The 288,358-nt window shown below is 44.1% G+C and overlaps 2 protein-coding genes and 1 pseudogene across 6 annotated transcripts; 2 read left to right on the plus strand and 1 right to left on the minus strand.

The window, feature by feature from the left end:
* The first annotated feature begins 7,193 nt into the window (after positions 1-7,193).
* Positions 7,194-192,263, plus strand: LOC147464547 (serine/threonine protein phosphatase 2A 55 kDa regulatory subunit B beta isoform-like). Of its 5 annotated transcripts, none has more exons than XM_086515490.1 (14): positions 7,194-8,032; positions 59,675-59,778; positions 59,870-59,977; positions 60,188-60,307; positions 60,399-60,605; positions 60,713-60,804; positions 106,145-106,263; positions 147,511-147,634; positions 147,719-147,836; positions 147,912-147,980; positions 148,707-148,798; positions 191,011-191,088; positions 191,292-191,365; positions 191,440-192,263. In XM_086515490.1, exons 1-14 carry the CDS (start codon positions 7,897-7,899, stop codon positions 191,562-191,564), a joined length of 1,566 nt encoding a protein of 521 aa, XP_086371616.1. In that variant the 5' UTR covers positions 7,194-7,896; the 3' UTR covers positions 191,565-192,263. The 5 variants fall into 5 exon arrangements, with proteins under 5 accessions (XP_086371616.1, XP_086371611.1, XP_086371620.1 ...); XM_086515485.1 differs by having other exon boundaries at positions 7,195-8,032; positions 60,399-60,608; XM_086515494.1 differs by having other exon boundaries at positions 7,195-8,032; positions 59,882-59,977; positions 60,399-60,608.
* LOC147464548 (uncharacterized) lies at positions 68,826-69,989 on the minus strand (annotated as a pseudogene).
* A 59,579-nt stretch (positions 192,264-251,842) lies between the features above and the next one.
* On the plus strand, positions 251,843-257,057 carry LOC147464549 (receptor protein kinase-like protein ZAR1). The gene is made up of 2 exons (XM_086515507.1): positions 251,843-253,883; positions 256,024-257,057. The coding sequence occupies exons 1-2, from the start codon at positions 252,242-252,244 to the stop codon at positions 256,668-256,670; spliced, it is 2,289 nt and encodes a 762-aa protein (XP_086371633.1). The 5' UTR covers positions 251,843-252,241; the 3' UTR covers positions 256,671-257,057.
* Positions 257,058-288,358: the final 31,301 nt, after the last annotated feature.

Below are 288,358 nucleotides of genomic sequence, written 5' to 3' on the forward strand. Positions count from 1 at the left end.
CCATCACAAGGCTGTCCCAACTATCCAGTAGAGATGATAGTATAAGGAGAGCTGGCACTTCGTCATCGAAATTGATTTTCACTGATCGAAGTTGACTTATGTTTGTGTTAAAGTCATTTAGGTGTTCTGCAACTGAACCATTCTCTGCCATCTTTAGATTGAACAAGCGCTTCATAAGAAATACCTTATTGGATGCCGATGGTTTCTCGTAGAAGTCGTCAAGTGACTTCATGAAGTCCTCCGTGGTCTTCATCTCCGAAACATTGAAGGCCACCGTTGACGCCAAGCTTAACCGGATTGTTCCCAGTGTCTTTCGATCAAGGACAATCCATGCTTCATCTGCCATTGTTGCGGGCTTCTTCGCAAGAGTGCCTAGTGGCAAATAGAGGTCCTTCTGGTAGAGATAGTCTTCAATCTGCATCTTCCAATGTTGGTAGTTTTTGCCGTTGAACTTCTCAATCTTGAGCTTCCCTTCCTCCGCCATAACTCCCACTCAATTCAAGGAATCCTTTCCTTGAGATAATTTAGCTACGAGCAAACCTTGCTCTGATACCATTTGTTAGGAAATAAGACGTAGCTAAATAGATAATTGAGTAGATTACTTAATGGAGAGAGACAGATTTATATACACGAGATTATAGAGTAGAGAGAGAGAGAGAGAGAGAGTACACACAATATACGTGGTTCACCCAATGTGGGCTACGTCCACGGGAAAGCAGCCACTCAATGGCTTTAGTACTTCAAAACAAGAAGTAGTTTACAAAGGGATTATACCCTTAATGGAGCTCCCGCCTTGCTTCACTCTCACCACCTCACACTCACCTTGTTGCATCAACTTCACACTATGAAATGTGTGTAGAAATGGCCTCCTTTTATAGGCCAAAAGGGTTGCCCTCTCTTATGAGAGACAACCATGTGTAGCCGCCCTTGTGCGAATAAGTCCAAATCGGACCCTCCAATCCGCCCATGTGTGGCCGCCCTTGAGAAGACAAGTCCTCTTTTGAATTCGGCCACCGGCCATTGACTTCCGACCACCGGCCATCGGCCATTGACTACCGGCCACCGGCCAACCGACCGGTTGTTTTCCGACCACTTTCCGGCCGCCGTCCGGCCATAATATTCCGGTGAAAAAAAAGTCTCCGAGGCCTTTAAAGTTTCCCCTGATTCTTGTCCATGAAAATTTTGGTTTCCGGTGAGTGATTTTTCTTCACGCACGATGGCTTCTCCTCATTATGGGGGCCTTACAAATGTGCGCTTTTACCACAGAAAATTACAAGGGTAAATCAGGCTCCATACTTAACAATAACTATGCTCAGGAGGATACAACTTGCTCTAATACCAATTGTTGTAAATAGGGTTGCATGGAAACACACACAATTTAGAGAAGATTAAGAAGCTTAAGGCACACAACAGAGAGTCTATTGCTTAGTGCACAATGGGAATATTCATTATCCCTAGAATGCATATATGCAATGCACGGGGGAAAAAACTTCCTAGTGAGGGGAACATAACACTCAATCTTGGCATGGGGAACATAACACTCAATCCTAGCATGTTTCCAATAAATGGTGCACTTCTATTCACACTACTGGTGAAGAACACACTATATCCAGTTTGGCACTTGTATCCATTTGCTTTAGGGAATGTATTTGTGAATTTTGAATTGAGTTCCACGCACTTTACTTTACATTTTCTAAATGCTTGGGGGGAAAAAAGGGCGGTGTCTTGTGGTCTATCATGGTGTATATGTGTACCTTGGAGTAGACTCCAGGCACTATACTTTGCATCATGGTATTCTATGAGCACTATACTCCAGGCACTACACTTTGCATCATGGTATTCTATGAGCATTGAGGTTTTTTGAACAAGGGATTTATGGAAATCGGGTCAAAAGTTTTTGTTGGCAAATTTTTTAAACCAGTGGGCTATGCCAGGTGTTAAAACCAAAGTGAAATAGTTTTGTATTTTCAGTTTAGTGTTTGTAGTTTTTTAGTAGATGGTCAGTAATTGTAATGTGAAAAGAGACAAACCTCTTCATATCAAAAAATGGGGCTAATCCTTGATGTTTGTAACATTTTGAATGTGGTGAATGAAGAAGAAGGAGAGGATTGACGCCGTGTGTAGTGTCTGATTCCTGTTTTTTTGCGTAATCAGTTTTCAGGGAGATTTAAAAATGTAGTCATCTGACTGATTCTTGATTCTGTTTATGTATCGACTGCTGTTTGTAAAGGGATTCTGTGAATTAATGGAAGTAAAGACTGTTTTTCCTCATTCTTATCTTCATGTTATGGTTCCCCATAACAATCAACTTGGGGAGTTGAACTTGTCCACTACCCCTCGACAGATTGAGGACTTCTTTCCTTAAGTACAATTGTGAAGAGGTCAATTTGTGACTCCCAACCATATGGAGTGATTTTTCATTTACTGGGTCATACCCATGAAAATGCCACTTCTCTAGGCACAATCAGTGCCATAAATGAAACATGGTATCCTCTCAATTGGAATCATATTCACACCTCGATCAAGTTGAATAGTGGATTCTCTCAAGGTGGAATCATATTCTTAATGGATCTTTAAAAAATCTTATCTCCCATGGAAAGACAAAAAAAGATCCCAATACAAAAAAGAAGTTAGTCGTACTAGATTTTCTTGGGTATTCAAACAAGGGATTACTTGCTTTGAGGCTCTCTTAGTCTACTCGTATATATATATATACGAGTAGAGAGAGAGAGAGAGAGAGAGATTGAGCAATTAAGAAAAAAAACTCGCTCCAAAAATCAAATCGAGCTTTTTTAAAAAAAAATTCCTAGTTGAGAAAAAATATGAAAAATCCTCCCTCCATTCCCATCCCAAGAATTAGTTGCTTAATAGCAAGGCCATGCCTTCTTGCTATCCCCAGAAAGCATCATATGTATTGGGTGCACCTTGTGCATATGGCCAATGTTTTAAAGTGCCTGTCGTTATAGTCATATAAAGTGATCACAAGGAAATATACATGCCTCAACTGTTATTGAACAAAAGGTTGCAACTATGAGAAACCCTTGCAACAACATAATCACAAGAAGCATTGAGAAAAAACATAAAAAACAAATAGGGTATTACCTCATCTTAAAAATCATGTGAGTCCAGTCATCCGGACATCACAACTAGTGGAATCCACCATGATGATGAGGCGGTTAAGATTTTCCTTAGCAAAGTAGCAGATGCTATAGCAAAAGCATAAACAATGATTCAGTGTAAGAAAGCCCACCATATTGGCACACCATGCATGCATATAAGAAAAATATAGGGATAAGCCCTTGTCTTCAATGACGGTTTCAATAGTTTGAGTAGATGTCATACGTGCCTTTCACAATTTGTATTGGCATGGATACATCACAGGTCGTCATTGCCAAACATAGATTGTGAGCTTATGTCCTCTTATTGCCAATGCCCCAAATGTGTCCACCATTGCTCTTGATCCGAAGGCAATGAGCAGTACTTCGACATGGGGAAAGAAGCCTTGCTTCTCATGATGATCGTCGAAGCACTTTGCTTTGCAAAATATAAGATCTTGTCCAAAGTAAACATTAAAGCACAACAAAACAAGAACAAATTGAAATTTTCTAACAAGTTCGCCCCTCTCAGGTGGTTGCCTTTACTTGAATTTAGCTCATAGCCATGTATGCTTATAAATTTAGAGTAGTGGGATGTACCTTTCATGACCTCATGGCTTGGTTCATACCAACCTCCAATGAAAATCAGGCAAACATGTTGCAAAATTTTCCCAAGTTTGTATGCTCGTAGCATATAACAAACTTTGGAAACTATTATGCAATACGCCCAAAATCGAAGCCTTGCTTCACATAAATACATCAAAAAGAGAAGACAGGATGGAGTCGTTGTGCTCATAGCCAACGGGTACCCCTCTCAATATTCATATATCATGGCAAAATAAAATCAACCTTGTCCATCGTTCACAAATTATTGACCTTATCGAATTGTACCTCTTATTGAGCAACATACAAGTACCTTAGATTGCCCAATTGTGTTAGTAGACAGCTCAGGAAATGTAGCTATCCAACTTCATCTAACTGCCAAATTTTGCTTGACTAAAGCAACCTTTGCTTGGCAAGTTGGCATTATAGAAAATGCTGCAAGATCAAATAAGAGCAAAATTTGAAACTAAAATTTAACGCATTTATCGATTTTCTTCAATAACTATCCTTGGCATTGAAATCATATCATGAAAATTGATCAAATCAATTGCAATTTTTCCTTGCCTAGGAACCATGCCCGAGCAAATATTCATACTCCACAACTCAAAGATGAAGAAAGAGAGACTCTTGCCAGTTTTGTGAGCTGAAAAAATGGCTCGTCCACGGCGAGCATGTTTGTCTCCTTTGTCAAGCATAAGCATGACAGAGAGAGCTCTGTCTGACTAGCAAAGAGCCAGCCATGCCGAGCATGTTTGCCTCGTTTTCTATTCTAGCAACATGCCTTGCCTTTGCATCCATTGGAGGCCTCTTGCAATACACAATCATATATGTAGTCAATAAAAATCACATAATCATAAAATTGCCAACCTTATGGTCCTTGCTCATTAATTTGTTTTGCATGATGCCTTGCATGTGTCATAGCTTCCCAAATATGGAAAACCCTCTCCGAACATTTTGGGTGCCTACGGTATTCAACACAATTGGATTGTTTACCAGCTTTTGAGGAGAAAGAGCCTAAAGCTCTGCTAAAAATATCATGAAGCTTGGCTAGTCGTCCTTTCCCTTTGCATGATACAACTCATAATAAACCTCAATGTCTCACGAGGTTTTGAACCATGCTTGAATCCCATATTGTGTCGTCTCATAGCCTTGGCGATTCCCATTGTGATATTTTCTCATACCATAGGGAATTCCCCACATACAAATATTTGTTGATTCCTTGCTGATGGTTGCAAATAGTGTGTAGCTTGCTCATAGCCTTGAATCCCTCATGCTACCATCATGCCGACAATCACGAGTCCATCTGCATCAAAACGTGTCGAGGCTATTTCCTATGAGAGCTAACCCCTAAGGGTTTTTGGACACTCAATGGCTCAAACTGGGGATGCCCACTGTGAAACAAAAGCTCTATTCATGGGGTCTTCAATGAATAGTCTGCGCGCTTCCTATCGTTGGTCACCATAGGGGCTACGAGCAACTGCACCATGTGTTCAAGAAGCAAAAAACTCCATAATTGACAGGACGATTCCATCAAGCCACATCCCATACAATTTTGTGCAGATCAAACACATATGTGTGTGCGCGCGCTAGAGATCGTTCTCGTTGCCTTCGTCTACCGACCCTTCCTCCTTGATCCAAGGGGCCATGCCCACACTACGACATCAAGATGAGGATATCCACCTTAGGTAGCTTGTCCTGCGAGAGAGATCATGTGGCCTCCTTCCATGCCATGGTGCACGAGAGAACGAGAGAGAGAGAGAGAGAGAGAGAGAGAGAGAGAGAGAGAGAGAGAGAGAGAGAGAGAGAGAGAGAGAGAGAGAGAGAGAGAGAGAGAGAGAGAGAGAGAGAGAGAGAGAGAGAGAAGCAACGAGAAGACAAGCATCTCTGCATGCTTCTCCCCCTCCTCCATGGCTGCCCTGGTTCTGATACCAATTAAAGAGTTTGGGGGCTAGCACATGCAACTCTACACCCAACCATGTTTGATATAGGCCCTTGGGTTGCTAAATATGGGCTCCTTTGTATCGCATGTGTATCCTAGCCCGTCTTACCCTAGGCCTAACACCTCCTCACTATAGCACCAATTGCTTCTTACTCTCTTTCCCTCTCTAGCCACCACATGCTCAAAATTCTCTCTTTAGTTGGCCTTCCCTCAGGCAAGCCATGATTCCCCTCACTCTGGCCTTCATTCACACCGTCTTTGTCTTTAACAAACAACATTTCCTTGCACATGGCTTCCATTCACATAAGTCATAGACGAGAAAAGAGAGAGAGAGAGAGAGAGAGAGAGAGAGAGAGAGAGAGAGAGAGAGAGAGAGAGAGAATCTTGGGGGTGTGCCATTGTAAGTCAATGGCTTTGGTTGCCATGTATGTCATATGTGTTGTATTTGTGGAAGCACAAGTCTTTGATGATCTTCTTGTCCGCGATGTCAACTCATGAAACATATACATTGTTGGAGGATGGGTGACTAGAAAAGACTTTATTTTCAGATTTTGAACTGCTTGACAAGCCCACTTGTACAAGAAGTGAGCAGCAAATGCAAAACAAGGAAGTGTCTCCAAATATAATTCCCTCTACTTGATGCTTGAAGCCATAGGGGGGCATTATGTGAGGGTTGAGATGATGTCATAAAATAAATAAATCATGAAAAACTTGTTAATCAATGGCTTTGGTTGCCAATGTACATAAGGTGCGAATTATTCACAAAATTACAAGTCCTTATGCCTTCTTGAAACGTACTCATTGCATTAGAGTGTATATTCGTAGAGATGAGCATATTATAGAGTCCACAATGTGATCATTTCATGTACAAGTACTCCTCCTAGTCTGTAAACAAATAATCATCACCTTGTTTCCAACATTGGAAGCCCAAACCCGACTCCTACCACTAGGAGTCCCCCGTGCCAAGAAAGGAAGGCACGTCTTTTCATGATTATTTCAATAGGGGAGAATAACGCCACCTCCCCTCGGCACACTCCTCTAATGATCCTGTGTGTGTTGTGTGTCTATACTTACTTGTAGTGTAGAACATGCACAAAATGATTAGTATTAAGTACGTGCAATCGCGTTGGTATCAAAAAATTGTCGCTATTAAACGATTCTTATGTGTTTGCAAGGAGAGGACTGAAGAATTAAAGGACCATATATCCACTTGGTTGTGCAGATTTTGCAATCTTCATTAAGTCTGTTTGAATTAGAAGGATATTTTCGTGCAAAAGAGAAGCCACCTCTACGCATGTATAATTACAGTAGCGCTTCTTGTGCACTACGAGCTAGAAAGATGCATCATTCTGGATGCACAACGAAGGGCTCAGTTCATTACCCCTCATAATCAACGTGGCAAATGCAGGATTGGGCTCACACTGTATCACTTAATTCTCATAGGGGCAATTGAATTAGATCCTCGATTACATTTTTGCCTTATTAGTTTATACATGGGAGAAGAATCTTAAGGGCCCCCCCTTGGAAATTATATAATTTCTGATGGTGTTTTACCCCTGCTGTCCTTCAGCACTTAGAGGAGGAGAGAAGAGAAGGAAGGAGAGGAAACAGAAAACTAACGACGGGCTATTCTTCTTCTCTCTTCGTGCATGCGCGTCTCTCTGCCCCCCACCCCTCTCTTCCTAACTTTTCTCTCCCCTCGCTCGTCTCGCTCTCTACCGCTGCATTTGCGTTTCTCTAGACACGAACATCCCTTTAACATCGACCTCCAGGAGGATTGGATCATAAGGTACTTAGCAAAGCTCAGATCGCCCAGCAGGTACCCAAGGAAAGAGGAGAAACAGGTTACGGTGTATTTCTTTCCACAGCTGATAGCTGTATCAGCGGAATTACAAGGAAGAGGAGATTTTCTGACAATAGCAACGCGTCTGTATAGGTGGAAACTTTAGCACTAGTGAATGTGTGAGAACTCGCCCCTCCCTATTTGCTGCTCTTATGTGACATAGAGGTGCCTTTGGTTCATTTTGAGATGAGCTCTTGCTCGTTTGGGTCAGTGAACCTGGTTCCACGAGTTGGGCTCTTTCTTGCGATGCCAGTATGCTAAGTCCAGCTGCGTACCCCCAATTTTGTCTTTTACTCCCGGAGGATCAGAGCAGAAGTCTGAAAACACAGATGCCTTCATTAATGTGCCTATTTAGGCTGTGAAGAACTGTTTCATGGTTTCCCTATTTAATTCAAAACATTGTGTTGAAGTTCGCGATGGTCCCCAGCGATGGTAATGCTGGCAGGGAAGAGCCTTTGCTTCCATCAGAGGATGCTCTTGCATTGCAGCCATTGGAATGGAAGTTTTCTCAAGTTTTCGGAGAGTGTGCTGCTGGTGAGGAGGTTCAAGAAGGTATGGACTATCACAGCTGTCAAGGGGTGTAATGCTGTTGAATAAGTTCTTTTTGTATAGTAAATGGTTATGCACTTTGTGAGAGAGCATTTCTACATGTGACTCCCACAATTGTCCCTTTTTACGTGTGCATTTTCCTGATCCCACTCTTCGTGTCAGGAGGTCAGTATATTACTCGCAATCATGTAACACTGTATGCGATTGAAGAACAATGAGTGTATTGGGATGGTAACGTTTTTGGGTTAAGATAAGTAATGAACTTAAAACAGAAGACAACTGTTTTGTGCAAGTAAACTCTTAGGAGTAGTGAAGAGAAGAGATTTCTTGAGAGTGGATATTTCTTGTCATGGGTGCACACATTCTTTTGTCTGCTAATGAGTTTTGTAGGCTTGTCAGAAATATTGAAATATTGGTGCATGTTGATGTCTTCAATACTAGCAGTTTTGAGTTCCAATTTGTACAGCCTTTTAAGATGAGGTTTGGCCAAGTCCTTGTACTTATTGCGCTGAGGTGGTTGTCCTTGTTGTGGCAAGCAAACTATGACAGGATGCTATATCTAGTCATGCTTATGGTGATTCGTACTTCATGCATAATAAAAATAGACTCAATAATGTGCACCTTGATTTTCAAATGTGCTGAGTTAGCTATGTTCGATAGAATTAGAGACCTCAAACTTTGGTCTACTCGTAAGTGATGCTAGTTGTGGTGAAAGGAGGATGGTACCTACACAAGAGTCAATTTATGTTCTACTTCATGCGTCTTGTGTTGATGCGCTTTATGCCTCTTGTGATGCTGCTGGTGTGATGCAAGTGATGGTTGGTAGTGCAGTCTCAGCTCAACACATGGAAGAAGAAGCTCCATACTCTGACACGTGCATGTGGTGGAAGTATTCCTTATTTGGTGCTCCTCCTGAGGCTCCAAAGAGAGGTTAATTTCCTAAGCACACAATAGTTCTAAAAGAAGACTTGAGGCCCAGGATGGCAGATATTTATTTACTTTCATATTGCAAATGAAATGCATTGAATACTTCGTCTCTTGGAAAGGGACACAAGCATCTCAAGCAGCGTGGGGATTTACGACGACCTCTGGTCAAGGTTGACCTTGACACGCACGAGGTTCTCATTACTCTGGAAATGAACATGCATTGTGGAGAGATGAATTGCAAGAGAGCTCTTGGAGGTTGAAGGGCCAATTGTATATGACATTGGTGATGAATGTGATTCGAATGTATGCACATATGTCGGTTAACAAAACATACTATCCTGTTGCTAGAGTGGTTGGACCATTTTTATGCTTGAGCTAGCAACAATGAGAGATTTCTTGATCACTGTTAGGCAACGAGCTTTTAGTCCATGCCCGATTCTCCTTGTGCGTTCACTTTTATTTCCCCATTATGCAACATGGTAGTTCCAAGATCCTTGCCTCTGTTTACTTATTCTGATAAGCAACTCAAAGAGAACATTTGTGATATATTGTGTCAAACACTTTTTAGGATCCTAAGTGGAGGCTTGCTACATGCATTGATGCTTCTAGTCAACATGCTGCTATGTTGCCTCTTTGCGAGGACAAGCTTTGCAAAGTGAGGACCAAGGATTCCATGCCACTCTTGGCTGTATTCGGAGGCTGATAGAGCAGTTCCTCATCATGAGTACTTGGGGTAATGGTAGACGGAGGCTCGGGAGGGGAGGTCGAGAGAGAGCCATTTTGTAGAAATTCGTGATAAGATTGGCAGACGCAAACTAGATGCCCTACGGGCCCGATGATCTTAGCACAATAGACCCACCAAAGTTCTCATCGGCAGGACATTGTAGGCAAGCAAGACAAAGATCAAAGGGGTTAGTGTAAATAGGAGAGACAAAGACAGATACAAAGACAAAGGGTTTGAGGCAACATGTCCTTGTTTACAGACGGGTAGTGAGACAACATGTGGAGGATGCAACAACCTTTGGATGGACCTCCTAATGAGAGGTTACCAAACCAGGAGCTAGAGATTCTGCCAGAGCAGTTGGACCAGCAGGCAAGGTCGAGGATCGACGAGTCCATTAGATAAGGTTTTCTAGTTTTGGAACCTCTCATAAATTGATTGTACAAGCATTTTGACCGGCATCTGACATGATGTGCATGTAGTTTTAGCGAGCCAAGCAGGACTGGGAGTGGGCGAGGAGGGGGCAGGGCAGCAAGAGGGCGGGCAGGTTGGGGGGCGGGGGGGGGACGGGCTAGAGAAGGGGGGAGCGCGATGGCGAGCAAGGAGGCGGGGGGAAGAGCAACAACAACGAGTGCAATTCGACTTGAGGTTATTTGTTATAATTCATATTCGAAACACCTGAAGAATTACCGATTGATGAGATTTACCCGAGATAGCGTGAGGCCATTGATTCTCCTCTCAAGTCAGGCGTAAAGCTGACAGGACAGACAAGTGCAGAAAAGCGAAACCTCTACTTGCAGAATGAGCTGGACAGAACCCTTGAAAAGAAGATGAACCAGAGGATCACCAGAAGATAAGCCAACGAGAGTTACAGAGCAGGATTGGTACCAAATTTTGTGGGGACTGCTGACCCTAACCAGATGAATGAAAGTACCGAACTTTGCAGAGCATAGGGCAAAGTGCGAGACCAGGAAGCCCTTATCTTCTTTGATGGAGGAGCCAAGGCCAACTTCAACCGAATTGGCGGCTAGACTTGGAATTACGCCCGAGGAAATGGGGCCACTGGCTGAGGCTGTTCTAATAACGGCATTTGGATGGGATATTGCCATTACACCTGTCATTGGCAAACTACGTTTGCATTGTTAGGGGTATTTAGGGCGCGAGGACTTTTACATCATGCCTTTGGAAGGATGTGACGTCCTTCTAGGAATCCCTTGCTTCCACAAGAACAGCGTCGTGGTCGATTATAGGGCAAGGAAGACCATCTTGAAGAATGAGAAGGGCAAAGAGGTTGTACTTGATGTAAAACTGAAAGGCGAGTCCGTCCCACTTGATGAAATCCTGTCTTTTTGTTTATTGGATCTTCTTGAAAGAACTGAATGATGATCAAAGGTCAAATATGTATGACCTCGACAAGGAACGACAATAATTTCTACAAGCTAAGGCCGATTGTTTCTGTGAAGGCTTACTAGGACAACATACTATTGATTTGATTCCTTGTAGAACACCACCAAACCGGCCACCTTAGTCGAGCCCAAAATGAAGAAAAAATGAACCAAAACAGATTCCCCATTCCGTGGATCGATGATAAACTTGACAGACTTCATGGTTCTACTTGCTTTAGCCGAATTGATCCGAAGAGTGGTTATCGTCAAATCCGAATTGCTCCTAGAGACGTGTACAAGACAACTTTCAAGACGACTTTTGAGTTTATATAAATATTTGGTGATGCCATTTGGCCATACAAATGCTCTGGCTACATTCAACCGCATGATGGATAGGATTTTCAGACAGTACCGATCATTTGTGAGCACTTCCTTTGACGACATCGTCGTCTTCTCGAAGAGGGAAGTAGAGCACAAACACCGTCTGTTACAAGTTTTCTAGACACTGTGGCAACATAAATTGGTTGTAAATGCGAAAAAAGCGAGTTTTTCTTGCGAGATACACGTTTTGGGACACATCGTCTCAACTGAAGGTGTAAAGGTGGACCTGGCCAAAATTGAGACTATTGGTGATTGGCCTGATTTGAAGAATGCTCATGAGGTTCAAAGCTTTTTGGGCTTGTGCTCATATTATCGACGGTTCATTCGGAAATTTTTAGAGATAGCTTCTCCTTTGCATGTATTGACATAGAAAGGGGTACCTTTTACTTGGGGCCTGACAGAGATTGCAACCTTTCAGACTCAAAGAAAAGTTGACTACGGGACGAGTGTTGGCCTTGCCAAACTTGCAAAATCCATTCGAAGTTTACTGTGATGCTTGTGGTCGTAGTCTGGGAGCAATCTTGATGCAAGAAGGCCATGTCATTGCTTACGAGAGCAGGATGTTTTCACGTCCTGAAACGGGTTGCATAGATTTATAAGAAAGAGCTTTGGCAATTATCCATGCTCTTACGCAGTGGCGACATTTTCTACTCGAAGCCGACTTTACAGTCTTCATAGACCATCAGAGTTTACGCTACTTCTTGTCATAGAAGCAGCTTTCGGAAAAGCAGATGAGGTGGGCTAACATCCTGTCACAATTTCATTTCCACATAGTACATGTTCAGGGACAAAAGAATTTAGTGGTAGATGCGTTGTCTAGAAGGCCCTTGGTTCTGGCTATTTCCGCGATACATCATCGAAGCTTCGAGGATATGGTAGATCAGTACACCACAGATCTTGATTTTGCAGATATCTTTTACCGGATACAGAGTGGAGAGACAGTTGCAAGAATTTGACAGAGCAGTCAAGATTTTGTTTGTCAAAGGATCTTCGTGTCCTTGCCCTGGACTTACTAGCCACTCCCATCTTTAGGCCATCGCGCATCGGATGCGCTCTTGTCTTCATTGCTCTGTCTTAAGGCCGTCTTCATCGCTCTGTCTTAAGGGCCATTAAGCCATGAAAGAACCACAGAGGGGGGCCCACCCTCAATGTCACAGGCTTGGACACCCCAAGTCGAGAATCCGACACGACACACGAGAGAATCACTTAAAATACTGCACAGCTTTAAAATTTAAGTCCACACGACCCGACGTAGTTTCGTGCCCAGAGGTGTTGGCCCCAAAACATGGCGCCCCTTTCGATATTTCTTTATTTTATTGAGGCTTGAGCAAAATTACAACACCGGAGGGGTCCTCTGTTGCAACCGGCCTGTACTTTCAAAAAGGGCGATAGACTTTAGACTTAAACCTTATTTGCTTTCACCCATTTAATTTGTCGCCCACTTCACCTGTACTTTCAAGACACAACAAAGGGGAAAGGGATACTGGCTGCTAGATTGCACTTGTATGAGAAGACCGACACCAGATTGGCCCCTAACTTAAGGCGCCCCTTTCGGTATTTCTTTATTGTTTAAAAGAGGGAATGAACGCTGTGGTTCCCTACAAGCTGCCCCGCACAAGCTTGGCTGAACTTCAACTATTCCGGCCCGATTTCGGCAGCATAACTGTACTAGGACCAGTATTCCCACGCATTGAATGACTCTCCCGACACATATGGGCACTTTGCAAAACCTGGCGAGAATCTGCAGCACGCTGAATTCTGTGTTTTCAGCCCCGAAAATGTGCCAGATCACTTGTACAGCGGTCCCCTCGCGTCCCCGAACCTCCTGGGGGTATTAGGGTCCGTTTAGGGCCAAAACCCTAAACCTGCAAAAATACACAGCAGGCTGTAATTTACTGTTTCGGGCTCCGTTTCGCGTGCTGGTCGCATCTGTAGCAATTCCTCGAGCTCCCGCACCTGTAGGGCTACTTGCCCTTCGAATCGGACGAGATTTCGGACGTGAAACCTCTCCAAATCACCTGTACCTGCGGGGGATTAGCCGCTAGCTAATCCAGTACCTGTGCAAGAGGCTCTTGCCTCGGCAATCGCGCATGAACCCACACAACTGTACATTGGTCAATTGAAAAGCCCACTAGAGGGGCATAACATACTGCCATAGGGGAGAGAGAGGGCAGTGCGTAGCGTGCAGGGCATCACTCCTGGCACCGCACTACACATAAGAGGGAAAGGAAGCACTCCATAGCTCTTAACCTGTGACAAAAAGTGCAAATCAGCCTCCTCTCTCATTTTAGGCGCCCCCTTCTCTGGCCAGGAGTAGCAGAAATGCTCACAGAGTGACACCTCGCCCAATTTTCGATTTTGGCCAACTGGGCTAAAAATATCTCAGCTGGTGCGTCAGTTGACTTGGCAACAGAGCAATAAAATGTTCCTCTTGTCATTCCGGAGGTAATGACGCGAACACATTTTGAGGTCCCAAAATAGCAGTTCCCTAAATTTTAGGAGATGTTGCCATTGTATGTTTCTAGGTCATCTGACCCTCTTTGTACACTGCAGCCACACCAAGAACTGAAATGTAGCTCTTGTAGCAAAGGATTCCACTTTGGCTAGTCAATGACCCCCCTTTGGCTAACCATAGTCCTTGTCCAACCTTAGTGCTCTCTTGCCCTCAGGCTTGGATTCCCTCTGAACAGTTCCACACTAGCTATGCAATGCAGGGCAGTTAGATTTCCCGAGGGGTGCTTCCAAAAAGTGAAAATGAATAAATAATAAGAAAGAAATCAACAAAAAGGATAGATAGTAGTCACACGCTGGTGACATACCCCCCTCTTGAAATCTCAAACGTCCTCGTTTGCATCTATGTCGTACATGCTCACAGTCAACGTTGAAGTATTCAACACCTGTCGACACATGTATGACACATACATGCTCATTGTCAACCCTGGTGTATTCAACACCTCGTCGACACATGTATTGCCTGCGCGTGAACCCTGTTCCAATGACATAGTGGTAGCTTCGCACTCTGCCATTGCTTTGAGTCACTAACTTTCTAATGACAAAATGGTAGCTACACATTTTGCCACTATCTTATAGTACACGTTGGACCCAGTAACACTTTCGAGCATACCAAAACCGACAGTTTAAGAATGTAGTTACACATGTACCCTTTAATAGAAGCAATTACTGTATCCTTGACAAACTGACAAGAAATACTCACTTCTATAGCACTAACCAAACTTTTGGACATTCCATAAGAGCAATTGTCAAACTGACAATCTGTACAGCTCTAAGATTCATGTAACAGGTATTTCATTTGAGCTCACTTTAAATACCATGTACATCATTTCTTTCAGAAGCCATTGTCACACTGACAATCCATGTAGCTTTGAAACTCAAGGGGTCAAGGTAGGTTGCAAATTGAAGGCTTTAAGGTAAAGTGATAACACAGTTGGTGACTCTGCAAGTTCACCTTCTTCCATCCACTTAGCATCCATTGGTGGATAGTTTTTGAACTTTACCAAGTAATGCCTAGCAACCTTGCCTTTCACTTTTCTTTCTTTATGTGCCAAAATTTGTTCGGGGACCAAGATCTCGTCAAGTTCCTCGACTTCTGGCTGATCTTCAGTTGGCTGGCATATGCTCTGGCACATCACCCACATAGGGTCTGAGAAGATTCACATGAAACGCATTGTGAATCTTCCAATTGTCAGGCAATTTCAGCCTATATGCAACATCACTGATTATGTCGCACACTTGAAAAGGCCCATAGTAACGCATGTTGAGCTTTGGAAACAGTCTTTCCTTGCCCTTCATCTTCTTTAACCTTGCCTTTTCAAAGCGTAGAAGCACCCAATCACCAAGTGAAAATACCACTTCACGACGGTGACATCAACTGCTTTCTTTTGCTTTGCCCGAGTCTTTTCTAAGGCCACTTTGACCTTCTTGTACATTTCATCCATGTCCTGAACATACTTGTCTGCTTCAAATATCTTGTCCTTTGTATGCAGTATGGGAGGAACTTTCTTGCCACCTTCAACTATCTCAAAAGGTGCCTTGCCAGTTGATGAATGCACTGTATTATTGTATGCATACTCCACCAATGGCAAATACTGCTCCCACTTTCCTTTATGCTCTGACACATAGCACTTCAGCAGATCTAGGACAGTAGAATTTGCCTCGTCTGACTGCCCATCTGTTTGAGGATGAAATGATGAAGAGAATTTGAGCGTTGTGCCCATATTCTCAAACAAGCCTCTCTAGAACAAACTTGCCATGCGTGGATCACGGTTGCTAACAATCGAATGTGGCATGCCATGATACTTGAAAATATTGCTCATAAACAAGCGTGCCATCTGATCTGGCTTTATCTTCTTCCTGACAGGAATAAAATGAGCCTGCTTGCTGAATCTGCAAATGATGGTCCAAATACCATCCTTTCCTGTCTGCGTTCTTGGAAGATCAAAGATAAAATCCGTAGCAATACTTTCCCATGGTTTATCTGGAATAGGTAGTGGTTGCAATAACCCTGGTGCCTTTTGCCTGTCAAACTTGACCTTCTGGCAAATTAGGCATTCTCGCACAAAGGCATCCACATCTCTTCTCAATGTAGGCCAGTAGAAGAATGTCTCAACCGCTTTAACTGTAGCATCCATACCACGATGCCCTGCATACGGTGGGACATGACTCTCTTCCATAACTTTGCGTCGCAATGGCTTTGTGACACACAATCTGCCATGCATCATCATGAACCCATCTTTGAGAAGATAGTGTTCATGACGTTGTCCATCCATTAGCTGCTCGAAGACCCTTGCAAAATCTTCATCATTTGTATACTGTTCCCTCATATCATCAAGTTCATGATGATAAGGAATTGACACAGTTGAAATTTGTGGCTTCCTTGACAAGGCATCAGCCACAACGTTCTTCTTGCCTTCCACATGCACAATCTGAAAGTTGAACATGGACAAGATATTTGCCCATTGCATATGCTTCTCAGATAACTTTGCCTGTGTTAAGAAGTATCGCAAGGTCTGGTGATCCGTTTGGACAACGAAATCTGCACCTAGCAGGTAATGTTTCCAACTTAAGAGCGCATGAATATTGGCCTGCAGTTCTTTTTCATAGACTTGCATAGTCTTTTCTGGCCCTTGCAAGATTCTACTCTCATAGGCTACTACCTTGCCATCTTGCATTAGCACTGCACCAATGCTACTACCACAGGCGTCACACTGGACCACAAATGACTTCCTAAGATCTGGCAACACAATGACTGGATCTGAAGTCATCTTTTCCTTTAAGAGATTAAAAGCTGAAATCTCTTTTTGTGTCCATCTAAAGGTGACTGCCTTCTTTTGAAGAGCATGTAAAGGTGAAGCAATCTTAGCGAAATTTCGGATAAACCTTCTGTAATAGGAGCATAGTCCCAAGAAGCTTCGGACATCGTGCACCGTCTTCAAATCTGGCCATGACTTGATCGCTTCAACTTTAGCAGGATCCATCTGACACCATCCTTTGAGACAATGTGTTCGAGAAAATGAATCTCTTCCAGAAAAAATTCACTTTTCTTTGCATTGATGAGCAACCTATGGCTGCGTAGCTCTTTGAACACAATGGCCAAGTGATGCCTATGCTCCTCTTCATTCTTTGAGTAGACTATCATGTCATAAAAGAATGTACCAACAAACTGCTGGTGTGGACGGAAAATCTTGTCCATCATCCTATTGAACGTAGCAGGAGCATTTGTGAGACCAAAGGGCATCACTAGAAATTCGTAAAGGCCAAACGTTGTTCTAAAAGCAGTCTTGTGCACATTCTCTGATCTAATGCGGATCTGATGGTACCCACTCTTTAGATCTATCCTGCTAAACATAGCTGCTACTCCTAATTTGTCCAGAATATCATCAATTCTAGGTATAGGGAATCTATTCTTGATGGTATTCTTGTTCAGTGCACGGTAGTCGATGCACATACGCCATGAGCCATCCTTTTTCTGCACCAACAACAATGGAGAACAGAATGGAGATGAACTGGGCTGAATCAACCCCTTTTCTAACAGCTCCTGTACTTGGCTCATTATCTCTTTCTGCTGAGCCGCACTAACCCTGTACGGAGGCTTATTTGGTGGGCTACCGCCTGGCACCAAATCTATCGCATGGTCCTCGGGTCTCTCTGGCGGTAATTGAGACGTTAATGAATCGGAAAAATAGTCACTATACTGTTGTAAAAACATTGACCTTTCTTTATCTAACACAGATAAATTTGATTCATCACAATCTGACACTTCACGTGTAAAAACCAAGTACGCAGAAAGATGCTTTTTCATTACAGAAGTAATAGCAGAAGCTGATACAGTGGAAATAGACTCCCCTTTAAGCTTTACATCCAGAATGTGAGTCTTTCCCCTGCTCTATACAGTGATCTTTTTGTTGTAGGCATCCATGCTTCCCTGTACACGAAACAACCAAGGAATACCTAGCAACACATCACATCCGTCCAGTGGCATGATATAAAATTCTTCAGCATCTACATAGGACTGGATATGTAGGCGCAACTTTCCGATGATGGGTGTCACAGCCTTTGTATGGCCAGGACATGCCAAACCTGCCTCTGTTGTATACCCCATCTCTTCAGGTCTGATTCCCAACTTTGAAGCCAATTCTAGGGAAATGAAGTTGGCTTTGGCACCTGGATCAAAGAAGATAAGGACTGTTTGATCCCTGACCTTTCCCCATGCTCTGCAAAGCTCACTTGCATCTGAATTTGGCTTGTCGCCCACCATATCTGGCACTAGACCAGCCATGGGCTTCTTTCCTTTCTTGTCTTCCTCGTCTTCAGAATCAACTGGCCTTTTCTTTTGAGGACAATTGTAAGCAATGTGGCCAGGCTGCTCACAGATAAAGCATTTGTTCTCTGACCTCAGGACCTTCTTTTGCTCTTCCGACTTGCGAGGAAAACGTCTTTTCCATTTCTTTGCTGGTCCCTTTTCTGATTCAGCCGTAGCTTTGCCTTTCCTTGCGTTGGTTGGCTCCTGAGTCCCTTTAGGAACCTCATTGGGAACGTGCTTCTTCGCTGAATTTTTCTTGGCTGATCCTTCCTTGACGCCAGTATTAAATTCATAATCTTTTCCCTTGAGCAAACCATTGCCAGTGTTTGCTACCTCGATGAGCTGCGTCAAAGTAGTGACTTTGGTCTTCGTGCAGTACTTTCTCAATCCTTTGGGTAGGCCACAAGAGTATTTTTCAATCTGTTCTGTCAATGGCACAAACCTATAGGAAGTTATTGGAAGTAGAGCTTTCCAAAACTTCCGATTGTAGTCATCCAGATTCTTGCAAGTAGCAGCTTTAAGTTGGTGCCATTCTGTCATGACATCTGCTTCAAAGTCATCAGATAACCATGCTGTTGCAAAAATCTGCTTGAAGTAAATGCATGTGGACGGAGCTTGCCCTTGCAGCAATAAAGTTATCCACCATTGTCTCGCATTTCCTGTGAAGAAAGTGGTTGCCTTGCGGACCTTTGAAGCCTCTGTAAAGTTTCCCCCGGCATAGGCCTTGTCAAACTGCTGGAGGAATGAGAGAGCCTTCTTCCTGTCATCAAACCTTGTAAAGGTCGTGAATGTCACACCTTTGCCACCTTCTTTGTACGGAGTTGGCTTCTCCAGCGGCGTTAAGTTGTCATATTGAAGTGACTGAAACATGGGAACACTGTTAGGGTTCATCTGTGTTCCTTGGCCGCTATTAAGTTGACATATTTGGCTGTTGATTGGTAATTCCAGCCATACCAAAATGTGCCTGTGGCATCCCAAATTGGCCCTGAGTGCCTTGAAACCTTGGTTGCATGCCAATGACACCATTCATGGGGTTAGGCATCATCGTTTGAGCACCCCCAAACACTGTTCCTGGCGTGTAAAACTGATTTCCAAGTGCATGACCAGCCATGCTCTGGAATACCGATCCACCTCCAAAATAGCCAGGGTGTACTGAAGGTAGTGGGAAGACTTGTTGCATAGCCTGTAGGTTGCTTCCCTGCCTATTAGAACCAGCTGTAGGCTGTCGAAAGGTGGCTGGCTGAACTAGTACAACTTGAAAGACTGGCATTTCAGCCACCTGTTCTTGCACCTTAGGCACAGGTTGTGGAGAGTGCATGTTCTCCGTCAAGTGTACAGGTGTTTCCATTGACTGTGCAGTATGAATCACCTGTGCTTGAGCCTTAACAGGCTTTTGAATATGATCAAGTGACCCAACTTGCTGAGATGGAAGAGGAGGTTGCAGAAAGGCTAAAAACCTCGGGTTCTGCATTACTTGTGTGAACATAGCCACAGGGTCCTGAATATATCATCATCCGTCTGTGGTGGTCTTGAAGACTCACCCACTTCATGTGCCTGTTGACCGTGCGAAGAGGAAACCTCTTCAGTCACATCATCTGGTCTGTCAACCATAATTGCAATTTCCTGTGTCTGGTCTATGATCCCCTGTGTCTTCAAGCCCAAATTGACCAAGGCTCACTTCTATGGGAAAAAGTGATTTAATCCCAGCGATGGAACCATGCAACCGGCCTGTACTTTCAAAAAGGGCGGTAGATTTTAGACTTAAACCTTATTTGCTTTCACCCATTTAATTTGTCGCCCACTTTACCTGTACTTTCAAGACACAACAAAGGGGAAAGGGATACATGCTGCTAGATTGCACCTGTATGAGAAGACCGACACCAGATTGGCCCCTAACTTAAGGCGCCCCTTTCGGTATTTCTTTATTGTTTAAAAGAGGGAATAAACGCTGTGGTTCCCTACAAGCTGCCCCGCACAAGCTTGGCTGAACTTCAACTATTCCGGCCCGATTTCGGCAGCATAACTGTACTAGGACCAGTATTCCCACGCATTGAATGACTCTCCCGACGCATACGGGCACTTTGCAAAACCTGGCGAGAATCTGCAGCACGCTGAATTCTGTGTTTTCAGCCCCGAAAATGTGCCAGATCACTTGTACAGCGGTCCCCTCGCGTCCCCGAACCTCCTGGGGGTATTAGGGTCCGTTTAGGGCCAAAACCCTAAACCTGCAAAAATACACAGCAGGCTGTAATTTACTGTTTCGGGCTCTGTTTCGCGTGCTGGTCGCATCTGTAGCAATTCCTCGAGCTCCCGCACCTGTAGGGCTACTTGCCCTTTGAATCGGACGAGATTTCGGACGTGAAACCTCTCCAAATCACCTGTACCTGCGGGGGATTAGCCGCTAGCTAATCCAGTACCTGTGCAAGAGGCTCTTGCCTCGGCAATCGCGCATGAACCCACACAACTGTACATTGGTCAATTGAAAAGCCCACTAGAGGGGCATAACATACTGCCATAGGGGAGAGAGAGGGCAGTGCGTAGCGTGCAGGGCATCACTCCTGGCACCGCACTACACATAAGAGGGAAAGGAAGCACTCCATAGCTCTTAACCTGTGACAAAAAGTGCAAATCAGCCTCCTCTCTCATTTTAGGCGCCCCCTTCTCTGGCCAGGAGTAGCAGAAATGCTCACAGAGTGACACCTCGCCCAATTTTCGATTTTGGCCAACTGGGCTAAAAATATCTCAGCTGGTGCGTCAGTTGACTTGGCAACAGAGCAATAAAATGTTCCTCTTGTCATTCCGGAGGTAATGACGCGAACACATTTTGAGGTCCCAAAATAGCAGTTCCCTAAATTTTAGGAGATGTTGCCATTGTATGTTTCTAGGTCATCTGACCCTCTTTGTACACTGCAGCCACACCAAGAACTGAAATGTAGCTCTTGTAGCAAAGGATTCCACTTTGGCTAGTCAATGACCCCCCTTTGGCTAACCATAGTCCTTGTCCAACCTTAGTGCTCTCTTGCCCTCAGGCTTGGATTCCCTCTGAACAGTTCCACACTAGCTATGCAATGCAGGGCAGTTAGATTTCCCGAGGGGTGCTTCCAAAAAGTGAAAATGAATAAATAATAAGAAAGAAATCAACAAAAAGGATAGATAGTAGTCACACGTTGGTGACATCTCATCTCAGACTCTGCGTCAAGATGCTCTGAAGAGTGAGGCCCCAATGGGTTTATTTATTCTTACAAGGGATGCTGTCACAAACTGGTGATGTGGCAGCAGGTCCCCGGACATACACTGCTGATGTGGCAGCAGACCCCGGATATTGCGCCGACAGGTTGACGTGGCAGCTTGAAAATCGCGGCGAAAATTACGTTGCTGACAAGGCAAGGCATACGGAATTGCGCAATCTACGATGGTTGATTTTTATGACAGCTTTTGGGACAAATGCTTTTGAGAATTAAAAGCTTTTGAGTTTAATGCTTTTGGGGCTCTGCTTTTTGGGCATCCCTTGTACCTTTAAATAAGTGGGCAAGGCCTCACTTCTCAAAGCATCTGGATGCAGAGTCTGAGAGTGAGCACCTGCCTACTCTCTTGTACTTTGAACACAGATTAATAAAAAAAAACCCGAAAGGGGGCGCTAGTCTTTGGGACCAATACCTCTGGGCACGGAACTACGCCGGGCCGCATCAATTTTGTGAACTGTTTTGAAGTGAATCTCTGTTGTGTCGCGGTAGAATCTTGACGTGGGGTGTCCAAGTTTGTTACAGTGGTATCAGAGCGCGACCGATTTCTCTTCTATCGAAAAAACCGATCCTTTTCTCGCGGCTCTTATGGATTCCAACAAGAAACAGTCGACTTCTTCTGCATCTGCGATTGCGGGAGGAGATCACGAAGAAGCAAATAGAGGAAGAGTACGGCCCACCTCGGCCTACTCAGTTCGAGATTGAAGAGATGGAACGTCGACAACTGGTTAACGTGTCAACAAAGCAAATGATTAAAATTGCAAAGCATCCAAAATTTGCTAAATTTGTCTCAGAAATCCATCGCAGAAGTGCACACCCAGTTGGCAGAAAGCCACATAACCACCTATCAAACTAGCAATCAAGAAACTGAAGGAGTACGAGCGGAAGTGCGACGCGAGAGAGAGTGCGAGAAGAAGAGCACGACGATATGGTGAACTCGCTCTACTGTAATGTGTAGAGCATAGTGAGTTCTTATTAGGTTTTACAAAAGAATATGTGTACATACCTTGCCTGCCCACTTACCTGGGCGACCACATTGGGCTTTATACCCCAACAACCTCCCACTTAAAGTCCAATGTGGTACTTTAAGTGTGAGAGAAGCTACTATACAAGCTAATATACAAGAGATGTAGAGAAGTGATGTACTACCCTACACCTAAGTGCTTGCGAAAATGCGCAAAGCTCTCTGAGGGAAGTCCTTTTGTAAGTAGATCAGCAGGATTTTCTGTGGTGTGAACTTTGACAAGCTGAAGTTGCTTATCCTCGAGCATTTCCCTAATGAAATGATACTTCACCTCCACATGCTTTGTCTTTGAGTGATAAACTGGATTGCGAGCCAATTGTATAGCACTTTGACTATCACAATATAACACAGGCATCTCTTCTTTGATTCCCAAATATGTTACTAGTCGATTAAGCCAAATTGATTCTTTGCATGCCTCTGATGCTGCAACATATTCAGCCTCTGTAGTAGACTGAGTAACACAATCTTGTAATCTAGAACGCCATGATACTGCTCCACCAGCCAATGTAAAGACATACCCTGACGTAGACCTTCGGTTGTCTAAGTCACCTGCATAATCTGAGTCTGTAAAACCCTTTACACTTAGCTCCTGACTCCCATAGCATATACGCATACTCTTTGTAGCTTTCAGGTATCTCAATATTCTTTTCACTGCCTCCCAATGTTTCTTGCCTGGGTTTGACATGTATCGACTTACTACTCCCACTGCAAATGCAATGTCTGGGCGAGTAGCAATCATTGCATACATCAAACTACCCACTGCAGACGCATATGGAATCTTATCCATTTCTGCCTGTTCTTCCTCAGACACAGGACAATCTTGTTTGCTAAGTTTCACATATGGTGGCAATGGAACACTCAGTGCCTTTCCCTTCTCCATATTGAAACGTTGCAAAACCTTGTCAATATACTCTGTTTGAGATAACCAAATCAACTTCTTTGATCTGTCTCTCCCAATGCGCATACCAAGTATATGACTTGCCTCACCCATGTCTTTCATGTCAAACGATTTTGCCATCTTTGACTTCAAAGCTGAAATTTCTTCCAAGTGCTTGCCAGCAATCAACATGTCATCCACATACAAAATAAGGATCAGCCAACTACCATCCTTAGCCTTCTTTGTATATAGACAGTGATCGAACTCACTACGTTTGTAGCCTTGAGAAAGCATAAACTTGTGGAATTTATGGTACCATGCCCTCGGTGATTGTTTTAAGCCATAAAGACTCTTTTAACAACTGGCATACCCAATCTTCCTTGCCTTTCTCAACAAACCCTTCTGGCTGCTGCATGTAAATTTCCACATCTAAATCACCATGCAAGAACGCTGTCTTGACATCCATTTGGTGCAACACCAAATCTAATATGGCAACCAATGCAAGAAAGCATCTCAATGTAGTCATCTTGACCACCGGAGAGAAGTCTTCATCAAAGTCAATGCCTTGTTCTTGCTTAAAACCCTTGGCAACAAGCCTTGCTTTGTACTTTGGCTGACTATCATGAGCGGTGATCTTATACCTGTAAACCCATTTACAGGGTAGAGCCTTTTTGCCCCGTGGTAATTTAACTAGCTTCCATGTCTAGTTTTTATGCGGAGCTGTCATCTCTGACTGCTTGGCCAATTGCCAATTCCCGGAGTCCTTCATTTGCACTGCTTCCTTGTAACATGAAGGCTCATTGCAATCAGTCAACATGACATAGTTCATAGATGGAACAAACCTATCAGGAGGTAGTGTGACACGTCCAGATCTACGCACAATAGGTGGCTCAGGCTCAGCCACAACCTGTGGTTCCACTCTATCCTGTCCTTGATCCTCTTGAGCTCTGACATTTTGTCTTGCACGTGTAGGTCCATCTTCTTGGAAGACAACTCTTCTAATCTCCTCAACCCTCTCTGGTTTAGAATGATATTTGGATTCATTAAAGTGAACATCATTGCTGCGGACAACCTTTCTGGATTCGGGATCCCAAAGTCTGTACCCCATCTCACCAGAATTACCATAGCCTTGAAAGATGCACTTTCTACTCTTTGGCTCAAGTTTGTTCCTAAATTCCTTTGGAACGTGAGTATATGCCTCAGAGCCAAAGACTCTGAGATGCTTGTATGAGGGCATTTTGCCTGACCATACCATCTGCAAAACCTTGCTAGGAGATCTATTTACAAGATGAACAGCTGTTGATACAGCTTCAGCCCAAAACCCATTTGGCAGCTGAGCATTAGACAACATACTTCTGACCTTCTCTTGTATGGTCCTATTCATCCTCTCAGCAAGACCATTTTGAGGAGGATTGTAAGGAGCAGTAAGTTCACGTTTTATACCTTTTAACTCACAAAAGTCCTGAAAGGCCTTTGAAACATACTCTCCACCATTGTCAGTGCGTAAGCATTTAAGCTTCTTGCCACTCTGATTCACTCTGATTCTCCACAAGTGTCACAAACGTTTTGAAAACACTAAATGCTTCATCCTTGTGCTTGAGAAAGTAAACCCATACTTTCCTCGAGTAATCATCTATAAATGTCATAAAGTAAGAAGCTCCCCCTAGAGATAGGTTAGGCATAGATCCACACAAATCACTATGAACAAGTGCCAACTGTGTATCTCTTCTACTGCTTCTATGCTTATGTGGCTGCTGTGTTTGCTTACCATACAGACAATGTTCACAGAATTCAAAATCATTAAATGAAAAGCCAGGCAAATAACCAGAACAAGACAAGATTTCCATTCCCTTCTTGGACATATGTCCTAACCGGCTATGCCACAAAGAAACGTTCGGCTGCTCGGTTACATTGATTACATTTTTAGAGACATTTGATACATAAATCATGTAAAGTTCTCCAGACTTTACTCCATGTGCTACTGTCATAGAACCTTTGGATATCTTCCACATGTTCTGTCCAAAGGTGGTGACGTAGCCAGCATCATCAAGTAAGCCTGTGCTGATCAAGCTCCTTGTAATTGCGGGAACATGTCTCACATTCTTCAGCGTGAAAGAAGAGCCATTCTGAAACTTCAATTGAATATCTCCAACACCTAAGATCTCACATGTCTGCCCATTGCCTAGCCGAACATGATCTTTAGTGGTCACATAAGAAGTAAACCACTCCTTGTTTGGAGACACATGAAGTGATGCCCCTGAGTCTATAATCCAGTCACTCAGTGCATTTCCATTAGATGCTGGAAGAAGAGCTGAGTCCATTGTATTCTTCAAGAAGTAGATGTCTCCTGACACTAGACTGTCATCCTCTGCAACAGTGTTTGTCACATTTATTTCTTGAATCTTCACTGAGGACTTGTTCTTCTCACCATGGTCTTCAGCTTTCTCTTTGCCTTTTTCTGCTTTCCATTCTCTGCAGTCTCTTTTCATGTGACCCTTCTTTCCACAATGGTAGCATTCTATGTCACTCTTGCCTTTAGCACTGCGAGACTTGCTACGAGACTGATACCTCTTTCCACCTTTGTACTTTTCTTTGGTCCTTCCCCTGACAACTAAGGCTGTTCCTTTGCCTTTGTCCATTGTCTTTCTATTGGTTTCTTCAGTAAGCAGACTTCCTTCTACACCTGCTATGTTCAAACCATCTGGAGGTGTAGAATTACTCAGAGCTGTGCGAAAAGTGTCCCAACTTTCCGGCAATGTGATCAACAGGAACATAGCTCTAACAGGTTCATCAAACTTGACACCTTGAGCTGACAACTGACTATAGATCGTGTTGAATTCATTTAAATGATTGGACATAGGTGTCCCTTCTTTCATCTTCAAGTCAACAAGATTCTTAAGCCAATATACCTGTGAAGCTGCACTCTGCTTCTCATAAAGATCACTCAGCTTTAACCATGCTTGATAAGCCGACATCTCGTCTGCTACATTGAAGTAAACGCTTTCTGCGAAAGTCAGCATAATGGTAGAAAGTGCCAATTCATCCGTTTCGCTCCATTCATCTTCGTGCATATCTTCTGGTTTTATCCCCTTGAGCTTTATAGGTTTTATCTGCTTCTTTTGTACCAACACGTGCCAAATCTGCTTCTTCCACAATGGGAAATTGGTTCCATCCAGCTTCTTGATATTGTAAAGAGCAGTGTCCTGTGATCAAGCCATAGCTACGCTTCACAGTGGTTTACTTTCCTGGAAAAAATTCGGCAGAGTTTCCCCTGTAAACTGACCTCTGAACCAATATCAACCTGTCAAATGAACCAAGAAAGCTTCAGATTCTGCAGAAATTTTGACAGAGTCTCCTTTGTCAAATGGCTTTGCTGTACTAAAAAAACAGACCAAAAAACAGCTCAAAAACACTGTCTCTCTGACACTGTAAGCTGCGGGTAAACCTATCCTGCACCTGTACTGTCTCTGACTGTCCTGTCACTGTCCTGTACGCATAGACTGCGACAATGCCTCAACGGCAGTAAAGCAAAGATGCAATCCCAACTGTCTAACTCACAGTCAATACATCCTAGCTGCCTATCTAAGGGTGCTCGAGGGATCGCTCCAAGACCTGTATCACCGAAAGGATCTCAACATTCGAGAATCCCCCAGCTCAATAAAACCTCACTCGACCCTCAACAAAGGCTACAGTAAATCTGACAGTACATAGACTTCCCACAAAGTTATACATCCGCAAATTTCCCACTGTATGCTGTAACCGCTGCGGCGGTTGTTTGCTGCGTGACTCACAGCCAGCAAACCCTCAACAAACATACATCATCTCTGACAATACATCCCATGTGGAAGTACCTGCAATGTCAGGATGAAATCTGGAATATCAAGCAGCAAACACAAGCTACCTGATGAACTAGTGGATGTCGCCTACAGTCTGTGTGTAGATGCGCCTGTGTCGTATGTGACACGCCTCCAAGAACTGTGAGCCGTCCTTTGATGTGTAGACAGCCACAAATCAACACTCTGGGAGTGTCGATATCCTCAGCACCTGCAGTCGTAGGCCGAAAACCCCAAATTTGCAGAGTCGGATCTGCACCCGTCGAGACCACGTAGTCGAAAATGGCCTGCGCAGACCTTTGTCGAAGCCGAACGGTGGCGGAGATTGGGGCCGTGTCTTCGCCTGTCGAATTTCACTCCATTCTGAGTTGGTGACTCTAGCCTCCTGCAGTGCTGCCCCGAGCCTCGATCTGAGCTCTGATACCAGTTGAAGAAGTACGAGCGGAAGTGCGACGCGAGAGAGTGCGAGAAGAAGAGCACGACGATATGGTGAACTCGCTCTACTGTAATGCGTAGAGCATAGTGAGTTCTTATTAGGTTTTACAAAAGAATATGTGTACATACCTGGCGGCCCGCCCACTTACGTGGGTGACCACATTGGGCTTTATACCAAATCACTGAATTCGTTTGGTGATTTCCCGACGTTACCCTCGGGTGGCGTGATTAACAAGGGAACATGGACTGACTAACATGGCATGAAAAGACTTTTTACTCCCCCGAGGGGGAAACCTGCTTCCATTCCCCGTTGACATGCCACGATACGGCATGGAGGCGCTTTTCCCCTTGTCGGCAAGTCCGCAAGATAACTTGTCTTTGACTCGTTTGCGTGCACGCGAAGCAAAGGCAGTTCCTTGCTGGCTTGCCGGCTCTAGCCCAAAAAAGTAAAAAAGTAAAAAGTAAAATTGGGCTTTATACCCCAACAGAAACCTCCTCCTCTGAGGATGTTTATAGAGGAAGAATTACAAGAGGTGGTTCAGACACAGATTAGCCGGCTTTTGGACGCAAACAACAAATCCAAAAAGCTTGAGAAAAAGCACAAGAAAGGAACCGATTTCCTTTGTTATTTGGGTCGTCAATCTTCTTTTGGCTCGGCAAGAAAGCAGAAGAAGCGTGTACGATTTGAAGCACTACCCATTTCTTCTTCTTCTTCTGACAGTTCTGCTAGCTCTGCTGACTCGAGCGAAGAAGATAGAAATGGCAAAAAGCGAAGCAAAAAGAAAAGCTTCGGAAAGGGCAAGAAACATGCAAAGAAGCCTAGATTTCGCCCAGTTTCTGACAGTTCTACAGAGGAGTCATTCTTAGATAGTTCGGACTCCGATGATCACATGTTTTATGCAAAGAAGAAGCATTTTTATAAAGCCAACCAATATGACTTGCTCGAAGATAAAAGCAAGAAAGTAAAACAAGTCAAAGAAGGTGGACTGTCGATTAAGTTTGACTCTTTTTTTGGATTTAGAGATGCTCTGAGGGCTTTGGCCTTCATTCAGCAGGTTGACATAGCTTTCTTTGGAGGGCATTACTCAGAGCACTCCAAGATTAGAAGGGCTACATCTTACTTCAAGGGAAATGCTCGAACATGGTGGTCCACTCTTCTTCTGAGGAAGGAAGCTCCAATTAAATGGTTGATATTCAAAAGGGTTTTTATTTCTTCTTGGTTGACTCGGGAGTACGAATGAGATACACGAACTGCTTGGAATCATCTTCGGATGACCAAGGGAGATTCTTTGGACGCTTATTGCGAGAGATTTTGGAACTCTTTTCTACCAGCCTCTTCATTTAAGGTGGTCTCGTTTAAAGAACAGATTGAGCCGTTTTGTTCCGGACTTTCTATAGAGATCCCAAACTACTACTTGGAACAAAAGTCAAATTCTATTCAAGAATTGATGAGTCATGCGAAAAGGGATTTGCGATACATTCGGGAAATTTGACTTACCCCACTGATGAGATCTTGACTCAGAGAACCCAACATAATTCTAACAATGAAAATAGAGTTCCAAGAAAAGAAAGACAAGGATACACGACCCCGGATCACTCTTCGAGAGAGGGCCAGTTACATCAAAGAAGGGAAGTGTTTTGGATGAGGAGAACATGGGCACGTGTCCGCGAAGTGCCCTAAAAAGGCACAACAAGAACAAAATGAAGACATGCCAGAGAGTTCGAGAGAAGTTGAGGAACGTGGCAGAAATGGCAAGATGAAAGCAGGACTGGTTCCAGTCTCCAGATTGCATGGGTACTGACCCAAGCACGATTGATGAAAGTATAGAACTTTGTCGAGCTTGGGGCATAGTGAAAGATCAAGAAGCCCTGATTTTCTTTGATGGAGGAGCCAAGGCCAACGTCATTTCACCTGAATTGGCTACGCGGCTCGAGATTACACCCGATCGGATAGGACCACAAGCAGAGGCCACGGCCAACTTCATTTCACCTGAATTGGCGGCGCGGCTTGAGATTACACCCAATCGGATAGAACCACAAGCAGAGGCAGTTCTAGCGGCACCCGGATGAGACATAGCCATTACACCCGTCATTAGCAAACTTCGATGGCATTGTCAGGGGTATTTGGGGCACGAGGACTTTTACATAATGCCCTTGGAAGGTTGTGATGTCCTCCTTGGAGTCCCTTGGTACCATAAGAACAACGCCGTGGTCGATTATTGGGCGAAGAAAGCGACATTGACAAATGAAAAGGGCCGAAAAATTGTACTTGATGTGAAACTAAAGGGCAAGTCTGTTTCTATTGTATCAGCTTCGGCCGTTTCCAAATTAATGAAATCCAGTCTGTTTGTTTAGTCGATCTATTTGAAAGAGTTAAATGATGAACACGTGATAAATATGTTAGAGCTTCCACAGTCATGCCGATTGCTTTTCTGAGGGACTGCCAGGCGAGTTGCCACCATCTCGTCCTGAGGATCATACTATTGATCTGATACGTGGAAGCACTCCACCGAATCGGCCACCTTATTGTATGAGCCGAGCCCAGAATGAAGAGATTATGAACCAAGTGAAAGACATCTTGGAAAAGAGTCTTATCCAGCCGAGTACTTCACCCTATTGCTCTCTGGTGTTGTTGGTTTTAAAGAAAGGCGGATCTTGGAGAATGTGTAATGATATAGAGCTCTCAATAAAATCACCATCAAGAACAGATTTCCGATTCCGAGGATCGATGATATTCTTGACCGACTACATGCATCCTCTTGTTCCAGCAGGATCGATTTGAAAAGTGGACATCACCAGATCCGAATCGTGCTGAGAGATGTCTACAAGGACAACTTTTTGGACGAGCTTCGGTTTATATGAATTTTTGGTGATGCCTTTTGGCCTTACCAATGCTCCAACGACTTTCAACTGAATGATGGATAGGATTTTTAGAGAGTACAAATCTTTTGTTGGCACTTTCTTTGATGACATTATAGTCTTCTCCAAGGATGAGGCAGAACATAGACACCATTTGCTCTACAGGTCTTTCAGGCATTGCGAGATCACAAGTTAGTAATCAATGCCAAGAAGAGTGAATTTTTCTTACCGGAAATACACTTTTTGGGACACATCGTCTCAGAAGCAGGAGTACAAATGGACCCGGCCAAGATCGACTCTCTACGTGATTGGCCCGATTTGAAGAATGGTTCATAAAGTTAGAAACTTCTTGGGCTTATGTTCTTACTACCGACGGTTCATTAGAAAATCTGCAGAGGTTGCTTCTCCTTTGCATATTTTGACACGGAAAGATATATTGACTATTGGACTAGTTTTGACTTTGTCAGATTTGCAAAAGTCATTTGAAGTATATTGTGATGCTTGTGGTCGTAGTCTGGGTGCGGTCTTCTTAATGCAAGAAGGCCATGTCATTGCCTATGAGAGTCGATTGTTTTCAAGGCCGGAACTGACAGCACAGATTTATGAGAAAGATCTTTTGGCGGTTATCCATGCTCTTATTACTGGCGACATTACCTACTCGGAGCCGATTTTATGGTCTTTACTGATCATCAGAGTTTACGCTACTTCTTGTCACAGAAGCAGCTTTCGGAAAAGAAGATGCGGTGGGCTAACATCTTGTCACAATTTCACTTCCAGATTGTTCATGTACAGGGACAGAAGAACTTGGTGGGAGATGCTTTGTCCTGGAAGTCGTTAGTCTTGACTATTTCCGCGATTCACCATAGAAACTTCGAGGACAAGGTCGATCAGTACGCCATAGATCCAGATTTTTCGGATGTATTCACATGAATACAGAATGGGGAGGTAGTAGCGGGATATTTCATACGAGATGGCTACTTGATAAAGAAAACGATGTTGTGCGTTATACAGTTGTTGAGGGAAAAGGTTCTAGTTGAATGCCACTGTCCACCATTTATGGGTCACCGCGGCATTGATACCACCTTGAAAGGTGTGGAGCGTTACTTCTTTTGGCCGAGACTCAAGAAGGATGTGGACGACTTTGTACGTAGTTGCTTGGTATGCTAGAAGGTCAAGTTTGACAGGCATAAAGCACAGGGATTGTTACAACCTTTATCCATTTCCACCCGCCCCTGGGAAATTTTGATCTCCCGAAGACACAGAGTGGGCACGATGGTATCTGGACTGTTATTGACAGATTTAGCAAGCAAGCTCATTTTATTCCAGTGAAGAAAATAGTCAAGCCAGATCACTTAGTGAGATTGTTCGTTGCCCAGATATTCAGATTACATGGCATGCCTGAGACAATTGTTTCTGACAGAGATCCCCGATTCACGAGTTTGTTTTGGAAGGCTATTTGGGAGAACATTGGCACACGGTTGCAGTTCTCGTCATCTTTCCACCCGCAGATTGATGGGCAATCTGAGATTGCAAATTCAGTCGTACTGGATTTATTGAAGTCTTACATTTTGGATCAGAAGACTCAATGGGAAATGTAACAAACTGCTGACGTGTCAAAGCCTAAAGAATGGAGCCAAGTTACAGATGCCGGCCGACAGGCCTAAACCCTAAGAAGAACAAGTAACAGAAGAAGAAGTCCTACCAACTTATGTGTTAGGTGCAGCGGAATGAATGAACTTTGCTCAAGATGAGTGCTCCGAACTGTGCTCAAGGTTCCTTTTGTTCTTATGGAAGGGAGAGCCTTCCGTTCTTAATGAGAGAGTGCAATGGACACAAACAAAGTGGTGAACATTGTGAATGAAGGTGTTGAGACTAAGAGATAGAGAGAGAAGAGAATTTGACACCAGAATGTTGTCAAACCCTCCTCCGAAGGCCCCGCTCTCAATGGCGAGAGCGGTCTACTTATGATTGCACAAATCTCTACAATGCTTGGACTTGTTGACGATGTCGACGACAATGAGGACGACGACGAGACGGGCTGAAATCTGAGAATGCTAATGGCTGAAATCTGCAAATCTTTATCTGCTGAATTCTGACTCTATGTCGGTGACAATGTCGACGACGACGACGCGTTGAAAACGCAGATGCTGAAATCTGCGTTTTCCGGGCTGAAACTGTAAACCTTGCGGAAACTGACCGTGCGGCGAGGAAATGCTGCGGGAAGGTGAGATCTCCGAGGTTCGGGACTTGATCTGCAGTGTCTAAACGCTGAAAACTGAGAACGCTGATGGTTCTTGATGTTCCGTCATGGTGAATTTGCAAAACGCCGGGGCTGATCTGCAAACCAAAAACGCTAGGGCTGAAAACTGATCTGCTATCGTTGGATGTCCTGCAAATGCAAAACAGTAGGCTGATCTGTGGTTCTGTTGTCGCCGGGAATATGCAAATGCAAAAATGCTGGCTGATCTGGGGTCTTGATGCAAAACGCTAGCCTCTCTGCTGTGTAGCAAAAAACGCTAGGCCTTGCTGGGGGTTCCTGCTGAGAAGGTGCCTGTTGAGCGGTGCTCCTGCTGCCTCTTCTGCCAGAAAGTGCTAACTCTGGTTTGCTTATATATTAACTAAGCAAAATTGCCCTACCTACTTTCCAACAGAAGTCACTTACAAATAATAAGTGAAAAATGTCAAAAATAGGGAAAATAGGCTAAATGCACTGGAAAATTCCCCTGAAGGATTCTGATAGGAATGCTTATGATCATGTTGTGTGCAACCAGAGGATATGCATCTACACTAAGTGTCTGGACATGCACGGTCTGCGAACAGACTCACAAAAGTGCCAGAACACTTGCTAATCTAGACCAATTGGACTGACTGAACCCTTGTCATGTTGTAGCTTGTCCACGGACACATAGGGTTGGATGTGTCACGTGACATTATGGGGACCCCGTCCGATGGATCCCAAGTGACACAAAGAATTAAAATAAAGCAGGACCCGCACACACACAAAAATTGATGACGTGGCAGATCTTCGAAAATTGCGTTGGCATGATGACGTGGCATGCTGTTCGGAATTCCGCGTTTTGCGCTGACGGATGACGTGGCAGGCTGTACGGATTTTGTAAATTACGCTGGCAGCTTTTGACATTGCTTTTTGGACCAGAAGCTTTTGAGTTTTGAAGGCTTTTCACTATAACTACTTTTCAAGCCAAGGGCCTTTAAATATGAGATTAGGGCTCATTCTCTGGCATGCTTCCTGGAGAAGGTGTAAGAGTTTGGAGTACTGGCTTGTACTGAGTTGATGCAATATAAAGAAATATCGAAAGGGGCGCCAAGGTTTGGGGCCAATACTCTCTGGGTGGAATTCCACTCCGTGTCGCGTGTCGTCTCTCTCTCTCTCTCTCTCTCTCTCTCTCTCAGTTCAATTGTCATTGAAGTGCTAAAAGTCTGTTCAGTCTTTTCTTTTCTATTGGCACGTGGTGCCCGCCTTGTGACAGTGGTATCAGAGCTTCAGGCGTGTGCTTTTGTGAAAGCATACCGGTCCTATAAAAGAGAAGACAAATTTTTATTTGAGGTATCTTCGCCCTCCAACCCGAACTTATTAGCCACTCCCACTCTTACTTCATCGCGCATTGCGCGCTCCCGTCTTCACCGCTCATGTCTTACAGGGCATAAGCCATTAAGATCACTTGCAAAAGAAGGATCCTAGATTTGTTTCGAGTCACTGTTTTTCTCAGAGGCAGTGCCATGCAAACGTTTATAGCTACCAAGCAGCATACTCCAAGTACTTGACAAGCTTTCAAGAAAAATTTTGCCCGAAGTTATAGGGTTTCTGACATCTTCCTTTGGAGTGAAACTTCTAGCAGAGTGGGGTATCTTGAAATGCTTGCCATGGAAACCCTAGCAGATTATAACATGAAATTTCTCGACATCTCTCAGTAGATGTCTCTTCACGAGCAGATGACCTTGGAGGTCCAGTGCGATTGCTATTTTGGGACTACCATCGCCGCCAAAGAATAGACTCTTTGTCCAAGAGCTGATGGACCATGCTGTGCTCGGCTACGACCTCATGGAAAAAACCTAACCCTAATTTTTTGGTGCAGGTTTCAAGATGGAAAGTCAGTCGACTTTTCGAGCTCGATTGATGTCGAGATTGCTTTTTAAGTTTGAGTTCTGTTTGATCTTGTTTGGTGATCCTGTTTGGAATTTGTTTGAAATGGATGGTATCTGTTTTGAACTTGTTTTGGTGCCGGTTTGAATTGTTTGACTTTGGTTTGATACTCGTTTCAATGATTGGTGATTTTACTCCCGGGTGGAGAAGTGAGAAATACTGTTTTGGTATTGTTTGAACCTCGGAACGACGCAGGCCGATGCTTAGGGAGCGTTTCGTTGTATGTTTGAAAACCTCGGAACGACGCAGGCCGATGCCTGGGGAGCGTTCCGTTGTATGCTAGAAAACCTCCGAACGACGCAGGCCGATGCCTGGGGAGCGTTTGGTTGTATGCTTGAACTCCAAGCGACGCAGACTGCGGTCTAGGGAGGGTTTGGTTGTACAGTTTTCTGAGCTCATGGCTCGGACCTTTTTAGGTTATTTGCGGGGGGAGTGACGAGGTAGTCGTTGAGTAGCTTCATACTGCAGACCGTTTGTCTCAAGGGAGTGCTCAACGACGCTGTTTGTTGTGTCTTGTAACATGCATATGTAAGCATTTGTGTTGCATTGTGATGTGCCAATTACTGAATATTCCTAATTGGATGAGACTGCCTAGGTATGTAATTTTAGTGCATCGAGACACCCGTGGAAGATCAGTACGGTCTGGGTGTGATGGCTAATTTTACTACGTCGGAATATCAAGAGTTCCGATCTGGACGAAAGGAGAAGCTAACTCCTTGATCAAAAGAGTAGAAAGGAGAAGCTAACTCCTTGATCAAAACAACCGAAAGGAGAAACTAACTCCTTGATCAAAAGAGTAGAAAGGAGAAGCTAACTCCTTAATAAAAAGAGCACATTGATTGTCCCTCGGGATGTCCCTCGGAATTTTTTTTGAGCTAACTTGAGTTGTTTTGCAGATATGCTGTAATCGTGGAAGATTACTCTCTTTCAAGAAGGGGAGATGTAACAAAAACTGCTTACGTGTCAAAGCCTAAAGAATGGAGCCTAGTTACAGATGCCGGCCGAGGGGCCTAAACCCTAAGAAGAACAAGTAACAGAAAAAGAAGTCCTACCAACTTATGGGGACCCCGTCTGATGGGGCCCCAAGTGACACAAAGAATTAAAATAAAGCAGGACCCGCACACACACAAAAACTGATGATGTGGCAGATTTTCAAAAATTGCGTTGGCATGATGACGTGGCATGCTGTACTGAATTCCGCGTTTTGCGTTGGCGGATGACGTGGCAGGCTGTACGGATTTTCGTAAATTATGTTGGCAGCTTTTGGCAATGCTTTTTGGACCAGAAGCTTTTGAGTTTTGAAGGCTTTTCACTATAACTGCTTTTCAAGCCAAGGGCCTTTAAATATGAGGTTAGGGCTCTTTCTCTGGCATGCTTCCTGGAGAAGGTGCAGAGTCTGGAGTACCGGCTTGTACTGAGTTGATGCAATATAAAGAAATACCGAAAGGGGTGCCAAGGTTTGGGGCCAATACTCTCTGGGGTGGAATTCTGCCACTCCGTGTCGCGTGTCGTCTCTCTCTCTCTCTCTCTCTCTCTCTCTCTCTCTCTCTCTCTCTCTCTCAGTTCAATTGTTATTGTAGTGCTAAAAGTCTGTTCAGTCTGTTCATTTCTAATGGCACGTGGTGCCCGCCTTGTGACAGGAAAAGTATTTGCCCTTGGTGGAATTTGCCTACAATAACATGATTCACTCTTCGACGGGAAAGGCGCCATTTGAGATTATTGAAGGTGCTCCGAAGGTTCCACCCTTCTTAAGCACGAAAGATAAGATTTTTGAAGCTGACCAGTACACGAGGGACTTGGACATTGCTTTTGCCAAGCTCCGGGAGGCTTTACAGAAATCTTAGGAAAGACACAAAAAGGTAGCAGATCGATTAAAGGAAGACGATGGGTGCTCTTACGTTTTGAGAAGGCACGCCTGAGAAAGAAAAAGGGAAAGGAGCGGTTTTTCCCAAAGCTTAGCATGAGATACTATGGACCTTTCCAGATAAAAGAAAAGATAAATGACGTCTCCTTTAGACTGAAGCTGCTCAATACTTGGAGAATTCACAATGCTTTTTATGCGAGTCTCTTGAAGCCTTTTATAGGCGATGTGTCTGATGATGGGGAGCCAGATGAGCAACCAGTAGTAGAGGAAAGCGAGGAGATACTCGTTCTAGAACAGATATTGGCACACAAGGATAGAAAGATTAAAGGTAAAGCGATTAGGCGGTTCTTGGTTATATTAAAGAACTATCCTGCATTGGATGCAAAGTGGATGGAGGAGGAGGACCTAACAGATACTCCTCAGATTTTGGAACTTTACCTTGAAGCATCAGTTTAGCATAGCCTACTCTGATAGAACCCCGATTTCAACATGGGTGAATCTAGTGCAATGGGCTTGCACAAGAGGGGAGTCACTCCGCTCCTTGTCAACAAATTACCTTGATTTTCGATATAGAGTCACTGATGTCCCTTTGGGTTTCAGGGATACTGCTAGGTTGAAAGTATTCTGCTGTATGACTTTATGAACTGGAACTCCCGAAAATGAAAATGATACTGATTGATTTGTACTTCACTTGTTTGAGTGCAGCGCAATTTGCGAAAATCCGTACAGGCTGCCACGTCAGCACATGTCAATGCAAATTCAGGAAATCTGTACTGTTTGTCCACATTAGCACTCAGTGCAAATGTCACATACTGGTGATGTGGCAACCATAGAAGTTGTCCCAACTTATGGCTAGTGACGAGGGGACCTCGGGGACACAAGGAAATAAGAGAAATAAAGGAAAGACTGGCTGTCGTACGGATATCCGCAATTCACGTAGCTGCCGTAGCTGCCGTAGCTGCCGTATGGAACCTCCGCAAATTGCGGCGCAAAAAGCGCTAACCAGGCTGTAAGTATTTCTTCCAAGAGCGTTGGCTGCTTTTGGGCTCTCTGCTTTTGAGGGAGAAGCTTTTAAATTAATGCTTTTGGGGCTCTGCTTTTTGGGCATCCCTTGTAACAATAATTAGGTCCACGGGCTCTCACTTCTCAGCATCTGGACGTAGAGTCTGAGAGTGAGACCTATGGGCCCTCTTTGTACTTTGGACACAGATCAATATAAGAAGAAATGTCGAAAGAGGCGCCAGTCTTTGGAGCCAATACCTGTGGGCACGGAACTACGCCGGGCCGTGTCATCTTTGTGAACTGTTTTGAAGCGAATCTTTGTTGTGTCGCGGTAGAATCTTGACTTGGGGTGTCCAAGTTTGTTACAGTGGTATCAGAGCGCGATCGATTTCTCTTCTACCAGGAAATCCGATCCTTTTCTCACAACACTTATGGATTTCAACAAGAAACAGTCGACGTATTCTGTATTTGCGAATGCGGGAGGAGATCACGAAGAAGATTCTCATAATCAAACGGAGGAAGAGTACGACCAACCTCGGCCTACTCAGTTCGAGATAGAAGAGATGGAACGTCGACAACTAGTTAACAAGTTAACAAAGCAAATGATTAAAATTGCGAAGGATCCGAAATTTGCAAAATTTTGTCTCAGCAATCCATTGCAGAAGTGCATACCCAATGGCAGAAAGCCACAGAACCACCCATCAAACTGGCAATCAAGAAACCTCCTTCTACGAGGATGTTTATAGAGCAAGAATTACAAGAGGTGGTTCAGACACAGATCAGTTGGCTTTTGGACGCAAATAACAAATCCAAAAACACGAGAAAAAGCACAAGAAAGAAGCTGACTTCCCGGGTTATTTAAGTCATCAATCTTCTTTTGCATCGACAAGGAAGCAAAAGAAGCGTGTACGATTTGAAGGACTACCCAGTTCTTCTTCTTCTTCTTCTTCTGATAGCTCTTCTAGCTCTTCTGACTCGAGCAAAGAAGACAGAAAAGGCAAAAAGCGAAGCAAAAAACAAAGCTTGAGAAAGGGCAAGAAAAAGGGAAAGAAGCCTAGATTTCGCCCAGTTTCTGACAGTTCTACAGAGGAGTCATCCTCAGATAGTTCGGAATCCCATGATCACATGTATTATGCAAAGAAGAAGCATTTTTACAAAGCCAACCAATATGACTTCCTCGAAGATAAAAGCAAGAAAGTAAAAGAATTCAAAAAAGGTGGACAATGATTAAGTTTGACTCTTTTTTGGATTCAGAGATGCTCTGAAGGCTTTGGCCTTCATTCAACAGTTTGATATAGCTTTCTTTGGAGGGCATTACTCAGAGCACTCCAAGATTAGAAGGGCTACAACTTTCTTCAAGGGAAATGCTCGAACATGGTGGTCCACTCTTCTTATGAGGAAGGAAGCTCCAGTTAAACGGTTGAAATTCAAAAGGCTTTTTATTTCTTCTTGGTTGACTCGGGAGTACGAATGAGATGTACGAACTGCTTGGAATCATCTTCAGATGACCAAGGGAGATTCTCTGGATGCTTATTGTGAGAGATTTTGGAACTCTTTCTACCAGCCTCTTCATTTAAGAAGGTCTCGTTTAAAGAACAGATTGAGCGATTTTGTTGTTGACTTTCTGTCACCAGCGTGTGACTACTATCTATCCTTTTTGTTGATTTCTTTCTTATTATTTATTTACTTTCACTTTTTGGAAACACCCCTCGGGAAATCTAACCGCCCTGCATTGCATAGCTAGTGTGGAATTGTCCAGAGGGAGTCCAGGCCTGAGGGCAAGAGAGCACTAAGGTTGGGCAAAGACTATGGTTAGCCAAAGTGGGGTCATTGACTAGCCAAAGTGGAATCCTTTGCTACATAGGCTACATTTCAGTTTTTGATGTGGTTGGAGTGTACAAAGAGGGTCGGATGACCTAGAAAGATACAATGGCAGCATCTCCTAAAATTTAGGGAACTGCTATTTTGGGACCTGAAAATGTGTTTGCGTCATTACCTCCGGAATGACAAGGAGAACATTTTCTTACTCTGCCGTGAAGTCAACTGGGCAACCGGTTGGGAGATTTTTAGGCGGCAACCCCGAAACGGGAAAATGCTTGTAAATGTGCCAAGTGGCACCTTCTGGTGCACTTTCCTCATGCAACAAGAAGTGGCGCTGAATTTGAAGCTGGGAGAGGCTCATTTTCAGATTTTGTCACAGGATAAGAGCTATGGAGTGCTTGCTTTCCCTCCTATGTACAGTGCGGTGCCAGGAGTGATGCGCTGCACGCTACGCACTGCCCTCTCTCTCCCCTGTGGCAGTATGTTATGCCCCTCTAGTGGGCTTTTCAATTGACCAACGTACAGTTGTGTGGGTTCATGCGCGATTGCCGAGGCAAGAGCCTCTTGCACAGGTACTGGATTAGCTAGCGGCTAATCCCCCGCAGGTACAGGTGAATTTGGAGAGGTTTCACGCCAGAAATCTCGTCCGATTCAAAGGGCAAGTAGCCCTACAGGTGTAGGAACTCGAGGACTTGGTACGGATGCGACCGGCACGCGAAACGGAGCCCGAAACAGTAAATTACAGCCTGCTGTGTATTTTTGCAGGTTTAGGGTTTTGGCCCTAAACGGTCCCTAATACCCCCAGGAGGTTCGGGGACGCGAGGGGACCGCTGTGCAAGTGATCTGGCGCATTTTCGGGGCTGAAAACAGAGAATTCAGCATGCTGCAGATTCTTGCCAGGTTTTGCAAAGTGCTCGTATGCGTCGGGAAAGTCATTCAATGCGTGGGAATACTCACTGTGAAGGATCCTAGTATAGTTATGCTGCCGAAATCGGGCTAGAACAGTTGAAATTCAGCCGAGCTTGTGTGGGGCAGCTTGTAGGGAACCACAACGTTTATTCCCTCTGTTAAACAATAAAGAAATACCGAAAGAGGCGCCTAAGTTAGGGGCCAATCTGGTGTCGGTCTTCTCATACAGGTGCATTCTAGCAGCCTGTATCCCTTTCCCCCGTGTTGTGTCTTGAAAGTACAGGTAGAATAGACGACTAATAATGGGTGAAAGCTAAATCAAGGTTTGAAGTAAAGTCTACCACCCTTTTGGATTGAACAGGCCGGTTTCACTTTCTATAGAGATCCGAGACTATTGGCTGGAACAAAGGTCTAATTCTATTCAAGAATTGATGGGTCATGGGAAACGGGGTTTTGCGATACATTCGGGAAATTTGACTTACCCCATTGATGAGATCTTGACTCAGAGAACCCAACAGACTTCTAACAATGAAAGTAGAAAGAGAAAGAGTTCCCAAGAAAAGAAAGACAAGGATACACGACACTGGCTCACTCTTCGAGAGAGGGCCAATTACATCAAAGAAGGGAAGTGTTTTGGATGCGAGGAACATGGGCATGTGTTTGCGAAGTGCCCTAACAAGGCAAAGAAAGAACAACATGAAGACAAGCCATAGAGTTCGAGAGCAGCTGAGGAACGTGGCAGAAAAGGCAAGATGAAAGTAGGACTGGTTCCAGATTGCATGGGTACTGACCCAAGCACGATCAATGAAAGTACCGAACTTTGTCAAGCTTGGGGCAAATCCAAGAAATCCGTACTGCTGCTTGTCCGTAAAGTTTTTTGCCACGTCGTCAACTCTGTCCACGGGTGGTCATGCCAGGTCGTAAGCTCTGTCCGCGGGTGGTCATGCCACGTGACTATTTTGTGACACTGAAATGCGAGCCATGGACAAATTCCCCGGGGGGGGGGGGGGGGGGGGGGGGGGGGGGAGTTTGAGAGAGCAGAGTACAAATGTCAACTGCAGGTTGACACGTGTGGGAAAAAATTAATGAAGTACTCCTAGAATCTAAAATATGTGAATTATTTGAAGACTTACCTGATGGATGAGATTCACATGAGATGGTGAGAGGCCATTGATTCTCCTTTGAAGAAAGTTAAGAGGACAGATGAGTGCAGAAAAGCAGAAACTGTACTCGTAGAAAGAGCTGGATAGAGCTTGACAAGAAGATGAACCAGATAAAGAAAACCTTGAAGCACTCTCAGAAGAAGAGGATCGGAAATCCCAAGAGGAAATCGGCGGATTTCCTAGGTTATTCGGACCAAAAGTCGACTTTCGAGGTGGCAAGTAGATCTAAGAAGCATGTTCATTTCAAGGATGACCTAGATTTTTCTTCGTCTTCAAAGAGTTCCAACAATTTGTCGTCCTCTTGTTTTAGTGAGGATGAGAAAAGGTGGAAGAAGTGGAGAAAAAGCAAGAAAAGCAGATTTTTGAACAAGTCTAGAAGGCATGGGAGGCCATCTAGTAGGTCAGAGGAGGAGAGCTCGTCCTCTTTTGACAGTGAGCAGATGAGCAAGAAAACCAGGAGTGCAAGGAAGGGGGTCCGGCCGTCAAGTTTGAGATGTTTTCAGGCTGCCTGAACACCCATCGAGCCCTTGAGTTTATACAGGAGTTCGACGGTGCTTTCTCTAGAGGTTGATTCATGGAACACGCCAAGGTGCGAAGCGCGGCATCTTAATTGAAAGGAACTGCACATACACAACGGTCTACTCTGTTGTTACGCAGAGAAGTTACTGTGACGTGGGTAAAATTTAAGAAAATTTTCACGTCAACTTGGATATCAGATGAATATGAAATAGATGTCATCACGGCTTGGCATCATTTGAGAATGACTAAGAAAGATACATTGGATCCCAGAGGTTTTGGGATACTTATTTGCCAATCTTTGTTTTGGAAGATAAAGTTACTTTGAGGGACTAAATTGAGTGGTTTACCAGAAGAGACTTTAGAGTATTGTGTAGAATAGAAGTCTGACTCTATGCAGAGACTTATGGGACATCTTAAGCAAGGATTTGGGATGCATTGTGGCTCATTGACTTATCCTATGGACAAGATAGTATCCACCGCAATAGGGCAAGAGTCTTCTAGTGAAGGGAATGAATTGGGGGAAGCGGAAAACAGCTCATCACAGGATTTCAACGCCGTAAGCGAATCAGACTGTAGTGCATCCTAGGGTTCCGACGAACTAAGGGAACCAAATGCAAGTTCATCAGAGGATTCCGGAGAAGAACAGGGATCAAATGATAGTGCGTCTCAGGGTTTTGTAGTTCCTACACGCGAGGATCTAGTATGCAAACTGAAAAGAGCTCTGTATGGTTTGAGACAATCATCACGGCAGTGGTATAAGAAGTTTGACACTTTTATGTTGTCTCAAGGCTTTAAACGCAGCCATGCAGATCATTGTTTGTATATGAAAAGAGATGAAGATGGTAGTCCCATCATACTTGTTCTCTATGTTGATGACATGCTGCTTGCCGGGAGACATAAAACTAGTCTCGATGCTTTGAAGGGTAAGCTAAATTCAGCTTTTGCTATGAAGGATTTGGGTGATGCAGAACATATTTTGGGCATGCGTATTAAAAGAGATAGAAAGCTGAAATTGCTGTTTTTATGTACATTGCAAAAGTACTTGACAGATTTAATATGGCTACCTTTACCTCCCTACACTAAGCTTAGCAAAGCAGATTCCCCAAAGCATGAGGTGGCATTGAAAGCAATGAAGGGAATCCCTTATGCATCAACTTGTGGTTCTCTTATGTATGCTATGGTTGCCACTCGTCCCGACATTGCTTATGCAGTGGGAGTTGTTAGTGGATACATGTCGAATCCTGGCAAAGCGCATTGGGAAGCTGTCAAATGCATTCTGAGATATTTGCAAGGTACACAATCAAAGTGTATTTGTTATGGCAAAAGTGACTTAAAGTTGCAAGGCTATTGTGATGCAGACATGGCTGCTGACATGGATACCAGGAAATCTACCATTGGATATGTATTTGCTATTGCTGGTGGTGCAGTCTCATGGTGTTCTTGGTTGCAGAAAATTGTGGCACTGAGTACTACTGAGGTTGAATACATTTCAGCCACTGAGGCTTCAAAGGAGGCCATTTGGTTGGGTAGACTTGCAAAAGAACTTGGCATGCCTGCTCATACTCTTTTTTCCCAATGGTGCGAGCTCTCTGTCTCTCTTTGCTTTCGATCTGTAGCGCTTCCGCTCTCCTGCACTCACGCTTGGCTACACCCGGCCCAGACCTGCACTCCACCTCGCGCATCTCCCGGTAGCGTGTCCTTCGCGCTTTCAAACATGTGCTCTTTCATGTGTGTATTGTTAGAGACATGTAGAGAAAGATGAAATGTCTGCAGCATTTTGTTTGATGAATGCTTTGAACTTAGTGCATCTATACATCTGTTAGAGATCAGCGAGCTTTGGATGTGATGGCTAACTGCACATAATGAAATTCTAGTCCATCAAGAGTTTCGGAAGGATTAGATGCCTGCACAGTGATCTGGGTGCATCAAGAGGTTTGGATGGAATGGGATGGCTAGATTGAATGATTGGAAATACGGTACTTAGTGTGAATTGCATGCTATGTGGATGTACTGTCTTGTGAGGATAGTCATGGGCATGGTTTGCTTGATTAACATGTGAAATGAAAGGATTTAAATCTGATAGTAACAAGATTTAGTATATGAAGACATCCGGGGAAAGATCGATGCGGTCTGGATGTGGTTTCTAAATTGTTACAATGATCAAGATTTGTATCTGAGACCCTCGACAAAAATGTGATTGATTAGTGGCTGATGTCTTTGTAGAAGTTGTGGATTGGTGGAGTCTGGTGCATGAGTACATAGAGTCAGTGTCTATTGAAGGAAGATTCTCTCCTTTGGCTGTTTTTGCAAGTGTAATCGAAGGTGATTACAATTTTTTCAAGAGGTACGAATGTGACAAAGCGATGACGTGGCATGCCTAACTCGAAGAGAGATGGCCGAGTGGACAAGAGAAACGGAATCCAAAGAACTAAGGAAGTTCTGAACCGAGGAAGCACCGACCGAGGGGTTTAAAACCCTAACAAAGTCAAAAGCTTCAAATCTGGACAAGTTTTCCTACAACGCGTTGACAGTGCCACTTGGTAGCTTGTACGGATTTCCGCGTTTTGCGTTGCTTAGTTTTTCATGGGCTTTTGAGTAAAGTGCTTTTCGTTAGTGTGCTTTTGAACCTGATGCTTTTGGGGCTCTGCTTTCGGGCATGCCTTGTAATGTTTATAAGGACCCTTGGAGCCTCACTCTGCAAAGCATCTGGACGTAGAGTCTGATAGCAGATCTTCGGTAGTTGCACTGTTGCGTGTATAATAATAAAGAAATACCAAAAGGGCTCTAGTCTTTGGGGCCAGTGCATCTGGGTGCGGAACTCCGCCGTGCCGTGTCGACTCTCTCTCTCTCATCAAGTTCAATGAATTTGCAGTTTCTGTTCGTGTGTTCCAAGTTTGTAACAGGGTGATTGGGTGTTTTTAAGGATCATGAAGCAGCATCTTAAGCAAGTTGGTAAGAGGTGTCCTAAATTCTCATTTCGTATGTATGGTCCGTTTCCGATCGACCAAAAGGTAAATGATGTTTCCATGCAGTTACATGTTCCACATTTTTGGACATGTTTTCCATGTTTCTTGGCTTAAATTATTTCAGGGTGAACCTCCAAGGAGCATCCCATACGAGGAGCAACTAGAGATAATTGATGAAGTCGAAGTTATGGAGCCAGAAATGTTCCTTTTGCATCCATTCAAGCACGGAACAAAGGGAAGTAAGCAAGGCAGTACTTCCTGAAGTTCAAGAATCAGAAACCCATGAAGCTGCTTGGGTGGATGAGGAATTAACTATCCAAATTTGCTAGCCTCATACAAGGAGGCCATGCAGATTGGTGCCCGTACCTCACCTTAAGCAAGAGGGGATGTCACGTGTGTGCCACATGGACATGCTTCATTGACTTCCAGAGCCAGTTTTCCCCTTGTTCCTAGATAGGAGTGTCTAGAATCCTAGGAGGATTAGTATTGGCAATTTTGTGAGCTTGTTCACAGGACCTACATGTCTGGACGAGTCCATTAGATTAGGTTTTCCAGTTTTGGAACCCTCTTGCATAAATGGTTTGTACACGCGTTTTGACAGATGTTATTACACTACGGTGGGCATCTGGCATGACATGCATATAGTTCTAGGTTAGAGGAATCCAACGAGCCATTCCCCACATCTAGCGAGTTCCCGGGTAGCAGATGTGTGACAGTTTCACCCAGAAACTGACCCCCTGGCCAAACTTATCAATAAATCATTAAATAATGATTTATTTTGTTGGGTGTGGTGGACAGTTTGCCCTACCTAAGCCTAAGGAGATTTATAACCCACAATTCAGCCCTATAAAGGGAGCACTTAGCCTAGCACTTTCAGGCAGATTGGTCTAGCGCTGGAAGAAGAGAGCAGACAACCTGACATTTTTCAGCAGATCCCCTAGCGTTTTCAGCCAGCAGCTAGCCTCATCAGCGTTTTGGCAAGCCGTTGACAAATCAGCCGTAGCGCCACCCAAGCTGCTACCGTCTTTCAGATTTGCAGCCCAAGCGCTCGCAAATTTCAGCAGAACAGCCACCGTTTTCATTTTCAGCCCCCTCCGTCGTCGGAGTGTGCGAGATCTGCCAACGCTAGCCTCTCCTAGATGAGGTCCGGTACTTCGGCAACCCAATGAGCCTCCCCTTGGCCGTTCCCTCACCGGCATCGAGTGCTCCATTGCTGTCCATCATCGTTTTCAGCCCTTCATTCCTCTCACATCGAGAGTGCAAATCAGCCCGAGATCTACCCCTTGGTGGCCATCTGAAATGTCACATCGAGAAAGATACAAAGGTGTATCAAATGAGCCCCGGACGTGCCTCGTCTTGAGGAGTTAACGAGGCGACATTCTCCATTTGAGTTAGTAGAGTCTGAACTAAGGTATTGCATGTGTGTACATTCCATTTATGAAATCAAAAGCAAATACCAAATCGGCAATGGTGTGGGGGGCCCTTGAGAGAGGGTTGGTTGGGAGCCCATTGGGTGTCACAAAATGGTGACGTGGCATGACCACCTGCTATCGTGGATAGACAATACGGAGAGATGACGTGGCAGTTATAGGACGCTCAAAACTCGCGTTGACATGCCATGTGGACCAACAATACGGATTTTCGCTTTTCGCATTGACATGATGACGTGGCATACTGTACGGAATTCCGAAAATCACGTTGAGTGCTTTTTTTTCGGCAGTTAATGAGGACCACTTGTTTTTTTTTGTGCAGCTTGCTTTTGAGTTTATTTCTTTTTGGGCTTTGCTTTTGACATCCCTTGTAAGAATAAAAAGGGCCCAAGGGCCTCACTCTTCAAGGCATCTGGACGCAGAGTCTAAGAGCCGAGGACCAACGGGAATTGTATTTTGATCAAGCATTAATATAAAAGAAATACCGAAAGGGGTGCCAGTCTTTGGGGCCAATCTCTTTGGGCATAGAACTACGCCAGGCCGTGTCGACCAAATTGAACTGTGATTCTAAAGTTGTGAAGTATCTTAAGGGATTCTCTCGTGTGTCGTGCCCGATTCCCGACTTGGGGTGCCCAAGCTTGTGACATTGGTATCAGAGCATGAGGCGTGTGCTTTTCTCAAAGCATATCGGTCCTATCAAAGAGCAAACAGGGCACTTTTGGAAATTTCTTTTTTAAGAATCCGTGTCCCGATCTCAGACTTATTAGGCACTCCCACCCTTACTTCATCGCGCATCGAGTGCGCTCCCGTCTTCATTGCTCTGGCTTACATGTCATTAGCCATAAAGAATCCCAGATTACACATGGGTTCTCGTGGAGAATCTGACAGAGATAACACCTCTCAGTGGGAAGGCAAAGAAAACTTGAAATGTGGTGCGGGAATTGAAGAAAAGAATGAAGATTTGGGCAAATTTTTTCAACAGAGAAGTTTGCTAGAGCGAAGTACAAGCGTCAATTGTAGGTTGACATGCGTGTGAAAAGGTTGATCAAGTACCCCAAAAACCCGAGATTTGCGAAACACCTGAAGGATTACCTGATTGACGAGATTCACTCGAGATGGCGTGAGGCCATTGATTCTCCTCTCAAGACGGGATGAAAGCTGAAAGGACTGACGAGTGCAGAAAAGCGAAAGCTTTACTTGCAGAAGAGCCGGGATAGAATTGTTGACCAGTAGATGAACTAGATACTGGAAAGAACACTGCAAGGGATATTGATGTACTGACAATTTGGTTGTTTGTGACAAAGAACGAGAAATAGGAGCGAGGAACTCGCGTCTGTATGGATTGGGAAGCATGGAGCTGGACATCCACTCTTTGCAACAAGGTGAGCCATCTTCTTGCTTGTTTTGCAGGTGAAATCGAGGATGAGATGGTGAGATCGGGAGCGACGGAAGCTAAAGAATGGATCCGTCAATTCAAGATAAGAATGATGAATTTGAATGAATGGATGATAACGCATGTTGAATGATTCTAGTGCATCAAGATTCCCATATGAATGAGATGACTAGATACTGTGGTGAGCATATCAAGAGTTCTTGCGGGATGAAATGGCCACTCAAAGATCTAGGTGCATCAAGCCTTCTGGACGGATGAGATGACTAGTTGATGGAAACATTGTTTTTAGTATGAATTAAGTGTAGAACTTTGAAATAGGAATTTTTGAAGATGATTTTGATTTATGTATCAGATTAATGCTCTCTGGAAGAAGTTGCTAGATGTGTGCAAATAACGAGTGAAATCGATGATAATGGATGATGAATTCGGAGCAATGACAGCTCCAGAATTAACTCGATAAATATCATGAATTTTGAATAAAACTAATGAAAGAACCCACTATTTGTGAATAGATAACAGGATTAAGAATGAGATATGATGATTTTGGAGCAATGATAGCTTCTGAATGAACCTGAAGTCGAAGAGAACGGATACTGGAAAGAAAAGAGAAAGGTAAAGTGAATAGTGGTTCTTAGTTAAGAACCATTTGGCATTGAATGCGAAATGGATGGAGGAGGAGGACCTAGCAAATACTCCTCAGATTTGGAACTTTACCTTGACGCTTTTGGGTCTAGCATTGGCTATTCAAAGAGTTCCCGGAAGCCAGCGGGTTGAATCTGGTGCATGTGGGAGTGTAGAAGAGGGGAGTTACTTCGCTCCTTTGTCACAGATTACCTGGATGGAATAAAGTCACTAATAAAGTCATTGATTTCCCTTTGGACTTCAGGGATACTGATGTGCTAACAATATTCTGCTAGATGGCTTTATGAAAGAAGTACTTGGAAATGGGATTCTTGGAAATGATTACTCGCACACGACAGTGCTTGAGTGGAAGGATTGACGAAATGACTGCATCATTTCAGTCTTCAAAATCTCTATAGGCATGATCGTAAGAAGGATTAGTTAATTCAACATTAGTGAGGTCCCGAATGGATCTAGATGCGATTACTAAATACGTTGCTTGACAGTCACGGTCCGAGATTTGGAATGAAGTTTTTTGTGATTGATTTGATCTGTCATGTGATGTATGTGACGTGACTGTCATCTTTGGACAAGTGCTGGATTTGTGTCGTTTAGTGGTCGGTAGTTAAGAGTCAGTGTCTATGAATTGGTTTATGGCTTATGTCCGATTTTGCAGGCGTAACTGAGGGTGATTACAATTCTTTCAAGCGGGGGGTATGTCACAAAATGGTGACGTGGCATGACCACCTGCTACTATGGACAGACAATACGGGTAGATGATGTGGCAGCTGTAATCATTAGCCCAAAAAGCCTCTACGCTACCGCCATCCTCTCATTCCACATCTTCCTAAAATTCTCTCCAAGTAGACAATTCTCTCTCTATCTAGCATTGCTGATTTTTAGGGCAACAAACCGGCAAGTCAGAAAATTCAGCTCTTCTCCTGAAACTTCAAGCTCTTTCTCTCGCCATGAATGCAATCAAGAAGATGGACTATTGCTCTATCCCAAGAAGCACTTGAATTTTCTTAGTATTGGAATCTGTCTCTTTCTAGTGTTGTGATTCATATTTTGTTAAGTTCTTTTAGTATTGAACCACGAATAAGAACTCTTTTAGTCGCACAGGGTGCTTACACTCTCCACAAGTAGAGCTCAATTATTTGCACATTATGTTCGTGTATTGCTATTGATTTTTCGCTTCAAGTGTCCAAGCTTGTAACACTGGTATCAAAGCTCAAACGATTCTTTTTCTATGAAAGATTCGATCCTTTTCTGCGGCACACATGGGTTCTAGCAATGAATACGATAGAGACGACACCCCTCCGACTACTCGTCCATAGGGCGATGAAGAAAACCCTAACCCCAACCGAGGAACAAAAGAAACCAACGAGAGACTGTCAGGTGCAACGGAATTGAATTTGGTGAAGATCTAGGTTTTACACTTCCACGATCCTTTACTTCTTTTCCTTGCGTTAGTGATTCCTTTACTTTTCCTTGAAGAAAGGGAATGAGAGTGTGTTGTAGAGATGTGCTGAGGGAGAGGGAACGAGAGTGAATAGGATAATGACACCCAATGTCATAGGCTTGGGCACCCCAGGTCGAGAATCGTGCACGACACACGAGAGAATCACTTAAGATACTTCACAACTTTAGAATCGCAGTGCAATTTGGTCCACACGGCCCGACGTAGTTCCGTGCCCAAAGAAATTGGCCCCAAAGACTCGCGCCCTTGTCGGTATTTCTTTTATATTAATGCTTGATCAAAATACAACTCCCACAGGTCCTCGGCTCTCAAACTCTATGTCCAGATGCCTTGAAGAGTGAGGCCCTTGGGCCCTTTTTATTCTTACAAGGGATGCCAAAAGCAGAGCCCCAAAAGCCATAAGCTAAAAAAGCAAACTGCCCAAAAAAACCATTCAGCAAGTAGATGATGCTCCAATGGGGGTGGAAGAGATTGAATTTAAGGTGGAGTTGCTTTATGAACAAAAAGGATAAGCCACATGTTTAAAAGATTGATGCATGTATGACAAGTGTCCAAGCTTTTGAAAAGCTTTACAACAAGTGCCCTTTCAACGGTCAAAAAGAGTGGACTAGTGTCACAAGACAGGCACACGTGCCAATTGAAAAGAACAGACTGAACAGACTTTTAGCACTTCAATAATAACTGAACTGAAAGAGAGAGGCGACACGCGACACGGAGTGGCGGAATTCCACCCTAGAGATTGTTGGCCTCAAACCTTGGCGCCCCTTTTGGTATTTCTTTATATTACTTGAACTCTGTACAATGCCGGTACTTGCGCTCTGCACCTTCTTCCTGAAGCGTGCCAGAGACTGAGCCCTCTGCACTTATTTAAAGGCCCTCGGCCTCTGAAAAGCAGCTTACATGAAAAGTATTCAAACTCAAAAGCAACTTGTCCAAAAAGTTCTAGTGCCAAAATCTGCCAGCGCGTTTTGCGAAAATCCATACAACTGCCACGTGAGCAATGTCAGCACGTTTTGCGGAATCTACCACATCAACACTGTTAGCGAAAAATCCGGGCACTGTCAGCCAAAAATCTGGGCTGTCCATACAGCTACCACGTCATCAATTTCTGCGCAAGTCTTTTGTGTGTGTGTGTGAGGGTCCAGCTTTATTTTAATTCCTTTGTCACTTGGGCCCCATCGAACGGGGTCCCATAAGTTGGTAGGACTTCTTCTTCTGCTGTTGCTTATTCTTCTTAGGATGTAGGCCCTCGGCCGTGATCTACACATTGGCTCCGTTCTTCAGTGACTCGACACGTCAGCAGTCTGTGACAACTAGTGTCCCAACTTCGGGAAGCTTTGTAACAAGTGTCCTTCCACTTGTCCTTCTCGAATTCTCCTAGAATCTCCTAGAAAGCTTCTAGAATCTTTCTTCTTTGACAAACTGCTAACAAAAAGAAATATTAATATGGATATCAAATGAAAGCTCTTTTCGTGTAGCTTTAAAGCATAAATCCAAGATGCTTGTGAAAACATAGAAGCTTTTAAAACATTCAACCCACATATGCACAATGAGCAATCTTTCATGATCATGCCATTTTATTGGTTGTAACAGTTGTTTCTGGTGGATCGAACCTACAATCCAAGGCATTAATCCTTTCTGTGCGCTTGTATGACCCTGATATGCAAGCCACATGTGCCCCGTTTCGGCTAGCTAGGTGGGAGTGTGCATTATCTATGTTCTAACCCACTGCGTGGGTGTGACCACTCATCAGTGGCCCACTCAAATGTACTATTCAAGATAGCTTTCAAAGAGAAAAATAGTTTGCAAATGCAAAAATAAGCATTATTACAAAAAGGATACAGGATCTTTGTCTACAGAGTTGTGACACACACACACACACACACACACACACACACACACACACACACACACACACACACACACACACACACACACACACACACACACACACACACACAGAGCACGGAACGACGGAGTTCCATTCCTAGATGCACTGGCCCCAAAGACTTGCGTTCCTTCTAGTATTTCTTTATTGATTGCCGATCACAAAGGTACATGTCCTGAGGGTATAACTCTTTGAGACTCCGCGTCCAGATGATCTGGAGAGAGTGGCCCCCAGAGACTCTTATAAACTATACAAGGGATGCCCAAAAGCAAAGCCCCAAAAGCTTCTCTTTCAAAAGCAGTGATCCTCAAAAATTGTGACCCCAAAAGATTAGCGCAAATTTGCCTTGCCACGTCAACAAACTTCTGCGTTTTGCGGGTTGATAGCCACGACATAAACTTCGCTTTTTTCGGCCCAGCCTGCCAATGCAAATTTGTCCTTTGGGTCTGCTATGATTTTGGGCCACTCGCTTAAGCTCTTCAAGTTGTTGTGGGTTAGAGTTTTTAAACTACCCTATGGTCCTCTTGGCCAATCTTTTTAAGTTGGGCATGCCACGTCATGAACATGTGACATATATAGGATTTCCAAGAGGGGTCTAGCAGTTATTAGTTTTTCACGACTCCACATGAAAAATGTCAATCATTAATAAGGTCACTTATCATTAAGAGGTGCTTCACATGCTCTAACTACCTAGGCTCAATTCTAAAGACCGGAGTCCTAAAATGTGGACAGTTTTGATGCCCATTGCCCGCATGACACTTGCTAATGCCCTGTGCAATTAGAGGGTATGGAACCAACTAAACAAGAGTCCAGGATAAGCCCAGATTCACCCTTGAAGGAAAGTGCAAGGTTGATACAAGGTAGTCACCCACAAGACAATATAACCATCAGCTCCATCATGCAGTATTGACTAAATACCACGACATCCCCACTAATGTCGTCATTGCCCAATAGTGGGTGTAGATCTAGGTACTAACATATGCTCCCTACACAACACACACCACATGCACACACACATGAGCATACATTAACACAAAGTTTAGCGTAGTGAGTTTTTGTCATGACTCTGGAGATCAAGGGCAGACTCAGCCATAATGAAGCCTAGCACTAAAAGAAGCATTAAATCAAAAAAATTAGCACAAAAATGAGGTATATATGTAGGTCCTTTGAGAGGTTGACAAGGTTGCTAGAACACTTCCTAGGCTGTCCTAAACCCTAGAAGTAGGAGTTACAGCTTGTCCACACGCACATAGGGTTAGATTTGCATGTGACATGATAAGGATTCTAGGTACACATAGGATTTGCGCGGGGGTTTTTTTTTTTCGTGGATTTTTTGTGTTGGGTACTTTTAGAGGTTTTACCCGACCAAGAGTTGCTCACTATACCAGTGCAGCCCGTGTCCACTCTCTAGTCATCTTGTATCATTTCGCCTCTGGAGTTATTGATTTGCCAGCTTCATCTCTCTCTCTCTTTCTCTCTCTCTCTCTCTCTCTCTCTCTCTCTCTCTCTCTCTCTCTGCTCCCTGCGCGTGGCTCCCTCCTGCGCGCTGCCTCCCCTGCGCGCTGCTCACTGCGCGCTGCTCCCTGCTGCGCGCTGCCTCCTCTGCGCGCTGCCCCACCCCTGCACGCTACCCCTGTGTGCTGCTCCCTCCTGCGCGCTGCGCTGCTCCCTGCACGTCAAGTGAAAACACACACCCCATCCCCATCCCCTGCCCGCTGCCCCCTGCATACACACAAGCTGAGTGTTCTCTTCCCCTCTTCTTCACAATATGAAGAGACGATAGCTACGAAGCCAACCATGTCTTCCCCCATCATCAAGACGCCGACACCGACAAAGAAGACAACGTCCTTCATGCTCACGAATAAGAGGCTTGCACAATTGGAGAAGGACATGAAGGAATGGCGGATGGAGAGAGAAATATGGAAGGAGGAGAAAGCCAACTTCATCAAGCTATGGAACGAAGAGAAGGAGGACATGAGAGCGGAAATCCAAAATCTCAAAGAGGAGAAGGAGAGAAGGGAACGGGAGAACGAGAAGGAGAGGGAGAGATGGAGGAAAGAGCAAGAAGAGATGAAGGCACAAATCGATCTCCTTCATGCTTCCCTCACATCCCTCACCCCCGAGGAAGGAGAGATTAAAGGGGAGGCTAAGGAAGCCCTCAAGGAGGAGATCACCAAAGCCCTCACCGCAAGCATTGAGGACAAATTAGAGGCCACCAAAGAAGGATGGGTCGAAGTAGTCAAAAAGAACATCAAGAAGGTAGCAAGAGAGGAAGCCCAAAAAGATGAAGTACTCATCGTACACACAACCATCGAAGAGGAGAAGATGCGACAAGCTCGCCGTCTCAATGTGCGAGTGACCGGCATCAAAGAAGAAGAAGGGTCTACACCCGAAAGCGATGGGAAAGCTTTATGCAAGAAAGTGGGATACAAGGAAGAAGAGATCCCTTTCTCCAAAGTTTGGAGAGCCGGCAAAGATCCAAAGAAAAGAGCTCTCATCCTCCAATTCGCCTCCGAGGAGTCTCGAACTTCCTTCCTCCGAAAGAGGGTCATCCTGAGAGGGATCGACGGCCCACCGATTTATCTAGATGATGACCTCACAAAGATGCAACAAGATCACCGTCGCGCGTGCATGCCTCGAGTCCACCAAGCCCGCAAAGAAGGGAAGAAGGCAGTATATCGGGATGGTAGGGTTATCATTGATGGCAAGACCATCGCATAGGGACTCGCGGCCTGTGGGACACACGAGGAGATTCATGTCACGGTTTGGAATTGCAATGGAGACTTATGGACACACCCAGAGAGACTTGAGGAGGTGATGAGAGGTCGAGACATCATTCTACTTACAGAGACACACGAGAGCTCGGAGAGAGGGTTACCACGGATACATGGATTTCAGTGGGAGTCTCTACATCGAGGATGTATGCGCCAGCACACCACTCGCGGCTCAGGAGGAGTGGCCATACTCTTTAGACAGGGGCTTCACAGCAGACTACAGATTGTTGCCCGGGACCCACAGGCCCGCTACATGTGGATTCGCCTCGAGCTCTCACGAGACAGGATCGTCTACATTGCCCTTTGCTATTTTGCTCCCACAGGCTCCAGATTCGCCCCTATTGAGCAGGAGTCACCGTACGCATGCCTCACGGAGGAGATTATGGAGTACTCCACACTGGGTGAAGTCTTCCTTATGGGAGACTTCAATGCTCGTACACGCAGTGAGCAGTGTGAGACATATGACCATGAGGACCCAGAGACACTACACACTCTAGATGAGGAGGCTACTAGGAGAGACACAGCAGACAGAGCTCCAGTCACAGCTTATGGACGACATCTACTTCGACTTGGCTCCCAGCACCGTCTCGTTATTTATAACGGGATGGTCCAGTGGCCCACCTCAGGGGGCCTGACTTGTATGCCACATGGAGTTGCAGAAGGAGGGGGGAGTACAGTCGACTATATTCTGGGACCCAGGGAGGCTACACACCTTATCATATCCTTCACCATTCCACCCATACCCATCGGAGCCGACCACACATACCTCTCTTTCTCTATCACCGGAGATACCATCACACACAGCTCCACAACACGCACTCCACACACCACCATCCATTTCACACATGAGTTAGCCTCTATTTACTCGGCCAAGGTCGAACATGGCCTATGTCTCCTCCACCCATCCACACCACTCTCAGTTCTCACATCACATATCTCTTCCGTTCTCCACACTTCAGCTATTAGCTCTTTTCCACACACCACTCACACAGGACGCACTCCCCCCTCGGGGCTATGCCTCAGAACCGCTGGTATGATGATGAGTGCAGAGAGCTATACCGACGCCTCCAGGCACGACGAGCCTTAGGAGAGATCACAGAGAGAGAGGCCAGACGGCATATGAAGACGCTGACACGCCAAAAGCGGCGAGCATTCGAAGAGGCACATGAGCTTGAGCTATACCGCCTATTCATGAGCATGGATAGCGCGACGGCATGGCGCACCCTACGCGAGCCACGTCCGACTACAGCTATTGAGGATCCACAGATATGGCATGATTATGCAGAGCGACTTTATGAAGTGCCAGGGCAGCCTCCTATTCCACAACCACACGAGCCTCGCCCCACGTGCTCCTCCTTCTTTACGGCAGAGATGGTAGAGAGGGCCATACGCCGCATGCAGCACAGACGATCAGCTGACCATACTGGATTACAGAGTGAGCACATCATTTATGCGGCCTCCACTATAGCCCCGTTGATTGCACATGTCTTCAACCGGGCTATAGGGGAGGGCTTCCCAGAGGAGTGGACACAGCACACCATAGTGCCTATCCACAAATCTGGCGACACCCTGGACCCAGGGAACTACAGGACTATCATGATTGGCCACACGATGGCCAAGCTATATGGAGCAGTACTTGAGGCACAGCTCAGTTGCTACGCAGAGATCGAGGGTTTACGAGCTCCAGGCCAAGCAGGTTTCAGACGAGCTTTCTCCACCATTGACCACATCTTCGTTCTGCGCTGCCTCATTGATGGGGCAAAGGCGCGGAAGAAGAGGCTTTACTGCTGCTTTGTGGACTTCCGCAAGGCCTTTGACACAGTCCCACGCGAGAGACTCTTCCAGCGCCTTCACAGCATTGGGGTACCAACAGAGATGATTTGGGCCATATATGCTCTATATGAGAGGGTGACGGGTCGGGTTCGTTGCCCAGGCGGTTTTTCAGAGACCATTGCTAGCACCATTGGTGTTAAGCAAGGATGCCCACTCTCCCCGACACTCTTTGGGCTATACATCAACGAGATCTCCGACTACATACTACGAGCAGGGGGAGAGGGGAGCGACTTGGCAGGTACTCCGGTCCACATCATGTTATATGCTGATGATATTGTGTTGATTTCAGAGTCACCCGAGGGCTTGCAACGCCATCTTGAGGCCTTGGACGAATTCAGCACACACAGGGGGTTGACTGTGAACCTTGGCAAAACCAAGGTTATGATCTTTCACACATCCAGTGCAGTGAGGAGCGCCGCCACCTTCACAGCAGCAGGAGGACAGGTTGATGTAGTCACCTCCTATGTCTACCTTGGCATCACATTCACCAGCCTACCAGGACCCTTCACTATGAGGCAGGCTGCTGTTGACAGGCTCACCCGAGGATATGCAGCTCTGGCCATGCTAGAGCGGAGGTGCCACCAGGCACACTTTCAGGAGCCCCGCACGAAGGGGTGGCTTTTCGACACCTTAGTCACCCCGGCCTTGATGTACTCGGCGGCAGTATGGGCACCAGGATTGACAGCTGACCAGTGGACACAACTTGAGAGACCACAGGTATATATGATCTCACGCTTGCTCCGCAGCAAGAAGACAGTGCCACACGACATTATTAGAGCCGAGCTCGCCACACCACCTATGGTTGTAGAGGCACTATTCGAGACAGTTTGCTTCATCCAGAGGATGAGAGAGCTACCTCCTGACAGACTTACCCGTAGAGCATTTGAGGCAGCTATACAGCTATCAGAGAGTGGACATGAGAGAGCATGGTACTCACAGGTCAGAGCATGGTTTGAGGGACACGGTCTTGACATGGAGAGCCTACCACCATTCCAGTACGACCCCCACTCACCATATGTTCACCTCTCTCGCAGTGAGAGGAACTTGGTATTGAGACAGGATCTGTGGCAGCTATACAGTAGGAGAGTCTGGGCGGCACCTAGCTTGGGGACGAGGATGTCAGATTACAGAGACCAGTTTCTCACCATATTGTCTGGGGGGTTCATACAGAGACCACGCTACATGGACACATATATGCCACATAGCTCACGGGTGGCGATTGGTCAGCTGAGAGTGGCTTCACACAGGTTAGAGATTGAGATCGGGAGACATACTGGTGTTCCGAGGGGGGAGCGAATCTGCAGAGCCTGCACAGAGGAGGTGGAGAGTGAGGAGCACTTTGTATGTAGATGCAGAGCATACACTGAGATCAGAGGCAGGTATGAGGCCCTATTTAGAGGACAGCCCACTCTCCGAGAGATCATGGAATCTCGAGATCAGAGACAGCTCGGACGTTTCTTACTAGAGATACAGAGCCATCGGGACACACTACTACAGCCACACACAGCTACACAGACAGAGGGGAGACAGTCGCAGCTCACAGACTTCTTTCAGAGGATTTCCGCCCCCCCCTCACCAGACACTCAGAGGGGAGTGACACTCCCACAGGCGGAGGTGAACCGAGCTAGACGACGACCACGAGTCACAGGCTACAGGGGCGCGAGCTCCCACCACCGACAGATCGAGGAGGTCCGAGCCCGGGAGCGCCGTGCCACTGAGGAGCGAGTGGCTCAGATGAGGGCTGACCCGACAGCTTTCATCCGGGTAGCCTTGGCACCAGACCCACCCATGTACCACATCTTACACCCCCCCATTAGTACAGGATGGAGCTAGATAGCTTGATGCATTCTCATGATTGTACTACCTTGAGCATATAGACATGCATATACCCCTAGAGATAGAGCTCCATCCCTCCTCAGATACTCCACTACCTACTTTCAGCTCAGTTTTGTATCAATTTTGTTTCATTTGTCTTTCCGATAGACGGATGACATACACACAATGTACATTTGATTTGTCTCATAGGCCGATTTCGGCCTGACATAGACGTTAAAAATCTTTCTTTCTTTCTTTCTTTCTTCTCTCTCTCTCTCTCTCTCTCTCTCTCTCTCTCTCTCACACACACACACACACACACACACACATTTTTCTTCTATTGCTCACTTTTAGAAAAACGGCACGTACTGTCGATCGATTCTTGGATTCTTTGCATTTGGCCCATGTTCCTCCACATTTTCTGGACATTACACTTCCACATACGCAAACTTTCTATGGCTAGCATAGCGCTGAATTTCTTCTTTCCATAGTGCTGAATTTCTTCTTTCTTGATACAAGAATTAGAGCGCACTCTCCCCCCTCTCCCCCCCTCCTTGGCTTTACACTATTTGGTGTAAAAGCCGCACAAATTCATGATTAGAAATATGATTCTTGGATTCTTTGCATTTAGCCCAGGTTCCTCCACATTTTCTGGACATTACACTTCCACATACGCAAACTTTCTATGGCTAGCATAGCGCTGAATCTTTCCATAGTGCTGAATTTCTTCTCTCTCCCCCCCCCCCCCCCCCCCCCCCCCCTCCCCCGCTTTACACTATTTGGTGTAAAAGCCGCACAAATTCGTGATCAGAAATATGATTCTTGGATTCTTTGCATTTAGCCCAGGTTCCTCCACATCTTCTGGACATTACGCTTCGAACTTTCTATGGCTTGCATAGTGTTGAATTTTGTGCCTTGCAAACTATTGAAATTCTCTCTTCTTGAAGTAGCCTCCCGTTTTTCATAATAGTCATCGTTTCTCGGTGCACATCCAACCAGCGTCTCTTTTCTGGGCAATTTTTATCAACATTTTTTCTCAGTGACATGCATCACATCATTGAACAAATTCTTTTGCATCGGGTGGTCCGGCTTGTGCAGAAATTGGTTGCCCAGCTGGATCTAGAACGTTTCTCCACAGAGAGTTTCTTAACAGTCAGATTTAGATCAGGTTTTCAAGGTGGTAGCTTGGGAGGATTATGAAAGTGATACTAGATTCAATAATGATGGAACAAGTAACTGCTACTTTTCCAAGACAACAAAGGTGTCAAATTGTATTTTTATATAAGAAGGATGGTTTCTATTGTGTTTCTTCCCATTAATGCTTGATTCTCCATGTCATAATTGCGTTTCAGCTGTTACTGTGTAAATGCTAATTTGGATCGTAATCATGACTCAAATAGGCGTATGAGGGGGAACACCAGGTCATTTTTTAAGACATTTGATTTTGTGCCTGTGCTGCCACCATCTTACTTCTCTTGTTCCATTAAAACTGGTGCAGTGGACATCATTTCTGCTATTGAGTTTGACAAGTCTGGTGAACATCTAGCAACAGGGGATAGAGGTGGCCGTCTTGTTTTGTTTGAGAGGGCAGATGGTAAAGATGTAAGTTTGTGCAAGCTGTCTTTTCGTTATTAGTCAGGGTTTAATAATTTGTACACTGTACAAGGTGGTTGTACCTACTGCATAAGCATAGCTTGTTTTGCAGTGTCGCACTCGCAAAGAATTAGAGAGGACAGATACCTCAGTATCAAAACATCCTGAGTACCGATATAAGACTGAATTCCAAAGTCACGAGCCTGAGGTGTAAACTTTGCTGCAAGTTCAAACCCTTTCATCCTGAATAAGTCCTCAATGTGTAATTTCTTGCTTTGAGATATGGACACAACTTGACTGGTGCTATGCATAAGGGCTTTGCAATTATCTTCCTTAGGCTATGTTTGTAGGAGGACACACTATTGCCGAATGTTCAAATTATTTTTTAGTGTTTATCGATTGTTATGTTTGTTTGCAGTTTGATTATTTGAAAAGTCTTGAAATTGAAGAGAAAATTAATAAGATAAGGTGGTGTGAAAGTGCCAATCGTGCTCTCTTCCTTCTGTCAACAAATGACAAGACAATAAAGCTATGGAAGGTATTTTGTTGCTTTTTAGTTTGCAGGTGGAGGGGATTTAGCTGTTTTGAACGTCGCATTTTGTATGTTTTGGTTTGTCTATATTTTGCAGGTTTCAGAAAGGAAGGTAAAGAAAGTCATCGAAATGAATGTGGACTCAACGTATCATTTATCAAATGGGAACTCGCCAGGACAGCCTCAAATTTTGAGAGTTGCAGGCAGTGTGGCAAATGGAAGCACGTCTAATTGGGTGGGATCAATTTTAGATGGTAAAAATTTGCTCCCATCAGCTGGCATTTCCTCGCTTCATCTGCCCACGGTAGTTGTGCCCACTCTTTTTGTCCGTTCAACTGTACTATACGCTATTTTCGGTACACCATTCTATGTTCGATTCACATTGTCATCAACAATTGTTTACTGGTATAGGTCTGCAGCAACGAAGTAACTCATATAGCAAGGTGTAGACGGATTTACACCCATGCACATGACTATCACATCAACTCGATTTCTAATAATAGGTATGTGGAAATCCCTATTGATTATGTTCTACACTTTCAACGCACAGCTTTTATCTATTTTTTCAGTTTTTCTCTAACTCATGCCAAACAAACTGTGTTTGTCTCAACCTTCAGTAACTGAAGTTCTATTTGAACAGTGCCTTAGGCGGCAAGTAATAATTAAAACATCATAGTGACGCACAAGTGGCCAATGAGGCAAAACTTTGACCTTCAGCATGGCCATGGCATATGGGCAAAATTGTCACCTTTTGGTCGCTTAAATGGAAATTATGGTCCAAGTGTTATGCTTGCATTGAGGAAAATAAATGATATTACCCCATGGATTAACACCTGTTTCTCAATGTTCTCAGATTGGGTCTTGAACTTGGAGTTCATGCATGGAACGATGGACTTGGCTTTTTGCTCGGACTTGTGTTCACATGCACATGCCCGTAAATGCATTGTGCATGAACTTTCTGCAGGGTTTGGTACGATCTTGTACTTGCGTTGGAACGTCCTCTAGTCATTGGCTCATGAACGGGGACCCTCCATGTCGGTGTTGCATTGCATAGCATATTTATGTGCTTGCGTGCTCAATTTTTTTGCATGCTACCTTCTTGCATGAACGTTGTGAATAGTTTTGGGAAATGGGGATGCTCCCCCAAAACTGTGCGTATGTTGTTTGCTGACACATTTTGTGGCTTGTGAACAACCCCTTTTTCGGGATTAGTTTTCCTAGGATTAGAGCCTTGGGCAACCTAAAAGTCGCTCAAAACATTAATAAATGTGTGTTCACACACAATTTTAATCTTTAAGTGGACATAAAGGACTGAAATTAAATCCCTTTGACCATTTGGAGAATTTTGACAAGTGGCAAGTCTAAAAAGATTTACTTGTAAGAGAATTTGCGAGTTTGAGCTTCTAGGGCATTTTTGGGGGCTTGCCTTTGATGCATTTTTTTGCACTTTGAAGCTTTCCATAGCCATATCTACCTTGGGGGAGTTTCTTTTTATCATCCTATGCCACTAATCTATATATGGAGGTGTTTTTCATCAAAACAGTCCATCATATTGCCGAATTCTTTGTTTTTTAGCACCTATGCAAAAACGCTGATGATGCTGAGGTGTTGGCAATGGAAACTTTAGGTCTTGAGGTGATGTGGGCACTGGGCATTGGAATCTGATATCCCAAAATTGAAGTCAAGGTGATTCTTTTGTAGTTTTTTAGCCAATTGGCCTACCTAATTTTTATAAATGTATTGTCAAAGTCACTTATTAATAAATGACTTAAGTGACCGTTCATATGCTTATATGCTTAAGTGATTGTACTGTGCAAGTAAGGGTATGCACCTGTGATTTGCCTGATCATGGATGTCCTTCTAGAGGTTCACAAAGTGCTAGGCTAGATCCTAAGCTATTTTAACTAAGACGGATGCGGACCAGTAATAGTAGCTTGTCCATGTGGCTCAAGTGCTATGTGCACGTTACTTCTGATGCTGAATGCTTGTGGATGCATAAACCAACAAAAACTCCTCCAAACTTACAGATACTGCGGATGTAGGTACTGTTGCAATGTAAACACTGACCATAGAAGCTACTAGTCAGCATTACTATTGTCACAGAATGTCAACCTTGATGTTGACTCTGCCTTGTGAGCAAGTACTTCCACCCGAATAGTCCTATCATGAAAACATTGCGGGCGAAGATGGAAAGTAAGGGTACTTGGGAGGTATTTCCAAATTTCCAATGGTTCCATGTTGACAGAAGTGGATGCACGCTACGTGCGAATGCGAATGCGAATGCAAAAGAGGGTCAGGGATTCTTCCTCTAACTCCTGCCATACCCGCATACGAGGCAAGCAGATCTTGGTACTCAAGATCTAGATCTTCATGTATCCGATGCCGATCTTCTATCATGATGATGAGGTTATGCCTTAAGGGTAACCAAGACATAGGGATGCCCGAGCTAGGCTTCATTATGGCTAAGTCTGCCCTTGATCTCCAGAGTCATGACAGAAACTCAGTGCGTTGAACTTTGTGTTGATGTATGCTCATGTGTGTGCACGTGTGGTGTGTGTTTTGTTGGGGAGCATATGTTAGTACCTAGCTCTACACCCACTATTGGGCACTGACGAGGTTAGTGGGGATGTCATGGTATTTAGTCAATACTATGCATGATGGAACTGATGGTTATATTGTCTTGTGGGTGACTACCATGGGTCCATACCTTGCACTTTCCTTCAAGGGTTATCCTGGATTCATCTAGGTATATAGGGATGCCCGAACTAAGGGTGGGAGGCTAATATCTGTAGGCAACAGTTATTAGTGCGGGACAAGAACACGAAACTATTTGAGAGAGATTCCTTGGGTTCTTGTTTCTTCTTGGGTTCTTGATGTTTCCTTAAATTTGTGAAGCCAAAGCACGACTAGAGCTCTAATACCAATGTAATGTGTAGCGGAAGTGATACGGTGAATGCTTAAGATAAGTGCTCAGTCCCACATTTGCTTCATGCATATTTGGATGCTTCTCATTTGCGGACAACTGTTTAGAAGCGGGAGGGAGTGTCACCTTTTGGTCGCTTAAATGGAAATTGTGGGCCAAATGTTATACTTGCATTGAGGAAAATAAATGATATCACCCCATGGATGGACACCTCTTTCTAATTGTTCTTAGATCTTATGTTCCATTGAGTCTTGAACTTTGAGTTCATGTGCAAAACGGTGGACTTGGCTTTCTGTTGGAACTTGTGCTCACATGCACATGCCCAGAAATACCTTGTGCACGAACTTTCCTCAAGGTCTGCTCCAATTGTGTACTAGCACGTTCTCTAGTCATAGGCTCATGAAAGAGGACCATCCATACTGATGTTGCATTGCATAGCATATTTATGTACTTGTTCGCTTAATTGTTGCTATAACGGGTGTTGCTAATTGGACTATTTTCTTATTTTTAATGATTAATCTCTTTTTTAGGATATTTTATTATGTGCACTAGGAACTGTTAAAAGATTGTAGCTACAGGAACTGCCATCAAGAACGGACAAACTCTGATGTGTCATTTGATGGGTGACGGTAAACATCGCGAAGGAGTTTCCGTAAGCTCGGTGGAAAGGGCCGGGTTACGAGTGCCCTTGATGCGTCACATGATGGGTGACGGGTGCATCAGTAAGGGGGCATCCCGTAGGCTAAGGAGGAAATCCGAACTGAGTAAGAAAATACGCGTAAGAACGCAAGCACAAGAATAAAGATGGGTTCAATGAAGCTTTTTACGAAAAGCAGGAACATTCGCGGGAGGGCAGATGTTTTCCCGCGAGGAGTCTGTGTCTGCATTGCATCTGTGTCGTGTCCTGCACCCGGGGACGCCTGGAATGTGTTCGTGTAGCATTGTTTTCACTAACTGAGTGAGTTTTTAAAATTTGAACAGGTTCACACTTTATTTTATAAAGTGGCCGGTCACTTTTAAGTGACCAACCCTTTTATTAATAAAATAAAGCAACCAAGGCTCTTAAAAAAAAAAGCTAGCGCTAAAAGCTAACGTAGGGGGCTGAAATTGCGATCTCGCTCTCTCCTCTCTCTAGGAGCGCCAGGCTGTGCTTTTTGGGCCTCTATTCCCACCGGGTGCCAGACCCTATAAAAGGGTAAGCCAGCGTTCTAGTTTTCAGCAAGCCGGAAGCAGCAGAGAGTGCTAGCGCTGGGATTCTGGAGTAGAGGCTGGCGACGGAACTTGCAAGTGTTCGCGTGACGACTGAGTATGGAGGTCGATTCTCCGAGCAAGGAGCGACAGGTATAAGGTGTTGATACGCATTGAGAATTGTTGCTTTGTGTGGTTTGTTTTGCAGGAATCTCCCGTCTTACGGGAAGGCCCTTCACGGGAAGTACGGCTTCACGTCTAAGTCCCTTACGGGAAAGTACGGCTTCACGCCTAAGTCCCTTACGGGAAAGTACGGCTTTGTGCCTAAGTCCCTTACGAGAAGGAACGGCCTTGTGCCCAAGCCCTTTACGGGAAAGCATGACCTTCGGGTCTAAGATTACAGAACGGAGGGGTTTCCTCGGGTTCTCGTGCTTGTATAAGAATTCTCCCTGAATAAAAGAATACTCTTGAGGGGGGGGGGACCAGCCCATCTTCTGGTCCCCAATACTGTGTCGATCTTCTCCCTTCTCTCATGTTTGCAAAGTATTATAATTTTCAGATTTTCTAAGTGCTCGTGTACGCTCCCGTATTATGACAACGAGAACGTGCACCACGTGCTAACAGAAAAGAACAAACTGAACAACTTTAAGCACTTCAAATAACAACTGAACTTGAAAGAGATGCACGACGCACAAGATTGGGAGTGACGGAACTCCACCCCAAGAGAACACTGGCCCCAAACCTTGGCCCCCCTTTCGATATTTCTTTATATTGCTTCAACATGGTACAACTCCCATGGCTTTGCTCTGCTTCTGCCGCGGGTAGAGTGCCAGAGTGAGAGCCCATGGGTCATTTTAAAGGCCCCTTGCCTCTAAAAGTATACATGCAAAGCATTCAAGTTCTAAAGTATCTGGCCTCCCAAAAGCAGCCAACGCAAAAGTAGGAAAATCTGTACACTGTTGCGATAAAACGTGGAATTGTCGGTAGAGGCCTGTCATGTCAGCATATCAACGGAATTTTTAAAAATCTGCCACGTCAACACTGTCAACGTAAAATCGGGGTTGTCTGTACAATAGTGCCACATCATCAGTTGATTGCAAGTTCTATTTGTGAGAGTAGATTCTACTTTATTCTATTATGGGCCCCATCGGACGGGAACCTCATAAGTTGGTTCAGACTTCTTTTGCTGCTGCTTCTCTTAGGGTTTAGGCCCCTTGACTGAGATCTGCAGGTTGGCTCCGTTCTTTAGTGGCTTGACACGTCAGCAGCTTGTGACATCCCCCCTTTTTGATGAAGAGTAATCGTCTAGGATTACCGTATATCTGCAAAACAACTTAAGCTAGCTAAAAAATTTCCGAGGGTCATTCTGAGGGACAATCAGTTTTCTCATTCCAGATTGGTGCTCTTGATATCTTGAGTCATTGACTTCTCAGAAAATCTCATCCACTAATGAGTATAGTCTCATTCCATATTGGAGCTCTTGATATTCCGACGTAGCAAAATCAACCATCACACCAAGACCGCGCTGATCTGTAATGGGTGTCTTGATGCACTAATAATTACAAACCCATGCAATCTCATCCAATTAGGAATATTCAGTGGTTGGCACATCACAATGTGACAGAAGTGCTCACATATGTATGTTACAAGACGTAGAAACATATAGTCGTTGATGAACACTCCTCCCCGCAAATAACCATCCCGGTCCGGGGCATGAGTTGTTTAACTACATGCTCAACACTCCTCTCGTAAATAACCTAAAAAGGTCCGGGCCATGAGATATAGAGGCCTTTTACAACCAAACGCCCCCCCCCCCCCCCCCCCCCCCCCCCCCCCCCCCCCCCCCCCCCCCCCCCCCCCCCCCCCCCCCCCCCCCCCCCCGAGACCGCAACCCACGTCGTTGGAGGTGTTGAGAGGAATCACTGCTTAGACTTCTTAATATCCCTTCGTAAATAACCATCCAGATCCGGCCATGAGTAACAAACAACAATACTCCCCCCGTAAATAACTATCCAGGTTCGGTCATGAGTAGCAATAATACTTCCCCCGTAAATAACCACGAGGGTCCGGGCCATGAGTAAAAACAACACTTTTCAAACATTCAATACTCCCCCCGCCATGAGTATGTGCAAGCATTCTCAAACATCAATTCTCTTCAGTACTCCACTCAAGAGAAAATCGCCAAGCATTGAAACCACCATTAAAACCAGAGTCAAAAAATTCACATCAGCAGCAAGACAGGTTTAAAATAGACACCATCAAGATAATGGAGGTTCTATGTTCTGAAACAAGTTGCAATAAGTAGTTGCTTAATGAAGAGTACTGTCAGTAAATCAGTACCCCAAAATATGAGAGACAAAAATGGTTTATTCTATCTCAATTCTACTATTTTGTCGAATAATTCATGAAAGTTATAGTGCTCCCTCATATCATCAAAGTCATGTTGAAACCCTACTCTGATCATGGATATTTGTGGCTTGCGAGATAGTGCATTTGCAACCACATTTTTCTTGTCCTTGAAGTACACAATTTGAATGTGAATGTAGCGGAACGTGTCAGGTGCACATCTAACCCTATGTGGATGTGGACAAGCTAACTCCTACTTCTAGGGTTTATGAGGGCCTAGGAAGTGTTCCGGCACCCATAGGATTTGCATGTCCAGACACTTTAGTGTAGTTGTATACCCTCTGATTGCACATGAGCACAACCAATGTTTGCTAGGTGTAGGCATTGGGGAGTGTTCCTAGGCAGTAGCATCAGTACCAAGCCCTAGGTAGTATACGCGTACAAAGCATCTCTTATTTAATAATGAGGACATTATTAATAAGTGACATTCTAGCAACATTTATAAAAGTCACGGGGTCTTCTTTGTGCTCTGCTCGACATAGACTTTCGGGCATATATAATTGACCATAGGGGTCACTTCTCAAAGCATATTTAGCACTTGCAATACAGTACCCAACACAAGCATGCCTCGGCGTTTTTGCGATAGCTCAGCACCGTGGCGTTTTGTCCTCAGCATCCATCCACCCACTTAAGCGTTTTCAGCTCTAAAGCCTCTGTCAGTACATGCAGAACCAGATCAGCCCAAGGGCTAACAGTTTTCAGCCATCAGCATCAATGTTTTGTACCAGATCAGCCCATCGCCTGCAAATTGCAGCCCCATCCATCAGATCAGCCAGCGTTTTCAGCATTCAGCCCATTTCTGCCATCGCCAGCCCATAGCCTCGTCAAGTTGCAGATCCCTAGGGTTTTGCATTTTCAGCCCTTAGTTTTGCAGCTCCAAGCACCTACACCAAGATCCCATCTCAGCATTGTCTTCCGCCAGTTAATCAATGCTCATGATTCGCAAGAGAACACCTCAAGAGACTGCTGACATTTGTGCAAATTGGCCTCTTGGCCCTCCAAATACATGCTTGAGTCATCGGCAAACTCATCGTCCATAAGATATCTCTCTGAATAGGTAGCTGTAATCTACGCAAACCAACCTCCCGTGAAGTCAAAAATCTACTCATCATCTCAGCATAGAAAAGGAACAGAAATGGGGCAAGAGGGCAGGCCTGTCGTACTGACCATGTGAGCATTAACCGTTTCCCCTGTCTCCTTTCAACAACACCTAATTGTGTGCGCGTCTGTAAAGGGCTAACACCCCAAATATGAGAGAGGAGGCTGTGTTTCAGTTTGGTGGGTGGATTTTCAGGTTTGAAGCTTTTATGGAGAGCTGTGATTTCAGCCCTTGACAGGTTTGGACAGCTTGGATCTAAGTATTCGGATCGTCTATTTTCAATTGAATAAAGATATACTGAAAGGGGTGCAAATCTTTGGGGCCTACAGGGTGTCGGTCTTCGTGTGCGCAATGACGATCTAGTCGTTGGACGCATCTGTCAATGTTGCTAGGTCCATATATGAAACTTACGTAGGTATGAAATGGGTTTCAAATATCTTTTGAAACTTAAGAAACACGGTATTTTAAAAACTTAAAAATTTAATCATATTCAATTAATCCGTTGAAAATTACCATAAATATGGTTGAAAACACTCAACCTTATAGACACAATTACCCAAAAAAAGCTATAAATAACCCGTCATGTGATTAATCTCACTGGCAACTGCTATCAATCTAGTAAAATTTCAAGGTTCAAACAAACACATGTTTACAGCGAGAGCATGCCACAAACTACAATCTCCACCTTTCTCAAATAATAGTTTGATACAACATAGAAAAAAAGATATCTAAGCCATTACTCAATGAGCATTGAAATGCTCAAAACAAGAACAATACATAACTCTAGCCAATAGGGAAGATGCGGTTACAAATAAATAAAAGAAGAGTCTAAAATCAAAATCAAGGCTCAAGCCTCAACTTCGTCCTGATCCTCCTCGTCGTCTGTAGCATCCTCAAGCTCTCCAGAGTCATTGTTCATGTGCATCACACTCCTCAAGTAAGGCCTCGTCCCTTGTTGTAGCTGCAACAATAGTGCTGGCCTGTGTCTGAGAGCGTGTCCTTTGAGTTGCAGCTATCATCTCCTCATAGAGCATGGCATATATGTCTCCTCGTTAGGAATATATGGAATCTCATTGCACTTGTTGATGTCTACCTTGTTAGGATCAACTCCATTAAGCTCTAGCAACCGCAGATTACAATGAAAATAAACAAGTCTCTCCAACTCTGCAGTGGAGAGCTTGTCCCTCTTTTTGGTATGAAAAAGAGCCCATGTGCTCCAATTCCTCTCGGCTGGTCCAGAGCTACAATCTTGGGAGAGCACCCTTATTGCAATCCTTCTTTGTACAAGAGGAATATTGTAGTGTTAGTAGTTATTTTCATAGTAACAGGAGACGCCCTTTTTCGGGCTTCCTGCCCCTACTTTTCCGTCCCCACTTGCCGTCCCGCCCTCTTTTTTACACTAAAATCCATTTGAGCCCCGTCCCTCGTCACCCGTTCCCCGTCCCGGAATGCGTCCCTTGTGACTATGGTTATTTTAAGATTTCTCACAAGAATCAAGAATAATGAATGCGTAAGAGTAGGTTGGGATTTAGGAACGTACTAACTCAGGCGTGCCAATACCATACTTCTCCCACCATGACACTGGTTGTAGTTGAGCTTCCCTATGTAATGCAGTGGACTTTCCAAAATGATTACTACTACCATTATGGTAGAGAAGTAATTGATCTTCAAGCTTACTCATAAGCTCGACACAAGATGCCCAATGTAAGTACTCCACCCATCCTCCAACTCAGTATTCACAAATTGATCTTCACTCCTCCAAAGAGGGTGGAGAATGTGTGCCACTGGGCGATGGAACCAATCCCAACGATCTTGCCAAACGTCTGTAATGTCTTGTACTCTATGATAGAAGAACAAACTTGCCAAAATATATTACTAGTTATGACACAATGTACGCTTGCAAGACATAATCATAAATAGAATATTCAACAAGTACACTTACCTCTGCTGTGATAGACTAGTGCACACATTTAGTGCCTCCTCAATTTTGTTCATAAACTCATAGAGAAGGCCCATGGTACTCCCCTCGATATCTGTAAGCCGAAGAACATTGTATATGGGATTTGTGCTTTCACCAACCACCAATTCTCATTCATGACTAAATGAGAAAATGCCTTGGACCGTGGCTCATCCTTCTCATCCCATGCTGCTACTCCCAAGTCAAGAATCAATCACCATAGCACCAAATAACCACTTCAAAACAATTCACAGATCACAATAGATGTGCACTGGCCCAGCGGAGTTCCGTGCCTAGAGATATTGGCCCCAAAGACTCGCGCCCCTTTCGGTATTTCTTTATGTATTAAAATCAATGTCAGAGTACAAAGAGCGGTTAGGGTTCACTCTCAGACTCTGCGTCCAGATGCTCTGCAGAGTGAGCCCCTCACCACGTATTTAAAGATTACAAAGGATGCCCAAAAGCAGAGCCCCAAAAGCTTTCAAAAAATAAAAGCAAAGTTTCCCTCTCTCTCTCTCTCTCTCTCTCTCTCTCTCTCTCTCAAGAGAGTAAAAATAAAGCAGTTAATTTTCTCTCTCTTGGCGAAATTGCGTCGCCCATGGGGCTGCTTTTCAACTCCGCAAAATCCGGAAATCCGTACGCTGGCCACGTGGCAACTTTTAGGGTTTCAGCCAGAAATTAGGGTTAAGGTTTCCAGAAATTAGGGTTTCTGCAGATTAGTGTTTCTGGCAGAAATTAGGTTTTCTTCTGTCGGTAGCCATGTCATCACTTTGTGACAGTGCAACCATACTTGGACCATGTGGCCTCGAGTCCGCCTGACAACTTGCTTTCTTCTTGCGCAATTGTTTAGTGCGCAAGGTCTCATACGATGGCCCCTCCCACTCAAACCCAAGGCGAGAAATGGCACGTATTGCCTTCTTCCACCTAGGAGTGCGGGCAACATGGAAGGCTAGCCCACACTGAATAAAAAGCTTCATGATTTTGCGTGTCGCTTCCTTGATTTGCTGTTTTTGTATGGTTGATTTTATGCTCCCCGCCTTGAAACCATCAAGGGGTGTCCGTTTTGCACGAGGACCATCATCTTCAACATCCTCATCATCCTCGCAAGGCCTTTTATCTGCCTGACCTTTGATTTGTTGTGGTTGTCCTAAGTCAGCCACATTCTTCATAGGAATGCATAATTGTACAGCCTTCCAAGCTTTGAGACCATTATAAACCTCCACAGACTCAGAATCACACGGTCCTATCCCGTGGCTAAAGTGTGCCTTCACTCGTGTGAGCCCCCAGTGAGTGTCCTAATGCAAAATTTGCACTACCATTGCTTTGAACTGAACCCATATATGTATTGACCTTGTCAACGTTGCACCAGAAAGCTCCTACTTTCCGAGACATGCTGACAGGGTAGTAATATCTGGAGTCTGCATTGCATAAAGCAAAGTTTCCAAGGCATTTAGAAGGAGAATTTCATTAGAACTCTGAAAATGTGATCAAAACACTGATTTTCAGAAATTTTCACAGCATTTTTTGATTTTGATCATGCTCACAAATAAAAGAAAACAATACAGAGGAAAAGCAGCCAAAAACAAGACAAAAACCAGCAATAAAACAGAGAAAAAACCGAGAAATAATCATATGTAGCATAAACAGAGAAATCTTGGAAAAGAGAGAGAGAGAGAGAGAGAATGGAAGGAAAAAGGAACGGGTAGGCTGAGAGCGACTGCCTATTAAAGAGGGAACACAACTTGTCTTGTGATGCATAAGGCAGAGCTGCAACCGCAATGGCCCTTCTGAGTCACCGCACATCTCAGCCCGATGAGTGCCCCAGGAAAGAGGGCAAGAGCTGAGAAAACTGCGTGGGACGTAAGTATGAGCTGCTGAGGGAGGGCGAGGACCAGAAGGTGGAGGGGGGAGGGTAAGGGCGAGAGGAAGAGGAGGAGAAGGGAGAGGTAGTAGCGGTGAATGATCCATCTCCATGGGAATAGGGGCCTCGGGAAGAGGGGAGGGAGCGGGCGGGGGAACTGCAGGTGGAGGAGGAGCTGGTAGAAGAGGTAAGTGATCCTGTGCCGAAGAAGAAGAATGACGAGGAGAAGCAGGGAGTAAGGGGGTGGTGGAAACTTGAGAGGAAGCAGGAGAGGTAACACTGGGGGCTGCATGCGTTGTTGGTTGCTGACGAGGACGGAAGGAATGGTTACGACCCACTGTCTGCCATGCTGCCTCAGTGGGAGCTGAAGCGGAGGGAGGAACATGGAGGGTCGGAGCTCGAGGAGCACGTGTAGGCTGCTGAGGTGCTCGAGGAGTAGTAGGAGGAACGGGTTGTTGACGTTGACCACGTGGCTGAGCATGAGTGCCACGAGCCGGCTGTTGTTGCCGCCGATGGCGTGGCAGGGTCGGGCAATCTCGTGCCAAGTGTCCCATCTCGTGACAGCGTAAGCACTGTCCTAGGCGGCCAGTGACTACCTTTTGGAGAGAGTAGTCTCGATCGCGCACAGCCACAGTAACTGTATCTGGTAATGAAGTATCCCCAAACACCAAGACCTGAATGCGAGGTGGGCCAGATGAGAAGATGCAGGATCCTGGAACTACTGTGCCAAAATGAGCAGCAATCATCTGGAGGAGATGCTCATCAATAAAATGGAGAGGCGTATCCGGGAAGGAGAGCGTCAGAGGGAATGTGGGAATAAGGTGTCGACTGTCAAACTCCTCAGTAGTAAACTCGGGATACCACCTCGTCAAGTATATCATCCTGCGATTAGAGAGTATCGGAGAGAGAGCCAGGAGAGCTGAGGTAGTGGCGGGATCTGAAAGACTTACCATGAATATGCCCCTGCCAAGGAATGTAAGCTCCGAGATCCGTCCCTGAGTAGTGCCCAATGCACTCTGACACCAATCACCTATAGAAGATCGAGGTGGAGACTGTCCAATCATCCGGCCAACCAAGGCATGCTGAGCCAAGTGTTGTACTTTGGAGTCAATGCGTGTCAACAGGACGCCAGTGCAGTCCACGCGACAGGCAAGTGGTGATTGAGCGCCATGTGTAGCACTCGAGACAGGCAAAGCCGCCATGAAGAATGGGCGAGACAGGCAAACGGTAAAAGCAAGACCCGAAGTGAAGCTTGGACTCTTTCGCTCTCTCATGATTGTATTTACCCCAGCATATAGGACTGCATCTCTCTCCCAGTTTTTGGAGCTCCACCCCCACCCTCTTTGTATCACCTCCCCCCAGACATTACGCAAGATAGTTTACTTTTACTTTTGTACCCTTTTATCCTTTATGGATACACAGAGGATACCCACCTCATGTACTTTGATTTGTCTCATAGGCCGATTTCGGCCTCTTTATAGACGTTAAAAAATCTTTCTTTCTTTCTTTCTCTCTCTCTCTCTCTATCTCTCTCTCTCTCTCTCTCTCTCTCTCTCTCTCTCTCTCTCTCTCTCTCTTGCAGGCAGTAGAAAGATGCGAGTAGAGCACAATTAGGGATTCTCACAGTTAGGGTTTCGGGCAGTTAGGGTTTTCGGGCTGTTAGGGTTTCGCAGCGTTCATTTTTCAGGCTGTTAGGGTTTCGCACGGCAGCAGCAGGTACGCGTAGGCTGCAGAAGGTACGCACAGGCTGCTGTCGTCTTTTAGGGTTAGCGATGCAGCGCAGACAGGCAGGTACACACAGGCAGCATCGGTAATGCAATGTAAACAAGCTGAGGTCCGCAGTTGGTGCAATCAGACACCATATCTTAGAGAGGGCTTGCGGGTTGCTTTCCTACCGCCTGAAGCTCACCCCTTGGATGGCCCTGCTGCCTCCAAGAAGATGCGCAGTTAGTCAGATGCTCTACAAATTCTTTCATGCAGTCTATGGTTTTAAATGTAGTTTCTTGGAATGCTAATGGTTTACAGACTTCTCGGGTAAGAGGTTCCCGTAAGCTTTTACTTTGTAGAGATTTACACGCTCATGTAGTGGACACTGTGGATATATTACTAGTACAAGAGCATAAGATTGCCACTCCCTTTGGCAATCTCATGCCCCCATGCGCCCGCACTTTTTGGGAGCCTGCTCTTGGCCTTCATGGACAGAGTTGCGGTGTATGCATCTCAATGCGGCCATGTTACTTGGCCTCAGTTCAGCGGCATGGTACCCTTGTCGCTGGCAGAGCAATCTATGTTTCTATTCGGATTTGGGAATCTATCATTGGTTTTATGTCAGTCTATGCACCCACTGCTCCTCAGGAGAGGGCTACTTTTTGGTCCTCCTTGGCTGCTGTTCTACCTGCTGTAGACTCTTGGGTTGTTGGAGGCGACTTCAACAACGTTGAGAGCGACTCTGATTGGCGAGCCATCACACCTCCAGTTCTATCATCCATTGCTCCCGATGAGCAGCCAGCTTGGGATCGATTTCTTCTAGCTATTCAAGGTGTTGACGCCTGGCACACACCCTGCTACACTTCATTACTCGTGGGGGTTTCACAGACAGCAGGGGAGATTATTAGAGCGACTTGATCGTTTTTACATTGGCCCTTGGGCAGCAGCTCTAGGTGGATTTACCACTATTTGGAGAGGGACCAGCCTCTCAGATCATTTACCCATCTCATTGTTTATCTCCTTCACTAGATCCTCTACACAGAGACGAGGCTGCCGCATCCCTGACAGTATTCTCACCACTCAAGTTTTGCAGCAGCAGATTCGTGACTTATGGTCCACGGGTGCTTCTTATTGTGGTCCCCCTGGAGAGTTTCTTACTCATTGCATTACTCAGTCTAGTATTTACTGCCGTGATCAGACTGCTATTATTCATCGTCAGTTGAGAGTACGCAAGTCTGATCTTCACATTCCTCTTGGTTCCACTGAGCGCTTGCTTGAGGAGTGGCCTCAAGATGCTTATCTAGATGCTAGACAGACAGAGCTCACAGAGGAGATTCGTCGCGTACAGGAGGCTAGGTCCGAGTTCACTCATCATGCTTCAGTATCTCATTGGATTGCTAAAGCTGATCGAATGAATAAAGACTTCTTCGCTGCGCATAAAGAGCGCCCTCCTGGCACCACCCTACGGACTTTGTGTGATGCTCAGGGGACACTACATATGCATCCTGATGTTATTCTTGATATGTGTGCAGATTATTTTGAGACATTGTTCACTGCTGATGTATGCACTACTGAGGTTTTACTTGGCCGTGAGCAGATCTGGCATCACACTCGACACCGTTGTACAGACACTATGGCAGAGATCTTGTTGGCACCCTTCAGTCTTGCAGAGCTCCATGCTGCTATCGAGAGTCTTGATCCATCCTCCTGTCGAGGAGAGGATGGCCTCACTACGAGCTTTCTTTTTGACATATTGGGATGTATTGCATAGACCACTGCTTCGCGGTTTTCACGACATCTTTGCATCAGGATATATACATCCGGATCTTTGTTCAGGTCTCATATCTCTTATTCCGAAGGGGGGTGACACCACTCAGCTCCGACAGTGGAGACCTATTACCCTACTCCCTTCGGTATATAAGATATTAGCGTTACTGATTAGCCATTGCTTGCGATCGTTCTTACCAGATATTATTCATACTTCTCAGACAGGCTTTGTCATGGATCGATGCATCCTGGATAATATCTTCACTTTTTATGAGGCAGTAGAGTGGGCCACATCTTGTTCTGAACCTCTCGCTTTTTTCATCCTTGACTTCGAGAAAGCATACGATCGTGTTGAGTGCGACTTTCTCGAAGGATCATTAGCGAGGATGGGTTCCCCTTTGAGATGGATCTCAGGCATTTCCGCTCTCCTCAGGACTGCCAAGAGTGCTATTACTATTGGTGGCCGTGTCAGTCGCAGTTTTGAGCTTTTTCGTTCTGTCTGTCAGGGATGTCCTTTAGGAGCATATCTGTATCTGTTTGTAGGAGAGACTATGTTCGACTTTCTTCGTGCTCAGAGTCATGCATTTCGTGGGTTGACCATGCCAGTACCTACAGCTCCGGACCTTATTGATCGAGAGTTTGCTGATGATACTATGCTGAGGCTGCGCTATTGCTAGCTGCTCTTTATGCCATGCGGGAGGCCCTAGAGGTTTTTTGCATTGCGAGTGGTGCACGCATTAACTGGCATAAATCCTATGGGTTACTGGTTGGCAGTGATGACATACCTACTTGGGGGGTAGCTGATGGTTTCACATGGCTGCAGCCGGGTCTGACATGCAGATATCTGGGCTTTCAGGTTGGATTTGATGTTTCCTCACAGCAGCAGTTTGCACCCGTAATACAGTCTATTCGCAAGAAGCTATGTCATTGGTCTTCACGTCATCTGTCGTTGGCTGGCCGTGCATTGGTCGCCAACCAGGTCATTCTGGCTATAGTATGGTATACGGCCTCTTGTTGGATGCTACATTCTGGTGTGATAGCTCAGCTCCGCCGACTAGTGCGGAACTTTTTATGGAGTGGCACAGATGGGACTACTGATACTCGTGCTCGAGTTCGCTGGTCCACGATTATTCGTCCTAGGTCAGAGGGAGGCCTTGGCATTATTGATCCAGAATTATAGAGCTGCGCCCTTCTTACCAAGCTTATTGTTCGGGGTCTTTTTCCCGCCAAGAACCTTGGAAGATGCTTCTTTAGGCCGCTCTTTGCACAGTGACTCCACGCATGGGCACTAGAGATGGTTATACTTGGCATACAGGGTATCGTTTTCTCTATATGGATGCCCCCTTGTCCACCACCACCCTCTCACCCTTGATCCGATCATACGGTTTCCATGCGACGGGCTATCATACGCTCACCTCCCTCATGTCGTGAGGAGATTGAGTGCCAGCCTCTCATTTGGAATGATGCAGTTCTTGATTCTTCGGTTAATCCACCTCGTCAGCTTGGAGAGAGGACTCACATTGATTGGGCTGCTTGGGACACTGGCCCTGCTGCCTCTATGCGGTTGTTTCACGAGACACGTATGCTGGATGCAGATTTTGTGACAGAGCATTATGACATTGGTCGCGGGGTGACAAACAGACTGCTTGAGATTGATTCGGCCGTTCCTTCACAGTGGGATGCAGTCATGCGAGGCATGGTTCAGATGCCTCCCCATTGTGGCTGGGAAGGCCTCTTTGCTCAGAGCACTCTCTTATTAGTTCGTTTAGACACCATGCTGTTCACAGTTGATACTTACTACTCTCAGGGGCTTCATGCTAGATTGACATATGATGCCACCTCTCCGCACCTTGCCTCCCCCGGCGCTCGATGGGAGGCCATACGAGTAGTTGGCTCCCGCGGGAAGCGTCGTTGTGTTGACCCCCGTTCCGCTTCTGTTGATGCTGCACTTTGGAGGCTCTGGGTGTGGGAGGGTCGTGCCCTATCTCAGCTTTATTGGGACCCAGGAGAGTGGCATTGGCCTCACTCTGATCCCACTGGAGCACCTGTATGATTCTTTGAGTACACTGTCAGGATTGGAAGGTTAGCATTGATGAGACAGCAAATAGAGCAGCCCACTCCTATGCGTTTCTGGTTACATTCAGGTCTCTCCCATGCCTATCTACAACATTTTTGGTCAGCCATCTTGGATTTACATGCGGCTCGTCGTATTTCTTTTTTCATATGGATGATTACACATGCAGGACTTCCAGTTGGGACTTGGCTAGCTACTATGGGTAATGATCTGTTATGTACTCGCTGTCCTTTGCGACTACTTGAGTCACCTGCACACTGTCTTTGGTCATGCTCAACTTCTGATGTAGTGTGGCTTGCAGTTTGCTTTTTACTTAGCAGAGCGTGTGTTTAGCATGGATTTCTCACTTGGGGATCTGTCTCATGGTTGATGCCGATGCCCGGCCCGCATCTTTTCTACGAGGGCTCAGACACAGATCCAGCCTTTATGCTTACCTCGACTGGTTATCGGCGAGGGACTTTGGCTATGCTACCACAGATTGCTTGGCAGGGGGATCCTCAGACACGTGATGAAGTTTTTTCAGTCATCACTAGCATTACACTATGGAATGTTTGGAGAGCTCGTTGTCTTCACATTCTCAGTGCGGCTCCACAGCTCCTTCAGGATACCCTCACTGCCATTTGGCTGGACATCATTCACACCCTGATTTGGCAGTGGGATTCTTCCTCAGGTACATCTTGAGCAGCCGAGGCTCGTAGATTTGCCTTCCTTCGGCGTTGGGCCCGATCCCCACTCTTCTTCACACCTACAGGTGGCCAGATTACATGGCATTATGTCCCTCCTCGGTGGTTTCTCCTCCACTCATCACATCGACCACCATGACATTGTTGTAGTTGAGTTGTCACTATAGTGGCTCTCATCCTTACATTCAACTTGTACACCCCACGTGATAGGCTATTTTGGCATCCGCTGGGGATTATATCGTACTCAGTAATATACAGCCCTGACTTTTCCCGAGAGAGAGAGAGAGAGAGAGAGAGAGAGAGAGAGAGAGAGAGAGAGAGAGAGAGAGAGAGAGAGAGAGAGAGAGAGAGAGAGAGAGAGAGAGAGAGAGAGAGAGAGAGAGAGAGAGAGAGAGATGAAATGAAATGATATATTAATGTCTTCAAAAGCCAAAATGACCTATCAAACCAATCGGTTACAAACTTGTGAATCTGGCACCGTGTTTTGAGTACAAAAAAAGAAATATTAAAAAGTGCCACTAGCTTGAATTGTGTGGGTATGTGTGATCACTGATACAATGTGTGCCAATACAAGAGAAAGATACAATATATGATGGATTCATCCATTGTATGATAAGGATGGATACATCCAATACAAGAGAAAGATACAATGATGAGGATGGATGTTGGATCCATCCTCATCTGCTCTCTACATGTTGAGAGAGTATGGCTCGAATCCTCTGTTGTAGTCTCCGTCGATGCTGTGAAGCTCCTCTCCTCAGTTGTGGGCGTCTCGATCTCCCTAGTTCCAATGCTCGGTCAATGAGAGTGCGGGTGTGAATAAGAGCTGAGCTTTGCAGTGGTGGCTGTTCCTCTATTTGTCTAGTGTTTGGTGTGAAGAAATCAGTAATTTGTCTCTAGGATTGTCTCTCTCTAGATCTCCTTAGTAAACTATCTCTGTGTCTGTGTAACTCAAGTAGATACAGACCAACACATCTTTGGTCGTGATAGCTCATGACTCTCGAGAAGGGTCCAAAGCCTTCTCTGAATAGACAGTGGAAGCGACCCCGTATCTCGTAATACACTGTTTACTGACAAATATAATGTGTCTCCATCTTTGGCTCTGTATGGCATAGGCGGCATATCCTACTAGCTATTGGTATCCCTGTGAATCTACTAGTCTCAATCTCAAGCTGGTGGGAAGATGTCCGTATTTGACGAATGGCACACCGTAACCCATGAGATAGATGTGTATCCACATAGCTCGGACGAATCACAAACCCCATCCTTGTGAGTTGAAGAAGATGCTCACTATAGAAAGCTATCTTCGTGCCCAACTCTCGTGTCGGCTCTATCCATGTCCTTTTGGTGTCCAACTAGGTCAAGTCCTCGCAGGTGAGTCTAGTAATCTCCACCCATGTAAGAGACAACGATGGTGCATCAAGGGAGTACTGGAAGGGAGGCAAGCCGTCCATGTTGAAGCCATGTATCTGGAACCATGATGACATCTGTGCATACCAGCATGATGTGTCCCCCTGTAAAGCTAATTGTCTGGAGGACTCAAGGGCCAATCTGGAATATGTGTCTTTGGTAGTATCCCATAAGCTGTGCATAAGGGAGATTGATCTGTAAGTGCCTCTATCTCCATAGGGAGGGCCGCTAATTGTGCTCTAATGATCTCGTGTGGCACGGAGGCCTTGGCTCTAATCAGCCGAGAGATCATAGATACCAAGGGCCTCTCCATACCTCTCCACCCATCCCGACCCACAGAGCGTTCCCAAACTTGAACCCCATAGAGCATAGGAGAAGCTACCAAGGTATCAAAGAGCCAGAGCTTTGTTCAGGGTTCTTGGAATTGAACTTGCAAACACATCCTCTCCAATCCTCCCAAGGCCGCATAGGCTTTGGTCAGTCTAGTCTCTGCTGTTCTCTTCAAAGAAAACTTTGGCCCAGTGAAGACTACGTGTATGCATCTGTGTACTCCACAGTCTCCTGACCATAAGTGAATGTAGCTGTTGATCTCCTGATCCACTGCGGTGTGGTGCTAAACACCATAACCTTGGTTTACCAAGGTTTACACACAATCCACTATCCTCCGCAAAGCTATGTAATGCATCCAAGTGTTGTTGCATACCCTCCGGTGAGTCAGAGATCAACACAATATCATCAACATATAACAACAATGGAATCCATGTCCCTGCCAGCTGGGCACCTCTATCACCCTCTTTGTCAATGTAATCAGAAACCTCATCTATTTATATACCAAATAGAGTAGAAGACAACGGACAGCCTTGTTTCACTCTAATAGTGGAGTGAACTAAGTTAGTATGCCCTCTGGAGTGTGTACATGTCCCACCAGTGCACCACTGATCTGTATAGAGCCATGATTCCCCAAATCAACTCAATGGGCACTCCCATCTCCTGTAGTCTGTGCATCAATCTGGCTCTGGGCACCATGTCAAATGCTTTGTAGAATTCCACAAAGCTAGAATAAATCTATCTCCCATGTGCCCTACCCTCCTCAATGATGGCTCCGAGTGTTAGAATATCGTCAAGAGTAGAGAAGCCTCTCCTAAAACTGGCCTGTCCTGCTGCTCGCATGCCCTCACTCTCTGTTCATCTGCTCAACTACTGCTCAAGGATTGATGGATACAATCGTGCCAGTGTGTGTCCAATCATAATAGTACGGTAGTTTCCAGGCTCCGTAGGATCACCTCCTGCCTTGAACATAGGCACAATAGTGGACAGTCTCAAAGTCTCAGGTAGACCCTCACACATGACACGATTGAAGTGAACTGCAAGAACCTTTGCCAACATAGCTCTAGCATGTATAAAGTGCTCTGCTACTAGACCATCATGATCATATGCCCTCTTGGTCCTCATCGTGTCAATGGCCGTCTTGACCATCTCAGTGGTAAAGAAGGTACTCGTAGATGGGCATGGCTTAGGAGGATCTAGAAGGGGTGTTTGTCCAGGAACCGTATATAAGGATGTTGCATAGTGACCCCACACGGGAGAAAAAGCTAGAATATTGGTTAAGCTAGCAGACTGGCCACAATAATGATCTAAAGGAGGGAAAATAGGGATCCAAAAGGGGGGCCATCTGCAAAAGAGCAATGTGCACCAATGGGCTTAAAAGACCCTAAGGTTCAGCCCATTAAGACTTCCGAAATGCTAAGGTTCCAAAATTCAAAGACCGTGTCCAAAGGTCAAAGCTTAGGAAATTTGGATGCTTTGTGTGTGTCACAAAAAGTTTTCACAAGTCCCTACATAGGAGGGGGCGAGCCTTGCAAGTAGGGGATGAGAGAGAAACTCACACACACACACACACTCACAAGCTTCATTTGTACTCAAGGGGAAAGAGGGACACATGTCAGCTCCCTAGCCCAGATGCCCACAAGGTGTACTCAAATCCTATTGGATGGCCTTGGAGGTGGACCAATGAGAATTAGGCTAGAGTAAATCTAGTTTAATTATTTAAAAACACTTAATAAAAGAACCAAGAGGAATTAAGCTCTCTAGAAGACTATTGGACAGTCTCCCAAGGGGACCAATGAGCATTCAACAACCCAATGGCTTGCTTGATTCTTATTGGCCAGGAGGCAAAGGGGTCCAATGAGAGTTTAGTTGAATTAAATAATTACCTAAAGCTCTCACAAAAGGGGAAAGGGGGACACATGTCAGAAGGCTATCACTTATGCTACTTAAATTCCATTGGCTGAGGCTGGGGAGGTCCAATAGGGTTGTAGCATGAGTAATTAGCAAGGGGGGTCGACCAAGAGAGGGAGGGGGCTGAATTTTGCAAGGCATTATCACACACACACTCACACAATCTCATGTGTGAAGCAAAGAAGACTCTCTCTCTCCTTCTCAAGCTTTCATGGAAAGCTTACCACCTACTCCAAGCTTGTGAGAAGGGAGGCCTACACCAACAGCTCTTGGCTTTGTGATGCAAATCCGACCAAGAGCCAAGCTCTACCATGCTAATTACTAAGCTAAGCTATGCTAATATGAGGATTATGTGAGGAGATGTACATCTTTCTCGTAAGAATACTCCTTCTTCCTCTCAATCTACTCTTATACCCCGCTAGCTCTCACCGTCTTCGAAGGTGTGTGAGGTCTTGGGTCTGAGACCGTGAGGGAATTGATGTTGTGTTTGTTAAGTGTTTTGCTTAGGGCAATGAAGTTTCCATCTTCATTGCACTAGCTAGTATTGAAGGAACACAAAGAATTGTATTGTAAAATGTCTCTCTTGATGGGAGAAACCATAATACAAAGCCTTTTGGAGGGGGGACGGGCTCCATGCAAATCCAGTCCTCAACTGTTGTCAATTGCTTAATTTCTCTCTCTTTTGAAGTATTGTTCATGTTATCTAACTAGGTGTTATACTCTTTGTTGCTCTCTCCATCCAAGCACTCTTGTTAATCTCATTAGGAATCTATTCTAATGAAATGCTCACTATGTTCATGCTATTTTCCGCTACACACAAGTTACTAGGCCATTAAATACTACATTGGTATCAGAGCACAAGGTTTCTCTTTTCTTGCTCAAGAAGGGAGGTTCTCAAGCTAGCTATAAATGGTTGGTACTATTAATTGCATGTGAGTAAGTAGAATAGGGATTTTTCAGCCTTGCAGTGTGTCTGCCTTTGTGCAGTTTACGGGGCATCACCGTCGAGAGCTATGGTCTTAATAGTGGAGTCCTACGGGGCTTGTCTACGGCTTAACCACTATTGAGCTATTAGAAGCTTGACAGGAGCCGGTGCTGTTTTGGTGTTGAACGACCCTCTCTTCTATTCCTTGCAATTAATGGTATTCGAGCCACGAGTATAGTAGCTTGAGTGCTTTTTTTAAAGGGGTAAAGAGGAGTAGCAACTAGGGCTTGAAGTGCCAAAGTACACCTAAAAAGTTTACACCTAAAAGTTGTTAGAATGGCTGACAATAGTAAAGAGAGTGAAATTAACGTTGATAACTTTGATTTTGCTAATGAGCAAGCTACTAATGATGCCCCGATGCTTGTTAACTATCTTGTTTCTAGGCTTCAACAAGCCATGGGCAATCCATCCCTTTAAAGTGAAGTGCAACGGCAGCTTCGTGCTCATGGGATTCTTCAAGTTCCCCACCATGACGAGAGAACACCTAGTAAGTCTCCTTGCGAGACTTCCAAAAGAGGTCTCTCTCCGATTCGGGAAGAAGAAGAGGATGCCTATGAAGGGCTCAGAAATTGCTCCTTGATGACGCATCTCCTTCTCAAAGGAGAACTCAAGAGCCTCCACCGAAGGAATGAGAAAGAAGTGAGTCTCCCGTCACCTCGGTGGAGATGGCTCCACGAAGACGGCGGGCTAAATGCTCTTCATCGCCTCCAAAACGAAGAAGACCATCGCATACTTCTCCACACCATACTTTAAAGAGAGATGAAAAAAAGCAAGAGAAGAAAAAGGCGAGAAAGAGGACACCCTCTTCTCCATCTTCTTCATCCTCTTCCTCTTATGAAAGTGATGGTGAAGACAACGAAAATCAAGGCAAGAAAAAGGCGAGAAAGAGGTCACCCTCTTCTCCATCTTCCTCAAATTCTTCATCTTCTGAAGAAAGTGATGGTGCAACCTTCGAACCATCAAAAAGAATAGGCCATAGGAAATCCTATGCCGCGTGGAAGAGGTCATCCAAGCTCAAGACGTTCAAAGAGGGAGGGAAGAGCAGCTCTTTTCTTACCTACGATGGCGCTTTTGGTGCTACGGACAAAGTCTTGGCTTTTATCCAACAATTCGATGCGGCGTTTGGAGATGAGGGCTTCACGGAATCCTCTAAGCTAGGCCATGTAGCTATGCACTCTCAAAAGTTCGCCAGGCAATGGTGGTCTAGCCTACGGGCCAACGGTGAAGCTCCACGAACATGGAAAGCTTTAAGAGCTTCCATTATGAAGCAGTTTTTGGCCACCTATGCCAAAGACAAAGTACTCACCGAATGGCGAAGCTTGAAGCTCTTTCCCTACGAATCCATTCACAAATATGTAGACAAGTTTTGGGATTTACAACTCAAAGCTATTGTCTTCAAGAAGTTGGATTTTGTATAGCGAAAGCAACAATTTTGTGCGGGCTTAACTGAAGAAATGGCGGAGTATGTCAACTCCCAAAGGCCACGCCGCCATATCGGCGGTTATACACCATAGTATGGTGGCCTCTCGAATCAATTTCCAAAGGGGGCTAAAAGAAATTCTAAGCCCACGGAAAACAAGGGTTCCAATGAGCCTAAGGGGAAGAACAATGTCCAAAAGTCTCCTAAGGGCAACTCCAACAAAGCTAAAGAGAAGGGAGTTTATAAAGGCAAAAATAAAGTCTCTCCTAAAGAGCTTGAACGTTATCGCAAGGATAATCGCTGCTTCAAGTGCGGTGAGCAAGGGCATGCGTACCGCGCTTATCCCGAAAGAACACCCGCCATGAACCTCCTAGAGCTACCTTGGTCGAACTCGAAGAGGAGGAAATTTGCCACAAAGGATCTCCTCTATGTCATGGTTGGGGAAAGGTAAGAGAACATGATGCTTTTATTCTCTTTGACCTTGGTTCTATTCACAATTTTATATCTAGAGAGTTGGCCACCAAGCTAGGCATACAAGCCTACAAGATGGGAGATGTCCTACCCGCAGAAGGTGTTTTCAAGGGGCAAGAAGCTTCAGTCACTCCCTTGATCGGGAAATTGAGGCTCCATGTCCAAAGGTATGTGGACAAAGAGGACTTCTTTATCTCTCCTCTCAAGCATGAGAATGTAATCCTAGGGGCACCATGGTTTGATCGCATGGCTGCCAATGTTAAATTCCCTGAAAGGAGAATCTCCTTTAAGTTCAGGGAAAAAGATATATATATATAGATGCTAAGGAAATGGGTAACACTATACCCATTGTACATACACAAGCTTTCAACAAGTCAATAAAGAGCTCTATTTCCGTGTACATGATTTTTGTTAAAGATTCTCAAAATTAACCTAATGTTTTAGCAAAAGAAAATATACACAATCAAAAGGATTTAGAGTTATCCAATTTTCTGAAGGGGTTTCAAGATGTCTTTATTGACGACATCCCTTGTGAGCTACCTCCTAAACGAGGCAATGATCACCATGCAATTGAACTTCTTCCAGGAAGTTCACCGCCTCACAAACCTCCTTAAAGAGTTTCTCAAGCTCAACAAGAGGAGATTATGTGGCAAGTGCATGAGTTAGTTGAGAAGGGCATGGTTAGGCCTAGCTCATCTGCATTTTGTTCTCCTGTGCTACTAGTGCAAAAGAAAGACGACATATATCGTATGTGTGTCGACTATAGAGCACTAAATAGGATCACTATCAAGAATAGGTTTCTCGTTCCACGGGTAGGAGACCTATTTGATAAGCTAGAAGGGTCCACCTACTTCAGTAGGATTGACCTAAAAAGTGGCTATCATCAATTAAGGATAGTTGATCAAGACATTGTAAAGACCGCATTTCGCACTACGTTTGGTCTTTACGAATACATTTTCATGCCTTTTGGCTTGACCAATGTACTAGCCACATTCAACCGCTTGATGGAGAAGCTATTCAGGCCTCACCGAACCTTTATTGGAGTGTTCTTTGATGATATCATCGTCTACTCTAATTCAATAGACGAACACAAGCCCCCCCCCCCCCTCTTCTCTCTCTCATGCAATTAAGGTGGTATGGATTCTTTGATCGACTCTCAAAACTTGTGGAACAAGGTCAGATTCAATCGATACAACCAATGGATCACCTGTTGTAAGGTGCAGCGGAATGAATGTTTGCGCTTTGCTCAAGATGAGTGCTCCAAACTGTGCTCAAGGTTCCTTTTGATTCTTATGGAAGGGAGAGCCTTCCGTTCTTAATGAGAGAATGCTATGATCACAAACAAAGTGAATGGACACTGTGCGTGCAAGTGTATGAGACTGAGAGATAGAGAGAGAAGAGAAATACGACACCAGTGACGTTGTAAAACCCTCCTCCGAAGGCCCCACTCTCGTCGACGAGAGTAGTCTACTTATGATTGCACAAAGTGGAACAAACTGAATGCATGTGACTGATTCAAGTGTAGGCTATGTCGACGACGACGACGGGGATGACGAGGCCGACACTAGGGCTGAAATTTGCAATCTTTCTACTGCTGTCCAAAAACGCTATGGACTGAAATCTGCGACTAGTCCAAAAACGCTGATTTGGGGGTTCCTTGATGCTGAAAATTTGCAGTTTAATGGCTGAAAACTGAGGTCTTTCTGGGGCTGAAGCTGCTACTTCTTCATGGGTTGAATCTGCTACCTTTAGGGGCTGAATCTGCTACTGTTGTAGGGTTGGTACTTGCAGGTTTTCCATGCTGAAAAACGCTGCTGATGCAGGTCAAAAACGCTAGCTAGCTGGTTTCCCAAAAACGCTAGCTTGCTGCCTGAATCTTTTGGCGATCCCTGCTGATGCAAAACGCTAGGCAAGGGGTTACTGATGTGGTGATGCTGATGCAAAACGCTGGTGTCTGTTCTTGCTGGCGATGGTGTAGATGTTGAACACGCCAGAGAATATTTGATGCAGAAAACGCTAGCATGGGGGTTCTTACTTGGAGGGAGTACCGCCAAGGGTCTTGTTGAGAAGCTCCTGCTGAGCTTGGCTCTTGTTGCCTCTTCTGCCATTTTGTGCTAACTTTGGTTTGCTTATATATTTTCTTAGCAAAATTGCCCTACCTACTTTTATTGGAAAGTCACTTAAATTAATAAATGCCAAAAATAGGTAAAATAGGCTAAATGCATTGGAAAAATCCCCTAACTGATTCTAATGGATTCTGATGCGAATACTGATGATCATGCTGTGTGCAACCAGAGGATATGCATCTATACTAAGTGATTGGGCATGCACGGTCTACGAATAGACTCACAAAAAGTGCCAGATCACTTGTAATCCAGACTGACTGGACTGACGGAACCCTGGTCATGCTGTAGCTTGTCCATGGACACATAGGGTTGGATGTGTCACGTGACATCTCTTCCTTTTGAAAGTGAGGTACTGGTACCGAACTGTATGGCGTCGAGGGAGATCGCGAATAGCATCCGGGATCCTGGAAGGGACTCTTCGCCGGTCCACTCTGAGGTGTGGTGTTGCTAAATTGGCTTTATCTTACAGAAAAATAATTCTAAATGAATTATTGGATTTATAAGTGAGAGGGTTTTCTCGCTTGGAATACCAAGGAAAAATAATTCTAAATGAATTATTGGAATTTTAAGTGAGAGGGCTTTTCTCACTGGAGACATCCGAGTACAGAGTATTCCTAGTGCGTCATTTAAAGTAATGACGGGAACATTGAGAACGGGAATATCTGTAAGGCCACCAGGAACGGGTACTTTTGATGCGTCACATCGGATGGGTGATAGGGAGGATCGGAAAGAAGTATCCGACCATCCAGGAACGGACATCTTTGATGCGTCATAGGATGGGTGACATAGAGCATCGTGAAGGAGATTGTACCGTAAGTTCGGTAGGAAAGGACTAGGTAATGGGTATTCCTGATGCATCACAAGGTGGGTGACCGGTGCATCGGAAAGGGAATATCCATAGTCGAGAGGAAATTCCGAACTGTGTTAGAATTGTGCATAAGGAAAAAGCAAGCACTTGAATGAAGATGGGTTCAGAGGAAACTTTGAGGAAAAACAGATGCTTTTTGAGAAAGCGGGATTGCCTTTCGGGAAAGCAAATGCTTTCTCGCGAGGAAGTCTATGTCTGCATTGCAACTGTGCATGTGATTGCATCCAGGCACGCCTGGGAAGTGCTGTGAAAGCATTGTTTTTAACTTATAAGGTTTTATTCAGTTTTTGGACAGATTCATACCATTTTAAAGGTGACCGACCGCCCACTTAATTAGTGGGCAGCCATCTGATAAATAAGGCAACAGTTAAGCCAACGTTTTCTCTCTCTCTCTTTTTCTGGCAGAGCAGCGAAAAAAAAAACGATTTTTTTTTTTGAAAAAAAAAAAAAAACGTCCACGATCTCTACATGAGCAGCTATTCGTGCCCGTGGCTAGGAGCTATAAAAGCATCACATGCCTTTACTCAGAGAGGAAGACCAATCTTTGCAAGGAGGAGATGTTGCTGCAGATTTCAGCCGTAAAGAAGACGTTGCAGGTGATGCCCATGGCTGTCCCAAGTGGCTGTCCCAAGTGTACCAGATGTCGCCAAGACCCAGTGCGCGAGTTCCCTCGCGAAGAAGTGCCTACGGAGCGTGTTTCCATCGCGACAAGCTGCTGTTTTTCTCTGATTTCAGCCCCTAAACGTCGTAGACGGGGCTGATTTATGAGAAGGAACCTAAGAATACACCTCTTTCGTGTGTAGGATTGGAAGAGAGTATTTTCTATGGAGAGATCTCTTTCGAGGAATTGCTTTTCGAGAACGGAGTTGCGTTTCGAGCGTCGAGACTTTGAAGGTAACGATTTTCATGTTATGAACTCTGAGTATTTGTTTGCAGGTGTACTTCCTCTTAGTGAGGGAGTAGGAGCAGAGGAAGGTACGAGCCTCTGCAAGAGAAAAACGCTCTGAGGAACTAGAGCCAGATCAGCCTAGGGGTTTCGTACCCGAGTTTGGGAAGTAGATCCACGGATCAGAGAGAGGTAGTCTCTCAAGTTGCGATCCGGAAGTTGGGATTCCCAAGTAAGGACTTCGTGTCCGGGAAAGCATAGTTGTTCTGCGGGAAGAGGACTCTGGAAATAGAATTCTAAAAGAGAGTTGCAGGGATGTCATGCCCTGAGTCTGGAAGGTGAGATCCAGAGACGAGAACCTTGATTCTTGAGGAATTGGAATAAGGAACGGAAGTTCTTTGGAATAGGGTTTTGCCCTAGGAATCGGAAGCTGAGGCTTCCGGGAACCATCAAGTCTTATTCTAGAACGAACGTGGTAATACGTTCGGTTCAAGTGCTTGTATAGACTTCTCCTCAGTAATAAAGATACTATTACGGAGGGGGACCAGCCCATCTTCTGGTCCAGTACTGTGTCGATCTTCTCACTCTCTCTCTCTCTCTCTCTCTATCTATTTCTCTCTATATCCTCTGGCTTCATTAAAAAATAAGTGATAAAATCTATTTATCCGAATGTATTTTATATTGCTATGCGCTCCCGTTTGTGACATGTGGGTCGTGCGGTACTTGAACTTCGTAAAGGTCTGCAACGCTTGCTTCTTTGGGCCGCGTCGAAAGCGGCACAAAGTCTTCTGAGGCTCCTTCAATGCTTCAACTTCGTCGAGAGTCATGCTTCTTTCTTCTTCAAGAATCTCCATGGCTGAAAATTCCTGAAACCATTTTCAACACAAAAACATGAACATACCCATTCCATGTAAAGTGACTGGAAAAGCTCGTCTTCTCTAAAGACTGTGCATGCAATGTAGATGAACAAATAGACGGAGTGCTACACCGTTCACCACATACACGCAAACAATGAGATCGAATCTTTCTCTTATGATCTAAAGCAATCAACTATGGCAATTCACAATGGAAATGCCCATGCCTGGTGCTCATACTTTCATGTGCTCTTTCTACAAATGTGTCATGCCAAGGAATGGACATGAAATGCGACTTCCTTGAATGCATAATTTTCAGCTTTTCATGAACAATCCGCATACATCCGTGCTCATTCATGAGTGAAACGTGCTCAACGTACAATATGTTATGCCTATGAAAAGGGATCACATAAAGACGCTGACTAAAATACAGGAAACGATCACGAATGAAACACTCGAACAATGCGTGCGTATCAATCATGCGAACACATAATACTTCGCATAATACTTCCTGTGATGGTTCTTTGGACCTAGGCTCGAGAGCCAAGATCGGTTCTTCCCGAGGGGGTTCTTTGGACTTAGGCTCGAGAGCCAAAATCGGTTCCTCGTGATTTATCGAATCTGCAACGAGGTTAGCTTCGCTAGAAAAGGCATCAACTAACACATCATCCTTGTGAACAATCACATCTTCATGCAACTCATCATGCTTGTTTTTATCATCCAAATCATCATGTTGATCATTGTCAATTAAATCATCATGCTGCTCACAATCATGCAAATCCTGTGTGTCATGCTTCGGAGAAGAAGAGACTGAGAGAGTCTCCTTTTCCCGACTCTCTTGCATCTGTGCCTGAGCTTGAGAAACGAGTCACAAGAACTCTTTCATGTGTTGGTCGCTCTTTCGTTTGACGGCGGCTGCAATTCTTTCTTGGTGTCTGCGCTCCATTTCTGCTTTTCTTTCTGCTCTTCTTTCTACATGTCTTGCTTCGCGTTCTAACTTCCTTTCCATAAACATCTGGTCTAAAGCCTCCATAGGAGTTAGTGCTATTCTTGACGTAGATGGGGAAGGGGGAGGGTCGGAAAAACCTCCAGGTGATGACCATTCTGCAATCGTGGGTTCTTAAGTTCACGAGGAACTTGGGTTCTTGAGGTTCTTGGGTTCTTGGGTTCTTGAGGGTCTTGAGGTTCTTGAGATTTTCGTTCACTTGCAAACCGTGTTTGAGAAGGATCTTCTCTTCACCCGAGTTCTACTCCTTTTTGCGGGCGCACCCCTTGGCGGCCTTGCGCTCACACCAAGGTTGCTTTTTCCCACCTCATGTCAATTGGCCGGCCCCTAGGTGCACGATCCGCTCTCAATGAGTGAAATGAGACACAAGGGGAGGTTGGACAAGCCCTTGTTTCTTGGGATTCCTGTCACTCTTCAAAAACACGATTAGCAATCAACACGCCTAAGCGAACTTGGGTTCGTGCGATCGCAACAAGCAACAAATAATTCTTGTGATTCTTGTGGTTCTTTCCTTGAGTGATACAAAACACTGCCAAAGCTCTGATACCAATGTAAGGTGCAACGGAATGAATGTTTGCGCTTTGCTCAAGATGAGTGCTTTGAACTGTGCTCAAGGTTCCTTTTGGTTCTTATGGAAGGGAGAGCCTTCCGTTCTTAATGAGAGAATGCTATTATCACAAACAAAGTGAATGGACACTGTGCTTGTAAGTGTATGAGACTGAGAGATAGAGAGAGAAGAGAAATACGACACCAGTGACGTTGTAAAACCCTCCTCCGAAGGCCCCACTCTCGTCGGCGAGAGTGGTTTACTTATGATTGCACAAACTGGTACAAATTGAATGCATGTGACTGATGCAAGTCTAGGCTATGTCGACGACGACGATGGGGATGACGAGGCCGACACTAGGGCTGAAATTTGCAATCTTTCTACTGCTGTCCAAAAACGCTATGCACTGAAATCTGCGACTAGTCCAAAAACGCTGATTTGGGGGCTGTTTTCGGTGGTTCCTTGATGCTGAAAATCTGCTGTTTAATGGCTGATAACTGAAGTCATTCTGGGGCTGAATCTGCTACTTCTTCATGGGCTGAATCTGCTGCCTTTAGGGGCTGAATCTGATATTGTTCTAGGGTTGTACTTGTAGGTTTTCCATGCTGAAAAACGCTGTTGATGCAGGTCAAAAACGCTAGCTAGCTGGTTTCCCAAAAACGCAAGCTTGTTGGCTGAATCCTCTGGCGATCCTGCTGATGCAAAACGCTAGGCAAGGGGTTACTGATGCGGTGATGCTGATACAAAACGCTGGTGTCTGTTCTTGCTGGCGATGGTGTAGATATTGAAAACGCCAGAGAATGTATGATACAAAAAACGCTAGCATGGGGGTTCTTACTTGGAGGGAGTACCGCCAAGGGTGTTGTTGAGAAGGCATGTTGAGCTTGGCTCCTGTTGCCTCTTCTGCCATTTTGTGCTAACTTTGGTTTGCTTATATATTTTGTTAGCAAAATTGCCCTACCTACTTTTGTTGGAAAGTCACTTAAATTAATAAGTGAAAAATGCCAAAAATAGGTAAAATAGGTTAAATGCACTGGAAATATGCCCTAACTGATTCTAATGGATTCTGATGGGAATACTGATGATCATTCTGTGTGCAACAAGAGGATATGCACTATACTAAGTGACAGGGCATGCACGGCCTACGAATAGACTCACATAAAGTGCCAGATCACTTCTAATCTAGACTAATTGGATTGACGGAACCCTGGTCATGCTGTAGCTTCTCCACGGACACATAGGGTTGAATGTGTCACGTGACACCTGTTGTAGCCGGTTCAAATGGTGCAATTGTAATGTGCGGGTGGTTGGGAGACCCCCCATCAAAAAAGTAGTGGTGACCTAGCTAATGGGCACTTTACCGAGAAATACATACAATATGGGGTGCTATCTACCTGCTTACACAACCCTCCAATAGCATCTTTAAGGGGCCTATAGGGGAGCCCTCGAAGCCTTCCTTCTCTCTTTGCTGGCATGGATATACAAATGGGTACCTTCACACGGGCCCTTCAATCGACCATGAGAGAGAGCGGCAAACACATGATAGATCTCTCTCTGTCCCTATGTCTAGCCCATATGCATCGCAAATCCAAAGGTCTCTTGGGTCTCTCTTTTTAGTCTAATTTGGCAGCACCTCTCTCTCTCTCTCTCTCTCTCTCTCTCTCTCTCACTCACACACACACACACACACACACACACACACACACACACACACACACACACACACACACACAGAGGCATTGGCCTTTCACTTTAATTTTCAGAGGGTAACTATTAAGATACCCTCTAATCAAGCAGCTCAGATAACTTTTGTGACACCTACTTGGAGCTTGAACACGAGTGCAAAGATAATAGAATAACAACATTGATTGATCTTATGGGACAGGTGTGATTTAGTAAGCAAGGTTTTGTCCGCAGAAGACAATGGCTCGATAAAAAAGAGCAGACATCATAGGTCGATAGACGGATTGACACCATTTAGGGGGGAATTGGCTCCAAGCTATGGTGAGGTAATCAAGGGTGCTCGAGCCTTGTTGTGAGGGGGAGGGGCTTTAGGAGTTCCAAACGACGGATTGGGCAGAATAGAGGATGGTTGTCTTTGGAGGTGAAGAGGGGGTGGGTAGGTAGGTGAGGAAGTGCATGCAAGTGAAAGGGGGGTGATGATATTTCTTTCGATATAATAATTACATATTTTACTTTTCTTAGAATTGGGTTGGCTAAAAAAACCTCGTTCAATGTTTTAATTTGCTTGATCTTGCTTAGTTTCTCCTTTGCTCGGTGTATGGGATTCTTCCTCCGTGAGATGTCTCCCATACTCTGTCTGCTCTCTATCTTCTGAATGTCTATCAAGCCCCAAATCTCCTACATCCAATTATCTAAGCATCTGCTCTGAAGTGTCATAGAAGACTGTCTCAGCATTGCCCGTCTGGGCATCGAAGCCCCCTAAGAGGATGATGTCACCATCCCTGGAAAACTCCCATATGTCATTGTCTAGGATTGAGAAACGTGACTGATCTCTAGGCCCATCTTAGACTGATGTACTTGGGGGAAAGTAGCATATGGCAATGTATAAAAATCGGCCCGTGTCCTTAGCCTCACCCGCATATATCTAGCATGATCGTAGAGAGAGAGAGAGAGAGAGAGAGAGAGAGAGAGAGAGAGAGAGAGAGAGAGAGAGAGAGAGAGAGAGAGAGAGAGAGAGAGAGAGAGAGAGAGAGAGAGAGAGAGAGAGAGAGAGAGAGAGAGAGTCCAAGATTCACTTTGGGTCCTGCTTTTATCATTTGCCAGTCTCGCCCATTCTTCATGCGGCTTTGCCGGTCTCGAGTGCTCCTCACGGCGCTCCATCACCACTTGCCTGTCGCGTGGATTGCAGCGGCGACCTATTGACACGCATTGACTCCAAAGTACAACACTTGGCTCAGCATGCCTTAGTTGGCCGGATGATTGGACAGTCTCCACCCCGATCTTCTATACGTGATTGGTGTCAGACTGCATTGGGCACTACTCAGGGACGGATCTTGGAGCTTACACTTCTTGGCAGAGGCATATTCATGGTACGTCTTTCAGATCCCTCCACCGCCTCAGCTCTCCTGGCTCGCTCTCCGATACTCTCTGATCGCAGGATGATATACTTGACGAGGTGGTATCCCGAGTTTTCCACTGAGGAGTTTGACAGTCGACACCTTATTCCCAGATTCCCTTTGACGCTCTCCTTCTTGGATATGCGTCTCCATTTTATCGATGAACATCTCCTCCAGATGATTGCTACTCTTTTTGGCACGGTAGTTCCAGGATCCTGCATCTTCTCATCTGGCCCACTTCGCATTCAGGGCTTGGTGTTTGGGGATACTTCATTACCAGATAGAGTTACTATGGCTATGCGCGATCGAGACTACTCTCTCCGTATGGTAGTCACTGGCCGCCCAAGACTGTGCTTACGCTGTCACGAGATGGGACACTTGGCGTGAGATTGCCCCACCTTGCCACGACATCGGTGGCAACAACAGTCGGCCCGCAGCAGTCATGCTCAGCCACGTGGTCAACGTCAACAGCCGGTTCCTCCTTCTTTCCCATCTACTACCGAAGCACCTCAACAGCCTATAGGCGCTCCTCGAGCTCCTGTCCTCCATGTTCCTCCCTCCGCTTCAGCTCCCACTGAGGCAGCATGGCAGACAGTGGGTCGTAATCATTCCTTCCGTGCTCGTCAGCAACCAACAACGCAGCCAGCTCCCAGTGTTACCTCTCCTGCTCCCTCTCATGTTTCCACCACCCCCTTACCCCCTGCATCTCCCCGCCATTCTTCTTCTTCGCGACAGGATCACTTGCCTTTGCTACTAGCTCCTCCTTCACCTGCAGTTCCCCCGCCCGCTCCTTCCCCTCTTCCCGAGGTCCCTGTTCCCATGCAGATGGATCATTCACCGCTACTACCCCTCCCTTCTCCTCCTCTTCCTCTCGCCCTTACTCTCCCCCCTCCGCCTTCTGGTCCTCCCCCTCCCTCAACAGCTAATACCTACGTCTCACGCAGTTTTCTCAGCTCTTGCCCTCTTTCCTGGGGCACTCATCGGGCTTAGATGTGCGGTGACTCAGAAGGGCCATTGCGGGTGCAGCTCTATCTTATGCATCACAAGACAGGTTGTGTTCCCTCTTTAATAGGCAGTGGCTCTCAGCCTACCCATTCCTTTTTCCTTCCATTCCACGCTGCTCAGGAATGGTCCGAGGATCAGGTTCTACATTTTGTGCACGCACAGACTATGGCTCAACTTCATTTATGGTTGTCTACTTCCGCTCCTGATGTTTTGTCTCCTCACTAGCCGTCATGTATTGGTGCTATGGAGTGGAGTGATGTTTATACCTGCTATTCATTGCCTATGGTCATTCATGTATCCTCAGATGTGGTGCTTCTTATGTCTATGCGCATTTGGGGTGTCGAAGTTGCAGCATCGGTAATGCAATGTTAACAAGCTGAGGTATGTAGTTGGTGCCATGAGACACGATATCTTAGAGAGGGCTTGCGGGTAGCTTTCCTACCGCCTGAAGCTCACCCCTTGGATGGCCCAGCTGCCTCCAAGAAGATGCGCAGTTAGTCAGATGCTATTCAAACTCTTTCATGCAGTCTATGGATTTACATGTAGTTTCTTGGAATGCTAATGGTTTACAGACTTCTCGGGTAAAAGGTTCTCGTAAGTCAGTCTATGCACCAACTACTCCTCGAGAGAGGGCTACATTTTGGTCCTCTTTGGCTGTTGTGCTACCTACTGTAGACTCTTGGGTTGTTGGAGGTGACTTCAACAACGTTGAGAGCGACTCTGATTGGCGAGCCATCACACCTCTAGTTCTATCATCCATCTCTTCCGAAAAGCAGCCAGCTTGGGATCGATTTCTTCTAGCTATTCAAGGTGTTGACGCCTGGCACACACCCTGCTACACTTCATTACTCGTGGGGGTTTCACAGACAGCAGGGGAGATTATTAGAGCGACTTGATCGTTTTTACATTGGCCCTTGGGCAGCAGCTCTAGGTGGATTTACCACTATTTGGAGAGGGACCAGCCTCTCAGATCATTTACCCATCTCATTGTTTATCTCCTTCACTAGATCCTCTACACAGAGACGAGGCTGCCGCATCCCTGACAGTGTTCTCACCACTCAAGTTTTGCAGCAGCAGATTCGTGACTTATGGTCCACGGGTGCTTCTTATTGTGGTCCCCCTGGAGATCTTGCCCATTGCATTACTCAGTCTAGTATTTACTGCCGTGATCAAACTGCTATTATTCATCGTCAGTTGAGAGTACGCGAGTCTGATCTTCACATTCCTCTTGGTTCCACTGAGCGCTTGCTTGAGGAGTGGCCTCAGGATGCTTATCTAGATGCTAGATAGACAGAGCTCACAGAGGAGATTCGTCGCGTACAGGAGGCTAGGTCTGAGTTCACTCATCATGCTTCAGTATCTCATTGGATTGCTAAAGCTGATCGAATGAATAAAGACTTCTTCGCTGCGCATAAAGAGCGCCCTCCTGGCACCACCCTACGGACTTTGTGTGATGCTCAGGGGACACTACATATGCATCCTGATGTTATTCTTGATATGTGTGCAGATTATTTTGAGACATTGTTCACTGCTGATGTATGCACTACTGAGGTTTTACTTGGCCGTGAGCAGATCTGGCATCACACTCGACACCGTTGTACAGACACTATGGCAGAGATCTTGTTGGCACCCTTCAGTCTTGCAGAGCTCCATGCTGCTATCGAGAGTCTTGATCCATCCTCCTGTCGAGGAGAGGATGGCCTCACTACGAGCTTTCTTTTTGACATATTGGGATGTATTGCATAGACCACTGCTTCGCGGTTTTCACGACATCTTTGCATCAGGATATATACATCCGGATCTTTGTTCAGGTCTCATATCTCTTATTCCGAAGGGGGGTGACACCACTCAGCTCCGACAGTGGAGACCTATTACCCTACTCCCTTCGGTATATAAGATATTAGCGTTACTGATTAGCCATTGCTTGCGATCGTTCTTACCAGATATTATTCATACTTCTCAGACAGGCTTTGTCATGGATCGATGCATCCTGGATAATATCTTCACTTTTTATGAGGCAGTAGAGTGGGCCACATCTTGTTGTGAACCTCTCGCTTTTTTCATCCTTGACTTCGAGAAAGCATACGATCGTGTGGAGTGGGACTTTCTGGAAGGAACTTTAGCCAGGATGGGTTTCCCTTCGAGATGGATCTCAGGCATTTCCGCTCTCTTCAGGTCTTCCAGCAGTGCTATTACTATTGGTGGCCATGTGAGTCACAGTTTTGAGCTTTCGCGATCTGTCTGTTAGGGATGTCCTCTAGCAGCATACTCTGTATCTGTTTGTAGGAGAGACTATGTCTGACTTTCTTCGTGCTCAGAGTCATGCATTTCGTGGGTTGACCATGCCAGTACCTACAGCTCCGGACCTTATTGATCAGGAGTTTGCTGATGATACTATGCTGAGGCTGCGCTATTGCTAGCTGCTCTTTATGCCATGCGGGAGGCCCTAGAGGTTTTTTGCATTGCGAGTGGTGCACGCATTAACTGGCATAAATCCTATGGGTTACTGGTTGGCAGTGATGACATACCTACTTGGGGGGTAGCTGATGGTTTCACATGGCTGCAGCCGGGTCTGACATGCAGATATCTGGGCTTTCAGGTTGGATTTGATGTTTCCTCACAGCAGCAGTTTGCACCCGTAATACAGTCTATTCGCAAGAAGCTATGTCATTGGTCTTCACGTCATCTGTCGTTGGCTGGCCGTGCATTGGTCGCCAACCAGGTCATTCTGGCTATAGTATGGTATACGGCCTCTTGTTGGATGCTACATTCTGGTGTGATAGCTCAGCTCCGCCGACTAGTGCGGAACTTTTTATGGAGTGGCACAGATGGGACTACTGATACTCGTGCTCGAGTTCGCTGGTCCACGATTATTCGTCCTAGGTCAGAGGGAGGCCTTGGCATTATTGATCCAGAGCTACAGAGCCGCGCCATTCTTACCAAGCTTATTGTTCGCGGTCTTTTTCCCGGACAAGAACCTTGGAAGATGCTTCTTCGCTGTGACTCCACGACGCGGCACTAGAGATGGTCATACTTGGCAGACAGGGTATCGTTTTCTCTTTACTGATGCCCCCTTGTCCACCGCCTCCCTCTCACCCTTCATCCGATCGCTCCTTCAGATTTTGGTTTCCATGCGACGGGCTATCATACGCTCACCTCCCTCATGTCGTGAGGAGATTGAGCACCAGCCTCTCATTTGGAATGCTGCAGTTCTTGATTCTTCGGTTGATCTACCCCGTCAGCATGCAGAGAGGACTCACATTGATTGGGCTGCGTGGGACACTGGCCCTGCTGCCTCTATGCGGTTATTTCATGAGACACGTATGCTGGATGCTGATTTTGTGGTAGAACATTATGACATTCGTCGCGGGTGACAGACAGATTGCTTGAGATTGATTCCGCCGTTCCTTCACAGTGGGATGCAGTCAGGAGAGGCACGGTCCAGATGCCTCCCCATTGTGGCTGGGAAGGCCTCTTTGCTTAGAGCACTCTCTTATTAGTTCGTTTAGACACCATGCTAATCACAGTTGATACTGACTACTCTCAGGGGCTTCATACTAGATTGATATATGATGCCACCTCTCCGCACCTTGTCTCCCCTGGTGCTCGATGGGAGGCCATACGAGTAGTTGGCTCCCGCGGGAAGCGTCGTTGTGTTGACCCCCGTTTCGCTTCCGCTGATGCTGGACTTTGGAGGCTCTAGGTGTACCTTAGCTTTATTGGGACCCAGGAGAGTGACATTGGCCTCACTCTGACCCCACCGGTGCACTTGTATCATTCTTTGAGTACACTATCAGGATTGGAAGGTTAGCATTGATGAGACAGCAACTAGAGCAGCCCACTTTTATGCGTTTCTGGTTACATTCAGGCCTCTCCCGTGCCTATCTGCAACAGTTTCGGTCCGCCATCTGGGATTTACATGCGGCTCGTCGTATTTCTTTTTTCATGTGGATGATTGCACATGCGGGACTTCCAGTTGGGAGTTTGCTAGCTACTATGGGTCATGATCCGTTATGTACTCGCTGTCCTTTGCGACTGCTTGAGTCACGTGCACACTGTCTTTGGTCATGCTCAGCTTCCCATGTAGTGTGGCTTGCAGTTTGCTTTCTACTTAGCAGAGCGGGTGTTCAGCATGGATTTCTTACTTGGGGATCTGTCTCATGGTTGATGCCGATGCCCGGCCCCCATCTTTTCTACGAGGGCTCAGACACAGATCCAGCCTTTATGCTCACCTCGACTGGTTATCGACGAGGGACTTTGGCTATGCAATCACAGATTGCTTTGCAAGGGGATTCTCAGACACGGGATGAAGTTTTATCAGTCATCACTAGTATTACACTATGGAATGTTTGGAGAGCTCGTTGTCTTCACATTCTAAGTGCGGCTCCACAGCTCCTTCAGGATACCCTCACTGCCATTTAGCTGGACATCATTCACACCCTGATTTGGCAGTGGGGTTCTTCCTCAGGTACATCTCGAGCAGCCGAGGCTTGCCGATTTGCCTTCCTTCGGCGTTGGGCACGATCCCCACTCTTCTTCACACTTACAGGTGGCCAGATTAGGTGGCATTATGCCCCTCCTCGGTGGTTTCTCCTCCACTCGTCACACCGACCACCATGAGATTGTTCTAGTCAAGTTGTCACTATAATGGCTCTCCTCCTTACATTTAGCTTCTACACCCCACCTTGACTTTTTCCAAAAGAAAGAGAGAGAGAGAGAGAGAGAGAGAGAGAGAGAGAGAGAGAGAGAGAGAGAGAGAGAGAGAGAGAGAGAGAGAGAGAGAGGCTTGGGCACCCCAAGTCTAGAATCTGTTGGGACATGAGAGAGAGATTTACTGAAAATAATTCACGACTTTAAATCACAGTTCAATTCAAGATGACACGGCCCGACGTAGTTCCGTGTCGAGCGGTATTGGCCCCAAAACCTGGCGCCCCGTTCTATATTTGTTTATTTTATTTAATCTTGAGCAAAGTACAACTCCCGTCGGGAACCTCCGCTCTCAGACTCTGCGTCTAGATGCTCTGAGAAGTGAGGCCCTTAGGGCTCTTTTATTCTTTCAACGGATGCCAATAGCAGAGCTTAAAAGCAAGTAAACTCAAAAGCAATGAGCACCTCAAAAGCAACTAGGTCCAAAAGATCTGCCAGAAAAAAGCATCAATGCAATTTGCGGAATTCCGTACAGTTATGCCATGTTAGCAATCAGCACAAAAAGCGGGATTCCGTACAGTCTGCCACGTCAGCAGGTAGCACGTTTCAGGGGCGTCCGAACAATTGCCATGTCAGCGTGCCGTATAGCCTGTTAGTGTATATGCGGACGCCCGTATTGTTTGCCACATCATCAAACTGCCGTGTTTGGGCACTTCCATGTCATCAATTTGTGAGAGAGAGAGAGCCTGCCAGAAGCACATGGCCTTGGGCTGCGTATGCACACTCTGACACATACCTGGAGGTTGGGATTGCGCGCAAGCTCTTTTGCAAGCACCACGATGATGATGCCCACGCGTACGAAACGATTTGGCACACACTTTGATGATAGAAACCTCTCAACGAAGTAAAGTAGGATTGGGTTTTAAAAAACACGTTTCGTATGAACGAAATGTTTTGAAACGTATCGTAAGTTTCTAACAGGTATGAAATGCGTTTCTGTGCAACACTGGCATGTGTGCCCTCTTTTTTTCTCAGTGCTCTGTGTAAAGTTAAGAGGTAATTTAAGTAGTACCGCTCTCTATTGTGTACTGGCCGATTATATGGTTCCATCGATGGGACAGCCACCTTTTCTTCAAGAAGTGCAGCGTGGATTCTTGTGGGTGAAAGCAACACAGAGCTTATTGTTATGGAAGAGAAGAGAGACCAAGTATCTGAATAGGGATCTTCTTCACAAGGCAGAAAGAAAGTTCCTTCAATTTTTCAAGAAGAGGATAGGTTGTTCAAAGCTCAATTGCGTAACTGCATGGAAATCTTTCAGCAATCGGCTAAGAACCCAAGGATGCATGAGTTCTTGCATAAATACATAATCGCAAGAGCAAAATATGGGTAAATCTTGCAAAATTTTGACAAATTTTGCGAAAGCCCTAAATTTCTCGGGTTCGTATGTGCACTAACGTCAATGAAATCGACTCAGTTCAGTGAAATTTCATTGATGCATGAAAAGCCCCAAAATTTTCTTTGCAACATATTTAGCAATCACATCCAAACCGTGTTGACTCGACTCGAACGTTTTAATCTACTAAATCTTATCACTATCAGATTCATATCCTTTTTCACATTTCAAGCAAACCATGACCATGACCATCCCCACAAGACAATACATTCATAGAACATGCATTTCACAAATCGCACACTCAGTTCACACTGAACATCGTGTTTCAATTATTCAATCTAGCCATCTCATCTAGTCCAGGACTCTTGAGTCTTAATGCACCTCGATTCGTGTGTAGCCATCTCATCCTTTCGGAACTCTTGATGCACTCATAACAGTATCGAGTCATCTCATCTAGATAGAAATCGTGATGCTTGAGAATCACGTTCACTTAGCCATCACATCTAGATCTTGGTGCTCTCTAACAAATGTCTACATGCACTAAGTTCATTAGATCATTCATCAAACAAAATGTTGCAGACATTTTATCTTTCTTTACATTATTCCAACAATACACACATGTAAGAGCACTTGTTATCTGTTCAATCTAGGAAATTTCCAAGTCGATGTACATATTTTCATAAAGTCATCCCGCAGAATACTGTTAGACAATCAATATCCCTAAAATCTCAAATAGAAATTAGAAACTTTATTCAATCTAGGCAACCTGTGAAAAAAGAGTGGAGTGGCTCCTCTCTTGTGCAGCACACATTGCACCATATTCAACCTGCTTATTTGACGTGCACATAAGGAATAGACACTGCTAAAAATCCAAAAGCATAAAGGTACAAGTCAAAATTGAAGAGAATCTTTGAAGTTCTCCTCCCCCATCCACTTTGCATGGAGAGCCAGAAAAGCCCGCTCTTGGCCAAATTATCGGTGGACCTAGCTTACCCTTCTATTCTTTTTCTTGTGCTTGGCACCTGTGGTTGTTGCTCTTTCCCCGTGGTTGTTGCTCTTTCCCCCTCTCCTCCGGCACATCATTTTGAATCGTCGGAACTCTCCCATGAACTATCATATCGTTCCCTTGGTTCTTTTGTTGAACACTTCATAAAGACGTGCCCCTATTCATCACAAACATAACACTTGCCCTCTTAGAAGTACTCAACATGCTGCTGTTTTGTCAAATTGGGCCGTGTGGATTTCTTTTTTTGATTCTTCTTTTTCTTGGAAGACTCTGGCCCTATTGAGGTGGACACTAACATGTCTGTAATGAGCCGGCATGCATACCAAAACCTTCCTCGGCATGCCTTTGAATGGATTTTGACTTTTGCTTCAGGCAATACCATCGAATCTCTTTTGGTAGTCCGCAATAAAACCACTCAATATGGCCCTTCTGGGTGATTTTCCGAAACGAGGACACTGGCTAAAAGGTATCCCAAAACCTCTAGCAATAGTCAATCAAAGTGTCTCCCTTTTTCATTTTCATATGATACCAAGCCTTGATGACATCTTCTTCATATTCTTCCATTAGCCAAGACAAAGTGCAAAGTGAAAATTCTCTTGAGGTTTATCCACTTCTTAGGTGCTTCTCTGTGCAACAATAGAGTAGACTACCATTTGCAAGCGTTACCTTTTAGATAGGACCCCACCCTTCGTACCTTGGAGGCTTCGGAAAACGTCCTCCTGAAAAAAAGATGTCAAACTGCTGTATGAATGCAAGGGTTAGATGGGTGTCATTGTAGCTCGAAAACATATCAAACATAACTACTTGACCTCCATCTTTATCTCCTTCGTCTTCTTGCTGTTTTTCCCACTATTTGAACGGTTAGAAGAGGACAAGGTCTCCTCCTTTGAACTACTCGATTGCTTCCAATGCTTTCTAGGATTTTCTTTTCTTGCTTTTCTTGGTCTTTCTCCACTTGTTCTGCCTTTTCTCATCCTAATTGGAACTAAAGGAAGAGGAATTGTTGGAATTGTTTGAAGACAAAGAAAAATCGGGGTTATCCTCTAAATGAACACGTTTCTTGGGTTTGCTAGCCACCTTGAAAGTGGATTTCTAGCCCAAATAAGGGGGGTAATCCACTAATTTCTTTTCTTTTGAGAGTGCTTTACGCCTTTTATCAAGTGGTTTGTCTTCTTTTCAAGAGTTTGTCTTACTCTTCTTGCGAGTACAATTTCTGCTTTTTTGCAGTCGGCTTTGCTTTTTGCTTCATTGCCGACTTGAGAATTGCATGGACGGCCTCTCGCCATCGTGAGTGAACCTTGTGAAGGGAATGTTGCTTCGTGTGCTTCAAATACTTTGGGTTCTTCGAGTACTTGATCAGTCCTTTCACATACTTGTCAACCTAAAGTTGATGTATGTTGTCTATCTTGTCGAGATTCTCGTCGGAAGTTTGCTATGCTCTCTCCAATCATCGAAAGAAGCCTTGCTCCCGTTGGAATCTCCTTTGATTTCTTGTGTTCCCCTGCAGGGATTTAGGTTTGCATCTCCCCACAGATGAGTAGCCGCAGGGGTGTCGTCTTCGTCCGATTCACTGCTAGAATCCATGTGTGCTGTAGAAAGGATTAGATCTTCCGTAGAAGAAGAATCCTCTGAGCTCTGTTACCATTGTAATAGACTTTGACACCCCAAGCCAAAGATAAAGAGAAACACATGAACAGAAAAAACACATGAACAGAAACTGCAAATAACTAAATTGAACTTGAACAGAGAGAGAGAGAAAAGAGGAGAGTTGACACGGAACGGTGGATGTCTGAATCGAGTTGCGTTGGCCTCAAAGACTCAAGCCCCTTTCGTTATTCCTTTATTATTCTGCACAACGGTACAACTCCTCGAGGGTCGAGCTCTCCGAGACTCTGCATCCAGATGCTCTCTGAAGATTGGCCCCAAGAGCTCTTATAAACAGTACAAGGGATGCTCAAAAGTAGAGCCCCAAAAAGATTCTCATCCAAAAGCATCTGCTTCCAAAAGCTTGGCAAAAATTTGTCATCTGTACAGCTGTGTTGAATTGCCACCAACGCAAAATGTGGGAGTCCGTACAGTAGTGCGACATGCCAACAAAACTTTTAGGATTTGCCGCCAGCTTGCCAAGTCATCCTCTTGTGCTAAAGTTTTATAGGCTTTAGGCCCCTCAGCGAGTGCTCTATAAGTTCTTTTGGTTTAGAGTTTTTAAACATTAATTCCTTGTCCTCTTGGCCCACAAACTTGTGACATCATATAGAAGAATTTATGATCTCTGATGGGGTTGTTTATTGTCTACTAAATCGCTAGTACCCTTAGCTGTAGCTATATAGTTTGTAGATATTGCAAGGGGCAATATGAGGCCCAAGTTTGGACTAGAAACCAAGCTAGAAAATGGTAAGTTGACCATAACTACTACTTTCCTAATTCGGCATGTGTTTTGCACTCTAGAATTTTTTTCTTTCTAAGTGATCATTGAGGACAATGATCTAGGTTAAGGGGGTGAGAATGTTAGACACCATGTAAATTGTAGTTGATTTGCTAGTTGACAGGGACTCGAAGGCTTTGTAGGGGAACGGGGTCTCTGGACAAGGCCTTGATCCTAAACCATGACCAAGCCCAAGTGTGTAAGTAGGCCGGGTGGCTAAGGCAAGTCGAGTGTGATTGCATCACGAGCAGAAAGGTGCCGAGATTAGCCATGGATTGCGGCAAGTAGCTAGGAATCTAGCCTATGCTTGGGGGTGCTTACAAGAAGGAAAGGTTGCAAACGTGGGATAGAGGGTTAATGAGAATGCCAAGCGGTTAATGGGAGCCTCAAGGGCCGTTTCACATTGGCTGTCATGAAAAGGGCAAGAAATTTGCCTATATAAGCAAACTTCTCTCTCATTTTCTCTATGAGCGAATGGAGTTTGCCGTCGCCGTGAGATAAGCGTCTCACATGTACCTACAAGGTGCTGCTGCATTCATGGTGGCCGTAAAAAATATGATCGGACTCTCCGTAGAAGGAAAGTCTACTGCCTGGTACCAATGTAAGTAGTGAGTCATTGACAGGGTGGCGAAACAATCAATACACCACAAATCGATTTGAAATGGTAACGGTACTTTTTAATTATTGATCCCTGAATAGATACAATTGTCGGGGAGTCATTCTATAATCGTCAACGAGGGAATGATATGCAAAGGGATTCCCAAGCCCTCATATTAAAAGGCATGCACACCCAAAAGCAACTGATACAAAAGCTGGTGCTCCAAAACACTGATATTACAAATTGGTGCCTAAAAATTTAATTGCTATCACTATTCGCCGGAAAGCACCCGCATTCACGTTGCTACATCATCAACATCGTACTGCCACGTCAGCAGCCCGCGATTCACAGCGCGAAGTCGCCAGGCTCAGACTCCGGTCCTTTTCGTTAGAGTTTCATCTTCTGTCTGGCGGTGGCTCCATTATCTCCGAAGAGCAGTTTAGGGAGTGAGGGCGTTTTTAAGGAGCTGTCTTGAACTGCTGCAGTATGTCCTTCACTGTGAGTGTTCTGTTACTTGTTTTATTATTGTCTTAGTAGTGATTGGCACATCTGGTAGCAATGTGCTTTCCCTCATTTCATGACTTTTGAGGTGTTGGGTACCATAATGCTGGATTTTATCATTCTTATTGTCGTCCTCATCACACTTCGTTTCTAAGGGTTTATTACTCGGTAGCAGCAGACTTAGATTGATGCTACCATTGCAAGGTTTTGTCACCAAAATAATTATAAGGGTTGAAGTTTTTTGTACTGATGCTTGAGTATTTTTGGCATAAAAATGATGAGAAAATTTCCTCGAGCTACTCTCTTCTAATGCCTTTCAACTTTTTCTAGGGTCGGAAGCTTGCAACTTCAATATTCTCAATATGGTTGTTGTGCATTTAAGATTCAGAACTGTGAAGTCCTAGTTCTGGAAATGTGCAGGCTTTATCTGTCATGAGAACAGTTTTGTGCCAGCTTTGTGAACGAGTTTTCTGCATTTTTTGGTTGTCAAATCTACAATGTGATTAAAGGATATCAGTAATCTTACCTTGTGTGCATGAGCATTTAGATCAGGTTCTTTATGGTATCACAGAACATTGAGTTCTAGGAAACCTTCCTTTTCTGAGTCTAATTGACATTGAGGCTTTGATTTAGCCTGTTTAAGCTGGAGTATATTGCTACTTTATACAGTTTCAATCTTTTACAATGTGCTCCTGCTTAATTCTTGAAACAGTGATGGGGAAACTTTTATCTCAGCTGATGACTTGCGGATAAATCTCTGGAATCTGGAAGTTAGTGACCAAAGTTTCAACATAGTGGATATCAAGCCTGCAAATATGGAAGATTTAACTGGTACCTTGCTTAACACATATACACGAGTGTGTGCACGCAGGCACACACGCACACACACGCACGCGTGCGCACACCTCTTTTGGCTTTCCATTCTTCTCTTGACCTTGTGTTTCTCTTGGAACTGGGGACATCATAGTGCATTGACTCTTGTAAAGGTTTGATTTTGCTCTAGTATGAGCATGCATATGATTAAGTTTCTGTTGTTTGTTAATTTTCCTCTCCCTTTCCCAGTTTTCTTTCTACCTTGGGTTTTTCTTGGACCTCTCAAAGCATTCCTTCATATGATTCTCTTGATTTTTCTTAATTGTGGGTTACAGATGGATTGATTTGAGTTGTTTGTTTCCCCCCTTTATACACACGCATGCACCCTTTGACATACCTGAATAACGAAGTAAAACCTAAATATACTATGTATGCGTAAGTATATACGTCTTCCCTTTTATACATGTACGAATAGATACATATGTGTGTGCATGTGTATGTGTCTACATATGTATATACGTATGTGTGTACTCACATGCGTATGTGTGTGTGTTCGCGAGAGAGAGAGAGAGAGAGAGAGAGAGAGAGAGAGAGAGAGAGAGAGAGAGAGAGAGAGAGAGAGAGAGAGAGAGAGAGAGAGAGAGAGAGAGAGAGAGAGAGAGAGAGAGAGAGAGAGAGAGAGAGAGAGAGAAATGAAATGAAATGTTATATTAACGTCTTCAAAAGGCCAAAATGACCTATGAGACCAATCAGTTACAAAATAGTGAATCTAATACCATGTCTGGGTACAAAAGAACTAGAAAAGAACTAGAAGTGGAACAAAATACTACTACTACTACTACAATCTAAAACTACGTGGGTGTAGCAGCTGATACAATAGGTACCCGGTAAACTAGATGTAACAATGTGTGAAACAAAGATGGAAGAAATGGTGAGGATCCATCCTCATCTGCACTCTGGATGTCGAGAGAGTATGGCTCGAATCTTCTGTTGTAGTCTCCGTCGATGCTGTGTAGCTCCTCTCCTCAGTCGCGGTCGTCTGTATCTCTGTAGCTCCAATGCTCGGTCGATGAGAGTGCCAGTAGTGGTCGAATGAGTGTGGGACGAGCTCTGCAGTGGTGGCTGCTCCTGAGAGAGAGAGAGAGAGAGAGAGAGAGAGAGAGAGAGAGAGAGAGAGAGAGAGAGAGAGAGAGAGAGAGAGAGAGAGAGAGAGAGAGAGAGAGAGAGAGAGAGTGTTCATTTTTTGCAAAAGGATGGTGGTACTCTTTTGCTTTACGTAATTAAATTACAGGCCTCAAGGCACACAGAACATGACGGATCTAATAGTGAACAAACCCTTGAGCTATTTAAGAACTACAAACCTACTTGGAAAAAACTATAAACTATCAGCGATAAAAAGTTACAAAAGACAGGTGATACTACTCAAAAGTTGGGAGCAGGGGAGTAAGGGAAGAAGACAGTAGAGAGCTGAAGCAGAAATAAGCCACCCAAACTTGTTGAGGTAACGGAAAACTTCACCAAGAATTGCCAAGAGCTAACTGCAAGCCTCCAAGGTTGTAGCCAACGTCACATCTCATCAAAAGGAACATCACCATCAAAGAGCGAGATATTTTATTGTTGTCCTTGGAGGTCAAATATGACCTATGGGATCAAAGATACATGTGATATGCTCATTGCAAATGGTGTATCTTTATGAAGTGGAACCGATGGATCCACATGTAGAAAACACAATGGGGAAAATGTGATTGACTATATGCTACTCTTTGGTTTTGGTTATATTTCGGCTTGCTTGCCCTTGTGGCAAAGCAAGGCAAGCCGGTACCGGTTGAATGCAGCCGTTAGGTGACCTTTGACCAAAAAGTCAACACACGGAGCTCACACGTAGTACTCGAACCCGTGACCTCACAGCCTAGAGGCCCTGCCCTCACCACTGCGCTACGTGCGTGCATCTGCACAAGCTTGGCACATGCTCTACATATTTTCAAAATGTGTGCTACCCCCCCAAAAAGCGACGTGACTGGCTAGGCATGTAGCCTCCACCTACATGTACACAAGCAGGCCGAAATTTATCATGAGCCCTACTCTTTGAAGCCATCATGTATCACATAAAGAGTTTTATGCTTGGCCAATGGAGCGAAGAATCAGACCATTGAATTGTATGTATTAACAACTTTCTCCAAGTTAAGACACAAACACCATATATGCTCCTACTTCTTGAGTCGGGATCTTTACTAATGGGGGTTATAGGCATGGAACTGTTGTGGAGTACATGATAAGATGTGGCAAAACCCATCACATCGACTTCCTACAATTGCATGGAAAGCAAGCAAAATAGTTCAATAGACGCATAAAAGAAAGATCTTGAGCACAAGATGAATGCAAGACATAAAGAAGTGGTTTAGGAGATGGGATGCATTACACTTGGTGCATGATGCCTCAATAGACTCCCAAGTGAATGAAGCTTCTCTACAACGCTTATGTATTAAGGCTTGGGAGGAATCCGGTGTAACAAACTTGGAAACCCCAAGTCTAGATTCTACCGCGACACAGCAGAGATTCACTTTAAAACAGTTCACAAAAGACGACACAGCCCGGCATAGTTCTGTGCCAAGAGGTATTGGCCCCAAAGACTGGCGCCTCTTTTGGTATTTTTTTTTCTATTAATCTGTGTGCAAAGTACAAGGGAGTGTGCGGGAACTCACACTCAGACTCTACGTCCAGATGCTCTGAGTAACAGACTAATTTATTGTTACAAGGAATGCCCAATAGCAGAGCCCCAAGATCTCAAAAGCTTCAACTCAAAAGCATTATGCACAAAAGCTGGCCAGTGTAATTTACAGAGATCTGTACGGACTGTCACGTTAGCAAGTCAGCGTGTTTTACGAAAAACTGCCACGTTAGTAGTTACCGCAATTTGCGGGGGTCCGAACAATCTGCCACGTGTCAGCATGTCGACGCCTTTTATGTGTTGCTGCCACGTCATGTGTCCAAGGACTTGCCGCGTCACCAGTTTGTGACATACTCCCCCCTTGAAAGAATTGTAATCGCCCTCGATTACGCCTGCAAAACAGGCAGAGGCCATAAACTGTCTTAGTAGACACTGACTGTTAGTACCGATGCACTAGACACGACACATCTAGCACTTGTACAAATCGAGAGTCACATTACAGGACATCACTTGACATCACATGACAAATCACATACAAATTCGTTCCAAATCTCACACCATGATTAATCGGCAACGTATTTAGTAATCACAACTAGATTTATTCCGGACCTCACGGATGCCCGATTAACTAATCCTTATTGCAATCATGCCTTTGAGATTTATGAGACCAAAATGCTGCAGTCATTTTGTCTTTCAGTTCCTGCACTCAAACAAGTCAAGTATAAATCAATCATTTGCATTTTCGGGAATTCTTGCTATAAAGTCATACAGTAGAATACTATTCAGCCCTTTAGTATCCCAGAAACCCAAAAGGGACATCAGTGACTCTATTCAAAATCGGGGTAATCCGCTGCAAAGGAGCGGAGTGACTCCCCTCTTGTGCAAACCCGCTGCACTAGATTCACCCTTGCTGAAATCAGGGTTCTATCGGAGTAGACTATGTGTCACGTGACACATCCAACCCTATGTGTGCGTGGACAAGCTACAACATGATCAAGGTTCAGTCAGTCCAGTCAGTCTAGATTAGAAGTGATCTGGCACTTTTGTGAGTCTATTCGTAGACCGTGCATGCCCAGTCACTTAGCATAGATGCATATCCTCTGGTTGCACACATCATGATCATTAGTATTCCCATCTGAATCCATTAGAATCAGTTAGGGGATTTTTCCAATGCATTTAGCCTATTTTTTCTATTTTTGACAATTTTCACTTATTATTTTAAAGCGACTTTCCAACAAAAGTAGGTAGGGCAATTTTGCTAAGTTAATATATAAGCAAACTAGAGCTAGCACTATTTGGCAGAAGAGACAGCAGGAGCACATGCTCAACAGGCACCTTCTCAGCAGGACCCGAAGGACTTCTAGCGTTTTTGCTCCACAGTAACTTGGCTAGCGTTTTTGGACAAGACACCACAGATCAGACAGCGTTTTGCATTTGCAGAGCCACGGCGACAAGACCACAGCAGATCAGCCTAGCGATTTTGCATCTGCAGAATCCCGGCGACAGAAATACCAATTTCAGCCCCTAGCGTTTTTGCATCTGCCAGCAACCTCAGCGTTTTGCAGATCTATCGCGACAGAATCAGCCCTAGGACCAGTGTTTTCAGTTTTCAGCAGTTAGACATCGCAGATCAAGTCCCGAACCTAGCAGATCTCACCTTCCCGTAGCAGTTCCTCGCCGCAAGGTTTACAGTTTCCGCAAGGTTTACAGTTTCAGCCCGGAAAATGCAGATTTCAGCATCTGTGTTTTCAGCGCATCGTCGTCGCATCGTCGCCATCGACATCGTCATCGACAGAGTCAGAATTCAGCAGAGAGAAGATTAGCAGATTTCAGCCCATAGCGTTTTCGGACAGCAGTAGAAAGATTGCAAATTTCAGCCCTTAGGTCGACTTCGTCATCACCGTCGTCATCGTCGACATAGCCTAGACTTGCATCAGTCTCATGCATTCCATTTGTACCAGATTGTGCAATCATAAGTAGACCACTCTCGCCGACGAGAGTGGGGCCTTCGGAGGAGGGTTTTACAACGGCTCTAGTGTCGTATCTCACTTCTCTCTCTATCTCTCAGTCTCATACACTTGCACGCACAGTGTCCATTCACTTTGTTTGTGATCATAGCATTCTCTCGTTAAGAACGGAAGGCTCTGCCTGCCATAAGAACTAAAAGGAACCTTGAGCACAGTTCGGAGCACTCATCTTGAGCAAAGCGCAAACAATCATTCCGCTGCGCCTAACATTGGTATCAGAGCTTTGGTAGTGTTCTGTATCACTCAAGGAAAGAACCACAAGAACCACAAGAATTTTTTTTGCTTGTTGAGATCGCACGAACCCATGCTCGCTTGGGCATGTCGATTTCTAATCGTGTTTTGTTGAAGAGTGACGGGAATCCCAAGAAAGAAGGGCTTGTCCAGCCTCCCCTTGTGTCTCTTTTCACTCATTGAGAGCGGACCGTGCATTTAGCGGCCAGCCAATCGACGTAAGGTGGGAAAAAGCAACCTTGGTGTGAGCGCAAGGCCGCCAAGGGGTGCGCCTACAGAAAAGAGTAGAACTCGGGTGAAGAGAAGATCCTTCTCAAATGCGGTTTGCAAGCGAAAGAAAACCTCAAGAACCTCAAGACCCTCAAGAATTCAAGAACCCAAGACCCCCAAGAACCCAAGTTCCTCGTGAACTTAAGAGCCCAAGAACCCACAAGAACCAACTACTTCAGAATGGTCATCACTCGAAGCGGAATGGATACTTCTGAGCATGAGAGAGACGAAGAAGAATTTTCCTGACCAGGAGGTTTTTCCGACCCTTCCCTATCTACGACAAGGATTGCACTAACTCCTATGGAGGAGTTGAGGCAGTTGTTTAAGGAAAGACAATTAGAACTCGAAGAAAGAAAAGCAGAAAGAGAAGTAGAAAGAAAGGCCTACGAAGAACAAAGGGCAGCCATAGATCGTGAATACAAAGAAGGAATGGCTGCCATAGAGTGTCAGTACGACTTGGAAGCCAAAGCAATACAAGAACAGAGCGATCGACAAAACAAAGAGTTCTTGCGACTCTATTCTCAAGTTTAGGCACAGATGCACGAGATTTGGGGAAAGGAGACTCTCTGAGTCTCTTCTTCTCCCAAGCATGATACACAAGATTTGCATGATTGTGTGAATCATGATGATGATTTGATTGACAATGACTTGCATGATGTTTTGATTGACAATGATAAGCACAATGATTTGAATGATATTGCTAAGCATGATGATTTGGATGCCAATGACAAGCATGATGATTTGCCTGGTCAAGATGTGATTTCTCACAAGCATGATGAGTTGCATAAAGATGATATGATTGTTCACAAGGATGATGTGTTAGTGGATGCTTTTTCTAGCGAAGCTAACCTCATTGTAGATTCGATCAATCACAAAGAACCGATCTTGGCTTTCGAGTCGAGGTCCAAATAACCCCCACAGGACGATTCGATCATTCAGGAAGCACCGATTGAAACCGGCCCGTAGGGTGGTAGGCGTTGGCTTTCACCCGAAATTCTTTACTTTAAACACACACACAGAGCACTTTGCAAAGAGAACCTGCGGCGGAAGTTAACACTTGAATACACACACGGCTCGGAAGCTAGAATGCTCCGAGCAGACGCCGACAACCTGTAGGCCCCAAAATTGGCGCCCCTTTCGGTATTTCTTTATTCTTTAGGAGGGTAAATTACAAGGTAAGGTCCTGGGAATCCTTCACGTGTATCCACCTAGATACCATTTGATTTTGCCAAATTTCGGCAGCATAACAGCCCCAAAACTTGCGCGAAACCAATTCCCCTGCTGGAACTCGCTTGCACTGTCGTATACCCTCTGATTCCTGTCCAAAAACAGTAAATTCAGCACGCTGTATTTACTGGTTTTTGCCCTGTTTTCAGCCCCAAACAGTCCCCTAACTGTCCTTTGCCAGTGGGGCACGATTCCCAATGATCCTGGCGTCCGTACGGCTGAAAAACAGTGAATTTACAGCGCATACACAGCGCTGATTTTGCACCTGTACGGTGAGGTTATGACCCTCACCAGTGCCTGCTTTGGAGCAGCAGTTAGCTACCCCTGTTCCTGCTCAAGGAGGCTCTTGCCTCAGCACAAAAGCATGAACCCACACAACTGTACATCAGTCAAATGAGTAGCCCTCTTGTGGGGCATCACATAATTGCACGTAGGGGAGAGAGAGAGCAGTGTGTAGTGTGCAGGGCATCACTCCTAGCACCACACTGTACATGAGAGGGAAAGAAAGCACTCCATAGCTCTTAACCTGTGACAAAAGCTGAAATGAGGCCTCTCCCTTCTCTAAATTCAGCGCCAATTCTTCTGCAGGAGGAAAGTGCATGAAAAGTTGACACTTGGCGCATTTACAAGCATTTGCCCGTTTCGGGCTCGCCGCTTAAAAATATCCTGACCGGTTGCCCAGTTGACTTCGCGGCAGAGTTGTAAAATGTTCCCCTAGTCATACCGGAGGTAATGACGCGAACACATTTCACGGCCCAAAATAGCAGTTCCCTAAATTTTAGGAGATGCTTCCGTTGGGCTCCCACTGGTCTTCTGACCATCTATCCTCATTGGGACCGCATCCAAAAATGCAATGTGGCCGAACTGTCGGATACTTTTTGTTGGTAGTTCCACCTTGACTTTACGCCTTAATTGAGTTCACTTCCTAGTATCCACCAACTTGCTAAGTGCGACGGGGGGACCTATATGATCTTGCTCTGAGCCTAGACATCCTCTTACCATACGAATTCCAGTGCCGACCACTTGTCGTCTGCGGGTGAATCTACCGTTCACATTGGCCATACAATGTCCGACCGTTTGCTACTTCAAAAAGAGGGTCTCAAAAAAAAAAAAAAAAACCCCATTGGAAAGAAACCAACAACCAAGGTTAGCAGTTGCCACATCTCTGTGACATGGTTAATAACTGCCACGTCCTCGTGACATACCCCCCTCTTGAAATCGCAAACGTCCTCAATTGCATACCATAAATACACGCCACTGATGATCTTGTGCTATTAACACTCTCTTATCATCGCATGTATCCGCAAGAAAGGTCGTAACATACATAGATACAAATGACTTGATGAGGCCTTCATACTTTTGCCATTTCCATCTATGGCACTGGATTCATATGTACATTTGATGTACTAGCTCTATCATTACCCCTCCTTTGCACACGTCGGGTTGGGGCATAAGTAGGCTGTAACCCAAAGGCTTCAAGGTAAAGCTGCAATACATTTGGTGACTCTGACAATTCATGCTCTTCCATCCACTTTGTATCCATAGGCGGATAGTTCTTGAACTTCACCAAATAGCGTCTTGCAACTTGTCCTTTAACTGTTCTGTCCTTATGTGCCAAAACTTGCTCAGGTACCAGGATCTCATCAAGTTCCTCAACTTCTGGCTGATCCTCAACTGGCATATCTTCTGGCACATCACCCACGAAGGGTCTTAGAAGACTCACGTGAAACGCATTATGAATCTTCCACGCATCAGGCAGTTTCAGCCTGTAAGCCACATCGCTTATCTTGTCAAGCACTTGAAAAGGCCCATAGTAACGCATGCTGAGCTTAGGAAACAGCCGTTCCTTGCCCTTCATCTTCTTTAACCTTGCCTTTTCGAACCTTAGCAGAACCCAATCACCAGGTGATAACAACAATTCACGACGGTGACGATCAGCAGCCTTTTTCTGTTTTGCCTGAGTCTTCTCCAAGGCAACTTTAATCTTCTTATACATCTCATCCATGTTCTCAACATATCGATCTGCCTCAAAGATCTTGTCCTTTGTGTGCAAAATGGGAGGAACCTTTTTGCCGCCTTCAACAATTTCAAAAGGTGCTTTGCCAATAGACGAATGAACCGTATTATTGTACGCATACTCAAGCATAGGCAAATACTGTTCCCACTTGCCCTTATTATCTGACACATAGCATTTTAGCAGATCTAAGACAGTAGAATTGGCCTCTTCTGACTGTCCATCAGTTTGTGGATGAAACGAAGACGAGAACTTGAGCGTAGTACCCATGTTCTCAAACAATGCTCTCCAGAACAAACTGGTCATGCGAGGATCACGATCACTGATAATCGATTGTGGCATACCATGGTACTTAAACACATTGTACATGAACAAGCGTGCCATCTGATCAGATTTTATCTTCTTCCTGACAGGGATAAAATGGGCCTGCTTGCTAAACCTGCAGATAATGGTCCATATACCATCATTCCCTGTTGGCGTTCTTGGAAGATCAAAGATAAAGTCCATAGCAATGCTTTCCCATGTGTTATCCGGAATCGGCAGTGGTTGTAACAACCCTGGTGCCTTTTGCCTGTCAAACTTGACCTTTTGGCAAACTATGCATGCTCGCACAAAGGCATCCACATCTCTCCTCAAGGTAGGCCAATAGAAGAACGTGTGGGGGAGCAGGAGAGAGAGCCCACTTGATATCCTATGCAATGAGAGTGAAGGAGAAGAGGAGAGTGGCGCAGAAGAAGCACACGCAGAGAAGAACGTGAGAGAGAGAGAGAGAACGCTCGTCAAAATCTGGGAGAAGTCACGATTATATTTATTTGGGCTTGACCTTTGAGTATATGAGTAAGTGACTAGGGGGCCATTCACACTTGGGCCCCCTCACTTATAAGTCTTTTAACTTATAAGTTAATAAGTACAAGGCACTTAGGCCTTTATTCCCTAACAACCTCCCACCTAAAGGCAATGTACCTTGGGAGATCAAAGAATCAACTAACTATAATACATCAGCTGATCATGCACTTGCTCCTCCAACACCCATCATCTGTCGGCAATATGCAAACCGCTCTGCTGGAAGACTCTTGGTCAAAAGATCTGCAGGATTGTCATCTGTGTGCACCTTGACAAGTGTAATGCTCTTGTCATCAAGCACACTTCTGATAAAATGATACTTCACCTCTATGTGCTTTGTCTTGGCATGAAAAACAGGATTCCTTGCAAGCATAATAGCACTCTGACTATCACAGTGTAGCACAGGAACCGGTGACTTAATGCCAAGCTCTTCTACCAAACGCATGAGCCACAAAGCTTCTTTGCATGCCTCAGTGGCAGCCACATACTCAGCCTCAGTGGTAGACAAAGCAACACATTTTTGCAGTCTAGAAATCCAAGAAACTGCACCTCCTGTGAATGTAAACACATATCCAGAGGTAGACTTCCTGCAATCTGGATGTCCAGCAAAATCTGCATCTGTAAAGCCATGCACAGATGTCTCACTCTTCCCAAGACAAATGCACAAGTCTTTAGTGCCTTTCAAGTATCTCAAGATACACTTCACTGCTTCCCAATGCTTTTTGCCAGGATTGCTCATGTACCTGCTTACCACTCCCACCGCAAATGCAATGTCCGGACGTGTAGCAACCATAGCATACATCAAACTGCCAACGGCTGATGCATAAGGAATCTTGGCCATTTCAGCCCGCATATCATCTGTGTTTGGGCAGTCATGTGCAGTCAGTTTTACATATGGAGGCAGCGGAGTACCAAGTGCCTTTCCCCCATCCATATGAAAACGATGTAGCACCTTATTAACATAATCTCGTTGAGATAGATACAGACGCCTGTTGGGTCTATCTCGAGAGATACGCATGCCCAAAATATGACTAGCATCACCAAGATCCTTCATGTCAAAGCGATTCTTTAAGCTTTGCTGTAATGCATCCAACTCCGTGACATTTTTACCCGCAATAAGCATGTCATCAACATACAAAATCAGCAATAGAAGAGATCCATCACTTGCCGTTTTGATATACAAACAGTGATCAGAATTACTTCTTTTGTATCCTTGAGACCTCATGAATGTATCAAACTTGTGATACCATGCACGGGGAGACTGTTTCAAACCATACAAGCTCTTCAAGAGTCTACATACTTTCTTCTCTTGCCCCTTTGACACAAAACCTTCTGGTTGCATCATATAGATCATCTCAAGCAAATCGCCATGCAAAAACGCTGTTTTGACATCCATTTGCTTTAACTCCATATCTTCAGAAGCTACCAGGCCTAAAACAAGACGTAATGTGGCAAGCTTTACGACAGGAGAAAAAATCTCATCAAAATCCACACCATGCTTTTGCTTGTACCCTTTAGCAACCACACGTGCCTTGTACTTAGAAGAAGCATCAGACGTGACCTTGGTCTTGTAAACCCATTTACATGGCAGAGCCTTATGCCTTTTAGGCAAATCAACCAAGTCCCATGTATGGTTTTTCTCCAAAGACTGCATTTCCGAAACCATTGCTTTGAACCATTTCTTACTGTCTTCCCATTGCATAGCCTCTTTATAGCAAGACGGCTCACCACAATTAGTAAGCATGACATAGTCCAAAGACGGTTCATATCTATCGGGGGGCCTTGTCACCCGAGTAGACCTACGCACCCAATGATCCATAACAGGTGGATTTTCAGCCTGTAAACCATAAAAAACAGCAGGCTGTTCAGCCGGTTGCATCGCAACAACGGGCGGTCTAAGAGCATCAACCTGTTCCCCTACCTGTGGTGCATCAATGGCAACTTGTTGGGGCTGATTTTCAGCAGCTAATGGCTGATTTTCAGCACCATTTTCAGCATGTAAAGGCTGCTGAACATTGGGCCTTCTTGGCTGTCCATATGTAACATCTTCACGAAAAACAACCCGGTGCACTTCCTCGACCTTTGTGGGCTGTTTGTGCATGCAATTCTCATTGAAGATGACATCATTGCTGCGTATGATTTTCCGTAATGCGGGATCCCATAATCTATACCCCATTTCACCATCCTCACCATATCCTAGGAAAATGCATTTATGAGACTTTGGTTCTAGTTTGGTGCGCAGTTCACTCCGGATGTGAACATAGGCCTCACAACCAAACACTCTTAAATGTGCATATGAGGGTGGCTTGCCAGACCACACCTCCTCAGGCACCTTTCCACCCAAAGCCTTGCTAGGTGAGCGATTAATCAAGTGAATAGCTGTTTGCACAGCTTCTGCCCAAAAACCATGAGGTAATGCAGCATGTGACAGCATACTCCGAACTTTCTCTTGGATAGTCCGGTTCAACCTCTCTGCAACTCCATTCTGAGAGGGATTAAAAGGAGCCGTGAGCTCTCTTTTAATACCTTTAGTAGCACAAAAGTCAATAAATGCTTTTGATACATACTCCCCCCCATTGTCTGAGCGCAAAGACTTAAGCTTCTTGTCAGTTTGATTCTCAACAAACGAAAGAAACTTCTTGAAAGTATCCAAAACATCGCTTTTAGCACGTATTGGATACACCCACACCTTACGTGTAGCATCATCGATAAACGAGACAAAATATTTCTTTCCCCCTAAGGACAACTGTGGCATTTCACATACATCGGAATGCACTAAGTCTAACCTGTCAGACTTCAAAGAAAGAGACCTTTTGTGCGGTGTTTGACTGTGCTTACCATAAATACAGTGCTCACAATGAGAAAAATCAGCATATCTCAAACACGGCAAATAACCACAACGATACAGAGTTTCCATTCCTCTTTTACTCATGTGTCCCAACCGGCCATGCCACAAAGAAACACTTGGCTGCCCGGTTACGGCGACATCATGGTCACGCACACTAGATACATGCAAAGGATACAAAGTGTCCGATTTACAACCCTTGGCTATAATCCGGGCCCCTTTACAAATTTTCCACTTGCTATCACCAAAAGTGGTGTGATAGCCTGCATCATCTAGCTGCCCTGTACTAATCAAACTCTTCTTGAGTTGTGGCACATGGCGCACTTTGTGCAAAACAAAAGTCATACCATCAGCAAAGGAAAACTGGACACTGCCAATACCTGCAATGTCACATGCATAGTTGTCTCCCAAATAAACAGTGCCCTGCACCTCACCCGAGTACTGTGTAAACCAATCCCTATGAGGTGTTACATGAAAGGAGGCACCTGAATCAAGAATCCAAGTATGCATGTCCACATCAGAACCCATAGCAAGGGTATGTGCATCCACAGAAGAGGCATTGAGTACATCAGTGCTGCTGTCACTGTCACAACTACTAGCGACATTGATTTCCTCAATCAAAACAGTGCTCTTCTTGGCATTTCCCTTGTCCTTTGCATCAGTTTCAGCACCCTTGTTCTTCTCTTTCTTCCACTCATAGCATTCCCGTTTATAATGCCCTTTCTTTCCACAATGATGACACACAACATCTTTCCTGCGAGATTTGCTGCGTGCCCTGTCCTTACTGTCAGATTTCTCCCTCTGTTGAGACCTGCCTCTCAAGTGCAATGCATTAGAAGACCCACCTGTGGTGTTCTTCCTGTTCATCTCTTCCATCAAGAGAGAACTCTCTACATCTGCATACTTAAGTGATGCACTTGAGTTACTAAGAGCTGTCCGGAATACATCCCAACTCTCAGGCAATGTGCATAGCAGAAAAGTAGCTTTGAACTCCTCATCAATCGTGAATTTCAGCTCTGTCAGTTGGCTGAAAATAGAATTGAATTCATTGAGGTGCACTGACATGTGCGTGCCCTCCTTCATGCGGAGATCCATAAGCTTTTTAAGCCAATACACTTTACTGGCAGCACTCTGCTATGCATACAACTCGTCTAAACGCTTCCACATGCCCCATGCTGTCTGCTCATTCTCTACATTGAAGAGTAAATTGTCAGACACCGAAAGCATGATCGTGGAGCGAGTCAACTCGTCCACTTCTTCCCATTCTTCAACCTCCATATCAACCGGTTTCACACCTTGTAACTTAATAGGTTTCGCCTGTTTTTTCTGCAACATCACATTATAACATTGCTTCTTCCATATAGCAAAGTTATGAGCCCCTTCAAGCTTGCGAATGTGCAACAAATTGCCACTTTCACTGCTAGAAGCCATTCTGAGTGATTGCAAACACTGAAACCCTGTTTTGCCGACCTAAACACGCCCAAATGTGCGCAATCGGGCAAAAAACAGCTTGCTGTTACAGAAAAACAGCGAGCAAATTTCACGCGAAATCACCCCAAAACGGCGTACATTCACTGCCAAACCCTTACCAAAGGTTTCCACAAGGTGTATACATCATTTGCTTGCTGAAATTCCCTGTTTTGGGGCAAAAATCAGACCTGTAAACACCTGTTTTGCTGAATTTTCAGAACCTCGTTGGTGGAAACACCTGTAAAATTGACCTGTGAGACTTGCCCTAATGAAATTGCATCAAATTGACCCCGAAATTGGTCAATTTCAGCAGAAATAGGCTGCTGTTCGCCAGTTTTTGAAACCCTAATTTTGGGGAAACTGTCACCGGAGGTCGATTCTTCACAGTGAGAGGATCCCTACGCGACAGAGTTGATCGAAAACGGTTGAATATCCTTCCCGCAGCGAGCAAGAACAGAATTCTGATCTGTGTTGCGAAAATGGCTCTCATGGAAACCCTAAAGCTCTGATACCATGTGTGGGGGAGCAGGAGAGAGAGCCCACTTGCTATCCTATGCAATGAGAGTGAAGGAGAAGAGGAGAGTGGCGCAGAAGAAGCACACGCAGAGAAGAACGTGAGAGAGAGAGAGAACGCTCGTCAAAATCTGGGAGAAGTCACGATTATATTTATTTGGGCTTGACCTTTGAGTATATGAGTAAGTGACTAGGGGGCCATTCACACTTGGGCCCCCTCACTTATAAGTCTTTTAACTTATAAGTTAATAAGTACAAGGCACTTAGGCCTTTATTCCCTAACAGAACGTCTCTACCGCTTTAACTGTTGCATCAATGCCACGATGCCCTGCATACGGTGGGACATGACTCTCTTCCATGACCTTATGTCGCAGTGGCCTAGTAACACAAAGTCTGCCATGCATCATCATAAAACCATCTCTGAGGAGGTAGTGCTCGTGATGGTTCCCCTCTTGTAACTGTTCAAAGATCCTTGCAAAATCTTCATCAGCAGTATACTGTTCCTTCATGTCATCTAACTCATGATGATAAGGAATTGACACAGCTGAAATTTGTGGCTTTCTTGATAACGCATCAGCCACAACATTCTTCTTGCCTTCCATATGCATAATCTGGAAGTGGAACATGGAAAGAATGTTTGCCCATCGCATATGCTTTTCGGATAACTTTGACTGTGTCAAGAAGTATCGCAAGGTCTGATGATCTGTTTGGACAACAAAATCAGCACCTAAGAGGTAGTGCTTCCAGCTAGAAAGCGCATGAAACACGGCCAAGAGCTCTTTCTCATAGACTTGGTCCATCTGAAAGTGACCTCTTTCTTTTGCAATGCGTGAAGAGGCGATGCTATCTCTGCAAAATTTCTGATAAACCTTCTATAGTAGGAACACAATCCCAAGAAGCTCCTGACATCGTGCACAGTCTTAAAGTCTGGCCATGTCTTGATAGCTTCGACCTTTGCGGGATCCATTCTAACACCATCCTTTGAGAGTATGTGGCCCAGAAAGTGGATCTCTTCAAGAAAGAATTCACTTTTCTTAGGATTGACAAGTAACCTGTGACTGCGCAGCTCTTCGAACACAATGGTCAAGTGACGCCTATGCTCCTCTTCATTCTTCGAATACACTATCATGTCATCGAAGAACGTTCCAACAAACTGTTGATGCGAGCGGAAAATCCGATCCATCATTCTGTTGAACGTGGTAGGAGCATTTGTTAGCCCAAACGGCATCACTAGAAACTCATAAAGACCAAATGTCGTTCTAAACGCAGTCTTGTGCACATCCTCTGGGCTTATACGAATCTGATGGTACCCACTCTTAAGGTCTATCCTGCTGAAAATTGCAGCACCCTCTAAACGATCGAGAATATCATCAATGCGAGGAATAGGAAACCTATTCTTGATGGTATTCTTATTCAACGCACGGTAATCAATGCACATGCGCCATGAGCCATCCTTCTTCTGCACTAGGAGCACTGGGGAGCAAAAGGGTGAAGAACTAGGGTGAATCAGCCCCTTCTCTAATAACTCCTCAACCTGGCCCATAATCTCTTTCTGCTGCGCCGCACTAACCCTGTAGGGAGGTATTTGGTGGGCTACACCTTGGCACCAAATCTATCCAATGGTCCTCAGGTCTCTCTGGCGGCAATTGTGACGGTAATGAATCAGAAAAACAGTCACTAAACTTTTGCAAAAATGCTGACCTTTCTTTATCTAACACAGATAAATTTGACTGATCCCTATCTGAGACATCACGTGCAAAAATCAAGTACACAGAAAGATGATTCTTTATTACAGAAGTGATAGCAGAAGCAGATACAATAGGGACTGACTCTCCTTTAAGCTTTACATCCAAGATGTGAGTTTTGCCCCTATGCTGTACAATGATCTTTTTGTTGTAGGCATCCAAGACTCCATGCACTTGGAACATCCACGGGATCCCCAACAAGGCGTCACAACCTTCCAGCGGCATGATGTAAAACTCTTCAGTGTCCACATACGACTGAATATGCAGACGCAGTTTTCCAACGATGGGAGTAACACACTCTGAGTGGCCAAGACATGCCAACCCTGCCTCTGCGGTGTACCCCATCTGTTCAGCTCTGATGCCCAGCTTCATAGCTAACTTTGGTGAGATAAAGTTGGCTTTGGCACCTGGATCAAAGAAGATGAGTATCGTCTGATCCCTAAATTTACCCCATGCCCTGCATAACTCACTGGCATCTGTGCTGGGCCTGTCACCCACCATGTCTGGCACTAAACCTGCCGTGGGTTTAGGCTTCTTGCCTTTCTGGTCTTCTTTATCCTCTGAGTCAGCTGGCCTTTTCCTTTGTGGACAATTGATAGAAATATGACCAGGCTGCTCGCATATAAAGCATTTGTTCTCAGCCATTAGGACCTTCTTTTCCTCGAGCGACTTGCGCACAAAAGGCTTCCTTTTCTGTTTCTTTGCTTGCGCTCCAGAAGTCCCAGCTGAATCCTTGTCTTTGGTGGCCTGTTCCGTCCCCTGTGACGCATCAGGAGCCGTTTTCACAAAGGGCTTCTTCGCTGAATTTTTCTTTTGCTGCCCTCCTTTATCACTGCTCGGAAATCCATTATCCTCTCCTTTCAACAGGGCAAGACCTGTGTTCGCAACTTCCATAAGCTGAGTAAGGGTAGCCACTCTATTCTTTGTACAGTAATCGCGAAGCCCTTTAGGCAGCCCACAACAATACTTCTCTATCTGCTCTGTCAATGTCACAAATCTGTAGGAGGTCACTGAGAGTAATGCTTTACAAAACCTCCTATTGTACTCCAGCAAGCTCTTGCACGAAGCTGCCGTAAGCTGGTGCCAATGTGTCAGGACATCGGCTTCAAATTCATTTGATAGCCAAGCAGATGCAAACATTTGCTTGAAGTAAACCCAAGTGGCGGGTGCCTGTCCTTGCATTAACAATGTCGTCCACCATGTCAGCGCATTGTCCTTTAAGAAAGTGGCAGCTTTCCTGACCTTCGAGGCCTCTGTAAAATTCCCTCCCGCATAAGCTGTATCAAACTGTTGGAGGAAAGTGAGTGCCTTTGTCTTATCCTCGAAACCACTGAAGGTACTGAACTTTATCGCTGCACCACCTTCTTTGTAAGCCTTCGGCTTCTCTAGTGCCCCCAAGTTGTCATACGGGATGGTCTGCAATATGGGCACTGTACTAGGCATGATCGGCACGTGTTGGCCATTCACATTTTGCGTAAGAGGTGCGATATCTGGCTGCTGTCCAGAAAAACCAGCAATGCCAAAATGACCCTGTGGCACCCCAAACTGGCCCTGGTTGTCGTGGAAACCTTGCTGCATGCCGATAGTACCATACATGGGGTTTGGCATGATGCCTTGCATACCCCCGAACACTGTTCTTGGCATGTATGGCTGACTTCCAGACGCATAACCAGCCATACTTTGGAACACTGATCTACCCCCGAAATACCCAAGATGTACCGTGGGAGGTGGAAAAACTGAGTGCATAGCCTGGTATCCAGCTCCCTGCCCATTCAAGGCAGCATGCTGGCTCTGAAAGGTGGCGGGCTGAACTGGCATAACCTGTGGAATAGGCGTTCTAGCCACCTGTTCAAGCACGGGAGGAACCTGCTTTGGAGCCCCCGACTCCGCAACATGCGAGTGTTCCCTTTCCTCCTGCGCCTCATGAAGTACCTGGGCTTGAGCTTCAACAAGCTCCGTACGCTGCGTAGGTTGCCTATTTTGCTGTTGCACTGGTGGCGCTTGCAAGAATTCCATAAACCTCGGATTCTGCACCAGCTGCGAAAAGACATTCACCGCGGCAACCAACTGAGTGTTAAACGCATCATCGTCAAGTTGCCCTGTCATAAAGCCCTGTACTACTGGAGGGACATTCACGTTGACAGGAGGTACAGACTGACGTGGCCGTGAGCTCTCGCCAATCTCAAAAACCATAGGAATCTCCTGCCTGTCCTTTGGAGAGGAACCCTCTTCCATAATTCCCTTCCCCTTGTCGGTCATAGTGTAATCCCCGTGTTCTTGCACTGTGTGTCTTTACCCTGAACAATCCAGGCTCACTCTTTGAGGAAAAAGTGATTGATATCCCGGCAATGGAACCATGAAACCGGCCCGAAATTCTTTACTTTAAACACACACACAGAGTACTTTGCAAAGAGAACCTGCGACGGAAGTTAACACTTGAATACACACACGGCTCGGAAGCTAGAATGCTCCGAGCAGACGCCGACAACCTGTAGGCCCCAAGATTGGCGCTCCTTTCGGTATTTCTTTATTCTTTAGGAGGGTAAATTACAAGGTAAGGTCCTGGGAATCCTTCACGTGTATCCACCTAGATACCATTTGATTTGGCCAAATTTCGGCAGCATAACAGCCCCAAAACTTGCGAGAAACCAATTCCCCTGCTGGAACTCGCTTGCACTGTCGTATACCCTCTGATTCCTGTCCAAAAACAGTAAATTCAGCACGCTGTATTTACTGGTTTTTGCCCTGTTTTCAGCCCCAAACAGTCCCCTAACTGTCCTTTGCCAGTGGGGCACGATTCCCAATGATCCCGGCGTCCGTACGGCTGAAAAACAGTGAATTTACAGCGCATACACAGCGCTGATTTTGCACCTGTACGGTGAGGTTATGACCCTCACCAGTGCCTGCTTTGGAGCAGCAGTTAGCTACCCCTGTTCCTGCTCAAGGAGGCTCTTGCCTCAGCACAAAAGCATGAACCCACACAACTGTACATCAGTCAAATGAGTAGCCCTCTTGTGGGGCATCACATAATTGCACGTAGGGGAGAGAGAGAGCAGTGTGTAGTGTGCAGGGCATCACTCCTAGCACCACACTGTACATGAGAGGGAAAGAAAGCACTCCATAGCTCTTAACCTGTGACAAAAGCTGAAATGAGGCCTCTCCCTTCTCTAAATTCAGCGCCAATTCTTCTGCAGGAGGAAAGTGCATGAAAAGTTGACACTTGGCGCATTTACAAGCATTTGCCCGTTTCGGGCTCGCCGCTTAAAAATATCCTGACCGGTTGCCCAGTTGACTTCGCGGCAGAGTTGTAAAATGTTCCCCTAGTCATACCGGAGGTAATGACGCGAACACATTTCACGGCCCAAAATAGCAGTTATCTAAAGTTTAGGAGATGCTTCCGTTGGGCTCCCACTGGTCTTCTGACCATCTATCCTCATTGGGACCGCATCCAAAAATGCAATGTGGCCCAACTGTCGGATACTTTTTGTTGGTAGTTCCACCTTGACTTTACGCCTTAATTGAGTTCACTTCCTAGTATCCACCAACTTGCTAAGTGCGACGGGGGGACCTATATGATCTTGCTCTGAGCCTAGACATCCTCTTACCATACGAATTCCAGTGCCGACCACTTGTCGTCTGCGGGTGAATCAACCGTTCACATTGGCCATACAATGTCCGACCGTTTGCTACTTCAAAAAGAGGGTCTCAAAACAAATAAAATAAACCCCATTGGAAAGAAACCAACAACCAAGGTTAGCAGTTGCCACATCTCTGTGACATGGTTAATAACTGCCACGTCCTCGTGACACCGATCTTGGCTCTTGACCCTAGGTCCAAAGAACCCTCAGAGGAAGTATTATGTGTTCGCATGATTGATTCGCATGCATTGTTCGAATGTTTCATTCGTGATCGTTCCTGTATTTAAGTCAGGATCTTTATGTGATCCCTTTTCCTAGGCATGACATATTGTATGTTGAGCACGTTTCTCTCATGGATGAGCACGAATGTATGCAGATTTTTCATGAAAAGCTGAAAAGTAAGCATTCAAGGAAGTCACATTCCATGTCTCTTCCTTGGCATGACACAATTGTAGAAAGAGGACATGAACGTATGAGCACCAAGCATGGGCATTTCCATTGTGAATTGCCACAGTTGATTGCTTTAGATCAGAAGAAAAAGATTCGATCTCATTGTTTGCGTGTGTGTGGTGAACGGTTTGGCACTCCGTCTATTTGTTCATCTACATTGCATGCACAGTCTTTTAGGAAGACGAGATTTTTTCCAATCACTTTACATGGAATGGGTATGTTCATGTTTTTTTATTGGAAGCGGTTTCAGGAATTTTCAGCCTCGGAGATTCTTGAAGAAGGTAGACGCATGAGGATACACGGAGTGGAAGCATCGAAGATGACTTTGTGTCGCTTTCGGCGCGGCCCAAAGAAGCAAGCGTTGCAGACGTTTATGAAGTTCAAGTACCGCTCGACCCACACATCATAGTGGGCCAGCGAAGAGTCCCTCCAGGATTCCGAATGCTATTGGCGATCTCCAGTACCTCACTTTGAAAAGGAGGGGATGTCACGTGACACATCCAACCCTATGTGTCCGTGGACAAGCTACAGCATGATCAGGGTTCAGTCAGTCCAGTCAGTCTAGATTAGAAGTGATCTGGCACTTTTGTGAGTCTATTCATAGACCGTGCATGCCCAGTTACTTAGCATAGATGCATATCCTCTGGTTGCACACAGCATGATCAGCAATATTCCCATCAGAATCCATTAGAATCAATTAGGGGATTTTTCTAGTGCATTTAGCCTATTTTCCCTAATTTTGACATTTTTCACTTATTATTTTTAAGTGACTTTCCAACAAAAGTAGGTAGGGCAATTTTGCTAAGTTAATATATACGCAAACTAGAGCTAGCTCTATTTGGTAGAAGAGGCAGCAGGAGCACATGCTCAACAGGCACCTTCTCAGCAGGACCCCAAGGACTTCTAGCATTTTGCTCTACAGCAACTTGGCTAGCGCTTTTGGAGAAGACACCACAGATCAGCCAGCGTTTTGCATTTGAGGAGCCACAACGAAAAGACCACAACAGATCAGCCTAGCGTTTTTGCATCTGCAGAATCCTGGCGACAGAAATACCAATTTCAGCCCCTAGCGTTTTTGCATCTGCCAGCAACCTCAGCGTTTTGCAGATCTGTCGCGACAGAATCAGCCCTAGGACCAGCGTTTTCAGTTTTCAGCAGTTAGACATCACACATCAAGTTGCGAACCTAGCACATCTCACCTTCCCGCCGCAGTTACACGCCGCACGGTCAGTTTTCGCAAGATTTACAGTTTCAGCCCAGAAAACGCAGATTTCAGCATCTGTGTTTTCAGCACGCCGTCGTCACATCGTCGCCATCGACATCGTCATCGACATAGAGTCAGAATTCAACAGATAGAAGATTAGCAGATTTCAGCCCATAGTGTTTTTGGACAGCAGTAGAAAGATTGCAGATTACAGCCCTTAGGTCGACTTCGTCATCACCGTCGTCATCGTCGACATAGCCTAGACTTGCATCAGTCTCATGCATTCCATTTGTACTAGATTGTGCAATCATAAGTAGACCACCCTCGCCAACGAGAGTGGGGCCTTCGGAGGAGGGTTTTACAACGTCTCTGTTGTCGTATCTCTTTTCTCTCTCTATCTCTCAGTCTCATACACTTGCACGCACCGTGTCCATTCACTTTGTTTGTGATCATAGCATTCTCTCGTTAAGAACGGAAGGCTCTCCCTGCCATAAGAACTAAAAGGAACCTTGAGCACAGTTTGGAGCACTCATCTTGAGCAAAGCGCAAACAATCATTCCGCTGCACCTAACACGATGCTAAACCGAATGCTTCAAGGTAAAGTTCAAAAACCTGAGGAGTATTTGCTAGGTCCTCCTCCTCCGTCCACTTTGCATCCAATGCAGGATAGTTCTTGCACTTAACCAAGAACCGCCTAATCACTTTACCTCTTATCTTTCTGTCCTTGTGCCAATATCTGTTCTAGAACGAGTATCTCCTCGCTTTCCTCCACTTCGGGTTGCTCATCTGGCTCCCCCTATCGGGCACATCGCCTTTAAAAGGCTTTAATAGACTCACATGAAATGCATTATGAATCTTTTAAGTATCGGGCAGCTTCAATCTAAAGGAGGCATCATTTATCTTTTCTTTACTTGGATAGGGCCATAGTACCGCATGCTAAGCTTTCGAAAAAGCTGCTCCCTTCCCTTTTTCTTTCTTAGGCGTGCCTTTTCAAAACGTAAGAGCACCCAATCGTCTTCCTTTAATTTCAAATCGCGACGGTGTTGATATGCTGCCTTCTTGTGTCCTTTCTTAGATTTCGCTAAAGCCTCTTGGACCTTGGCAAAAGCAGTTCCAAGTTCCTCGTGTACTGTTTGTCTTCAAAATTTTTATCTTTGGTGCTAAGGAAGGGTGGAACCTTCGGAGCACCTTCAATGAACTCAAATGGCGCCTTTCCTGTCGAAGAGTGGATCGTGTTATTCTAGGCAAATTGCACCAAGGGTAATTTTTTTTTCCCATTGAGTGTTCTGATCAGAAATGGAAGACTCTAATAAATCCAATACAACTGAATTTGCAATCTCAGATTGCCCATTTGTCTGCGGATGGAATGATGACGAGAACTGCAACCGTGTGCCAATGTTCTCCCAAATAGCCTTCCAAATCAAACTCGTGAATTGGGGATCTCTATCAGAGACGATTGTCTCATGCATGTCATGTAATCTAAAAATCTGAGCAATGAACAATCTTGCTAAATGATCTGCCTTGATTGTTTTCTTCACTGCAATGAAGTGAGCTTGCTTGCAAAATCTGTCGATGACAGTCCGAATGCCATCATGCCTACTCTGTGTCTTCGGGAGACCAACAAATGAAATTCATAGCAATACTTTCCCAGGGGCAGGTGGGAATGGGTAAAGGCTCTAACAATCCTTGTTCTTTATGCCTGTCAAACTTGACCTTTTGGCATACCAAGCAACTAACTGCATACAAAGTTGTCCACATCTTTCTTGAGTCTCGGCCAAAAGAAGTAACGCTCTACACCTTTCAAGGTGGTGTCGATGCTGTAGTGATGCGTAAAAGGTGGACAATGGCACTCGGTTAGAACCTTTTCCCTCTACGGCTGTGTAACACACAACATCGTTTTCTTCATCAAGTAGCCATCCCGTATGGAATATCCCGCTACTACCTTCCCATTGTGTATTCGAGTGAATACATCTAAAAAATCCGGATCTGTGGCGTATTGATCAACCATGTCCTCAAAGCTTCTATGATGAATCGCGGAAATAGCCAAGACTAGCGGCTTCCGAGACAAAGCATCTGCCACCAAGTTCTTCTGTCCCTGAACATGGACAATCTGGAAGTGAAACTGTGACAAGATGTTAGCCCATCGCATCTGCTTTTCTGAAAGCTGCTTCTGTGACAAGAAGTAGCGTAAACTCTGATGATCGGTGAAGACCGTAAAATAGGCTCCGAGTAAGTAATGTTGCCACCGAGTAAGAGCATGGATCACTGCCAAAAGCTCCTTCTCATAGATCCGTGCTGTCAATCCTGGCCTTGAAAACAATCGGCTTTCATAGGCAATCACATGGCCTTCTTGCATTAAGACCGCTCCCTGACTACGACCACAAGCATCACAATATACTTCAAATGACTTTTGCGATTCCGGCAAAGTCAATACTGGTCCAATAGTCAATTTTTCTTTCAGCGTCTGAAAGGAAGTCACCTATGTGGGTCCCCACGAGAAAGAGACTCTTTTCTGTGTCAGAATGTGCAAAGGGGAAGTTGCCTCTGCAAACTTTCGAATTAACCGCCGGTAGTAAGAACACAAGCCCAAGAAGCTTCTAACTTCATGAACATTCTTCAAATCGGGCCAATCACGTACAATCTCAATCTTGGATGGGTCCATCTGTACTCCTGCTGCTGAGGCGATGTGTCCCCAAAAGTGCATCTCCGGTAAGAAAAATTCACTCTTTTTGGCAGTGATAACTAACTTGTGATCTCGCAATGCTTGAAAGACCTGTAGCAGATGGTGTCTATGTTCTGCTTCATCCTTGGAGAAGACTATAATGTCATCAAAGAAAGTACCAACAAATGATCTATATATACTCTTTGAAAATCCTATCCATCATTCGGTTGAAAGTTGTTGGAGCATTGGTAAGGCCAAAAGGCATCACCAAAAAATCATACAAACCAAAGCTCGTCCGAAAGGCTATCTTGTACACATCTCTCGACGCGATTCGGATTTGATGATATCCGCTTTTCAAAACAATCCTGCTGAAACAAGAGGATCCTTGAAGTCGGTCAAGAATGTCATTGATCCTTGGAATTGGAAATTTGTTCTTGATGGTGATTTTATTGAGAGCTCTGTAATCAATGCACATTCTCCAAGATATGTCTTTCTTTAAAACCAACAACACTGGAGAGCAGTAGGGTAAAGTACTCGGTTGGATAAGACCCTTTCCAAAAGGTCTGTTACTTGGTTCATAATCTCTTCATTCTGGGACTGGCTAACAAGGTAAGGTGGCCGGTTCGGTGGTGTGCTTCCAGGTATCAGATCAATGGTATAATCCTCAGGTGGAGATGGGGACAACTAGGCCCTCAGAGAAACAATCGGCATGAGTGTGGGGAAAATCTTGGCGTTCTCTATGAAGTTAAGACATGTTCGTTCTATTTTCATCATTTAACTCTTTCAAGTAGATTGAGTGAACAAAGAGACTGGATTTCATTAATTTGGAAATGGCCAAAGCAGATACAATAGAGACAGACTCGCCCTTCAATTTTACGTCAAGTACAATTTTTCAACCCTTTTCCTTCATCAAAGTTGCTTTCTTTGCCCGATAATCGACCACGGCGTTGTTATGGTCCCAAGGCATTTCTAGGAGGACGTCACAACCTTCCAAGAGCATTATGTAAAAGCCCTCGTGTCCCAAATACCCTTGACAATGCAACCGAAGTTTGCCAATGACAGGTGTAATGGCTATGTCCCGTCCGAGCCGCTAGAACTTCCTATGTTGGTGGTCCCATCCTATCGAGTGTAAGCTCGAGCCGCGCCGCCAATTCGGGTGAAATGAAGTTGGCCTTGGCTCCTCCATCGAAGAAATGCAGGGCTTCTTGATCTATCACTTTGCCCCAAGCTTGACAAAGCTCTGTACTTTCATCAATCAGGCTTGGGTCAGTACCCATGCAATCTGGTACCAGTCTTGCTTTCATCTTGTCTATTCTTCCACGTTCCTCTACTACTCTTGAACTCTCTGGCCTGTCTTCACTTTGTTCTTGCGGCGGAGATGTGCCCATGTTCCCCGCAACCGAAACACTTCCCTTCTTTGATGTAATTGGCCCTCTCTCGAAGAGTGAGCCGGGGTCGTGTATCCTTATCTTTCTTTTCTTGGAAACTCTTTCTCTTTCTACTCTCATTGTTAGAGGTCTGCTGGGTTCTCTGAGTCAAGATCTCATCAGTAGGGTAAGTCAAATCTCCCGAATGTATCACGAAATCCCGTTTCACATGACCCATCAATTCTTGAATAGAATTCGACGTTTGTTCCAAGCAGTAGTCTTGGATTTTCTGTAGGGAGTCTGCAGCAAAACTGCTCAATCTGTTCCTTAAAAGAGACCTTAAATGAAGAGGTTGGTAGAAAAGAGTTCCAAAATCTCTCGCAATAAGCGTCCAAAGAATCTCCCTTTGTCATCCGAAGTTGATTCCAAGCGGTTCGTATATCTCGTTCGTACTCCCGAGTCAGCCAAGAACAAATAAAGAGCCTTTTGAATTTCAACCACTTGACTGGAGCTTCCTTCCTCAAAAGAAGAGTGGATCACCATGTTCGGGCATTTCCTTTGAACAAAGATGTAGCCCTCCTAGTCTTGGAGTGCTCTGAGTAGTGCCCTCCAGAGAAGGCTATGTCAAACTGTTGAATGAAGTCCAAAGCCCTCGGAGCATCTCGGAACCAAGAAAAGGATTCAATTTTAATCGACTGTCTAGACTCCATCTTCTTTGAATTCTTTTACTTTCTTGCTTTTGTCTATAAGGAAGTCATATTGGTTGGCTCTATAAAAATGCTTCTTCTTTGCATAAAACATACGGTCGTCGGAGTCCGAACTGTCAGAAGATGACTCCTCTGTAGAACTGTCAGAAACTTGGCGAAATCTGGGTTTCTTTGCCTTTTGCTTGCCCTTTTAGAAGCTTTGCTTTTTTCCTTCTCTTTCAGACGAAGAAGAAGAAGAAGAAGAAGAAGAAGAACTCGGTAGTCCTTCAAATCGTACTCGCTGCTTCTGCTTTCTTGCAGATGCAAAAAAAGATTGGTGGCTTAAATAACCAGGGTAGTCAGGTTCCTTCTTGCGCTTTTTCACTTCCTTTTTGGATTGATTTTTCACGCCCAAAAGCCGATTGATCTGTGTCTGAACCACCTCTTGTAATTCTTGCTCTCTAAACATCCTCGAAGAAGGAGGTTTCTTGATTGCCGGTTTGATGGGTGGTTCTGTGGCTTTCTGCCACTGGGTGCACTTCTGCAATGGATTGCTAGGACAAAAAGTTTGCAAACTGAGGATCCTTCTCAAATTTCATCATTTGCTTTGTGCACTCGTTAACCTGCTGTTGACGTTCCATCTCTTGAAACTCGTACTGAGTAGGCCGAGGTGGCCCGTACTCTTCCTCTGTTAAGTCATCAAAATCTTCGTCGTCATCTCCTCCCGCATTAGCAGATACAGGAGAAGTCGACTGATTCTTGTTGGAATCCATAAGTGTCGCGAGAAAAGGATTGGATTTCCCGGTAGAAGAGAAATCGGCCGTGCTTTGATACCACCGTAACAAACTTGGACACCCCAAGTCTAGATTCTACCATGACACAGCAGAGATTGACTTTAAAATAGTTCACAAAAGACGACACGGCCCGACGTAGCTCCGTGCCAAGAGGTATTGGCCCCAAAGACTGGCGCCCCTTTTGGTATTTCTTTTTATATTAATCTGGGTGCAAAGTACAAGGTAGTCTGCGGGAACTCACACTCAGACTCTGCGTCTAGATGCTCTGAGTAATGAGGCCCCCACAAACTAATTTATTGTTACAAGGGATGCCCAAAAGGAGAGCCCCAAAATCTCAAACTCAAAAGCTTCAACTCAAAAGCATTATGTCCAAAAGCTGGCCATCGTGTTTTGCGGAGATCCATACAGACTGCCACGTCAGCAAATCAACTCGTTTTACGAAATGCCATGCCAGCAATGAACGCAATTTGCAGGGTTCCATACAATTTGCCACGTGTCAGCTTTTCGGTGCCTTTTATGGGCTGCCGGTACGTCATATGTGTCCGAGGGCCTGCCACGTCACCAGTTTGTGACATTCGGTGAGTGACGCTCCTTACATTACACCACCCATGTCTGTCCCAACGACAAAACCGTGTTCTTTGCTGAAAGAGGAAACCATAACACTCTTTTACCCTTAATCATATCCCTATGTCGGTGATCCAGGTTACCTCCCACTCTTTTCGATGTGAGACGGGGGGTTGGGTCAATGAAGAAGAGTTCCGTTGGCGATGCACATTATGCTTATTGCAAGTCCGAGAGTTACCAATCTCTCTGTGTAAAGATAACTGTCTGGAGGACTCAAGGGCCAATCTAGCATATCTATCTCTGGTAGTATCCCATAAGTTGTGCATGAAGGAAACTAATATGGTAAGCATCTCTAGGGTCCTTCTAACTCCGCTCTAATGATCTCATGTGGCACGGAGGCCTTGGCTCTAATTAGTCGAGAGACCATAAATACCGAGGGACTCTTTTTACCTCTCCACCCTTCCTGACCCTCAGAGGGTTCCGAAACATGAACCCCATAGAGCATAGGTGAAGCTACCAAGGTATCAAAGAGCAAGAGCTTTGTTTGGGGCTCTTGGAACTGAACCTACGAACACATCCTCTCCAATCCTCGCCAGGTCGCATACGCTCTAGTCAGTCTAGTCTTTGCTGGTGAAAACCTTGGCCCAGTAAAGACTTCCCCAAGATAAGTGTATGCATCTGTGTACTCCACAGTCTCCCTGTGACAAGTCAGTGATGTGGTAGCAGCTGGACGGATACGTGCAAATTGCGTTGGTTGATGACATGGTAGATGTACGACGTTTTTTTGCGATTTACGTTGAGCATGACACGTGGCACTAGTGTACGGATTTCCGTACTTTATGTTGTCAACTTTTGACAAGTGCTTTTAGAACTTTTTGGCATCCCTTGTACTCTTTATGAGTACCTAGAGGGCCACTTCTGAGAGGGCATCTCGATGCCGAGTCTCGGAAAGACTCCGACACTCGGGAGTTGTACTTTGTGAGCAATAATAATAAAGAAATACGGAAAGAGGCGCCAGTCTTTGGGGCCAATATGTCTTAGCTCGAAACTCCGTCGCGTGTGTTGTCTCTCTCTCAGTTATTAATGTGCCTTGAAGTACTAAAAGTGTTGTCAAGTGTGCAGATTGCAGCTTGCAGTGGTATCAGAGCACAACTTGCTCCCTTGCCCTCTGCAACCCGGAACACAATCCTGTTGACATGTAGAACCCTTTTTTAGGAGCAAACCGATCCTACGTCAACTTATAGACGAGTGCTATGGAGTGGGATGAAGAAGAAACCAAAGGAGAACCAGGAAAGAAGGCATAGGAGTTCGTTTTTGCCCTAAAAAGCTCTTAAAACATGCTTTCTGACGCTTTTCTATGTTGCAGAGATCTCTAAAAATCTCTCAGCGGTTGAGAATATGGTTATGTAGTAGAAGGCAAAGTTGATCCTCTCAACGAGCCCTACCCATTAACATGAACGGATTTCAATTTTGACACTTTCGAAAAATTAGGGTTTCTGCAAAAAATTTCTGCATGTGTAAAATTAATGTTTTGGAAGCTCTTGTTATTTGTGTACATATAGCAAGTAATAGGAGGGAGGAACATGCATTTGGAAGCATGGAGGTAGACATCCATTCTTTTGCAAGGAGATGAACCTTTGCTTGAAATTTTACCTGTTTTGCAAGTGAAATCAAGGATGACATGGCAAGGAATCCGCACATGAAACCAATTTGGAGTGACGGCAACGCACGAATGAATCCGATAACTTTTCGATTCAAGATAAAAATGATGAATTTTGTTTTGGAATTTAAATGAATGACGGTGATTAATGAGGAATGTTGAATGACGGAATGAGATTCTAGTGCATCAAGATTCCCGTATGAATGAGATGACTAGATAGTGTGGTGAGTGAGATGGTTACACAGGGATCTAGGTGCATCAAGACTTTTGGACGGATAAGATGACTAGACTGAATAATTGAAACGGTGTTCAGTGTGAACTAAGTGTGTGATTTATGAACTGCCTGTTTTGTGGATGTACGTTGTTGTGGACTCTAGTACATGGGTACTTAAGAGTTAGTGTCTATTGAAGAAAGTTTCTGTCCTATAGTTGTTTTGCAGGTGTAATTGAGGACGATTACTCTTCTCTAAGAGGGGGATATGTGACCAGTCAGTGACGGGGCAGCAACTGTACGGGCACCTGCAAATTGCGTTGGCTAATGACGTGGCAGTTGTATGAGCATGACATGTGGCGCTACTGTACGGATTTTCGCACTTTACGTCGGTAACTTTTGACAACTTTTAGCGCTAGCTTTTGGGTGTAGAAGTTTTTAAGATCAAGTGCTTTTAGAACTTATGCTTTTGGGACTCTGCTTTTGGCATCCCTGGTACTCTTAATGAGTGCCTAGAGGGCCACTTCTCAGAGGGCATCTGGACGCAAACTCTTAGAGAGGGTCGGACCCTCGGGAATTGTACTTTGTGAGTAGTAATAATAAAGAAATACAGAAAGAGGCGCTAGTCTTTGGGGCCAATACGTCTTGGCTTGGAACTCCGTCGTGCCATGTCGTCTCTCTCTCAATTATTTAAGTATCCAGAAGTAATAAAAGTGTTGCTAAGTGTGTAGATTGCGGTTATCTTTGTTTTTTCGTCCGATCACTGGTCGGATCCATTGCGGTGTTGTGTTTAACACCATAACCTTGGTTTCACCAAGGTTTACAGATGATCCACTATCCTTTGCAAAGCTACGCAACGCATCCAAATGTCGTTGCATACCCTTCGGTGAGTCAGAGATCAACACAATATCATCAGCATATAACAACAATGGAATCCATGTTCTTGCCAGCCAGACATCTTTGTCACCCTCTCGGTCAATGTAATTAGAAACCTCATCTATATACATACGAAATAGAGTAGGGGACAATGAACAACCTTGTTTCACTCCAATAGTGGAGTGCACTGAATCAAATATACCTTGCCCTTTCCTTCAAGGGTGAATCTGGGCTTATCCTGGGCTCATCTAGGTATATATATATCGCCTTTGGAGTGCGTACATGTCCTACTACTGATGCGTATAGTCCCCCAAATCAACTCGTTGGGCACTCCCATCTCCTGTAGTCTGTGCATCAATCTGGCTCTAGGCACCATGTCAAATGCTTTGCGAAAATCCACAAAGCTACAATAAATATGTCTCCCATGTGCCTACCCTCCTCAACAATGGCTCTGAGTGTTAGAATATGGTCAAGAATGGAGAAGCCTCTCTTGAAACCAGCCTGTCCCGTTGCCCGTACTCAGTTTGTTCCCAACTTGTCAACTTCTACTCAAGGATAGATGCATCCAACCGTGCTAGTGCTTGTCCAATCATAATAGTACAATTGTCACAAGCTGCAGACGTGTGAAGTCAGTGAAAAACTGAGCCAACCTTCAGATTGAGGCCGAGCGGCCCAAACCCTAAGAAGAGCAAGCAACAACAGAACAAGAAGTCCTACCAACTTATGGGACCCCGTCGGATGGGGCCCAAGAGACATAAAGGAATTAAAATAAAGCAAGACCCCCCACACGCACAAAAGGCTTGTGCAACAATTGATGACGTGGTAGTCGTACGTACGCTCTAGATTTTTGTTGACTGATGACGTGGTAGATTGTACGGATTTCCGCGTTTTGTGTTGACTATTGACGCGGCAGGTGACTGATTTCCGTGATTTACGCTGGCAGCTTTTGGGCATTGCTTTTGGACCATATGTTTTTGAGTTTGGAGGCTTTCCATGTAAAACTGCTTTTGGGGCCTAGGGCCTTTAAATATGAGGCCATGGGCTCATTCTTTGGCATGCTTTTGGACAAGGTGCAGAAGATGGAGTACCGGCTTGTACTTTGTTGATGCAATATAAAGAAATACTGAAAGAAGCGCCAAGGTTTGGGGCCAATACTCTCTGGGGTGGAATTCCGCCACTCCGTGCCGCGTGTCGTCTCTCTCTTTCGGTTCAGTTGTTATTGAAGTGCTAAAACTCTGTTCAGTCTGTTCTTTTCTATTGGCACGTGGTGCCTGTCTTGTGGCAATGGTATCAGAGCATTAGGTGTGTGCTTTTCTGAAAGCATACCCGTCCTACCAAAGAGCAAACAGAGCAAGATCGCACTTCCAAAGTTCATTGGAAATTTTAGCTTCGTGCTCCGATCGCGTATTTATTGGCCACTCCTACCCTTACTTCATGGCGCATCGTGCGCGCTCCCGTCTTCACCGCTCATCTCTTACAGGGCATAAGCTTTAGATATCACTTGCAAGAGAAGGATCCGGATTTGTTTCGAGTCACTGTTTTTCTCAGAAGCAGTGTGATGTAGATGTTGATGTCTATAGCTACCAAGGTGCACACTCCAAGGACTTGGCAAGCTTTCAAGAAAATTTTTGCTCAAAGTTATATGGCTTTTGACATCTTCCTTTGGAGTGCAACTTCTGGCAGAGTGGGTTATCCTGAAATGCTTGCCATGGAAACCCTTGCAGATTATATCTTGAAATTTCTCGACATCTCTGAGAAGGTATCTCTTTTCGAGTTAAAAACCTTGCAAATCCAATGTGATTGCCAGGTTTTGGGACTACCATCACCGCCACAGGAACATTGCTTGTCGAGGCTTGTTTCGACTATTCAAGAGTTCTACACCCACTATTGGGCACTGACGACGTTAGTGGGGATGTCGTGGTATTTAGTCAATACTATGCATGATGGAGCTGATGGTTATATCGTCTTGTGGGTGACTACCATGGGTCTATACCTTGCACTTTCCTTCAAGGGTGAATCTGGGCTTATCCTGGATTCATCTAGGAATATTTTTTAGTCGTATAGCGGACATGCAGACTTCACATTGTGAAGTTTTCGTCCGAGTTACGACCAATTGATATTGTGCTAATTCTTTCTATCTTTTATGGTGCGTATGCCCTATCAACTACCTCATTTGTGCCATGCTTCTTTTAGTGCTAGGCTTCATTATGGCTGAGTCTGCCCTTGATCTCCGGAGTCATGAGAGAAACTCAGTACGCTGAACTTTGTGTTGATGTATGCTCATGTGTGTGTGCGTGTGGTGTGTGTTGTGTTGGGGAGCATATGTTAGTACCTAGTTCTACACCCACTACTGGGCACTGACGACGTTAGTGGGGATGTCGTGGTATTTAGTCAATACTATGCATGATGGAGCTGATGGTTATATCGTCTTGTGGGTGACTACCATGGGTCTATACCTTGCACTTTCCTTCAAGGGTGAATCTGGGCTTATCCTGGATTCATCTAGGTATATTCAAGACTTGTGGATCATGCTACGGTCAGCTACGACCTTATGGAAGGAACCTAACCCTATTTTTTTGTGCAGGTTTTAGGATGGAAAGTTAGTCAACTTTTCGAGCTCGACTGATGTCGAGATTGCTTTTTAAGTTTGAAATTTGTTTGAGAACTTGTTGGTGATTGTGTTTGGAATTTGTTTGAAATGGATGGTATCTGTTTTGAACCTGTCTTGCAGCCGATTTGGAATGTTTGACTCTGGTTTTAATATTGGTTTCATTGATTGATGATTTTACTCCCGGGTGGAGAAATGAGAAATACTGTTTTGGTATTGTTTGAAAACCTCTGAACGGTGCAGGCCGATGCTTGGGGAGTATTTCCTTGTATGTTTGAAAACCTTGGAACGACGCAGGTCGATGCCTGGGGAGCGTTTCGTTGTATGTTTGAAAACCTCAGAACGACTCAGGCCGATGTCTGGGGAGCGTTCTGTTGTATGCTAGAAAACCTTCAAACGACGTAGACCGATGTCTGGGGAGCGTTTGGTTGTATGCTTGAACCTCCAAGCGATGCAGACTGCTGTCTGGGGAGTGTTTGGTTGTATAGTCGCTCTGAGCTCATGGCCCGGACCTTTTTAGGTTATTTGGGGGGGGGGGGGGCGGGGGTGACGAGGTAGTCTTTGAGTAGCTTCATACCGCAGACCGTTTGTCTCGGGGGAGTGCTCAGCGGCACTGTATGTTGTGTCTTGTAACATGCATATGTGAGCATTCGTGCTGCATTGTGATGTGCCAACTATTGAATATTCCTAACTGATGAGATTACCTGCTAGGAGAAGATCCCTCTGAGGTTGTGCTCTCATCTCTCTGCACTTCTCATCATACCAACTGTTCTAAGGCATGCGCCTAGGACGGCTTCTCTGATGAGGCTGAGTGTTTGGGTATGCCTGTGTTGTTGCATGATGCAATGTCTCAGTGAGTAATGTGGTGATCTTCTCCATTGAGAGTCAGCCAAGCTGTACATAGACGACCATAGATCTCCTCTGTATAAACATAGTTGGTCTCTGGTGTAAATGTGTAGGGGCTATGTGTCCTCCTTCCTGACACATGAGGTGTATTGAAATGAAAGGAGACTGAAAGTGTCAAAAGAGCATGATCCACTACTACACCTACTGGTCTTGGTTTTATTGTAAAATCCTTAATGCAAGGGACAAAGCTTGGTTGTGCCATGACATAGTCCACTGTGCTGGCCCCATGCCTATGTGGGAAGCAAGTAAACCAAGATGCTACGGGAAATCGCTATAGGCCATTAAGTATGGCCAATCCATGTGAGGCCCCTATTTCCATCAGATTTCTCCTGTACTCAGTGTATTGCTTATCCTCTGAGCATTTATCAAGCCCCAATTACTCGTATCTAGCTCTCTCAGTATTTCATCTGAGGTACAATAAAAAAATGTATGATGATTTCTTGTGTGGGCATTAAAGTCCCCCAAGAGAATGATGTCACCATCTCTGGGAAACTCCCATATGTCCTCGTCTAATGCAGAGAAAGGGAATTGTCCTGTAGGTGCGGCACACACTGATGTGCTGGGGGCAGAGTAACATATAGCAATGTACAAGGATCTGCCTGTCTTAGCTCTAAATCTCACCCACATGTATGTGGCCTGATCATCTCTGCAAACAATGTGCACAAGCGGCTGTAGATCCTCTTTGAACAGGACTGCTACTCCCGGCCCTCTGTCCCTATGCTCTTATCTCATCTCTGCTCGACAAGTTGTCTCCCACCTATATCCAGCTACATGTGGCATAAGCTGTCCCGGTGCCTGGGTTGTCTTTTGAGTAAAAGACGATGTCTCTCCCCATAAAACTGTCCTCAATTGCTTCTACATCAAGACGAAGTGACCCATTACAATTCCATGCTCCCATAGGTCTCGCACCATCATACCGGGCATCGCTCCAATATCACCACCCTTCCATCTCGATAAAAAATCAATCTTACTTTTTTACCGTCGCTCTAATATCCAGCAGTACCTCTTGCATAGGAGTAATCTGCGAGAGCGTGGGGTCATCTCCAAGAAAGATATCCATCTTCTTAAGAGTTGGTCTCTTCTTCAAAAAGTCCTTCGCTTCTATGGAGGGGAAACAAAGGATAGGTGCCCTTTCTTTTGATGTTTCCCCATTGCTTCCACTTTTTTTATTGCGCCACTCTCTAAGCCCTTGTATGGGTTGGCTAATTAACCCCTATCATAGTCATGAGTTCTTTTGCCTCTTCATCAACATTATCTTGGTCTTTGATGGCACAAATCCTCACGTGTAAGGCACGCACATGCCTCTTTTGCTCCTCTTCTAATGTAAAGCTAATTTTGGTGGGTGTGGGGGTTGTTTCCTTGCTTTTTCTTTCTTGACAATCTCGATCCATTTCTCGTTCTCGTCCGCTTTATGTTGGGTCTTTGTAATAACATCCACCCACGAAGTCATCATTTCTTTGTGCTGCTCCTCCCCTTGTTTGATGGCATGCACTGTTATTTATTCGTGTTGAGTTTGTCAACTACTGAAGGTTGAAGCTCTCCCTCTTGGAGTGTGTCGTGATCGCACCTCTACAAGCTCCTTCTTGAGTAACGCGAACTCCTCATCTTGGGCCGTCACACGATCCTCAAGTGTGTTTAGCGTGCTTTCATGGACCGACATGCGTTCTTCGAGTGTCTTTATTGTGCTTAGGAGGTTGCTATTAATCTTGTTAATGGTCTTGCACATTTCTTCTTTGCATTTTTGAATGGCATGCTCCATAGGGTGGTCCTTGCCATTTTGCTTCTTCATGTTTGAGAACCGCAATAGAAGAGGGAGAGGGAGAAAATTCTTGAGAGGGAGAGAGAAATGCACACTATGTAATTAGGTGTTTCCACATTATGCATACATGCTTCTTCCACATTTGTTTACAATCCTTACAATTCTGAACCATACTACGCATATAGGTGTCCCCGCATCATGCAAACATGTTCATTCCACTCCTGTCTACAATCTTTGCAATTTTGAAAACCGTTTCCGAAATAATTCAGCATGGAATCACCGTGCATTTTGCTTCATGCAATCATGGTTTCGGAAACGAGAAACGGTTTTCCTTCCTTCCTCACATAAGCTTGCATGAGAGAGAGAGGTAGCATGTAGGGCTTATGGGAGCGAGAAGTAACATGTACAACTTAATGAAAAGAGGAGCAACATGTATAGGGCAAGAGGTTTCTTGGGTTGATGTTGGGCTAAAAATTCAGTAAGTGGAAAATGGTGTTCAAGTGAAGGGAAAGTGTTGTATTTAGAGGTGAAGTTTGAAATCCAAGGCCCTATTTGAAACTTAAGGCCTCCTACAAAATTTGAGGCCTTCTTTGAAATTTGAGGCCTCATATGAAATCTAAGGCCTTCTTTGAAATTTCAGGCCTCCTTTGCAATCTGAGGGCTTCTTTGAAATTTAAGTCCAACTCCCAGAATCTTCTAGAAGCTTTCAAGCCCTTCCGTCTCTGGAAAGTTGTTAACTATCATGAAATATCAATATGGGTAACAAATGAAAGATCTTTTTGAGCATAATACATAATGCTCAGGCATTTTCAAAGCAGCACTCAATGCAAGTCATCATGCATGTTTTACTGTGTGTGTGTGTGTGTGTGTGTGTGTGTGTGTGTGTGTGTGCGCGCCTTTTGTAGAGTCCATGCATTCCATACACTTATGTCCATGTATATCTCTCTTCCCAAAAAGGTAACCCTCGATCGCTGCCGAATCTCATCAATATCCTCCATGGTCAATACTTTGATTGGTCGTCTTTCATGTCGAGCTAGGATGATTTGGATTCTCTATTGGCATCTCCATCGATGATGTGAGGCCCCCCGTGGTCATGGGTGCGTAGATCTACGTAGCTCAATGGCTCGATCAATCAACGTACCTCCGGTGTGGGTGGGATCTGAGGTTTGCTTTGATGATTGCTCCTCTGGTGTCCCCTGGCTGGTGTAAAGAAGTTTGTGATTTATTGTTGAGATTGGCGCTCCCGTGATGTCCTTAGTAAGCTCTCTCTATGTCTGCACAACTCTAGTAGAAACAATCCAAGACATCTCTGATCCTCGTATCTCATGACTCTAGAAAATCGCCCAAAACCCTCTCTGAATAGACAGTGGAAGCGGCCTCGTATCTCATAGTACACCGGGCAGTGACATGTGTAGTGCAGCTATGTCTCTGGCTCTAGGCAACATACATCCCAGAAAGAGTCGGAGATAGGGGGCATCCGTGCTTCATCCCAATAGTGGAGTGGGCCATGTCAGACATACCATCCGTAGTGCGTACTTGCCCTACCACTGTCCTGTATAAAGCCAAGATCCTTAGTGGCCGTCCTGGCTCGTGGGTGCATAGCTGCCTGTGTATCTCATCCATGTACACGGATCTGTCTCCCTCATGAAGGTATACCGAGTGTGTGTGGAGACCTCTCCTAGTGGAGCTGTGCTAAACTGAAACATGAGAGTGAAAGACAAGATAGCATGATGAATTGCTACTCCAACTGGCCTAGTGCCCACCATGAAATCCTGAAAGAATGGAATGAGACGTGGCTGGGCCATAACATAGTCCACTGTGCTAGCCCCATGTCGGTGTGGAAAACATGTGAAACCTCCTGATGTAGGAAATCTCTGCAGGCCATTCAAAATGGCCAGTCCATGTGCAGTCCCCATATGTATCAAGTATCTGCCATATTCAGTGTGCTCCTCATCGTGTGATAGTCTGAATAAGCCGATCTTTGTAACATCAAGCTCCTCAAGCATCTCCTCTGAAGTATCATAGAGTATTGTCTGATGATGGGCAGTCCTAGCATTGAAGCCCCCGAGTATGATAATGTGACCATCCCTGGAAAACTCCCATATGTCATAATCCAAAATAGAAAAGGGGGATCGTCCTCTAGGTGGTGCATATATTGACGTACTAGGAGGGAAATAACAAATAGCAATGTAGAGATATCTGCCCGTCTCTGCCTTCAGTCTCACCCACCTGTACCTAGCTTGCTCATCCTTGCGTGCTATATGTATCAATAGTTGCAACTCCTCCCTAAATAAAATTGCCGCTCCCCCTGAGCCCCGTCCTCGATGCTCTGACCGGGTCCTCTGTCTGCAAGTTGTCTCCCATCTATATCTGCTCACTTGTGGCATGGACAGCCCAAGAGCCTGATTTGTCTCATAATAGAAAATGATGTCCCTCTCGGTGAAACTATCCTCAAAGGCACCTACATCAAGGTGTAGAGATCCATTACAGTTCTAGGCGGCCACCTTTAATTTAGTCCTATAGGTCCCGCATGGTCATGTGGAGCCTCGCTCCATTATCGCAACCCTCCCATCTCTGTAAAAAGCAGTCTTCCTTTTTCCCTTGCCGCTCTAATCTCTGGCATTACCCCCTTCATATGAGCAATATGCAAGAGTGAGGTCGTCCCCAAGAAAAATACCCGTCTTCTGAAGAGTGGGTCTTTTCTTCAAAAAGTCCTTTGCCTCTAGAGAGGGGAAGCGGAGGATAAGCGCTCTTTCCTTGGAAGTTTCCCCCTTGCTTTCGCTTTTCTTGTTACCTACTCGCCAAGCCTTTGTATGCGTTGGTGCCGTAACCCCCATCATAAACATGAGTTCCTTGACCTCTTCCTCAACATTATCTTGGTCTTTGAGGCCGGTAATCTTCACATGTAAGGAACGCACATTTCTCCTTTGCTCCTCCGCTAGTGTCATGTTAATGATGGTGGGTGTGGGGGTTGATTGTTTGCCTTTGCCTTTTTTGGTGACCTCAATCCATTTCTCGGCCTCATCCGCTTTCTTTTGAGTTTTTTGTAATTATGTCCAGCCAAGAAGTCGTCATTTCTTTATTTTGTTGCTCCTCTTCTTTGATGACCCGCATTTGCTCTTTTATGGTGTTGAGCTCTTCTATTACAGCCGATGGTTGAAGTTCCCCTTCTTCGAGTGCACTTTGTGAGCGCACCTCTTCAAGCTCCTTGAGTCGTGCAATCTCCTCATTGTGGGCCGTCACCCAATTCTCAAGTGTCTTTATCGTGCCTAGGAGGCTACGGTTGATTCTGTTGATTGTTCCTTGCATTTCCACTTTGCATTTTTGGATGGCTCCTCCGAGGGGTCGTCCTTGTCGTTTTGCTTCCTCATGTCCGCTTGTTCTATTTGTCATTTGTTCCACAATTTGTGCAATTCCTTTGCCGCTAAAAAATCCCCCTTAGTTGGCCGAAACCCTAACTGACTTGCCACTGTAGTTGGCCTATTGCTGACAAAACTACTTCACTCAAGATGCTTTGGACAGTCAGCACTGTCTGCTGCCTGCATCACAAACCCTATGCCTGCATTGCAAATCCTAAACTGGCTTGCGCGAACCCTAGAATGACCTGCTGTCTGCAGCGCGAACCCTAAAAACAGGCCTATGTCTGTTGTGTGCACCCTAAAAAACAGGCCTCTGTCTACTGCCCAAACCCTAAAACAGGCCTCTGTCTGCTGTGCGAACCCTAAAAACAGGCCTCTGTCTGTTGTGCAAACTCTAAAAACAGCCTGCTGCGCAAACCCTAAAACCGCTTGATGACTGCAGCGTGAATACACACACACACACACAGAGTCTTAGGAAGTTCTCCGTTTGTAGCCAAGCTTAGGAGACCTTGCTACAAAGACCAATTACAAAGGCATGCTGAACTTTAAGTGAAACCTTATTTTTGTTTCGGCGGTTTCACCTCCTGGCGTTTCAATCATGAGGTGAAACGTTTCAGCCGTTTTGGCCGTTTCGTGTTTTAGGGCCAATGAAACGCATTTCACGGTGATGCTGTTTGGAATTGGTTCGGTGGGTGTGGGTTGGTTGGTGGGTGTGTTGGGCGGTTCCTGCCTTGCCTTCAGATTTGCACTATATACTGCTCGTGCTTGTAGGTTGCAGAATGTCATAGCCCTGTTGGATGGCTAGAGGCTCTCTCTCCGGATTTTTGATGTGTAGTCTTCTTGCGGTCGTGATGTCTCTTCTGCTGGGATGTGCTATTGTATACAACGTTGGAGATCTGGAGTTGGCTATCAGAGATTCCTTGGTGGAGTTTTCAACCTCCTCTTGACGTTAGGGTGGCCTGGTTTTGCTTCAGCTCTTTGCTACTCTCTTTTCTCATTCCCCTGCTTCTAGATTTCGCTGTATTGACCCATCTTTTTGTAACTTTGCATCATTGGTAGTTTTTCCCCTATGGTTTGTAATCATTGAATATCTTAGGAGTTTTTTCACTAACAGATCCGTTATGTGTGTGTGCCTACGGTATGGTGTAATGCCTTTAGGCGTGTAATTTTGATTTCGCAATACAAAAAGGTACCAAGCCACACTTTTTTTTTTGGGGGGGGGGGGGGGGGGGGGGGAGAGAAAGAAAGAAAGAAAGAAAGAAAGATTTTTAACGTCTATGTCAGGCCGAAATCGGCCTATGAGACAAATCAAATGTACATGGTGTGTATGTCATCCGTCTATCGGAAAGACAAATGAAACAAAACTGATACAAAACTGAACTGAATGTAGGTAGGTAGGGGAGTATCTGAGGAGGGATGGAGCTCTATCTCTAGGGGTATATGCATGTCTATATGCTCAAGGTAGTACAATCATGAGAATGAGAATGCATCAAGCTATCTAGCTCCATCCTGTACAAATGGGGGGATGTAAGATGTGGTACATGGGCGGGGCTGGTGCCAAGGCTACCCGGATGAAAGCTGTCGGGTCGGCCCTCATCTGAGCTACTCGCTCCTCAGTGGCACGGCGCTCCCGGGCTTGGATCTCCTCGATCTGTCGGTGGTGGGAGCTCGCGCCCCTGTAGCCTGTGACTCGTGGTTGTCGTCTAGCTCGGCTCACCTCCGCCTGTGGGAGTGTCACTCCCCTCTGAGTGTCTGGTGAGGGAGGGGCGGCAATCCTCTGAAAGAAGTCTGTGAGCTGCGACTGTCTCCCCTCTGTCTGTGTAGCTGTGCGTGGCTGTAGTAGTGTGTCCCGATGGCTCTGTATCTCTAGTAAGAAGCGTCCGAGCTGTCTCTGATCTCGAGAGTCCATGATCTCTCGGAGAGTGGGCTGTCCTCTGAATAAGGCCTCATACCTGCCTCTGGTCTCAGTGTATGCTCTGCATCTACATACAAAGTGCTCCTCACTCTCCACCTCCTCTGTGCAGGCTCTGCAGACTCGCTCCTCCCTGGGAACACCAGTATGTCTCCCGATCTCAATCTCTAACCTGTGTGAAGCCACTCTCAGCTGACCAATCGCCACCCGTGAGCTATGTGGCATATATGTGTCCATATAGCGTGGTCTCTGTATGAACCCCCCATACAGTATGGTGAGAAACTGGTCTCTGTAATTTGACATCCTCGTCCCCAAGCCAGGTGACTCCCAGACTCTCCTGGTGTATAGCTGCCACAGATCCTGTCTCAATACCAAGTTCCTCTCACTGCGAGAGAGGTGAACAGATGGTGAGTGGGGGTCGTACTGGAATGGTGGTAGGCTCTCCATGTCAAGACCGTGTCCCTCAAACCATGCTCTGACCTGTGAGTACCATGCTCTCTCATGCCCACTCTCTGATAGCTGTATAGAGAGAGAGAGAGAGAGAGAGAGAGAGAGAGAGAGAGAGAGAGAGAGAGAGAGAGAGAGAGAGAGAGAGAGAGAGAGAGAGAGAGAGAGAGAGAGAGAGAGAGAGAGAGAGAGAGAGAGAGAGAGAGAAATGAGGGGGGGGGGGGGGGGGGGGGGGGGGCGCAGGGAGGGTGCCTTACAATGTTGGATGGATTGTTTTCCTCAACTAATTAGTTGTGTGTTTTATACTAGAGGTAATCACATCTGCCGAGTTCCATCCCACCCATTGCAACATTCTAGCTTATAGCAGCTCGAAAGGCACCATCCGTCTGGTAGATATGCGGCAATCTGCATTATGTGATCGACATACAAAATTGTATGTGGTTTGCTTATGAAAGTTATCTTCTATTTGATGGAAATATTTATTAGGTCAGCTGACAGCCAAGTGTCAATTTGACAGATTCGAGGAGCAAGAAGTGCCAAGGTCTTTTTTTACAGAAATCATTGCCTCAATTTCGGATCTGAAGTTTGCTAGGGATGGGCGCTACATGGTCAGCAGGGACTACATGACAGTCAAGGTCTTTTCAGAATCCTTCTTTTGAGGCTGTGTAGCACATTTTTTTTGAAACATCTAATTGTATATCACAATGCAGCTTTGGGATGTAAACATGGGATCTGCACCTGTGGCAACATTCAAGGTTCATGAATATTTGCGTCCAAAGGTATAGCCTCTTGGCAATGTGTTTTCTTTGATTCTTGGGTGCCTTTAAACTTTGCACCTTATAGCAATTATTTCTGTCTGAACCGGGGTGCTTCATCTATACACACCTGAGCCCTTTTCTCTAGCTGTAGAGAAAAGTTCTGTGGTTCTTCTGATGGATCACAGTAACCAGCCTTTCGTAAGGGGGTAACTTTATGTACCATAGCATATTCAATCTGTCGATTTTCTAACATGCTATTCCGTTCATAAATGAATTGAGGATTTCGAAAGTCATTCAGGTATATGTAAATTAAAGTGAAGATTAATGCAACAATGAAATGTGCTAAGTAATTATATGTCAACTTTCTGTTCTTTATTGTTAGTTTTTTCTTTAAACGTGCAAGTTACATATGTGCAAACATTTATTTATACTTAATTTTATTTATTTTAGACAGACATAAATACATTCCTATGAATTATTAAGTAGTTAAATAAGGATCTACATTTAGAACCTTAATGCAGTTCAATTACATCCTTATTTGTAGTTATGGGGGGCTGGTAAGGCTGCAATGCCTTTTGAATCGTTTGAGAAATCCAATGTCAGAGCGAACAACATTATTGTGAAAGAGGTCCAAAATAATCTGGCTCCTCCTGATGATGAAAATTTGGACATCTAATTCTGCTAGGTGAATTCCCGGTGTTTTGTTCAAATGCAGTCAAGTGTACTAACAGGTTTCTTTTTTGGCAGTTGTGTGATCTGTATGAGAATGATTCAATCTTTGATAAGTTCGAGTGCTGCTTGAGTGGAGATGGTAGTAGGGCTGCAACAGGCTCTTACAGGTACATTGAGAAGCTTTTAGGGATAAATAAGTGCTTGAGACAAGCTGCCTGCACGAATGCGTGTCAAGGGGAGAAGAAAGAGAGAAGAGAGAAGGGTGAAAGAGAAGGGGGAGGGGGGCACTAAAGGGGGAGGGAGTCACTTATCCTGTCATTTTGAGCATCCAGGTGGAGGTCATGGCATTCGATCCCTTGTCGCTGTTTCCCACTGAACCCACCCTTCATCCTTGTGTGGTCCACTGCACCCACCGTAATACCCACCGTTTCCGCTGCAGTACATGGGATCAACTAGAGCTGCCCGTTCATGCACTTGCATGCTACCCACGGGCTTGCTGTACTCACACGCGCTTACTGCTTTTTACTGCCACATAAAAGAGCTCGGCAGTTTTACAATTTTGGGATGTCGGAGATTTACCCACTGCATGGAATCAAATGGAGTCTTGGGCACAAACGAGCACATGCATGGTTGCATTTCTCTCTCTCCACTCGTCTTTCGCGGATCGAATTGGCTTCGCAGGCTGTTAACACAAGCTATGCCTTATTTTTTTTTAACATTGCATCCTTTTATAAGTTGCCCTATTATTTCTAGAATTGCCAGGACACTTTGCTCTTTTTTAGTAGCAAGTATGAGACTTGTAGTTTATTAATTGACTTACAGAGACTTGCAAAAACTTACAGAGAACTTATTTTTGAGTCCCTTGCTTCTCTCCCGAGCCTCCTCTTCCCATCTGCTTGCACTCATGTGCTCCGGCCGTCATCTGTCCACCTCCCGACGCTCATGCCAATGCGTAGAGCTTTTGAGAGTTTAACTATTTGCTGGGAAAAGTGCAAAAAGGCCTGTTTTCGCGTGGAAATCAGAGTTTTCAATCGGGCAGCTTAGGTGCACAACGTGAAGACGTACGAGGTAACACTTAGATTCCATTCAGGCATGCTCTATATACATGGATTACAAGTACTTTCCAGAGCCTATATGCGCTCTGGAAAATACAAATGTTCAGATGAACATTTGTTTGTGCTCTCTTGAAAGAGCCGTGCAAGGATTTCATGCCTGTGTCGCCGCTCTTGAAGAGATTGCTCAGTTGACGTTTGTGCGTGTTTCGGAGAATGACGCCCATCTTACTGCGGACGTACATTGCTGTTTTTGGGTGTTCACAGGGTGGTCCCAATGCAACAATTCCGTACGAGACTACCAATTTCGCAAGGGACGAGAAAGAATGTACGGAATTGGCCGTAAATAACTGGTTTCATCAGTGTACTGGACGAGAAAGAATGTACGGAATTGGCCGTAAATAACTGGTTTCACCATGGAGAGCATGATGAACGAAGGATTCAAACGATTTCTCTCTATTTGTGCAGTGATGCGCTTACCTGGTGGCGTGATATGATAGAAAATCCTACGATGTGGGTTGGTTTTTGCATGAAAAGAAGGATTTTGCAAAAATGGCTTATTGAAAGCCTATATAGAGTTACAGAGTCTTTCGATAAACTCTGTCTATTGATAAGTATACAACAACTTTCAAAGAAGCACTCACCTTCTGCAAGGTGGATTCTACACATGCTGTGCATATGTATCTACTAAGTCTTCATGAAGATTACTGTTGGGCCTTAATTAAGGATAAAGCCTTGACCGATTTGGAGGATGTTGTGGCAAAGGCCAGAATGTTCCATTTGATGAGTGGAGCGAATTATGAGAAGAAAAGAAGTTCTGATCACCAATCTGGCAAGGGCACTTCGAGAAAGTGGCCTCGATTCTAGCAAAGGTCCAAATCGCCGTCGAAACCTTCGCTCAGCACCACCTCTCGTGGTGCCCAAGAGAAGAACCTCGCTGTCCCCGCAAGGTATATACGGAACTGCAACGGTGGCATCTGCTTTCACATATATCGCACTATGTACATTATATCATTTGGTCCCACATGACAAAAGCATTGATAGTGTGGTAGATATTTTAGTTTCACATTATGCACGTGCCACGACACAACAAGAGTTTATTCAACCCCTTGTAATCCACACAAAAACGCATGGTGATATCCTTCTCTCGAGAAAGTAACACAAGTGCTCCTCATGGGGATTTACTTGGTTGAACAAATCCTTCAGCTGTCGTTGAATCTTGTCCTCCTCGGTTTAACTAAACCGACAAGGTTGTTTCGAAAAAGGCTGACTATCAACCGCCACTTCAATGGCATGATCTACTCCTCTCAAAGACGGCAAGCTAGAAGGCAGTTCGTCATGAAAAACATCCGTGAAATGGATCATGATTTCTTGGATAAGGGTGGACTCGTCAGAATCCCGAAGTTCAACAGAAGAACATGAAACATTTTTACGAAATTTAGTGACTGAAGTACCAAGTACCAATGAATCGGTACACATTGATTAAAGTTGGCATCTGAAGACTTTATATTCTTAAACATTTCCAAAGCAGTGACAATTGGTATTGCAAACCCATTATTTATTGAAATCTAATCACAAAGCGAAACAGACACATGAAGCATGTTTTGTTTAACAAAAACAAGAGAGTGATGTACATAGTCTATATACAATGTATCTTGTTTATCATAAAACCATGGAATTCCTAACATATCAGCTGTTCACTCCAGGTGATGTGGAAATCCATGTTCTCTTTGTAATCAACTAGCTCGAGCATCAAATTAGGAACCATTTGATTCCATATCCTGGCCACAAGTCATGTTCACGCGATACCCATGGTGAATATCCCATGTCCATAGGCGCAGTTTCTGTACCAGCATCCACAAGATTATGTAAGCTTCCATTATCAAGGAGTACGGTCACGTTGTGACCATTGATCTTTCCGGAAAAATGGAAAAGATAGTGCTTATCAAACACTTTGGTGCTAAACGTACAATTAGTGCATGAACTATGCGCGCTAAATGATGGATTTCAACTTGAATAAAATCAGAGTTACTTGAGATTTCATGAATTTGAACCGAAGTGTGTGCTTGCGGTTTTTTGGTCTTCTTTTTGGGGCAATCTTTAATTTGGTGGCCCGTTTGGCGAGAACCAAAGCAAGCTCCCTTTTTCATTGCATCAACAATAGTAGCATTCCTGGCATAAAGTCCTTGAATCCTGAAATAAAAAAAATTGTAGGGAAAGATAATTCAGTTGCGGATATTCTTGCTAGAGCAAGATATGAAAATGAAGAAGAAATGATTATCGAGGGTGATGATGTAGGCACAAGGTTTTATCGTAACTCTCATGCGAAGGGTGATCATGTTTGCTTGTAAAATGCACTTGAGTCATTTACAGAGGACCTATATCGAGGAGATTGGTTGCTCATTGGACGTTATTTAAGCATTTTGACAAGGCAAGAAGGGTGGACTGATTAAGAGTTCAAAAGAATTCGCAGAAAAGCAGGTTGAAGGTCGTGCTTTAAGAACAAAAAGCACGGAAGGGATATGTAAGTTCCTCTTAGATGATGTGATTAGCTGTTATGGCTGTGCTGGGAAAATAACAACTGGCAGGGGTGAGTTGGATGTCGACAAAGGGGAGTTTTTCTCTAGGTTGGGCATAAACTCGCTCTCACTATTGCATACAATCTTGAAGGGAATAGTAAATCAGAACGTGGGCATCCTCCTATTATTAAAGCTTTGACTAAGGCTCGCAAAGAAGAACTGGGAGAGTGGCCTTGCCTTTTGGTTTGACCAACGCTTTTGCTACCTTTTAGCAGATGATGAATGATCTGTTGAGACCGTTTCCCCTATTCTCGAGGTATTGAGAGTTGAGAAGCTTTATACTGAAGCTTCAAGTGTGAATTCTTCAAGAAAGAGCTTCTGTATCTTGGTCCTGTTATTACTTGTGATGAAATTTGTGTCGACCTTGATAAGCTGGATAAAGTGTGAAATTGGTTTATTAACAAGAATGTACGCCAAGTAGAGGAGTTCTAGGCATTAGTGGATTTTTTAGCAAATTTATCAAGGATTACTCCAAAGTTGTTGCTCCGCTTACGCAACTTTTGAAAGGAGGGGTGAAACAAACGAAGACTTCGGGACCTCACCGTAAGGGTAATTCCCTTGTTGTTTGGAATGAGCAACTTGATGAGAGCTTTAAGATACTAAAGCACTTGGTGATTACTGCTCTGTTGCACATTGTGGTTCCTAGCAAGCCATTTGTAGTTCAATTGGATGCTAGTGATTATGCAATTGGTGTGGCACTATGTTAGGATGGACGTCCTGTTGTGTTTGAAGGTAAGAAACGTTTAGACACTGAAATGCGTTCTCCAACGTATGAAAAGGAGCTTGACACCGTGGTCCACGTTTTGAGAAAGCGACGGCTTATTTTGTATGGCTGTACCTTTGTTGCATGGACAAATCATCACTCCTTGCGCTATGTCTGTGATCAAGGTGATCTCAGAGGCCGAAAGGCTAGATGGGTTGAACTTACGCAAGAGTGACTAGTGTACCAATATTGCACATTGTGGATCCTAGCGAGCCATTTGTAGTTCAAATGGATGCTAGTGAGTATGCGATTGGTGCGGCATTATGTTAGGATGGACGTCTTCTTGCGTTTGAAGGTAAGAAACGTTTAGACACTGAAATGCGTTATCCAACATATGAAAAAGAGTTTGACACCGTGGTCCACGCTTTGAGAAAGCGACGACTTATTTTGTATGGCTCTACCTTTGTTGCATGGATGGATATCACTCCTTGCGCTATGTCTGTGATCAGGGTGATCTCAGAGGCCGACAGGCTAGATGGGTTGAACTTATGCAAGAGTTTGACTTTGAGATTCGCTACAGGAAAGGATCCAGCGATCGAGTCGTTCACGCACTAAGCCGGATTCCTAAGGTGATAGCTTTATCTATGGCTGAAAGCTTGACGGATTTCTATCTCTGGCTTCGAGGGCTATGTCATTTTGATAGCCATTTTGGCAAGATATGGAACAAGGTCGAAGTAGAGCGTGAGACGTGCGTAATTTTTTTGAGCCTAAAATTTGAGGTTATTGTCTACCCCTTTTGAAGGCCCGATTTCCCACTCACTAAGGCTTCAAGGTATTTTCTGCTAGGGTCTCTCCGAGATGTTCTTGTCTGCATATAGGCACACTTGAGGCCTTAGAACAAAAGGCAAATCCAATCTAAAAGTCACATTATTGATTTTATTTGTGATTTTGAAAGGGCCGTAGAATCTTTGGGAAGGTTTAACAACTTTCCTTTTCCAACCTGGTTTTTCAATCGAGCTTTCTCAAACTTAAGTAGGACATATTGTCCTTTTTCAAGATTGAGATTCCTTCTGTGCTTGTCTGCTTTTCTCTTCTTCTCTTGAGAGCAAAGAATCGCTTGTTTTACTTGTTGATAGGCGGTATTACCGCCTTAATACCGCCTATCAACATCATGCACAAATTCGTTTGCAGCAAAGATGTTTGGTACACTAAAATAGGAAGTAAAAGTGGCTTCCCATAGATAATTTCGAAGGAAGCTTTACCAGTTGAGGAATGTATGGTATTATTAACGCAAACTCAACTAACAGTAAGTACTGTTTCCATTCAGGTTGTCTTTGTGAAACATAGCACATCTAAAACAGTGGCATTAGTGATTTCACTTTGACCATCTGTTTGTGGATGATAAGCTGATGAAAAATCAAGCTTAGTTCCCAAATTCTCAAATAGTGTTTGCCAAAATAAACTAGTCATACGAAGATCTCTATTGCTGACAATAGTTTTTGGCATTCCATGATGTTTAAAAATCTAATCTAGAAATACTCTAGCCATGTGATCAGCTTTGATTGTTTTCTTAACTAGAAGAAAATGTGCTTGCTTACTGAATATGTCTATAATAGTCAAGATTGCATCATTTCCATTCTTTGATTTACAAATTTCTATAATAAAATCCATGGCAATACTTTCCCATGGCATGCTAGATAGAGGGAGTGGCTGAAGCCTACCATAAACTTTATGTCTGTCATATTTCACTTTTTGACATACTAAACACTCACGGACATATTTTTCAATGTCCGCCCGGAGTGTTGGCCAAAAGAAAAACCTTTCTAGAGCATTAATAGTTGCAAAAATCCCTCGATGGCCTGCATAGGGAGAACCATGTGTTTCTTCTTTTACCTTCTGTTATAAGGGCTGAACTCTGCATATAGCTTGTTGATGATTTAATGTATTTTCTTTAATAGAATAAGGTGGCCTTGAGTATCCTGCTTGGAGTTCGGCCCAGATCGTAGCAAAATCTAGATCTTGTGGGTACATCTCACTAAGAGATTCTAGTTCTTCATGATAGATAGTTGTCAAGGCAATGATCTTAGGATGTCTAGAGAGGGCATATGCAATGGCATTCTCGTTTCCAGAAGTATGTAAAATCTGAAAATGAAAAATTGAAAGAAAGTTGGCCCATCTCATTTGTTTTTCTGATAACTTTCTCTGTGTGAGAAAGTAGCAAAGACTGATGATTTGTCTTAATTACAAAATTAGCACCTAAAAGACAATGTTTCCATACGGAAATAGCATGAATTATTGCCATTAGCTCTTTCTCATAAATAAAAGCATGCAGTTCTGCATCTTTAAGGCGCCGACTTTCATAAGCTATGGTGTGACCCTCTTGGTTCAAGATTGCTCCTACACAATCTCTAGATGCATCGCAATACACGTCGAAAGGTTTGCAAAGATTAGTGACAGTGGAGGACAAGTCCATGATTGAGTAAATACTTAAGCTTTTCAAAAGCTTGTTTTTGTCCAGGGTCCCAATGGAGTTGAATTTGCTTCTTAGTGAAATCATGGAGAGGATTTGCTATGGCAGCAAAGGCTTGAATGAAACACTGGTAATAGGAACAGAGGCCAAGAAAACTTTGAACTTTATGTACTATAGTTGGCGTAGGCCATTCTACGATTGTTTGAATCTTGTCAAGATCCATTCTCATGTGATTGTAAGATACTACATGGCCCAAATAGTGAATTTTTAAAAAAAGAACTGACTTTTCTTAGCATTCAAAAATAGCTTGTGTTTGCGTAATTGTTCAAACACCGTTGCGACATGTTTGTGATGTTCTTCTTCTGTCTCTGAGAAGATGGAGACGTCATCGAAGAAGATTATTGTAAATCTTCTATATGAATGGAAAATCCTATCCATCATTCTGTTGAAAGTTGTTGGTGCAATAGTGAGTCCAAAATGCATTACTAAGAATTGATACGACCCAAAGGTTGTTCTAAAATAAAGTCTTATGCACATTCCGACGAGCAATGCTGATTTGATGATATCTACTCTTACGACTAAAAATAATTGCTCATTGTATCAAGAATTGCATCAATCTGAGGGATTGGGAATTGATTCTTGACTTTGATCGTTTCTAAAGATCTATAATCTATGCACAAACGGAATGTGCATCCCTTTTCTGCTGTTGCGGGTCTTCAATGAACATGTTCTTTGGAGGGACTATCTCATCCAAATTCATATACTCAAGAGAACTGAGAACTGAGAGAAAAGTTTGACACATCGTTGGGGACGAGAAGATGGGCTGGTCCACCTCCACGAAGACAATATCTTTATGTCTAAGGGAGAATCTTTACAAGCACAAGAACAAGGCAAACGCCCGTCCTCAATTCTTTCTTGTTCTATTCTAAGCATAGTTACCCGGAACGGGAACGGGGAGGAGGAAGGGGGGTCGGAACGGTCCACCTAAAGTAAGGCTTGAATTACCTCCATTCATCTTAGTCCCAAACAAACTCCTAAACAACCCCAAAACTCCCCCCAAATCTGCCCCCTAACCTGCCCTCAAACTGCACCAAATATGTTCCCTGAACAACCCCCAAAATCCCACCTTTTTTCCCCCAAATGCCTACTTTTGCCCGTTTCGCCCCGCGTTTCGCCGTTCTGGAACACCTTCCGGCTACACTCCGTTCCGGAACGGCATTCCATTCCCATCTCCGTTTCGGGAACGGGACTCGTCTGGTTCCCCCCGTTCCCTGTTACACTGATTCTAAGAGGATTTCTCCTCTTAAGAGAGACCTTTTGGAATTTCTCAATTAAAAGAGTCTATTTCTAGAATATCCTTGGAAGCTCCCTTAAACGAGAGTCTATCTTCCAGAAAACCTTCTCGGAAGCTCTCATCGAAGAAAGTCTATCTTCGGCTATCTCGTTCCCTTCGTACTTCATCATTCCTACAATGAACACAAGAGAGAAACACGCAAAATGCACACACATACGCTTGCTGTAATTTTCTGCACATAACCTGAGATTCTTACATGTGCATGTTCTAATGCTGAAAGGGAGGTCTTTTTCGCATGGAATTACACCCAACTTTGTGTATGTGTAGGATAAGTAGAGAAGACTAAAATTCTATGAGTGCTTTGCTGAAAACCGCCCTAATTGAGATGATTAGGGGCTGAAAACAGAGAAATTACAGCCACTCCGCTCTATTTTGATGTGCACACAACTAATTAGATAATTATTTTTGGTAAATAAATTTATTATTTACAAAATAACTAGTAAATAAATTAATTATTTACAAAGATTGATATTGTTACAGGAGGGAGGGGGGGAGGGAGGTGTGGCAAAGCTTAGGTGGAAGGGGCATTCATTGGCTCATCCTGTTGTACGGGGTCAAAATGGTTTCGTGTGGGAACCCACTATACTGACTTGGTGTAGATTGACCACGAGGGGTGCCAGACTGGCGCGCCTGTCCTTGACAGCGCCGGCCACAAACTTGCTGCCAGCCCTCATCTTCTTGGGTACCCTTCTCTAAAGAGGTACCCATCTGTGCTCTCTGCGTTTGCCTGTTGAGCTTGGCCAGCCTTGGTAGGTTGGGTCTGTGTTGAGGGTCGAGTCCTCCTCTGTGGACAAGCCTTCGTAAGATGGCCCATCTGTCTGCAAATGAAATACTGATTCAAGAGGCCTGAATACTCCACAATCTGTCCAATCCAACCACCATTGACCTGAGGCACTAGAATCACCCCGAGAAGTGTATGTTGTCTCGGACAAGAACCCGCATACTGCGGCCTTGGCCACAATTGAAGCTAGAGTGTGCGGGGTCTCCACTACCGTCCCAAACATGGAAGCAATCTTGCAAAGTAGAGGGAGGTACTCCTGTCACAAAGTGATGATGTGGCTGTCCGCTCTGCAAGAAACCCTAACCCTAAAATCAAAAACCCTAATTTTGTTGAAACACTAACCTTGAAATGGTCACTAGCTGGTTGAGGCGCAAAATGCAGAAGATGAGCCACGTGGCAAGCTGTACGGACCTCCGTGATTTACGGCAGCAGCTCGACTTGCTTTTTCCACGCAAGTTGGGAGAAAGAGAGAGAGAGCTTTTCTGCTTTATTTTTGAAAGCTAAATATGGACAGCTTTTTGGCACTTGCTTTATTTTTTATAAGCAAGAGAGAGTTTGCTTTATTGGAAAGCTTTTGATTTTCAGCTTTTGGGGCTCTGCTATTAGCAACCCTTGTTTTCTATAAATATGTGAGCATGCTTCACAACTCAGAGCATCTGGACGCAGAGTCTGAGTGTGAGCGCCTGCCTGCACTCTTGTACTTTGAACTTAGATTAATACAAAAAGAAATACCAAAATTAAGGTTTCGTGCAGGCTGCCCGCTCTGCAAGAAACCCTAATCCTAAAATCAGAAACCCTAATTTTGTTGAAACCCTAACCCTGAAATGCTGACTGACTGGCTGCGGTGCAAAATGCGGAAGATGAGCCACGTGGCAGCCTGTACGGACCTCCGTGGTTTACCACAGCAGCTGGACTTACTTTTTGCACGCAAGTTGGGAGAAAGAGAGAGAGAGCTTTTTCTGCTTTATTTTTAAAAGATAAATATGGACAGCTTTTTGGCACTTGCTTTATTTTTTATAAGTAAGAGAGAGAAAGAGCCTTTGCTTTTTTGGAAAGCTTTTGATTTTCAACTTTTGGGGCTCTGCTTTAGCATCCCTTGTAATCTTTAAATATGTGAGTAGGCCTCACAACTCAAAGCATCTGGACGCAGAGTCTGAGTGTGAGTGCCTGCCTGCACTCTTGTACTTTGAACTTAGATTAATACAAAAAGAAATACCGAAAGGGGCGCCAGTCTTTGGGGCCAATATCTCTAGGCACGGAACTCCGCCGGGCAAGTGTCGAATCAAATTGTGAATTGTGAACTCTTTTGAACTGGTTATTTGGTGCTATCGCGGTTGATGCTTGACTTGGAGTGTCCAAGTCTGTTACAGTGGTATCAGAGCCGATTGCTTCCCAGAGGGCTTGCGAGGCGAGTTACCACTTGCTCGTCCTGAAGATCATACCATTGATCTGATACTTGGAAGCACACCATCAAACCGGCCACCTTACCGTGTGAGCCGAGCACAGAACGAAGAGATTATGAACCAAGTGAAAGACCTCTTGGAAAAGGGTCTTGTCCAGCCTAGTACTTCACCGTATTGATCTCTAGTGTTGTTGGTTTTGAAGAAAGACGGGTCTTGGAGAATGTGCATCTATTATAGAGCTCTCAACAAAATCACCATCAAGAACAGATTTCCGATTCCTAGGATCGATGATATACTTGACAAATTACAGGGATCCTCGTGTTTTAGCAGGATTGATTTGAAGAGTGGATATCATCAGATTTGAATCGCGTCGGGAGACGTCCACAAGGCAGCCTTTCGGACGACTTTTGGGTTATTTGAGTTTTTGGTGATGCCTTTTGGCTTAACCAATGCTCCTCCGACATTTAACCGGATGATGGACATGATTTTTCGAGAGTACAGGCTAGTTGTTGGCACTTTCTTTGACGATATCATTGTTTTCTCTAAGAATGAGGCAGAACCCAGAGATCATTTGCTTCAGGTCTTTCAGGCATTACGAGATCACAAGTTGGTGATTAATGCAAAGAAAGGTGAATTTTTCCTACCAGAGATGCACTTTTTGGGACACATTGTGTCAGCAGCATGAGTGCAAATGGATCCGGCAAAGATAGAGACTATCCGTGATTGGCCCGATTTGAAGAATGTCCATGAAGTTAGAAGCTTCTTGGGACTGTGTTGGTACTAAATGCGGTTCATTCGAAAGTTTGCAGAGGTTGCATACCTTGACACAGAAAGGAGTCCCTTTCTTGTGGGGACCCACAGAGGTGTCTGCCTTTGAAAGAGAAATTGACTATGGGACCAGTTTTGACTTTGCTGGACTTGTAGAAGTCATTCGAAATATATTGTGATGCTCGTGGTCGTAGTCTGGGTGCGGTCTTAATGCAAGAAGGCCATGTCATTGCTTACGAGAGCTGATTGTTCTCAAGGCCGGAATTGACAACGTAGATTTATGAGAAAGAGCTTTTGGCGGTTATCCATGCTCTTGCTCAGTGACGGCATTATCTACTCGGAGCGAATTTTATTGTCTTTACAGACGATCAGAGTTTACTCTACTTCTTGTCACAGAAGCAGCTATCGGAAAAGTAGATGGGGTGGGCGAACATCTTCTCACAATTTCACTTCCAAATTGTTCATGTTCAGGGACATAAGAATTTGGTGCCAGATGCTTTGTCTCGGAAGCCGTTGGTTCTGGCTATTTCCGCGATACATCATAGGAGCTTCGAGGATATGGTCGACCAATATGCCACAGATCCGGATTTTGCAAACGTTTTCACAAGGATATGGGATGGGGAAACAATATCGGGATATTCCATTTTGGTTGGCTACTTGATGAGAAAAACCGTGTTGTGCGTTACACAGCCGTTGAGGGAAAAGGTTATGACTGAATGCCACTGTCCGCCTTTTATGGGTCAACGCGGCATTGCTACCACCATGAAAGGGGTAGAGAGATACTTCTTTTGGCCGAGACTCAAGAAGGATGTGGAAGTGTTTGTGCGCAATTGCTTGGTATGCCAGAAGGTCACGTTTGACAGACATAAAGCACATGGATTGTTACAGCCTTTGCCGATACCCACCTGCCCTTGGGAAAGTATTGCAATGGATTTCATTTTTGATCTCCCGAGAACATAGAGTGGTCACAATGGGATCTGGACTGTTATTGACAGATTTAGCAAGCATGCTCATTTCATTCCAGTGAAGAAAATAGTCAAGCCGGATCACTTTCGAGACTGTTGGTGGCCTTGATTTCCAAATTACATGGCATGCCTGAGACGATTGTCGTCGACAGGGACCCCAAATTTACAAGTTTGTTTTGGAAGGCAATTTGGGAGAACATTGGCACGCGTTGCAGTTCTCGTCATCTTTCCACACGCAGATTGACGGGCAATCTGAGATTGCCAATTCAGTGGTTTTAAATTTATTGAAGTCCTATATTTCGGAGCAGAAGACTCAATGGGAAAAGTATCTACCTTTGGTGGAATTTGCCTACAACAACACGATAGACTCTTTGACGGGAAAGGCGCCATTTAAGATTGTGAAGGTGCTGCGAAGGTTCCACCCTTCCTAAGCACGAAAGATAAGATTTTTGAAGCTGTGATGAGTATACGCGCGACTTAGACTCGGTTTTTGCCAACGTCCAGAAATCTCATGAAAGACAGAAAAAGGATCGCCATCGTCCCGATTCGAAATTGAAGGAGGATGATTGGGTGCTCTTACGGTTTTAGAAGGCACGCGTGAGAAAGAAAAAGGGAAAGGAGAGGCTTTTTCCAAAGCTTAGTATGCAATACTACGGACCTTTTCAGATCTCTGAAAAGATCAATGATGTCTCCTTCCGACTGAAACTGCCTGACACTTGGAGGATTCACAATGCATTTGATGTGAGTCTCTTGAAACCTTTTAAATGTAATGTGTGATGATGGGGAGCCCGATGAGCAACCCGAAGTGGAAGAAAACGAGGAGATCCTTGTTCCTGAACAGATTTTGGCACATAAGGACACAAAGAATAAAGGTAAAGTCAAAAAGGTGGTTCTTGGTTAAAGAATTATCCTTCATTGGGTGCGAAGTGGATGGAGGAGGAGGACCTAGCAGATACTCCTCAGATTGTGAAACTTTACCTTGAAGCTTTTGGTTTAGCATAGTCTATTCCAAATGGAACCCAGAATTCAGCTTGGCCGTAGATTTGGTGCAGTGGGATGCACAAGAGGGGAGTTACTCCGCTCCTTTGTCGATAGATGCTTTGATTTTAAGAATACTAGAGCCATTGATGTCAGCGTTGTTCTTGTCCGTCGGACGGAACGAGGCGTACAGTGGCGTCCCGTCCGATCAAGGCGTCTCTTGCGTTCGGTGGTTTTTTAGTACGTTTGACCGGTTTTTTAGTCCGTTGACTGTGCTTTTTTTGGGAGGTTTTTGGGTTACCTTTTGGCATAGGATCCTTGCCACCTAGCCTAGGATCCCCCCCCTCCCACCTGCCGTGAGCCTCCTCTCTCTCTCTCTCTCTCTCTCTCTCTCTCTCTCTCTCACACACACACACACACACACACACACATTGCTTTGGATTCCATTAGACTCCTCTCTCTTCCTCTTCCTCTCCCTCTCCCTCTCTCTCATTGCTTTGGTCCTTCACCTTGGATTCTAGTAGGCTCCTCTCTCTCTCTCTCTCTCTCTCTCTCTCTCTCTCTCTCTCTCTCATCCTCTCATCTAACTCTCTCTTGTTCAAGGGCAAGTATCTACACTCTAAATGTATATATGGATGCCCTCTTTCTGTTCTTCTCCATTATGTTCCAACTCAAGGCTCAAGCTCACGAGTCATTCTCAAGCTCTCTCATGAGTCATGAGAGATTGCTCAATGGCTCAATGAATCCAGGATAAGCCCAGATTCACCCTTAAGGAAAGTGCAAGGTATAGACCCATGGTAGTCACCCACAAGACAATATAACCATCAGCTCCATCCTGCATAGTATTGACTAAATACCACGACCTCGCGACTCTGATAACCAATTGTCTAATTGTCCCAAGTGTAAAATCTAGGGTTAAGAATTGCATGTTTTTATTTTTGAACGTACGTAACCATGTCGTACGACATAAAATTTTCTAGTTCGATGAGTACCGTACGTCTTCGTACGTGAACAAAACGTACGTGACCTTACGAGACCACCCTGATTGATGTCTCTTGGAGCTTCAGGGATACTGAGAGCTGACAATATTCTACTATGACTTCATGAAATGGAATTTCGGAATATGAAACTGATTTGTTCTTGACTTGGTTTTAAGTGCAGGAACTCATAGACGAAATGACTGCAGCATTTTGGTCTAAATGATCTCGAATAGACATGGTTGCAATAGGGGTTAGTCAATCAGGCATCTATGAGGTCCCGACTGGATCTAGATGCAATTGCTAACTGCATTGCCGATAAATCATCCTCTAAGATCCGAATGAATGTTTAATGTCATGTGATGTCCTATGATGTCGTGTGATGTGAATGTTGATTGGTACATGTGCTAGATGTGTGTTCCTAGTGCGTTGGTACTAACAGTCAGTGTCTGCTAAGACAATTTATGGCCTCTGTCAGTTTTGCGGGCGTAATCGAGGGCGATTACAATTCTTTCAAGAGGGGGGTATGTCACAAAGTGATGACGTGGCTGCACGCTCTGCAGGAAACCCTAACCCTAAAATCAAAAACCCTAATTTTGTTGAAACCCTAACCATGAAATGCTGACTGGCTGGCTGCGGCGCAAAATGCGGAAGATGAGCCACGTGGCAGGCTGTACGGACCGCCGTGATGTATGGCAGCAGCTGGACTCGCTTTTTCCACGCAAGTTGGGAGAAAGAGAGAGAGAGCTTTTTCTGCTTTATTTTTAAAAGCTAAATATGGACAGCGTTTTGGCACTTGCTTTATTTTTTATAAGCAAGAGAGAGAAAGACCCTTTGCTTTATTGGAAAGCTTTTGATTTTCAGCTTTTGGGGCTTTGCATTTAGCAACCCCTGTAATCTTTAAATATGTGAGCAGGCCTCACAACTCAGAGCATCTGGACGCAGAGTCTGAGTGTGAGCGCTTGCTTGCAGTCTTGTACTTTGAACTCAAATCAATACAAAAAGAAATACCGAAAGGGGCGCCAGTCTTTGGGGCCAATATCTCTAGGCACGGAACTCTGCTGGGCCAGTGTCGAATTAAATTGTGAATTGTGAACTGTTTTGAAGTGGTTATTTGGTGCTGTCCCGGTTGATTCTTGACTTGGAGTGTCCAAGTTTGTTACAACTTCCGCCTCAAGCTTGGGAAGCAAACTGAGATAGGAAGAGCAGCTTCGAGCTATTGGCTGGCTTTTGGCATCATACTGCTCATGAGCTTTGCATCTCTTTATTTGTCGAAGAGGATTTCTTTCGCATGCATGTCGGTGACTTTCTCCACATGACTCCAAGCATTTCCGTATTTCACCAATTTACCTCGGCGTGCATAAATTTACATCGCAGTTCTAGGAACCTCAACATTGATACATGAATGCTCCTCCACAAGCATACATCAAAAAGAGTCTTGTTTTGCTTTTTTCATCACCTAAGCAAGCTTGCTACCATGACCTTCAACACCTTGAGCTGTCCCTTACTGTGTTGCTCATCAAGCTGCCCCCTTGCTTAAGATGCCCCCTTGCTTGTGTATTGAGCAAGCATGCCCCTTGGTTTGCAAATAACCTTAGTAGATGGCAAATCATGCGAATGGCAGCGTACGGGCATTCGGCCTGTTCACGGTGTGGGTTGTGTTTGCTCTTTATCCTTACGCAAACTGAATCTCACGCGCTCTTAGGGAGAGATTGAATCTTGGATTTTGACAACTGCGCTTCCGACTCATTCTAGGCTGCGCGGCAACATGAGCTGCAACCCGAGAGAGAGAGAGAGAGAGAGAGAGAGAGAGAGAGAGAGAGAGAGAGAGAGAGAGAGAGAGAGAGAGAGAGAGAGAGAGAGAGAGAGAGAGAGAGAGAGCGCTGCACCCTGCCTGCCCTCGCGCGAACTCTGCTGCACTGCGTGTACTCTGCTGCCCTCGCGCGTTGCACCCTGCCTGCCCTCGCGCGCTGAGCGTGCGGCCCTACGCATACTCTGCAGCCTGCGCGCTCTGTTACCTGCCTACTGTTGCGCGCCCCGCCCGTTGCCCTCCGCATACTCTGCTGCTGAGCGTCACCCTAATTCCATGAAACCCTAACTGTCAACATTTCCAAAACCCTAACAGTCCCCAAACCCTAACCGTGCGCCTCTTTCTACCGCCTGCAAGCGAACGAGCGAAAGAGAGAGAGAGAGAGAAAGAGTTCAAGCTTCAATTCGGGTCGTGCTTTTCCCGTTTTCTAGTTTCGCCCATTGTTCATGGCGGCTTTGCCGGTCTTGAGCGCTACACACGGTGCTCCATCACCACTTGCCTGTCGCGTGGACTGTCCTGGCGACCTGTTGACACGCATTGACTCCAAAGTACAACACTTGGCTCCGCATGCCTTGGTTGGCAGGATGATTGGACAGTCTCCACCTCGATCTTCTATTCATTATTGGTGTCAGACTGCATTGGGCACTACGCAGGGACGGATCTCGGAGCTTACATTCCTTGGTAGAGGCATCTTCGTGGTACGTCTTTCAGATCCGCGCACTGCCTCAGCTCTCCTGGCTCGCTCTCTGATACTCTCTGATCGTAGGATGATATACTTGACGAGGTGGTATCCCGAGTTTACTACTAAGGAGTTTGACATTCGGCATCTTATTCCCAGATTCCCTCTGACGCTATCCTTCCCGGATATGCCTCTTCATTTTATTGATGAGCATCTCCTTCAGATGATTGCTGCTCATTTTGGCACAGTAGTTCCACGATCCTGCATCTTCTCATCTGGTCCACCCCGCATTCAGGTCCTGGTGTTTGGGGATACTTCGTTACCAGATACAGTTACTGTGGCTGTGCGTGATAGAGACTACTCTTGCCGAATGGTAGTCACTGGCCGCCGAGGACAGTGCCTACGTTGTCACACGATGGGACACTTGGCACGCAATTGCCCCACTCAGCCACGGCATCGGCGACAACAACAGCCGGCTCGTGGCACCCAGGCTCCGCCACGTGGTCAGCGTCCACAGCCCGTTCCTGCTACTACTACTAGAGCACCTCAGCAGCCTACGGGTGCTCCTCTGCTTCAGTTCCTACTGAGACTGCATGGCAGACAGTTGGTCGTAACCATTCCTTCCGTCCTCGTCAGCAACCCACACCGCATGCAGCCCCCAGTGTTAACTCCCCTGCTCCCTCTCAAGTTTCCGCTCCCTTACCCCCTGCTTCTCCTCGCTATTCTTCTTCTTCCGCCCAGGATCACTTACCTGTGCTACCATCTGCCTCCTTCTCTTGCCATTCCCGCTGCCCCCCATCTTCCCGAGGTCCTTCCCGAGGTCCTAGTCCCATGCAGATGGATCATTCACCTCTACTACCTCTTCCTTCTCCTCCTCTCTCCCACGCCCTTACTCTCCCCCCTCCGCCTTCTGGTCCTTCCCCTCCCTCAAAGCTAATACCTACGTCTCACGCAGTTTTCTCAGCTCTTGCCCTCCTTCCTGGGGAACTTCCTCGGGCTGAAATGTGCGGTGACTCAGAAGGACATTGCGGGTGCAGCTCTACCTTATGCATCACAAGCCAGGTTGTGTTCCCTCTTTAATAGGCAGTCGCTCTCAGCCTACCCATTCCTTTTTCCTTCCATTCCATGCAGCTCAGGAATGGTCCAAGCATCAGGTTCTGCATTTTGTGCATGCACCAAACTATGGCTCAGCTTCATTTATGGTTGGCTACTTCCGCTCCGGATGTATTGTCTCCACACTTCCCTTCATGTATTGGTGCTATGGATGGAGTGATGTATATGCTTGCTATTCATTGCGTATGATCATTCATGTATCCTCAGATGTGGTGCTTCCTATGTCTATGCACATTTGGGGTGTCAAAGCTACAGCATCGGTCATGCAATGTAAACAAGCTGAGATCCGCAGTTGGTGCAATGAGACACCATCTTTTAGAGAGGGCTTGCGGGTTGCTTTCCTGCCGCCTGAAAGCCCACCCCTTGGATGGCCGAGCTGCCTCCAAGAAGATGCGCAGTTAGACAGATGCTTTACCAATTCTTTCATGCAGACTATGGATTTACATGTAGTTTCTTGGAATGCTAATGGTTTACAGACTTCTCGGGTAAGAGGTTCACGTAAGCTTTTACTTCGCAGAGATTTACAAGCTCATGTAGTAGGCACTGTGGATATTTACTAGTACAGGAGCATAAGATTGCCACTCCCTTTGGTAATCTCATGCCCTCAGGAGCTCACACTTTTGGGAGCCTGCTCTGGGCATTCATGGACAGAGTTGCAGTGTATGCATATCAGTGGGGCAACGTTACTTGGCATCAGTTCAGCAGCATGGCACCCATGTCGTTGGCAGAGCAGTCTATGTTTCTATCGGATTCAGGACTCTATCATTGGTTTTATGTCAGCCTATGCACCCTCTACTCCTCGGGAGAGAGCTACTTTTTGTACAGAGCATAAGATGCCACTCCCTTGGTAATCTCATGCCCTCAGGAGCTCACACTTTTTGGGAGCCTGCTCTGGGCATTCATGGACAGAGTTGCAGTGTATCATATCATGGGGCAACGTTACTTGGCATCAGTTCAGCAGCATGGCACCCATGTCGTTGGCAGAGCAGTCTATGTTTTCTATCCGATTCCAGGACTCTATCATCATGGTTTTTATGTCAGCCTATGCCCCTCTACTCCTCGGGAGAGAGCTACTTTTTGGTCCTCCTTGGTTGCTGCTCTACCTGCTGTGTAACTCTTGGGTTGTTGGAGGCGACTTCAACAACGTCGAGAGCGACTCTGACTGCGATCGATCAGTCCTCCCAGTTCTATCCTCCATTTCTCCCGATGAGCAGCCAGCTTGGGATCGATTTCTTCTAGCTATTCAAGGTGTTGACGCACATCAACCTTTTTTTGGTTACCACCCGCTACACTTCATTACTCGTGGGGGTTTCACAGACAGCAGGGAAGATTATTAGAGCGACTTGATCGTTTTTACATTGGCCCTTTGGGCAGCAGGTCTGGGTGGATTTACTACTATTTGGCGAGGGACCAGCCTCTCAGATCATTTACCCATCTCATTGTTTATCTCTTTCACTAGATCCTCTGCACAGAGACGAGGCTGCCGCATCCCTGACAGTGTTCTCACCATTGAAAGTTTTGCAGCAGCAGATTCGTGACTTGTGGTCCACGGGTGCTTCTTATTGTGGTCCCCCTGGAGAGTTCCTTGCCCATTGCATTACTCAGTCTAGTATTCACTGCCATGATCAGACTGTTATTATTCATTGTCAGTTTGAGTACGCGAGTCTGACCTTCACATTCCTCTTGGTTCCACTGAGCGCTTGCTTAAGGAGTGGCCTCAGGATGCTTCTCTAGCTGCTAGATAGATAGAGCTCACAGAGGAAATTCGTCGCGTACAGGAGGCTAGGTCTGAGTTCACTCATCATGCCTCAATATCTCACTGATAGCTAAAGCGATCGAATGAATAAGGACTTCTTCGCTGCGCATAAAGAGCACCTTGCTGGCACCACCCTTCGGACTTTGTGCGATGCTCAGGGAACACTTCATATGCATCCTTATGTTTATTGTTGATAAGTCTGCAGATTATTTTGAGCATTGTTTCACGATGCTGATGTATGCACTACTGAGGTTTTACATGCCCGTGAGCAATATGGCATCACACCCGACGTCGTTGTACAGACACTATGGCAGAGATCTTGTTGGCTCCATTCACACTTGCAGAGCTTTATGCTGCTATCGAGAGTCTAGATCCATCTTCCTGTCCAGGCGAGGATGGCCTCACTAAGAGCTTTCTTTTTGACCTATTGGATGTATTGCAAATACCGCTGCTTCGTGGTTGTTAGGATATCTTTGCATCAAGATATATGCATCCGGATCTTTGTTCAGGTCTCATATCTCTTATTCCGAGGGGGTGACACCACACAGCTCCGCCAGTGGAGACCTATTACCCTACTCCCTTCGGTCTATAAGATATTAGTGTTACTGATCAGCCATCGCTTGCGACTGTTCTTACCAGATATTTATTCATACTTCTCAGACAGTCTTTGTCATGGATCAATGCATACTGGATAATATCTTCACTTTTTATGAGGCAGTAGAGTGGGCCAGATCATCTTCTGAACCTCTCGCTTTTTCCATCCTTGACTTCGAGAAAGCATACGATCGTGTTGAGTGGGAGTTTCGCGAAGGATCATAGCCAGGGTGGGTTTCCCTTCGACATGGATCTCAGGCATTCCGCTCTCTTCAGGACTGCCTGCAGTGCTATTCCTATTGTGGTCGTGTCAGTCGCAGTTTTGCTCTCTCGATCTGTTCGTCAGGGATGTCTTTTAGCAGCATATCTGTATCTGTTTGCAGGAGAGACTATGTCGACTTTCTTCGAGCGCAGAGTCCTGCATTTCATGGCTTGACATGCCAATACCCTTCAGCTCCGGAGCTTATCGATCAGGAGTTTGCTGATGACACTATATTGATGTTGCGCTATTTTGCTAGCAGCTCTTGATGCCATGCGGGAGCCCTGGAGGTTTTTTTGCATTGCCAGTGGTGCACGCATTAACTGGTATAAATCCTATGGTTACTGTTGGCAGTGATGACATACCTACTTGGGGGTGACTGATGGTTTCACATGGCTGCAGCCGGGTCAGACATGCAGATATCTTGGCTTCCAGGTTGGATTAGACGTTACCTCACAGCAGCAGTTTGCACCTGTACTACATCTATATCGCAGGAAGCTATGTCATTGGTCTTCACGTCATCTGTCGTTGGCTGGCCGTGCATTGGTCGCCAACCAGGTCATTCTGGATATATGGTATAAAATACGGCCTCCTGTTGGATCTAAATTCTGGTGTGATAGCTCAGCTATGCAGCCCTTGCGGAACTTTTTATGAGTGGCATAGATGGGACTAACGATACTCCGTGCTCGGTTCAGCCGGTCTACGATTATTCGTCCTAGGCCAGCAGGCGGCCTTGGCATTATTTGATCCAGAATTACAGAGCCGCGCCCTTCTTACCAAGCTTATTGTTCGGGGTCTCTTTCCCTTCGGCCAAGAACCTTGGAAGATGCTTTTTCAAGCCGCTCTTTCCACAGCGACTCCACGTCTCGGCACTAGAGATGGCCATACTTGGCAAACAGGGTATCGTTTTCTCTTTACGGATGCCCCCTTATGTGCACCAGCACTCTCTCACCCTTCATCCGCTCACTCCTTCAGATTTGGGTATCCATGCGGCGAGCTATCATACGCTCACCTCCCTCATGCCGTGAAGAGATTGAACGTCAACCTCTCATTTGGAATGATGCAGTTCTTGATTCTTCAGTTAATCCACCCTGTGAGCTTGCAGAGAGGACTCACATTGATTGGGCTGCTTGGGCACTGGCCCTGCTGCCTCTATGCGGTTGTTTCATGAGACACGTATGCTGGATGCAGATTTTGTGGCAGAACATTATGACATTGGTCGCGGGTAACAGACAGACTGCTTGAGATTGACTCCGCCATTCCTTCACACTGGGACGCAGTCATACGAGGCACGGTTCAGATGCCTCCACATTGTGGCTGGGAAGGCCTCTTTGCTCTGAGCACTCTCTTATTAGTTCGTTTTCACACCATGCTGTTCACAGTTGAGACTGACTACTGTCCGGGGATGCATGCTCGATTGACATATGCTACCACCTCTCCGCACCTTCTCTACAGCGGCGCTCGATGGGAGGCCATACGAGTAGTTGGGTCTCGCGGGAAGCGTCGTTGTGTTGACCCTCGTTTCGCTTCCGCTGATGTTGCACTTTGGAGGCTTTGGGTGTGGGAGGGTCGTGCCCTATCTCAGCTTTATTGGGACCCAAGAGAGTGGCATTGGCCTCACCCGAACCCCACCGGTGCACATGTTCATTCTTTGAGTACACTGTCAGAATTGGAAGATTCGCATTGATGAGACAGCACACAGAGCAGCCCACTCGTATGCGTTTCTGGTTACATTCAAGTCTCTCCCATGCCTATCTACAGCAGTTTTGGTCAACCATCTGGGATTTACATGTGCTCGTCGTATTTCTTTTTTCATGTGGATGATTGCACATGCAAGACTTCCAATTGGGACTTGGGTAGCTTCTATGGGTCATGGTCCGTTATGTACTCGTTGTCCTTTGCGACTCCCTGAGTCACCTGCACACTGTCTTTGGTCATGCTCGTCTTCTCATGTAGTGTGGATAGCAGTTTGCTCTTTACTTAGCAAAGCTGGTGTTTAGCATGGATTTCTCACTTGGGATCTGTGTCCTGGTTGATGCCGATGCCCGGACCGCATCTTTTCTAAGAGGGCTCAGACACAGATCCAGCTCTTATGCTTAACTCGACTGGTTATCGGTGAGGGACTTTGGCTATGTTACCACAGATTGCTTGGCAGGGGGATCCTCAGACGCGTGATGAAATCTTCTCAGTTATCACTAGCATTGCATTATGGAATGTTTGGAGAGCTCGTTGTCTTCACATTCTCAGTGCGGCTCCACAGCTCCTTCCGGATACTCTCACTGCCATTTGGCTGGACATCATTCACACCCTCATTTGGCAGTGGGATTCTTCCTTAGGTACATCTAGAGCAGCCGAGGCTCGTCGATTTGACTTCCTTCGGCGTTGGGCTCGATCTCCACTCTTCTTCACACTTACAGGTGGACAGATTACATGGCATTATGCACCTCCTCTGTGGTTACTCCTCCACTCATCATATAGACCACCATGAGATTGTTCTAGTAGAGTTGTCACTATAGTGGCTATCACCCTTACATTCAGCTTGTACACCCCACGTGATAGGCTTTTTTGGCATCCGTGGGGGATTATATTGTACTCAGTAATATACAGCCCTGTTTTTGGAAAAAAAAAGAGAGAGAGAGAGAGAGAGAGAGAGAGAGAGAGAGAGAGAGGAGAGAGAGAGAGAGAGAGAGAGAGAGAGAGAGAAGAGAGAGAGAGAGAGAGAGAGAGAGAGAGAGAGAGAGAGAGATGAAATGAAATGTTATATTAACGTCTTCAAAAGGCCATAGTGACCTATGAGACCAGAAAGTTACAAGGTGGTGGATCTGATACAAAGTCAGAGTAACAAAATAACCTAATCAACAGTACAAAACAAAGATATATATGATGGGATTCTAGATAGGTCGATGTGAGCTAAGCCGAAAAACTAAGCAAGAATGGGCGGCTAGTTGGGATAGCTGAATCACAAAAGATCTAGCATCGGTCGTTGGCGGATCTCATCAATTTCCTCCCTGGTTAGTAGTCTGACCGGGCGCTGTGCATGCCTGATCACCGTGCTCTGAATCTTTTGACGAAGCCTCCGTCGATGCTGTGTAGTCCTGCGCAGTCGTGGGCGCATGGATTTCCCTAGTTCAATCGCTCGGTCAATCAATGTGCCTCTGGTGTGAGACGGGGGGGGGGGAGCTGTGCTGTGGGAGTGGCTCTTGCGGCTGTACCGTGTCTGCTCTGAAGAAGGTTGTAATCCGTCTTTGAGACTGTTTAGCCTCGCCATTCATCAGGCTCTCTCTGTGTCTGCGCAGCTCGAGCAAGAACAGACCCAGGCATCTTTGATCTTCGTATCCCATTACTCTTGAGAGTGGTCCAAAACCCTCTCTGAACAAGCAATGGAAGCGGCCTCGTATCTCGTAGCAGACGGGGCAGCGGCATGTATAATGCAGCTCTGTCTCAGGTTCCATGTCACACAAGGGGCATGTCCTGGCCTCTGTTGGTACTCCGCTATATCTCCCGGTTTCAATCCGCAGCTGTGAGACGATGTGCGTAACTGGCCAATAGCACACCGTATCCCATGAGACAGGTGGGTATCCATGTATGTGGGTCTCATCACAAAACCATCTTCCGTAAGCTGAGAAGGTGTCTCTGTAGAAAGCCATCTTCGGCCCAGTTCTTGTGCTGGTTGTATCCATGTCCTCCTGGTGTCTAGCTGGGTCAGGTCTTGGCGAATGAGCTTGGTGATCTCTGACTGTGTAAGAATGAGAGATGGTGAGAGAGAGAGAAGAAAGAAAGAAAGAAAGAAGATTTTTAACGTCTATGTCAGGCCGAAATCGGCCTATGAGACAAATCAAATGTACATGGTGTGTATGTCATCCGTCTATCGGAAAGACAAATGAAACAAAACTGATACAAAACTCAACTGAATGTAGGTAGTGGAGTATCTGAGGAGGGATGGAGCTCTATCTCTAGGGGTATATGCATGTCTATATGCTCAAGGTAGTACAATCATGAGAATGCATCAAGCTATCTAGCTCCATCCTGTACTAATGGGGGGATGTAAGATGTGGTACATGGGCGGGGCTGGTGCGAAGGCTACCCGGATGAAAGCTGTCGGGTCGGCCCTCATCTGAGCTACTCGCTCCTCAGTGGCACGGCGCTCCCGGGCTCGGATCTCCTCGATCTGTCGGTGGTGGGAGCTCGCGCCCCTGTAGCCTGTGACTCGTGGTCGTCGTCTAGATCGTTCACCTCCGCCTGTGGGAGTGTCACTCCCACAGTGTCTGGTGAGGGAGGGGCGGCAATCCTCTGAAAGAAGTCTGTGAGCTGCGACTGTCTCCCCTCTGTCTGTGTAGCTGTACGTGGCTGTAGTAGTGTGTCCCGATGGCTCTGTATCTCTAGTAAGAAACGTCCGAGCTGTCTCTGATCTCGAGAGTCCATGATCTCTCGGAGAGTGGCTGTCCTCTGAATAAGGCCTCATACCTGCCTCTGATCTCAGTGTATGCTCTGCATCTACATACAAAGTGCTCCTCACTCTCCACCTCCTCTGTGCAGGCTCTGCAGACTCGCTCCTCCCTGGGAACACTAGTATGTCTCCCGATCTCAATCTCTAACCTGTGTGAAGCCACTCTCAGCTGACCAATCGCCACCCGTGAGCTATGTGGCATATATGTGTCCATATAGCGTGGTCTCTGTATGAACCCCCCAGACAATATGGTGAGAAACTGGTCTCTGTAATCTGACATCCTCGTCCCCAAGCCAGGTGACTCCCAGACTCTCCTAGTGTATAGCTGCCACAGATCCTGTCTCAATACCAAGTTCCTCTCACTGCGAGAGAGGTGAACAGATGGTGAGTGGGGGTCGTACTGGAATGGTGGTAGGCTCTCCATGTCAAGACCGTGTCCCTCAAACCATGCTCTGACCTGTGAGTACCATGCTCTCTCATGCCCACTCTCTGATAGCTGTATAGGTGCCTCAAATGCTCTACGAGTAAGTCTGTCAGGAGGTAGCTCTCTCATCCTCTGGATGAAGCAGACTGTCTGGAATAGTGCCTCTACAACCATAGGTGGTGTGGCGAGCTCGGCTCTAATAATGTCATGTGGCACTTTCTTCTTGCTGCGGAGCAAGCGTGAGATCATACATACCTGTGGCCTCTCAAGCTGTGTCCACTGGTCAGCTGTCAATCCTGGTGCCCATACTGCCGCCGAGTACATCAGGGCCGGGGTGACTAAGGTGTCGAAAAGCCACCCCTTCGTGCGGGGCTCCTGAAAGTGTGCCTGGTTAGCATGGTCAGAGCTGCATATCCTCGGGTGAGCCTGTCAGCAGCAGCCTGCCTCATAGTGAAGGGTCCTGGTAGGCTGGTGAATGTGATGCCAAGGTAGACATAGGAGGTGACTACATCAACCTGTCCTCCTGCTGCTGTGAAGGTGGCAGCGCTCCTCACTGCACTGGATGTGTGAAAGATCATGACCTTGGTTTTGCCAAGGTTCACAGTCAACCCCCTGTGTGTGCTGAATTCGTCCAAGGCCTCAAGATGGCGTTGCAAGCCCTCGGGTGACTCTGAAATCAACACAATATCATCAGCATATAACATGATGTGGACCGGAGTACCTGCCAAGTCGCTCCCCTCTCCCCCTGCTCGCAGTATGTAGTCGGAGATCTCGTCGATGTAGAGCCCAAAGAGTGTCGGGGAGAGTGGGCATCCTTGCTTAACACCAATGGTGCTAGCAATGGTCTCTGAAAAACCGCCTGGGCAACGAACTCGACCCGTCACCCTCTCGTAGAGAGTATATATGGCCCAAATCATCTCTGTTGGTACCCCAATGCTGTGAAGGCGCTGGAAGAGTCTCTCGCGTGGGACTGTGTCAAAGGCCTTGCGGAAATCCACAAAGCAGCAGTAAAGCCTCTTCTTCCGCGCCTTTGCCCCATCAATGAGGCAGCGCAGAACGAAGATGTGATCAGTGGTGGAGAAAGCTCGTCTGAAACCTGCCTGGCCTGGAGCTCGTAAACCCTCGGTCTCTGCGTAGCAGCTGAGCTGTGCCTCAAGTACTGCTCCATATAGCTTGGCCATCGTGTGGCCAATCATGATAGTCCTGTAGTTCCCTGGGTCCAGGGTGTCGCCAGATTTGTGGATAGGCACTATGGTGTGCTGTGTCCACTCCTCTGGGAAGCCCTCCCCTATAGCCCGGTTGAAGACATGTGCAATCAACGGGGCTATAGTGGAGGCCGCATAAATGATGTGCTCACTCTGTAATCCAGTATGGTCAGCTGATCGTCTCTGCTGCATGCGGCGTATGGCCCTCTCTACCATCTGTGCTGTAAAGAAGGAGGAGCACGTGGGGCGTGGCCCGTGTGGCTGTGGGATAGGAGGCTGCCCTGGCACCTCATAAAGTCGCTCTGCATAATCATGCCATATCTGTGGATCCTCAATAGCTGTAATCGGACGTGGCTCGCGTAGGGTGCGCCATGCCGTCGCGCTATCTATGCTCATGAATAGGTGGTATAGCTCAAGCTCCTGTGCCTCTTCGAATGCTCGCCGCTTTTGGCGTGTCAGCGTCTTCATATGTCGTCTGGCCTCTCCCTCTGTGATCTCTCCTAAGGCTCGCCGTGCACGGAGGCGTCGGTATAACTCTCTGCACTCATCATCATACCAACGGTTCTGAGGCATAGTCCCGGGGGGGGGAGTGCGTCCTGTATGAGTGGTGTGTGGGAAAGAGCTAATAGCTGAACTGTGGAGAACGGAAGAGATATGTGATGTGAGAACTGAGAGTGGTGTGGATGGGTGGAGGAGGCATAGGCCATGCTCGACCTCGGCCGAGTAAAGAGAGGCTAGCTCATGTGTGAAATGGATGGTGGTGTGTGGAGTGTGTGCTGTGGAGCTGTGTGGGATGGTATCTCCGGTGATGGAGAAAGAGAGGTATGTGTGGTCGGCTCCGATGGGTATGGGTGGAATGGTGAAGGATGTGATAAGGTGTGTAGCCTCCCTGGGTCCCAAAATATAGTCGACTGTACTCCCCCCTCCCTCTGTAACTCCATGTGGCATACAAGTCAGGCCCCCTGAGGTGGGCCACTGGGCCATCCCGTTATAAATAACGAGACGGTGCTGGGAGCCAAGTCGAAGTAGGTGTCGTCCGTAGGCTGTGACTGGAGCTCTGTCTGCTGTATCTCTCATAGTAGCCTCCTCATCTAGAGTGTGTAGTGCCTCTGGGTCCTCGTGGTCATATGCCTCACACTGCTCACTGCGTGTACGAGCGTTGAAGTCTCCCATAAGGAAGACTTCACCCAGTGTGGAGTACTCCATAATCTCCTCCGTGAGGCATGCGTACGGTGACTCCTGCTCAATAGGGGCGAATCTGGAGCCTGTGGGAGCAAAGTAGCAAAGGGCAATGTAGACGATCCTGTCTCGTGAGAGCTCGAGGCGAATCCACATGTATCGGGCCTGTGGGTCCCGGGCAACAATCTGTAGTCTGCTGTGAAGCCCCTGTCTAAAGAGTATGGCCACTCCTCCTGAACCGCGAGTGGTGTGCTGGCGCATACATCCCCGATGTAGAGACTCCCACTGGAATCCATGTATCCGTGGTAACCCTCTCTCTGGGCTCTCGTGTGTCTCTGTATGTAGAATCATGTCTCGACCTCTCATCACCTCCTCAAGTCTCTCTGGGTGTGTCCATAGGTCTCCATTGCAATTCCAAACCGTGACATGAATCTCCTCGTGTGTCCCACAGGCCGCGAGTCCCTATGCGATGGTCTTGCCATCAATGATAACCCTACCATCTCGATATACTGCCTTCTTCCCTTCTTTGCGGGCTTGGTGGACTCTAGGCATGCACGCACGGCGGTGATCTTGTTGCATCTTTGTGAGGTCATCATCAAGATAAATCGGGGGGCCTTCTAGCCCTCTCAAGATGACCCTCTTTCGGAGGAAAGAAGTTCGAGACTCCTCGGAGGCGAATTGGAGGATGAGAGCTCTCTTCTTTGGATCTTTGCCGGCTCTCCAAACTTTGGAGAAAGGGATCTCTTCTTCCTTATATCCCACTTTCTTGCATAAAGCTTTCCCATCGCTCTCGGGTGTAGACCCTTCTTCTTCTTTGATGCCGGTCACTCGCACATTGAGACGGCGAGCTTGTCGCATCTTCTCCTCCTCGATGGTTGTGTGTACGATGAGTACCTCATCTTTTTGGGCTTCCTCTCTTGCTACCTTCTTGATATTCTTTTTGACCACTTCGACCCATCCTTCTTTGGTGGCTTCTAATTTGTCCTCAATGCTTGCGGTGAGGGCTTTGGTGATCTCCTCCTTGAGGGCTTCCTTAGCCTCCTCTTTAATCTCTCCTTCCTTGGGGTGAGGGATGTGATGGAAGCATGAAGGAGATCGATTTGTGCCTTCATCTCTTCTTGCTCTTTCCTCCATCTCTCCCTCTCCTTCTCGTTCTCCCGTTCCCTTCTCTCCTTCTCCTCTTTGAGGTTTTGGATTTCCGCTCTCATGTCCTCCTTCTCTTCGTTCCATAGCTTGATGAAGGTGGCTTTCTCCTCCCTCCGTATCTCTCTCTCCATCCACCATTCTTTCATGTCCTTCTCCAATTGTGCAAGCCTCTTGTTCGTGAGCATGAAGGTTGTCTTCATTGTCGATGTCGGCGTCTTGATGATGGGGGAAGACATGGTTGTCTTCGAAGCTACCCTCTCTTCATATTGTGAAGAAGAGGGGAGAAGGGGAGTACGTGTGTGTATGCGTGTATGTGTGTAGTGTGTGTGTGGGTATGTATCCGTGTGTGTGTGTGTGTGTGTGAGAGAGAGAGAGAGAGAGAGAGAGATGGCTGCGTGATGGGGAGCGAGGAGGGGCTGCGTGAGGGGGAGGCTGGAGGGGGGCTGCGCGAGGGGAAGAGAGGGAGTACGTGTGTAGCAAGGAGAGGCAGTTCAGCAGCAGCAGCAGGTTGGTATAACAGCGGCAGCAACAGGCGGGTACTGGGGGTGCTGTGCAGGTGGGGTGGCGCGCTGAGCAGCTGGGGTGACACAGCAGCGCGCAGTACAGCAGTAATGTGCCTGGAGCAGCACAGCAGCAGGTACGTGCGCTGGTGCAGCAGGTCCGCGCGCTGGTGCAGCAGGTCTGCGCGCTGGTGCAGCACAGCAGCAGGTCCGCGCGCGAGAGAGAGACCAACTGCAGACGGGCGTGCTGGAAAGTGCAGACAGGAAGTGCGCAGCTGGTTGGCTCTCTCGTCTCGGCCACTTCACCATCCTCACATCGGCTGCTTCTCTTCTTCTTCCGGGTCCCTTCTGCGGAAGTATCTCATAGAGCTTGTTGGTTGAGATAGAGGTTCCCCTTCTTTGGATACACGACACTTCTGCTCTGAGTTGCCTTCTCCAACACTTGCTTACATCCATTTTCTTTGTCTCCTTTGGATCCACTTAGCGGTATGGGTTCTTCACCGGTATTGAGTCACCACCAGGAGACTCCCCCACCTGTTCGCCGGTTTGTAGTTCCCGATCAGATCATGGATAGAGTGGATGTAGCCCCCACTTTCTTACATGAGCGGAGCAGTTGTGGGCCGTGTCAGTGGCGCCTCTCTCTCCAGAGCTTCTCTCAGAGACTTTCTTCGGACTGCTCTCGGGAGTCACCAGGGTAGAGTTGTGGAGGTCACATGCCTCGGTCAGGCTCTTCATGGCTCAGTTATTGGACCAGGCCTCCATTACTGTGCTTTGTTCGCATGTACCGATTGTTTCTGGAGGCAGAGCCTTCTATATTATGCAGTGGTACCCGTAGTTCACTAGGACGAGTTCGAGTCCAGGCAGATTGCTCCGCGGTATCCCTTGACCTTGTCATTTCCCTCTCTATCGCGACAGTTTGTACAGTAGGATTTCCTTCAGGCCTTAGCTTCAGATTTTGGAGTTGTGGTTCCTGGATCCATACGTACTTCAGGAGGACCACCACGTGTTCAGCTCTTTGGCTCATTAGAGATCATGGAGACCATCCTTATCACAGGTAGAGGAGAGTACCAGTTTACCCAGAGGCTGGTGGTTACCGGGAAACCAGGCCAGTGTCTCAGATGCCAGGAGATGGGTCATCTGGCTCGTGCGTGTCCCACTCAGCCTGCTCAGAGACAGAGAGCTGCGGCCAACCATCCTCAGCAGGAGAGACCCCAGCAACACCCAACTACAGAGGCCCCTCATCAGCAGCCTGTTCCGACTGGCCAGGGCACTGATGGATGGCGCAGGCCTGGGCGCAGGCAGACCTTTCATCGGATAGATCGTCACGAGTTTCCTGTTCCACCGATCTCACAGACTAGGAGTGCGTCACCGGAGGTTGTACAGGCTACACCGCTTCCTGACCAGCAGCAGAGAGCAGTGGCTAGACCCTAGCTCAGTGACTATAGCCACTTCCCGCCACTACCAGCAACATCTACTCCTCGGGGCAGTCAGGCTCCAGCTCCTTTACCAGTCGACATGCAGGTGGACGTTGTGTCTCCCCCTCCACCTCCATCGCCTGCGGAGCCCCAGCTAGTGCTTCTTCCCTACAGCTTGCGCTTTTGCTACCCACTCCTGTCTCCAGACTCCCTACCCATCCTCGTGTTTCTAGAGATTTTCTCAGCTTTTGTCCTCCAGAGTGGGATCTGGATAGAGCCGAACAGCAGCCTTGAGCTTGGCCCCTCCATGGTCAGAGTTTACATGGTGCAGAGACCTAGGCGGAGCAGCTCCTCTTGTCAGTTGGTGGGTGGCAGGATAGGCCCTATGAGATCCTTCTCATCTTTCACGGGCAAGGAGACTTGGTCAGAGGGGCGTGTGTTAGATTTTGTCTATGCTGTTACTCTACTAGAGTTGCAGGATTGGTTGGGAGATGCAGGAGCTGCTGCTTGTTTGTCGCAGATATTTCTGCAGTGCTGTGTGGCCTTAGAGTGGCTTGACAGAGGGTGTTGCTTTTGTTTGCCCATTGTGTTGTACTCATGGGATGGTTTTTCCATGCCCTCCTCTATGAGGATTTGGGGTGTAAAAAATTCCGCACAGAAAATGCACTGTGAGCAGAAAGTGATTAGTCAGTGGCTTGCAGATGTTCGCTATTTTGTGGTTGGAAAGAAGATACTTTGTCTTCTCCCAAAGATGACTCTGGGGACTCATCCTCGAAGAGACAGAGATGGTGACTATGTGGAGTACTTGATGGCTATGTGGGTCTATATACGTATCAGCCTTGTGGTTATGATAGTACTGGATGATCACTGGATATATATATGTATCAACCTTGTGGATGTGTCAGATTTTTGGTTGCGGAGACAATGTTGTCTACCTTTTTCTGTTTCTCATGGATTTTCATGTGCTATCATGGAATGTAAATGGATTGAGGTCAGCTAGGCTTACAAGAAAGAGACAGGCAAGGGTTGGCACGGAGCTTCGAGCTGCTGTCAACAAGCCGGTTGATATTTTGATGCTTCAGGAGCACAAGTTAGCACGCCCTTTTGGACATTTGCTGGGGGTTGGCTCTCGGACCTCTGGTCGCCTGCCATTGGGGAGCATGAGAATAGTTGTGGTGTATGCATATTGGTGAGTGCACGCTATGTCGGCTCCATCATTATGCATGGCATTTTGATTCCTGGCAGGGCCTTGTATGTTACCGTGCGGATTGGAGATTCAGTCATTGGTTTCTTGTGTATTTATACCCCGACCACAGCGCGTGCTAGGTCTGCATTTTGGACGCGATTGACTTCTGCTCTTCCAGTGGTTGACTCTTGGATTGTTGGAGGGGATTTCAACAACGTTGAGTCAGCAGAGGATTTGAGGCAGCTGATCAGCCTCCGATTCTCACTTCGATTGCAGCATCAGAGCAGACTGCTTGGGAGAGATTCTTGTTGCATATTCACGCGGTGGATGCCTGGCACATTCCATCTTCTGCACGATTGCCTCACTTCTTGCAGTTCTCTTGGGGTTCACGGAGATAGAGTGGCAGATTGTTAGAGCGATTGGACAGATTTTATGTGGGCCAGTGGGCTTCCTCTGTTGGAGGCTCTACATGCATTTGGGGTGTACATCTATGTCTGATCATTATCCTGCTTCTATTTTGATAGCTTTTCGGAGGCAGATTTGACTGAGGAGATTTCACGGATATGGCATGCTGACCCGACCTCTCAGTGCATACAGATGGAGGATTTCCAGTCGGATTTCCTAGCTGATTGTATCCATCAGTCTAGTGTATTGTGTAGAGAGAGGACCATGTCCAGCCGCAGAGACCTTGAGCAGAGACGGAGATCTTTACTAGCCCCTTTGACCAGCACACAGCGATTGTTACAGTTCTATCTGGGTGATGGGTTCTTAGCGGGGTGCCAGGCGGAGATCCTGGAGGAGATCCGCTTGATTCAGGAGAGGAGAGGAGAGTTTTCGACTCGAAGGCTGCACGATGGATTGCCTTGGGTGACAGGATGAATGCATCATTTTTTGCCACTCATAGAGAGAGACCTCCTGGTAGGACACTTCGGGCTGTCTTAGATGAGCACGGTTGCTTGCAGACGGCAGACCCAGATTCAGTGATGAGGGTTGCCACCTCTTACTATAGAGAGCTTTTCACTGCAGAGACTACCACGCGTGCCATTCGAGAGGCGAGACACAGAGTATGGTCTCATACTAGACGCTCGGTCACAGCACATATGTGTCATGCTTTGATGCTTCCTTTTACTCTAGAGGAGTTGCAGACTGCTATTGCAGATTTGGATCCTACCTCTTGCCCAGGGGATGATGGTCTTACTCGACAGTTCTTTCAGACGCATTGGGAGGCAGTTTCTGGGCCTTTATTTGCAGGTTGCAAGCAGATTTTTGTGTCAGGTCGGATGCCTTCATCATTGTGCTCTGGCTTGATTTCTCTTATACCCAAGGGGGGTGATTGTACTTCCTTGTGATAGTGGAGGCCAATCACCCTGCTACCTACGATGTACAAGATATTGGCCAAGCTGTTGGCAGCAAGAGTAAGGCCTCTATTACCGGATTTGATTCATGGGTCTCAGACGGCTTTTATCCAGGATAGATGTATCCTGGATAACCTTTTCTCCTATCATCAGGCTGTGGAGTGGGCGTTGGCGACTGGCAACCCCCTAGCTTTGCTTTTTCTGGATTTGGAGAAAGCATATGACAGAGTTGATTGGGATTTCTTGGAGGGAACCTTATCGCATATGGGGTTCCCCCAAGGTTGGATCACTGGGGTTTCTGCACTTTATAGATCAGCGCGGAGTGCTATTACCATAGGAGGTTAGATTGGTGACTATTTTGACCTTTTTCGGTCGGTTAGGCAGAGATGTCCCTTGGCTGTATACATGTATCTATTTGTGGGTGAGGCACTTTCGGATTGTGTTAGATCTCAGCATGCAGACATTCGAGGAGTGGTTCTTCCGGTTGCAGGGGAGAGAGATCTGGTTGATCAGGAATTTGCTGATGACACCCTGCTTATGGTGCAGTATGTACTTGAGTATTTGACAGCCATGCGGGAGGTCTTGGATGTGTATTGCTTAGCCAGTGGTGCTCACATCACGTGGTCTAAATCATACGGGATTTTGGTGGCCTCTGATGACATTCCAATGGGGTGTAGAGGATGGTTTTACTTGGCTGCAGCCTGGTCAAACATGCCGGTAATTGGGTTTTCAGGTTGGTCTGGATGTATCCTCAGAGTAGCAGTTTATGCCGGTGTTTCTGTCTCTCAGACGGAAACTATGTCATTGGTCCTCGCAGCACCTTTCTCTCGCAGGGAGAGTACTAGTTGGGAATCAGGTTTTGCTGGCATTGGTATGGTATATTGCTTCTTGCTGGATGCTTCATTCGGGCGTCATGAAGAGGTTACATCGCTTGATTTGTAACTTTCTTTGGGGTGGCTCAGATGGGTCCACTGATACTACGGCGCGTGTTGCTTAGCGGACGATCATTACGCTTGTCTTGGTATCATAGATCCTGAGATGCAGTGCAGAGCTTTACTGACCAAGTTTATTGTCCGAGGACTATTTCGGGGCAATGAAACTTGGAAGGTACTCTTCAGATCTGTTTTACATACAGTGACACCTCGTTTTGGCACTAGAGACGGGCACTCCTGGGAGGAGGGGATTAGATTCATCTTCAGTGATGCTCCCTTGCAGATTGGGCACGTCTCCCCTTTTTTACGCTCTATTTTTTCAGATTTGGAATTCCATGAGACGGGGGTTGGTGCGACGTCCTCCATCTTCCTTACAGGAGATTGAGAGACAGCCCCTTATCTGGAATTCCTATGTGTTGGATGAGGAGGGACATCAGCTGGGTATGCGGACTCATATTGATTGGACCATATGGGATAGTGGTCCTGCCGCCTCCTTGCTTACTTGGTCAGAGGCCAGACAGGTGTCTACAGATTTCTTGGCAGATGAGTATCATATTGGCAGAGGGGTAGCGACACGTATGGCAGAGATTGATACTTCTATTCCAGAGCTATGGGACAGAGCTATTAGAGGTGATCATATTATACCCGTGCATAGAGGCTGGGTGGCTGTCTTTGACGGTTGGGGACATCCCATCTGGGTGCAGAGCTCATCTCTTAGGATGTTTTTTGTCCCAGTGGAGCAGGACAGGACCCTTGGTCACATCAGATTGCAGTTCTCCCACACGGCCTCTCAGGAGATTCAGCAGCATACATGGACACCCATTCGCATTGTTGGGTCCTGTGGGAGGAGGAGAGGTGGATCCATACTTATCAGTGGATATGGCTCCTTGCTGGTGGCTATGGATATGGGAGGGTCGTCCCTTATCGCAGGTTGCTTGGGATCTTGGCGAGTGGTGCTGGCCTGCGATGGACACTAACCAGGGCACAGTGTCATTCTTTGAGTACACAGTTCGGATTGGTAGACGCAGCCTACTTCGCAGACAGACTCACATACCCACGAGACTGGGTCTATGGCTGCATTTTGGGCTATCACATGCTTTTTTGCATCGGTTTTGGGTGTGGATTTGGTTATTACGCATTGCACGCAGGATTGTTCTGTGCTTGTAGATGATTACTCATGCTGGTTTAGCTGTGGGCACTTGGGGAGCAACGGTGGGTCACGATCTCCCAGTCCTCATCCTGTCAATGGACTTCTTCACCATCTCAGCGGTGAAAAAAGCACATGCGTGTGGGCATGGATTGGAGGGTCGGGAAGGGGCGTCTGTCCAGGAACTGTATACAAAGATGATGCGTACTGGCCCCAGGCCTCTGTAGAGGTAATGGCAGGGGGGAGAGTTCTCATGAAAGAGCCTTCATGCCTCACGTGTGTCCTGACTCAAGAATAGCTCGTATAGATCCTGCTCTAGGCGAGCCAATAATACCCTCTTCTTCCGCTGCACTAGGTGTCGCTATGACTGTCTGTGAGTGATGTCCCCCAAAAGCACCTCCCTCTGAAGTCTGGCTCTAGTCTTGCGGCATTCCACATCATACCAACTATTTTGCGGCATGCTCCCAGAACGGCGTCTCTGCTCAGGCTGAGTGTGTGGGTATGCCTCTACTGCTGCATCATGTAATGTCTGTGTCAGTACAATAGTAAGCTCCTCCAGAGGTCGCCCTGGCTCCTCAGTGCGCAGCCGTCTGTAGATCCCATCTATATATACAGAGTTTGTCTCCCGCGTGAAGGTGTAGCGAGGTGGTGCTGCTGCTCGTGGACTGTGTGCTACATTAAACTGAAAAGAGATGGTCATCGACAGAAGGGCATGATCCATTGCCACCCCAACAGGTCTGGGTCCAACCGCGTGAGAACCTGGATACTAGAGATGACACTCGGCTGTGCCATGACATAATCCACTGTGCTCCCATCTGTAGGTACTCCCATCTCCTGTCTACAAGCTGTCTCCCATCTGTATCCACTGATGTGAGGCATAGATTGCCCAGGGTCTTGATGTGTCTTAGAGTAGAAGATGATGTCTCTTCGAGTAAAACTATCCTCAAAAGCACCCACATCAAGGCGCATAGATCCATTACAATTCTAGGCGGCAACTTTGAGTGTGGTCCCATAGGTCTCGCATTGTCATATGGCGCGTCACTCCAGTATTACCACTCTTCCATCTCGGTAAAAGGCAATCTTGCCTTTTTCACTTGCCGCTCTAATCTCCGGCATTAGCTCCTGCATATGAGCGATCTGCGAGAGGGTAAGATCATCCCCGAGAAAGATGCCCGTCTTCTTAAGAGTTGGCCTTTTCTTCAAAAAGTCCTCCGCTTCCATGGAGGGAAAACGAAGAATGAGTGCCCTTTCTTTAGAGGTTTCCCCATTGCTTCCATTTTTCTTGTTGCCCACTCTCCAAGCTCTTGTGTGCATCGGTTCATGACCCCCCATCAAAGCCATGAGTTCTTTTACCTCTTCGTCCACATTATCTTTATCTTTAATTGTAAATTCTGACATGTAAAGCGTGCACACGTCTTCTTTGCTCCTCCTCTAGTGTCGGATTAATAATAGTGGGTGTGGACGCGGACTTTATTTCCTTACCTTTTCCTTTCTTGGCAACCTCGATCCATTTCTCGGCTTCATCCGCCTTCTGTTGAGTCTTTGTAATAACATCCACCCAAGAAGTCGTCATTTCTTTGTGTTGCTCTTCTCCCTCTTTGATGGCCCGTACTTGCTGCTTGATCGTGTTTAGTTCTTCTATTACTGAGGGTTGCAATTCTCCCTCTTCAAGTGTGTTTCGTGTTTCGGCAAGATCCTTCTTTTGTGACGCAATCTCTTCATCTTGAGCCATCACACGATCTTCCAGTGCATTTATCTTGCTTTCGTGGATCAACACGCGTCCTTCGAGCATTTATATTGTGCCCAATAGGTTGCGATTCATCTTGCTAATGGTTTCCGTCATTTCTTCTTTGCACTTTTGAATGGCATCCTCAAAGGGGTCGGCCTTATCATTCTGCTTTCTCATGCTTAATCACCGCCAACGGGAGCCACAGTATGCACACATATGTTTCCACATTATGCACATATGGTTTTTTTTTTTCCATCTCTCTCTCTCTCTCTCTCTCTCTCTCTCTCTCTCTCTCTCTCTCTCTCTCTCTCTCTCTCTCTCTCTCTCTCTACGCTTACATTTCCTCCCACTTCTCTCTCTACGTACAGGCCCTCTCTCTCGACGCTTAATTCTGTCCCAACTCTCTCTACGCACGGGCCAGCGGGGGGGGGGGGGGGGGGGGGGGGGGGGGGGGAGCGCGAGGGTTCGGGGTTGCAGGGAGAGCGCAAGGGGCGCTAGCGGTGCAAAGGGAGCGCGAGGGGGGTGGGGCTATAGGCTACGACAACAGGGCAACACGAGGCAGTAGGGAGGGGGGGTGCAGAGGGGGGGAGCGTGAGGCAGCGAGGGTGCAGAGGGAGGGAGCAAGATAGCGAGGAAGCAGGGGAGCGAGAGAGAGAGACATTGCTTTGGTGCAAAGGGGGAGAGCGTGAGGCAGCGAGGGTGGGGGGGGGGGGGGGGGGGGGGGGGGGGGGGAGCAGGACAGCGAAGGAGCAACACAACACAGAGAGAGAGAGAGAGAGAGAGAGAGAGAGAGAGAGAGAGAGAGAGAGAGAGAGAGAGAGAGAGAGAGAGAGAGAGAGAGAAAGAGAGAGAGAGAGAGAGAGAGAGAGAGAGAGAGAGAGAGAGAGAGAGAGAGAGAGAGAGAGAGAGATGAAATGTTATATTAACGTCTTCAAAAGGCCAAAATGACCTGTGAGCCCAAACTGTTACAAAATTGTGAATCTGATACCATGTTTGGGTACAAAAAGACTAGAACAAAAATACTACTACTACTAGAATCTATCTGTTGTGTAGCCCCTCTCCTCAATCATGGCCGTCTAGATCTCCGTAGCTCCAGTGCTCGGTCGATGAGAGTGCCGGTAGTGGTCGAATGAGTGTGGGCCGAGCTCTGCAGTGATGGTTGCTCCTCTGGCTATTCCATATCTAGTGAAAAGAAATCTGTAACTCGTCTCCGGGACTGTCTCTCTCTAGCTCTCCCCAGTAAAGTGTCTTTATAGCTGTGTAACTCAAGTAGATATAGCCCAAGACATCTCTGATCCTCATAACTCATGACCCTAGAGAAATGACCGAAGCCCTCTCTGAATAAGCAGTGGAAACGGCCTTGTATCTCATAGTACATTGTGCAATGTCTTTGGCTCTAGCTGGCATAAGCGGCATAACCTGTTGTCTGTTGGTATCACTCTGAATCTACTAGTCTCAATCTCCAGCTGATGTGAGGATGTGTGTATCTGACCAATGGCACAGCGCAAACCATGAGACATATGTGTATCCATGTAGCTGGGTCGAATCACAAACCCATCTCCTGTGAGGTGGAGAAGATGCTCTCTATAGAAAGCCATCTTAGTGCCTAACTCCTGTGGCGGCTCTATCCATGTCCTCCTGGTATCCAACTGGATGAGGTTCTGACGAATGAGTCTAGTAATCTCCACCCATGTAAGAGACATCGAGGGTGCTTGAAGAGAGTACTGGAAAGGGGGTAGCCTGTCCATGGTGAAGCCATGCATCTGAAGCCATGATGGCATCTGTGCATACCAGCATGAAGTGTCCCCTTGAAGACCTAACTGTCTGGAAGACTCAAGGGCCAATCTAGTTTATCCGTCTCTAGTAGTATACCACAAGCTGTGCACAAAGTAGACTGATCTGGTAAGCGCCTCCATCTCCATAGGAGGGGCAGCTAGCTCTACACGAATGATAGCGTGGGGTACGGAGGCCTTGGCTCTGATGAGTCGAGAGATCATAGATACCAAGGGCCTCTCCATACGTCTCCAACCATCTTGGCCTACAGAAGGTCCCCATATCTGCACCGCATACAACATAGCTGAGGCTACTAAAGTATCAAAGAGCCATAACTTTGTCCGAGGTTCCTGGAACTAAACCTGCGAAGACATTCTCTCCAAACTTCCCAAGGCAGCATAAGCTCTAGTTAGTCTAGTCTCTGCTGCTCTCCCCAAAGAAAACCTCGGCCCAGTGAAGACAACCCCAAGGTAAGTGTATGTATCTGTATACTCTACAATCTCTTGGCCATATGTGAAAGTCGGTGCTGATCTCCTGATCCACTGTGTTAAACACCATAACTTTGGTTTTACCAAGGTTTACAGACAATCCACTATCCTCTGCAAAATTGTGTAATGCATCCAACTGTTGCTGCATACCCTCTGGTGAGTCAGAGATCAACACAATATCATCAGCATGTAACAACAATAGGATCCACGTCCCTGCCAGTTGGGCACCTCTATCACCCTCTCTGTCAATGTAATCAGACACCTCATCAACATACATACCAAATAGAGTAGGAGACAATGGGCAACCTTGTTTCACCCCAATGGTGGAGTGAACTAAATCAGATTTCCCCTCCGGGGTGCGTAGATGCCCCATCATTGATCTGTATAGAGCCATAATCCCCCAAATCAACATTATGGGCACCCCCATCTCCTGCAGTCTACACATCAATCGAGCTCTCGGTACCATGTCAAATGCTTTGCTGAAATCCACAAAGCTACAATAAATCCGTCTCCCATGTGACGTGCCCTCCTCAATGATGGCTCTAAGTGTCCGAATATGATCAAGAGTGGAGAAACCCCTCCTAAAACCGGCCTGGCCCTTTGCTCGTACACCCTCACCCTCTGCCCAATTACGCAACTGCTACTCAAGAATGGATGCATACAACCGTACCAATGTGTGCCCAACCATAATAGTGCGGTAATTCCTAGGCTCTGTAGGATCACCTGCTTTGAAGATAGGCACAATAGTCTTGCTCCATCTGGGCCAAATAAGCTCGTTTCTTCCGTCGCACAAGGCGTCGGGAAGCAATCCGAGATTGTTTGTAAGTGATGACTCCTAAAAGAAGATCTCTTTGGAGCTGGGCTCTCATCTCTCTGCACTCCTCATCATACCAACTATTATGGGGCATTCTCCTAGAATGTCGCCTCGGACCCCGTTGAGTGTTTGGGTATGCCTCTGATGCTGCACCATGTAGTGTCTCAGTCAGTAAAGTAGTGCATTGCTCCATTGAGAGACCAGGACTAGCTGTGCATAGACGGCTATAGATCTCCTCTGTATAAACCGAGTCAGTCTCTGGTGTAAATGTATAACGGGTATGTGACCTGTCTCCTGATGTCTGGGCTGTACTATACTAAAATGAAACGGACAATGTCAAAAGAGCATGATCCACTGCTACACCCACTGGTCTGGCTCCGACTATGAAATCCTGAATACAAGGAATAAAGTTGGGCTGTGCCATAACATAGTCCACTGTACTGGCCCTGTGTCTGTGTGGAAAGCATGTGAAACCGGCTGCTCCAGGAAATCGCTGTAAGCCATTAAGTATGGCTAACCCATGTGTAGTCGTCATCTCCGTGAGGTATCTCCCATACTTCGTCTGCTCTTTGTCATGTGAGCATATGTCAATCTTCAAGTCACCCACATCCAGCTCTCTAAGCATCTCATCTAAAGTGTCGTAGAAGACTGTCTGAGAGTTGCCCGTTCGGGCATTGAAGTCCCCTAGGAGGATCATATCGTCATCCCTAGAAAACTCCCATATATCATCATCTAGTATAGAGAAAGGCGACTGTCCTCTGGGTGCAGCGTATACTAACGTACTGGGGGGAAGTAACATATGGCAGTGTATAGAAATCAGCCTGTGTCAGCTCTTAGCCTCACCCACATGTATCTAGCATGATCATCTCTCTGTACAATTTGTAGTAGTGGCTGTAACTCCTTCCTAAATAGCACTGCTACTCCTCCTGAACCTCTACTCCCATGCTCAGACTTCGTGACTGTCCTGTGGGTTGTCTCCCATCTGTATCCCACCACATGTGGCATAAGCTGCCAGGAGCGTGATGAGTCTCTGAGAAGAAAACAATGTCCCTCTCTCTAAAACTGTCCTCAAAGGCACCAACGTCCAACCTCATAGATCCATTACAATTCCAAGTAGCCATCTTCAATGTGGTCCCATAGGTCTCACACCGTCATGTGGAGTGCGGCTCTAAAATCACCACCCGACCATCTCTGTAAAAGGCCATCTTTCCCTTCTCCCTTGCAGCCGTAATCTCTGGCATTACCTCTCTCATATGCGCAAGCTGTGAGAGAGAGATCATCACCGAGGAAAATACCTGTCTTCTTGAAAGTAGGCCTCTTTTTCAGGAATTTCTTCTTCCCTTCCAAGGAGGGGAAGCGTAGTATGAGAGCTCTCTCTTTTGAAGATTCTCCCGGGCCACCACTCTTCTTGCCCACTCTCCATGCCTTTGTGTGTGAAGGCTTGTCGACCCCCATCACGGATGTGAGGATTGTGAGCTCTTTTTTCCACATTGTTTATGTCCATGAGGCCGGTTACCCATGTAGAGCCCGCATCCTCCTCCTTTGTTCCTCTTCGAGGGTCATGTTAATAAGAGTGGGTGTACAAGGGGCTTCCTTACCTTTCCCTTTCTTGGTGACCTCAAACCATTTTTCGGCCTCTTCTACTTTCTTTTGTGTTGCGAAGATGACCCGGCCCATGACTTCTTCTCCTCATCTTCCTTGATAACCCGTATTTCTTCGCTCATGGTATTCAATTCTTCCATCATGGATGGCTGAATTTCGCCTGCCGTCCACTTGTTGCTGCAAGAAGTTCACCTTGGAGAGTTCGGATTGTGGCTTCTTGTGAAGCCGCTTGCTCTTCGACGTGAGAAATCTTTTCGCATAGGTTCTTCTTCTCCTTTTTCCATTCCTCCATCTTTTGAAGAAACGTTGCCTCCATCTCTTTCTTCCACTCCTTCACTTCAAGTGTTGATATCCGCTTGTTGGTAATTGAGAACTTCATGTTGAGAGGGAGGCGGGCTATAGCCATTGGAGAGGCCAGGGTCAATGGGTAGCCCAATGGAGAGAGAGAGAGAGAGAGAGAGAGAGAGAGAGAGAGAGAGAGAGAGAGAGAGAGAGAAATGAAATGTTATATTAACATCTTCAAAAGGCCAAAGTGGCCTATGAGACCAGAAAGTTACAATGTGGTGGATCTGATACAAAGTCAAGAGTAACAAAATGACAAAATGAGAGAGAGAGAGAGAGAGAGAGAGAGAGAGAGAGAGAGAGAGAGATTGAGATTGATTTTAGAACTATGGGAGTGTTTAATCGGGAGAGTTTTTGAAGCATTTAGGGGGTCTGTTAAACTGGGCTCTTATTTGAGTGTGTGTCAAGTGTGCCAAGTAACAAGGTTTAACGGAGCTGTTATGGGTGCTTTCAGTAATCTTTTCAGAGTCTTTGGTACTGCCGTTGGAAGTGAGGAGGCAACAACCTTAGAAGCTAGCAGGACCCCAAACAGGTATTGAGTGGTTGCGTTGTCCACTGCTGGATAATTCTTGAGTGAAACACATCCTTTCTTTATTGAATCTCTTATTAAAATGATACCTTTCTACTGTAAAAATGTCTAAAAATGGTGCTTGGAAAATCATTATGGGTGACCCCCTCAAGGCTGCACCCGGAACAAAATGGTACATCTTATTCTGTTTGCTGATTACTTCGCAGGCGTCCAGTACAAGCCATGCCCTCTAATGCAGGGAGAAGTGTGATTAACTTTGCACGCCGTGCTGGTGGAAGAGGTGAGTGAAGCTCCACATTTTGTTGAAACTCTAAAAGACCCATAAGATTACTCATTCCTCTACCTTATACACAGGGAATGAAATGGATATGAACGGAGGATATGCTTTCTCGGCGAAGTTACTCCACCTGGCTTGGCATCCCTCAGCAAATCTGATTGCTTGTGCAGCTTCAAACAGCTTGTATATGTACTATGCTTAGGGAACTTTCTTTATTAGCAAAAGGTTCTTTTATATTTTCATCCACATCATGGGGTGGCACAAATGTAAGCCCATGGGGAAGCAAGAGCGGTTGATCTTTCAAAGTCTTTTCCGGCATTGCTTACGGTTCATCGATAGAAAGAGTCCCGCAGCGTGCGGTCGTCTTCTTGGGATGGGAATAGCCCATTTCTGAACAGTCAATCTTTACCTTCGAGGTTGGAGGAAGGCCAACCATAGGTGAAGGTGCCCATATGTTGATTCTTTAATAGCATGGAAGGGAGCCTAGTTTACTGTTGTAAATTTTGGCAAAGGAGAGTTTGTGAACAGATAGATACTTCATCATTGTGCTATGTATTGGTTATGCACCCATTGACACATGCATAAGTTTGCTTATAGACGGGTCGATTATTGGTCATATTGACAAAGTGCAAAAATAATGGGTTTTTGACCTCGGAGGTATTACCCTCAGGTGTCCTATAATCCCATTTGTCTGGACAGTCGGAACGAGCTCAGAAGCAGTTGTTTTTGACGCGTGGTGCATGATAAATCGGTGTTTCATCCGTATGCGCGTGTTGCGTGCGCGCACACATACTATGGCATGCATTTCTTGTACACATCATTGAGAAGAGTTCTTTGCTCCACAACCTTGGGCCTAACTAGAATTTAGCTATTCATAAAATCTAAGGCTAACTTTGTCAAATTCCAGCTTCCTCTACCTGAATGAGCTAGCGAAACGATATAGGCTTTGATTTAGACTACATAATGAGTCCTCTTAAGGATAACAATATTTTGCTTTATTTATATAACCTTTTTAGCAAATCATGTTTTTCTTTTAGCTTTGTAATAAGTGTACTTGCCAGACTGGCTTCCCTCGACTCTTCGGATGTGTGCAGGACTAAAAGTATCCTCACTAACCTGAACATTGGATTAAATATGGGGATCCCCAGGATTCCGTAGAGAATGTAATACAGAACCTGTGGGTCTTACTTTGTCAAATACTTGAAAATCACCCTTTACATTGATATTGAGGTTGCTTCTACAAGGCCACGTTGGTCCTTCAATTATGGCCTCATTTGGTTTGTGGAAACTATCCCTATTGTTGATTAAGTACTAAAGAAACTTGCTTCCTCTCTTCCCATGCGAACATCACCTAAAAAATCTTGCTGTCATATCACCTATCTTTACTTTTAAGATGGGCTTGGGTATTAACTGTCCACTTCCGGGCGTTGTAGTCCTCTGAGTTTCTGATGGCCTGCAATAGAATTAACCTTCAATTTTTCCTCACACAAACACTGTGCATGAAGTACTGCATCATTTCCTTCTGTTGCAAAGTCTGTTGGGCGCTTGTCCTTGAATGGAGTCACCTCTGCACATTGAATCCTCCGTCCATTTTATTCGTATGGGGATGTATGGCATGTTGATGTTTGGAACTAATCAAAGATTTACGCTCTTAGTTTGCTTGGATTTCTATGCACGATACACATCCCGATTTTTCCCTTTTTCACCTGCACAACCTATTGGATTTGTTATCTACATGCGGCTGGCATGCAAAAGATTTGCAATGAGGAGGCCTATGGCCTTGCATACTTAATAATAATGAGTTGGTGCTTAATAATCAATTCTTACTCTGAGAAATGGTCGGCAAACAGTGAGCACTGAATTGATACATTTTACTGGTATTTCTTCCCATTACTACTGGCTTAAAGGTTGGTTCAAAGCTTGTAATGGTGAAGTATCTCTGGTATCCATAAAAGAAAAACAATTCCCGGTAAAATCTTTCTTTGAAGCGCTTTCGTGGAATTGTATGGAGGGCATTGGTTTTTACCTTTCAATAATGGTGCAATGAGTTTTACTTGATTGAGCATGGGTTTGCAGAGATAATGATGCACTTATAGGAGAAAGACTAAAGTTCATACTAGACTTATGGGTTTTTTTATGTAGTTGATGATTATTTCATCACTTGAATGATATCTCGCCACATTGCTTGGATTTCTTTGCTACATCTTGCATAGATTGACTACGTCTGCTCTAGAGGCGGCTGAAATCTGACTTCTTTCTAAATGAACCTTGTTGTGATTAGAAATAGGTTTGCCACCATAGACTTAGTTTTTTTATGGCAACCATTGTGATAAGCTTGTTGGTGATATTTCACATGAATTTCATTATGGAAGCTACAGGCCTTTTTTTCGAACGTGCTGCCTAGATACTTTCTGAGCATTGGACCTTAAACTAATTTCCCTAGCTAACTTTCTGATCGTGGGACTATTTTCATTTTAAAACTTGACTTTTGATCCTATGTCTGATGCCTGACTTGAAATTTACAGAGCAACAAGTGGTGACTATGTTGATGAACCATATTGAACATATAAGGCTCTTAGCATTTAGACGCAGGGAGTAGGAAGCAATAGCTCTTGATGCTTTGAATATGACATTGATAAGTTGTCTTCTATTAACTTTTCATGTTGAATGTCTGTGATGTCTGTGAAATTTTTTTAATGAACTTCTCTTCATTTGGTATAAAAGAGCTTTATTATGCAAAACTATCTACTTGGGATCTTACTTGATGATAGAGCTATACTGACCTGAATAGGAGTGAAGTGGGTGGTATTCTTCTGATCCTTTAAAAAAAAAAAACCATTGAGTGCAGTGAAGTTAGTACGGAGAGACTTTACACATATCATGTATTCACAATTGCTGTACAATACACCCTCGAGGGGTGACAGTGGGAGAGAACGCAACCCATGAGGCTCAAACCCTCAACCTTGAGGTTACATCACAAAGATCTCACCAACTGAGCTATGCTTCTTGGGTGATTCTTCTATTTCCATCTCTTTTGCTAGATTTTGAAAGTTGAAACTTGAGCTTTGCTTTGAACTGATTTTTGTTTTCTATCTTCTCTTCACTTTTCTATTTTCTCTTTACTATATAAAGTAGGAATATTTTGTTAAATGCTTTCTTAAGCTATTGACGCTTTACTTATTCTTTTACTTGAGCAATATATGGCTCTCTTCCAAATTGTGGTTTCATATTATTGTGACTTTTATAGTGTCTACCTTATATCATCTTTCAATGTTTTCCTACTAGCTTGGATTAACTTTAAATTACTTAACGTGAAGAGTTTGGGTTGATCTTATGGACTATTGTGGTTAAACCACGATGAGTTGAATTATTGAACTATACATTTTTTGAAAGCCCTGAAGATAGGCAATTGATTGGCATAATACACTACCCATGATATCCTTACATGATATGATGGTGAACTCTACTTTGGCAAATGGTTTACAGTGGCAAAAAGATACTAATGATGAGTTACAAGCTTCTTATTTTTAATAAGCATCATTTTTTATAGTTTTCAGTTTTGATTATTGATATCCTTTCAGCTCTTTCAATGCTCTGGACAAAACTAAAATGTCTCTTTTGAGTAAACATTGATACTATAATGATCAGATGCATTAGTATAAGGCAATTGAAAAATAGGTCAACAAAAAGTAGTTGATACCTATATAATCGTATGAATATATTGTAAAATCAAGTATCATCAAAGAAAGAATAAGAACCATTTCATTCACTTCCGACTTTGAATACCTTTGCACATATAGGACACTAGTAGTCTAGTAATTTTTAAGTAGGACAAGGATAACAAATGAAAGGTTTATTGAAACCTCTCATTCATATCCAAGGCTTACAAAAATTCTTTACATGGATGCAGATGATAATTCTACTTTTAGTTAAAAAGATTTAGGATAGTTGAAGTTCGCCTCTGATGATACAGACCTATTTTATCCGTAGTCCTTTGTACATCTTAATGTATCGAATCATTGGAATGAATCCTCCTTTGATTCATAGATATAAAAATTTGTGCAAATTTATCTCAAGATATCTAGAGTCTTGTCTTTTGAACATGGTGATCTTTTGTTTTTATTATCTTAAACTTCCACGCATGCACACACACACACCCCACCAAATTTGATGACTTTGGTTAGCCTGACAATTTTGATGTTTAACTTGAGAAGATGTTACTTTGGGCTAATGTGATAAAGACTTTGAAACATATTGAGCACAATTGGGAGTGTCATGGGAACATTTTGAGCACAATTGAATTTATGTACGATAGGATAAGGGTGAATACACATGATCAAGGATCTTCAAAATCAAGGTCGAATGTTTTGGTGAAAAAGAAACCGTATGAAATCAAGATATGCCAAAGGGTAGAAATCTTGTCATAATGGCGAATTTCAGAGACTATTGACAATTTATAAATCAAATTCTATACTTCATTTACATAAAACCTAAAAAAGTATACCTATTGAAACTAATTAACTTAGAACATAAACTAGATTAACTTAATTTGATAAAGGTTAATCTTAAACAACAAAAATATATCAAACATTAGAGTAAATATAAAAGAACTCTTTATGAGTCTCATATTTACTAGTAATTTGAAAAAGAGTAACTGTAAACAACATCAATTTGTAAAAGATTAATCATGAACAACAACAATGTTTAAAATATTAAACTAAATATAAAAGTAACTCTATATAGAACTTAGATGGATGTGTAATTCTACGATTGGAAGTCAAAATTGGAAGAAATTTGTTTTTCCTTAAGTTTATGCATATTTCTTGTGTGCACGTGTGTGCGCACAGGTCTACAACAATGTGTGTAAACATGCATCCCATCCATTGTCACCTAATGTGAGCCCTAAATGTTTGGCTTCTCCACTATAAGGACTTTCATATACACACCTTTGAAGAATGCATGTTACATCTACTTTGTTATCGCTTAAAAAATAAAATGGTTTATTAGTTAGCTCTCTCACCTTACAATAGAAATATCCTCCAACACGTATCTCTCTTACCTTATAGTATATCTTGTGTATATCTCCTCCATGCATGGCGTATGGCTACCTCCTCATCCAATAAGACATATGTGATTAGTAATATTGCTCTTTAATTCTTTAATAGATTGATCAAGTGTAGGTAAGTTCCTTGGACGTCTAATAAGGGCCAACCCTCCCTAGTTGATTGATTGTAGACTAGTAGCGATTAGGGCTGCACTAATGCATATAGGTTCTCACCAAGACTCTCCAATAATGCCCTAGACTCTAACCATTCTGCTCTCAACGATCAAATGGGAGAGTGGATTGAATGTGACTATCTCGGATCATTTTAACTTGATTTCACCTTCAAATTTGTATCAATTTTCATGCATTTTCTTTTATTAAAATCATACTTCATTTGACCAATCAATTGGAGCGTTGAGGTGTTTACTTTGTGTGTGTGTGTGTGTGTGTGTGTGTGTGTGTGTGTGTGTGTGTGTGTGTGTGTGTGTGTGTGTGTGTGTGTGTGAGAGAGAGAGAGAGAGAGAGAGAGAGAGAGAGAGAGAGAGAGAGAGAGAGAGAGAGAGAGACTCTATTAACTAGAGTTTTTAAGTACAAAATTTAGTTCCACTAAGCACACGCGTAAAGAGATAGAGAAGGACAAAGATTGACCTCTAGCAAGTACACATGCACATAACCAAGAGAGTACACAATGGAGGTATAGCTTGACAGCTAGTACTACTTTTTCATTAAGCAAAATGATAAGATGGTCTAAAAAGCAAAAGTCAAAATACAAGAGGTATAAAGTGACAATTTGCAAACGGTCAATATAAAACCACTAATGAATGAGCTGGCAGGATAAGGGTGACCACTCTTGGTAGGTAGAACATGTGGATGAAGTCCAGATGTAGGACCACTAGCGATGATTCTCATGTCCACTACCTTGTTCAGTAATTGTATGTGAGAAATCATCCAAGATGACTTTCTATTGAGATTTATATCTCAATACTCCCTCGTGCTAGTAACGAATGTATGCAAGAAATCATTCAAGCAGACTTTCTATTGAGCTTCATATCTCAATACTCCATCTCAATCTCGACAGCATCTCTCATACTCCAAGTTGACTTTCTATTGAGCTTCATATCTCAATACTCCCTCTCAATCTTGATAGCATCTCTCATACTCCAAGCATCACTCAAAGTGATTTATCCTCGTGTGAAACATTAGGGTTTGTGCCAAACATATGCTGCTTAGGTTGTCATGGTAAATGACATTAGACCTTTGTCAACTCTCTAAGTGGTATTTGTAGCCATACTAACTCACTTGTTTCCACTGCAACACCCCTGTACTTAGCCTCTATACTCGAGAACCAATCAAGGGCCGCTTCTTGTTGCTAACCACCTTGAAAAAGCATAAACCTATTGGTAGATCACTAGGCACATCGACTACCAACCCAACCTACATTTGTGTACCCAAGTAGCTATAACTTTGTGTTAACCTTGTAAAAGAGTTCATAATCCAAGGTATCACTTGCATAAGACAATGTGTACCTCACTGATCCAAATGTTGTTTCCTAGGATGGTACATAAATCTCCAATCCAACTACGTAACTTGGGTCCCATTGTGAGATTATCAAGTACATCAAACTACCCAAAATCTTCCAATATATGACGGCATATTTGAGTGCTTCACCTGCATCATCTATCATCTTGAATTTTTTAATTTGAGGGCATATCAATAGGCTTAGAATTAGCCTTACTATATGCTTTTTTTAAATATATGGAACGCATATTCCTTTGTGACAACCATTTCCCTTATTTGTGTATAATTTGAATGTTAAAGAAGTGTTACGACTCACCCAAATGTTTCACATGAAACTCTCGTTACAAGAGACTCTTTACATATCTACCTTCAGCCGCATGATTGCCTCCAACCATCAAGTCATCCACATAGATGCACACAAGTACACTACCTTTATCATGCTCGTCGAGATACAATGAGTGATCCTAATCAACCATACAAAAACCAATAGTAATCAAACTTGTACGATCCTGTCATGCCAAGTTCTAGGTGCATGCTTCTGTCCATAATGTTTTTTTAGTTTATGTACTTATAAAAGGGGACCCAAATCCTAGTATAATAGTGGTTGCAACATATACACCTATTTTTACAAGAATACATCTATTAATTTTATCTGATGCAAAATCATATCTCTTGACATGATCATTGCAATATTAGCATGAATGGTAGTTTACTTAGCCATGAGGCTCAAAATTTTCTCACACTCAGTGCCATAAGTGTGCATGGCCTTTTGCTATCACTATTTCCTTGTACTTGCTCATTGTGGTGTTTGCATTATGCTTGACCTTGTAAACCCACTTGTAGTCAATCATATGTATGCCTAGCAAGAATGGCACTAAATCCCAAGGTTCATGTGGAACCATCTACTCATACAAAGCTTGCTCCCAATGTGCACTTCAACAACACCCTCAAAATAAGTGGGCTTTACATCCTACATAATCTTTGCCACATATAGACGATGGCGAGCCACATAACTGTTTACGTCAATCATTGCACATGATTTCTCTCCCCTAGATTGACGTAAAAAATCAATATTGAGTAAATTTTTCTTGCATCCTTCTTGCACGTAGGGTCTTCAGAAATGGTATTCCAAAATCCTTATCAAGGATTTGCTTTAAGCCACAAATCTTTTTCATCGCCTATCCCCAATATTTGCATTCTTGGGGCATTATTATATTTTCCTTTTCCTTTCCTTGATACATTTGATACGATAGCAAAAATCACTCTATTAGACAACTTGCCACTGTGAGGCAAGTGGATGCATTGCGAGTGCATGTGTAGGAGTGTGAGCGCAACAGTGTGGGTGGAGCTAGTGTGGATAACTATCCATTGCTCCTTATTTTTTTATGTATTAAAGAATAAGGTTAAAGAAAGATGGCGACGCCTGGCACCCGACCAATATAGCATGCACCCTTACAATCTCCCACTTGAAGGCCATAGTGGGCCAAGTGGCCTATGTTAGTACAAACTTGTACAATTGTGAAGCATTATGAGGCTTCACCCTACGCCCATCATCTCAGTGTAATGTGCAAACCACTTGTGTGGCTAAGCTCTTCGTAAGAGCATCTGCAAGGTTGTCATTCGTGTGAACTTTGGTTAACTCAATGTGTTTGCTAGCCAAAATTTCCCTATCACCTGATACCTGACCTCGATGTGTTTCGACTTGGAATGAAACACGGGGTTCTTTGCTAACACAATCGCACTCTAGCTATCACAATGTAGCGCTGGAGTTTGATGTATACCAAGGTCTCACACTAGACGAGATAATCATACAGTTTCCTTGCTAGCACTGGAAACTGCAACATACTCAACCTCAATGGTGAAAGACAAAGTGCAATTTTGGAGACATGATCTCCAAGAGACTGGCGCTCTAGCAAACAAGAAAACATAGCCAGATCTGGATCTCCTAGTCTCCACCCAACCTGCATAATCCGAATTAGTGTATCCAACTATGGATGCATCATTGTTCCCAAAGCATAAGCAGTTGCTGGCTGAACCCTTGATGTATCTCAAGATAGTTTCATTGCTAGGATTTTAAGAAAATGATGTGCATCACCCAAATCCTTCATGGAAAATTGCTTGCTTAAGGCATCCTTGAGAAGCACAATCTCATCTTTAGACTTCTCGGCTATAAGCATGTCATCCACGTATAAGATGAGAATGATGAGGGAACCATCGTTCATCCTTGTGTATAAGCAGTGATCCTCTTGGCTCTGTACATAACGTTGGGATTGAATGTAATTATCAAATTGATGTACCACTGCCTTGAACTTTGCTTTAGTCCATATAAAGCTTTCTTGTGTCTACACACTAGTTCTACCCTCGTTGGCTTCTCAGGCTTGATCGCAAAACCTTCTGGCTGCTTCATGTAGACATCTTCTTTAAGATCCCCATAAATAAAAGCCGTCTTCACATCCATTGGACCAATTCCATGTCTGCAATGGCTACTAAACCAAGCACAAGACATAGTGTACTCATCTTGACTACTGGAGAAACAATCTTATCGAAATCTATTTCTACTTGAAGCCTTTAGCAACCAATCTAACCTTATACTTAGGCTCAAGATCTTCTGCCATGTACTTCTTCTTGTACACCCATTTTCAAGGCAATGCTTGTTTACCCTCTAGTAACTCTGTCAATTCCAAAGTCTCATTAGCTAAAATTAAGTTATACTCAGATTGCATTAGCTTGCTCCCACTTTACGCTATCTTCCATTTGAATAGATTCTTTGTAACAAGTGCGCTCATCGCATTCAGTGACTATAACACATAGTCCAATCTTGGCTCAAACCTCTAAGGGGCACGAGATATACGCGTAAATATGATCACTGCCTGGCTATTGGATTCCACTCTCTCTGGAGCACTACTAGTGGTAGGAACATCACAAGTAGACTGAGTTGGTTTTCCCAAATTTGTGGAGCCTACATCCTCAATCCGACTTTTCAATATTCAACAGATTGTCCATGCATTTTAGACTCATTGAATATCACTTGTGAGCTGCAAATAAACTTTCTAGATTCTGGGTGCCAGAGACGATATCTCATCTCTCCATGTGTACCATAACCAATGAAGATGTACTTATGTGACTTGGGATCGAGTTTCTTGCGAAGTTCTTTGGGAATGTGTGAGAACGCTTCACACCCTAACACACATAATCTATGCGATTCATATGTTCAACAATACCATTCTGAGCAAGTGTGTAAATTGTCTCCAAATCCATCGTTTGCTACATAAATTCTTGAACTTTGTGGAGACATACTCTCCACCATTGTCAATTTGAAAAGCTTTTAGCATTCTACCAGATTGGTTCTCAACCATGGCTAAGGATTTCTAAAATGTAGCAAACACTTGTCTTTCCCCTTCAAGAGGTAGACCCGCACCTTTCGAGTAGAGTCATCTATGAATGTCATGAAATACAGTGCCCCCCCCCTAGAGATTTGTATGGCATAGGCCCACATAAACCCCTATGAACCAAATCTAGAGGGTTTTCTAACTCTCGATGTAATGGCGAGGAAGTTTGCCTAGTTTGCTTGCCATAGATACAATGCTCATATAAATTGAAATCAAAAAAGTTTAACATAGATAAATAGCCCAAACGTTGAAGTATTTTCATTCCTTCCTAGCTCATATGGCCTAGCCAGCTATTCCACAACTCAATAGAAGGCTGCTCAGCTACATAGATAGAACTCTCTTTGGCTGAAGTGACATATAAAGAGTACAATGAACAAGATTTTTAACCTTTTATGAAAACCAAATTTGCCTTACACAACCAAGAACCATTTCCAAAAACAATAGTATAGCCTAGAGCATCAAGTTGACCAATTGACGCCAAACTCTTAGTCAATTTAGGAACATGTCTGACTCCACGAAGCATAAATTTAGTGCTATCCTTCATGCATAACTTGACATCTTCCATACCGCATATATCAAGCTGAGCTTGACTGAACTATGCATAGCATTATATGTGGAGAACCATTCCCTATGGGGAGTAACATGGAAACTAGCACCTGAATCAATGATCCCAATTTGTGCATAACATTCATCAAGAGCCAATAACGCATCTGGACTCAAATTGAAAGTGAAAACAAGCACATATGACAATTGTTGCATGTCAGGAACAACTTGTGGAGGTGGAGATTCAACCACATTGATCTCCTCTGTCTTTACACTGCTCTTTGGAGCATCAGACTTCACAATAGTTTTGTCCTTTTCACGTTGTAAAACACAACAATCTTTCTTTAAATGGCCTTTCTTACCACAATGATAGCATTTTATATTTCTCATGTTAAGTATGGAGCCTGATTTACCCCTTGTAATTTTCTGTGGTAAAAATGCACATTTGTAAGGCCCCCATTATGAGGAGAAGCCATCGTGCGTGAAGAAAAATCACATCGCTGGAAACCTTAATCACTTGTCGGAAACCAAAATTTTCATGGCCAGTCTCGAGCTGGAGTATTCCTTTTCGCCGGAATATTATGGTCGGATGGCGACCGAAAAGTGGTCGAAAAACGACCAGTCGGTTGGCCGGCGGCTAGTGGTTGGAAGTCAATGGCTGGTGGCCGATTTCAAAGGAGGACTTGTCTTCTCAAGGGCGGCCACACATGGGCGGATTGGAGGGTCCGATTTGGACTTATTTATACAAAGGCGGCTACACATGGAGAGGGCAGCCCTTTTGGCCTATAAAAGGAGGCCATTTCTACACACATTACACAGGGTGAAGTTGATGCAACAAGGTGGGTGTGAGGTGGTGAGAGTGAAGCAAGGTGGGAGCTCTATTAAGGGTATAATCTCTTTGTAACCTACTTCTTGTTTGAAGTACTAAAGCCATTAAGTGGCTGATTTTCGTGGATGTATCCCACATTGGGTGAACCACGTATATCGTGTGTACTCTCTCTCTCTCTCTCTCTCTCTCTCTCTCTAGTCTATAATCTCTTGTGTGTGAAAATTATCTCTCTCCATTAAGTAGTTTACTCAATTATCTACTTAGCTAAATCATATTTTCTAACATCTCAAGTCACGGCCTCAACTCTTGCTACGATTCTGGCGATCCTTCCGATCACACAATAACATACACATGAACTCAATGTTGAACTTCAAGCTCCATAGCACTTGTTTCTTGTAATCTTGAAGTTGAGCTTGCAACCGATCTCTTCAAAGCCTGAGCGATTTCTTTGCAAAAAATACTTTCTAAGTTGCAAGGTCTAACATATCATACAACCATGTGCCCGTACAGAATAGAGCTTGGAGACACTAGGATTGTGTGCCCCCCAAGGTGTCCGAGGTGTGCTAAGAGGTGTGTTGAGAGGTGCGCCTGGGTAGGACGGGGATCGTGAGCGAGGAGGGGTCGAAGCATCTATAGACCCTCCTCCACAGCAACCACCACCTCTACCTGACGATCGATCGAGATCGGTGAGTGTGCTTGTGCTATGGAGATGAGGACGTACCCGCCTCTGTCGCACCCCTAGGTGTTGAAGAGGCCATGATGGGAGACCTCGCACGCATCGTACCTGTAGGCGTCCCCTCCCCCATAGGCGTCCCCCCCCATAGGTGTCCCCCCCCATAGGCATCGGACCCTCGGGTGTGAAGCCCGGAGGCGTAGTACCCATACCTCTAGCTACCCAGTACTGAGACGCCTCTACCATCTGACTGGGCGTCATCCGTGTGACAAAGCCCATAAATGCATCTGCACTCATAGAAGCGGGATTTGGAAACTCGTCTGCCATACTAAAGTCTTGCACAAAGAAAGTAAAAGAAAGCGTTAGAACACCTTTGTTTAAATTAACTTTAAGCCTAATTTAAATCAACGTCTTCACACAAACACTTACAGGCCTAGGCCTCGATGAGTGAGGCAACATCGATAAGATCTTGCACCGTATCATCTTCTATCTCTAATTGCAGACATAACTCTGTCCCAACTCGTTCTGGAAGATTGTCTTCATCCATTGCATCTTCATTTACAAGTGTCATATCTGCCTCGTCTGCGTCATCCCTCGTATATCTGTCAGCTTCCTCTGCCATAACTTCATCCATCTCATCTAATGTCACAGTAGTATCTGCGTCGTCTGACCGACTTTCTATCCAAGAGCTCTTGCCCTTCAAATACTTGTTTATTTCTTGGAGCAACCTGAACCACAAACCACCATTGTCTCTCTCGAGAGTGCGGTACAAAGACCACTTGCTCGCAATGTTCGGGGAGAGCAAATGTGTCGCTCGCATCTGTCCAAACCTTTGTAGAATCTATTTGCACAAACTTGTTGCCATCTCTGCATACCATTGCATTGCGACCATAAGTAATCACCTTGAACCACTTCACATCCAACAAAAACATCTCAAACCGCTTGAAGCTGACTTTCAGGATATCTGACACGAGACCACAGTAATCCAGGTTGCTAGTGCTCTCATTCGTGTCTCTTGCACTGGCCTTGCTCTTTTGCATGAAACTAACCATTACCCCACTGTCAAACGTGTTTCTTCTGCTGTCAATTTGTTGTGTTCTGAAATGCTTTCCATGCGACCACAGTGCCATGTATGTATGATACCTCTAGTCACATCCAATAGCTAGCTCTTCCTCTTCTAGAGATATGGGTTCTTCGATCTGTCATCCTGCTCTCACTGTCTTGTCCAACCATTCCATTGTAGGGAATTCAGGTAGAGGAGCGAGATAGTCTAGCAAGGGTAAGCCTCTAGTCGTTCGGCTTCGCCTGAAATCATGTCGCTCCCTATTGCGTTTCTCTTTCTCTTCTTCGTACCTTTTAAGTGATTTTTGCATCGGCTCTGAATTTAGTATACAGAACTTCATGATCTTTTCTCACATGGCGTCGGTCATTTTCTTCGGCACCCCTTGCCCCTGCGGCTCCTCTCCCACCAGTCTTGCATCCTCCTCATCGCTCCACAATCGAGGCATTTCTGGGTCAGAAACAGATAGAAATTTGGTCGTCAAGACAAGAGACTCTTGCACCAGCCATCCTTCTGCAATGCTCCCCTCTGGACGCGCTTTTTGGCGAACAAAACCCTTAAGTTTTTTCACGAACCGCTCTAAAAAGAACATCCAACGACTATGTTCTGTACCTGCCACTGCAACCTCATCTACTACATGGACGAGCAAGTGCATTTAGATAGTTAGGCAGCTCGTGGGTAAATACTTCTCAATCATGCGAACTGCCTCAATGGTGTTAGCCCTTGCGACTGCAATAGATTCCTCTTGTATCTCCTTGGAAGAGATCCACCGCACTAGCTCTGAAATCTTGTATATGTAGGTACGCACTTCCTCCGTTAAACACCCCTTGATCGCAATTGGAAGAATGAATTGCAAGAACTTATGCCAGTCGTTCGATTTCAGTCCTTACAGTTGATTGTCACCGGTGAATGCTGTTTTGAGACATCGCATATATCCTGTTGGCGTTGATAGCCGTTTTTCGGCTCTCCATAATTACCATAGTAAGTTACTCCACCCTACCAAATTCACCCAAACACTATGGCTATCCCTACCATTTCACTGTATATAGGTGCGTGTGAGTTAGGGGACTTTTCCCATATTTCCTTACTGAAATAAAAAACCCTCAATTAGCTAGGCATTGGGCTAGTTGAGCCAAAAAAAATAAAAAAAATAAAAAATATAAGTATATTATGGCCCATGCTTGGTACCACCCTAGTGATATGAGGCGTCGCCCCCAAAACGATCACGACCCTCTCTTGGCAAGTAAGCGTTAAACCGTCATTTTGTGGCATTGAGGAGTTCTTCTTGAAAGCCAAGGTTGGGAACAAGATTTTGAACGAGATTTGGGTCTCAAATCAAGCTGAGAACTACCAAAGGAGTTATTATGCACCAAGAGGGAGAGGGTTGGGAAAGAGGGGAGATATTTTACGGGAGAAAGCAAAGGCCGGGTACTAACTATTGAGAGTGGGAGCCATGCCGAGTAGGAGGCGGGTCTCAATGGATGGGGCATCCCCCTCATGAAGAGCACTAATGACTCTCTTATTTTGCCATGCAACCTAGGGTTATAATCTCTCTCTCTCTCTCTCTCTCATTCCTTTCCCTACTCTTGACTAATTTCTCCTCTATTGGTGATATGTAATGTAATGCCTTGTCTTAGCTATTTCAAAGATGTTGAAATAATCTACCAAGTAAATGCGCTTATTAAATGAGAGTTACAAACACCACCCATCTTCGTGAAAAAGTTGGTACAGGCATCCTCAAACAAAGTTCCAAGCTTGAGGGGCCTTGGTACAAGGATCTTCAAACCGAGTTCCAAGCAATAGAGTGTGTGTGTGGGTGTGTGATGGGATGCTTCACCAGTCACACTACAAAGGCATCAGGTTTTCAAAGAAGATTTGGCTCATGTAGAGAGATACGGTGTCTCCAATGCCCAAGATGGAAGTTTTGATTATCGTGAAAGGGAGGTCTCACATAACTTCAAATTTGAAGTACACACAAAGTAGTAGGGGGCCTTGCACAATTATGGGAATGTTGGCAAAATTTCACTACACTAAAATATAAATTTGCATTCTCGAAGGTTATGATTTCCAACTCAATTGTGGTTGGTACAATTTCGAATGCATGATAAGCCCACTTTGTGGGTTGTTGAAGATGGTGTCGTCTTGAAACGCTACTTATCCTTGCAAATAATTAACCTTACACTTTATAACAAAGAATGGATAAAAAGTGCAAAGTATTTGTCCAAAAGAGCTAGCTTGGTTGGTTGAACACTTGTCCTCTGGTTGAACACTTGTCCTCTGTGATGTGGGTCATGGGTTCAAGTGTGGCCAGGCGACCCTTATAGTGCTCACAGATGTTCATCATATCATCCGAGTGAGAATGCTCGTGTTGCTACCAGAAAAAAAAAGTGCAACGTATTTTAAGCTTAGGTTTTGAAATTTTACCATAGAGAAACACACTAATAGAGCTCATGTCCCATAAGAAGGAATGTCTCTCCACAACAATGAGGGGCTCGAGGTGTTAAATGCATGCCCCATCGTGAAAGGCAAAGTGGGGGTGGTGTGCATGGGATCATGGTGTACCCAAATTACTTCAGCTTGCCACCATTAACTTTAGCAACAAGTGCTCCAACCACATGCCTATGGGTGTTGGAAGTGAAACATGGCGTTACAAAGCAAACAAGAACCTAGGGACCCAAAAAGATCTAAACTACTGTCATTTAAGACCCCTGGCCCTCATTGTTGAGAGATGTATCCCGTTACACATCATACCTATAAAACATGGTTGTGTGCTACTAGGCATAAGAGCCATTACTATGCATTCCACATCCTCATGTCCTAGCTATAAAACATGGCTATTGCATGCGAGCTATAAGAAAGGGTCCACACGGGGGGGGGGGGGATCCCTACCGAAGTTCAATGCACCTTTAGGTTCAATTGATGAGCCCATCCTCTCGTTTCCACCCCTTTGATTGTGCTATGTGACATGTAGTGCCCAAGATACCCCATAGGTATATTTGAGAATTGTGGGTCAAATAAATAAAAATGGGCTGGGATAGGTTGGGGAAACTATTGGAGGACTCAAACTTGGTAGAGCTTCGGGTCCTCCAAGGTTTGTTTGGTTAGCCCAAAATCATTCATAAGAAGAGGGTGAGCAGACAAGGATGAAGAATGCAGTGAGCTTCTTAGAACAGTGAAGAGGGTAGGTTTATCACCGTTGGTTTGTATCCTCTTTGTTTGTGTACAAGCCTCTATTGGAACCATAGCCCCCAACGCACATGTAGTGCTTGCGGGCACTTGTATTCTTTTCGAGTCAATATAAATTCTGTCAACTCACCATTGTGAGCATGGCAAAATAAAAATAAAAATATAGACATCTTGCCTATAATAAAGGTTGCCATGAAGCGTTTGCACGGTAAACAGTTTAACTCTATCGTGATTGTTGCTAACACTCCAATTATCACCACTTTACAAAACAATGAGCGAGCCTCGCTGTAAAGAGGGACGATTGGAAACTTTTTTTCATGCTTTATCATTTAAAAACATGAAATTTTCTAGTTGAATCGAAGGTAAAAGCCAACATACTTTACTTTTGTTTTCCATTTTTTTTCCCCAAGGAGTGTGCAAAGTGATGCCAAGTAGGTGATCCGCATCGTGAAAAATAAAAAGGAAGGGAGAATCTAGATAGATGTTGTGATTAAACCGTGAATTTATCAAGATTGTGCTTGTAGAGAGGGATTGGGTCAGATTGATGCTTGGGGTGTAGGTTAGCTAGTGAGGATCTGACCCATCTATTCATGGAATGCCCAGCTATTAGAGGCCTCTCAGGAAAAATATGTAAGTGGGTCCAAAGGACATGGCAAATCGAATCCTTCAAGACTGATTTCTTCCTTGGAGACAAGACGTTGGGAAGTCCTGCCCTTCTCATACTCAAACTGTCAGGTATTTCTTCTTTCATAATGTATGGCAGGAAAGGAATCGCCGTGTGTTTGAAGGAGATCTTGATGTGGCAAGCTTTGCAAAGATTATACAAGAAAGCAAAGTGCTGATATGGACACTCGGATGCAAGCAAAACGGAGATGATTGGGCTAGGGCTACCCATGCCGTGATATCAACATGCGATAAGTAAAGCCTAGAACATTTGTTCACATATTGTGGTGATAGGCCTCGATAAGAGGCGGTAAGCATCGAGCTTGTAATCTTAAGTACCTCAAGGCTCGATCTGAGCTTGAGGTTGGTTCTGTAATTTTATGCTATACTTTATATAATTCACTCACGAATTGTGAGTTTTGCTTTTTAAAAGAAAAAGATTGTGTTTTGTTGATTTTGATGCTTGCTTTTGTGGCAATACTCACATAGTGCAGTGTATATATTAAATAAACAAAAAAGAATTAAATGGCGAGTGAGCCACAAATACATGAGAAAGGGACTTCAAGGTCTGGATTCACAAGGAGCCACCCAATACAAACGAAAGCAAAATAAAGCCCACATAATAAAAAAAACAGAACCTGTAGGGGAGATGTCACCATGTGTTTGACGAATGTTTGGCCATTTCAGCATACTAGTATCCACCTAGCTGGACACCAATTTTTTATGTTAATTTTTCGAGGTGGTGTAGCTACACTATGTATAAATCTGATCCCACAATAGCTAGTCGATTCCCTACAAAAGACCTTAAAAGCAACAAGCAATGTGAAAAGAATGGGTACCAAAGTCAAAATTCAACCAAGCCACCCAACAAAGACGTATAAAGCAGTGAATGATTCTAGTCAAGCTACTTGAATCACAAGGATTTTATGAAGGTAACTCTCAAATATGGTTACCAGAAGTAGTAGTTCAACTTGGAACAACAACTAAGAGCAGTCATGTAGCACAAGGCTCCATCTGAAGGCAATAAATCACAAAGAAGAGCCAACAAAAGCCGATCACAACCAAGGGTGATACAACCTTCAAATAGATACCTCGTCTTCTACTGCAAAAACAAGGTTTTTACAATGGAATTAATCAGATCTGGATACCAAAGCCTAGTGGCCATCAAGTCATCGAGAAAAAAGGACAAATGAAAAATGCAGTCACACAGGGCCCAAAAGCAAGATGGGTTCCAAAATTGCTATTGGAAACTCAAACATAGAGCACCCATGCATATCTACAACCGCTTCTCATGGGAGATAAAGCAAAGGCTCCACCAGTCCCTGCTACAATCGTAGAAATTATTTCACAAAGTAGTAGTTCAACTTGGAACAACAACTAAGAGCAGTCATGTAGCACAAGGCTCCATCTGAAGGCAATAAATCACAAAGAAGAGCCAACAAAATCCGATCACAACCAAGGGTGATACAACCTTCAAATAGATACCTCGTCTTCTACTGCAAAAACAAGGTTTTTACAATGGAATTAATCAGATCTGGATACCAAAGCCTAGTGGCCATCAAGTCATCGAGAAAAAAGGGCAAATGAAAAATGCAGTCACACAGGGACCAAAAGCAAGATGGGTTCCAAAATTGCTATTGGAAACTCAAACATAGAGCACCCACGCATATCTACAACCGCTTCTCATGGGAGATAAAGCAAAGGCTCCACCAGTCCCTGCTACAATCGTAGAAATTGTTTCACAAAATAGTATTAACATACGACAAATAAATCAAGAGGAGCAAAAGTATGCCAACATACTTGACAAAATGGTGACATCAAAAGACCAAAACAATGAAGGAGGCCTAAATCTCAAAAATCTATAAAATTGGATTTCTGGTCTTTAATAAATATGTCCAAGTTGCCATTGAAAATACATTTCATAAGAGTCAGAGTCGAACAAGTGAGCCACTAAATGAGCAAGGTGTTAGTCCCAAAGATTCATGTAATATTCTCTATGGGCTAAGAGTCTTAGCTATTGTAGGTACTACTCAAGCTGGAAGACTTGAGCATATTTACATTTTGTCGCTCATGCTGGTATATGTGACCATAAGAGTCAAAGTCTATGTATTCTATATCTAATGAAGTGAAGGAAGAAGCCCAAAAGACACTCATGCACTAAGCACAATGAAGTATGAGTGAAAAAGATTCTACATTGAAAACCCTTCTTGGAAACGTGGAAGCTATTGTGACATCCTTTGATGTTACATGTGCTACAATTGTTTTTTGAAGCACCCGTCACCTCCATCTTTCACATTGCATGCTTTTGCTTGGAATTTTTTTTCATATGCATATAGAATGTCCCATAATTGACACTTTCATTAGATACTCTTCCTTTGTTTATTCCAAGTACTCACCTTGCATCAACAAGTACTTCAAGTCCAACTGCTCAACTCTAATAAGAGTGTATATCAAAGGTACTTTTTTCCCACGGGTTTTTTTCCCTTTGGTCATCTAAGTTTTAAACCCAAATCTAAAAACACTCATCACCATCCTCTTGTAGATATTCCTTCTACATCAACAATAAAGAAATGGCTACCCATATCAATCATCAAGAATTAGAGCAACAATTGCACATCTCAACTATGCTTGTCAAGAGAAAATCATATCTTCAAGGCTAACAACACAACTTTATTAAGAAATGAGAAGTTCAATAGGAGAGCTATCAACAACAATCATCAAGAGCTCGCACTGTGCTTCAAAGTTGTGTGAATTATTGCAAAGGACTTGATTGTAGCAGTGGAACGTGCAGGCAAGATCCATCATAAAGTCAACGAACCAAGTGGCTCAATTTCCAAAAGGGCTACAACACCAATAGCCATATTCCTTGCCAAAAGTGGCCACCAAAATTAGAATGTGCAACGAAATGCAAAATTGCATCGACAATAGAAGCCCAGCGCACGTATCAACGAGAACACAATAAATATGAATCACACAAGGAAGGGAAGGTGTCATCAACTACAAAGCAGTTTCAAAGCTAAAGGCTGGCCTTGAAGGAAAACCTAAAGATCACCCTAATGACCAGGTTGGACATGGTTGTGTCAAGGGACAACACGAGCTAGGAAGGGGGGAACGTTTGGCCATTTCAGCATACGGGTAGGTACCCACCTAGCCGGAAATTATATTTTCAATGTAATTGTACTCTCTTATTTTTTTGAGATGGCGAAGCTACACTACGTGTAAATCTGATCCCAGAGTAGCAGGTCGATTCCTTTAGTTTGTAACTCTATCATCATATCTATAAAGGCCCGTTGTTAACCCTCACGGCTCACGGACACCCCATCACCTACGACGGACGTGTATTATGTATTTGGTAGAGTCAGGTACCGGGCTTGTCGGACCAATAGGAAAAGGGTAAGAGTGATCGCCGATGAGAGGCGCACTCTAGCTAGGACATTCAAGGGATTAGTTGGCTAAGCATGGGCGCCCAAGTGTGAATGGGGTGAGCTCATATAAAAGCCAACTAAACCTAAAATTCACTCATTCTCTCATTTGTGCAATAGAAGAGTGCTCTTGCTCCATCTCCATCTCCATCTTCTTCTTCTTCACCTCCTTGTGTGTGTGTGTGTGTGTGTGTGTGTGTGTGTGTGTGTGTGTGTGTGTGTGTGTGAGAGAGAGAGAGAGAGAGAGAGAGAGAGAGAGAGAGAGAGAGAGAGAGAGCGATCAAGCATTGCGGCGGCACGACGGTGGTGAAGCGGTTGAGCGCGACGTAGCGGCGTCTCCTTCTTCTTCGCGGCGAGGAATCCTCCACGGCAGGAGCATAGAGCGGTGAGTGACACACCATTGCCCTCTTTTGAGCTTACTAGTTAAGATAGTTGTGTGCTTGGAGCCGTCTATGGCTCGCACACAGTGTTAGGCAAGGCCCTTGCTTCGACAGTGCGGCAAGGAGCGCACATTTTTGGCGCCGCTGCCGGGGAATCGCCCTGCACTAAGCCCAAGAGGCACTTTGTGCTTCTCCTATGAGTTGTTTGTAGTAGGAAAGAAGAGGAAGAGGAAGAGGAATGAGTTGTTTTTCTGCAAGTTGTTAATTTCTGTATTGTCTGCAAGTTCTGTGATTTCTGCATAATGTTGTGTTTTCTGTTTGCACAATTAGCAGTCGTTAGCTTGTTTGCAGTGAATGAATAAGTAGGAAGGCAGTTAGCAATTTCTGTTTGCACACAGTCTGTACACAGTTTTCTGTCAAGGTTTGCCTACACACAGTCCTTGCACAGTAAGGTAGTGAGAGAGGAAGTAGGTGGACAGTTAGCTCACTGTCAGTAAGTAGTTAGCAGAGTGGTTAACAGATTAGTTAGTAGATTAGTTAGTGGTTAGCAGCACTGTTAGTAAGTAGATAAGGTAGTGAGTTGTCTGTGAGCTGTTGATAGAGAGGTTAGGTAGGTGTTGACAGTGTGTGTGGCCAAGAAAGGGTCACCTAAACCGCACGCGGTCGTCGCCTTTAAAATTCAAAAAAAAAAAACCAAAAATATTTAAGCGTGAGTGACTGGGGGGCCACACTAAAATTCTGATCGGGATCAGGACCATTTCCCCAAGCCCAAGCCCAAGCCTCAGTCCTCAGTCTTATGATATATACTAAACTCACTCTTATATATATACCCTACCCCCTCAAGAGGGAATGAGAGCATGTGGGGAAAGTCCTCCACTCTCCTCGCTTCTCTTCCCACTTGCACCCTTAGACTTTCCAATTTGGGCCTAGTTCCTGCTAGAAATTGACGGTTTTAGGGATTCCGAGGGCATAAAGTGACCAAACGGAGGGCTGTAAAGCACGGCACGTCCCTCTGACCGAGACGCTCGTTTTGAGCTATCATACGTTCTATTCTATAGCTGGGTCAGAAAAAAAAGGACAAAAAAAAAAAAGATTTGGGTTGCAAAACACCCAAAAATACTAGGTGAGCAGCCTTCACGGGCACTCACTGACACTTCTAGGGGATCCAAGTCATATGAACCTACGCTCTGGGCGAGTGTTAGAGAACGAGCATATTAGTAGTTCCTCCATTTACGCGGGCACCCATTATTCCTCCACCCTAGGTTCTGGACCTTCGGCCGGGACTCAAGGTAGCGCGACCCAAGATCCTCATATCGCGTCTAGTGATTCTTCCTCTGACTACGGAGTCATGGAGGGGTATTCTACACCAAACCCTGATAGTTCAAGTCAAGACATGCATGCCATGGGCCCACGGCCCGGGTCCAGCGTGTTTAGCCGCTTAAAAGAGACCCTTAGTAGAGTTACTCGCTCCGAACATGCGGTTAATGAAATAAATGAAGGGAGTGGGGAAGTAAATTCGTCATTCATGCCTAAAATAGACCCTATGATTCTTGAGAGTGTGCATGTGAATGTTCCATCCACTGCACCTCCTAATCCTTTAGGACTATCTCCCTCTAAGGTTCTACTACCCGATGGTAGGAGTCTTGCCGAAGTGCAAGAGATCGAACGCTATATGCAAGCGACAAGGGAGAGGGAAATTGAGAACCTACGAAGGCTAGAACAAAGTCGAGCCCTGAAAGAAAAGGCTCCTATGACAACAATCATGCCAGCCGAGCAACCGAGTGCTCCCAAGGTAGCAGTCACGGAGGGGCAAGCAATGGGGAGCAATAATGCTTCCACTTCAAGGGAAACCTCTAGCACGCCAGGCCTAGATGGGATATTCCTAAACGAAAATTGGGAGTATGACCTACAAGCAGAAGCTTTAACTGATCGGTACACAGGACACACCTATCATGTGGGTTGGTTAGATGTTCTACAATCCACATCGGGTGCTACTAGCATAGATGAGCAACAACAAAAAGTCTGTGATGTCCTCCATAGGATTGTCGAGTTAGAAAGACAGAACACAGGGATCAACATGCCTTCAACAGGCCTAATGAGATTCTTGGATACGGGAAAGGCCAACCAACTAACCCTGTCACAAATGGAGACTCCCTCAGTGAGCCCCATTGATCCTCCATATGTTGTTTCGCCAGGAGCCTCAGTACAATCTGAGCCCACAAGTAGCAGCTTTACCCTCCCAGATCTAGCTCATCTTTCTCTTAATGACACTACGGATACCATGCATATCCCAGTGGTGAGCATGACAAGAAATACACCATGGAGTTCATTTGTTAACACTGCGCCGATGCCTAGTAGCACAGTGCCCCCAACTATACCTACATGTATGTATCAATCATGTGCACCTGTCGTACCTCAGCCTCATGTAGCTCCTACACCTCCGATTATTCCAAGAGCTTAAAATCCACAATGGAATTATCCAAGCTCTTATACAAGTGGAGCATGCCATTTAATAATAACATGCCATATAAGGTACGCCCTATGCCTAGGGCCACGCCTGTAAACTTTGGACCACCGTCTGGTACACCACCATACGAAATATGGGACCCAAGAGCCGCGCGTATGCCAAGGCCAAGGCCAACTCCCATCTCACATGTGGTTCCAGGAGCACATACACCCATTATACCTGCTCAAATAGGAGATTTGGCAGCATTTGCTCAAACTATCGATCGCTCTATTGCGGAAAACATGCGTAGTGCACCTGATAGAGAGCCTAGGAGCAAGGCAATTCAAGTAGCTAAGCTCACACAGAAATTCAGTGGAGACGGAGATGCTAGAAAGCATATGGAAGTCTTTGAACATGTGTGCGATTCCTTGGAAGAGCACAATGAGCTACATAAGTGTAAAGCTTTGAGTTTGACCCTAAGCGGAAAGGCTGGAGATTGGTATAGAACCTTAAGAGTAGAAGAGAAAACGATCTACTCTACTCTTAGGAGACTGTTCTTAAAAGAATACATACCAGAGGGAGTACTTTGGGGTGTAGCCTCTCAGCTCCAGAAAGCCCAACGAGAAGAAGGTGAATCCGTGAGAGACTTCATTAGTCGCCTAAAGAATTTGAATTCTCGATGCAATCCAAACGAGCGATTCAACAACAACCAATTGCTCGATAGATTCATTAGGGGACTATGACATGAAAGTATCTATAATGGCCTAGTCATTAGAGGTATCACTACTTGGGAAGCAGTCACCATGAATGCAATCCAATTGGAGGATAATTTAATGATTGCAGGAGAAAGAGTGTCTGCCGAGCCGAAGTCTAGTAGCTCGCAAGCATCAGGGCATGAGCCAATGAAGATAAAGCCAATCGTGAAAGAGCAAAAGATATCTGAGATGACTTTGGCAGATCTCACCAAGGCCATCCAAGAAAGCCTTAGGGGTAATCGTGCTCCACAAAACACTCATATGTATCCAAGAAGGGAGCAACAATGGTGCTCAATTTGCTTGGGTCCACGTACTACGAGTGAATGCCCTACTTTCAGAGTAAAGTTTAACGGGACTTGTAACGCGTGTGGTAGGTATGGACATCAAGCGAAGGATTGCCTAATGCTTAAACGCATCATGGAAAATAGACCACCTATAGCTTGGGCAGACTCACCTCGAGTTCCTGCATTGATGCCTACCCCACCCATGGAGCAACAGTTGCCATTACAACACATGGTCCCTAGAACCCAAAATGTGGTCCAAACCACGCCGTTGCCACCTCCAGTGCTAGGACCGCAACCCCCTCATCCAAGAGTTACACCTATGAACCAAATAGGTTGCGAGTCATCTAGTACTTATGTAGATTGCGAAGAGGACATAGACCCTAGTATCACCTATGGAGTCGACATGCTTGAGGAGTGTCCCATGTACTATATGGAAGACCATTGGGGACAAATCAAACCGGTATATCAAGCTACTGCGCTAGCAACAAGAGGCCAAAACATTAATAGTTTTGCCAGGAGACCACCTCTTCAGTGCTACAAATGTGGTGGACCACATCGAGTACCTGAGTGCCCCATTAGAATGCAAAAGAATGATGCACTAATGCAAACAAGTCAAGGGAATGCATTGGCAATGCCAATACTCACTTGTAATCGTTGTGGCATAGATCATTTGATCGCACAATGTCCTAACAATCCAAACGCACCGAAAATCACACCATTGAACATAATAGAGATTGTTGATGGGACACCACCAACTATAAACATAGCACCAATGAATGCACTCACACGGTCGATGCTCCAAAAGCAAAATTACATCCTCGAAGAGAGAGATGCTGCATCCATTGGCCGAGCGAGAAAGAAGAAAACACGAAGAAAGAAATCCCTTAATGCTTCTAGCTCAAAACCTAGTTCAAAGACTAACATAGGGACAGGAGAGGATCCCGTGTATATGAATGACCCTGAGGATGACTCAGATTCGATAGAGACCACGGAGACCAAAACTATTACTACAAAGGAAAAAGCCAGTGAGGAGGATCACGAGAGGGAATTACGACGAACACCAAAAGAGTATTCAAAGTTAAACCACCCAGTTGCGAACCCCTAAGATAAGCCACGAGAGACAAAAAATGAGGATTGCAAGAGAAATATTGGAACCTATCCAAACCCAACAGTGGAAATTGAACGAGTCCAACAATTGAGGGGTTTGGTGGAAGAAACTCAACGAGCATTAGAACCTGAACCCAAACATATCCAGATGTCGGACACAGTGTTTCCCACACAAGTTCAACCTCACAAGAACTACAGGCCATTAGCTATACCCAGTATCATTCGGGAAGAGAGTGAGGGTAGGACATCTGAAAGTGGACACACACCTTTCCTACTAGAGAGATTGTTTGGTGAGGGAATGCCCGACCCCCTTGAGGAAGTGGAGATTCCATCTTCACCATTCTCTTGTCAGGGTCCTACGTCCCACAAGATGCCATTAAATGTTTCCAAATTGATGGATTTCATGTCTTCAGAAGTTAGAACCACCATCATGTCCAAACTATATAAAGACCCCGAGCTAGTCTCAGCTCTTCGAGCCTTCCTCAATGGAGAATTACAGGCCCGATTACCACAGTTTTCACATATGAACAAACCTGACTCGGTAATGAATGATGAGGAACATTTAGCACCACCATCTGACCTAGCGGGACATGAATCTGTAATTGAAGTACTCGTTAACAAGTTGGGGCAATACTTTGAAGGTGATGAATCTAATGCTACTCTACCAATCACTACTAAAGGATTAACTGTAAAGGGGGTCCTTGACGGTGGTGCGGGAGTCAGCATGGTGACAAAGAGTTGTTGGGAGTCTATGGGGCGACCTCACCTTGAAGCCACAAGCGTAGTGGTAAAAATGGCTAATGGATCTATTGTTACGCCTATTGGAATGCTAAAGGATCTCAGAATCAAGGTCTTGGGACACAAGGTAAGGCAAACTTTCATTGTTATGGATTTTTCCAAGCATCCTATGTCATTTGAGATGATCTTAGGGCGTCCATTCATGAGGGAAGCAAAAATGGTGCATGACTGGTCCAAAAACCACGTCTACTTACAGTTCCAAGACTCTGTCATTCGAGTTGATCTTTTAAGTGGTCGAACGCATCCTCTAGGAAATAAATTCATCATTGATAATCGATCAGACACAACAATTCACTCAGCTCCGTTACAGCATTGTTACACGTGTAACGAAGACACGGATATTGGGGAGAACTCTCCTTATATGGATATCCTACCCGGAATGGCTGAGTCAGACAATGTCGATTGGGTGCACCTAGCGAAAACTATAGATACATGGGGAGCTAGAGGAACAACCTGGGTAACACCAAATGGGGAAGAGATACCACACATTACACTAGTAAACATGTTAGGTGTAGCGCATGTAACATCCGATGATAAGAAAGAGGCACACCTACCTGAGAGCGAAACCGATGATTCCTCAAAGGCTTCAGGCCAATACACATCAGAAACGGAATCTCAGGGAGAAATGGATTCAGAACCTGAGGAAACATCGAGTGAGCCAAGTATAGAAACTGAACACTCAAGGCCTAGTACGACCGTCTATGGTAATTTATATGAGAGTGAAGAAGATACAAGCGAAGACCTATCAGGCGAGTCGAGTTCAAACATTTACCAAAATCAAAACCTTAGCAAGAAACAAAGGTCATATAAGAGACGACGATATCGAGCAAATGTGAGAGCTAGGATAAACAAGGAGAGATCTACTGCAGAATGGCTTAGCTATCTAGGGGCATGTGATGCTCATCGAAAGCTAGTAGACAATTGGGGTGAACATCTCCAGAGTGTCATGTGGTGCAGCCCGCGACCCATTGACCTCGCTCAATTGGAGGTTACAGAGCCGGAATTGAGTCGAACTATAAGAAGACGTCAAAACCGAGAGTTAGCTCAACAACAAAAGGAGGCAGAACTAAAAGAAAGGTCTCTGTCAGGACAAGAGCCTGCTGACTTACATACGGCTCTTGAACATTTTAAATCTTATACCACGGGGGAGCGAAAGGTTGTGTATGCCAAAGCCCAACGAATACCTACCAATGGAAGCAGTGGAGTCTATGATGGTCCAGCGATAGTTAAAGAGATAGAATTAGCAGAACCAGGTGAGGAGTCTAAACCAGTCTTTATTGCTCAAGACCTTACCGAAACTGAAGAGGCTGTACTTAAGGAGCTCCTCAAGGAATACAAGGATATCTTTGCTTGGACATATCATGACATGAAGGGCGTTCCACCTTCTGTGGTGCAACATACAATTCCCATGATCAACACTGCTAAACCCGTCCAGCAACGACCCTATCCAATGAATCCTAAGTACGCCAAAATTGTATGAGAGGAGATTGAAAAACTTATCCAATGTGGATTCATATACCCTATTGAGCACTCAGAATGGGTTTCTCCAATAGTCATTGTGCCAAAAAAGAATGGGAAACTAAGAGTGTGCGTGGACCTCAAGAAAGTTAATGCAGCTACTAGGAGAGATCATTATCCCTTGCCATATTCAGAACATGTGCTTGAAAGAGTTGCGGGCAAGGAAGCTTATAGCTTTTTAGATGGGTACTCTGGTTACAATCAAATCACAATTGCATTAGAGGACCAAGCTAAAACTGCTTGTATCACAGAGTTTGGAGTGTTTGCATTTCGTGTTATGGCTTTTGGCTTAACGAATGCCCCTACTACATTCCAACGATTAATAAACACTGCGTTTAAAGAATTTCTAAGGGAGTTTTGTGAAGCTTTCCTAGACGACCTTTGTGTTTATTCTTCTTGGGAGAAGCATTTGTTATATCTACGAAAAATATTTGAAAGGTACAGATTTTATTGCATCTCATTGAACCCTTTCAAATGCCAATTTTGGGTTAAGCATGGAGTCATTCTAGGGCATATAGTGTCCAAGAACAGGATATCCACAGATGAGAGTAAGATTAAAGCCATTGCCGATTTGCCACCACCTACTAACTATAAAGGAGTTCAAAGATTTATGGGCCATGTTGGTTATTACCGAAGGTTTATTTTAAACTTTGCTGAGATAGCGCGTCCATTGTACAAGCTTCTTATCGAGTTTCACTGGACGGAAGAATGTCATCAATCTTATGAGTTATTAAAGAAGGCCCTAACAAGTGCTCCAATCCTGCGAACACCTGATTGGAATGTACCTTTTCATGTGCATATTGATGCATTAAATTTTGCTATTGGGTGTGTTCTAACTCAACCAGGAGAACATAAATTGGACTACCCTATTAGCTTTGCAAGTCGCCAATTAAATGATACCAAGATGAACTACACTACTACAGAGAGCGAAGGTCTAGCTATGATTTACGCAATAAAGAAATTTCGCTATTACCTTCTTGCTACCAAGTTTGTGTTTTATGTGGATCATCAAGCATTGCTATATTTGGTAAACAAGCCGTGTTCCACATGTCAAATTACACGATGGTTGTTAATTCTTCTTGAGTTTGACTTCACCGTTGTTGTGAGGCCTGGGAGAAAACATGTCATGGCGGATCATTTATCTCGTATCCCTAATGGCGAAGCTCCTACGGGGGTTGATGATGAATTGCCTGATACTCCTTTGTTCATTGTTGAGACAATGCCTGAATGGAGTGAAAAGATTGTTAACTTCTTAGTTAATGGTTTTCCACCATATAGCTCGAAAATTAATCAAGGAATGCGAACCCTATTGCTTACTGGCTGGAACTCTCTATAAGAGAGGAAAAGATGATGTTCTTAGACGATGTGCCCGCGAGGATGAGTATTTATATATTCTACAAGAGGCACACATGGACGTAGCTGGTGGTCACTTTTCAGGAAAGTTGATTGCCCGAAAGATCTTATAGTCAGGCTATTGGTGGCCCACTCTGTTAAGGATGCATCACTTTTTGCAAAGGGATGTGATGAATGCCAACGCTTCAACAAGCCACAAAGAAGGGATAGGATGCCTCTACATCCCATCAAGGTAACCCAAACATTTGAAAAGTGGGGCTTAGACTTTGTAGGACCGATTAGTCCGGCTGCACGTAACACGCAATCACGATATATCATTGTGGATACCGACTATGTAACCAAATGGGCTAAAGCAAAAGCAACACGAAAGGCGGATGCAAAAACAACAGCTAAGTTCCTCTTTGAGAACATTATCACATGTTTTGGATGCCCCTTTGAACTTGTGAGTGACAATGGAACTCATTTTATAAATGAAGTAATAAAAGAACTCACATCAAACTTCATGATATCTCACCACAAGTCTACACCCTATTATCCCCAAGCAAATGGCGAAGCTGAGAGTACCAACAAAACTCTCATCTCCATTTTGACAAAGACAGTCGAGGCTCATCGCACTGATTGGGACCTAAAGCTTACATCAGCTTTATGGGCTTATCGTACTGCGTATAAAGTTGCTATTAATTGCACACCGTTTAAGATGGTGTATGGCCAAGAAGCAGTTATGCCATGGGAGTTTGTCATTCCTAGTCTTCGAGTAGCTTCTCAAGAAGGTTGGGATGGTAACCCCTTAGTGGAGCGATTATATATCCTGGAAAGGCTAGATGAAGAGAGGCAATTAGCTGTGCGAAATGCTCTAGTGGAGAAGGATAGGAGAAAGAAGTGGTTTGATAGCCATTTAAAGGATAAAGACATCAAGGTTGGTGATAAAGTTCTTATGTACGGGGTACGTAATGAAAAGAAGAAATTGAAATACGCTGGTAAGGGACCATATCGAGTGTGTGAAATTACCCCGCAAGGTACCATTCGTGTGGAAACTCTAGATGGAGTTGAAACCATTGGATTCCTTAATGGGAGTAAATTCAAAAGATATTATGATCCTCTAAGCCAGGAAGAGTTGCAAGCCATCCATCAAAAGAAGGCTGCCAAGGAACAAGCAGAGCTTTAAAAAATCCAAGCAAGAGTTGAGGCTCGAAAACGACAACAACGTCTTAGACGCCAACGAGAGGCTAATCTGGGAATCACGCAAGCATTTTTCGAGGACACAGATGACGACTCATTAGAATCTGAGCCACCCCTACGATACCCAATTGAGCTAAATAGCCCCTATGGGAAAGTACTATACAATGCCTTATTAGATATGGGAGCTAAACACAATTTGTTATCCTATGGATTTTGGTGTCAATTAGGGAAACCGACCCTATCCCCGAGTACGATGCAAGTCAAGGGCATTAATAAAAAGAAAACTGCTATTCTTGGAGTCCTTCAGACCCCTGTTGTCTATGACAATGGAAGCATAGTGCAGAGGTTTCTAGTCATGCCCGCGGGAGCTATGGAAGGCAACGTAAACCTGGGACGCACGTGGATGTTGGCAACCAAATGCACTATTGATTGGGATACTGGTAGTGTCACGACGCGACCACCTACTCTTACCCCTATCATTCAAGCAAAGTCACCTACGTTGCAAACTCTAGCAAAGTTGAAGGATAGCCAACATTCACAAGCCAAGGTGGTTAACTCGTCTTTGCCGGCTACCCATGAACCTAGCACTTCAACAATTGTAGTTGCAGCAAGCAGTAATATTGCAAGTACTCAACCTGCACGACCTAAGAGTACATACCAATGGGTCCCCAAGGACTTACTTCCAACTACCTCAACCCTCCCATACATTCCAAGAAAAAATTTCCCCGGAAAAACCAAGAGCGTGCCCTAGGAGAGTCAAGACTAAATCACGATGGATTCCAAAACAACTATTAGAAGCCCAAGGCTACTATGATGGAAATGAGCAAATTTGGGTACCTAAATGTAAAATGTGTCCTTCCCTATCGACAACAAACCCATATGAGTCAAACAGTGTAACGCTAAAGCCAATGGCAGACCGTGGGAAGGGAAAGATCACAGAATGCTACACACCTAATCCAGAGCTAGTTTGGGCTCCAAGGCAAAACCAATTTATTCCACCTAGCTCAGGAAGGGGGGAGTTCCATGAAGCTTCTAGCTCCTTATGTAATACATCCATAGAGGTAAAAGCTTCTACACAGCCTCCATCTATAGTAATGGACCTCCATGAAGCTACAAAAGAATCCACACCTCCCAGTGTTCAAGAATCACCTGATGAACCACTTCAAGTTCGATCCTGGGAGAGTACCTTACCACCTTTGCAACTTGACGAGGCACCTAGGGTAATAGAAAACTACTAGCAAAAATCCTCACCTATTACCAACTGGAACAATTGGTTTCAAAGGGTGACGACATCATTTCAAACGGTATGATCTACCCAAGGAAGGGGGGAGTGTTTGTGGACATCCATCATTCACTTGCTTCCCTCTCAACCTTTCTCCCTGACCTCTTAATCTCCAATCTTAGGGAATGTATATATAAATCCTTATACTCACAAAAACAAGATAAAAAAGTAAAAGAGCAAGAGACATAACACAAATCATAAAAACAAATTATGCACAACAACACGACCCTTGTAATATTTTCACTCTAACCATCATCTATTTGCGTGTACAGATATGGCTAGTACGCTAGAGTCATCCACTCCTGTCTTGGGTGAGAGGTACCCTCGTTACTTTTCACAAATATTTCACATGGTCTTTCCAGTGCTTGCATGTGAATGGGATTTGATAGGTACGCTAGCATGTGAGAGGAATTTTGAGGAGTTAGAGTGGCTGATACGTCTCTTGACCACATCTGATCCATACTTAGTAGAGAGCGTTTCTCCCATTGCACAAGCCTACCCTTTTGACCAAGATGACTATAGGCGTCTAGTGACCTTCTTAGTAAACATGGGCACCTATGATGAAGAAGAAAATTTACACGACTACACGGATGGCACATATGGTCTCATGGATGATTACTTTGTTTATCTCGACGACGAGGATAGGGGTTTAGCCTTAGGGTTTCCCCCCAATCTCTACAATATCCTATTCCCTTGACTCTCTAGGGGGAGTGCAAATAATTAGGTTAGGGTTCCTTATGTTTTTTGTTGTGTTCAATAAGTGTTGGTACCTTTTCCCACTAATGTGCCTCCTGGAGGTATTCCTTTTGTTTCCTAGTGTGTACAGGAGCGTGTTGCTATTGATAGGATTTGGACCTTCATGGAATCTTTATCTCGACTCACTCTTCAAATCAAGCGCAACCATCGACACAAACAGGTGTTTCTTGTCCATTAGCATTGCCCCTTATCTTTTTTGCATCTATGATTGTCTGCTTTGATTGTGATTGGTAGCCTAATATTCACCGCATTTGCTTCATATCAAACATTTAATTCAATGTAATTTTTTGTCATAATCACTTGTCTAGGTTTAAAAATCAAGCAGTCCGACTAAGCTAGTTTGACCAAGTTAGGTGTTAGAAATCTTCTCTTAATACCATGGGGAATGCCTTCCTAATAATCAATGGTTACTTAGGTTCTTAATCCGATTTAGGCAGAATTGTGTGAAATGTACTAGGGCTTTCTAGTGGGCTTGACCCTATTGACCTTTCGCTTAAGTATTATAAAGGGAGTTTACTAGTGTGATGAGCCTGGGGAGGTGTATCAGTGTTATATGACCCCCCAAAGTTACAAAATTAAAATGCTGAAAATGAACAAACAAAAAATCAAAGTGCCACATTGTAAAATCTTAAGCTGGAAGAGAAATCTCAGCTTGATTTGGTACTTCACTCACATGTATTGCCTATGGTACTAGAGCCCTAGAGGTTCCCAGTGTGGGCGCTTTTCCTTGAAAAGCAAAAAACCCAAGGCATACAAAATAAGCACACACATCAAAATTGAATCACTGTGAAAAGAATTTGGGGGGTCAAAGAAAAAGTAATCAGTCAGGCGATGATTTCATGAGAAATTCCTTTTATGGTAGCTTAACTACAAGGTCTTCTAGATATAGCCTCTAGTCAGCCCTCGAACATGAATACTTGACTCTCGCGATTAAACAACTTAATTGACCATAGAAAATTAAGAAGCTTACCCATGGTATTAATATTCGATCTCTAGTGCCTTTCGACCGTCAAATTAGCGACCCCAGACTTGTTTAATTTTTTACCTTTACATCTGTTTATGCATTTGATTACATTGCAATTTAATGTTCATTGCTGACAAATGGTTTGAAATTCTTTTACCAATCAATTTGTCTACCTAAAACTGCATATGCTTTTTAATCACTTATGAGAATGCAATTACTGTGCCAATGTTGTTTGATTTTGCAGTGACTGAAGAAGGCTAAGGACATTCATCTCAAATTCTCTTCCACCTCGACGAACGAGCTTCAACTCAATAGCTTCCGAGGACGGAATCTACATCAGGAAGGGGGGCATGTTAACCCTCACAGCTCACGGACACCCCATCACCTACGACGGACGTGTATTATGTATTTGGTAGAGTCAGGTACCGGGCTTGTCGGACTAATAGGAAAAGGGTAAGAGTGATCGCCGATGAGAGGCGCACTCTAACTAGGACATTCAAGGGATTAGTTGGCTAAGCATGGGCGCCCAAGTGTGAATGGGGTGAGCTCATATAAAAGCCAACTAAACCTAAAATTCACTCATTCTCTCATTTGTGCAATAGAAGAGTGCTCTTGCTCCATCTTCTTCTTCTTCACCTCCTTGTGTGTGTGTGTGTGTGTATGTGAGAGAGAGAGAGAGAGAGAGAGAGAGAGAGAGTGCGATCGAGCATTGCGGCGGCACGACGGCGGTGAAGCGGTTGAGCGCGACGTAGCGGCGTCTCCTTCTTCTTCGCGGCAAGGAATCCTCCACGGCAGGAGCATAGAGCGGTGAGTGACACACCATTGCCCTCTTTTGAGCTTACTAGTTAAGCTAGTTGTGTGCTTGGAGCCGTCTATGGCTCGCACACAGTGTTAGGCAAGGCCCTTGCTTCGACAGTGCGGCAAGGAGCGCACACCCGTGCAAGCTAGCCACTAGACATTTAGAAAGCCCTAGGTATAAGAGTCTATAACTTTAGTGTGAAAGGAAAGCTTATCTTTTGGAGAGAAGGAAAAATATGTGTACGTACGCTCAAGTGGTCAAGCAGCTGCAACTTGTAATCAACATATCTTATGATTGGGTGATCCAATTTCAATTCCAAAATTTGAATGGTGTTCCTCTTTCTTTGCTCTTTTGATTAAGTGTAAGCATTTCAAGTTCCATTTTGGTTTGCGATGATGCGCCTACAAGTCTAAATTTTATATTTGAGTGCCTAAATCAGTAGATTTTGACATTTTGACCATAGAACAATGTTATTAGACCTTAGGGAAATTTGTTTGGGTTACTTTCTTGCAATTTCTATGACATGGATGATGATGGATTGCAATCCATGTACCTTGTCAGAATGCAAACAGACTTTGTAGACTTGTTCCCTTAGACATAATATAGCTTCCCTTAAAGTTTTGTGACGATTTTTTGTTTAGTCGATGAAATGACATGATGATTGAGAGAGGTGAGAAAGGACACAGACATATTTTTCAATCATTGAGTGGTGGTTTGCTTGTTGAGTTGATGCATTTTCTTGTTAGGTTCACTTCTTGAGGACTGACAACCTCAAAGCATTTTCATGGCCCATCCAAGTCATCTCCTCGAGTATTGACATATTATGCTAGTGCGAGATAGCTATGCTACATACGTCCCTCGTGGAGACCCGCTAACACCATGCTAGGTGGCATGTCACCCCACCTAGCATAGTCTCCATGTAAGTAGAACAAAGGAGTCCATGAGAAGCACCAACAACCACCCAAGGGCTTGTTGACCACCATGAACACGAACTAAAATGAGAGATGAAATTCCCAATCATGCATCACATTTTTCCACCAAATAGAAGCATACATCCTCCAAATGCTTCAATCCATCCAATGCACCAAAGACACCTAATTGCATGAGCAAAGACCACTAAGACCACCGACCCAAACCAAGGCCAAGTAGTCACCAAGGGGCAACCTAAAATCCCTAGCCTCCACCATCGAACAACCAGACAAAATAGAGCTCGGAGATGTGCATGACACACATTTCCCTCCGGATTGAAGGGACGGTTGCTGCCTTACCCCATGATGCAAAAATAGTAGGTGCAATGAAGCTTCTTAGGGGACGATAAAGATCGCCAAGGCCCCCTCGCCAAGACACCCCTAATTGGCTGTCAAGTGGGTCCCTCCCACAAAAGAAGCAGTGATGCCATGTTCGTCACCTTCATAGCACTAGCTAGTGACCCCATCCCATGTGTGGACCACTTGAAGTCCTCCCTGACTTACGCGCATCCATGAGGGCTGACAAAAGCGCCAAAGTAGAAGACAAAGTTTTGATGACTAATTTTTACAAGACTTGCATTAGCAAAACTCCAAAAGTCTCTCTCTCTCTCTCTCTATTTAATCTCACAAGAGTTGTTAGGCAAGGATGCCTTCAGAATCCTCTACACACACACACACACACACACACACACACACACACACACACACACACACACACACAGAACATCTTTGTGAGGGGAGGAGGGGGGAACCCAAGGCCACCACTAACAACCGGTTGCATTTGAGAGGATCATGGAGAGAGATTTCTTGCAAGGAGAGAAAAAAATGCTTGTGTATGAGGGGAGGAGGGGTGTGAGAGAGCCATACCATGGGTGTAGGCAACCGAGAGGAAAGGGGAGGGGGGGGGGGGGGGGGGGGGGGGGCAGTCTTGGGTATTACTAGGGTATTTAATTAAGTAGAGCTAGTAGAAGACCACCAGTATGTGGGATATGATTTTGGCATTGTTCTTTTTTAGGAGAATCTAAGGAGATACCCTCTGGGAAGCAAATGGATTGCAATCCATCATAATCCACGTTATAGAAATTGCAAGAAAGCAACCCAAACAGATTTCCCTAAGGTTTAATAACATTGTTCTATGGTCAAAATGTCAAAAGCTAGTGATTTAGGCACTCAAATATAAAATTTAGGCTTGTAGGCGCATCATCACGAACCAAAATGGAACTTGCAATGCTTACACTTAATCAAAAGTGAAAAGAAAGAGGAACACCGTGCAAATTTTGGAATTGAAATTGGATCATCCAATCACACGATATGTTGATTACAAGTTGGATTTGCTTGGCCGCTTGAGCGTACGTACACAAATTTTTCTTTCTCTCCAAAAGATAAGCCTTCCTTTCACACTAAAGTTATAGACTCTTATACCTAGGGCTTTCTAAATGGCTAGTGGCCGGCTTGCATGGGCCTTTATAGATATCATGATAGAATTACAAACTGAAGGAATCGACTTGCTACTTTGGGATCAGATTTACACGTAGTGTAGCTCTGCCATCTCAAAAAAATAACAGAGTACAATTACATTGAAAATATGGTTCCCGACTAGGTGGGCACCAACCCTTAAAGTTTTGTGATTATTCGAGTTTTTTTAGCCGAGAAAATTACGTGATGATCGAGAGCGGTGAGAAACGACATAGACATATTTTTCAATCATTGAGTGCTGGTTTTCTTGTTGAGTTGATGCATTTGCTTGTTAGGTTTACTTCTTGAGGAATGACAACCTCAAAGAGTCTTCATGCCCCATCCATGTCATCTCCTTGAGTATTGACATATTATGTTAGTGCAAGATTGCTATGCTACATATGTCCCTCGTGGAGACCCGCTAACACCATGCTAGGTGGCATGTCACCCCACCTAGCATGGCCTCCATGCAAGTAGAACAAAGGGGTCCATGAGAACCACCAAGTTGACACCTTCATAGCACTAGCTAGTCACACACACACACACACACACACACACACACACACACACACACACACACACACACACACACACACACACACATAGAGAGAGAGAGAGAGAGAAGAAGAGAGAACATCTTTGTGAGAGGAGGAGGGGGGAACCCAAGGCCACCACTAACAACTAGTTGCATTTGAGAGGATCATGGAGAGAGATTTGTTGCAAGGAGAGAGAAAAATGCTTGTGTATGAGGGGTGTGAGAGAGCCACACCATGGGTGTAGGCAACCGAGAGGAAAGGGGGGGGGGAGCACAGGTGGGGACGGATGGGGAGTCTTGGGCATTACTAGGGTATTTAATTAAGTAGAGCTAGTAGAAGACCACCAGTATGTGGGATATGATTCTGGCCTTGTTCTTTTGTAGGAGAATCTAAGGAGATACCCTTTGGGAAACAAAGGAAAAGGGGAAGGGAGCGAAAACGTGACGGGGAGCCATACGAGAGACGAAGGCTTGGGAAGATGGGTGGATGACAACTAGCACAAACAGGGGCAACATAGTTCTCGAAGGCAATAGGGTAGGGCTAGCCCACATGCAATTTGGGGGAGGGGGATGGGGATGGGTGTGGCTTGTTTTTAACAATTAGGGTGCACCCTGACCAACAATGAGAGCATTTTCTAGCATGGCTTAGCCTAATAATGGTGAGCACGAGCTCATGTGGGTTGGAATCCAAGCATCCAACTATGTTTTGAAGGGTTCGTTAGAAGACATAGGCTTGTTGGAATCTTGTGAGATTCTCAATAACAAAAGGTCCTTTAAAGATTCTCAATAAAACTTTTTCCTTTGGAGACTTTTTTTAAAACCATGAGTGTGGGAAGGTAGTAGGGAGAATTCTATACATCTATAAGTTTGCAACTAGACTTGATATATACACAATGTATCACATTGTGGGAGCAACCTCCCCAATGGAAAGGAGGATACACCCAAGGAAACACAACCCGTGAGTCTCGTACCCTAAACCCTAGGGTTACATTACAAAGGCTTCACCCAATTAAGCTAGGCTTCTTGGCTTGCTAAATGGACTTTGTCAATTTTTTATGCTTTCTCCTTGACTACCTTTGCATATGTAGTGATTGATCACTTCACCTTCTATGCTTCTCTATCTATACTATATATAATGGAGCTTAAAATTTTCAAAGAAGGACAAAGCCTGCACGTGTCACAGGGTTAGTTTCAAAGAAAACCTTAAGAAACATTTGATTTTGTCCAAAGGACTCCAACGGTTAATGAACTTTTGGGATGGAAACGACTAGTGTTGGAAATCCTTTGACCAGTTGATTGCCCAATTTCAACTCGATGGCATTGAGAAGCTATTTGTCAGCAGAGTTGTAGAAGACCTGGGCAATATTCTCATACCGATGTGGGATTCTACTTTCGAGTGGAAAGCTTGGAAATGGCCCAAGAATTGCCTTTTTGAAAAACCACAAACCAGGGGCATCTACCAAGCGCTATTGCACGTACGTGGTTGGTTCGGCCCCTTGAACAAACAATGGAAGGTACAATCGTCGAAAGCTCGATGATTGAGGTCACGAATAACATTTGGAATCCAAAGTGGCCTTAGTTTATGAAGGTTTTTCTATGAAAGGTGTTGTGGGAGGCGCTTCTGATAGGTGTCAAGATCCATGAATGTGGTCTCGGGTTGGATAGATGTTCATGATGCAGATTGGCTAGCGAAGACCTTGTCCACTTGTTTGTAGAATGCCTCACAATTAGAGGACTAGCAGGTGTATAAACTACTTGACTCATTGCATGTGCATAAACTACTTTTGTAAAGGCTCAAGAGATTTGAAACACTAAACTGGCAAAAAAACTGGATAAAAACTAAAGTTTTTACTGACTTTTTGAATCTTGAGTGTGAATTGGGAAAAATTTGTCCAAACTTGATGAAAATTGATTCATAGGCTTATGTTGATGTGATAAACATGTATACATGCTCACTTGACCAAATTGATGCAAAAATTTATTAGTAGTAAATAATCACGATTATTTACATCTGCCCCATTTTTCAAGTTTTTTGATCAAGTCACCGTACCACTAGTTTGACCATGTTCTAATAAGTCCACAAACCAAATTTGGTGAGATTTGGATCACTGGATTAAAAATTGTGGTCAAAATTGCAAAGTTAGTCTGCGGACAGGAAATTGATGACCATTTGACCAACAATTGTTCAAACTTCATGAAACTTGGCTAGGGACCTTAACATAAGGTTCTTAACAGATCTGTGTCAAAGTTGGGGTAAAAATTTGTAAAAATATAGCCAGAGTAGATAATCGCGATTATTTACACCTACTTCAAAACTTGAGGAATTTTCAAATTTGGGCATACCACAAGGTCAAGCACATCAAGTAGACCTCACAAATCTATTTTGGTGAGTTTTGGATCCCAAAAGTGGACTTAAGCCAGATTCTCAAAATCAGAGTCTGCGGACACAAAATAGTTGATAAACTTGTTTGTCCAAACTTGTTGAAACTTGTCCAGGGACTTTAACAAGTTGTATACTTGCCAAACCAATCAAAAAAGTGCAAAAAACTGATAAAAGTAAATAATCACGATTATTTACTTATGTTATCCAAAGATATCAATTTTGACGTTTTAACTTATACAGTGTTAGACCAACATAATATAAAGCCACCGGGCAATTTTGGGTTCAATCGGATCAAAATTGGTACTTGTATACTCAGTTTCCAGGTTGCAGATCAAACCTTTGATTTTTTGCTAAGTCGAATTTGAAAGTCAAATTTTGACTCCCATAGCTCGATTTGAGGTGATACACATAGACCAATCACGAGAGTAGCAAAAAGTCTACTGTCTTTATAGAAGAATAGCTAACTTGATCAAATTTATACAGGAATTAGGTTGCAAACGAGGAATCAATGGCTTGACGAAAAGTCGCAATCGAATTAAGTGGAAATTGACGATAGGTCAATCCAAAGGTGAGTACTCTATCCAGGGCTTCATAAGTCTATATGAACCTTAGATCTGGTCGTGTACTAGGAAATCATGGCATACTCGGAGAAAACTCTAGTAGAGTTTCCACCGAAGAAAGCATGAATCAAAGCAATACAATTCTTGAAGAAGTCTCAGACACTTTTTCAGATTCAACATCCGAAATGTCTTCTTACGCGACTCACTCAGAAACCGGAACGACAGTGCGCTATAAGCATATACTATCTTTTTACAAGACTAACTGTCATGGTGCCCAAGTTTACTTGGACCCTAACAAGGAGTATTCTATTCGCATTGATGACCATGGGATTGAGTTCGAAGAAGAGATTAGGGAAAACAAACAAGGAAAAATGTACATGGACAGAAAACGGAACTCAGTATTTACAAGTCGAAAACCCTGACGTGATAGACAAACGGGGGTTAGAAGTAAACACCATAATCCTAGATATGTCAGCAAAAGAAGGACCACCAACTTTATAATTCAAGGGATACGATCAAGTAGATTTGAAGCCTTTGAAACGGCTTAGTACGGATAATCCTAGGATCGGAGTCTATTGCTAGGAGGATAGAAATGTAAAAGACCTCATAAGGACTTCGCATGCCAAGCCAGAACAACTAACGGCCATGAAGATCATCTATATCGTCAAGATCAAAGATAAGGGATCAGCAAATCTACCAACCTATCTGTTTAGGGATTGTTATAACAACAACTTTGTTATGATGACTCCTAAGGAGGTAGAACAAACCAAGTACCAAGGGTATTTCATAAGGGATTGGATATTGGGACAAGGACCAGAAAAAATTCCAAGGGATGAACATCGTGAGAGATCATCTGAGAGTAACGTGAAGAAACCAGAAACCACTTCATCACGTAGAAAACAGGGTGAAACTAAGGCCAGTCCAAGGCTACATAAGTCACTATTTCCAACAGACTGGTTTGAAGGACTCGGAACAGGACCAAGGAACAGGACCAACTGCCAGGAGACCGGGAATTGAACCAAACAGACGCGTCAAACCAGCTGATTTTCAAAAATGGGTCAGAAAATACAGTGGATAAGGGGATCCATACGATCACTTAGCAAGCTTTAAGCAAGTACAATTCGATTTCCATACTCAATTCGAGGGGTTTGGAATGACATTAGAAGGAAAAGCATTAACATGGTTTCAAAACATTCCACCAAGGTCAATCATGGACTTGAACACTTTAGCTCAAGGATTTGTCAAACAGGAATCAAACACAATACAGTATCTCAAATTTACAGCTTTAAACACAATACACTATACACTCAAGGAGTTGAATCAAACAAACACGTCAAACGGGAATCAAACACAATACAGTAGCTCAAATTTACAGCTTTAAACAGAAACATGGTGAGTCTGTTAGGGATTGTCAACTCGAATGAAGCAATACATTGCCAGATGCCCAAAGCTGGAGATACCTGCAAAAGAACTACTTGTATCTTTGTTTCTGGAGGGATTGCTAAACAAAGAACTTCATGCTATACTCTATAATAAAAAGCATACAACCCTAGAAGCGTATGTGTCTGATGCTATTGACCTAGGAGACAATTGCGAGATCTTCAATGAAGAAGATGTCCCTAAGGATAACCAAAGTGAGAAAACAACATCCAAAAAACCAGCACAAGTGGGAACAGCTGCTGCGGCGCCACTCTCAGCCATTGAAGATATGTTGAAAAGGATGAACGACATGATGAACAATATGCAAAAAGCACCTATGAGAGGACCAAGACAAGGGATACCTCCACAAGGACAATCGATTAGGCCACAAAAATGGTGTGCAATCGAGGGTAAATGGACTAACCATGAGACCCACGAGTGCTACTTCAGACCAAAGTATGATGGGAAGGTTCAGTACGTGCCCATGAGGCCACAAGGACAACCCATGTACAGATATCAGCCTAATATGGCCCAAGCTCAAAGACCAGCAATGGGTATGGAAAGACCTCAACCTGTGTTGTGACAACAACCTCCGTATCCAGGACAGCATGGAGTGCCTGTAAAGTACATGCACTCTTAGGGAGTCATAGATGAACAAGCATTAGTGCCTGTTACACCTTATGCAGAGCCTAGTCCATCTACAGTAATGGTAGAAGGAGATTGGTATAGTCCACATCCACCACCAATGGAAGAAACCATGACTTATGCTCCACCAGATCTCGCACCAATATATTATGTAGCTAATCAAGGTGTCAGACCTCCCATGGGAAGACCCATGATGAAGCTAAGAACAGAAAACTGTCATAACTGTGATGCTGATGATCACTGGAAAAATGAATGTCCAGAGCCTGACAAAAACCTCAAACCAATTAAAGCTTATTGCATACAATGTTGCAAAAAAGGAGTAGACTTTTCGGAAGATTTTCCTAAAAATCCTTTAAACAAGGGTAAAACTGTAGTATACGCAGTCCAAGTGATACATAGTAGCTCATCAGAGAGTGAACCGATTGTTCCAATCAAGGTAAACACTAGAGCATAGGCAAAGAGAAAGAAACACAACCCCTCGGATGATTCGGAAAATACAAAAGTTTCCTCTCAAAGAATCAAAAGAAGCAGAAGTAAAAGATATGAGATGAGAAAACAAAAACAACGGATTGAAATTGAGGAGAAAGCAAAAAAGCTATTCCAGGAAAAGGTAAAAGAAACTGGAAGTGAAATCAAGGAAACAACCGTGAAACCTGGAGGATCCATTTTGGTCGATAAAATTTTTGAGCCTATTAAAGCCGCCTTGGAAGCCTACCAAGCAGGACTTAAAGCAAGCCAAAACATGGAAAACAAATGGAAAACTATCCTTCTCCAGACATGGAAGCAGCTAAACTCAAAGCTTATCAAAATTTGGTAAGAATCACGCAAGAAATGTTGAAAAAAACAAAAACCCAAGCTTGAAAGTATCACAAAACTTGAAGAGCTTGTGGTAAAAGAAATGAAGGAAAAAGCCAATGTGGTAGCAGAACCCCACCTTGAAACAAAAGAACCTGAGCTTATAGTGCCTGACAGCGAAGATGCCTTAGACAGAATTCCATTGTAGAGAAAGACTGGCCAGGACACTTATGGGAAAAAGTGAGAGAGATCAATGATGGGAGCCTAACTCTAAAGTCAGCTCCTATAGAGGAAGTCTGGTTGGATAACCTACCTTTTGATGTAAACATGGATGTATAATCCTTGTACGATGATTGCAGATCTGAAGCTTCAGGAACGTCGAAACCATTGACCTTGAAAACATTACCGTCTTACTTGGGAGATAACGAGGATGAATCCATCGTGTATAAGACCACTCAAGTAAAAAGAGCTGAACAGACCTTAGAAGTAGACAACATTCATTCAATCATGTCTACACCCATCCAATACACTCTTACCTTGGGAGAATTGTTAAAACTCAGACCATACTTATGGAATGATTTATAAAAAACCCTAGAAAAGGTGGGGATAACGGGGTTAATCTTTAAAAATTTGGAAAAATTGAAACATGAAATAGACAACAAAGAGATTCGATCTGTTCCCATGAACAAAGTTAGAGAATATTACGAAGGGGAAGAAGGAAACACCACCCATCCAATGAAATATAATGACATTGAAACCATGGCAATACTATATAGTGGAGCAGGCATAGCCATAGCCACGATAGTAGTATGGAAATCTTGGGGACAACCAGCCATTAGACAAACTTGAATGAAATTGCAACTGGCTGATGGACACATTGAGAGACCTTTAGGGCTGCTTGAAAAAGTGATAGTCAATTCCTGTGGAATTGAATATCAACATACTTTTGCCATAGTAGACTTTGGAAAAAAACTCAACTATGAATTCATATTGGGAAGACCTTTCATGCGGTAGGTACAACTTATCCAAGATTGGGGAAACAATTATTTGTACTTGAAGCAAGTAGGATCTATAACAAGGGTAAATCTAAAAGATCACACTTATAGAGATGTCTTGAAAACACCCATAGAAGAGTTTGATTCAGTCTCTTCGGCTGAAACTAAGCTTCCATCCTAGTTAAACAAAAACACTCCTATTTGGATGTGTGGAGCTTCAAAAAATGGGAGTTTAAAACGAGAAGAATGTATCCTAGAAAGGGACTGCACAGACGAAGCCTATGTACCTGAACCCTTTCCAGAGCATTTGTTTGAGCCATTCGAGTGGACTCAAATTTTAGCATCTATGCCTACTCAGTTTTGCAATGAGGATGGCTACGACATAATTCCCATCAAATGATTTCAATCCTCAACATTGAAGACGAATATGAGGAACCCAAAGACTTAATGGAAGGTCAACAAGTCTTTTCAGACCTCTACTATGATGCAACTGATGAGTTAGATAACACTCAGCTACCTCAAAAGACTCGGGGTCAGAAAAAGAGCACATGAGAGCTAAACTACTCTTAAAAGGAGGGGAGGAAAAGTTTTTTGACTTTTCAAACCAGAAATCAAGAAGACAAAAATGGTATAAACAAAAAAGGGACACCAGAAATGTGAAAACACGACCTATGCCATCAGTCTTCAGTAGAACACAGTTCCTGATGCAGATGGATGCAAATGATTGTATCAAGGACAAAATCACTAGCAGATATCCTTCAAACAAAAATTCAAAAATGTTTAAAACATTGAGAGAAACAAGGAAGGATAATCAAACAAACCCACATGATAAGAAATTACTCATGACACGAGTTGAGCGGAAAAAGAAATATCAAGAGTTGAAAAAGGCTCTAAAGGAGATATACACGACCGAAATGGACACCTCCGACGAGGATGCTAAGTACGTAATGCGTGTTCCATCCCATTACAAAAAGTATACTCTCCAAGATCAAAAAATCATAGTCGAACAACCTGTTAGGGAACTACGAAAACAGGGAAAATCTTACGAAGGACCTGGAAAGGCTAAAAAGGTAGACTTATCTCAACCAGGGGAAGAGCCTAGACCTGCTTACATTGCGAATGACCTAACAGAAGAAGAAGAAGAGCTTTTGATAAGCTTGTTGAAAGAATACCGAGATATCTTTGCTTGGTCTTACAAGGATCTCAAGGGTGTTGATCAAGAAATCTGTCAACATACCATACCCATGAGAGATGATGCGAAATCAAGTAGACAAAGACCATACATGTATAATGAAACATTTGTCACGAAGATAAAAAAAGAGATTAAAAAACTTAAGGAAGCCAAATTCATCTACGAAATTGAACACACGGATTGGGTGTCTCCAATAGTGGTAGTACCCAAGAAGAACGGAAAATTATGAGTGCGTGTTAATCTCAAAAAGGTGAATGTAGCTACCATTAGAGACAACTTTCCTCTTCTGATAACTGAGCATGTTCTAGAATGAGTTGCAAGAAAAGAATAGATACAATCAACTTTTGGTTGACCCAAAAGATCAGCATAAAACTGCTTTTGCAATAGAATGGGGTATATTTGCCTATCGGTTATGCCGTTTGGATTAACTAATGCTCCAAACACATTTCAAAGATTGATGAACCATGATTTTAAAGAATATCTTAGGAAATTCTTAGAAGTATATATGGATGATGTATGCGTACATTCATCACTCCGAGCTGATCACTTTGAACACCTCAAAAATGTATTCAAAAAATGTAGTCTTTATAGGGTTTTATTAAATCCTGAAAAGTGCACATTCATGGGTAGACAAGGAAAAATTCTTGGACATATAGTGTCTAAAAATGGCATAGTTACTAATATTGAAAAGATTCATGTCATTGAGGATTTGCCTAGACCAACAATAGTCAAGGGGGGACAAAGCCTTCATGGGGCATTGTGGATATTACCGACGGTTCATCTACATGTATGCTATCATTGCAAAACCCATGTATAGCTTGATTACACACTTTGAATGGTCCGAGGCATGTGAAGAATCCTTCATGAAGCCTAAGCAAGCTCTCACCTCAGCTCCAATATTGAAAGCACCAGATTGGGATAAGATATTCCACGTACATGTAGATGCTTCCAATTTTGCTATCGGTTGTATACTAGCTCAACCAGGAGGAGACGGAAAAATCAACTTTCCTATTTCTTATGCTAGCCCGACATTAAAAATGGATAAAAATAATTACACCACCATTGAAAGGAAAGGATTCGGAATGATCTATGTCGTTAAAAAATATTGACATTACCTATTAGCCAACAAGTTTGTGTTCTTTGTGGACCACCAAGCTTTGTTGTATTTGGTCAACAAGCCATGCAACACAGGAAGAATAGTGAGATTGTTCATTATTCTTATGGAATTTGATTTCACTGTGGTTGTAAAAAAAGACACTACACATCAACGAGAAGATCATTTTTCAAGGATTGTTTCAAGGGAATCACCTCAGGGGGTAGACGATGACCTACCAAATGCTTATTTATTCTCCGTGGAAATGATACCTCAATGGTCGGAAAACATCGTGTCATTGATGACAATAGCTCAAGTGGCTTCACAAATACCACTTCCTATTACGATCAGTTTAATTGAGCAATCGGCTACGTATCAGTTACTAGCTGGTAGGCTATACAAAAGAAATTGAGACGGGATATTGCTCTTATGCATCAATCATCAGTTGGAGTATCTTCTTAATACTCAACTTCATCTGACAATGGCATTAGAATGTGATAATCCCAAGGCTACACATGAAATTTGTTAGTGCAACAATTCCAACTGTGGTTCATACATGCATCACAAAAGCATGCCAATGGTCTTGTGGCAATGGTAGCTGCATCCTATTGGTTGTGACCACAAAAAGAATACAAGGTGCAAGACTTCTCAACCATGGCACAATTCCATTTAACCTCCCTGTTTACATCACCTTCTTTGATCTCCCAAAACACACGGGCACATTCCCTTTCTTTTAGAGGATATGATGTTGCTGCTCGCTTTGATAGGCTGGCTTGGAAATAGGCAACCACATGTGCATCACACTTTAAAGTGGCCCTATTAGGCTTCAACTACTTACTTATCAAGCCAAAAATTTCCGGAGGATATGAGTAAATGTCGGCAAAGAGCAATTGAAACCGAAGCAAGAGACTATGCTCTTATTGGGAACCAATTGTATCGAAGAGGTAAAGATCAACATTTGCGTCTTTGTGCAAATGAAAACGAGTATATTCCAATTATAGAACAAGCACATGCTGGATTAGCAGGAGGCCACTTTTCTAATGAGACCACCACAAGGGCAATCTGGATGGCAGGCATATGGTGGCCAACCCTTTTTGCAGATGCTAAAGAATATGTTCGAAGGTGTGATGCTTGTCAACCAGCAAAAATGCCAACACACGTAGATAGCATGTCCTTAAGACCAATGATGGGGGACTAGAGCTTTCACGAAATGGGGTATATATTTTGTTGGGCCAATATAGCCACCGGCTTATAGAACCCAAGCTCAATATATCATTGTAGCTACGGACTATTTGACCAAATGGGCCGAGGCTAAAGCAACTCAAAATAATGATGCCAAAACCTCTGCTACATTCTTATATGAGTATGTATTCATGATATATGGACTACCAATAGAAATTGTCAGTGATCGGGGAATTCATTTCCTCAATGAGGTAATTGAGTATTTGCTTAATGAGTTTATGGTCATCCATAACAAATCAGCTCCCTATCACCCGCAAGCCCACGGACAAGCTGAGCATATGAACAACATTCTTAGCTCGGTGCTGACTAAAGTGGTTAGTTCAGGAAGAAAAGATTCGGAAATGAATCTCCATGCAGCTCTATGGGCTTATCGAGTTTCATTCAAAATAGCTTTAAATGCTACACCCTTTAACCGTGTTTATGGTCTTGATGCCATACTACCAATAGAATTTCTATTGCCGACATTAAGGGTAGCACAAAACCTTGAGTGGACTAGACTGGACATGAATTGTCAGAAAGATTTGAAGATTTGGAAAAGCTAGATGAACAAAGGCTAGCTGCTGTAGCTCACATCTATGCACAAAAGCGGAAACAAAAACAATTTTTTGATTCCCACTTGATCACAAAATCCTTCAAGAAAGGGGACTTAGTTTTAGTCTATTCACTTAAGCAACACATTCCCAAGTTTAAGAAAAAGGAAAACGAACCGTTTGTAATCGAAGATGTATCCAAGTGGAGCAGTAAAGTTGCCCACCCTAGATGGTGAACCAATGGCTAATTAGATTAGTGGATGTTGTTTAAAGAAATACAATTTGCCACTAACCAATGAATTGCTAGAAAGAATGCATGCAGCCAAGCAAAGGAGAATTAAACAACAGTAGGTTATTGATGAAGCCCAAGAGAAAGCTCGGCTTTGGGTACTCAAACAAAAAAGCTGATCTCAGAAATCAACAGATATCGATTCCCATCAACACTTTGTAAATAGATAACCGACAATGGGAATTACCTAAAGATGCAGTTTCAACAGATGATGACTGGTTAGACGGAATGGACCTGCGCATCAAAGTACAGCTCAACAATCATAGCACGAATGCTTTCGTCGACACAGACACTAGAGTAACTGCAGTCAGTTATTCTACGTACAAAAAGGCAACATGTCAAGCATTGAGACAACAGGAATAGCGACAATAAAAGGATGCAACAAGAACCCAACCCCAACATTGGGAGTAGTCAACTTGAACGTGATAGTGCATGGATGTTCATGTCCTCATCAGTTTGTATGCTTACCAAATGAACACATGAATGATACTATGATTCTAGGGATTCCCTGGATGCGGACATACGAAGCAGTACCAGACTGGGATACAAATCCGCTAAAGCTATCACCTAAGGACCGACAACTCATTGTTCCAATTGCACCAAGCAAAGAGGAATAGAATAGAAGTAATCAGCGGACCAAACCACAAAGTAGTCAATCTTCTCCATCCCCTCGACAAGAAAATGCTACAAGTAGAATGCAAGGAGTCAGGCACATTTGGGTACCCAAAGCATAGCTTAAGGATAAACCAATTCAGATCTGGGTGCCTAAGACTTCACCAACAAAGCAAAGGCAGGTTCCAAGGGTAAAGACACAAAGACGACCATCTCCCGCACAAGGAACCTAGTATGAAATTGGTTTGGAAGAAAAAGGAGCACTTATCCTCTCCGCATACTGTAAAACCAATCAAGCAATGGTGAGTTAAGTCACAAAAGACTCCTCCAATCCATACATCAACAAGCAGACCGAGCTACCAATGGCGAGAAAAATCTCGACAACCGTCAAAAGTGCTACCAACAGCTCCAGCAATCAGCGTGCTAAAGCATCCTAATGGTACAATTAAATAGAGAGCACACAAGCTACAAAATTTGCTCTTTGGAAGAAATCAAAAACAAACCTCGACATCAGAAACCCTTGAGTTAATTACTCAAGACTCAGCTCTTGCACAACATATTGGTTTGAATTGCATTAATCTTCATAGAATGGTAGAGCCAACCACATCTATTCATAGATACGATTGTTCAACCTATGCACACAGTCGTCGCGGAGTACGCCATCTAGGAGGGTGGAAGCAGGGCACTAAGTACTAAGTAATTAAGGGCAATGTTTGAAGAGGGAGGAAAAATTCAATGTTAACGTGTGATTTTTTGCAAAATTACCTAATAATGCCCTTTAAATTCATCATCAAGGGAAAATTCACTGACAATATCTTCCCGATGAGTGTAAATAGTGTATATACTATTAGAAAATCATCAAAAATAGCCCTTTTTTTGGATATTTTTCAGCATTTCTATTGATAATGAGGCTTAAAAATAGAAAAATCCAGCATAAAACAATAAAGTGTTTTTCCACAGATTTTCTTAAGTATTGGATTTTCACTTTACTTTTTTAGAGCATTTTGCTATTTTATATGATTTTTTTAAATAAATTGTTCAATGGAAAAAACGAAAGACACGATGGCGATCAGAAAGACAAGACGGACAAGCACAAAAAATTTCAATGAAATTAGAAGATGGAAGCGGAAAGCCTAAATTAGGCGGCCAAGCCTGCTTTTGTAAACTTCTTGCAGAATGAGCTACAAGAATCCGATTCGGGAAATTTTTGAGTCTAACATAGATTTCACCGCCTAGTAGGACTAACGGGGGAATTTGGGGAAAATTGGTTCAGAAAGTCCGGGTATAGATATCCAAGGTAGGCCAAAACCGGCTCATTTCCACTCGCAGCCTTTGCAGAGAAAGCTTTCGACTTCTTTCGTGCGACTTTTCCGGAGCCCATAGTTGACCATTTTCAGCGCCATCTTACACGAGACATGAGGGGTAAGTTCTTTACGCGTTAGTGATCCATTTTATACGGCCGGTAGCTAGTCTAAATCCCTAGAAAAAACCCTAGAAACCGAGCAGTGCATGAAGACCTACGACCAAAAACTGACCATAGAGGCCTACCAGCTCGACCAAATCACATGGGATTTGAACCATAGCATACCCTAACACAATAGAACCTTTCTATATCATCAGTTGACCATTCGGTAAGGTTTGAGGGGGCCCCTAGTAGAAAAGCTAGGTTTTTGGCAAATGCCAAAATTCTGATCTGACTCCACAAATGGCTTGCTTATGAGGTCCATATACAATGTATATGATTGGTTTGGTAAAATCAATCAAGCAAAGCCCTTGAAAAGCAGAAAACGGCTCGAAGGTTACAAAGCGCCAAATTTGACATATGGGGTCAAACTAACTCCAAATGAGCCAGAATGGACAGGTTGCTTCACGACTATGTTGCGGACAAGTCCAAAGCCTCAAAGTTGATCGACCTACTCAACCGGTAGTGTAGTCACAAAATACGGTGATTTCAGAGTCGACAAAGCACAAAGTGATGCCGGCATGACCAAACTTGACGAAATTCAATTTAGGACTTGTTTCAGGTGTATAGAATGTGTCTAGGTCAAAATTTGTAAGTTTTGCAAAGAATTTGTCACTGTTGTAAATAATCACGATTATTTACTTTTGCATCAATTTTGCTTGAAAATTGTCACCTCACCTCACCTATCATGTGTACACACCTATTACATGCCAAAAATCAAGTATGAGCCAAAATGACCATCCATTACTTGGAAAATGATCAAAAAACGCAAAGAAGTCTTTGCAACCCAATTTCTTGGTTATGGACAACTTTTATAGATCCAAATCACCTTATATCTCATATACAAGGTCTATACAATGCCTAGAACCAATTTGTGCCAAAAAATCTTAATTTTGGAAGAAAAATTAATAATCGCGATTATTTACTTTCTAGTCAAAATTGGGGAGTTTGGATATTTTACCGTCATACATCCAAAGTACATAATGTGTTAAGCCCACTAGACAAGTTTGAACCAATTTTGAGCTCAAAACCTCAAATTTCCTTTATAAACCTCAAATTTCCTTTATATCTACTGTTTAAAAGACCTAAAGCCTCAAATTTCCTTTATATCTACTGTTTAAAAGACCTAAAGACAAAATCTGGTATCATTTTTACCCTATGCATCCAAATGAGTCCATATTTCACTCAGAGCATGTATTTAGTACATACTTCAAGCCTATGAACCCAAGTTTGCAAAAAGTTAAAAAAATTGCTCAGTTGTAAATAATCGCGATTATTTACTTTGGTTGCAAAAATTTGTTTTGACTTTACAGTTTTATTCCTTGCATGTTTTTTTGCATCTATGCTTGTTCAAAAATTGATTTGAAGCAAATTGGACCAAAATTATCAGCATTTCAGACTAAAGGACATTTCAGAGAGAATTCCAACAAATCTCCTAACTTTGCACTCTATTCACTGAACAGGAGCCATGCAAGTAGTAGAGAAGGCCAAGAAAAAGCTCAACCAAAAGGAGAAGTTGCAGGAACTACGTGCTTATCAACTAGACCTTGATTCAGTCAAAGTTGCCAAGGCAGCATACCTCTCCAGAGAACAATTAGAAGAGCATCAAGCATCACACTACAATCTTCACCGGCAGGTTCAAGAGTGAAGAGGGGAATCAGGTGGAGTTGCAACTCCTACCCAAGGAATTGTACGATGTTGTTGCGAAGCCAAAAAGCAAAGAAGCCAACCGTAGGCTTGGACTCAAAGACTTCTACGAACAAGAGCCTTGCGGAGTGGACTTTCAGAAAGATTACGAGCTTCTATCCTCAATCAAAGAAGATGGGACCGCACATATCACTGACCCTCAAAGAAACAAGATCAAGGTTGTCATCACTAAAGATATAGTGGCAGAGGCACTCAGACTACCTACAGAATGTATGACCATGAGAGCAAGGGACCGAAAAACAACAGGAACCTTTGCCAAAGAGACATCCGTGGCAACCTTCGTATACTTGATTCACAAACAGGTGGAAGAGCCAGCTAGATTATACCACCAGCACTTCCATTTCTTGGAAAAAAGGCCACCCAGGTACACTACGCCAAATCACGCAGTTGCCACCACATTTACCCAAGTTCTAAAGTCAACAACTAGGCAACCGGTGGACCACGCCCAATACATCGTGACCACCTTGAAGGCCACCAAGAAAGAAGGAAAAATCACTTACTTGGGTGTGCCAGAAGTCTTGACGATAATTATGTATCATGCCATTGGCATGGCTGACAATCTACCACCTGCTCCTGACCAAAACACATGGATCTTGGCAGCACAACCATCTTCGAGAGCTACAAGGTCAGGAAAAAGATCTCATAAATCCGATGAAGAATCAGCTGACAACTCACCGGAAAGGCACAATACTGACAGCTCTGACAATGAAGAAAGAAGACAAAGAATAGAATAAATGAAAAGAAAAGTTGTGGCAGCCCACCAAGAAGAGCTAGTACAAAAGCAAGCGCACTTTGAAAGAGAAAAACACGCCTATCAGCGCAGTCGACAAGCACAAGGGAAGGACCCAGAGAAATGGGTACCTAGTGGATTTAAAGGCCCACGAACGAAGCATCACAAAAGAAAAGAGGTTGAAGATCCAACATAGAGTTTGGAGAAAATGTACCAAGAAGCCGAAGCCCTCAAGCTGAAGGGAGCAGAAGAAGCAGCTAGGAAAGCCAAAGAGGCGGAGGAACAAAGATAAGCCGAGGAGACGGCTAGAGCAGAAGTGCAAGAACAAGGTTACGAGTCTCCAAGACCCACCTCACCGCCTACAGAACAACAGGACCACCCAATGCCAAGCCCTTTGCCATCACCAACAAAAGAAGCTGAACCTGAGCAAGAGAAAGCCACAGAATCTGAGTCACCAAAGAGGCAAAATCTTCACAAGAGGCGAACCACCAAGAGAAAGAAAAAGATAAAGCAGCAGAGCCAGAACAAGAGACTACCACTGCATAAGAGGCCACTGCTACACAAGAGCAGCAACAATAGAAAGAAACGGAGCCAGAGAAGTAAGTGAAACCTATACCTGAAGAGACTACACAGTCTGAGCCAGCACCCACTACTTCCACTCAACAAGAAACCGCTGAGACAACAAGGCCTCAGGATGACAAAGAAAAAGACCAACCCTTTACCTCCACGCATGAAGAACCAGCAGCTATGAAGCAACAGAAAGACACACATGAGGCTGCAGGCACATCTCAGTTGACAAGACAGGAGGATTGGCAGTCAAACGACGAGGTAATTTTACAAGTAAACGAATATGCAAGGTAGATGCAAGACATGATGGAGAGACTCCGTTCAGCAGCACTTAGCCGCAACACAAAAGCTAAAGAGCTCGAGATGGTGACTGACACTCTCCAAGGAGATTTAGAAGACAAGATGACTGTCGTCACCGATCTTCAGAGGCAAGTGCAGGAGATGAAAGCAGAAGCTGAACAACATCAGCTAGCAAGAGATAGACAGAAGAGGAAGATGGAAGAGTTAGGTGACCTACTCACCAAGTTATCCGATGCTTGCAAAGCAAAAGACGAGCAGCTGACAGAAGTGGCAAATGAACTTCTTATGACATCCCTGTCAAGGCAAAAAATTCAAGTGCAATTAGATGTTGCAAATGCCTCTTTACAGTACTCTGAACAGTGAATCGATGATCAGGCAATCTTCCTACGACAAATAAGAGAAATCCGAGCCGTGGCCTCGATTAAAGGGACTGATGAAGTGTACAAGGCACTAGAAAAGAATAACAAAGACCTTGAATTGGAATTAAAATTGGAGCAACCACAACGCAGGGACCTGGCCTTGATGCGGGTCTAGAGAGAAGAAGAACTCCTCAAAGAGATAGCTGAGCTCAAGAGGGTTAATCAACTCAAAAGCTAGAAACGTAAGATGAGGTAGGCACTTCAGAGCCGCCGCAGATCAACATACCCTTGGTCTTGTTTGCTGAGTTTGAGACACAGTCCACAACAGAGCCGAGTGGGAAAGACGATTTTTAGATCAACATCACAGATGCAAATACAGTGCCAATGGTCCAACTATCAAAAGCTGAGGAGGACGCACTGAAAGAGAAGATCACCCAAGAGGTGGATGAGTAGTGCAAAGCTGCAATGGATTGGGAGTTGAGAGTTTTAACCTCTGTCAACGTCACTCAACTCACTCCCAATCAGATCAATGCTCAATGGCATCACAATCCCTGCCATACCCTCTCATCAAAGTCGAACTACTACAGGTAAAAGAGAAGCTGTACAAAGACATACAAGAAGATGGTGCAGATAAAGACCACCCAAAGTGGAGGTTAAGCTGGTTGAGCAAGAATCCGAGATATCTGATTCTGTTCACAAGAGCACCTACAGCCCTTCGAAGAGATCTAACTTTCTGTCCTGTACCAGAGTAAGGACATGGCAAGAGCATGAGGCACTGGCAAAGAAGCGGCCAACTTGGCTGAACTACCCCAGAATGCCAACTCCAGAGAAAGGACAAGCAACAGAGGAATACATGGTGAAAACCCTAACGGGAGCCATGTCTTTCTTCAAGAGTCTACCGGATCTCTCTTGCCCCATGTTATATAAAATCTGCAAAATGTTGCTCACATGCATCCAAGTTTTTAATGAGCCTGAACAAACAGGAGCCCCCTGGATGTCATTTCTAGAAGGTAACAATCTGAGTAGTTAGCCTTCAGAAGAATTCCTTTACGGCTTCTGTGCCATATGTATGTTTTTACCATCAAGTAATATGTTAGCATTTGAAGAGGCTTTCTACACCGGATTCTTCACTTGGTGAACGAAGATATTTCACCGGTGATCAGCAATCTCACATCCAGATTTGTAGGCTACTCAGCGGTGGAGGTGAAGAATAGAGTGACAATGCAATTTTTGCAAGTGCCAGACAAAGAAAGAAAAATCAGATACTAGAAGGCACTGGATGCGCTTAAAGACCGCCTCGCCAGCCATCAACCCGAAGACTATTTCAGCCCATAAAGCTGTGTCAAGAGACGACACAGGCGAGGAGGGGGGGAACGTTAGCAGTAAGCTAACACAAACACCTTTTTTTCAAAGTTCTCCAGGTTGTGTCAACTAGTCATTTCCCAGCTTTGGTAGAACTCCAGATTATTAGTTTTGACCACCCAAAAACCACTAGGCTTGAACTCCAGATTATTAGTTTTGACCACCCAAAAACCACGCATACTGACACTTAACACAAGACATTTGGATAGAAACAAATTTTTAAATTATTGAACTTATTCTTGGTACATCCAGTTCTAGTAGGAGACTGAAGGAGCCCTGGAAACCATGAAAGAATAGGTCTATACCTACCACCATCCAATAAAAAGTAGCAGGTTAGAACTTGGGCTACATTGGTGGGAAGACACGTATCCACACACCCTATTTCGCTTGTTATCATTGTCCCATAGCCCTAGACCCCACTCACTCTCCTTCTATATATTAGGGCGTGGTATCCAAAGCCATGCCATTTTAGCGTGCACACAAATTATCAGATATTGTTTCCCGAACTAGGTCTGGAAGACTAGGAACCTTTAAGTTTTTGAGGGAAAACTGGATGTAGCTCATTTTGACAATATTGTGTGTCAGAGCATTGAGCTCATGCATGGGGTAGGAGCAAGGGGGGCAGCTGACAAGGGTGAAAAATGGAGGTTTGCAATGAGCTACTTAGAACACTCAAGAGGGTAAGAGTATCTTTTTGTGTGTACAAGCCTCAGATGGAACCCTAGCCCCTTAAGGCACATGTAGTGCTTGGGGAAAATTGTATTCTTCTTGAGTTAATATTAAGTCTCTCAACTCACAATTGTGAGTATGGCCAAAAAAGAAAAGGAATCTTGACAAAAAGTATAAAGCAGCCTCAAGCTCGTATCAAGCCTTGAGGTATCTATCGGCCATTCCAAGTTACAAAGGGCAAGCTCTAGGCAAGGAGAAGTCCTGTGGTTGGGACAAGATGAAAACGGAGTTCTTTAAATAATCTTGGGAGGATATTAAGGCCCCAATCACATGCATGGATAACAAAGCCCTTCTTGAAGGTGATTTGGATACAAGCGTAAAAAGGGGTCTCATTAAACCGATTCCTAAACAAATCCGTTGCTCTCAATTGAAGCATTGGAGGAAAATCAGTATGATGTAAATGGCTTATCCAAATTTGTTGCCCTCATATTCTCTCCCTTGCTGGAAAAAGCCATTACCCCCCATCAACACCGATTAATTAAGAAAAGGTCAATCTATGACAACGTTCTTACAACATTGGTTGGAATTGAATATGCACTCTTCACCAAGCAAGAGTGCATCCTCCTACAGATTGACATGGACAAAGCCTATGATTGGATCACATGGTCCTTCATGGAATATATTATTAATTTGTTGGACTTTGGCCCACAGATATGTCGATTGGTTCTCACCCTTAGTGCTAGAAGCCCTTCTGAGCTTCTTTTTAACAAAATAATTGTAGGTGACTTCGAAATCAAAAGTCAATCAGGCAAGGATGCCCATTGGCATTGCTACTATTCACCATCGGCTCTCACCCTCTGGTAAAAATGCTTGAAGCTAGTGCTACGAGAGGGGAAATTCAAGGGCTGTCATAACCCAATAATGACCAAATCTTGGTGAAGCTCTTTGCAGATGATTCCCTGTTATTTTTGAAAGCATGCCCTTAGGTGATAAGTAAGGCCTTGGAAATTGTGCAAACTTTTTCCACTGCCTCAAGATTGAAGTGGAACATTGAGAAGAATGATCTCACTTTTAGATAATGACTTATTTGACCCTTCTATGTGGACAACAAAAATTATGACAAAAGGATAGATTTTTCGACTCTTAGAAGCTCCAATGAGGGCTGACATAACACACAACAAAGATTTGGTGGGTCTTAGACAGAGTAAGAGGCAAGATACAAAGGTGGGAGTATGTGTTACTGCCCTTTTTGAGCAAGGTTAAAGTGATCGATTCGTTCATGCTCCCGTATATTGCCTTCATTGGGCCAATCCTAAAGATAGCCAAGTGCAACTAGAAAGGATTCTTGAAATTAGTAAAACGATACTTGTGGAAAAAGAACACTAAACATTTGTTGCCCTGGCAGTGGGCCAAATGCGACTCAATCGCTAGGCTAGTGGAGCAAGGAGGTATTGTATTTTTTATGTTTCCAATTCATTCCAACTCACTATGTTGAGTAAGTGCTGCTAGAAACAAAAATTTAGAAAAATTAAAGATAAATCTCAAAAAATTGTAGGTGGTATTATACAAAACCTGAGGGCACACTCTACCCCTCACTTAGCTTTGGGTGAGTTTTTGCTTGCGTAATTTGTAAAGGACCGTGTATCTATTCTCTACTGCACCAAAATATGGAGCTTGCAACACATACAACACAGGTTGGATACTTTGCTTGTTACCATGAGTTTCGTTGCAAACTTATTTTTTTGGGCAATATAACTATTATAGTGTTTCTCTATTAGTTTGATGGTATGGCACATTGTGTGGTTTGACTCAATGTAGGCAGAAATAGTTAAATGATGATTGGTCGATAAGTACATGACTTATGGTTGAATGGTTTTTGTTGGCAAAGCTTTGACCCCACTACTGGGTTTCGGCTTTTGCTGCGTAATACAGTTCTGTGGTTTTGATTAAAGGTGATCTTTAAAATTTTAGGTATGGCATAATAGTTGTTGTTGCTTAAACTCAGTAAAACTCTGATTCTTGGTAGCTCTCCGTTAACTGTTCATTGTTTTTTTTGAAAAAATTGGGGTTGCTGCCGCTTGGCTTGGCAAGGCAATACTCTATCGATAATGACCTGACAAACTGATGGTGCTTACTATTCATAAAAAAGCTTTGGGATTGACTTGGTAATGTCGCTTAAGCATGGTATATTGATCACTGTCGTATACTGCCTGGTAAGGCCCACCGTTTGGGTTGGCTAAGTGAATATTGGGGTTTCTGTCCGACTGCGCACTGATGTTGAATGTTTTTTATAATTGTTGGGGTTTGTGGGGCGTATCCCCCGGTTGCATACTGATGCTCTACTTGTTCATTACTAGGTGAAACTTGGATGAGATAATGCAATACATTATTTGCATTCACATGGGTGGGTGTAGTTTCTTTTTTTTTAAAAAAAACCCATATAGGCAGCTAGTCCTTTTTTTGGTTTTGACATTCGGAACTGGCTGGATACCATAAGGATTCTCTGCCACTTGGTTTGCTAAGAGATTGGATTCCATATAAACATAAACTGTATTTGTTCAGAATAAACAAAAACTAGTTTGAACTATTAATGGAATTTTTCAGGCTTCTTTTATGGCTTCATATGATGGAGCCTCATTAATCTAATATGGCAAAAAAAACTCAAAAAATTGTTTGATGGGGGGGGATAAGACACTTGGATTAGAAGGGGTTATGGGCTTCTAATCAAACTAATATTATACTAAAAATTAACTTTGGGTTAATAAAACATTTTTTAAATAGAACACGTAAATACTTTGGACTAAGCTTATAAGTTTAAAAAAAGTTGTGAGATGGACATGGATAATAACTAGTATAGTCCATTGATACCTGTAAAACACATCCAAGGCTAACATATCTGTTGTCTTGTTTGGATGGATGCAGGTAAGGACTCTATCTTATCTTGGAAAGTATTTTTTGGCTTTTAACATTTGTCCAATATAGGATTACACATACACCTACTGCAAGGGAAGTACTTCTGATATCTTTATACTAGAATGAGGTTTCATTCATACAAACATTGTACAAATATAATTCTAAGACTGAGTTGTTTTTGTACTTATCATTTCCCTTTTTCTAGAGCCAGCTGTCTTTTGAATGTAAAAGTTCAATTATGTCTTGTTAATTATGATAAAACAGCTACACACACACACACACACACACACACACACACACACACACACAGGGAGATCTATCTGATTGCCATGCTTTTCTTGGCGGCAGAAGTGCGTGGGTCACATACTAGTTTATATTATTGCTTTCAAAACCTTTAAAGTTTTGATGTTTCAAAAAAGGGGGCCCATAATTGAATCATACTTGCACCAATAGAGAGTGAAACTATTATGTGGGGGTTCACCTAGAAGATATTATCCAGATAATGTGCTTTCAAAGGGTATGACATGCTATGAGGTAACAAAATGATCATTTTTAAAGAAATATCCGATTTTGTTTTCAAAGTGGAATTAAAAACCCCATTTCGGAATGTAATAATATAAAATGTTAAAAATTAAATAAATACCCCTTATCTGGAACTCATTCAGTATACCTACATTTTTGGGGGTGCATCCCTTGTAAAAATTTTGTGTATGTGTGTGCATTGTACTCTAACTAGCACAATAAATATCAGAAAGAAGATGTATGTTTTGATCATAGGAACAATCCCAAGAGGCCTAGAAGATGTATACAATTAGTCTTGAACTAAAGGCTTGCTAGTGAAGAAGGAATTGGGATAACCAATCCACCACAATTGCATGAAAGGTAGGTTATTCCATTGCTTCTTGTTATTCTCTCTCTCTCTCTCTCTCTCACTCACACACACACACACACACACACACGTGTGAAGATTTTGATGACTTTTTAGCATTGCCAATGGCCATGTTGCTCTCAAAGCAAGTTACTCAATCCTTGTAAAGCAAGTTGTAACTTATTGTGTAATGAGAGAGAGAGAGAGAGAGATTGATTCTAGCATCGCAAAATAGTCATGCTGATCTGGGTCACATAGGACTCAGGAGTTAAAGCTTGAAACTTGTGTGTGTGAGTGAGAGAGAGAAGAAGAAGACAACTTTTAACATAGTAGGAACAATCCCAAGAGGCTTGAAAGATCTACACACACACACACACACACACACACACGTGTGAAGATTTTGATGACTTTTTAGCATTGCCAATGGCCATGTTGCTCTCAAAGCAAGTTACTCAATCCTTGTAAAGCAAGTTGTAACTTATTGTGTAATGAGAGAGAGAGAGAGAGAGAGAGAGAGAGAGAGAGAGAGAGAGAGATTGATTGATTCTAGCATCGCAAAATAGTCATGCTGATATGGGTCACATAGGACTCAGGAGTTAAAGCTTGAAACTTGTGTGTGTGAGTGAGAGAGAGAAGAAGAAGACAACTTTTAACATAGTAGGAACAATCCCAAGAGGCTTGAAAGATCTATCCAATTAGTCTTGAACACTTGTTAAGAACTTTTGAGAGAGAGACAGAGAGAGGTAATGAGGATATCCATGATGAGAACCTTCTTTCCTTACAAACAAAGCTCTTTAAGGACAAGTTTCCTCTCGATAATCATGCCTTCTCCTCTCTACACTCTTATTATTATTAGTAGAAGCACTTCCAAGGTGGACAATAGTATTGTGGGGGTGGTTACATAAGGTGCAAGTGTGTGTGTGAGAGAGAGAAAGAGGACGGGCCAGCCTAAGTATTATCAAAGGAAAGGGGGAGTGCTTTCCTCTTCTCACTAACTATAGTGGGAATTGACTCCGATTAAACATAAGAGTTTGATTTGCCTCCCACTAGCCTACACACACACACGCTCTCTCCATCTCCCTCTCCCTCTCCCTCTCAATTCGCTCGAACATCTTCTTCTGTGAAGCGGTTGGTAGATTGAAAGACTCTAGCAAGCGCAGGTGCAAGCTCACCAAGCTATGGGGCATTTTACACACATACAGCTGACCCATCATCTGCAGGGACGTCTAATTATGCCCACTAATTTGGAAGCTTAACCACGCTCAGACATCAAAGCTGTTCATGTTCCACCAAGGCCATTTCCCAAAACCGTACTGTCAGCGGACGTCTCCCGCCTTGCATCCCCTAACACAGAGAGAGACGCTCCAACCTTGCCAGTGGCAAGAAGAGCTTTTTGCCATTCTTGCCCAAATGCATCCTCTCTGCCTAATTTTTCTATGGGTATGTTTCCTCTCATTCAAGTTAGCAGCATGCTTGAGTGTGGATGGGGTGGCTCTCATCACCTTCAAGAAGTTCATGGTCAGCGATCCTCACAGCGCCCTCTCCAATTGGAATGTGAGTGATGATACTCCGTGCTCCTGGAACGGGGTTGTCTGCACAAACGTCCCCGGGAGCACCTTCCCCCGCGTCACCGGCCTGTCTGTGATTGGCAAGAACCTGTCCGGGTCGATCGTGCCTGCTCTTGGTGCACTCGACGCACTCCGGCGCCTCAGCTTACAAGAGAACAACCTCACTGGCAGACTCCCAGCTCAGCTTTTCAATGCCACATCCCTCCAAACTATCCTACTAGGTAGGAACCAGCTCACCGGCCCGCTCCCGCCCGAAATTGGCCGTCTTACCGGATTGCAAACACTCGACATCTCGAACAACGCCCTCTCAGGCACTATGCCACACTCTATCACCAAATGTACAAGCCTGCAAACCCTTGTCCTTGCAAATAATCTCATAACAGGATCTATCCCATCAGGATTAGGAGCAAGTTTCCATAGCCTGGAGCAGCTCGACCTCTCCGCAAACCGCCTCTCAGGGCCGATACCTAGCGATCTAGGCAAGCTTTCTTCTCTTCAAGGTACTCTCAATCTCTCATATAACCATCTGTCAGGTCCGATTCCAGCGACTTTGGGTGGCCTTCCATACATTGTAAGCCTTGACCTGAGCCATAACAATCTAAGTGGCAAAATACCACAAGATGGATCATTAGGAGGGCAGGGGCCGGGCCCTTTTCTCGGCAACCCGTTGCTTTGTGGATTCCCCTTGAGTGCTGTATGCCATGTTTCGCCGCCTCTCCCAAGTCTTCCTGTTGAGGGCTCGCCATCGTCCATGTCGTCGTCCTCGCATCAACATACGAAAGCGGCTTCTAGAAAGTCCGGCCTCAGTGTTGCAGCCATTGTGGGGATTGCTGTTGGAGATGCCATAGGCATAATGATGGCGGCCATGCTTCTCATGTATTGGTATTCAAAAACTCGCATATGTCAGGAGAAAGTGGCATCTCCAACAGCATTTGCAGCAATGAAATCAAGGAAGCATGGCGGATCAAGAAGATGCTTCCATGGGAGTAGTGAGGTGTCGTCGGAAGCTAGCGGGAGCCCCGAGAAGAGCAACGAGCAAGGGGAGCTGGTGGCTTTGGACAAAGGGTTCTCATCAGATTTGGATGAGCTGTTGAGAGCTTCTGCCTATGTGTTGGGCAAAAGTGGGCAGGGGATTGTGTACAAAGTTGTTCTTGGGAGCGGCACGCCGGTTGCGGTCCGGCGGCTCGGAGAAGGAGGCAACCAGAAGCAAAAGGAGTTTGAGAGTGAGGTGCAGGCCATCAGCAAAGTGAGGCATCCAAATGTGGTTCGACTATTAGCTTACTACTGGGCTGCTGATGAGAAGCTCCTGATATACGACTACATTTCGAACGGAACCTTGGCATCGGCATTACATGGTATGCTTCAGACTCTCCCATTGTCAGCATTCAAGCTTGCAAATGGCTCACTTGTGTGGAAGAAATTGACCAAACATAAGCTAGTCACTCACATGAACAACCATCCTCAAGAAGATTTAGACATTTTCTCATGTAGGAAAATGGAGTCTTTTTCAGTGTTTTTCATAGAATGCATAACATCATGAGCTTCTGCTCGGGAGGCACCACATACCTAGCTAGTGGGGGCAGGGGACCGCCGGCCCCCCCACCGGACCGGCGGTCCCTTGCCCCCAATCGTACCTAGCTAGGTATGCGTTGCCTCCCTCACAAAAGCTCGTGATGTTGAGGTAAGTCACAATGTGAGAATTATTGTGAGAATCTGCCCAAAACTTCTTGTGATCATGCTTATTTGCATACCTAGAGTCTCTGACATGCATGAAAACTTGATGCATTCATAGAATTGGTCAGTTTTTACACTTTTTGCCAAGCATTTGTCAAAGGCGTAGTACCCTAGAATTTGTTCCGAGTTATCGTCTTGCTTATCAAAAACACCATGTCAATAAGCAACAAAACGGAGGCTAATCCTATACCATATAAGGGAGTCCCCTTAACATCTGGATACTCAACAAATGTTCTCCAAGGTAGGGTTCTCTCAAGGTTCATAGGACACAACCCATGATACCCACTAGTATCATGATGTTAGGGCAATGCTCCAGGCTCAATCTCATGTTCAAGGGCTCTTTGGGGAGTGTTTGTAATTAGTTCAACCGCCTAGACCAAGAAGTGGTTGGACGTTTCGGCGAAAGGGCAGTCCCTTTTGAGACTTTTACCCTTCCGCCTACTCCGTCTTGTGTGACCGGTTGGCTACGGCGCTCACCTGCTCTGAGGTTTCTTGCGAATTGAACCCACGACGACCTTTGGGGAGTGTTTGTAATTAGTTCAAAGGCTCTTGCCCTTAGTATTAGAGTAGTGTTGAACTAGTGTGTGAGTGTCTGGGTACAAAGCAAATTTATGTGACCTTTATTACTCTTTTCTTGCAAGAATGAAGAGGAATTCTTCCCTCACCACCATCCATCATTAGATGGATGGGAGAAGTGAGTCTACAGATCACTACTGTTTGTAGTGCACCCTATGAGAGTTTGTGGCCTTGAGGAAGTCACCAAACATATCCGTACCTATTCCGGGGGTTCAACAGACAAGATATTTTTAATTCCAAAAAAGTCATATTTCTTATTTCAAAAGGGGTATCATTTAAGGAAATTTCAAGAACATGTTACATAATGAATAGGAAAAAGACTTGCTATAAGATTGGAAAATTCACAGATAAGGGATTTTCATAATCCCCCTTGAACCCAATTGATAGAGTAGTTTTACATACAGTGAACGCCCAATATTTGTGACTCCTTGATTCGATCCTACCACCTCCCTTCTAAAAAGTTGGCATGTTGATTACTTGATTTGAGTTCTATTACACAGTTGTACAAGACTATCTGCTACAGGAAACTCACTTGTGCTGAAAAAGGGAAACTAGTAACTTGTAAGTAAAGCAATTCAATTTGTTCAAGCAAAAGAAAAGAGAAAAGAGGAAGGTATCGATCTAAAAGGGGCTAAGCTTTTTATTAAAGACTTAGGTTAAAGTCGCCAATAAGTAGACGGTCTCCAAAAGGGAGATGAACCAATCCCCAATTTAAAAGACACAAATTTGGAATATTTTTGGAATGTTGCTTATGTGTCCTCGTGTGATTTGCTAGAAAGTGTACTATTACTTATTGGGGCTTGTTTGTCTCTAATCTCTTAAAAACCTCAACAATGTGCTGACAAAATTCAAGACCAACCAAGCTGCCAACTTGGCATGTTGCCACAATTATTTTCTCAAATTGACCATTGAAAAAAATTTAAAAAAAAATCAATCTTGGTATATCTAATTAATTTTTTCATGTTGCAGATTTCAACAAGTGTAAAGGGCTCCCTCTTCGCCATATTATGTTAGTTTAGATACATGTGTGTAAGTTTACACATTTATGTGTGTATGTATATATAGACATATGTGTGTAAGTTTACACATACATCTATTCATATTTGGTGTATGTGTGTGCGTTCTTTCATCGGTTGAAAACAGTGCTCTACTTTGTGTGTTAAATTGCGAATGTTGGATATGCAGGCAATTCCAAGTCCCCAACCAAGGCGCTTACGTGGAGAGAGCGGATCACAATTTTGCAGGGAGCAGCCAAGGGGCTCGCCCACATCCACGACTGTAGCCCACGTAAGCATGTCCATGGCGACATCAAGACCATCAAAATCCTACTTGGCCCAACCAGACACGCCCACGTGGCCGACTTTGGCCTTGCCAAGCTCATCTCCATCGCCACCGAGTCAGAAAAAGTGCAGCCTCCTCCTGCCCACTTGGCGTCCACCAATTGGCCCTCCACTCCACGTGTCAGCAACAGTAGCCGGCTTTACCGAGCGCCCGAGTCCTTAGTGGGCGAGACAGCTCTCATGCCCTCTCAAAAATGGGACGTTTATGCATTTGGCGTGGTGATACTAGAGGTCTTGTCCGGGCGCGCTCCGTCCGCCCAAATGGCCTCCTTGGGCATTGATTTGGTGGCTTGGATTCGCACTGCTGTTGAGGAGGCCCAACCGTACGAAACCTTTATCGACCCCAACATTGCTCCCACTACAAGTGCTCACCCTTCTGGGTTGTCCACACTTCTTGACCTTGCTATTGCATGCACCTCTCCCTCCCCTGACCTCCGTCCTAGAATGAAAGCTGTTGCAGAGGCTATTACCAAACTTGCCAAATCACCCTAATGCCATGAAAGCTCCTTAGGTCATCTCAATTGTAAGTTGGACACCCAATACACATGTATACAAACCTTCTCTACCCGTTGGTGATAGCCATACCATCATGTTCTTCTATTAGCCATCATCAACAACAACAGATTGAGGGAGTCCAACATTCCTCCTTAGGCTATATCAAAATTCATTGGGCAATTTTCATGATTGTTGCTTGTAAGTAAAAGAAGGAAGAAGCTAGTCATCAATCCCCAATGTCACCTTATAAAGAACACCTTTCAAATGCTACACCGTATACCAATGTATGCTACTCTTGGATTTACCAAAGGCCACTTCACTACTCCTAATATTGATATGTTTGCTAGAACATTTTAATAACTAACGAGCAAGACTCCCGCCACCTCCGACCATGGTGTCATTGATGATCGAAAAAAGAGAGACACCATTCAAATGCAAGTGCAATCAATGAAATCGTCTCTATCAAATTTGGAGCTACCATCCTCTCTCAAATTTGCAAAATCATTGCCTCAATTTCTCATCACTCCCTTAAGTAAGTAACTGGGATAACAAGTTCTTGCACCACCACTATTGTATTGTCATTTAGTTGCTACTCCTATCTATGGTTGACCATTAGCTTCCTAACACTAGGGCTCTGTTGGGCAAAAGGTCTCCCCCATCCCTTGTCGTGTCATTGATTGACTTTCCCCCGACCATCTTACAAACAACCCTCACAACATCCTTTCCACCATTGGCATACCATCCAATGCTCTTATTGCTACCAACCTTAGTTTTCATTGCCAACTTCTTGTTACAACTATCAATCTTATGTTCCATGAGTAATACCAATGGAATCATGTTAAGTGCGCATTTGCCTACCCCTACCATGTCCCCAATTGTACTTAATCATTCGACGCACTCTGTAAGATGGAATTGAGACGCTCGTGATGTGTTCACCCCTTGAATCAATGTTTTTGGCCAATCTTGACCTTTTGAAAAAGGTTTCCAAGCTCAATTCGCATTGTCGATTTTAAAGTAGAGGCTAAGAAAACCTTCAAAATATGAAGAATGTAAAAAAAATGTACTCGAGCAAGAACTGGGAATCTGCATGTCGATTGGCTATGTATAGAGAGTACCAAAGACTCACTTTCTCACTATATATAAAGAGAGTTAGGTTGACCTATCTCTCTCTCTATATATATATATATATATATACACACACATACACACACACACACACGTACATGTGTGTGTAAAGAGTAACATGTTGATTTGTTGCTCTCCATGCATTCCACAACTATAACTTACACATGCATGAAAGGAAATATGATCTACGGTGGGATGATTGAGCAATGTATATATTGGGCAAAATAAACTTCCTTGCAAACCCCCCACCCCCCTCCCCATCAGAGGATCACACCCACAATTTGGGGGATGAGAACCATGTGCCCCTCCTTCCTAAACTTTAAGTGGCGATACTAGATAACTCCTAGTATATACAAGATGATAGGGAGAGAAAAGATCTCAACCTATGCCCAATGGCTCTCCAAATATATGCATGTTGCCGTATAGGCTCTAATGATATAACACATAAAGCATAAATGTGGCTGCCTATGCACAAACACAAGTGGCTATTGATTTACACATGGGTTGTAAGAGGTTCTTCACATGGGTTATTGACACAACACTTTTCTGGGTGGAAGAGGTTGTGAACACAAGAGATGAAACAAAAGCCCACATCCCAACACTACTTAGTATCCCTCCATTATAATAAGCTCATTAATTGAGCACGCATATTAGTTGCATTCAGTTTTGCATTTAGGATTGTGTTTATCTCTCCCCTACTCATTCACATTTCCTAATAAGCTCACCTATTGAGCATCATCTAAAGTATTCCAATTAGTATTAGAGACCTATACTTATTATGCTCTAATAAGCCCAATCTAGCAGTGCAAATTAGGGGTGTTTGTTGCATCAAAATTGGCATCTCAGGTAGCGATATCACCAGCAAATACCAAGGCTGCGAGTGCATCAAGTAGCAGCGTCGAGCGTTATCTAGACTCGGGATTCGAGGGCATATCACACAGCTTGGGGATTGATGAGCAAAATTGTAAGATACATTAGCATCTGCAATGTTGCATACAACCCAACCTTTTTTTGGCTTGTCTTAGAAATTAGTAAGGTAGTTGGTTGATCACCACTTGAAGCACACAATGGTGCAATTGCACATCGAATTGCAAGAGACAGATTTACGAGTTGGCTCATGCAACCATCAACTAGTGTTTTAGAGCGAAGCAATTTCAGCCAGCTCTGTACAACCCACAAGCAAGCTCAACAACAACCTTGACAAAGGCACATGAAATTCACTGCTTGTTCACTAGAGGCCTGTAGCAATTGAGATTTCAGTAGCTCATACACCCATTTGTGGTGACAAAGTGGGTAGATTCTTGGTCTTTGCTATTTTTGGTAGCCCATACAAATTTAACTATTAGAGATCCAAAATTTTTGGTTCCCCTAGAAATAAGCTTCAAAGTCCAAAATTGGTGGCGAGAATCTCAATTTTCACCCAAAAAAAAGGTGTCCCTTCCCTTTTGACCCCTTTAGAGGTTCTTCACATTCTATGTAAAAGGAGCCTTCACTTTGTGGTTATTCATATCTGACCATGTCTTGGATAACTTGCACATAACTTGCACACACAGTTACTTTCGAGCACTCACACCAGAAAAAAACCACCGTACACCATTTGCAATGTATGCTTTTACATATATCACCAAGGATCTGTGCAATTGTAAGGGTCTTAGACACTAGTGTAATGTACCCAACATTTATCCATATAAGTCATTTCAGTTATTTTGCAAAGTAATTGAGATTCTCAATTTTGTGAGTCATCATGAGTTTATCAGAGTAATCGGATTGAAAATCGGGTTCATAATCTATTTATTTATGATCTTTTTTTATGTGGAATAGTAGGTTTATGTGGGAACCTAACCTATGAGTGAAGAAAACGCTTAGAGATAGTATTTTTAGGAAAGAAAGAGAGGTGACTCAAAATTAGGATACTTCTTTCTTTCTCTCTCTCAAGATAGAATGGGAAATTGTAAGTATAGAGCTTTTTAAAGGTCAGATGGGAAGGGCATCCCCTCACCATTGTGAATGTGTACGGCCCTTGCAATGCAAAAGATAGAGCTAAACTATGGATGCATCTCAGAGATACCCCTATTGAAGGGAAGTGGTTGTTGGTTGGCGACTTTAATATGGTAGAAAAGAGCACGGATAGAACAGGATCCTCCAGTGTGTTGGCTAGCTCAGAAAGGTCTAAATGGCAAAGTTTGTGCGAAAAGTGGGCAATGATCGACTTATGGGAAGTTGGCCCATGGAACAGCACGCTTGGGTTCACCTACACAAGCCTTCAGTACTCCCGCACTGCCTCCAGACTGGACAGATGCTATTGCTCGCACCAAGCTGACTGGATACCAACGCTGATGGAAATGAAGGTAGTCCCAACAACAATCCTCTCGGATCACATTCCTCTACGCATACATTTTAAGAAGAATAAAGAGGAGGAGCAAGCCCCAAAAGGTTAAAAAAAACTGTTGGTAGCAGGGGCACACCTATTCAAAGACCCTCTTTTCAGGAATCTAACCAAGAAAGCAATGTGTAAGCTAAAAAAAGACGTCGACCTCAACAAACACAACGCGTGGGACCTCTTTGCTTGGAGCATCCAGAAAGCAATCCAAACCTCAGGCCCCCGAATCAAGAAAGCTAGGGAGGATCACTTTTTTCATCTTACAGTGGAGGTACAATTGCTTACCGCTATAAAAGCCAATGGGCATGCTACTGAGGTCAAACACAAACGATGGCTTGAAGCCAAATCGAACCTTGCTAATGAGCAGTTAGAAATAAAAAAGGCTAGACTTCTCTCTAGGGAGACTTTTTTGCAACCGGAAGCCTCCAATCAAGCTCAGTTTTTTAGGGCTTTAAAAATCAAGAAGAGCCGGGGGGGGGGGGCGCACGTCCGCTCGCTCGATGATGAGAAAGGGACAACAATTCATAACCAGGATGCAATGGATGGTCTGATGCTGAGCTATCTCAGCCAAATCATTGGAAGGCCGGAGACCTAGTCCCAAGAAGTGGAAGAAGCCAGAGGGACCTTGCTTCAGAGTGTCAAGAAGGAAATTCCCCACTCAGAAGCTAATAACTTGGAACGGGCATTTTTTGAAGACGAATGTGCACTGGCATTGCAAGCCCTTGACAAGGAAAAGTCCCATGGTTGGGATGGGATGACGATGGAATTCTATAGAGAATTTTGGGATGATCTCAAGGCCCCAATCACAAGGTTGGCCAATAAAGCCATGGTCGAAGGGTCGTTGGAGACAAGTGTGAAGACAAGGCTTATCAAGCCCATCCCAAAATAGATCTGTTGTTCTAAACTGAAACATTGGCGCCCTATAATGATGATGTCGGTGGCCTACAAAATTATAGCTAAAGCAGTGGCCCTCAGACTAGCCCCCTTACTAACCAAGATCATCTCACCCCATCAACATGGTTTCATTAAAGGAAGATCCATTTACGATAACATCCTGGAAGCAATGGTGGGCATAGAATACACAGCTTTCACAAAGCAGGAGCGCGTTTTGCTGTAGTTGGACGTGGACAAGGCCTATGACAGAATAACATGGACATATATAGAAGCCATAATGGAAGCTCTAGGCTTTGGGCCGCGCCTCTATCGACTAGTTCACGTAATGGGGGCTGGAAGCCAGTCAGAGCTCCTATTCAACGATAGAATTGTGGGCTCTTTTGAGGTCAAAAGGTCAATTAAACAGGGATGGCCTCTCACCCCCCTACTTTTCGCCATAGGATCACATCCTCTAATCATGACGCTCGAAGCTAGTGCTGAATGAGGGGAGATACAAGGCCAAGAAATAGACAACTCTTGGCAAAACTATTTGTAGAAGATTCTCTCCTCTTCTTGAAGGCATGCCCCGAGGTCATTAGAAAAGCTCTGGAGATTGTAAAAACGTTCTCAGTAGCTTCGGGGTCCCAGTGTAATATACAGAAGTCAAGGATGATTTCCCTGTCGGAAAATGACTCATTTGACCCTACTGTCTGATCAGGGGAGATTGTCACAAAAGGGAATATCTTTAGACATCTGGGAGCCCCCTTGGGGGTGGATGTAACTCACACACAAATATTCCTGGGTGCTTGAAAAAATCAAAACAAAAATGAGTAGGTGGGAGTATGCTCTTCTCCCATTCCCAAGTCGGATAAAAGTGATGAATGCCTTTATGATTCCTTATATTGCCTTCACTAGCCCACTTCTCAAGATGGCTAAGTGTCACTGGAAAGAGTTCTTAAAACCGGTAAAAACATTTTTATGGAAAAATAATACGAAATCTTCTAGGCCATGGCAATGGGCCCGTTGGGAATCAGTTGCTCGACCGAGGAATCAAGGAGGCCTCGGGATTCTCAACCCTGTGGCCCATGCAGAAGCTTGTTGCGAAAAATTTGTTGTTTCCTTGGCTGAACAGGATCAAGTTTGGCCTGTCATGATCAGAGATATGATAGAAGCAGCTAAACTTGGCACGAAGGGTGGAAAGTGGAGAGGGGTGGAGGTTCATGACAAACTGTTAGCCCCGGTGTGGTCTACCTTAAGACTGGGGGGCAGCTCAGGAGAATTGGTAAGAAAATGTAATAGAGTAGCAGGAGTCTTAAAGTGGGGAGAAGAAGCCAGATACTTATCCTGCATTGGTCCCCCTGGCTCTCCAAAGTTGTAGATCCACCTCAAACTCCCAATTGGATTGAGATAGCCAGGAAACTGAATAATAAGGGTCTGAACCGACTTGAGCACTTCTGGGACAGTGTCAACAAGAGTTGGAAAACCATTGACCTTATGGTTGCCCAGTACCAACTAAATAGCTTGAAGGTCTTGCTTGTCCACAAAGTGATGAAAGAGCTTGACAATCTAGTGATGCCAATCTGTGATTCGGAGCTGGACTGGAATGCCTGGAAATGACCCGGAAGCTGTCTCTTGTGGAAACCCCATACTGAAATCATTTATCAGACAATGATGCAAATGAAGAATAGGTCTATCCCCCTTAACAAGCTATGGAAAAAACAATGGCTGGAGGAAAGGTGGGAGATGTAATGGAAAACATATGGAAGCCAAAGGTTCCACAGTTCATGAAGGTTTTCTTATGGAAGGTTATTTGGGGTGCTCTACCAACGGGGGTGAAGATTCAGGAGAGAGGGATTGGGTCAGATCGATGCTTGGGGTATAGGTTAGCTAGTGAAGATCTGGCCCACCTGTTCATGGACTGCCCAGCTGTAAAATGCCTAGCAGGGAAAGTATGCAAGTGGGTCCAGAGAACATGGAAAATTAGTTTTTTCAAGACTAACCTATGCCTTGGAAGTAAAAATTCAGGTAGTCCTGCACTCCTCTTCAGCACTCAGATCGTCAGATACTTCTTCTTTCATAATATATGGCAGACAAGGAATCGTCGTGTTTTTGAAGGAGGATCTGAGGTGGCAACCTTCGCAAAAATTATACAAGAAAGCAAAGTGCTAATATGGGCACTCAGGCGCAAGCATCACTCGGAGGATTGGTCTAGGACTACTTGTGCCTTGTTGTCAGCAGATGGAATGCCTAGGATGGGGGCAAATCTTGGCCATCAGTAAATAAAAGATATCAGAATGACAAGAGCATGGGCTTTGTGTATCAAGGATGTGGAGGCGGGGTGGTAGGGGTGGGTGCCCTGATAGCCGTTGTCATTTTGATCCCTGGATGTTGTCATGGCTTAACATGAGCATGAAATAACCTTGTAATTTTTTGGGCTGCTCAATATAATCCACTCACGATTGTGAGTTTTTCTATAAATTTTTTTTGAGCCACGACGACACGCGAGCTTTTTCTTCTCCTATTCTTGAAACCTCTCAGTATTCTTAGCACCCCCCTAGGGCCTATATAAAGGACCCTTCTCCTCTCACTTTGAACACACACACACACACACATCTACGGAAGCGGAAGATCTCTCGCAACGACGCGCCAGAGGAAGCCTCTCTCCCTTAACCTCTCACCTTCAAGCCATCTGCATCTCCAATCGTCGACGTGCCGTCACCCAATTTGTGAACACTCTCTCTCTCTCTCTCTCTCTCTCTCTCTCTCTCTCTCTCTCTCTCTCTCTCTCTCTCTCTCTCTCTCCAACAACGCACTTTTCTTTTCTCCATTCCGAAGCTATGGCTCCGAAGCGTGTAACGCGAAGTTCTAAGGACGCCCATGCCGTTGCACCACCAAGGAAGGTGGGAAGAAAGGTGTCAACTCCGAACGTATCTCATGCGGAAGCATCAACCAAAGAAGAAGTCAAAGCCGTCGAACCTCCAGCATAGGAGTTAGCCGCATGCGGTCCAAATCCGGTAAGACAAATTTATAATTATGCATAGTATTCATGTTGACCGGTAAGATGAACTTAGACCTTACCTTAGACTGTTTTACTAAAGTAGTAAAAGTATTGTTTTACTAAACTGTTATTGTTTGATAAAGAAATACTGTTGATAAGTGATTATGGTTTGAGAATATGATTTTGATTGATCTTGTTGAAAGAAACATTTAGAATATGAAATACTAAAAGAAAATTTTGTTTCCAGATGGAACTCGCGTTTAGCGAGAGGAATCCGCGGTTAGCGGAAATTAAAGTTGAGGTCATCAACTTCCTTTTTTTTCCCTTGCGGTTAGCAAGATGCCTTGCGGGTAGCAAGATGTCCCTTGCGGTTAGCAATAGGGAAGTATGCGTGTCTCGCGGTTAGAGATTAAGAAAAACCTTTGCAAAGGCTCTGTCGGTTAGACAGAGAAAGTCCATGGTTAGCGACAAAAACTTGTATAGAAACTAAAGACTCTTTTTTTTGGATTCTAGAATTGTTTAACTCCTATTATGAAAGAATTGTTTGATGATGTTTGAAAGGATTGTACTAAAGAACTTGTGCTAGAATTCAATTAAGGAACATTGTTATATATATCGTGGTAGTAATTAGATAACATTAAAAGAACGGGTGAGTGCGGTGTGGAAAGTGGGGACTGACTCAGGTTGCCAGTCAAGGATGGGTGGACTCGATTAGTCAAGTACTTTTCACTTTGTCTTAGTTAGTTAGAGATTTATCTCATGTCATATTTCGGATTTAAGGATGGAGGCCATGCCTCTTAAACGGGAGGAAAAAGGCGTTGTTTTTGGATCCTTAATATGTGAAAGGGATTTTTCTTCTCTTATAATGTAGGATCTAGAGTCCATAGAACCTTTAACCTCATTGACCTGGCTTGTGGCGTAGGGTCTTGCAACTACAATCACATTAGGTGGAAGTGTTCTTCTCTTTTGTTGCTCGTATCCTTGCTTCGCATTATCGGAGTAGGGTGTCGTCAACGGATTTAGAGGATAAAGAAGGCTATCTTCCAAGTCGCCCCGATCTTTTAGGACGGGGACCTTACACTAGCCTTGGAATACTTTTTAAGACCAAAGACCGCTCCAAAGCACTACAACGCATTGGGAATCGAGAACTTTTGAGTCAAGGGGAGGAGACTTAGGCATGTTTTTAGTTTTTGGCATTTAAAGGATTTTATTTGCATTCAAAAAAATACGTAGATGATCCTCGTCAAGGGGAGGAAAGCGGCACCATGCAATAAATGGAGATAATGGTAGAGAAGTAAGAGCAAAGGTCAAGAGTAGAACTTTTTTTTAGAGGACCGTAATAGTGGCATATCACTTTGCCTTCTTCTCTTGCGATTGATGCATGTTGGAGATAGCTTTTGAGTGAAAGGCTCAACTTGGTCTCAAAATTGTAGACAATGGTTTGAGGGGAGGTGTTTTTCATTTTGTCTCTTGGATTAGAGGCGTGTAGCAAGCTCTTGGATTAGAGACTTGCAATGGTCTCCTAGATTGGACATGTTCTTTAGCTCTTAGATTTGAGTGTCTCTTGAATTGGGGACATTTGATTATTGTGCTCTTGGATTGGAGTGTTACAATTTGTATTGTGCCATCTGTCAATAAAGCCTACCGTTAAAGACAAAAAGATAGCTGAGATTACTTCGGCAGATCAGAGAAGGGAGTTCTAATGCATGAAGCCACTATTAGATGCTCAATGTCTGAGAATTCAACCTACAAAGCTTGTAGATCATTCACGATTCCCTACTAAGGCTCCCTACAAAATCTCATAGGAATTGGTTTTTTGGATGCATTAACATATCCAAATGCATGATTTTTTTGAAAGCAGTCCATATTGACTCTTTTGTGGGACTATGTTCAATGTTGAGGAGATATTCCTTGTTGAGAAAGGAAAGTATTCAGCCCTCATATATTAGTGAGATCAGCCTTTGTGGCTTAAGGCTAATCTTCTCAAGAATTTATAGGTGCTTTTTTGGATTATAGGTGGCCAATAGCCTTGTGCAACCATGCCAAATGTTATGTGAACTGACAACTGTTGTTCAAAAAAACAATTTGAACTATAGATAAATAAGTTTCTCATAAGCTGCATAATTGTGCTTTGGGGATCAAACAACAAGTTTTATCTCCTGTCACTTGACAACAAGAGCAAGGAGATGACTTTTCTTCCTAACTCTACTAAGGTAAGCATGAGCTTGATGCTACTGACGCTGATGCTTGCGGGGCATAAAAAAGGTGTAAATTAAAAGAAAAGGCCCATAGCTAGATGCCTTGAAGCACCTTGCATGTGGGGATATGTAGCAGGTAAAAGAGCACTGTCACGTTTTGTCTTCTCTTAAAAAGATACAGAACGACATTATGAAGAAAAGCATTTATATAGTGGGATGACTAAATGTATTCATCTTACTGAATTACGCAAACAAAGGTGGAAATTTTGAAGTAAGCCATATTGATAGTGCTAACTTAGAAAAATCGGCTTCACAAAAGATGTAGGAAACCATCAAGAAACCAAAAGATGCTCTTAATTTGACAATTGACACTTGGTTCCACTGGCCAAAAATAATAAAAAGTGACTATCCACCAAGCCTTTAATTAACAATGATTGAATGAAGCTTCTCGCTATAGCTCACTAAAACAATGGATAGGATGTGTGTGTGTGTGTGTGTATAAACAGACATTGTAAATAAATGTCTTTCACTACAAATCTTTCTATCACCAAGATTGCATATTTCTATCAAGGTGCAAAATCACCTATGCTCATCTATTTAGTGAGAGCTTCAAGAGAATCAACAAATAAAAAGCCAATTATATTTGTGAGGCATAATGCAACCAAACCTTACCATATAGTATTGCTATCAAAGGGATGCAAAATGAGGCATTCTTTGCATGATAACCTTTGAAGCTTGGAAATTTAGGGTAGCTGAAGATAGGAATCAACAATATGCTTTGCACTTCATTCAAGAAAAAAAAAGGAGGCAAACAATGCATGCTTTGTACTTGAGGAACCATGAGCATTGTTTTAATTTGCGTCATTTACACTCTTAATGATGGAGAGTCTACTATTTTTTGGTGATGATTTTTTCTTGGCATTCAAGATTCAATCCCACTTCATGCTTCAAGTGCCAAATTAATAAACATGACATCTGCCTAAATAGAACACATGCAAACTGCATAACTTCGATGAAATCAGTGCCAAAGATATTGCATCACATGGAAAACCACTTGCCCTTAAAAATCTCTTCCTAAGCACATTAGCTACAACAAACATGGGTGACTTCTCATTTTGTCGCATGTACAATCCAAGAGCAGATAAACTACCAAAAAAACTACACATAAATTTTTTTAAAGGCATATTTAGGAATTTCGGGAATTATTCAAGTTCCATTTCTTTAGAAGATATTTGAAATCTAAGTAACATTGTGTAGTTTTAGCTAGCATTTTTTGTATCCATTGTTCAACAATTAAATGAGCGTATTTGCAAAGGAATACATGAATGTATAAAACAAATGTGGAAAAATTGGAAGCCTTTCCTTGAAATTTATCTTGCAATATCACTTTTCCACATGAAAAAAATACATGAAATGATGGATTTTCATTGCAACATAAATATGATTGCATTAACTATATTGAAAGCTGAAAACTTTTTGTAGAATAACATTAGAATGGATGGGATCTCAAAGAATGTGTTGATTAGGAACACTAAGATAACAATTGACATTCATATAATTGTATTGTATTATTTAAACAAACAAGTCTAATAGTACTAGAAATAAAGAAATCGCATATTACAAGAAATTAATAAATCACACAATTTTTTTATTGTCAATGGTTGTGAAATCAATTTTTTTGTAAAGATAGTAAAACAGTTAATGATATCTTAAATAAAAGGTGATGTTTAGAAACACCAGAATAAGTATGAACCCAATACTAGCTTTTATTTCTTTCTCTAGGTACACGGGCCAAATGCCATCATACTCTCATTCATGAAAATGTCTAAAATATCTATTGCTAGATTGATCCACCATAATGATGCAAGTAAATCATGCTTTCCTTTTACACAAGAAGCTCATCAAAATAACCATGCCATGATTTTCTTGCTTAAAAAGGCTTATGTATTTTATTACACAATTGCGGAGGAATGAAACCAGGACACTAAGTGCCATTCCCAAAGATAATTAGGACCATGCCAATGGATAATGTTAGTTATATTGGAGATTTCATTTAATATTCTCATAAACTCCCAACTCCAAATACAAGGCTCTCTCTCTCTCTCTCTCTCTCTCTCTCACTCACACACACACACACACACACACACACACACACACACACACACACACACACACACACACACACACACACACACCCACACCAATAAACATACATATTCCAAAAATGCACATTGTATTTAATAAGACCTAACTCATGCATGATAAGTAAGACATGCATACACCTTGATTACTAGATGTGACTATTTTTTATCAATCAAAATTATGTAGCATTGGAAAATACTAATAATGAGATACAATTTGTAGCTTCATACACATAGATTCAAAGACATTTAGCATTACATTGGTTTAGTAATCTTTGTGTTAAAATAAGTGAATCCAAAATATCACTACTTTGGTTAGAAACATTGAAATACACATATCTTCATCTTCTTAGTAAAATAGGACCTCAAAATCATTCACAACCATTGAAAAGTCACATTGAGGGCTTATTTAATCATAATGTTTTCTTAGACCTCATTGGATATTTATCAACTTGAAATCACTTTTTATTCCAATTAGGTTGGAACTGGATTATGCATATGTAAGCACTAAACCATTGTCCCTTACCTAGGCTCAAAAAAGGTCCAATATATCATTGTTTCACCTACAATATTTTGATCTCTTTTCCAAGTTCTCTTGTAACTCCTTATTTGCAAAAGACTCTTGAAGGTTTTAACTATGTTGATACTTCTTCTCATGATTTTCATTGAAGACACACAATGGACCGCTCTCAAAAAAATTATCTTGAGATGGTTGTAGAGGCTTTCCCAACAAGAAGCCTTTTGTGCCCCACATGCACCACATCTTCAATGGTTTTTATGGCACTATTATTCTAACAGTATCTTTGAGCAAAGGGCACACCAATTTCTTGTGTTGTCTGACTAGTGTCAAATCAATTTTGTCCTTTGTCATCCTTGCTAGCAAAAAGAAAAAATTGTGCTCTTGTTTTTAGGAGACATGAGTTATTCACAATATCTACATTTAGCAATTGTACTACAAAATGTGAGCCATGTAATAAAGCTATATATTTCAGTAGGTAAGGAGAGGCTCATTATTGAGCTAAGACTCAAAGTGAATACCTTTTTATTAAGCATAGCATGGAAGTGCTTTGTTTAACAGTGTACCACTTGGGTCTTAGAAAGAAGGATCCTATTATGTGATGATTTTTGGCTTCTAATAGGATGTCTAAGGATCCAACTTTAAAAATGTAAGATTACAGAGGCACATATGCTAAGTTTGACCATGATAGAAACTATCATGTGCAACATGCTTATGCTTGAGCCTATTAGCTTGAAACTGAACCTTGACGTTGAGGATTATTGCAAGTGCCACTTGAACTCAAGGTGGAGCCTCACATGGATGTACCCTATGAAGATTTGGAGCCAACTAGTTTGAGAAACAAGGTCCTATGCCTCTTGGTTGGTTGGATATTCCTCTCTTGCAACTGCTAGATTAAGGGAGCTTAGAATTGAGTCCCAAGTGAGTTAAAATGTTCAAGTGAGGCTCAAGTGCATGCTACTAAATTCTCAATTCAAAGCTCAATATAAATGGGGAAGAGATCCAAAGCTTCACTTTGGAGTGTAGCATTAGGCTTTTAACAAAAAGATTTCTAGCAAAAGAAGATTTATGTTGGTTAGGATGTGCACACAAGTAGTCTGCTCACATAACTAACTATAATGAGCTCATTAGGCTAGCCTCACATGCTAGTTCTACATTAACTTATGGATGTGAGTCTCAAACTTAAGTTTGAGTCTCAAGATCTAGAAACCTAGAACATAGTGTATGAAGGCTCATATCCTTGACCTATATTAACATATGGATGTCATGATCAATAAACTTGAGCCTCCCATACTAAAATCCAACTTGCATATGCTATTCCACTACATGGAGATGAGGCTCAAAGATTTATTCTATATGGCTTAAAGATTTAGTCCGAAGCTCACTTGCATGTGCTATAGTAGTTACATTGAGCTCATAAGGCTAGACTCACGTTCTAATGCTACACAAGAGTCACTTGCTAAAACCTTGAAATTCAAGTATAAATATCTAAATGGTTATCCTAAATTAGCATACAAATGTGAGTCTCCTCTCAAGAAGAAGCTTGAAATTTTCTTAAGATCTCCATCTCAAGGATTTCTCAAAGGATCATATTTAACTTCCAACCTCCACCAATAAAGACCCATGAGCTACTTAAATTCAAGACTCTTCCTCTCATGAGGTAGAACCTTAAGTTTGAGAATCTATCTTAAAGAACCTTTTGAATGTTGAACTTAAGCATCAACGTCCACTGAATTGCAAAGAGGCTCAAAATATTTAAATTTGAGCCTCTACAGAAGCACATATTTACGCCTTTGCTAAAAGTTTGGTTGCTTAGAGGCTCAATCCTAAGTTCAATGCTATTCCACTACATGGAGATGAGGCTCAAAGATTTATTCTATATGGCTTAAAGATTTAGTCCGAAGCTCACTTGCATGTGCTATAGTAGTTACATTGAGCTCATAAGGCTAGACTCACGTTCTAATGCTACACAAGAGTCACTTGCTAAAACCTTGAAATTCAAGTATAAATATCTAAATGGTTATCCTAAATTAGCATACAAATGTGAGCCTCCTCTCAAGAAGAAGCTTGAAATTTTCTTAAGATCTCCATCTCAAGGATTTCTCAAAGGATCATATTCAACTTCCAACCTCCACCAATAAAGACCCATGAGCTACTTAAATTCAAGACTCTTCCTCTCATGAGGTAGGACCTTAAGTTTGAGAATCTATCTAAAAGAACCTTTTGAATGTTGAACTTAAGCATCAACGTCCACTGAATTGCAAAGAGGCTCAAAATATTTAAATTTGAGCCTCTGCAGAAGCACATATTTACGCCTTTGCTAAAAGTTTGGTTTCTTAGAGGCTCAATCCTAAGTTCAAGACTTCTCTAAGAAGAAGCTCAAGCTACTTAAATTCCAACATGTACTAAAGCATAGTTCAATCATTTATTAACATTAATTTTTAATGTCTCCCTTTGAGACTTCTTAGAGGCTAGTAAGTTTGAGCCTCCTTTGAGGTAGAGTCTCAAGCTAGTTAAATTTGAGCCTCTACTAAAGCATATGTTCAAGTCTTTACTGAGGTTAAGTTCAAGCCTCTACTGAAGCACATGTTGAAGTCTTTACTGAGGTTAAGTTCAAGCCTCTCCAGTCAAGGTTTTCTAAAAGGTTCAAACTTAACCTCCCTTGAGATAGAGGTTCAAGCTACTTAATTTTGATCCTCTAGTGAAGCACATGTTTAGAACCTATTTAAGTTTAAGCCTCTCTCCTTGAATCTGTTAAGAGGCTCGAACTTAAGTTTGAGCCTCCTCTCGGGTAGAGTAGCAACCTGCTTAAATTTGAGACTATGTTAAGTTCACGACTCTCCCTTTGAGGCTACTAAGTTGTTCAAACTTAAGTTTGAGCCGCCTCTCGGGTATAGGCATAAGATGTTTAAATTTGAGCCTTTACTATAGAAAATATTATGGCATTTATTAAAGTCAAGTCCAAGCCTCCCTCTTTGAGACTTCTTAAATGCTCAAACTTTAGTTCGAGCATCCTCTAATGTAGAGGCTCAAGCTATGTAAATTTGAATCTCCATGAAGCAGATGTTCAAACCTTTTCTAAGACTAAGCTCAAAACTCTTCAAGGATGTTTAGAGAGGCTCGAACTTAAGCTCGAGCCTCCTCTGAGGTAGAGGCTCAAGCTTCTTAATTTTCAACCTCTATTGAAGCACAAGTTCAGGTCCTTTACAAAGGCTATGTCCAAGCATCTCCTTGAGAGGCTACTTAGAGGCTTGAACTCAAGTTTTGAGCCTCCTCTAAGGTAGAGTCTTAAGCTATGAGGCTGCTTAGAATACTAAGGTTTAGTGTAATCCCACCTTCAAAGTTTGAAAATTATCCTTTTTTTTAAATAGCAAAACTCACAATGTGAGTGAATTATCTTTAAACATAAAATTTGTAGGAAGGAAAACCTACTATTTTCCAAACTTTAATATATCTATTTGAAAATACCTTGACCTATTGTAATTCCACTTAAAAATTTTACAATATTTGTGAAAAAAAGGTTTATTTTGAGCCATACAAAGTGAGCATATGGACAAGGTGACCTTTAAGCTATTGTATTCACGAAGGAAAAATCAATTAAATCTTGAAAATGTAGTTGTACTTAGTGATCGAATGGATACAACTATTGGTGGAATGAATTATACAACTACTGGTCTCCATGTCGGGCCTCCCTGAGCACCTCTACTAGTCTAGCCTCCCTCCTGTGTCAAAATAAACGAGAGTCATGAAACATGGGAGCATATGAAAGTACATTTTGAGAGCACTTGTGGGTCCTTCCATAGCCATCCATTGTCCATATCCAACCCTCGCTGAACTACGTCAGTACGCAACCAATATTTCCATCAAGCCTCTCATTAGGACTATGTTTTACAATAGGCCAATTGCAAAAATCCTACTACAACCTACAAGGCCCTATTTATGGTATTCAACATCAAATGCACCTACTTACTTACCCCCATTATCGTATCAGCTACTTGCTTAGATAGATGTGGTCATCCACTATCACCAACACAAGGGCCATTGCTATGTCGGCAAGGTTGCTCATATTGACTGAAGACTCCAACGAGGTTTTCGTAGTTATTATCAGCTTGCCTTGCAGACTTCCTCAGAGTGGGCTACTCAAGAGCCTTGCCTTGATCTCTCACAAGCTTGGTTGATTTGATGCCCACAAGATCTACAAAAAGCTTTGCAGACTTCCCTACAACCTGATTTCTCACGCTTTCATTGACTTTCCTCTTCTCAAACATATGTTTCTAGCGCTGATAATGTCCCTGTTCAACAAGCATTGCAAGGAAATTGGCTGAAAGTTGAAAGCGTTTGCAAAGAATCTAGGAGCATGCAACACACTGGCTACAACAAGAAAACTGAGAGTTTTGGAGTAAGCTTGGAAACTTGGGGGACTCCAACATCCCATTTCTTGATATGGTTGCTTCTCGGAGATCCTTTTTGGAGGCAATAGGTGGTGTTTCTGGACAACAGGTGGGAGATTTAAGAGACGTGATTATGTGTGTGGGTGGTGCAATTGGGGTGATGGTCTCCACCAGTACGTAAAGCAACCCTAGAAGGTAAACGAGTGGCATCTTGCAAGGGGGAGATCTGTCAGCAGCAGCAGGTGAGTTTCATGCACTCAAAGTGATGTCTAAGGTCTGGAGCAAACGATGATGCAACATCTGACGTAAGGAATTTATGTAATTTGAATTCAAATCTAATGTTATTTAAATGATTTTTGTCAAGTCCCATCAAAACTAATGGCACCTTAAGTTCAAACTTGCACAACTGTTCACTCGAACTTAAGTTGTAGGTGAACTTTGAATCAAGAAATGATCCACAAGGAGGGGATACTGAGCCACAAAAAATCCTAGAAAAATAGAGTCTAACGTGATACTTCTTTGCAAGAAGTAGAAACAAAAATTTGAGAGGCATACGCTGAGCGTCAGGTGACGCAACAAGCAAACCAAAGGGCATGAGCAAGGGGCAAGACAACACGCAAGGAGAGGAAGGTGACAAACGACAACGAAGTAGGCAACACTGCCGCATGTAGTTGGGGATTTTTTTTTTTCCAAATGCTAAGGACACGTTTTGAGCACCAATTTCTTGGGTGCAAGTTAAACCTACAATGCCTCGAAATGCCTTATGTAGAAGGCCTCGATGGCACTTTCTCATACAAGAAAGGGACTCTTTTATATGTATCAAGAGCTTTACTGTTCAATATGATGAGCTACTGCCTAAAACGGACCACATACCTATCTAGTGGTGGTTGGGGTAGTGTTGAGCCAGCAGAAGATCACACCCACATTTTTGCTCACACTCATCATGTTTGTAACCATTGATTATAATAAATGTCTTTCCGACATTGATTTTGAATTGAGCCATTCATTAAGTAACGGGACTCAATTGAGTTTCCAGCTTGTAATCCCAAAGTAATTTCACTTGCCGATGTAATTAGTTAGAGATGATCTCACCTCCAAGGCTGAGGTATATAAGCCAAAGTTTTGTAACCTAAGGAAGATTCAATTTTATTAATCAAAGGTGAGGTTTTGAGCGCCGTGACTGTGTCTGAGAGAGAGAGAGAGAGAGAGAGAGAGAGAGAGAGAGAGAGAGAGAGAGAGAGAGAGAGAGAGAGAGAGAGTCTTATCTACTTGCTACGCGAGCTACGGAGCCGCCATTGGAGAAGCGACACCGCCATTGTGTTAGCAACGACGAGAGCTACGCACGGATACCAAGAGTGCGCGCTATCGGCTTCTATGTGTGGTAAGTTCCTACGAGCTTCGGTGTGAGTTTTCTTCCAACTCGTCTGTCGGAATGGAGCGTGCAGCATATCTATAGAACCACAACGAGTAGAGCTACACATTGGTACCATTGGGGTCAAGTTTCGATCACCTGTATTTTTCGGCCTGTCTTCATACGCGTTTACCGCACAAAGTGGTTATAGGTTGATTTTGCAGTTCAAGTCTTTAGGGTGTTGTTCTTACCTAGTGTATAGACTTCCCCTTGAGTTTGAGATCGATTCAATGATTCTAGATCCTGTTTCGTATAGCATTCGTTCGTAGTACGGATTTCAGTCACTTGCGTATTTTAGAACTTAGATTTGATTTCCTTATTAGTGATTGTCATTAGAAGGTCGAGTAGGTGATTTGACACCCACCTAGTTGTTTCCATGCGCCTGCGGGTCAAGCTCCGTCCTCGTCTGACAAATTCTGTTGTTGGTTGAGTTCTCGCTATTTAGCTTCCGCTAGCGGCGTAACCGCCTAAACATTTGGCGCCGCTGCCGGGGACGAGATCCCTAAGTAGGTGACCTTAGACTAATCCTACGAGGTGAGTCGTATAAACTACTTTGTATACGTTAGTTAGAAAAGATCTAGGAGTGGTGGACTCCGAAGATCTCGAGAGATACTAGGAAGTGGGGTATTCCTGGGTCTCCCGTGTTGACAGTATTTTTAGATTAGCTTAGATTTGTTTGTTGTTTTGTTGGTGTTGAGTAGTTGTTGATAGAAGAAGAATTTGCTAGTCTGTGAGTGGCAGTGGATCTCTTTAAAATCACAATTACCAAACCCATTTTATGATTAGGAATAGCTTAGGTAGGACTTCATTTGATCCTGATCTAGAGCTAGTAATCATTGGAGTATTTGCTTGATATGGTTGATTGCATGTTAGATCACTAAACCGTCGAGTTAGTAGTGAAACTTGCAATAAACAAAAGTCAGAGAAATTTTCTGTGTATCTGGGAGTTGCTGAGCACTAGAGAAAGCTTAAGGAAGGATTCTGTGCCAAAAAACTGGAAATCTGCAACTTTAGACATCATACGCGTATGATGTCTAAATAACCAAACAGAGACCAAAACAGAAATTTTGACTTTATTAGAGTGTTCAAAAGGGGGGTTATACCCTAATTTCAACTTAAAACAAGAGCATTAACACTCAAACAAACCCAAAAAGACAAGTCGGAGTCCAAGAAACGCAAAGAAGAGGAAATTTTGGATTCAGATCTTGTTTTTACATTCAAACCTGACAAAAACACTTGAAACTCAATTATAAACATTGGAGAAGGCTTAAAACCAAGAATAGTCAAAATCTGGGACAAAAGACATCATACGCGTATAATGTCTTTTAGCACATCCATTGCTTATTTTTGATATCTGACCTGACAAGATTGTTACAAACACTGTAGAAAGCATAAATATCAAGTCTTGACCCAAATTGATGAAAAAGACATCATACACGTATGATGTCTTTGACCTAATTTTGGACATATTTTGATACTTTGCCAACACAGATCCATTGTAATAGCTGTCTAGAGGTTATAATTCAAGTTTCATCCCATTTGGATCACAATTGACCCAAAAAACAAGTCAAAAGCGGAAAATTGCCAAGAAAAGCCTAAATTAGCCATAACTTGCTCAAACAGAGTTCAAACTGAATTTTGTGAGTGGAAAGAGCATAAGGGGGCTACTGAGAGTGAGCATAACCAAAATAGTCTAAATCTGTGAAAAAAGACATCATACGCGTATAATGTCTTTTTCAGCATAACTGCAACAAAATTCTCAATTGATGAAACAGAAGTTGTCCAACTGACAAGATTAAACAATTGACCAAGTATCAATCAGTTTGGATCAATTCTGACCACAAAAACTTGGGAAAACAAATTGCCGAGACGGAAAAGTTAAAGTCCTTTAGGGGAATTGATGAATTTGAGATCAGGTAGGAATCTCCAGAATAACCAACCAAAACAAGGGGAACCAGCAAGTGTCATATCAACCGAGGGAAGTGTAAACCAAAGTTGGGTGCAACCATTAGAGCCGATCTTTGAAGGAAGTGTCTCTGATACTTCTTCGGAGAGATCTTATGAGATTTTCACCGAAAACTTGGAACACTTGAACCTGAACAACAGAGAAAATATGGCAGCAGGATCATCAAACCCTTCCGCCACAATGAAGCTATTGTTCATAAAATACCAGTACGACAATGAGCAAGGTGCCAAGATCTACAAAGATGGAATGGACCGCTATTGTGTAAAGATAGAAGAGAGACCTAGTGAGTTCAAGGACTTAATGCCTGTGAGCTATAGCGGAGATAGATATCTAGATGACGAGGGCACCATGTACTTGGTAGTCCTAAACCCTAACATTGTGGACAAGTGGGGATTGATGGGCACCAAAGCCAAAGTAGATGAAGAACTCGAGGAGAAAGCACCAATAATGAACTTCCCTGATGCGAGGTTAAGAAGAGAGAATGAAACTACAAGGATCAACACTGATAACATCTATGTGGGGCTATACAAATATAATAATGGGGAGCAAGATCTCTATTATAGATGTGAAGAACCCTACACCGGAGAGTTGATAGACCAAAAAAGACTTTATGTATGTACCTACACAGAGGGATCGGAAGTGAAAATTGCCGCTTACGACAAGTATGGCAGGCAATACTCAACAATGGGCAAGAAAGAATTAGAAGGATATACATACTTTGGGGGACCACTACATCAGTATTATGTTACTTCTAGCTCACAAAGACCAGCACCAACAAATGGAGGGCAAAACCCAATGACGACAGGAGGACAAAGAACTCAGGCTGCTGACTCTTTCAGTCAACCTCAGTACTCGAAGCCCGGACCAATGGGATCATTACATTCCATAGAGTCAATGGATACGAATCGAGGTAGTGCAGTTCCAATCCCCACGTATATCACTCCAGGTCCAAGGTTCGAAGCGGAACCATCACATTTACCTCCTAGTAGTAGATTCAGGGCGGGGGAACCGACAAGGGTAACCCATGAAGTCCATGATGCTAGAGAAAGCTTTAGCCGGGACACTGGAGCAATGAGATTGGTAGCAAACCATAGACGTATGAGACCATCTCAAGTAGCGAAGTGTATGCCAAAGAAGTATGGTGGTTCGGGAGATCCGTATGCACATGTGTCAGTCTTTAAGCAAGTCTTAAGAGCTGAGCAGATAACAGATTTCCATACACAATACGAGGGATTTGGTCTTACTCTAGAAGGTACGGCATTGACATGGTTTCAACCACTGAACATAGGGGGATTCAAAGACATTGACCATTTGCTAAGAGAGTTTGCTGAGGAATTCTCAAAACGAGGGATTAAGCACAATATGGTCTCACAAATATATGCTTTTAAACAGAGAGAACACGAAAAAGTGAAGGAAGCTTCACTTCGCTTCAAACAATACATTGAGAGATGTCCAGTACGTGAACGACCACAAGATGACAGACTATCTGTTTTCTTTATTGAGGGATTGAGAAACGACACTCTCAAGAAGGACTTGCACTTGAAAGCTTGTACAAGTTTCGAGCAAGTAACGAGAGAAGCATTGTACTTAGTGGATAATTGTACGGTTTATGGAGAGGTGTCAGCGGATACAGATTTTGCATCCAGTAGCTCTTCCTCCGCAGCGAGCGAGACTACCACTTAAAAGAATGTTCAAACAACAACCATGCCAAATGTAGAGCAAATGATAGAAGATGCTCTAAAAAGGATGGCACCATACCAAAAACCATTGCCAAAAACACTGAAATGGTGTGCTATTGAACAAAAATGGACAAACCATCCAATAGAGGAGTGCTATTACAACAAAAAGTATGTAAGGGAGCGTCAGTATGCACCTCCTGCTCAATTAGCACCACCTCAAGTACATCCAGTACCTCGATACCCAACGGGAAATGTACCAGGACCTATGGGGATAGAAAGACCGCAACCAGTATTGGGACAACAACCACCTTTACCAGGAGCAAGACCAGTGGGCATTAGATATGCACCAACCTTAGAGAATCAGGAAGAACAAGTCTTAGTGCCTGTTCAAGCCTATTATGAAGAATCTGGTGCACACATGTCTCCAACTGTGTATCACCCACCAGAAGAACCCAAACAACCAGAACCATGGGGCATGATTGGGAATGTTGGAACACCAACAGCTACAAGTGCTTCTGATGAAGAGAGATACAATTTGGACGCAAGAACATTGATGTTCATAGCTCATGGAGGGTTAACAGGACAAAGACCATCCTATCCACAAAGGACGAATCAAATGAAACGAAGACCAGCACTAGGACCCTGTTACAAGTGTGGAGGTGAACATCTGATGAATGTTTGTCCACATACGGAAATCATTAGAATTAACGCTTATTGCACTGAGTGTGGGGTTACTCACTTCATTGAGGATTGTTCAAAAAATCCAAACAAAGTGAAAAAGACGACAGTGAATATGCTAGAAACTATTCCTACCAGCAGTGGGTCTGAAAATGAAACTCTGATACCAACGCAAGTTGTTACTAGAGCTCAAGCTAAGAAAACCACTAGAGAACCTGAGAATGGAAAGTTAGCGACTGAAGTGGTTAGTCAAGGACCGCGGAGTCAGAGAAACACATGGAAAGCTAGAAAAGCACGCATGAAGTTGAGAAAATAACGTGAAGACGCTATTCTAGCTAAGGAACTAAAGCAAACGAAAGATAGATTAGAAAAACTTGAGAGTCAAAACGGGAAACGAGAGATGAGACCTGAAAGAACGAAACAAAAGAGTATCAAAGAAACAACGAGCTTAAGCTCAGGGGGATCAGTGCTAGTCGACAAAGTACACGAACCATTGGACGCACTGATGAGAGCTTACGAAGCTAGGTTAAAGAACAACCAAACACAAGAACAGAGGTGGATGACATACCCAAACGCGGAATTGGAAAAGCAGAGACTTGAAATGTGCCAAAGAATGATCGAGACTGCACAAGCCTTATTAGAACCACCAAAAGAAACAATGAATTGTGGAACGGAAAACCCAATTCAGCAAGAGACTATCGTTTCACGGGTAGCTGAAAAGACTCCCAGTGCACAAAAATCTGAAAATACACACAAGGATGACCGCATAGTATTAAACACAACCGATCAAGAGATAGAGAGTTTTCATCCAGTCATACAGAGGTCTTACGGAAGAGATGAGGATTACAATGAATTTTGGAAACAAGTGAGAGAGGCAAACTTTGCAAATGAGCTAAGTTGCCAAGCTAATCTGACAAATTGGGAAAGGGACATCAGGAATCCTCCCATAGTGGAATTTGAGGCAGGATCTCAAGTGGACTTGGATCTGCAATCTTACTGGGGAGATGGGGGATCTATTAGAACAATGGAGAGGAAACCTCATTCACTGAATACCTTACCTTCATACTTAGGAGAGTATGAAGAAAAATCCGAGATTAGAGCACTTCCCTCACGAAGAATCTCATCAGAAAAAGTCATGGACTCGCAAGGATTGATAGAGATCTTGTCAACACCAGTAACATGCACTATCACTCTAGCTGAGCTTTTGAGGCTAAGACCACAAATGTGGACCACTGTAGGAAAATGCTTGGAGAAATTTGGGATAAAAGACCCAACATCGAGACTGCAAGAGGGTATACAAGAGCTGAGTAAACCACAAAAGAACGCTAAGCCTGTACCCTTAAACAAGGTCGGGGAGTATTGCGAAGGTGAAGAGGGGAATACAACCTTACCAGTTGAATTCCAAGGAGTGAAGACGATGGCAATACTAGACAACGGAGCTTGGGTAGCCATTGCTACAAAAGAAATCTGGAAAAAATGGGGGAAACCAGCAATAAGGAAGACTAGGTTGAAACTCCAATTAGCAGATGGACACATGGAGAAACCTGTGGGGTTATTAGAGAAAGTTGTAGTGACTTCTTGCGGCATTGAATACGAACATACTTTTGCTATTGTCGATTTTGGCAAGGAGAATAACTATGATATCATACTGGGAAGACCATTCATGAGACAGTTGAAAATGGTCCAGGACTGGGGCTACGATCACATATACCTGAGAAATATGGAAACCACTACACATGTGAACCTGAAAGACCATAGCTACAAAGATGTGAACCGAACACCGGTGGAGGAGTTTGATTCAGCTACTTTGGCGGGATCCGAATTTCCAGCTTGGTTAGGTAAACCCAAGGAGTTATGGATGTGTGGAGCTTCGAAATGTGGAAGTCTGAAACGAGAAGAATGTGTTTTAGAAAGGGCTATCGAAGACGAAGCTTATATAGGAGAACCCTTTCCAGAGGACACGCTTGAACCATTAGAATGGACACACATTCTAGCAACCCTAGATGTTTGTGCAATTCCGGATGGTCCCACAACAAAATTTTGCGACAAGGACGGGTACAACGTGGTTCCGTACTTCATGTTGAGAACTGTACTCGAAAAAGAAACTGATAGAATAGATGACCTGGAAAAGCTAGACGAGCTTCGCCTAAAAGCAGTAGCTTCTATCTACGCTCAAAAAAGACGACAAAAGGAATTTTTTGATAAGCATGTGCGGACTAAAGAGTTTAAGGTTGGGGACTATGTCCTAGTTTACACTCTGAAACAGCATGCTAAGAAGCTTAAAAAGCGAGGGATGGAACCTCTGGTGATTAAAGATCTATCACCAAGTGGAGCCGTCAAGCTTGCTACATTAGACGGAGAAGAAATGCCCAATTGGATTAGTGGATGCAGAGTGAAAAAATATCTTTTGCCGCTAACCCAAGACATGCTTCTCAAAATACATCAAGAAAAGTTGCGTGTCCAGAAAAAGAAAATGATTGTGGAGGAAGCGCAAGCCGAGGCGAAGGAAAAAATGGAGAAAAGAAGACTACTACGTCAGAAACAACGCAATGAAGGAGCACTACGAATAAACGCAGTCAGTATAACAGAAATGGATAATGACAAAGAAGAACCCATCATTGAATGCAAAGTAGGAACCAACCAAATCAAAGCCAGAGCACTATTGGATTCAGGAGCTCAAGCTAACCTACTTTCACTGAGTTTGTATAGACAATTGACAAATGACACTAAAATACTAACTGCCAAGCAAGAGTTAAAGAGTTACTCTGAGAATTCAATCAAAACTGTCGGATGCACAGTTTTACATCTACAGATTAACCAATATGTGTATCCTCATATGTTTTACGTGGTTGAAGACCAAGCTACACAACAACCATTATTGCTAGGACAACCATGGCAGAAACAATACAATGCAATGATTGACTGGAGTTCTAAATCAGTGCTTATCAAATACGAAGGTGAAAGCCAATCAGTTAAGTTCACCAAAGAAACAGAGCCAACTCCAAAGGAAGAATCCAAGCACAAATGTAAACAACAACCAGAGAAAAAGAAGAAGCAATGGCAACCAAAAGTTTCTATACAACCGGATTACTCTTCGACGAGGAATTCTCAACAGTGGATAAAGAGGACAAGCAATAATATAACAGCTCAACCTTGGGAAAAAACGGAGTCAAAGTTGATATGGAGACCAAAAAAGGTGGTGCCAGAGAAAACAAAGGTGGAAAACAGAGTCTTCAATACCAGACAACAAAGTGATTCCAGACAATTAAGGACAGTGAAAAAGATTTGGATTCCAAAGAAGTTCATGACGGCACAAAGCTATAGCAAGCAAATTTGGATTCCAAAGAAATTCATGACGGCACAAAGCTATAGCAAGCAAATTTGGATCCCAAAGATTTGTAAACAGGAACTCCCTTCAGTACAATCAACGGAAACTCCTAGGTATTTCAACGCCGGAAATCAACACAAAGGACAAAGCAGGTTTGGGTCGCAAAGAGTTTGTGGCAAGCACAAGCGAAGCAGAAGCAGATTTGGATTGTGCAAAAGAACAACAAAGTAAAGATGAATCCATCTACTGATTCTACTACCGAAGTATCACCAACCCAAAACCCGACCACCAATCCTTCAATCAAACAAAGAGCAGCTTTATTGGAAAGACTGTTGTATCATCGCTCTGCAATTGCATTGGGAACTTATGACCAAAACAACTACAATGCTTCGCCCACAAAAACTTCATAGTCGTCCGGGAGGACTCAGACTATGAGGGGGGGAGGTATACAGGTATACAGGAGTTACAAAGCAGCTACAAGCGCCAAAAACAAAGAAAAACAAAAATTATATTATAAGGGCAGTGTCTTACATGATTTTGCAATTTTTATGTTTGATTGCGGATATTGATAATATTTATGCCCTTATATACCTTGTTTTGCAACAAGAAGAGATCAAATGATGAATTTGGGTCTCTAGACGTGTAAATATCACTAAATAAGAGTGTTTTTGGAGCTAAAAAGTGGTAATCCAAGTCCAGAAATCACAAATAAGTGTATATTCATATACACAGGGTTACTAGCTATTTATCGTGTATGTTTGGAATTTTTTGGCTTCAATTTGCTATTTTCTCTTATTTTTTATGATTTTCTTAATAAAATAAAAGAAAAATAAAAAAGCAGGTGAAACGAGATCGGAAAAAAGAAAAGAATAGACGGTCATGGTCCTAATGACAAGGGCAACCTATGGTAAAAATTGGGTACAATTCTGAAAAAGTTGCGGAAAGCCCGAAATGACAGAATTTTGGCAAAGTGGACAGATTTCTCAGAAACAGGTCAAACGGAGTCCAAATTGAGAAATTTCAAATCCTAAAGTGCATTTCACGACGAGATAGGAGCACATGTCAAATTTGGTAACAAGTGATCCGGGAAGTCCGAAGTTAAGTATTTTTCACTTCACTTTCAAGCTCATTTCCACTATTACCTTCTTGGAGAGAGCAAAGAGCACACAGGAGCATCCGACCTTTGTTGGAATTAGGGTTGCAGAGAAACACACACAGCTTGGAGAAGACGAAGGAAGCTCAAGGCACACAATAGAGAGTGTGTTACTTAGTGTGCAATGGAAAGATGGATAGCCCTAGAGTGATGGGCGTATATACAATGCACGGGGGAAAAAACCTCCTAAAGAGGGAAAAAATGCCTCGGCGGTCCTAGTGTGTTCACACACATCACTACCACATGTATATGGTAACAAATCCCCCCTGGAGTGATGCGGTGAACGAGAGCTGACACATGAGTAAAGGGAAGTGCCATGCCCTGAGGACAGGATCAGTCCACAAAGGGGAGTAAGCCCAAAGCTTTGCGGAAAGCTTCAAGCTTCTCACGAGACAATGCCTTTGTGAAAAGATCTGCAAGGTTGTCCTGTGTTGGCACATAAGCCAAGCTGATCTCTCCTGCTGAGAGCCTCTCCCTGACATAGTGGTAATGCACCCCAATGTGCTTTGTGCGAGCATGAAAAACTGGGTTCCTCGCAACTGCCAATGCGCTCTGACTGTCAGTGTAGATAGTGTTGGCAGTGTCCTATCCAACACCCAAGTCAGCCATAAGGCGTCTGAGCCATACACACTCAACCGTAGCTATGAATACTGCCCTGTACTCAGCCTCACAACTCGAAGTGGCCACAGTAGGTTGCTTCTTGCTCAACCATGATATACATGAAGTGCCAAGCATGAAACAAAAACCGCTTGTGGACACTCGCGTGTCAAAACAACCAGCCCAATCTGAGTCCGAAAAAGCATGTAAGTCTGGCGGCAATGATCCCCCCTTGGGATAAAACAAGCCAAGATGTAAAGTGCCACTAAGGTAGCGGAAAATCCTCTTGACAGCCTGCCAATGCTTAGACCCTGGGCTATGCATAAATCTGCTGACCTGCGAGACTGCAAACTGAATATCTGGCCTCGTGTTGCATACATAAATGAGGCAGCCAACAGCAGTTTGGTAAAGAGTGACATCAGCAGGATCGCCAGCATCATGTAGACTCAACTTCAAACCTGTTTCCATGGGAGTGGCAATAGGTTTGCAATCCTCAAGTCCAAACTTACATAGCAATGTCTCTATGTAACTTTTCTGACACAAGGCAATACCACCATCACACTGCTTAAACTGTATACCCAAGTAATGATGCAACAGCCCCAAATCTTTCATCTTGAAAGTAGCATTCAAATCAGCCTTAAATTCAGCAATATGTCTCTCATTTGGTCCAGTGATCAGCAAATCATCAACATAAAGAACCACAATGAGAAATACATCATCCTCACGCTTTACATACAATGTGCTTTCTGTTGGACTGTTACGAAAGCCTCGTTTAGCCAAATGAGTGTCAGCTTTCTCATACCAAGCACGAGGAGATTGCTTCAACCCATACAAAGCCTTCTTACATTTGCACACTTTGTCCTCTTGTCCTTTTATGACAAAACCGCGAGGCTGCGTTACATAAACTTCCTCAAATATGTCACCATTCAAGAAAGCAGTAACAATGTCTGATTGATGTACATCCCAACCAAAATGAGCTGCCAATGCACATAGAAAACGCACAGTAGTCATACGACAAGTGGGAGCAAAAGTCTCTTCATAATCTATGCCTTTTTGTTGTGCATAACCCTTTGCAACAAGTCGAGCCTTATGGCGATCGATCTCACCATCCGGCTTGCGTTTCAACTTGTAAACCCACTTCGTACCAATGGCCTTTTTGCCAGGAGGCAAATCACATAAAGTCCATGTGTCATTCTCTATAAGTGCATCATATTCTGATTTCATGGCAGCAATCCAATTTTTTGAATTCTGTGCTTCATCAAAAGACAGAGGCTCCTCAACATCATGTAAACTAGACAGAGCCAAAGCATAACAATCTGATGCATAAGATGCATGGCGAGAGCCTGAACGAGTACGACTAGATAAAGGTGCATCCAATTTACTGTCACGCAAAGTGTGCACCAGCCATTTTGGCATACCTCTAGCCTGCTCATTTTCAGCCCTTTCCTCATCAAGTACATCATGTACATCTGCATCAGTAATAGGCTGTTCTAAAACATTTTCAGAAACCCCCATAGGCTGTACATTTGCCTCATTGGAACTTACATTCGTATTTCCACCAGTGAAAAGAGGCAACAAAGTGTCATAAATGTCCTGTGAGCTTACATTACTGTCTCTAGTACATGACAGCAAGGGCTGAACAGAATCTTCCACAAACACTACATCCCGTGAAACCAGAATACGTTTTGTTTGCGGATGATACAACCTGTAACCTTTGCTTTCAGCACTATAACCAACAAAAATACATTTGACAGCCTTATCATCCAATTTTCTGCGCTGCACTTGTGGCACCAAAGCATATGCCAAACAGCCAAAAACACGCATGTGCTCAATAGAAGGCTTTCTATCATGCCATGCTTCATATGGAGTAATAGACTGCAAAGCTTTCGTAGGACACCTGTTAAGTACATAAGTGGCACACATGATGGCCTCAAGCCAAAAAGAATGCGGCAAAGCTTGACTTTTGACCATACATCGTGCCATTTCCGTCAGTGACCTGTTTTTCCTCTCAGCAACACCATTTTGCTGAGGTGTATAAGGCACTGTACATTGGTGTTTTATCCCACGACTAGCCAGAAATGCATTAAATTCATGAGACATATACTCCCCCCCTCGATCGGAACGGAGGGTGCCCATAGTACATTTTGAGACATTTTCAGCCATAGCCAAAAATTGTTTGAAGCACATAAAAACTTCAGACTTCGCTTTAAGCGGAAATACCCATGCATGCCTGGAGTAATCATCAATGAAAGTCACGAAGTACAGGTAATTGCCCAAGGACGGAGTTTGCATGGGCCCACAAACATCACTATGCACAAGCTGCAACCTGCATGTGGCCCTAACTGAACCATCCTTTGGAAACTTAGAACGCTGCATTTTACCCAGAATACAGCCTTCACAAACATGTTTGACAGGTGCTTCAAGAGGCGGCAAAGAAGAAACCATATCAGATTTCTGCAAACACAGCAAACTGGCAAAATTCAGATGACCAAAACGTGCATGCCAAAGTTTTGCATCTGAAATAGCCCTTGAATCTGCAACAACATTTGCAAAATTTTGTCCACACTTGTCATACAAAGTGAGCTTATACAGCCCATGGCACAAAAGCCCAGATGCAAAAATTTCATCACCAAAACTGAGATCATGAACTGTACATCTGTCATCCACAAATTTGACTACAAGTCCAAGTCTAGCAAGTGCGGATACAGACAAGAGATTCTTCTTGATCCCAGGTACATAAAGTGCATCAACAAGTGTGAAGGAACTGCCATTAGCAGTAGTGAGCACAATCTTTCCAACTCCCTGAACTGGATAAGAGGCGTTGTTGGCACAAGTGACTGAATTCCCATGAGGGACAGACTCGAGAGAGGTAAACAATTCACGATGTGAGGTAATGTGCTTTGTAGCACCACTGTCGAAATACCACACATGTGAATCTGCAGCAACTGACAAGCATGCATCATGGACAGCAGGATTGTAAGTGCACTCTGCGCTAAAAGCCCATTCTGCATCAACATCAGCATCACAATCTCCTTTCACAGAAGACTCAACAATGGCTGCATTTGTAGTGGAACCAGCATTTGCAGTGGAACCACCCTTTTTCTTATTAGCCTCTTTGGCCTTCAACTTAGGACACGACTTGATCAAGTGATCATTGGCTTTACAATAATGGCAACGCATCTTCTTTTTTCCCTTATCACCAGAATTGCCAGACGAAGTGCTGCCAGCAGAAGCATTAGGAACAGAATTTTTGCCACTCGCAGCAGAACCATAAGAAGTGGCTGCATTACTGTTACCACCCTTTCTTTGAGAAGCAATAAAAGCCTGTTCAACTGCACGCTGCCTAGTCCTGTTTTTTCTAGAAAGTGACTCTTGCAACAGTAATGTGCATAATGCATCAAACTTGACAACTTCAGGATTTCCTTGGGTCATGAGTCTCCAAGTACTAGCAAAAGTCTGGTAGGAATCTGGTAAGGCATCAAGAACAGTCTGCACAAGGGAACTGTCCGAAATGACTTCACCTGCAGAAATGAGTTGCTCATTGATATCCTTGACACTAGCAAGGAAAGTGTCCATATCATCTTCCTCATGCATAATCTTCGACTCTAGCTCTTTACGCAGCAAAGCAATTTTAGCCTCATTGCGGCTTGCATAAAGACCTGCTAGAATATCCCAAGCCCGTTTTGCAGATTTTGCTGAACGGATGTGAGGAATAATGGTGCGCTTCACAAACAACGCAATCAATGCATGAGCCTGCGCATCCTTAACATCCCAACAAGCTTGTTCTGCCGTAGGCAAAACAACTCTAACAGCTGCAATCCTTGCAGCAAGACCTGCAACATCCTCAACATCGCCTACATCTTCAGAACCAGGACGTACATCAATGCCGTGCACAATGTTCCAAACACCTTTTGACATAAGAACATGTTGCATCATATAAGCCCACATAGGGTAGTTGTCCCCATCCAACCTGTCCTCAGCAGCAAACATCTTGAACACATCTGTGTTGTTGTTGTCAGCCATGGTAAATGCTGCACCTGATGTGAAAACTGCCCGAAAATAGGAGAAATGGAGCGGGAACAACTTGTGCTATATAGCACAAACCGTAGAAGACTATAAGGCACCTGTTATGCAGAAAGCGGCACTGACAGAAAATCTGCACAAAATGACGAAATAGCCTGTGCAGTATTGCCCGTAGTGGAAACGGAGGCCGAAATGAGCCCAAATCAAAATTCTGAGCAGACCAAGCT

Source organism: Adiantum capillus-veneris, chromosome 1 (genome assembly GCF_014529385.1).
Source record: "Adiantum capillus-veneris isolate H3 chromosome 1, ASM1452938v2, whole genome shotgun sequence".
Taxonomy (NCBI): domain Eukaryota; kingdom Viridiplantae; phylum Streptophyta; class Polypodiopsida; order Polypodiales; family Pteridaceae; genus Adiantum; species Adiantum capillus-veneris.

What these genes read in the sequence shown, in the direction of transcription:
- LOC147464547 (XM_086515485.1), top strand. Translation starts at nt 7,897, where the DNA reads ATGGTCCCCAGCGATGGTAATGCTGGCAGGGAAGAGCCTTTGCTTCCA. An exon ending in ATGAATATTTGCGTCCAAAG is followed by an intron (nt 147,981 to 148,706) that starts GTATAGCCTCTT and finishes CTTTTTTGGCAG; the next exon opens with TTGTGTGATCTGTATGAGAA. An exon ending in ACGCCGTGCTGGTGGAAGAG is followed by an intron (nt 191,366 to 191,439) that starts GTGAGTGAAGCT and finishes CCTTATACACAG; the next exon opens with GGAATGAAATGGATATGAAC.
- LOC147464549 (XM_086515507.1), top strand. Translation starts at nt 252,242, where the DNA reads ATGTTCCACCAAGGCCATTTCCCAAAACCGTACTGTCAGCGGACGTCT. An exon ending in CTTGGCATCGGCATTACATG is followed by an intron (nt 253,884 to 256,023) that starts GTATGCTTCAGA and finishes TTGGATATGCAG; the next exon opens with GCAATTCCAAGTCCCCAACC.